The following is a 288358-nucleotide window of genomic DNA, read 5'->3' as shown; positions in this document are numbered from 1 at the left end:
GGCTGCCTCCCTCCGGGCACTGGCTCGGGTCCGCGCAGCCACCGCCAGGCGCCGCCAGCGCCCCTGGTCCACAGGCGCGGGGCGCACAGCCACCGGCTGCCGGCTGTGCCCGCGGCCCCAGGCTCACGGGCTCCCCTCCCCGCGGGAGGACGCGGGCGTCCAGACCCCTCCCCGCGGCTGCCGGGCGGAAGCCGGGCGCAGCGGCACCGGGGCGCGCGGAGGGGCGGGCGGCCTGGAAGGCGTCCTGGGCTCTGCCCGCAGCACAAGGTGGGGCGCGTCCTCCCTCCGCTTCGCCCCCTCCCCCGCGCGCCTGCTGAGAAGGAGGCGGCCGGGCTGCTTGGCCCAGGCTTTGCCCAGCTCGGGGCCGCGGGCGCGTGGGGCTTCCAAGGCCGCGCTAGTGCAGGAACCCCTGCCCTCCGCCCAGCCGCGCGCTTTCCCCGCCGGCCTCGCGAAGTTTAGAGCCCCGCCAGCCGCAGTGGGCACTGGGGTCGAGCCTGCGAGGTTCCACACCTGACGACCCCAGCAGGTGCAGGCAGAGGCGGGGCCGGAGGCGATTCTGCGCCTGGAGGGGCGCGATGCGCGGGGCGGGGGCTTAGGGCTGCCCGCAGAGGTGTACGGGGGGGGGGGGGGGGAGGAAAGCAGAAGATATGCCAAGTTCTCTGGCATGAATTCAATGCCAGACTGCTCGGGTCACAATGACAGAACTAATAACAGGATCCTCACCCTGGGTCCTTTCTCCGCATGGGCCTCTTAGGGGTTTGGTAAGCTGGGAACTCAGGCATGGGAGGCAGTTGGGGTTGACTGTGAATGCCTGTTTGTTTCCTTGTCCCTGAAGAGGAATCTGGTCTCCCCTCAGCTGTTAAGAGGAGGCCAGTGACTGATAGCACCTTGAGCCCTCTACACTTTATCAAGGTGCCCAGGGAAGGCCAGGCTTTCCCAGCAAGCCCTGGCTGGGTTCTTAACCACAAACAAGCACATCACTCCTTCCCACAAGGCTTCCTTGACAGAGGCCTTCAAGTGTCACCATTTTATAAATACAATTTAAAAGAAGCCAGAGTCTTATGATGAGTGGCAGAAAGAAATTCAATTTAGAAAGCCTCAACATTTTCCAGCAATTAAATTACCCATCCTAAGTAGCTTCTGAACATGGCTTTTTATCAACCTTTTAAAATGTTTCATGGGCCCGGAGTTTGGCCTAGTGGTAGAGTGCTTGCCTAGCATGCACGAGGACTCTGGTTCGATTCTTCAGTACCACATACATAGAAAAAGGTGGAAGTGTTGCTGTGGCTCAAGTGGTAGAGCCTTGAGAAAGCCCAAGAACAGTGCTCTGGCCCTGAGCTCACGCCCCAGGACTAGCAAAAAAAAAAAATGTGTCATGAATATTTGAATTGATTCCATTACTGAAAAAAAAGTTTTTGTTTTCTCCAAGTAGCCAAAATTGTTTTTTGGCAGAATTAGGATTCAGTTCCTTACAAGTAAAGTTAGAACAAAATATTTTTCACTGAGTCTGCTCAGAACTTATGCTTTGTATTCCAGTGGAAAGCATAGCCCACAGAGGCCAGGAAATATTCAATTACACAACCAGGCAAAAACTGGATTTATCAGAAACAGAAAAGAATCTGCTCATATCTGAAGAATTTTAATCATGCAAATGTGCAGATGGAAAGCTACTTTATGTGCCTATCATTTGTGATCAGAAGAATTTGGGTGATATTTGTAACTTATCAAAAATTCTTAAAATGTGGGTTTTAAAAGAACAATTTATTATATTCTGACAAATTAAACCAGTCGTGAGAACTGGCATAGGGCTTCATTTGCATAGACACAACTTTTGGAATAGCAGAAAAGTAAAATTATGAGTGCCAAATGAAATTGTCCAAAGCCCCACAGAATGGAAAAAAGTCTCCAGGTTTTCTGAAAGGAGGGCTTAGGGAAGGCCCTGCCTACCTTCCACAAGAGCACTGGGCACATTCTCACACAGTGGACACCACGGACACCACGGCCAGAATGCAGTGATGCAAGGGACAGGCACGGTGTTCCATAAACTTTTAAACTACTCAGCATCATCGCCATTGTTTCCTTCATGGGAAAAGTCTGCCATGTTCCTCATTCTAAGGAGTGAGAAGGCCAATGGGCTTTGTCCACTCTGTCCATTAGGAGAACTCAGGAAGAGGTCTGCAGTGCAGTCACATAAACAGCCAGCTCATGCTAGAAGAGCTGACTTAAGCCCTGGAAGAGCTTTCCACAAAAAGCCAACCTTGCATGTCAGAGATGGCAAGGAAACACTTTCAAAAATGGAACCACTGGGTCAAAATGTATTCATTTCTGTTCAAGTTTGTCCCTCTGCTTGGAGTGTCAGAAGCCATTATTATACATATCTCTTTATTCTTAGTAATAATATAGTTTTTTAAAAAGTATCTTTTTTCACTTCTTTTTTTATTCCATCCATTTTGAAGCAGGAGTGTTAGGAAAGGAAATGTGCACAGAAAGACCAGTGCCGCCTCTTTCACTTACTTGTGGAGTGAAGATAGTCAAAGTCAGAAGCAGAGAGTAGATGCCGGGGGCAAGAGGGAAAGATGGAGATTGTTGCCCTAAGGGTGCAAAATTTCAGAGATGCAAGATGAAAACCTCCTGGTATGAGGGCACAGCAGGGTGATGGCTATGTGAGCCATGCCTTATGAATGCTTGCAGTTGCTGGGAGAGTAGACCTTAGGTTCCCTCACCATAAGTATTAAGAAGAGAGAGAGGAAAGAAAGAAGGCTAAACAGAAGGAGAAGAAGAAAGGAAAAGATGAGATGAGGAAGGAGGGAGGGAGGAAAGAATGAAGGACTGAATGGAGAAAAGGAAAGAGGGAGGGAGGAAGAAATGAAGGAAGAAAGGGGCAGGGGGAGCCGGGCACAGTGGCTCATGCCTCTGATCCTAGCTGCTCCAAAGGCTGAGATCTGAGGATCGAGGTTCAGAGTCAGCTCAGGCACTAAAATCTGTGATACACTTATCTCCAATTAATCTCTGGAAAATGGGACGTGGGGCCATGGCTCAAGGGGTAGGCCAGTAGCCTGGAACTGAAGGAGAACGGAAAGAAAGGAGGGAAAGAGGAAGGGAGAAGGAAAGGGAGCACCAAAACAAAAATATGCAAAAATATACCAAGTTCATGAGAGGATAGGTATGTACACTCTCCTGGCCATATCGATTGTTTCATGATGTATGCCTATATCCAATCATCAAGTTATCTCCACATATACAAATCTTACTTGTCAGTTATCTTAGTAATGCTGTAAGAAGGAAACAATAAATAACTTGCCCAGATAAGGATCATGATTATACTGCAGACAGAGGAAACAGTTCATGAGAGACCCATCACCTCAGAAAAGGCTGGGTGGGGGAGAACACGCCTGTCATCCCAGCCACAACAAGAAGGACAGGAGGATTGTGGTCCAGGCTGCCAGGAGAAAAAAGAAAATGTAAGGATGTGCCCAGCACGGTGGCTCACACCTGTCATCCTAGCTACTCAGGAGGCTGAGATCTGAGGATCACGGTTCAAAGCCAGCCTGGGCACAAAAGTCTATGAGAAGCTGGGCATGGTGGCTCACACCTGTAATCCTAGCTACTTCGGAGGCTGAGATCTGAGGATCAAGGTTCAAAGCCATCCCAGGCACAAAAGAACCTGAGATTCTTATCTCCAATTAACCTCTGGAAAATGGGAAGTGGGGCTTGGCTCAAGGGTAGGGTGGTAGCCTTGAGATGAAGAGCTCAGAGACAGTGCCTAGGCCAAGTTCAAGCCCCATAACTCTCAGGAAGGGGGGAGGGAGTCTATGAGGGGCCTGGAGTTTGGCCTAGTGGTAGAGTGCTTGCCTAACATGCACAAAGACCCAGGTTCCATTCCTTGGCATCACATACATAGAAAAAGCCAGAAGTGGTGCTGTGGCTCAAGTGGTAGAACACTAGACTTAAGGAAAGCCCAAGATCAGTGCTCACACCCTGAATTCAAGCCCTAAGACTGGCAAAAAAAAAAAGTCTGTGAGACTCTTATCTCCAATTAACCACCAAAAACCCAGAAGTGACGCTGTATCTCAAGAGGTAGGGTGGTAGCCTTGAGCTAAAGAGGTCAGTGACAACCCCCAAGTCCAGAGATCAAGTCCCATTACTGACAAAAAGAAAGGGTCAGGCATGGCTAAAATGAAAGCCCCAGGACCAGAAAAAAAAGTCCTGTGTACTTTTGTGGTTGTCATCGATGTTACTGTTTTATGTGGTTGGGTGTTCTTTCCAGGTATGCATCAGTTACCCAACGCTGTCCTTTCGTATTTATTCGTTCGTCTTTTCCTTTTTCATCTATCGCCTGTCTCCATGTGAGTGACCTGTCACCACATCACTGAGAGTCATGTTTTTGGTGCTCTGTTGAGAAGCCCTCTACTGGATGTGGCAGAAGTGGGGTGAGCTGCAGGGTGGGGGAGGAGTGGGCATGTCACACACTCACTGGTGGACACAGCCCCGCCCACCTGGCAGAATAGGAAGAGAGGGAGACTGCAGTGAGAGGAGGCAACTAGAAAATCCATGGGGATCTGTGGGGTTGGAAATGAAAAGGACAGGGACAGAGAAAAGAATAAGTCAGGAAGCTGTGCCAGCACAAGGAGAGGCTGGGTAGCCAGTTGAGGAAGGACCGATTTGTAGAAAATGTTATTTTCAGAAAGGGTTTATGTAATCAGTGATGTAAAACCATATACACAGATCAGCTGGGTCAGGTGAGGACAGCTGGAAGAAAAGGCCAGATGCAGTCTCCACCTTCTGGGCCAATACCAGTGGAGAAATAGAAAAGGTTCATCAGAGATTCTGGACCAGGACTATACCACAGTATTCAATTTGGAAGCCTGGAGGTGTAAGAGGCCTGTGGCAGGAGACGCCCCAGTCATCCAGCCATGCGGTAAAAGCTGCTGAGGGCAGAGCACACCACAGTGCCAGCTCTAATGGACAGAAGGGGTAATGTCCTCTCTGGGCTGTGAGTGGAAATTCCTGTGTGCAGGGGGAGCCAATGTTAACCAAAATAAAAACCAACTATTTCTGCATAGAAAAGAGCCAACAGACTGTAGATGTAACTGTGCAGTGCCGGGAGCTGTCTGTGGGTTTGGGGGTTATGGGAAATGTTTATTCCTTCCCTTTGCTCGGGTGTGATGTCTCCCTGGGAGCATACATCGCTTCTGTGTTACGACACAAGAGAAGTGAGACGTGACCGCAGGTGAGAGAAGCAGCGATGCTCTGAGAGGGGCTGAGGGTGGGAAGGGCCAGGACTCTTCCTGCTGCTTCACAGTCTCCAGTCGTTTGGGGACCATTTTACCAGGTACATCTGGCTTCTCCAGCTTTGTTGACTGATGCGGAGAAAACTGTAACAAGTTACTTATTTGATTCTTTATAGATCCAATGAGAAGGTCTGCTCAGGAGTTTGGTAAGGAGTTGTCTAAGCAGTTAAAGATGACAAGTCATTAATTGATCTGACCAATTAATAATCACCAACCTATTGGTAATCCAAGACTGCACAAATTCTGTGTGCCAAGCCTAGACAGCATGGCCTAAATCCGTCCTGAGAGTTAGAGGAGTGCATACGTAAATCCACCATCCAACTCCTGTGAGCCCAGCTCCCCGGGATAAAAGGATATGCCCCAGTCTGACACAGCTGGGCAAAGCAATGCTTTACAACATCTTGTCAGTAGAATAAATGGATTGAAGTCAGACTCTGGTTCAGTGCCAGAACCAGTGGGAATCATCTATAGAGAGGTTGAATCCTCTGAGTGGCTGGTTACTTTGGACGCAAGTTTAGAATATGAATTCCCTAGAGCTGCCATAAAAGAGTCTCACAAACTCTGTAAAGTTATTTGTGGCTTAAAACAACAGAAACTGACATTCTCATAGATCTGGCCAAGTAGTCTGAAATAGAGGTTCTCTCCAAAGGCTCTGTGATACAATTAATTACTTACTTGTATGAATCATTTACTGTCTCTCTCAGCTTCTGGTGGCAGTCTGCATCTCAGAGCTCCGTCTCTGCCCTCTTGTGACCTTCTCCATGTGTTTATGTATTCACATCTGTCTCTGGAAAGTGCACTTGTCATTGGGTTTGGAAACATGAGTGACATCTCAAAATCCTTAATTACATATGCAAAGATGCTTTTCCAAAATAAGGCCTTAATCACAGAGTTCAGAGGACGGAATGTGGACATGTAAGTACATGTGGACATATATTGATGTTGGAGGCCTAACATTTAAGTTTTCAGAACAATGGTTTGAGTAGGAGACGGGTCAGAAAACATGAGGAGGGGAGAAAGTGATGGATTGACTTTCTTTCTGCTCTGGTAAGAGGAAAAATGGAAGCTATAGCAAAGCAGTTTCAGATTGTACAGTCCTAGGGCATGATCTGGCCCAGGGCACAGATTTGAGCAGCTCCTACCTGAGTGTGTTTTCTGTGCTAGAGTAACAGGAAGAGAACACATAGAATTCCCATACATGGCTGAGCATGCATGTTCTGCTCAGGCCCCATGTCAGCACCAGCTTGGGCATGAGCAATCAAGAAAAGAGCATCACTCCTACACCCACAGGAGACTGAGTCCCTTTGGGAGTAGTGTTGGCCCAAGGATGGTGGGAAAATGGTGTGTGATCCACCTAAAACTAAACCCCAGAGGCGAGGATTGTCTTCCTGTTGGTCAGGGCTTGATAATGGCCCCGGCACTGGCTTCTTGTTTCTTCTTTAGTTTTCAGGGCCCACATGGGGTCTGTACTTGCAGCTCTGCCAGTCTGCCCTAACCGTGACTCTGCATGAACTAGGTATCAGCTAGGTTCATTTGCAGACCAATTAGCACATGTATAACTCGATAAGCGGCAGTTTAAATTCAAATTGAGTTAAACAAAAACCAATAGGAAGCCTGGACCTTTCCATGTCCCTGCCAGTCACACTGCACACTTCTGTGCCCCTGCAGAGGGGGCTTTGTGTATTGACATGGTTTGTTGATGTGTTATAGGGGGCCAGAGCATCGCAACACGTTATTTATAGCAATAGCTACAAAATCATTCATATGAAGGAAGGAGGGAGAGGAGAGAGAAGAGAGAATTTGGACTTCTAATAATTTTGGCTTGGGGATTTTGCTTCTAATTGAGTAGGAGTGAGTCATTTAATGCTAAGTGTAAGTAAATGAGAAGATACGTTCCTTCCCACAAATGATTGACTCATTTTAATTTCCCTATAATCATTCTTAATTATTTACTGTCCTCTGTCATGTGGAGAAGAGGGGCACTGGAGAGTGTTATTCCTCAGGGCAGGTGAAGCGGAGCTGGCGGCGGGCAGGCTGGGCTTCGTAAGGAGTGGCAGGTGTGTCCTCATCGGTGACCCTGGTCACTCGAGATGTGTCGAGCTGAAGGTTACCCATAACATGCAGACCGAGCCAGAAGGTTATTAAGTCAGCACCCAGTGTAGGCTTTGGAGGAATCACTGTGTAGTTTTGCTGGCCAGGCCCCTTCAGAGAGAGCAGGAAACCAAATGTGCTCGTAGGACAGGATGTGTTGTTCTTTTGTTGTCCAGAATCCTCTGTCCTGAAACCAGTGGCCGGTGTGAGCAGGCCCAGCCTGTGAGAGTGCTCTATTTCCCAGGTCACAGGGATTGGCTTGGGAATGGTCATGTGACTAAGCGGGTCTGACCACACCCACCTCCAGGGCTTTCATGGGTACAGAGACACTGTTTCTTCTGAACTTGAAGGCAGTGAAGCAGTAAGCCATCTAGGATCCTTGTAAAGAAGGCTTGCCTTGGGGATGGATGGATGTTATTTGAACTTCATGACTCTCACGAGTCAGTCTCTGCTGGAGTCCTCTCTCCCCAGGCCCTGTCTCCTCATTACCGCTCAGTCTCACAGACTGGCACAAACCTGGTCCTCTGTGACTCAAGGGGAGTGGATAGGGGTCAAGGTCACTCTGTTGAAGCATATGAATAGGAAGTGTACACTCAATAGGCCCGGAAGCAGTTCAAATGGCAACCAAGCACAGGAGATGGAATCTCAGAGACTTTATTAATTGGGTTGGCTTTTAATCTCAATCTGTCAAGATCTCAGACTCCTGAGTAGCTACAAGCATGAGCCAGTAGCATCCAGCTGATAATTCTTTATTCCTAGACTAGTCCCATGGTACTTTTGACTTACACAAGAAGATGATGCCTTGTAGAGAAGGCTGGGCTTGGTGAATGGTGTCCTGAACAGTTCTGAGTAAGCTGTTTGGGGGAAAGCACCAGAGTTCTGAGCACAGTGGTGGCCCCTCTGGACATTCCTTAGGGTTTGTCACTGCCAGACTTTCTGTGAAGTATCTAGAGTCCTACAACGTCAGAATGTGTGAGGAGAGGCCGTATTTGAGAGACAAGGAGCGTATGATAGAAAAGAAAGTTCAGACTTTGGAGAGCACTGCTTTGTCCTTCAGATTAAAACAAGAACACAACTTGGTGCAGAAAAGATAAACTTTTCTCTTTTGTTAACTCAAGCTACCAAAATTGAAAGACAAGTTTCACTGAAATTTCTCAAACTCAGCAGTCCAGACAATACTGCTCTTTTCAATCTTTTTCTAGGAGGAACCTGATGTGGAGGAAAGATCATATTTGTCTTCCAGTTAAACCAATATTCCGTGAACATCTACCAACTGGGCATTGTTCTAAAGGGCTGGGAACAGCGGGAACCTAACATAACTCATCTTTTCCTTGAACTGTTTAGACTCATAAAGGAAACGGCAATTAAAGCCGCCTTGCACAATACAGAGAGGAATTTAATTCCCCCTGCTAGAGGTCTGTGTAATCCATGGGGGAGTGCTCAAATTTTCATCTGAGCTGGGGAATGAGAGAGGTGTTAGGTGAAGCCATTGAACCTTAAATGCAAACCTGACTCAGTTCAGAAGGGTGAAAGGGGCCTGGTGTGAGCCCTGTCTGCAGCGGGGATGCCATGTCCAAGCATTGGCAGTTTTATTTCAACCATCACAGTCCATGGCAGTCCTGTCTACACCTTGAGTCCAGTTACCATGACACAGCGTCTGCTGTGCATGTCTCGCTCATGCAATACCACCCCAGTCCGCGATGCGAAGGCCTTAGACTGTAAATAAGCTCTGGCTGGTAGACTCTGGTGGACAATGGGAATAGTTCAGCACCAATGCTGGCAGAGAACAGGGCTAGATTGAAAGTGATAGCTGGAACAAAGTACTCTATAAATAGTTATGTGGGGACACAGAGACCACATTACTGAAAGGCCCTCTGGTAACTAGTAGAATGTTCCACAAATCAAACCTTGGGCACAGGAGCTGCAGGGGTTCCTGGTCCCTACCCTGCAAACAGGGGATGGTCTTGACGGCCTCCCATGAGCCCAGTTCTGCAGTCCGGTCCTGCTGCGTGCAGGCGGCAGACTAAGGCCTTGTCGGCTGGAATGGTCACCAGGAATTGCTTATGTAATTCATGACTTACTTGTGTAGGCTACTCTCAGCCCCTCCCTGCCTCCCTTTATTTTTTGATATTTTCAAAGGCAGACTGATACCTACATGCCAAACGTCATTATAAACATCTTTTATTCTACAACACATCAGTTCTCAGACTGTGAAGGGCACACCCCAGGTGGAGCTGGAAAACACCCCTGCCTTCCACTGTCAGAGGTGGAGCTGGAAAACACATCTGCCTTCCACTGTCAGGGCCTCAGTTTCCTCTCACAGCCAGAAAGACATTTTATGCCCAGGCCTAAGCTAATTTTGTGGCTGGGGGGGGTGTGGTGAACCTCTCTCCCCTATTTGAGATAGACCTTGAGTGAGCACCCAGCTCTCCCAGAGGCTTATTAAATGAAGCGATGATCTCCACCCAGAATGCCTGATCCCATGTCACCACCATCATGATCATTAATGCTGTTGTTATTGTTGACTTCACACACACTTGTACATTCAGGGGTTTCTCTGTGGTATTTCCATGTAAGCATACAAACAACGAGGGAAGATATTTTCTCTCTCCCTGGCTGCACCCTCCCTCCCCTAACTTCTCCAAACAACACTGGGTGAGGCAAGCCTGGGCTTATGGAAACTGGCCCAGGGCAGGCTGAGCCTCCTGGGGGCCTCGTGAAAAGGGGAGACACTCGTGTCCCGTAGGAAGGCAGGGGTGGTGTGGCTGCTAGGTGCTGACCTCTGGATGGGAACCCCTAAGTCCTGTCTCCGCTAACAGCATGGATGTGGCCTTTGAAACTCAGGTCTGGCACAGCAGCCTGCCTTTTATATCTCTACTATGTGCAACGACACCCAAGCGAAGCAATGGACTAAGCCAGATATCACAGCTCTTTGGGAACCCCGGACCACGGATAATCTATTAATTGGGCCTTTCCCTGGTTTCTCCTCACAAAATGAGCACCCCTCCCGGCATCCCTCCTACCATCCCTCCCTGCATCCCTCCCAGCATCCCTCCCAGCATCCTTCCATCCCTCCCCGCATCCCTCCCGGCACAGTGTTGACTTTCCTTAGCTGGGAAGTCAGAACAGGAAGGGATCTCCAGTGCCATGGGGCTGGGTGTGGAGAAACCCCACCGTGGGAAGTGATCCCGCCTGGGTCCCTGGAGCACAGGGTGTGGTGGGGGCAGCCAGCGAGGCTCCCTGGGGCCTTGGCATCCACACTGCCTCATCCACAGCCTGGGTTCGTCCCTCCAGACATGGGAAGTGAGCCGAGACTCAGCCCGTGCGTACTGAAAGCAGAGGAGAACGGCCCCAGAGCATTCTGTGCCATCCTTCACCGCTTTCCATGCGAGCGGAATGGAGCCAAATCCACGAGCGATGCCTCCCTCGTGAACACACGGGCACAGGTTAAAACTGCCGAAGAGTCATCAACAAAAGAACAAACGCGTTGGCTTCTCCAAAAACATTGGCCTGAAGTAGTTTGAGTGCTGACATTTGCCCTCGGATCATCCTGACAGTGTTGAGGGGGCTGAAACCTTCACCCACATCATCCCTCAGCACACCCCTCTCGGACACAGCCCGGCGACACCATGTTTTACAGGGCGCATGCTCACTGGGATAGCTGAATGCTTCAGTGGTATTAGCTGGAACTTCGGGTTCCAGGAACACACCACCATCTGGCACCCAATGGAAGGAGGAGGCACAGGAAGAAGGGGGAGAGGAGAAACACGGTGAGGCTCCTTTGGCAGGAGCACATGCTGGCCTTGGTTTTGAGGCAGGATGGGTTGGATGCTGATCCCAGCTCCCTGGGTTTGTCCTCCCCTGGGAGAGCTGGTGGACTGCCCGGCTGCTTCAGAGCTCCCACTCCCCCACACAAGCCCTTCCACATCCCTTTCTCAAGTGGTGTGCTCACTCTTCTCCTTCGCCATTTCCCTCTGTGGTCTCCATCAGCTGTGGGCACATCCACATATGCTACTCAGCCTCCAGTTTTAAGGATCCCCCATGCACCCATCCCGCTAGACAGTACCGGGAACCCCACGAGGCTGTCAGCCCCCCACACCAACATTTCTTCTAGACCCCCTCCTACAGATCTCATCAAGGGCACCAGAGATCTTGCCACATCCAGTAGCCAGCTTTCAGCACATTGTATTAGCATCTGACTATTCCTATGCTAAGATCTGTGCCGCCTTCCCACAGTGTGAGACACCTGCTGAGCTACAATCACAATTCCTGGCATCCCTGCCTGCCACACCACCACACCTGGTCGCCTGGCCTGCTCTGATCAGTGCACAGGGGCCTGAGTATGCTCCATCTTGCACTGGGTGCTAGGGAATGTGGATATTAGTCTACAGTTGATAGACTAGTGGATGTCTGTCAGGCCCTTCTCCAGGCAGCCTCAAGGCTCATTCTCAGTCGTGTCCTCTGCATTCAATCTTACTCCCTCCTGCTATCAATTTTCCTTGTTTTGCCTTTTAAATTTCATTCATGTATAGGAATTGTACACAATAATGGGTTTAGGATGACATTTGCATATATGTGTTAAGGTGTTGACTAGATACCTCAAGTAGCCAAGGGCAGGAATACGCACTTCTGCTCCAGTCAGATGTGCTGTCCCTCCCTCACCTCGCCCCCGGAGGCAAACCCATGCGTTTTCAGGGGAAAAACATCTGCGAAGGAAGGGCTGCTGCTATCAAGTGGGACTCTGCCTGTCTTAACCAGGGGAAAGAAGCCATTTGGCAGAGCAGCTTGCTTCTCTAGAACATTTCTGAGCTCTCCTAGCTGTACATAGCCCGCTCCTACAACCGTGAAGTCATTGTGTGACTGCGTGTGCTGCTTGCCTCTGCAGTGCAGGATTATGTCGAGCTCGCTGCTGTCTCTGGGGAACTTTGGACGCTCACTCTCCAGCGCTTATACCCATACACAATGGCCTGGGCTCAGAGGCACACGCTGCAGCTCAGAGGCACATGCATCATCTGCTGCAAAGGAATGCCTCGTGCTGGGCAAGATGGCTCACGCCTGCAATCCTAGCTACTCTGGAAGCTGAGATCTCAGGCTCAAGGTTCAAAACCAGCCTGAGCACAAAAGGACCTAAGACTCTTATCTCCAAGATAACCCCTAGAAAATGGGAAGTGAGGCAGTAGCCTTGAGCTGAAGTGCTCAGGAGCAACACCCAAGCAGAGTTCAAGCCCCATGACCCACAAAAAGAGAGGGGATGTCTCATTGCAGGCCTCTGGGGTGATGCAACTATTACCCACTCACCAAATATCAGTTAAAGAAAGTGGTTTGCTGGCACAAAGCCTTCTAGAATGACCAGAAGGTTCTGCACAACTGGCCATAAGCATTTCTATACTCACAAGGGCTAAGAAGTTAGCCACTTTTTCAACTGCACCATATAAAGAGAAAGAAGCCACCTTCCCCAATTAAACAATTACAGCATGAGTTAGTAAACCTCAGACATGTTCAAAACCCTTCACTGCAGAACAGGGCTATCAGGGTTCCATGCATGAAAAGCTGTCGACTGTGTGAATTATATTAACAGAGTCAAGGGAGAGAAACCGAAGGAGAAAGGCCTCTCCTCAGAGGCAGGACCAAGGCAGCGTGGAGAGGTGGGAAGAGGAAGTGCACGTTGTCCCTGGCCACATTTGTTCAGAAAGCACTCCTGAGCCCCGGCATCCAGCTAGCATCTAGATCCACACAAGCGGTGAATGTAGCCCAGCATGGTGACTCCCGCCTGTGAACACAACTCTTCAGGAGACAGGGTTGTGAAAGGGCACTGTGCAAGGCCAGCCTGGGGAAAATGTCAGGAAGGGCCCACCTTGACCAAGACAATCTGGGTGTGGGGTCCAGCCTGGCATCTCCAATGGGTGTGAGGTAAACGGGGAAGTACTGTGGTTGGAGTTGTCCTGGACATAAACTCACAGCTCAAGCAAAAGTGGTCAAAGCATGGATCAAGTGAAGACTGACTGTCTGGTAAACACAAGGCCCTGCATTCAAACTCTAATACTGAGAAAATGGTGACTGACGTATTCTTGGTTCTGATGATCCCGAAAACTATAAGCAGAGGCGGCTGCACAGCTTGGTGATCCAAAGAGGCAGAGACTTGGCTGGCTGGGGAAAAGCCAGAGCAAACTCCTACTAGTGCTTATACCAGGACTTAAAGGGCAAGAAGAGAGGAGACGCAAGGTGAGAATATTCTTATCCTGATTCTCTTAATTATTGTCATCTTTGTGACTTATTTGGTCAACAGACTTCCTCAGTGTGGTGGCTAGCAGTTCCCAGCATAGGCCCCGAGAGGATCTGCACACTTCTGTTGGTCTCTCAGGTCCTGCGGACACTGTGAGAAGAAGGCCAGGCTAGTTTTTCAGACTATGAACCACCAGAAGACCATACAGCCCCCATACAGGGGGGACCATACAGCCAAGAAGGCCTGGGTGGCCAAGAGCACGGGATTTCTCTTGGTAGAGCACACACTCCTGAGCGAAAATAATCAGTGATCAGTTTAAAGTGAACGTTGGAGTAGTTTCTTAGTGCATCAATAGAGCTCTCAAGGATCCTATTCCTATTGAATGCACAACCCCCGAAAGCAGCATTGCAGACAGGTTGTGGAATAACCGTGGCTCTTGTTACTACTTGTTTATAAATATCCCCATCCCATCCCCTCTTTATCTTTCTGATGAGATTCAGCAAGGAAAACATGATTATCTCACAAATAGAACCTTCCAGAAGAGCCCTCAAGAGACAGAATAATTTTCTTGAAAAATAGCATTCCTTTCACTCATGAAAATACATTAAATGTATTCTGTAATGAGGTGCTGTAAACATCACGTGCAAGGCTTCCTTTACTGGCAACGCCGACTCTCGCCTTCCAAATTAATTGGGCTTGTTTCTCACAGCCTCCACGCATGCCTCCCGCCACTGAGTACAAAAATGCTACTGTTTCCATGACGGCACTGCAGTGAGTGTGAGCGGCGTTGCCGGGAACATTTAATAATCAGAATGTCCAACCATGGGATGGAATTCTGAGCTCGACCATCCAGTCTCTATTTGGCATCCCTATGGGGCATTAATTCTTCATTCCTGCAGAAATCAGAAAGCACAATGCTCCTCTTCAAGAAGGGAGTGTGGAAAAAAATGCAATTCTATAAGTTTCCTTTTGTCCAATGTTGATAGAAATTTCCCATTAGTTATGACTCAGCACGAGCAAGGAGCCTGGCACGGTGCTAATGTAATAGTTTAATATGCTTGCTGATCCTGCTCTGAAATTCAAAAGCCGTTTTCTCAGCTGATCTTTCTCTCTCCCTCTCTCCCTCCCTCCTTCCATCTCTTCCTCTCTCCCTCCTTCCCTCCTCTCTATCTCTGCCCTTTCCTTGGGAAGGATACAGGATATTGGACCTAGTGGACTAACTACAGAGCTTTGTAAGCTGATCCGTCACTCCCTGAGCAAGTTCTCAGGGAAGGCACATTTGACCAGGCTTTGCTCTATCTAGTACACAAAAATCATGGTATTTTTTTTTCTGTCTCTGGTTATTCAACTTCTAAATCTAGGTGGCACATGGAACATGGCATCTAATTTTGCTCCTCCCAAAGTCGGTAATACTGTAAATCAACCTTATTCTTTAGAAAAATGTGAATCTGACAGAGCAATGGTGGTGGCATTGGCAGCCCAGGAAGTGGGTAATTAACCTGGTTGGTCTTGGAGCAGATCCATTCATGTGTGCACTTCTGTGCCTCTGGCTCAAACGAGTGTCTGTCTGTCTGTCTATATCTAACCATCCATCCGTCCGTCCATCCATCCACTATCTATCCATCCCTCTGTTATCTATCCATCGATTTCCATGTATAAAATTTTATAGAAGCACACATGAATGCATTTAAAACTAGCAGAATCTGAAAAAAGAGCAGTAGAGCCTCTAAACCTATTTTCCAGTCCTGAGGTTATACAAGGCATTTTGATCAGAGAGGCTAAGAAAAGAGTTTGTAAAGTTTTTCTATTTTACCAGAATGCATTTAATTAAGAATACATTTAACTAACATATATAAATCCACAAAAATGGGAATAAAAATTGGGTAACATTAGTAAGCTTTTGAAAACCATCAGGCAGACAGACAGTACATTAATTACTTTGCTGCTTCCGAAAGCCATGACAAAAGACAGCTGTGGGAGCTGAGAAGCCATCTTTTAACCACAGAGTCTCCGGAGCGCTGGACACTGGTAGCATTCCAGGCACCATGGAAATGGATTGGAGCCAGAGCAAAAGCCAGTGGGAGGGGGACCCAGTAATGACCCCTAGGGGAGCCAAGTTGAGACTAGCAGAGACGAGCCAATGAATTCCCGGGCCCCACCTGACAATGCCACCGTCTTTACCTTCCAGGCTGGAGTCTGAAGGGCCATTGGGAAAGGCACAGACATGCTGACATGGGGAGTGTTTCCCTGAGCGCTCAGCCAGGGAATCAGGGGACTACCCTATTAGACAGGCAGGATTTCTAGACGTGATTCCCTAGAGCGGGGGAGGAGACAGGGAGGATATGACAAGGACAGGAACCAGAGCAAGCTATTGCTCCCCATGGTCAAATACACAGCGTCCCCAAAAGACCAGCGAGCTTGCCAGAGCCAGAAATGGATGACATCATCTCATCTGTTGAATGGGAATTTTTCGGTGTGATTACATCCGGGCTGTTGAGATGGGGATTTCCTGGCGATGCTTTAGAGTAGTCATCAGAACAGGTGAACAAACCTTCGCACGAAGAGAAGACTGGAAACAGAAATGCACTTCGGAGATGGAGGATGGAACCAGGAGCCAAAAACAGAGACAAGGCTTTAAAATCTCCAGAAACAAGGAAATGAGTTTCTCTCCTAACGCATCAGGCTTTCGATTCCTGACTTCTAGGACGATAGAAGAACAAAGCTGTGCTACTGTAAGCCAGTCTGTTGAAATTGTATCAACCTCAAGAAATAAGATAGTTACAATAACTTGCAGGCATAGGTGTGGATAGAGCACATGAGAAATTCTCAGGAAGGCATGTATGTGGCCACCACAGAGGACAAGCGAATGTGCAGCCTGTGAGCTACCCCCAGAATCCACGGTGAGAAATGCAGCCAAGCATTTGGTGGCTTGAGGCCACTGCTGTGGTGGGAGCTGAGAGGAGAGGAGAGAGCCCGCTAGACAGTTGTGTGACACCTGTACATCAGTGTAACTCATCACTAATCGCAGGCACCCACCTCCATCTTGGTCCTCCAGACCTCAGACAAGTGTCTCCCTCAGCCAAAGCCAAGAACACACAAGTGGGGTTTTTGGAAACTCGTATTTTCAGACTTAAATACAAGTGAAAATGCAGTGGAGACGAAGCCTCTAAAGCTTCCAACGAAACCCCAAGCCAAGAAGTCCTGCACCCCTGACCGCAGCTTCCAAGTCAGCCTGGTGTCATAAAGCAGACCCTCAAAGAGAATTCAGAGGAGATGAAAAAAATAAACACGAAGAACATGAAAAGCCAACCAGAACACAAATGTCATGATCAAAACAGAAACAGCAATTCAAAGACATAGAGACTACACATGGAGCAGAAAAATAGGCTTGTGTTGTCATAACTGAAATCACTGGCTTGCTCATAGGGTAAGAGAAAAACATGGGCTCACGAACTGTTATTAGTGCAATGCTTTCCAAAACGGAACCTTCAAAAAACTAAAAGGAGATTTTAGAAATGTAAATAAGCTACCTGGACTAGAAAGCTCGGTGGGAGAATTAAGAGGTAAAGGTAAGTAATGTTCTCAGAGAGAAAAGCTTTAAGAAGAAAGGAGTGGAAAGAGGGAGAGAAAAGGAAAGTTATGATGACTAGAGAAACGGCGGAAAGTCTATCATTGTGATGATAGAAGGGCCAGGAAAAGAAGAGAATGGAAATATTGCAGCAGAGAAAGTCGAAAAAAAAATACTAACAACACAATTGGAACACATTTCCCAGAACCGAAGGCATGAGGTAGCAGATGAGCAGAGCTCGGCAGAGCCAGCACAGTTTATGATCCACCTGCCTCGAGCTACCCCACAGAACAGTGGAGCAAAGAAGGCTCTAGAAACAATTTAAAACACAAGTATAAAATTATATGCATACCTATTGTACTTGCTCCCTACTTGTCCATAGTGACTTTAGGAGACAGAGGGATACAGAGAAAATGTCTCAACATTCTGAAGGTAAAGATTTCAACACCTGCCTCTATCTGGCCCATCAACCAAAGGAATAAGCCAAGGAAAAGAAAGCTATAACACAGGAAACAGAGAAGAACTTCTGGCTGTGACTCCTCCAGCGTGAGGGAAGGCACCAGAAAGAGTGTGGCTTCCCACACAGCAGAAGGGGAGCCTGGTCAGTTCTGCACCCAATGGCTCCCCAAGCCGTAGCTTCCCAAGGGGTGATATACCTGGGCCACATCCTCACTTACCAAGCTGGAAACTCAGCAGACGATGCTACGAATAGACAGATTAAAAGAGAATAGTGTTCACAGGCTACTTAAAAACACACTGAGATCTATAAATACCAGAAGGAATGGCTTAAAGAATCAAAAATATTTAGGGGCTGGGAGTTTGATCTAGTGGTAATGCTTGCTTAGCATGCACAAAGATCCAGGTTCGATTCCTCGGTACCACATACATAGAAAAAAAAGCCAGAAGTAGTGCTGAGGTTCAAGTGGTAGGGCTCTAGTCCTGAGAAAATTCAAGGACAGTGCTCAAGTCCTGAGTTCAAGCCCAGGACTAGCATATATATATATATATATATATATATATATATATATATATATTTATTTATTTATTTATTTATATTTGCCTCCAGGAAGATGAAGTCAAGAGAATGCAAAGATTGGAACAAGGAATTGTGTGCTCTGATACATAAACCTTTAGTAATATTTGACATTGAATACTACTATCATTTTATAGCCTTGCTCTTGGCATGTACTAGTATAGCATCATTTAATGGAAAGGAAAAAAGCAAAAGAACAAAAATGGGAAGCAAGGAAGAAAAAGAAAACAAGGAAGCAAGGCAGTTCTATAATGGCTTGGAAATGTCACCAAGGTTCACAGTGGAGACGCCCGACGCCCTTCCCTCCCTTGGTGGGGCTATAACTTCTTAACCCCAGGCTTGTATTAAACCTCCAGATAGGAAGCTATACTGTAGACAACTCTGAATTCACAGAAGAGGGCCCCTTAGCACAGGATGCTAGCCACTGAAGTACAGCCACAGTGACTCCATTAAATTGCAAATGAGCTCATTAGTCTTCTAGCTCCCCCCAAAGCTATCCAAGTTCAAGTGGTGCCTCAGGTCCATGAAGCTTTATTGTCACTCCCTCCTTTCAAAGACCTTCTTTTTCTTCTTTCCTTTTTTTATTAAAGAATTTATTAACATTGATTTTTACATCATATTTCAAATGACATGTTTAACCAACGAGTGTTCAAGAAGGGAATCTCTATTTACAATCACTGGCACTTAGTTTTTAGAACATAATCAAAATTAGGCTAAGGGTTTGTATATCATAGATACATATTAGTTTATGAAACAAAACATTATATCTATAGAGTTATAAGTTTTTATGTCTATGTAGCTATGTTTATATTTCCAATACTATGTCCATAGCATTGGGTATGCAAATATTGAGTCCTGGCTCTTGTACTGTGTGGATCTAATAGCCACATATTAAGGATACCACGCACCTTTTGTTCCTTGGTCTTGACTTGTCTCACTCAACATGATTCACTCTAGATTCATCCACTTCCCTGTGAACACCATTATTTTATCTTATCTGTTAGCTATGTAGAATTCCATTTTGTGTGTGTGTGTGTGTGTGTGTATCACATTTTCTGTATCCATTCATGTGCAGTAGGGCATCTGGATTGTTTCCATCGCCTGGCTATTGTGAATAGTGCAGAGATAAACATAGCTGAGCAGGTGTCCTTATCATATCTTGGGTTATGATGTTCAGGGTAGATGCCCAGAAGTGGTATGGTGGGATCATAGGGAAGGTCTATTTTCAGTTCTGTAAGAAACCTCCACACTGCTTTCCAGAGTGGCGGAACTAGTTTACAATACCACCAAAATTGCAGTAGGCTTCCTTTTTCTCCACAACCCCGCCAGCATCTGTCATTGTCTGAGTTCAAAATCTTGGCCATTCTTGTTGGCATAAGGTGGTATCTTAGGGTTGCTTTTATTTGCATTTCCTTTATGACCATGGATGATGAACATTTTCTCATATGCTTTTCTGCCATTTCAATCTCTTCTTTTGACAAGTCTCTCTTTAGTTCCCTTGCCCATTTAGTGAATGGTTTGTTGGGTTTGGGGGGAATTAGTTTCTTGAGTTCCCTATAAATACTGGATATTAAGCATTTGTTTCATGTATTCTTGATAAATATCTTTTCCCAGTTGGTTGGCTGTCTTTCTACTTTAGTGGCTATGCTTTTATCTGTGCAGGAACTTTTTATTTTTAGGTAGTCCCATTTATCAAGTCTCTCTCCAATCTGTTGTGACCCTGGGATTCTGTTCAGGAATCTTTTGCCTGTGCCTATGAGTTCCAGTGTCTCTCCTACTCTATCATGTAGCAGTTTCACGGTTTCCAGTCTGACATTGAAGTCTTTGATCCACTTTGAGTTAATGCTTGTGCATGGAGAAAGGCTGGGGTTTTCTGCATGTGGCTGCCCAGTTTTGCCAGCACCAATAATTAAATAGACCGTGTTTGTTCCACTGTATATCTTTGGCTCCTTTGTTAAATACAAGTTGATTATAGGTATGTGGTTCTATTACTGGATCTTCCATTCTGTTCCATTGATCTTCTGGTCTATTTTTGTGCCAATGCTATGTGGTTTTTGTTATTATGGCTCTATAGTAGAGTTTGAAGTCTAGTATTGTAATACCACCAGCATTGCTCTTTTTGCCTAGAATTGTTTTGGCTATTCTAGGTCTTTTCTTGTTCCACATGAACCTTTGGATTGTATCTTCTATTTCAGAAAAGAATGTCTTTGGGATTTTGATGGGGATTGCATTGAATTTGTATATAAGTTTTGGCAGTATAGCCATTTTCACTATGTTGGTTCTCCCTAACCATGAGCATGGGATGTCTTTCCATTTCCTAGTGTCCTTTTTAATTTATTTTGTTAGGCTTTTATAGTTTTCATTAAATAATTCCTTTATATCTTTGGTTAAGCTAATTCCTAAGTGTTTTATTCTCTTGGGGGCTATTGTGAATGGGATCATTTTCTTGATTTGGCCTTCTATTTGTGTATTGTTGGTGTACAAGAAAGCTACTGATTTCTGAAGGTTAACTTTGTAACTTGCCACTTTGCTAAAGTAGTTTATTAATTCTAGGAGTTTGGGAGTGGAACTTGTTGGGTCACGCAAGTAGAGGATCATGTCATCTGTGAATAGAGATGGTTTAATTTCTTCTTTCCCTATGTGGATCCCTTTGATATCCTTTTCTTGCCTTATTGCTCTGGCTAAGGATTCCAGCACTATATTGAAGAGAAGTAGAGAGAGTGGGCATCCCTGTCTAGTTCCTGATTTTAAGGTAAATGGTTCCAGTCTTTCACCACTTAGTATAATACTGGCTGTAGGTTCGTCATATATGGCTTAAATTATTTTAAGGAATGTACCTCTTACTTCTATTTTTTTCTAGTGCTTTCAACATGAATGGATGTTGTATTTTGTCAAATGCCTTCTCCGCGTCCAGAGAAATTATCATATGATTCTTATCCTTAGCTCTATTGATCTGATGTATTATATTGATTGATTTGCGAATGTTAAACCAGCCCTGCATCTGTGGGATGAAGCCTACTTGATCATAGTGTATGATTTTTTTAAATTTGTTTCTGGATTCTATTGGCTAGTATTTTATTGAGGAGTTTTGCGTCTGTGTTCATTAGAGAGATAGATCTGTAGTTTTCTTTTATTTGCTGGGTCTTTCCCTGGTTTGGGGATGAGAGTAATATTAGCTTCATAAAATAAGTTTGGTATTGCTCCTTCTGCTTCTATTTCTTGGAAGAGTTTCAAGAATATCGGTGTTACTTCATCTTTAAACGCCTTGTAGAATTCCACAGTGAAACCATGTGGATCTGGCTCTTTTTGGTTGGCATTTCCCTGATTGCTTCCACAATTTCATTGTAAGAGATTGGCTTGTTCAATTTTTTTACCTCTTCATTGTTCAGTGTGGGTAGCCTATATTTATTTAACAAATCATCCATTTCTACTAGGCTTTCTTGTTTCCTTGAATATAGGCCCTGATAGTACTTATTCATAATGGACTGAATTTCTTGGATATCGGTTGTGATTGTTTCTGTGGGGTCTCTAATCTTGTTTATTTGAGTTTCCCCTCCTTTTTTTGATTAATCTTGCCCGGGGTCTGTCTATTTTGTTGACTCTTTCAAAGAACCAACTTTTTGATTTATTAATTTTGTGTATGGTAGATCTTGTTTCAATCTCTGATATTTCTGATTTTTTGTTATTTCTGTCCTTCTAGTTGTTTTAGAACTAACTTTTTCTTGCTCCTCTAGGTGTTTCAATTTCTTTTTTACGTTATTTACATGCTCTTCTGTCTTTTTAATTTTTTTTTTGCTAGTCCTGGCCTTGAGCTCAGGGCCTGCGCACTGTCCTTGGACTTTTTCAAGACTTAGCACTCTACCACTTGAGCCTCAGCACCACTTCCAGCTTTTTTCTATGTATGTGGTACAAAGGAATCAAACGCGGGTCTTTGTGCATGCTAGGCAAGCACTCTACTACTAGGCCAAACTCCCGGCCCATCTTCTGTCTTTTTAATATGCAATCCTAGTGAGATAAAATTGCCCCTTAGAACTGCCTTTGCTGTGTCCAATAAGTTCCTTTGTGATGTCTCTTGATTGTCATTACATTCAAGGAAGTTTTGGATTTCTTCTCTGATCTGATCTGTAACCCAGGAGTTATTCAGAAGTGTGTTGTTCAGCTTCCAAGTGTTTGAATGTTTTTTGACTTTTCCTGCATTGTTCAGAACTAGTCTGACTCCACTGTGATCAGATAGAATGCATGAGATTATATCAGTCCTCTTGTATCTGCTTAAGTTTTATCTATGAACTATTATATGATCTATTTTGGAGTGTATTCCATGTGCTGATGAGAAAAATGTATAAAGTTTCACCACTGGATGGAAGACTCTGTGTATATCTATTAAGCCCAGCTGGGCTATGGTGTCGTTTGAGTTGATGGTGTCTTTGCTTAACTTTTGAGTTGACCTGTCATTTGTTAAGAGTGGTGCATTGAAGTCTCCCACTATGATTGTGTTTGAGTCTATCTTGTTTTGTAATTCTAAGAGACTTTGCTTGACATATTTGGGTGCTCCTCTGTTGGGGAAGTAAACGTTTATAACTGTAATATTTTGGGTATGGATTGTACCCTTTACTAATATGTAGTGGCCATGTTTATCTTTATGTACTGATTTTACTGAGAAGTTAATTTTGTCAGAGATTAAGATTGCTACTCCTACTTTTTTGCACAGTGCATTGGAGTGGAAAATTCGTTTCCAGCCTTTCACTTGGAATTTGCTTCTGTCTTTGGCAATGAGGTGTGTCTCTTGGAGGCAACATATTGGATGAGTCTTGTTTCTTAATCCAGTCTGCTGTTCTGTGTCTTTTGTTTGGATTGTTCAGCCCGTTCACATTTATGGAAATTATGGAGAAGTGGTCAGTGTCCATTGTCATTATTTATTTTTACTTCTAAGTTTCTTTCTCTCTCTTTTTTCCCCTTTTGTGTTTAGTGATTTATAGGTAATTGCTTCTTGTTGGGGGTTCTTGATGTTCTGCAATTTGTTCTTGATTATTTAATACTTTTTGTAATGCTGGTTTAGTGTGTACGTATTCATATAGCTTCTCTTTGGAGTGAAATATTCTTGTTTCTCCCTCAAATGTAAATGCTAGTTTTTCTGGATATATCAGTCTGGGTTGGCAGTTGTTGGTCTAAGGACATGAATGATGTTTTCCCAAACTTTTCTTGCATTTAGGGTTTGCGTGGAGAGGTCTGCAGTTATTCTAATTTTTTCCTCTTGTAGTATAGCTCTTTCTTTGTTTTTGCAGCATTTAAGATTAGCTCCTTGGTATTCAGGTCTAGTGTTTTTACTATGATGTGTCTAGATGAGTTCCTTCTAGGATCTTGCCTGTTTGGAGTCCTGAAACCTTCAATAATGTGAGTATTTTCCCTTTTAAGTTTGGGGAAGTTCTCTGCTATGATTTTGGTGGATAAGGGTTGCATTCCTTTGTCCTGGTACTCTGCCCCCTCATCAATCCCTATTATACGAAGATTAGATTTCTTGGCTGCGTCTGCCAGGTCCTGGAGTTCTCTTTGGTGAATTCTGACTGCTTTCTCCAGACTGATAATTCTCTGTTCCAGCTCTTGCATTCTATCTTCCATTCCTGATGTCCAGTTCTCCATCTCAGTCACTCTGTTGCTTAATGCATCTATTTTTGCTTGAATTGTGGACACTGAGCTGTTCATGTCTGCTGAGAGGGTATCAATCTTTACTTCCATTTCTCTTTTGAATTCAAGGAGGTCCTTGGTGATTTCCTGCTTATATTCCTGGAATTGTTTTTGTAACTCTGCTTTAATCTCCTTAGTCATGTCCACAATCATCTCCTTGAATAGAGTCATATTTCGTGTCTCTTCAGGTGTCATTTCCTGGGATGGTGACATCTCTCTCGTCCCTTCATTCTTGTTTCCTTTTGGGCTTTGTGTGGGACTTTGATTATTTATATATGTCATAATTCGCCATTGAGCTTTCTGAGGCATCAAGGACTGTTGTTGTAGGTTTGCTCTGTGGTCGGTAGGTGGCGGTCTTTACTTGGCTTGGGACTTGTGATTCTCAGCCAAATTAGTTCTGCCGCTGACTAGGTCAGAGTTTGCAGCTTTTACAGGTGTTTGGCCTGTTCCCAGAGGCTGTGTCCTGCTGCCAGGCTAGCTGTCAGCCCAACCAGTGGTCTCCGTAGGATGGAGTTGTGCACTTCAGTCTCAGCTAGCCCAGTGGATGGCTAGTTTTCCTTCCCTATTCCCAGGAATGGGGCCCAGCCAAGGCCATGGGCTCTGAGGGTGGAGCCACGCCTTTCTGGTTCTCAGAGGGCAAGCTCCACCCCTGTGGGTCTGTCCTTCAGTTCCCTGCTGTGTTTCAGGAGCTTTGGCAGAGAGTTTTTCTGTGATTCCATGGGGGCCCCTTGGTGCTGTCTTGCTGGAGACTCCCAGCAGCTGGGCGCCCCGTTTAGGTTTGGGTCAGTCAGATGCTGGCTAGCAGACTCCCACACACCCCCCACCCAATGTTGGAAGGGATGGTCTCAGCGCCCCTCAGTCTCCAGTTTCAGTGGTCTGGGAGAGGAGGCTGTTAGGCAGGTGGGAGCAGGGACACCTCCGCCCCCTTTGGTGGGGTGCTGGGTCTTAACACCCGCCCGCCTGTCAGTCTCCAGATAATGTCCTGGGGGAGGGGGCTGTTGGGGGAAGGGACAGGATTCTGAATTCCTTGCCCCCCCTGCACTTGCCAGTCTTTCTTGGGTGGGGTGGAGGGGTCTGGGTTAAGTTCTGTAGCTGGCCACCACCTCTGCTTTCCCGAGGGGTTTTGGGGAACCCGCTGGACTACTTACTGATGGGGTTTGGCTGTGAGCTGCTCCGTGGTATTGGAGGGTCGTTAACCTCCTCTCTGGTCTGCCGTCTGTGCTGTCCGTGCCAGTCTGTGTGGGTTTCTGCATCTGGATTCCGCCGCTTGCTGGAGTTACTAGAGGTCGGGGCTTCCTGGGCCGGTGCCCTACACTGCAGCTTTCCCAGCTTGGAGCCAGCAGTGAGGGGTGGGGTAGGGGTCCTCGTGTTTCAGATTCTTTGAGAATGTTGGGTATCAACTTTATCTGGATTTCTTTTCTGGTTTGTGTACTTCTCCGTTGCTTCTTGAATTTGTAGTTGGCTCGTGGGATTCCCTGACTCTCTTTTTGTGGGAGAGAGCTAGGCTGAGTGCCTATTGTCTCTGCACCATCTTCTGACTCGACCTCTTCTTTCCTTTTTTAAAATTAGCACAAATTACTAACACAAGGGGTTTAATTGTGATAACTTCATGCCTGCACACTGACTACTTAAAGCCAGCTCACTCACTCTTGTCCCTGAAGGAGGGATGCAGATCTAACCTGCGTCATCTTGGCCACGTGGTGGATGACAGGGCATTGGGTTTAACTGGCGCCATCTTGTCTTCATGGTGGAGGCAGGGAGTCTACCTCCCAGGTGATGGGCATGCCTGAATTCCTAGAGGAGGGGTGGGGACATGGACAGCAGGTCACTGGATCTGCCAGTCTTGGGTCCTGAACTCTCAGTCTCCCTGTGACCCTGCCCCTGACCTGACCCTATTTAGATCCAGACCAGCTCAGGGCAGGGAGGCTGAGCCGTCATCTCAGTGTCTCCTGGCAACTCCTCCCAGCCAGCGTGGTGTCCCACTTTAGCTCTCCATTGGAGCTGGTCTGGGTTGTTGGTATTTTCTGCTCTTTCCTTCCTCTCTGACACTCCTGGCACATTTTTCTAACAGTGTTAAGTGTATGAGCTGGGCTGCAGATCTTTGTGACCAGACTCCACCTACAGACCACCACCACTGCAATAAAGGCCCCAAATTCAAGCCCTGAAAATGTGGCTTCTCTTTTTGCTCTCTACACAACATTCCCTTACTCCTCTCCTCTCCTCAGCCTTTTCAACTTTAGTCTGGGGCACACCGCAAACTTGAGTTCAAGCCCTGACACCAATACTAGAGCAAGCAAAACAAACCAGAGTTTAGATCATAAAGAAAATCTATAAATAAAATTGAAATAACCCCCCATACAGTCTTTCAGACCACAATAGAATAAAGGTAATGTTGGAATGAGCATTAGAACTTAGGAGCAAGGGTAAGTGAGGGGGGAGGGAAAGTGGGAAAAAAAATGAAGGAGAGGTAACAGTGTTTGACAGGAAATGTTCTCATTACCTTATGTATGTAACTGTAACCCTTCTGTACATCACTTTGGCAATAAAATTAGAAATAAAACTAGAAACCAACAACAAAAGCCACTATGGAATATGTTCAAACACATAGATACTAAATAATAATAAACTCATAGATATTAAATAACCCATAGATATTAAATATATTCAAACATATAGATATTAAAGAATTAATAATATATTAAATAATAATAATTTCCTGGAAATCAGACATGTTCTTCAAAATGGTAAATCAAAGCTTATGTTGTGAGAGGATTTTTTTCTAGAGATCTTTTTCTTGGAGTCAGTTATTGACCAGTGGAGTGGTGGCCCACAGTTGATCACACAAAGAACTAATGAATTAACAACAAGGCTACGAAGCAGTCCTGAGATTTTTAGAAACCATTAAGCATGGTAGACTAGAGGAACTCAAAACTTGGTAGATGGAAATCATTCTTCAGTGCTTTTACTTCTCTGCAATCTGTTTGAGCTCCAAGATCTGTACTTTTCTCTTTTAATAAATGTTTGTCCCTGTGTCTGGGTTGCGAAATCCACCATGGTTTGTGTTGCCTGGAATCAAAGCATTTCTTGGCCACTGTGTGTGGAATTAATCAAGACTGACAGGGCTGTTGTGGTGCCTACAGAGCAGAGGAAGTGTCAGGGGGTCCAGGGCTGGCGGCTTGGCAGGGACAGGATGTGGGGGGGGGTGTCCAGGGCTGGTGGCAGGGCGGGGGATGGGCTTGGGAGGTCCGGGGCTGGAGGGAGCCAGGGCTGGCTGCAGGGAAGGGAACGGCCCCCCTCTGGACCTGTAAAGGAAGCATCACCCCACACATGAAAGGATTCCACAAGCTTTGGCTATCAAGTCCCCATCCCAGCTGTCCCTGGAGTCCCAGCTACACAATAGTCCACTGCCCTGGTCCAGTGCGGATCTGCTGGACCAGTGCTTTCCGGAAGCATGCAGACCTGAAGGGCAGAGATGCTGGAGAAGCCTAACATCTCCGCTGGAACAACCACAGCAGCGGGCTGAGACATTCCTAAGGAAGTCAGCCTCTGCTCTGCTGGCTCCGCAGGTAAGAAAGAAGCCATCCGCAGTCTTTGCTTCATACCAAGCTTGAGTAGAAATTCAGTGATTTAAAATGAATAGAACAAAAATGGGGCTGGGAATGTGGCTAAGCGGAGGCCCTGAGTTTGATTTGTTGGTACCACATAAACAGAAAAGAATTAACGTTCATTTTTTTTTAAAAAAAGAACAAAAATGTTTCAGACTGTATGAATTTACCAGATAGATTTTTCTTTTACTCATGTCTGCAGTAAGTTGTTTTATTTGTTTTGTATGTATGTATGAATGTATGTATGTATCTATCTATTTATCTATTACTATCTGCTAAATTTTCTGCCCCAGCTGGTTTCAGACTGTGAGCCTTATATCTAGCCTTCTAAGAAACAAGGACTATAAGCATAAGTCACCAACCAGTGGTTGACTTGGCAGAAAGTTAAAAGCAAAGGAAGTTTATATTTGCACATACTATTCCGGCTTCTGATAGTTTCTCAAAGTATAATATGACATGAGTCCTTAAATTGTATAAATGCTTTTGCTATTTTTGTTATTCACATAGTTAGGAAAGAGAAGCTCAAGCAATGACAGTCAAGCCACTCAAGTCAAGAGCACACCTGGGCTGGAATGTCTGCGACTGCATCAGCCCTGGGGTCAGACGTCATTGCCGCGTCTGGCGGTCACCTTCGCTCTTTCCCATGGCATTGCCACCCTTGCCACCTCATGGAGTCCGCCTGACTTCCAAGAATGCCGCAGTGTCCTTGCCTTGGCTTGGAAAGGCTTTTTTTTTTTCCAAACCATTCATGTCCTGATCTTGACACTAATTCTATCTTTATAGCTTGTGTTCTCTCATCCACCGATGATTGTGATTATGTTTCTGGTTCCATCCTGGCACCAAAGAAAACAAGTCCCTGAACACACAAGCGTTTGAGCCTCAGGGCTTCTTCTTGCCAAAAATCTAAAGTTATTTTACCCATGCATGCATCCGGTACTGCAGGAAGGCTGAGCGAATGCCATGTACCCTAACAGTGGTCACCAGGGAACCGCCCCGTGCTGCCTTAGCAGAGGAACACGGACGGGTCCTTGTGCAGGCACCAAGGATGGCAGGGAGAAACAGGGTCTGCGCCAACATCTGTGGCTAGAAAAGGATGAGGTCGGTGGGGGGGGGGGTCGTGATTAAGGACAATGAAATGAGCTAGGTGTGCCATGGCCAATAACAAAAGGGAAAAATCCAAAACAAATATACCGATGGGTAAAGAAACAGCCATCATGAATTAAATAAGTAAACCAATCAACCAATCCACGTTGGAGATTCTGCTGGCAAGAGTTCAGACTTGAAATCTGGGCCTAAAACTCTATCACCTCCCTTCCAGGTAAAACCAGTAGCTATTTCCTTACTTTCTTGGCTAGCTAGCTTCTACTACCAGACAAGGATAGCAGTAATTAATCTGCCCAAAGATAGGTATAATCAATAAAAGGCAACAAGGAGTCCATACCCATTAGTACCGTCCTCTATCCACCCCAAGTCCCCTTAGAGAATCTGTGCTATTCTGGTACTCCTGGTACAGTGCTGGCTCTATAACAATTTTCACTAACTGTAATTTATCCTACTTTTGGCTAGAAACCCAAGAAGTAGATACACAAGCGGATCTGGCTTAATTCCAGCCCTACCCCTAGTGCCTAGAAATGTTCATGAACTATTCAGACTCTCAGAACATAGGTGATCAATGAAGAAATGTAAGCGAACCAAAGCCACCCAGGTTGTTTGGGAACCAGAGTCATCTGAATTCCTGTGGCTCCTCAAGAGCAGGCGGCGGCCGTGGGTGCCTCTCACCGGCAAGAGCCTGCTTCATCCTCAGCTCACATGCCCAGCCCTCTCTGCACCTGTGAAAGGCCAGGGCTCTCCCCCAAGCTCTCAGCCTTCAAGCAGCGTGGACTGGCCAGGGATAGCCTTTGACTCGTATCAACTTTCAGCATAAATTTGGCTTTGCCAAATTAAGATGTTTTCAAAGGAGTCAGTGCACCCCAGTGACACTTTGGAGGTGCTTTGAGGATCAGGGGATCCCACAGGCTCCATGCCTAGACATTTTTGGGTCTGGAAGCAAACCCTCAAAATGGATCAGATGGAACCACCTGTGTCAGCGATGCTGTGTAATTCAGCCTCATCTGCCACTGGGCTCTGCTCTCCACGAGTGCCATCCCGTCACCCTTCTTCTGGAAGCATCTCTTCTGGGTCCACCATGCTTACAGTGTTAGCCCGGAGGCTGGCACCGAAGCCCAGAGGCTGCGTGGCCCAGCACCCGCCCTGTCCTCTTCCTTCTCTTTCCAGGTGGCCCAGCTGCCAGGGGAGGTGACCATGTCCTCCCATGCCTCACAATTTCTCTCTTTGGGCATTTGACGACATGGCTGTGTCACTGCAGAATCCCGTCTTGGCTACCTGCCAAAAAGGCCCTCTGTGTACTTCAAACTGAGAGGACACAACATCTGCAGCACCCTTGCCTGGCCCTGCCCCACGCACCAACTCACAATTCAGAAGCCACTCTGCCAACCTGAGCTCCCGGGAACTTGGCCTGCACTCCGCGTTATCAGCACGCAGCCCACTTAGTGCTTCAGGCTCCTTCTATTGCTTGCAGCTTGCTTTGGCCCCAGCAGTCTCACCCTGCAATACTCTTTGTTTACATCTGTCCATCACCCTCTCCCTGTCTTACCTTCCCGAGGCATCCTTACCCCCCTCTCTCTCCTCCCATGCAGCTTCCTCTGTCCACATCACTGCTGGCTACGCAGGGCCAGAGCCTTTGGACCTCATCCCAGTGTCTGCTCTGCTTAGGTCAAACCTCCCAGCGCTGTGTCTCCCTGGCCTCCTGTGATGGAAGCTGCTGTACCCCCGCTCATCATTATTAGTCATTGCAGATAATTACTCAAAACACAGACAGTCCTAAGTAAGGATTCACTGCAAAGAATCACCAAAGAATCTAAATTGAAGATCATTTCTCATGGGTAATTCATTACGTGACTCTTCTTGTTCTGCCTCTGTCGTTTGAGGTCCTCAGAATAAGATGTTCCAGGTAATTTGGCTTCCATCCCTTGGTTTCTTCTTCCTGTGCTGTGCTGTGCAGTAACGATGAAGATTCAAAGATTACCCCTCTCTCACACGGAGAGCTAGCTCAGACATCCCTGTCTTTGATATCAAATGCAGCCTGACACCTGAAATCTCATTATCATCCACAAAGGAATTTCTCCTTTTTTTTTTTTTGTCTTAGAAATCTCCACTTTGCATTTGTTCCACCTTGGACTTTGGATGTAGCCCTGTGGAATGGAATAGCTTATCCACTCATTTTCCTCCCTATGGTCTTTTAAGCAGGCAAAGAATAAAAGGAATTGGAAATAGATAGGAAGTTTCCAGGAAGGGTAGAGATCGGGCGGCAGGTACAGTCACCAGCACAGGTCCTCTCAGCCTCCCCCCTCCGCCCCCCACCCTGAGCAATCTGGGGGGGGGATGTAAATGTCGATTTCTGAGCCCTGGCTTCCAGTGGGAAAATAACCCCCACCTGCTCTGGTCCTCTTACTGTCAGAAAGTACAAGGAGGATCTGGGAGACTAGACCAGGTTTTCTGTACCACAAACACAGTGCAGGACAGTGTGGAACGCGGGTGAAAGTGCCTGCATTTTGATCTAGCCTAACCCCTGTTCCAGAGTAAAAAGGAAGTACTGATGGTTCCACGAAGCAGAAACGAGCTTTAAAACAAAACAGGCAAAGGCAGAGGTGTTTCTGTCCACAGCAGGACCCTGGGCTGGGGACTGACCAGGACTTCAGGACGCCACTTCCTCCAGGATTCTCGTTGTTCTGGCTCCCACCGTGGATCTCAGCAACTATTTTTCCCTTCTCACCATAAACCTTCCTCACATATCCTGGAACCCCGGGACATCACCCTCATTTACTCACTCACGCCCTCCCTTTGCTGTGCCAGAGACTTGCCAGTCAAGGTGTTCAGGGGTTCAAACCCAGCACTGGGAAGCTTCACAGCTACCAATAAGCACGTTTTCTTCTCCCCTCCCAACCTCCTTCCTAGTCTGGCAAGGCGTCGATATTTTTAACTCCAGGGTGCTTCAGCTGCACTTTAGAGAAAGCCAAGCTGAAGGAGGGAGAGAGAAGTGGGGGGAGGGAGGAAGGGAGGGAGGGAGAGAGCACCTTGCTCATGGGATGGGAGGCTTGGAGGGGAGAGGAAGAAAGCACAGGACCCTGGTGGGAGAGGAGTCAGTCATTCTTAGGGCGTAGGACCGGTGGGGACAGGAAGGGAGAGCTAATGCTCAGATCTGACCAGGGAGTCCCACCAGCGTTCATTCAGCACCCAGGGGCAGGGGAAGGGAAGTTTTGCCAGCTGGTTCTAGGGAGAGAAAAATTCTTGCAGCCTTCATATAAACCAGCTTAAACTTTCTGGAAAGGCTAATTATGCCTCCTGTCGCCCACAATTGTTGTTTCAAGGCCACAGTTGTTACATGATTGGGGATTTTTTTTGTTCCTTAATACCTGCCTAAATTTCATTCTGCCTAGCTACAACATAGGGAGGGTTTTCTGTCCTTTTCCCACGTGGTGGAAGTGGTTTCCGCTGTCACTCTCCCTGAATTATCAAGGGAATGAGTGTTCGTGGAGCTTTTAGGAGGCTCTCCTCTTTCTTGGTTTGTCCTCTTTGACATTTTCCAAAGTTAACATAGGTTCCATTCATCTACCAGCCTTCATGTGGCAGCATCCAAGTTCATTAAAAACATGGAACCACTTTTCTCCCTCTGAAACGTGCCCGTATCCCTTGGTTTTCTAACAGGAAGCAGATGGTACATTCAAATTAGGCAATGTGTACAGGTTTGTTTATAGAAGCCCAGAAAATTCTAAAGGACAATGCAGTTCTCCAGTGAGCAGCCATGTCAAGATGGGCCAAGCAGGGAGAGCTGAGCTGCCACTAGCAGTCCTGAGTCCATGCTCAAGAACTAGTTGACTCTAGATGGTCAGTCATCCTGAGGAGTGTGGCCAGAAAGGCATAGACACCGTAGTACCATCTCAGTGCCCCAAGTGGTAGTACTGCCATTACCCCAGGCTTGCCACCTGCCTGGGGGCCAGAGCTCAAGGTAGGGAAGAGACAGCAGACCTCAGAAACCAAACAGAAGATAACGAGCATAAGAAAGAGGTTTTGTTTTAAAATGTTTATATACCTGTTTTTACCTAATGTCAGAGAGTTAAAAAAAAACTCTAAAGGAAAAATGTTTTTGATAGGCTTATTAGCGGAAAGCTGGATGCAGCTCAGGGAAGAATGGGTGACCTTGAGGTTTTCCAAATCTGAAACTTCAAATTTACAGGAAAGCAAAACCAAAGTAGAATATCAAAGAACAGGGGAGAACTATACAAGGTATAAAAGTGAACACAATGGGGATACAGAAGTGAATAATGATAGAAGCAGAAAAATTATTTGAATTTCCCCTTAATTAATGTCACAAATCAAACTACTGATCCAAGATGCTCAAAGAATACCTGCTATGATAACTGCAAAGACAGATAAAACTGCATCTACCTATATATATTTATTTAATTAAGGAAAATCAAAGAATAAACATTGAAAGAAGCCAGAAGGGAAAAATCTTACCTACAGAAGAACAAAGTTAAAAATATCTGAGTTCTTTTCAGAAGCAAATGAGACTACAGTGAAATACTTAAGAAAAAAGAAAGAAAAAAAACAACCTAGAATTTTACGCTTCAGTGAAATTATTCTTTACAACTGAAGGAAAAATAAAGAATTCCTTAGTATAAACAAAAATTGAGAGAATTTATCTTTCAAAGATGCTTCAGTGAAATTATCATTTACAACTGAAGGAAAAATAAAGAATTCCTTATAAACAAAAATTGAGAGAATTTCTTTATCTTTCAAAGAATATATAAAGGAATAGTTTCAGAGAGAAGGTAATAATATAGATCAGAGACTATGGTTTACACAGAGAAAATGAAATATATGATAAAGAAGGGAAATAATATCTCAATTTTTATTGATTCAAAAATAGAAGTTTCTTTAGAAAATATCATCAACACCATATAAAATATCCCTGTCTTTATTCATAACTAAAATATGCAACATGTAAGTGACATGGGAGAATTACAAATATTTCCTTATTAAAAGATTGCCACATGCACTATTCACAGTAGCCAGGCGATGGAAACAATCCAGATGCCCTACTGCAGATGAATGGATACAGAAAATGTGGTATATATATATATATATATATATATATACACACATATATACACAATATATATACACATATATATATATACACATATATACACAATGGAATTCTACATAGCCAAAAGACAAGATAAAATGATGGCATTTGTAGGAAAGTGGATGAATCTAGAGCGAATCATGTTGAGTGAGACAAGTCAAGACCAAAGGAACAAAAGGAACATGGTATCCTTAATATGTGGCTATTAGATCCAAACAGTACAAGAGCAAGGACTCAATAGTTGCATACCCAATGCTATGGACATGGTACTGGAAATACAAACACAACTGCATAGACATAAAAACTTATGACTCTATAGACATAATGCTTTATTACATAGATTATTATGTATCTATGACATACAAATCCTCAGCCTAATTTTGATTATGTTCTAAAATCTAAGTGCCAGTGATTGTATATAGAGATTCCCTTCTTGAATACTTGTTTGTTAAGCTCATCATTTGAAATATGATGTAAAAATCAATGTTAATAACTTCTTTAATTAAAAAATATCATTGCAAAAAAAAGATTGCAACAGGGGGCCCTGAGTTCAAGCCTCAGGACTGGAAAAAGAAAAAGACTGCAACAGTATCTGTGGTAAAGTTGTAGAAGTTGAAAGTTGACTTGGATTAGGGGTGTGTGTGATATTAAAATCTAGGAAGCCACTACTGAAAGTACATTTCAAAATTACATTATTCGGGGAAGCCACTAGTAAAAGTATATTTTAAAAGGAGAGTTGATATGCTAAGAAAAAAGAAGAGTGAAATTTGTGAAATATTCATTAAAAGCCAAAAGAGAAAATAAATTAGAAGATAAAGGTTAGCCAAGACCAAAGGAACTGAACAGAAACCAGTAACAAACATGGTAGCTATTAATATATCAGTAATACCTCTATCAATCAACTATATCAATAATCACTTTAATCAATCAGTGATCTGAGTCCATCAGTTGAGAGTATCTATATTCTTGGGATGTATCAATAAGAGAACCAACTAGTTGTCTACATGGCACTCAAACTTCATATTTAAATATGAAGGCAGGCACAGATTATCCATAGTGCTAACACTAACGGAAACACAGCCTAAATAGTTATACTATCCCCAAATGCAAGAAACATAGCAGGAATAGTTATACTAGCCCCTGAATGTAGGCATTCAAGTGGAGGACGAGGGCACTTACAAAATGATAAAGGTGACACTGCTCCAGGAAGACATCACAACGCTCAGTGAGGGCACAGCTAACAAGGGACAGCTGTAAGGAGAAACAAATGAATCTACCCAAGTAGTTGGAAATGTTAATGCTTCTCCATGAAAAATGGGCAAATCTAGCAGGTAAAATAATCGATGAGGACATACTTGAATTCGATAACACCATTGATCAACTGACTGTAGCTGAATCATACACTGCCTTATTTATCAACAATGAAACACACATTATTCTCAAGTCCACATTCATCAACATAGAGCACACTGGGCCATGAGCAGATATTAGCAGATTAAAATATAATAACAATACAGTTCACACAGTGTCTGATTGCAGGCCAAAAGGGATTAAATGAGAAATCGTTTTCTTTACAGGATAGCAGAAAAATCCCCAGACATTCAAATAATGTTCAAGTATAGGTTTAAAAATATTTTGAACTTACTGTATCTGACTTTGTTACCTGGTATATTGTATATGTGTTTATTTTAAATAAGGAAGGGAATGGGGGGAAACAAGATGGTTGCGGGGGAGGAAAATGGGTATTAAAAACATGAGAAGGGGTATCAATGTGCGAGAAGTAAGGCACCCACTACCTGGCGAATGTAACTATAACCCCTCTAGACATTACCCCCACAATAAAATAATATAAGGTAAAATATTTTGAACAAAGTTAAATAGAAAATGCAGGCTGAGGAAAGAAAACTCATGTGGCAGGTAACTTGAAGAGGGAGCCTGCTGAGGCTCTGAACCCAATTTCCAGTACTAAAAAGCATAAAACATTAAAATGAAACAAAGATACAATTCTTCAACATTTGCGGAATACATTGAACACAATGCAGGGAAGGAAACTTCCAGCACTGGATTCATCTAGTAAAACCACACTGGAAAACTAAACAGAGAGAACACAAAATTCAGTCAGCATCAGGAAGGAGACCATAATTAAAAATCCAAAGCGGATCATGCTGGCAAACGGCATCACTCCAGTAATTTTGAGGCTGAGGTGGGAAGATCTTTGAGCCTGGACATAAAAACCAACCTTGGTAAGATGGTGAGACTTCATCTTAGAGAAGAAAATGTAGAGGAAAAACCCAGTGACATTGGAATGATAAAGCAATAGAGAAAACCAATACAGCTAGACCTACAGATCTCAATCTGTCCAAGTAAAATGTCCAGAAAGTTTATTGGAGATATCAAACAGGCTGAGTCTCAGCATATGTGGACTGGAGAAGGACAATGGATAATTAATAATATGAAAAGAGAAGAATAACATTTGAGGACTGATTCCAAGTTCAAAACGGGCCACAAAATTACGGTACTCAAAGCAATGTGGCATCCATGTAAAAATGATCACATAGATCAGAGAACAGATTGGAAAAACCAGAAATAGCCCCATGAAGCGTAGTTAGCTTGTCAAGGGAGCAGACCAATACAACATCCATCTGAAAAAAAATCTATTCCCAGACTTTGCATCGTTCACAAACATCAACGCCAAATGGATCACAGACCATGACTAAAAAGAACTCAAACTGTATTTTCTCCACATAAAAAATAACAAAAGAAAACCAAGATGAACTTTAGGATGATTTTATCTGTTGCTTAGTTTTATCACTCAGCTAGTGCTCTACTATTGAAACTTGCTTCCAGCCCTGATTTTATTGATGGTTTCTGAAAATGGACTTTAGTAAAATTTTCTGTCCAAGCTGGCTTTGAACCCTAGTCTTCCTGGTTTCAATCTCTTTAGTAGCTAGCATATATGATGGATGATTTTGAAGATGCAAAACCATAATCCATAAAAGAAATAATTGACAAGCTGGACTTGGTTAAAATTAAAAATCGTCTGCTCTGTGAAAGATGATATAAAGAGGAAGAGAATATAAGCCATAGAGTAGAAGAAAAAAATTCCAAGACACATATCTGATAAATGAGTTGTCTCAAATAAGCAAACAAAATGCTTAAGCTCAACAATAAGAAAAAGTTCTGCTTTTTAAATTGGTAAAAATCTGGGCAGATACCTTTCCTAAGAAGAGAGACAGATGGAATGAGCATGAGCATATGAAAAAGTGTTTAACGTCGTATGTCACTCCCGAATTCCAGCACTATAACAACGCAGCGCCACTAGAGACTTATTAGAATGGCGGTGAGCCAGAACCACAAGGCAGATGAATGCCACTAAGAACCAGACCTGGCAGGGTGCTCCTTCATCACTAGCGGGAACAGCTAGTGTGGCACAGCCACACTGAGCTCAGCTGGGCAATCTTACCAAACTAACCATTCCCTCCCTGCCCAGGCTGGCTTTGAACTGTGATCCTCAGATCTCAGCCTCCTGAGTAGTTAGGATGACAGGCAGGAGCCAGTCTAAAATGTCTATGTGCCAATTGACCCAAACTACACCATTCTGGTAAGGGCAGGGCTATGGATCTGTGCTTAGGGCCAATGAATGGGGGGCACACAGTGGATTTTTAGGCCCGTGACGGTACTTGTTTTGAAGTATTACAATGGGGTACACACATCATTGTAAATAAGAATTTAAAAGAGCAATGAAGTGTTTTAAACTAAAATAACCCTAATGCAAACTGTGGACTTTGAGAGAAAAATCAGATTTCAGCAACTTGGTTATAATATTTTTCTAATGCTGTTTAGTACACTGAATGTTATACACGGAAGGGGGTAGGGGTACAAGGATTTCTGTATATCTTTGACCAAAAATCTAAAACTGCTCTGAAATTTATCCAAAAAATGAATGAACTACACATAAATGACCAGCCGGATGTATGCAGCCTAACATATATCTAACCAAAACAGCCTTGTAAAAATATCTAAAATGATTGGGCGTTAGGAAGGAAAATATTTGCACTAATAATTGAATTGCTAAAATGTTTACAAAGTAATGGAAAGTATAAAGTCACAGATCCACATAGGTCAGTGAACTCCAAATGCAAGAAAGAAAGCTGTGACAATGACATTATAACTAAATTACAACTGAACTTCTTTAGTATGTTCTTACATATAATATATATATATATATATATGGGTATAGATCTATAGATAGATATTTGTTTATATAGATCTATAAATCTATAAGTCTATATCTATATATTTATATAATATCTATCTATGGCTCTACAGATCTATATAGAGCTATGTCAATACTTATATAGATAGGCATAGCAATACAGATATCTAAATAAATCTATAGATCATATAGAAATCTTTCTATATTATGTATATATACATATTTTATATACTCATAAATTTATATCCACACATGTACATTATATCCACATGCGTACATTTTATATGATGTATACACAATATGTTCACATATATATTAGTATATCTTTTCCTGAACATGACTGCAGTTTAAACAGTATTGGTTGCTGGCTCAGAACCTGGTCAGAGCCTAGCTGCCCTAGAGGCTCCAGGGTGAGCGTCACTGGGGGTGATTTATTTGGTGAGTGCATCACAGCCCCCTCCCCTTAGGCTGAGTGGGCACAGTCACCTCCACGCAGGCTCCTTCCATAAACTCAATCCCGTGTGGCTGTAAATTTTGAAGGCAGATGTTTCCTGGCCTGCCCCTGAAAAAATGTGAATGAAGGCTCCATCTTTGCGCAATTTTAACCGACAAGCGGTAGAAACAATGAGCTTTTCCTTCACCGAGTTTCATGATGAAATGCCACAACTTAATCAGAGGAGGGCAGCGATGGGGCACGCTGTGCCAGGAAGGAGCCCGGGCCGGAAGACCTGCACGGGGAAGTACTGGTGGGTTTTGAGGAAGGGAGTGACTTTTCCTGCTTGGTATTAAGACCATCCACTTCGTACTGCTGTGATAAAATGAAGCAAGCTTGAAGTGGGGCTGTCGACCCTTGAGATGCGGAAGCAGACAGTAGTTAGAGCAATTCTGTGCTGAAGACGCTGTTTGTGAGGAGAACAGAGGAAAATGATTTACTGCATGCTTCCAGTCCAGAGCAGAAGGGGGAATGAGCGGAGCAGGCACCCAGCTTCCAGGCTGAGTAGCTGCAGCTCATAACATGGGGTTCGAGTGACAGAGTAGGGGTGGGGTTCAAGGAAGATCCTGGCATGGGGACCGAGGGATATTCATGTCCTTTCGCACACGTGGAGTTGGGCCTTGAGGACTGACCAAATTCCAGCTGCACTGGCTCAGCTGGGCACTTCCTCTGAGCTAGGGCTCACGGGCTCAGAGCAAGTAAGGTCTTGTGCCTGGCCCCACCCAGCTGCTGGGGACACTTTGGGCAGTGTCCTCAAGTCCCACAACTTCCTCGTGCGGCACATGTGTGGCTTGAGTTTGGGGCTGTGAACTGTGGCTGTGGAGTCCTTTTTGCTGGTGATGGTGGTAGTTGAGCGTGGCTTAAACTTGGGGCCTGGGCATTGTCACTAAGCTTTCCCACTCAAGGCTGGCACTCTACCACTTTGTGCCTCAGCTCTGCTTCCAGTTTTCTGGTGGTTAACTGGAGATAAGAGTCCCTTGGACTTTCCTGCTCAGGCTGGCTTTGAACAGTGATTCTCAGATCTCAGCCTCTTGAGTAGCTAGGATGTCAGGTGTGAGCCACCAGCTGTCTTTCTTTTTTGGTTCTGAGTGAAATTGGAGTTCATATGAGCAGAAGACAGAAATAGGAGTCAACAGCCACCTGAGTTTCATTGCAGCATGCCAAGGGCTGCTCACCACCCCCCCCACACCCCATCACAGAGCAGGCCCAGGGGAGTGCTGGAGGAGAGTGGGGCATTAGGGCTGCAGGGCACCAACCCCAGCAGGGCCTGGCACTGACCCCAGTGGGGCCTGGCACTGACCCCAGCAGGGCCTGGCACTGACCCTAGCAGGGCCTGGCATACTCAGAAACAAATGGGTAGCAAATGTCAGACTACAGGTGGCTGCAGGAGCAGAAGTGTGGGAAGAAGTGATCTGATTTCTTGTCTACCTGGTCAAGGCCCTTCTCTGTGTAGTTTAAACCTGTGACAGACTTGAATTCATTGGGAGATATCTATGCAGGATAGATGGATAAATATAACTAGCTAGTCCTGCATAATAATAGTAAGTCATAATAACAGCTAACCCATGTTTGCGTTACTAAGTAACGGAATTTATCCTGTGGTTTCCACATGCACTGACATACTTAACACTCACAGAATCCTGTGGGAATGGAGAGATCCAGGGAGGACACACAGACGGGTTGGCTCTGGACAAACCCCACAGGCAGCTGGGCACACACATGGACGTATGTATCCTTCTCATTTTACAGATGAGAAACTGAGTCACCAGATTAAGTAATTGGCTCAAGGCCACAGATGTAGCAAGCTGGCCAGAGTTAAAAGCATTAATAGAGTATTTCCACATACTCTCTTCTCATATCAATTTCCGGATGACCTGACAAGCCCAGCTAGCATGTCATTGCCACACAATAGGTAAGACAATAGGCTAGAGGAGTTGAAGTGACTGTGGCTACACAGCCAGAAGATGGCAGAGTTACAAACACAGGTGATTTACCATAGTTCTGGGCCCTGGGAAGAGCAGTGAATGAGAAAAACAGCGGCAAAGCTTTTGGTTCTGGGGCTCTGGGAAGTTCACAGAGCTGGGCTGGCTTTCAGGTGGCCCCGGGCAGTGGGTTACACACTCAATAAACTCCAGTGAAAGGTAAGAGAGGCCCTGACCCCACCCCCATGCCCCAGGAGCACAGACCAGGATTTCTGAGGTCCCCAGTACTTAAAGACTACTTTGAACTGATTTTTGTACAGTGCAAGTGATAGGGATCTAGTCTCCGCATCATTTGTTAAGGCGGCAGTGTTTTCTTCAACATATGTTTTGGGCATCCTCATCAGTAGTCAGATGCTGTATCCACGTGGGTTTATTTCTGTGTTGTTTTCCATTGATGGATCTACATCCCTGCTTGCCCTCAGCACCATGCTGCTTTTATTACAATTTTCTCTAGTACAATTTGAAGCCACTTTGCAATCCCTCCAGCATTCCCCTTTGGATTGCTTCGAGTACTTGGGGGTCATGTGTGCGCTCATGTGAATTTCAAGATTGTTTTGTCTGGTTTGTAAGGAATGTCACTGGAATATTAATGAATTGAATCTCTACATGGCCTGCAGGATAGCCATGTTCATAGCCTTAATTCTGCCCATTCATGAACATGGAGGTCTCTCCATCTTCTGGTGTCTTCCATTTCTTTCTTCAGTGTCTTGCTGTTTTATTGTGTAGGGTTTTTTGGGTTTTTTTGTCCCTGGTTAAGCTACTCTGAGAGGGGTGGATTACTTTTCAGCTCCCCAGCCCTCTGGACCTCAGCTTGCCTGGCCTTCAGAAGGCAGCTAATCACCTCCAAGGAACAGAGCTAAGGAAGGTTTTTCTGGGGAGTGGGCTCCTGATTTCCTGCTGGCATTTTAATTTTTTGCTAAACATTCAGGGTTTCGGAGGAAGGCCCCACCTGTCCCATGGCAAGCAGAGAAGCTGGCATTCAGCTGGAAGGGGTTATTTTACTGAGTGCCATAGAGCCTGTTAACTGCTTTTCGATGCCTGCTGTAACAGCTAAAGAGCTCCTCCTGCTGAAGGCTCCGGAAGAAGCTGGTTGCTCAGAAAGCTTGGCCTCAGAAGCTCTGCCTGGGGTTCTCTGCCAGCTGGACACCTTAATTCCTACCTAGAGCAAACTGCTAAACCCCGGCCAGCACTTGAAGGGAGAAGAAAGAAAATACCATGTGGTTAGTTCATGAAATCATGTTCAGCAAAACAGGGACAGGCAGGCTAGACTGAGCAACATCTTTCTTCCTGAATGTACAGTTATTGGAGCTCTCCAGAAAGCCAGAACTAACAGGACATGTGTGTATATTAAGATATGTGGGGCTGGGAGTTTGGCCTAGTGGTAGAGTGCTTGCCTAGCATGCACGAAGACCTCGGTTCAATTCCTCAGTTCCACATACATAGAGAAAAGCCGGAAGTGGTGCTGAGGCTCAAGTGGTAGAGCTCTAGCCTTGAGAAAGTCCAAGGACAGTGCTCAGGCCCTGAGCTCAAGCCCAGGACTGGCAAAAAAAAAAAAAAAAAGATATGTGTGGGATAAGTAAGGAAGCTGCATCCATAATTGGTCCTTACAAGATGGAGGCCCAAGAGGGCTGCAGCATGGTTCCAGCTCAGTCCCCCAGCCTGAGGACCAGAGTCCACAATACATGGTCTCGTCTCTGAGTGAAGAGCCTGCTCCAAGTCATCCCTAGCGCACACAAAGAGAATCCTCCTTTCCTCACTCTGCTCTGTTTGGGCTTCCCCTGATTGGAACATGGCTGCCCACATTTGCAAAGGGGATATTTCATAGTCAATCCAGCCATTCATATGCCAGCATCACTGGAGACACTTGCATACACATACACCCCGAGTATGTTGAACTAAAAGGGCGCCTTCTGTTCCTGCCTGTCACATTACCACCGAATGTGAACTATCCCAGGCACCTTGTTGCTTTTTGGGGGGTGGTGGTATAGAGTGCTAGCCATGAGAGAAGACTCCGAACTGACATTCCCACTCACCTATGGGGTATCGAGGTCTCTAGAGAGATTCTGTGGTAAAATCTGGCAGCCAGTCCGGAAGCTCACATCACTTCTTGAAGCATCTGGCACACACACACACACACACACACACACACACACACACACACACACACACAGATCTTTTGCGGGCTTCTCTCCTTTCCCTCCAGAGAAAACACACAGCTATCGTTCTGATGAGCCTCCCCTGTCTTCCTCTGGGAGCAGCGCCAGTGAAGACAATCTCGGGACTGGTTTTGAAGGCTTCTGCCAGGCAACATCAGAGACCTTTCCTGCAGAGACAGTTGTGATGTGTGCGGTGTTGTGGGCAGGTGAGAAAACCATGGGCAGAAGAGGCTCGGCTGCTGCAGCTCTTTCCATGCTCACAGATGCCCCAGCCTCGGGTTGACCCTCAGGATGGGCCGGGTCCTCGCTCTGTCCTAACGACTTCACAGCGAGGCCCTGGCACCTAGAAAGACCCTTTTCTTCAGTGAGACCTGCCACCCCTCTGGCCCAAGTGTAAGTAGCCAGCCATGTCACCAACCTCATTTGCTTTTAAAATTTGAATCCTATTAGAATTACAGAACGTGACAACCCTTAACATCTCTGTCATGAAACTCCACCATCTCCTTATCAGTCACAAGCCCTGGGAAGCAAGTGCAGTGTGCTGCCTCTTAGCCTATGGTTCAACAGTGACTACGATGAATCCAGACAGCAAGGCATCTTTCAGGTTTACCTGTGAATCCCCTGGGCAGCAAATCCTCACCTTGTTCCTAGTTCATAAATCTTTCTCAAGATTTCTTTCTACCTTGTATATATTTTTAATATATGTATTTAACATATTGCTCAGAAATGCAAAATCCAGAGAATGGTGACCAGACTGAAGGGTGACCAGACTGAGAGTATTCATGACAGAGCGTCGTCTGTGTGTGATAGACTGTGTGTGTGTGACAGAGCATCTGTGTGTGATAGAGCATCTCATGCTCAAGTCCACCCTGCTTACAGGTGAGGAATGGCAAAGACCTCAGAACAGCCTGCAGTGTATAGGGGAAACTTAGGAAATGAACCACCATGAGACTGGGCATTTCTGGACATTAATTTCAAAGGAAATTCTTGGAACTGTCCATTGAAGGCTCTGGACTTAAAGACTGCAAGCTCTGAAGCGCCTCTCCTTTCTGGGGGATGCTGGGTACAGACACGTGCACATCTGTTGGGTGTTGAGGTAGAAATGTTACACAGGCTGCAGACCGGTCTTTGAGTTTCACATTCAGGTTCTTTATTGGTCCCTGTGATGTAAAATTTCTTAAAAAAAAGGTGTCATTGCTAATGAAAAGTATAAATTTCTTTCCTGCTTACTGTACCAATTTTCCTGAAAGAAATTCTTTTAGCCACTCTGCTTTATCATCAATGCTAATTTCTCCATGGCCCAAGGCTCACTAGGGAAAAATTCATATTTAAAATATGGTCCTATGAATTAGGTCCTATTACTCAGTGACATTTATAGGACAGAAAAACCAATACAGATTGTTCCTTCTCTTCCAGCAAAGGATGATCCTGGAAAGAGTCATAGGTCAAAATTATTTAAGTGGAAACTGATATGTGTGTGTGTGTGTGTGTGTGTGTGTGTGTGTGCTTTCTATGATCTAACTCGTTTGATGTTTTAAAAGATGGCCCTAGAAAATATGTTTCATGAATTATTAATTTTTATCCTCATGTAGTTCACAAAGTAAACACAGCATAATTGGGGTGAGGCACAAAACCCTGTAAGAAAGTCCAGAATCACTTTGCTCGCAGACCCAGGAAGCACCTCAGCTGCCGCTCCTTCGTCCGTCCAGCTCTTGCCCGCAGGGAGCCATCTGGCTGATCAGAAAGCAAGGTGGTGCTTAGACCCAGGAGAAGCGAGAAGCGTGGCCTTGGAAAAATAGGCAAAGGATTCTCAGAATACATGGGCCACAGGCAGCTGAAGGACACACATAAATGAACAAAGGATGAGAGAGAGAGAGAGAGAGAGAGAGAGAGAGAGAGAGAGAGAGAGAGAGAGAGAGAGAGAGAGAGAGAGAGAGAGAGAGATAAAGGAGAAATAGCCGTATGTCTCCTGTGACAAGAAGAGAAATCCAGACAGCACAGGAATGGAAAGTCCCCTTAGTCATCCCAGGAAGAGTTCTGGCAGGCCTCTCCTTGAAGAAGGAAACAATATGTGTTCTGTAGAATCAGGCTTAAAATGGCTGCTTATCACTGCATATGGTTTTCGTTATGTAGAGTGAGTTCAAGCATTTCCATGAGTTATTTTGCCATCTCCCTCCCATCTGCAGCGGAATACTTGGATAGGAAAAGAGATTGGATTCCGTTGGGCCTCATCTGCTGCTATAGATTGTACTCAAGATCCAAACTCCACGGATTAACTCCAGGGAAGGAGCGCTGCCTATAAAACATCCTGAGGTATTACTCATTACGTCTCATTCATGTCTTGAGGTATTATTAGAGGTTAACAGGTAAGACTTTGCAGTGTGGTACAATCCTAAATCATGCCCTGTTCGCTCACATTACATATTATTGAAACACCTCATAGCACTATTCTATATGTTTGATCTGTGCATGTTGTCCTGATATATAATGGGTAAGGAAAGTTTTATTTGCTTGTTGAATGAGGAAAGGAACGATACATACTGTATCTATTTTGCAAGACTATGTGAAGGGTGTGTGGCTAGATAAATAGAAATGACTGCCTATTAGAGATTCTAAGATCTTAAAAATATCTTCATATATCTAAACTGGAATGCTCCCTGCTGTCTTTCTCGTGAAAGAAGTTGAATATTAATACCTAGGCGTCTAGGAGTGAGTTCTGTAGTGTTACTCTTGCCGAGCAAATTACAGTGAACAGCAGGCCGTCTTCCTCACCCTGCCTTCAGTTTGATGACCTCCTCACACTTCCCGCAGAGAGAGCAGTGTGTGTGTTACGCCCGGGGCTCACAGCTCCCAAAGGAAAGGGAAGGAATTTTGTTTTCTTAGCGCTGAAGTGAGATGCACTTCCGCCTCACACCTGGAGCACTGTCCCCTCACACCTGGAGCACTGCCCCAACACACCTGTAGCACTGCCCCCCCACACCTGGAGCACTGCCCCAACACACCTGGAGCACTGCCCCCTCACACCTGGAGCACTGTCCCTCCTCACACCGGGAGTACTGTCCCTCCTCACACCTGGAGCACTGTCCCCCTCACACCAGGAGCACTGTCCCTCCTCACACCTGGAGCACTATCCCTCCTCACACCTGTAGCACTGCCCCCCCACACCTGGAGCACTGCCCCAACACACCTGGAGCACTGTCCCCCTCACACCAGGAGCACTGTCCCTCCTCACACCTGGAGCACTATCCCTCCTCACACCTGGAGCACTATCCCTCCTCACACCTGGAGCACTGTCCCTCCTCACACCTGGAGCACTGTCCCTCCTCACACCTAGAGCACTGTCCCCCTCACACCAGGAGCACTGTCCCTCCTCACACCTGGAGCACTATCCCTCCTCACACCTGGAGCACTATCCCCTCACACCTGGAGCACTGTCCCTCCTCACACCTGGAGCACTGTCCCTCCTCACACCTGGAGCACTGTCCCTCCTCACACCTGGAGCACTGTCCCCTCACACCTGGAGCACTGTCCCCCTCACACCAGGAGCACTGTCCCTCCTCACACCTGGAGCACTATCCCTCCTCACACCTGGAGCACTGTCCCTCCTCACACCTGGAGCACTGTCCCTCCTCACACCTGGAGCACTGTCCCTCCTCACACCTAGAGCACTGTCCCTACTCACACCTGGAGCACTATCCCCTCACACCTGGAGCACTGTCCCTCCTCACACCTGGAGCACTATCCCCTCACACCTGGAGCACTGTCCCTCCTCACACCTGGAGCACTGTCCCTCCTCACACCTGGAGCACTGTCCCTCCTCACACCTAGAGCACTGTCCCTACTCACACCTGGAGCACTATCCCTCCTCACACCTGGAGCACTGTCCCTCCTCACACCTGGAGCACTGTCCCTCCTCACACCTGGAGCACTGTCCCTCCTCACACCTAGAGCACTGTCCCTACTCACACCTGGAGCACTATCCCTACTCACACCTGGAGCACTATCCCTACTCACACCTGGAGCACTGTCCCTCCTCACACCTGGAGCACTGTCCCCTCACACCTGGAGCACTGTCCCTCCTCACACCTGGAGCACTGTCCCCTCACACCTGGAGCACTGTCCCCTCACACCAGGAGCACTGTCCCTCCTCACACCTGGAGCACTGTCCCCTCACACCGGGAGCACTGTCCCTCCTCACACCAGGAGCACTGTCCCTCCTCACACCTGGAGCACTGTCCCTCCTCACACCTGGAGCACTGTCCCTCCTCACACCTGGAGCACTGTCCCCCTCACACCTGGAGCACTGTCCCTTCTCACACCTGGAGCACTGTCCCCTCACACCTGGAGCACTGTCCCCCTCACACCTGGAGCACTGTCCCTCCTCACACCTGGAGCACTGTCCCCTCACACCTGGAGCACTGTCCCTCCTCACACCTGGAGCACTGTCCCTCCTTACACCTGGAGTCCTGCCTCCCTGACACCTGGAGCACTGTCCCCCTCACAGTCCGGAGGTCATTTCTGAGTGTCCCCAGGCTGTGGTGGCTGCGGGTGACCTGCAGCATGAACTCCTAAGGGCAGCCAGGAGGTGCCCTGTCCTGGACCCCCGGTCCCCTCCGCTCATCAAGGGCATGAATGGCTCCCTAGAAGGCCCGCAGGGCTGGGAGAGGTCACCTGGACAGCCGGGTCAGTCACCACAGAGGAGTGCTCCATCTGGGGCACGCCTCAAAAATCCCTCCTGACTTATACACTCCGCTGCTCCAGGATGCATTTATTGAGAAGGACTGGGGTGCCACCGTCCACAGATCCGGGCCCTGGAGATGCGCAGACAGCGAGGGCCCGCGGCAGGCGCTCTCAGGGGGCCACAAGGGTCCTGCCTTTTCCATTTGACCAGCCTCATGGTATGGAAGTGCCACGCAACCAACATGGGAGGAATGACGAAAGAGACAAAGGAGGAGGAAGGAGGAAGAAAGGGGGGGGAAGAAGAGGAGGAAGAAGGACAGGAGGAGGTGGCAGCACTGGGGGAAGCAAAATAGATTCAGGATATAAGATGAGTAGAAAGTTGCATTGGGAAGGCAGTCTTTCAGAAAGCCTCGAGTCCCAGTTCAACCACACCACCTCCATGTTGAGTGCTACAGAAAGCACTCAGCTCCCGGCACAAATATCCTCAGAGCTCCCATTCAAGTCTTGTTGTGCTCCATTTGTCTTTCTTCTCCAGACAAGCAAGCAGCTCTCATGCCAAGCCACGTGCACTGTGGGTCAGGAAAGCAAAATGAAGGAGAGCATGGCCCCTCTCTGCAGGCGTCTCAGGCCTGACGGGAGGGCCAGCCACGCGCATAACCAGTGAGCACATCGAGGCACCAAGCACGCACCAGGGAAGGAACAAAGCCAGTGCCATAGCAGTGCAGAAATGGTGGGTTCTTCTCAAGGGAGCCAGGTGCCTGTTGCCTTGCCTGTTTGTAACCAGGTGGGTGTCAGACTTGGGGACAGCATCCCAGGTGACAGCACTGAGACGCACAAGGCTATCCTCCCTTCGGTGGTCTTACTTTACTCTCACTGCCTTTCCTGTCTGGGCACAACTGAACTGCAGAACTAAGCAAACTCCAGCAGGCAGAGGCCGGCAGGAGCAAGCCTGTCTTTGGGTCGCAAGATTAATTACTATGTTTAGGAAACTGATTCTGAAAGGTGCAGCTTCCTGCAGCCCAGGGGGTGAGAATCAGAGCCCTGAGCCCAAATGGGCAAGGTGTCGCCAACAGACACAGTGCCCAGGGCTAATTTGGCACATTAGACTATCTCAGCACCCAGTCCTTTTACTGGGGACAGGTCAGGAGCACCGAGTCACCTCATAGACCATCAAGGCTACATGCACCCTGCACAACTCTTCCTTGTACCTTTGCAATGCTGGGCCTTGACTTATAATTCTGCACCGAGTTTTCAATCACCGTGAAGTGAATAAATTAACGAGAAGCAAGGTGAATTCCAAGCGCTCTTCATGTGTGAGTCAACACCCAGCAAGGAGTTATGGCTGGAAATGAGCCCTGAAGACAAGCAGGGCTCTCCCTGATCATAACATTCAGCCAGTGCCAGCAGTTTACTCTCTGTGGGGATTAAATCACAGAGTCCAAAGGCTGCTTCTCAGAGACTCAAAAAAGAAATGCTGAAGAACACACATGAAAACGATTTTGGATGAAACTCGGCCTGACATGTTTTTCGTGACATTTTTTACACATCACTGACTCAGCCCCGCTGGCAGCTGGTGACCGGACATGTTTGGTCATTCATCTGCCTACATGTATCCAGTGTGGTGACACGGAGAAACATCTGGAGCCTCTACGATCTGTATTGGCTCAAGGTAAAGAGCCAAGTTCATCTAAGTGCCATAGCTGGAAGCTGAAAACAAACAACAACAACAACAAACATCCATAGAAGCAAAGACCACATTAAGACATTTAAGTCTGAGATTCTGGATGTGATGTCTGTATAGAAATTCCCGGAATGCTTCTCTTTAAAGAAGCAATTATATTCCATCTGCCTGTCCAGCCAACAGCCACTCCTCATATGAACAGCTGCTAAAGCAACATGGAATTGAATTTTAAGATCATTCCTGTTGATTTTAATAGCCACATGTGGTACATGAAGAATCTAATTTCAGGTACTATTGGATGGATTACACAGAAACTTCAGTGCTCAAAGTAGCTTTCTAAACTATGCAATTATAATCTTCCCTCACCTGGTAAATTGATTTCAGTGTCCAGAAGCTTTGTGAATTCTATCACTGATTATGTAGAATGGCCTTCCATGTTTTGGGGCTCATATCTGACTACAATAAATGTCTGTGGCCAAATACAACAAAGGAGGGTTGTGTTCTCTTCTCTCAGACTGGACATGGCTGGTCAGCCATCTTGTTCCTGTAAAGGAGGGGAAGGTTGAAATTGCCACAGAGTCATCATAGGAGAAACAGGACAAAAATGTCCAAAGATTCAGACTTAGAGTGGGAGGGGGGAAGGCATGTTGGGCTCCATCTGCTTTATTTGTGTCTTAGACTTGAAGTTTTTTGAGCGACTAGACTTTCATTTAGGACCGCCAGTGAGCATGCTTCATTTATAAACAGGCCAGTTTAAGTGAGTTATACTTACATAAAGATGATAAATTATGCCTGAAAAGCTGGTCTCAGCTATTCAAGGTTAACTGAAAAAGAGAGGCTCTTTGATAAAATGTGCTTCTGTGCTTGATCTCCAGAGAGGCCAGGCTGACTTCAGAACGGACCTCTGCCTGTAAGCCTCACATGCCCTATACTGGCCAATTTCATGTTATTGTTTTAGATCTGAGGTAACTCAAGTTATCAGTTCTTAAAATTGAGTAGAATTCATGTTACATTTTACTTATTTAATCCCAATCAATATAGTAACACAAACATTTTGAAACTAAGAATGAAGAGAGGAAAAAAAATCCTCCTTTCTAGCACCTAAAAACTAATCATTTTGTTGTGGTTTAAAAAAATTAATTGTATCTACTTTGTTATTAGGATTTAACTTAAAAAGTAATCGTGTGTGTGTGTGTGTGTGTGTGTGTGTGTGTGTGTACCTCTGGAACTGACTAAAAAGAAACCTTGGCATCCATAAGAGAAATGCATATGAAACATCCCCCCCACACACACACCGCGCTCCAGCACGCACACCTATCCCTACTGTGTAAAATGCCAGCGGGACTCTCCCTCAGAGATCTGCAACAGAAACCGTGTGCTAACCAGGCTGGGTTAGAAGAGGATTGAAGCAAAAATTAAATAAATTGAATGGGGCAGATATGACTCATAGAGGACTGAGATATATTCTTTGCACTGGTCTAGCTGATTTTCTTTGTTTTCAGTTGTTTAAAAACCTTCTGATGAAACAAAACAACACACCCAGACAGACACCCCACATCCTGCTGAGTGGTGCGGTGAGTGGACGGCCCAGGACAGAGTGGCCCCAACTCCGGGAAGGTCAGGGATGAAAGCTCCGCTGTTCTTTTCTCCTCTGCCCTACTCAGGACTGCAGTGTGCTCGTGCCCACTGCCCTGCAGGAGCCCTGAACATCCACCGGTGATCTCTACCCCAAATAATACAGCCGCAGGCCCTGTGCCCAGGCAGGGACCCTTGGAAGTAACTCCTCTGAGAGGGGATGGAACTTCCTGGACTTCCTCTCCTGGGAAGGTTCCTCTGTTCCAGGGAGGGCAACTCTGCAGGCTGCAGGCTGAGCTCCACTCAGGGACAGCCTGGTCCCTGGCCAGAGCTGCAGCTCAGGAAGGGGAGCGGCTTCCTCTTCCTTGTGCAACAGCGCAGCCCCGTGGCCATCACAGGCACTGCAGGGAGATCTGGGAGTAGCTTTTCTGTGTGGCTTGGGGTTTGCTCCTTGGTCAGGAAAGTCTGGTTTCCCAGTGCTCTGTTGTTGTCAGATGAACAGCTTCTGCAGGAGGACGGCCTGCTCATGAGCCCCTGTGTTCTCCAGCCCTGGCTGTCTGAGGTTTTCCTTGTGAGTCTAAGCCAGGCAGTTCTTATCCTGGGAAACTGGAAGTGGACATTTCAGAAGAGAAGGTGATTTCAGCCCCTGTTCCAGTAACAATTCAAGCAGCGCCCAGGCATCAGTTCTCACGACAAATGGACACAGCCAGACAGACTTAGTTTCTAAGTTCTATTCCCCTCCCCAGGAAGGGAACCTGAGCCCTTCCTCCAGGGCCCACCGCAGCTGGCCAGGTTCCCAGAAGTCCTGCAGACATGTCCAGGCCGGGGAGACAGGGCCAGAGAGCCCAGGGAAATTAGCAGAGCGGTGTGCACCAGGAATCAGGCCAGTGTAAAATGAATGATGTAGACGTTCCCAAGGACAGCCCCAGGCACGGGAGCATTTTCCCAGGCTATTGGCTCTCAGTCCTGGCTACTTTTGGAGCTAGTCTGAGTGAGCCCAGTGGTCCAGGAGAGGAGCAGCCCCAGGACACATAGTGGAAGGGGGCGGGGGGGGGCAGGGGGCTCAACTTGGGGCCAGAAGGAATGCTCCGCTTTCTTGCCACACAGCCCTGTCTGGTTAGAAAAGCAGAAAGGATCGACTTTTCTGGAACTGCTGAAATCTTACTGTGAATTACTGATGTCTTTGTCCTGGAGAGTCACCTGTGAGGAGGGGGCACTCCGTGTTTTTGATATGGGATGTGGAGGTTCCGAGGAGGGGGAGGAGGGGGCATCTGGACCACTCCTCACTGTGTGTCTCCCTGTGACAGACCCTGGGGAAGGTTTCCGAGGGACGGGTGGCTCCCAGTGGTGATCTCCTCCCTGTTCTGGCCAGGCCTGGGCTTTGCCCTCATTCCTTCTTCTCTGCATCCGGAAGCTTAGATGTGTGCACACCCCCTGGAGAAACTCAGCTCTCCTTTCCCAGAAACCTTGGCCCACGTGCCTGCAGTGTAAGGTGATCCTTGGCCCCCAGAACAAGGGCGGGAGGGGCCTGCAAGCCGCAGGGGCGGTTCGTCCTTCTGTTTCATCCGGCCACAGGTATTCCTACTCTAGAAATGTGATGGGAGGCCCTGGAAATGCAGGCTTGCTCAAAGAAGTCTTCATATGACAACAGGTAGAGAGCAGTGCAGTCCAGTCATGGAGGCCAATTCAGTGGAGCAGAAGCCCCCATGGGAGGAGAGCAATGGAGATGGGGGGAGATGGGAGAGGGCAGAAGGAGGAGGAGAGAGAGAATGAGGGAGAATGCTTTCATGGTGCATCATGTGCCAATGGCAGCAGCCCGGAGTGTGAAAGCAATAAAGGCAAGTGGAGACACTCAAGCTTCGCGGCGTTGGTGCTGTGGTGTTTGTGCTCTGTCACTGTGTGTTGGACAAAGCATGCGCACTTCCTCCTTCACCACCAAGCATGAGGAAGTGATGACTTTGTAGGATGGGCTGGGGGAGGTGGGGGTGGCCCAGCGCCTCCTGGAGGTGGCTCTGTCTCCCCCTGTGACAGCTGGTTATTTGTTCTGTACCTTGATGGTGCCATAGGAGTCTGGTCTCTGTCTACAGGAGGCAGAGCACTCTGAGCAGGGTTAAATATTACAACCCCAACTGCTAAGGTGCAGGACGATACCAGAGACCCTGCACCTAGCACGCAGCGCCCAGCGGGAGAGGCAGCGCCTGTTTGGCTTTGGTGTCCTTGCTGTGATTTCTGACTGGATGCACCACACTTGAGCCCTGGCTTGTGGATCTCCTTCAAAGTGCAGCATCACAGCAGGGATAAACAACAGAAACTCAGTCTTCCACAGGATAGTGCCATGATTTGGTCATAAGAAACACACACAGTTGACCCCCTATGGCCTGCAAGGAGCAAGACTGCTAGGAGTTGGGAGAGAGAAAGGAGAGCCCAGGGCAGGGTTTGCATGGTTACGGGCTGGGCTGAAATACTCTGGGTAGGGATGGCTGTGAGCAGGATGCAGGGCAAAGCCAGAAGAGAGAGGTGGACAGAGCCAGAGAGAGGTGGACAGAGCCAGAAGAGAGAGGTGGACAGAGCAGAGAGGGGTGGACAGAGCAAGACAATACATCCAGATGGCTCTGCAACCTCTCCAGGAATGTGTGTGCCTGTGCGTGTGCACGTGTGCGCCTGTGTGGCATGTGCATGTGTGTGCATGTGTGTACACACATGTGTTTTTGTGTGGCATGTGTGCACAGGAGTGCCTGTGCATTGGTGTGTGTGCTGGAGTGTAGTGAGATGGGGAGAAGGATCTGTACACAGAAAGCACTGGGCTGTACCCTGAGACTGGGGTCAAGGATTCTGATCCAGCTTGGTTGCTAGCTGGAAATGCAGCAGCTCTGACCACTGCATTCCTCCAGCTGCAGGACCAGACACAGCAGCAGGTCTGCCAATGCCAGACAGGGTACAGCCACCATAGAAATTTATTTTGTTTCAATTTTGAGAAATACTTGTCTCCTTTCATGAACTCAGACAAGCCCTGTCATTGCTAGAGACAGAAAATCTTAACATGATCAAGCTTAAGTCATTGGAAATAGATTGATGTGGTTGTTAATGAACCCGGAACACTTTTTCCACTGTCTGCCTGTGGTCTTCGCTGACCTAATCTTTGATACGACCCCACCTAGAATATTTGAGACCCCGGGAAAAGGACCCAGGAACCTCTCCCCCCACCAGGTCTCTGGTGAGGATGCTGTAGAGGATGCTCAGAGGACCTGGCCCAGACTGAGCCCCCTGACCTGGAACCAGAAGGGAGCCTGGCTAGCAGCTGTCCTGCTCTACCTCGGGAAGCCAGGAGGGTGAGGGGTCCGCCCCCCCCAAGGAGGTCAGTGCTGACCAGAGGTGGGAGGGGGTGGAGGCACACCAGGTGGATCTCTTCCCACACCTGGTGTATACAGATGCCCTCCCCCAGAGCTTGCCTGCCCCCACAGCTGTGCCCCTTCCCAACAGCTGCCCCTCCCACACCCATCTTCCTGACATTCCCAGGATTTTTCTCCATGTCCTCTCTCCTTCATCTTTTAATTTTATTTTTATATTCTTGAAATCTAGGCACTTGGGCTTCTTCAATACATCTAGAAAAGTTTTCTTTGTTTCTTTTTTTTTTTTTTTAACCCCAATCCTGGGCCTTGAGCTCAGGGCCTGAGCATTGTCCTTGGGCTTTCTCAAGGCTAGAGCTCTACCACTTGAGCCACAGCACTACTTCTGGCTTTTCTATGTATGTGGTACCAGGGAATCAAACCCGGGTCTTTGTGCATGCTTGGCAAGCACTCTACCACTAGGCCACTAGACCACACTCCCAGCCCCTACAAGTCTTAATAATAAATAAATAGAGAAAATCTCAGGCAACTGCAAGTTTGTTTTGCAGACTCAGAGCCCCCACAAAATGACAAAAAAATGCCTAATACAGCCAACCCCTTCTGTGGGAGACTACACCTGGGACTTATAGCTTTTAATGGCTCGAGAGAACCCATCCTTGTTGGCTGAGGGCCTGTGGCATGCTAGAGAATCACTCAAAGTTCAAGTGTCTGCGTGGTTTGTGGGCACGTTGGGTCCCAGCCACTCCTACCCCTGCTCCTTGCGTGGGCTTCATCCCACAGAGCTGCTTCCACATTGCTGCATTCCGGTGCAGCCTAGATACGCTCATGTAGTAGCACTACCCTAGCCCGAGGTCTGCGTTCACTCACTCAGAGCTCAGCAATCCGAAGTAGAGACCATTCCCATCCAGCCTTGTAGAAATCATTAAAAGTCTCCTGGCTATTTTACTGACACTGATGGAATGTACGACTTCCATGTTTGCTGTGGATCCTGAGCCAGCAGAAGGATCAAAGCAGTATGCACATTTTATGCCAAACACACACAATCTCCTCCCCATCGCTTACACTTGATGCATAAGTTTGCACACTTGCTGAAGTTCAGCCTGAGTTTGACACAAAACCAAGTCTCCATGGCAGCACAGCAAAACTCTGTCACAGACCCCTGGGACCCAAACAACTGTTACGGCTGATGACCACGTTAGGAGATGGAGGCTGTTTCCACCAGTTCGGAGCCAGCCTGGCCCTGCACAGACTGTGCGCCTGAACAGCTTGTTTCACACCTCCTCTCCACAAGGAGTGTTCCCTGCTCCTTTCCTGAGCTCTCCTTCTTTCCCACCCTCTGCCTGATAGGTGCTGCCCAGCGATGGGGAGGGGCCCCACAGCCCAGAGCCCAGCAAGACTCTCCCCAGCCCCAGGGCGGAGAGCCAGGATCTAAAAGCAGCAGAGCTGGCCTTCCAATTCCATGCTCTTAAGCACAAAGCTTGTTCTCTCCCCACTGTGTGGGAAAGGACACCTCAAACCCCTCCTCCTGGGAGGAAGGGTCAAAGTAGGCGCAGGAAAGCCATTCTCTCCCAACTGCTATCTAAGAAATCAAGAGCCATGCCACCTTCCCCTTCTCTTTAAGTTCTTTCCCAAAGGTCTCAAGCAAGTCTTGAATAAGGGTAATTCCCCCGTGGTTGGTCCTGGCCCTGCCTCAGGATGAGTCCTGAGTCCCCACATTCTGGAGACTTGCTGCCTGGCCCCATACATAACAAGCTTTCTGGGCCTGAGCTCTCAAACCCTGGGAGCCTGAGGTCTGCAGGGGACGGGACCGCAATCAGTGCTACCTGTATGCCATGCCGGTCTTGGCCTTTGTCGTTTCCTGAAATGAGAGCCCATGAACACGCAAGAATCTCTCCAGATGCCTGGACTCTGCTGCTGCGCTGGGCCTCCCGGGCCAGCAGCCTCCCTGGGGCTGAGTCCTGCCCACGGCCCGGTGGTGTCTACTCTTCAGAGCAGACTCACTGGACCTGGACAGACCCAGTGCAGGGCTGGGGATGTCTGCGCAGGCAGGCTTGTAGAGATGCATGCCTCCAGAGGCCGCGGTGTCTGCCTCACAGACCTCAGCCTGCACACTGGCTCTGCTGGCCTGGGTGGTCCAGCTTCACTGTGGCCCTAAAAGGAATCGGCCTTTTTCCATCTCCTTATTATTCTGTGAATTCTGACTGACTCCTAGGTCCCAGCGGAGCTGCTGGGTCCAGGTCTGCCAAGACCTGGCCAAAAAAGTGCCTGGTGGAGGCCAGCTATTTCCCACATCTCCTTAAAGGTCTGAGCACCAAACGTAAGCAGGGACATGCTGACCTGGAAAGGCAGCACAGGGCCCTTTCCCATAGAAAGGGAAGGGTTTGTTAGGATGGGTGCCAGATGGTCTGTTTTCCCTAAGACCATACATACACAAGGCCTGGGTATGATTATCAACTGTAGAGTGAGACATCGCCAAAGGATCAATACTTTTGAATAAGTTTTCTAATGGTGCAGTGATTTATCTGGGTGAAAAATTCATTAAATATCTCTTTTTTCTTTTTTAAGATGTTGCTGTCAAAAAATAGAAAGATCAGTTTGGTGACTTTAAAAACTAAAAGGCTCAAACAAACATGGACAACTGACCTTTTTCTTTCTTCCTTTTGTCAGGCGTGGGGTTTGAACTCTGGGCCTGGGTGCTGTCCCTGAGCTCTTTAGCTCAAGGCTACTACCCTACCCCTTGAGCCACAGGGCCACTTCCAGTTTTCAGGTGGTTAATTGGAGATAGTCTCACAGCCTTTAGTGCCCAGGCTGGCTTTGAACCACAATTCTCAATCTCAGCCTCCTGAGTAGTTAAAATTACAGTTGTGAGCCACCAGCCCCCGGCTAGAACAACTGATTTTTAGAACAACAAAAAAAGCAAAAGTCCCAGAGCAATTCTGTGGAGGGAGACTTTTTCATGCCCTAGTGCCAATGAAACAACACACAACACCCAAATAAATGAGAAACAAATGTTTCACTTGAACTTTGTATTTATATAAAAGTTAAAGTTGATTATGAACTAAGAAGAAAAGAAAAAGTATATAAAAGTAAAATGAAAAGGGGCCGGGAGTTTGGCCTAGTGGTAGAGTGCTTGCCTAGCATGCATGAAGACCCAGGTTCGATTCCTCAGTACCACAAACATAGAAAAAAGCCAGAAGTGGTGCTGTGGCTCAAGTGGTAGAGCTCCAGCTTTGAGAAAACCCAAAGATAGTGTTCAGACCCTGAGTTCAAGCATAGGACTGGCAAAAAAAAAAAGTAAAATGAAAAGTATAAAAAGCATTCTGGGAAAGCATGGGGGACAAATCTTAGGACCTAGGTCTTAGGAGGCAAGACCTATAGACTGGAAAACTTTCTGAGGAATCTCTGAAACCTTAGAAATAGAAAGAGATATTCAGACCTCTTGAATGGACTGTTTGATTTTATAGTTCCAGTACCAGTTCATTGTCACATAGGTGATAATAAAAGGAAAGCCTGGAATACAGCACGTTTTTCTCCTCCCATGTTTCTCAACCAGCACAGAATGTTGACTCCATTGGGTAGTCATTCAATGGAAAATATTTTTAAAACACACTTAAACATAATGTTACTTTGCATAAATGACCATCTGGAACATAAAATATTGCAATAGTTTGGAGTATTTAATATTTTGTTCAACAAGCCACTGGTGTGTGGCTAGTCTTGTAATTCGCACACCAACTTGGGGACAGGGGACTGATCTCTGCTGTCCTACTGGCTTTGGGAATTGTTTGTGCTGACCTTCTCTAGTCCCAGACACAATCAAATAAGTCAACAATGCTTGAGGATAGGATCTGTTTCAAGGCAGGACACATTCTTACCTGGAAACTCAAAAAATAACACCCAGATGTGGTTATAGTAAAGGCAGAAAAAACAGCTTTGCATAACTTTGAAGCCAGACCCCCTGCCTTTTCCCTATAAATACCCCCCAATAACCCAAAGAGCTGTCTGTCTCTCTGGGTATCTCTATAGGTGTGTGTCTGCCTCTGTGTGTTTAGGTCTCTCTCTCTCTCTCTCTCTCTCTCTCTCTCTCTCTCTCTCTCTCTCTCTCTCTCTCTCTCTCTCTCATCTGGGTCTCTCTCCATGCGTGTCTCTGTGTGTCTATCTTTTGTTTGTCTGCTTGTCTGGTTGTTTACTTACTCAATAAAGCTCTGCTAGGTTTTCTTACCATTCTGACTTGTCCAGAAATGCTTCTTCTGTGGCCTAAGTCAAGGACTTAGATGCTAAGTGTAGAGGGAAGCATCACTAACCTCACCTCCATCCCACAACAAGACCACGGGGAGGGGCACACGGTTTTGTTTTCTTTCACTGAGATTGGACAGGAAGCCATGTTGAGTCCCACTTGTATGCAGACTGCTCATCTGGCTGTGAAGAACCTGGAGGTGATTTTCTTCCTAAGAGCCATGGAAGGACCACAGATTGGACCAGCATACAGGTCTGCAGCTGAGCCTGGCCAGCTGGCTGGCCTGGCTCTCACCCAGTGCGCTGACCTCCATCTCCATGTGACCCCCCCACCTGGCCCCTACCTGGCCCCTCGTGTCCTCTGTGCCCAGGCCAGGCAGCTTGCCACCCTCCAGGACCTCCTCGCAATGGCAAGACAAGGAGCAACACCAGGAGAGGGGAGGCTGCAGCTCACCACCCTGGGGTGCCAGAAGCACAGAGACGGGGAGGGGAGGCTGCTGCCCACTGGTGTTCCACATCCCAGCCAGGCTGGGGCCGGGCCACGCCCAAGCTTTCTGAAATGACAGCAGAACTGAGATGCAAGCAGAGGTCAAAAGACATTGACAACGTGGGGTCAAGGCCAGGCAGGGTCCGTGGATGGGGCTTTGACTGAGGGCCTGGCACCGAACGTAGAGGAAGGTCTCAGTGTTCTGTGGCCTCCCAAAGGCCATGTTCCTCCTCCCAGCCACACACTTGGACTACATTTCCCATCATGCCTCCACGATGGGTAACTGATTGCCCACAGGATTCTATGACAAATATGCCATGTCTTTAAGGATTCTTTAGTGACCTTCAGTTTACCTCTATATAATGCTTCACAGATTTTCTCACATTGCATAAGAGAAGCAGATTTCTGGGCTGCATTGACATCACTCAGGAAGCTGTCATTTTCCTGCCATGTGGCTGGAAGAAAATATTGCTGAAAGTCCAGGAAGTCTTCTGGAAGCTTCCTCAAGCCCATCTACAGAAAGGCGACTCGAGGAACAGCACGTTCAGTGCCTGACATTAACTTATGAGAAGATAAAACAATGGGTCACTGCCATTGTCCAGTCATGTCAAGGGAGGACTCTGCACACAGGGGTAGGAAGAGGCGAGAGCCAGCAAGGAGAATGAACTGCCTTCGCTTCCTGAGCCCTGCAAGAGAGCTATCTAATTTATAAACGCACTGAATTCCAAGGACATACAACCTTTCCTTTGGAAACAACCATGCTGTCATCCTAGATGACAAAAGCCTTCACATAGCACTCGCCGAGAGCTGGAGGCTGATGCCACTGAGTGCACAGCAGAGAACCCTGGAAGGCATTCAGAATCACACCTGATCCACTCTGTTCTGACTCCAGGACCAATTGCTGTTGCTTAAGCAAAGCAGTAAAGAGGAGAGATCTGCTTTCCTCACAGAAGACATTTAAGTTTCTCACTGAACCTCATTATCTCTGACGTGATAAATGGCAGTCATGTAATAGAGTTGGGATTTTGCATTCCTCATGTTAGAGTCTAAATAGAAATCCAGAGGAAGTGGAAGAATGTATTAGAAAAGAAACCATTATTAAGGCTTTCCTTTGACATTTTCCCCCCAGAGGCTCTTTAATAATAGCTTCTGCATTTATAGATGTGAGGGTTATGTAATGGTTTGAGAACTGAGTTGTGAGATTAAATCACTTCCAACCCTGCCAAGTTCACTGGAGCCTTGTTCAGATGGGCTCAACTTCCTGGGGTCCTCTGTCCGGAGCCCCCAGCCCCAGGCACCCCAGCCATTGCATGGACAGTAAACCATTTCCCAGAACGTTTCCAGAAGGTTTACTTGGTTCTACTTGGTACACGTGGAGTTTTGAATTGTGGCTTAGAATTGGGAACATCTACTTGGTGGCTGCCATGAAAGGGGAATTCTCACAAGTAAGTCCAAGCCTTTTGGGGTGTCTACCAGTTTTTAGACTGTAATGTTACTTTACACTATGCTCTGATGCCTTGTTCAAATTAAGAATATAGAAATGGGGACTGCTTAGAGCCATGCTGGGTGCTTTGATCAGTACAGTATGCTGCAGGATTTCCATGTTCCCACACGATCTCTACAGAAGACCTCTCCCACAGGCTAACCAATTTGTTACGACTGTTTCCCAGTTTTCAAGAAAGTTATATTTCATGAAAACTGTCACTGTAGGATTCAGTTCTCAGAGATTTCCCTTGTAAAATTATCTCTCACTCCCTTTTTTTTAAAATACGAATCACAGGAAATAAGCTGCTTTACGTTTATGTGTCTACCCCTCTTCTGTACTGTTCATGGAGTACTTTCCTTTATTACCTTGGGTTTATGAGGTTTGTGAAATGATCCTTATTTTGTATGATCTGAGGAAAGAGAGCAAATCTATAGGGATTCGCCTCTCCACAGAGCCCTTTCTCCTGGTGATGTCTACCTCCAACAAGGGGCTCAGACTGGCATGCCATGACCAGGGCCCTGTCCTGTATCCCATGGCCAGCCTGAAGCTCTATCCAACCACACATTCACGTTCATACTACCCCACTACAGATACATTTGCAAAAGGCACAACAGAACCCGCCCTCTTCCTCACACTTTCATGGGACAGGAAACTGAAGACAGGTGCCAAGGCTGTCAGACAATTTCCTACCATCTCTGAACTCAACTGACTTTTAGCCTGAGAAAAATCTTAACTCACCCAGGCCCTGAGTTCAAGCCCCACTCCTGGTGAAAAATAAACAAAAATAAAAAATAACAAAAATATTTAAAAAACAAACAAACAAACAAAAACCCTTCACTTTTCTGGCCAGCTTTTCCTGCCCTCTCCCAACGGTGCTTTCTAGAAAACAAGCCACTGAGCTCATTTTTCTGAGCCCTGCACTTTGCATTCAGCACCCTCAAGGCCTAGTTATGGGTGGCTGGATGGGGCGGGGGAGGGGGGGACCGACGCCTTGAGCTTCCCAGCAGGGGAGAAAAAAGCAAAGCTTCCCATTCCAGAGCATCTGTAGTGGCCTCTCCCAGGCCCCACGCCCAGCCCAGAGCTCACCTGTGTGGCATGCCCGTGGCATAGGCCGTGGTCTGCTCCGTGGACAGGTCATAGAGCTTCAGGTACCAGTTCATCTCCACTTCCCGAAGCAGAGCCAGCTGCCGAGCCCTGAGCTGGCTCTGCCCTGAGGGGCTGAGGCTGACATCTTTGACATTCTCTGAGGTTTTCTTGGGAGATTTGTCTTTCCCCACAACAGGAAATCCAGACTGCTTCCTTAACTTGGGATTCTCTTCTGAGATCTGAGACCCAGCTGCTCCAGTACGGGCTGCCAACATCCTGGAAACTCGCCTCTGTCCCTCCGTGCAGATTCCAAGTCACTGGCATCAAAGTGATCTGAATTGATTTTTCTCTTCTGCTCCCCCTCCCCCCGCACCGCTGGTCCCCTTAACCTTGTCCTGGCACAGAGCTGTAACCGATCCCCACAGGACTCTGGGTGTAAGGGAATCTGTCTCTAATGTTTCCTGATGCACAGGTCACACAGCTGCTACCTGTGACATCCTGGAATGTGGAAATTTTGAAAAGAACTCCTGGCAACTTAATACTATCCTGAGGTTTTCTGGTATTATTTCCTCTGTGACTGACCTGCCATCCAGAGTTGCAAGTTATATTTGATTATGTGGGAGTCGTATGAACTTTTCATGTGAGTTTCCCCAAATAAATATGCCAGTATCCATGAAAGGAAAGTGTCATTTTCTGATATATACCCTGCAGTAAATTGGTAAGTTTATTTCATTTTCCTTTTAGGAGCAGATGGGCCTCTTTAAATGTCATTAAGTCATGCACAGGATTCTGTTTTATTTTTTTCCAGTCCTGGGGCGTGAACTCAGGGCCTGGGCACTGTCCTTGGACACATTTTGTTCAAGGCTAGCTCTCTGCCACTTGAGGTACAGCGCAATGTCTGGCTTTTTCTGTGTATATGGTACTAAGGAATCAAACCCTGGGCTTCATGCATGCTGGGCAAACACTCTACACTAGGCCATGCTCCCAGCTCCCACAGGATTCTTTATGTAGGAATTAGTTCACCAGAGATGATTAGTAATTGACTTTCTAGAAGCTTCCAATGGATGGCAGGAGGAATAACTTATAATAAGACATTTCTGCCTCAGTAAAAATGAGGCCAAAGTTGAAGAGGAAGAGAGAGCACACAAAAGAGAGGACTTGGTGATGGGAGTCAACATGTGTGTGAGTGAACACACACCTGTGTGTTTGTGCACATGGAAACCCAGTTCTGAGCCAGGATAGAAAGTCCAGCTCATAGCCTTGTGGTTCATGTTCACAATTAAGCAGGCGTGCCCACAGATAGGACCCCGTGTCCTGGTTCCGGGACCACGAGGTCCAGGCCCACCAGGGGCATCAGTGGCAAAGTAGCTTTGTTTCCCCTGAGGCACAGGAATCCTCCTGTACCCCCTCTTTCCCTGATGTCTGCCTTGTGCCAAGAGCTCAGTGGCCTATACATTCCCCCGCTGTGTGGAGTCATGGAGCAGAGCAGGAGATGATGGGCACTGAAAGGGCAAAAGAGGAGGAAGGGAAGAACCATTTCTAAAGAGCAGACAAGGCAGTCCCCTGGGGGTCAGTACGTGAACCTTCATGAAAAGCAGGCGGAGGAGAAAAGCAACAGATCTGACCTAGAAGACTGTGGCACTTTCTGCTGTGCAGGGAGTTGGCCTAACAGCTTAGTCTCTGTCCCAGGAGGCCTGGTGTTAGGAAATAGGACGACTTGAACAAATAGTGCCTCTCCTCCAGGGAGACCTGATTCCTGTTCTGTTACTCCCAGGACAAGCCCCACAAAGCCAATGCCCCTCTGCACAGAATGAAAGCCTGCTGTCCTCTCTAGAAAGGCCTGGACCCCCTGAGCACCTGCAGACACCTTACCTGTGCCTCAGGCAGCAGGCTGTAGAGCCGCCAGGCCAACATGGCCAGCGGGAGGAGGGGTCTGCAGGCTCTGTGGCTTCACATATAAGATCCCTTACTCAACGGAGCCCCGGGTGGGTGGGGCTCCACCTCCCCTTCTTGTGTTGTCCACCCTCCCTTGACCGAGAGATGTCTCAGATTCAACTCTAAAATAGTCATCTCCCAATCCCAGAACAGAACTTGGGATACTTTACTCCAAGCATCCTCTTAGAAGTCCCGAGAAGGATGGCCACTTCCCAGAAGGTACAGACCACTGTTCCCTGTGGAAAGCAGCAGCAGCCACTGCCTACCACCCAGGAATATGCCCTCCTCTCCCCTCTCCCTCCTCCCTCCAAGGGGCCAAGGTGGGTGGCAGGTCTTGTCCAGTTTAGCAATGGAATCAGTTTTTCCCATGAACTTACTGACCTGTAAGGAATACTTTCCAGTGCTCTCACCCAGTAATAACTGAAGTACAAAACCACAAAGAAGAAAACGTTTAGTCAGGCTATTGTAGTGTCTGCTTTTAGAAATAGTTTCAGAACAAATAAATAAGACGGCTTCTCATTCACTAAATAGGTGGATCTAAATCTAAATCTCCTAATTGGATTTCTATGATGTCAGTCATAGAAAAGAAAACAACTGCGTATTTTGATTTTCAGGGTGTTGTACAAGTACTTTCCCCAAACCTCAGACCTCAAAGGAGACATGTAGTTTCAAGTTAAGCAGCTGAAGAAAAAGGCATGTTACTTAATGGTTTTGCAGAGTGCTTCTTAGAACTCCCATTATTTGTTATTGAATAGATTTTTTTCAAGTGTAAGGATTCAATCGTTTTACCTGTAGAGCAGTGGGGCCGGGCTTGAATTTCTCTTCTAGCTGTCTCTCATTTGAGACACCCCTGTGTGCTAGGGGTGGGTTAGTTCCATTTTATTCCATATGTAAAATTTGCCAAATTACAACACTAGCTTATGTACCTCTGAAGCCCCGATTCTGCCTTCTTCCTCTTGTATTAAAAACAGCAAGATGGTGGAGTGTGCCCAAGGTTATAGAGCTAATTAGTGTTCAGAAATAGAATCCATGCCAGCTGATTTCCCAGACTGCATGCAGCTAATCATTCTCATGCTGTAGAGAATATTTTTGTCACCAATTTCTATGAGATTATTCCTAATAAATGTTTATGCTTCATAATTAGAGATATTTAAGTCATACATTGTATAAGGTATATATGTGTGAATATCTAAGTCTGTATATATAAATATATAATAAAAATGCACTTGTGTATGGTTATTCATTCAATCATTTATTGTCATGGACTCTGCTCCTAGTCCTTAAAATGTCCATTGTGTTGTGGGCAAAGGGAATGCAAACTAGGTTAGGGAACTGGAGAGGACTAAAGACAGAATCAGAATTCTGCTGCTTGTAAGACTGCTAAAGTTAGGAGAATTTAGTTCTTATTTTAAGAAAATCTACATGCAAAGTCCCTTCATCAGTGCTAATTGTGGGAAAGAGGGAGTGGTGTCTTTAGACAGTTTTCTATGTATGTGGATGACTTCATCCATTCATCAAATACTTACTGGGCACTGTCTACATGGTTCCAGAGGCTAGGCTGCCTCGCTGCCTGTGGCTTACGCTGTGGTAGAGTAGAGGGCAGACAGGCAAGGCACAGGCCTAAACAAGGGTATGGCTATTCTGACATCACAAGGCACTGTGGTGGAGAGCAAGTGGGTGGGGAAATTTAGGACTGGAAATAAGGTGTGAAGGAAGGCCACTCTGATTGACTGGACTCGGTGGGTCCCCTCTCCTGGCCTGTCAGTTCTGTGGTGTTGCACATGGTTTCTTAGAGCCCTCCCAGGAGCACTGCATCCCACACGAGGCAGCCCTTGGATGGAATCCTCCACCTTGCTTCACAGGGGCTCAGGGGGACAGCACAGGAATAACACCTTGAAGTGTGCCTTTGTCAAGGTGCCAGTCTGCTCCACACACACACTTCAGCCCAGGGTAAACCTTCTCTACCGTAACCCTCTTAGCTCTCTACAAATACACCATGTGCAAAACAAATAAGAAAAATGACCAGGAAGGGTGAAAAAAAATATCTGAGAACTGGGACACAACGTGAACAATGCATTTTATACTTCTTAAATTCCTTCTTTCATTGACCAAACATTTGGCCTTCTCTTAAAGATTGTGTGCCTGCATTTTCCCTGGTTAGAATGTGAAATCATGATAAAAATCATATCTTCATTTTTCCATATCTACTTAACCTTCCTTTCCCTTCTTGGGAAGGGAAGGAATTCCTGCTATATTACATCAAGAAATGAGCAAGAACTTTGAGTTTTTTCCTAGTTGATCAAGGAAAATCTAAAAGTTACCACTAATAGAAGGGACTCTGTGTTTGCTGGTCAAACTATGGATTTTACATTGCTCTCTGGTGGCAGATAGCCCCTCACTGCAGGTATACACACTTTCTCCTTCCCCTCCCCCTGCCTGTGTCCTGGAAGAGAGACTCCTGCAGCTGGCACACATCTGTGCTACAGATCTTGTAACTCACTCAGAAGTCAGCTGTCCTCTCTGTGTCTTGATTACATTGACCCAAAACTCCAGCATCCAGTTCAGCAGGGAACTTGATACTGTACAAGGATAGTGGTCATGACAATATTAAGGAATCAAGCTTCTATATCAGAGAAACATCACACGAGCCCCTATTACTCTGCCTTAGAATAAAACATTCATGTGTTCCGGTCGAAGCTATGTATCTGTTTACTGTAGTTCAAGTGAGAAGTCTGAAAGGAGATCATACTTGGAAAATAAATTGAGTTCATTCATGAAAGACAAAGATCACTGCTACCTTTCCCCATGCGTCGAGGCATCGCAACATGCTCAGATTTTATGGGGACAGCGGCATCACACTCCTGCGAGGACAGCGAATAGTTTAATTGACCATGAACAGAGTGCTCAGTGAACCATCCATGAATGATTTATCTGGTCTAAGCTCTAATACGCTAAGGTCACCTGCGCATGTGTACATATTCCAATCAGTGGGAGACCACTGCAACTTGAGAGCAAACTATAGAAGCTGAACAGGAGCACTTGTGTTCCTTCTTAGGCCACACGGCTTCCTTGAATGCTCTTCAACTGGTGGTACAAAGGGGTTGTCCATTAGCAAAGCAACTTAGGAATTACCTTACCCACATCCCACTATCTATATAGATATATAATGGCAGCACGGTCACCCAGTCGTCCTCCAGTGATGACCCTGAGGATATCACAGCCGCCTGGTCATCCTCTGGTGACGACCCTGAGGACACGTTGGGGATTTTCCACTCTCAAGGTCATAATTGTCACAGATACCTTCGATCCTCTGCAATTCCTTCCGTGGGTATGGAACTCGTTCTCTGCACTTTCTATGGCTTCTGTGTCTGCTCAGGCTCTGCTGCCTGGTGAGGTCTAAACGCCAGCTCCCGTCCTCAGCGTGGTGGCGAGGCCTCTCGCCGGGAGCACTCTCCCCAGTCCTCCTGCCTTTGCCTGAGGCTTGGGAGCGTCTGGCTTGTAGAACATGAGTCTAAATCATGTGTGGCACGGCATGGATCTAGAAGACTAAGCTCCTTTTACCCCCGACCTCAGCAGTCTTCTTCCCCACAGCAACAGCACTGACAGGAGCCTCAGGAGTCACAGCCGGCACACTGCTGGAGAAGAGAGGCTGAGGTGGGCCACTGAGAGTCCACCACAGGACAGAAAGGCACATAGGACACAGCCTGGCCTGCAAGGAGAAGGGCCGAGCTATGGCCATGTGACAGTGGCCACTGGTGCAAGAATGAGCTGGGGTCAAACAGCAAGACATGGGCCTCCCTCCCCTTTCACCTCCTGCCTCTTACTACTTTTTCCATGGGCAAAACATGTGGAAAGCCAAGGCAAGGGTGTTTATGTGACACAGTCCCCAAATGCCATAGGCCAGAGTGAGGACAGCAGAGAGGAACCTGAGCCAGAACCCATGCCTGTCTTCCTGCATGTTCCAGCTCTGCACATGTGAGGCCACCAAGTGTCAGGGCTCACGACTCCTCTGCTAAGTTACACTATTATTCCCAATTTGCTTAGATTTTGGCACTATGTGTTTTACACTCAAACAGTTTTGCCAAAAGTATCCAAGAAGTAACTAACAGTCTTCTGAAAGGGCAAATAAGCAAATCTCCCAGTGAATCCTAAAGGCTGAGTCTGTTTGTAGGTATTGTAGGCAGCTCCTGTTTCCAGTGGCAGGCAGGTAGTACAGGTCCCGCCCTCCCTCCCTCCTGCCCTCTTTCCCTCCCCTCTGCTGGGCTCCAGATCCCCAGCATTTACTCCTCACCTTACATGGAAAATAGCCCTGCTGTGCCTGGCAAGACTGTTGTTTAGCTATTTTAATAGTGCTATTCAGCCGGTGATAGAGGAATTAGGCACAAGCACCAGGTAAGTGCAAGGTGTACTGTAAACCTACTGATAGACAAATACATCTCATAATTGTCACGCAGTGAGAGTGGACCGGAAATGAAACCCAATATAGGTAGAAAATGCCCTCTGATGAGGCACAAATTTCTTTGACATTATACTAAAAGATAAGTAAGTGGAAGAGATGCTGGCATTGCTGGGTTCTCCCATGCTATCAGGACTCGAGACCCGGTGGACTGGTGTTTCTTCCACTGCACATGACTATTTCTTCTTGTTTGTTCATGAATGTATAAGTTCTCACTCATGAAGGATTCCTTGAACCTTGCTCACCATGCCTGTCTCCTCATGGGGATACCCCCACAACCCAGCACGCGGGGACATTGTCACTGAGATGGCAAGCACATGGAACAGGAGGGCAGTGTCTTGTCTTTTCATAATGTCCTAGTCTGACTAGTCTCAGGCACTTTAAGCCCTCAAAGGTGGATGGATGAGTAATGGATGGACGATGCATGGATAGATGGATGGATGGGTAATGGATGGACGATGCATGGATAGATGGATTCATGGATGCATGAATACATAGATGACTATTAGAACACCATTGGAAGGGGTAGCATGTAAGCAACACAGAATCAAGAAAATCAGAACTGCAGAATTGCCCTCTGGGAAATATGGTAATTATGTGCCTGGAATATAAGAGGTACCAACTGCTGAAAAGACCAGATGAACAGTTTGAAGGGAAACTGATTTCAGATGCAGACATCTACGCTCATACTTCCTGGTAAACAGTGGAGCACTGTTGGGAGTTGAACAGCAGAGAAGAGACAAGTTGACAACTGAACTTCTCAGAGATGAATCTCGGACTTGGAATATCACATCCTTTTCCAAGACAGTTGACTTCTGTCAGGAATTCTCTTTGCCTTAATGCAAGGATTCAACCTTGTGGTATGGGTTATGAATATTTCTGTTAACAAAAGAACTCAATCCTGCATCTGTTATTCTATGCACAGGGTTGTTTTGAACTCTGGTGTCATGCTGCTCCCTAAGCCAGCAGCCACATAATGTTGATGTAATTGCCTGAAATCAATTCTGCACTGCTCCCCAAGGCCCAGCATTACAAGGAAACACTGTGTCTATGGCCAGAAATCTCCACAGTGATTTCTAGAGGATATTCTTCTAGAAAGCACCCTGTGTGGGTATGGGTAAAGATTTCAATATTATTCACTGTAATTAATATTAAAATGATACATTCATCTAAATACATTTGGTTTTTTTAAGGGAAACATTACAAGTAAATGAGCAAGATCAATTGTTACTTTATTTTAAAGAGCAGCTGTTATCTCTTGAACCTATTACAAATTAGAAAAATAACAGCAAAGAGCAATCTAATGAGACAATATTAGAGAGCAATGCAGAACAAATGTCAAGAATGGAGCCTTTGATGTCACACATATCAACTTCGGGAATATTATTTTTAAAAGATCATATATTTAAGCTGGGTGATGGTGGCTCACATCTATAATAGTAGCTACTCAGTAGACTGAGATATGAGGTTTGCAGTTCAAAGGCAGCCTGGGAAAGAAAGCCTGTGCAACTTTTATCTCTACTAAATTACCCCAAAAGCTGGCTCAAGTGGTAGAGTTCTAGCCTTGAGCAAAAAAGGCCAAGGACTGTGCCCTGAATTCAACCCTCGGGATCTGCAAAAAAGAAAAAAGATTCTAATGTTCAATGGCCAGTGGCCAATATCTCAGAACAGATAGATGTTTCCCTGAATCAAATATTTTCTGTATAAAAGCAGGCTGAGTCACTAGCCACATAGGCGCTCCCAGCTTTTTCTTGTAGGCAGTGTGTGTAATAACACGAGGCAGGTTGCTGTGATGTTCCCAGACATGCCCGCAGCAAATCCAACAATTTCACCCCCAGATTCCATTCCCACCTCCCCTCTGTATTAAACCACGATTGCAGATTCCACTTTTAGGTTGTGAATTTCTGTCCCCTTCTACAACTTGCCCCTTCATCCTTGCCTTTCCCTCTCCCCCACCTGCTGATTCACCACAGGCAGTCCCCATTCACACATGTCCTATGCTCATTGATTTTTTTTTCTTCCTCCTCCTCCTCCTTCTTGGCCCTGACAAATGGGTGAGAATAGGGGATGTGTTACAGGTTATGCCAGGTCTCATGTCCCTCAACAGGGTGATCTCCAGCTCCACCCATTTCCCCAAATAACACGTCTTTATCATTTTCTTTATAGCTAAGTGACAGTCTGCAATATACATGTATCATAATTTATCCATTCACTGGCTGATGACATATTTGGTTATTGTGAACAGAGCTGCAATAAACACAGGTATGCAGGTTATCTGTTTATACCTTGCGATACTTCTTTGGATCTATAGCCAAGAATAGCAAGCCAGGGTCAGAGGTAGATTCGCTTTTCATTATTTGAGGAAACTCTGTACTGATTTCCATAGTGGTTTCAGTAGTATAAAAGGATCATTCCCCCCACCCCCATGCTCAACAATATTTGTAAAAAGGAAATAGCCTTCCAATTATTCTTTATATTTATTTATTTATATATTTGGCCAGTCCTGGGCTTGGGCTCAGGGCTTGAGCACTGTCCTTGGACTTTCTCAAGGCTAGCACTCTACCACTTGAGCCTCAGCACCACTTCCAGCTTTTTTTCTATGTATGTGGTACCAAGGAATTGAACCTGGGTCTTGGTGCATGCTAGGCAAGCACTCTACCACTATGCCAAACTCCCGGCCCCCAATTTTTATTTTACCTTTCCTCTTACTCTGTACTTTGAGAAATCACCCTCTCATTCTCAAAGGAAACCCTTGTGGATTAAGCAAAGAGATGAAAAATGAAATGAAAAAGAAAGATCATAATCCAATGCAGGTCGTCATCCTCACCCGTTACTAGGGTTGTAGAGTAAAGCACAAAGGAAGTGCTGAAGATGGAGGAGAAGAGAAATTTCTCAGAGCGCGCTGATAGCCCCCAAACACACGTGCTCATGTTGTACTTTCCTGAACCTTGACAGAAGCTTCCTAAATTACAGCAGCTCATCCATCTTCTATGGTTTGGGACAATAAGGAGTTCGGTGACTTGGTTCCTGGCAGGGTTCTCCTGCTGGCCGGGAGATCACAGGCCACATCCTGCCCCACAGGCCTGACTGGGTCTCTGCCCAGGTGAGTCACTGAGACTCAAGACAACCCACTTCTCTAGAAGGCAGGCCTCCTTCAGATCCTGCTGGATTTCTAAAGCCAGATGCTCACATGCATTTCCGATTCATCAGCATTGCTATAAAGTGGGTTTCCACACATTCAATTCACACACACATAATAAAGACAAATACATCATTTTCAAAGTTTCATGCTTACATGGCATATAACATTTCTACACAAACCTAAAACTCCAGTTCATTCTGCAGGTTCAGAGGCCAAGTTTGCACTGACCTGGGTAAAGTGGCTCACAACTGTAATCCAAGCAACTCTGGAGGATGAGATCTCAGGATTGAGGTTCAAAGCCAGCTTGAATAGAAAACACCTTGAGACTCTTATCTCTAATTAACCAGAAAAACCTAGCAGGGTAGGAGGAGTGACTCAAGTCATACAGCATGAGCCTTGAACAGAAATCCTAGGGGAAAATTCTCTGCTCTTGAAACTACCAAAAATAAATAAACGCCTAAAGCAAACGCCCATATTCTAACACTTGCTGTAGTGCACCCTGGCTATTCTGTCATCAAGGTCCCTACTTTACAATCTATTTAACTACTGTAGTAATAGCTTTTCTTCTTATTCTGCCAGGAGCTTTAGGAAGATATAGAGGGAAAATGGCATTTTTAGATTCTTATTACTTTAAACTCTTTAATGTCATATTTTTAACATAGAGAAATAATTATAAAACCAAAGCATAGTTGTGAATTGGTTTATCTATTATTATAAGTTTATAATTTAGTTTTTTAATATGCAACACTAAAGAGAGGTTCCATTCAACTATACAGACTCAACAGCTAATTCATGCTAAAGGGAACGGTACAGAGTAAGATTGAATTGACAGTGCTAGGCCTATTCCAGCAGAGCTCAGTCCTCCGTGTTACCCACAGCCTGGGCAGATGCCACAGACACAACCAAAACCCAGCCACCACCAGGGCTTTGCAGGGCAGCTGTCACTCCAGCGCTAGTCATCCAGAACTGTGGACACTGCGGTGTCATTCCGCTCACTGCTCACAGAGGCAGAGGTCAGCTGGATACTCTTGTCTACGGTGGGCACTCTTCCCCCGACCGTCTCCGCCGTGTTCCTCTTGGGCCTCAGCAAAATGATGAAGCACTTGGGAGCAAATATACAGCCTAGCAAACCATAGCTGGAGGCCAGGATGGCAAAGATTTCCACGGCCGCCTTGAATTTGCCTTTGGTGCTCAGGTAGGCAGGCACAAAGGAGATCCAGATGATGAAAAAGGCCAGCATCCCAAAAGTGATGCATTTGCCCTCGTAATAATTGTCTGGCAGCTGGCGAGCCACAAAGCTGGTGAGAAAGCACAGGAAGGCCAGCAAGACGTCCATCCCGAACACCACGCACAGGAGCTCCACAGAGCCCTCGCTGCACTCCAGAATGATCCTGATCACCTGAGACTCCATGTTCTTGTACACCCTCGGGGGCTGCCCCAGCAAGTAGGCGCTGCAGATGGCAGCCTCCACCAGCACAGACAGGAGCACGAGGAGCTTTCGGAAGACGGGGCGCATGGAGAGAAACCGAGTTTTGGAGACAGAGATTCTGTAGGCAAGAAAGAGGGAAATGGTCTTCCCAAGAATGGAAGAGAGGCCGAGGGCAAAGCCCAGGGCCAGCGTGACCTGGCGGGCCCTGCAGGACCAGTCGTCTGGCTTGCCGATGAAGAGCAGAGAGGACAGCACGGTGATGAGGAGCGCAGCCTGGATGAGGAAGCTCAGCTCCCGGTCGTTGGCCTGCACCAGGGGAGTGCGCCTGTGCAGCACGTACACCACGGCGACCGCCACCACCACCAGGGCCCCGAGGATGGACAGAAGGACCAGGGTGAAGCCCAGGGCCTCGTCGTAGGCAAGGAATTCCACCTCCTTGAGCACACACTTGCTCCTGTCTGCATTGGACCAGTAGTCCTCGCCACACTGCGTGCACTCCCTCTCACCTGGTGAAGGGACAAGAGGGTTCACTGCAAGGAATCTGGTGCTTCTGAGGGGTCCAGGACAGACAAAGGCCTGGAGGAAGGATTCATTAAAATTCCCTTATGTCTAACACTCATAAAAACTCAAAGCTTGTGATGGTAAATGTCCTGAAATTTTGCACGTGATATTACAGATTAATAAACATTTCAGTTTTACAAATGTACGGTTTCTTCTCAGTTTAACATTTCCCTGCATTCTCCTATTTCTGCAACATTTTTAATTGATTGATTTTCAGTTTGAGACAGTTGCATATTTTTTAAATTGTCTTTACTATGATTTGCTATTGGAGATCACAAGGCAAGGAAAAATGTTATCTTTAACAAAAGGAAGAAACAAAAACAAACGTTTGGCCCGAGCTGCCCCAAGCCGAAGGGGCAGGAACAGCAGCCAAGGTCTGGCTGTTGGGCAGCCAAGATCCAGCTGCTGCAAAACAGTCCTGGAGTGGTTATGACGAACTCACATACCTTTGGCTTTGTGGCCACTTACTTGAAAATGCCACCCTGTGGCTGCCTGGCACCCCAGGACCAGCAGTGGAGTACAGAATCCAGCCACAGAAAACTATAGCGGCCACTAGGACCAGTGAGTACTCCGCTGCTGACACTCCCAACAACGGAGAGCAGAGCTGGCGCTGACCCTCAGCGCTGGACCCAGACCCCCTTCCCTCCCGCCTAAGAAGGAACACCACACTTGAAGAGGGCAGAGGCCAAAGTCCTTCCACGTTCCCCCATCCCAATTGCTGGCTTCCAGTGAGAAGCCACAGAGACTCATATGTGAGGCACTAGGACCCTGTGTCCCCCATTGCCCTGCTATCAGCAGAGTTGAGCAGGCTGTTCTGAGCAGCCAAGTCCCTGCACCCGCAGAGACCTGCCCCTCTTCCCAGAGGGAGTCTAAGCCCTGGCTTCACTATCAGACAGGGCCAAACGCAGAGCAGCCAGCCGAGCGCTCTCCTGTGAGCACGAGCACCAGCTGACGCAGGCCCCCAGATCCCCTGAGCTTCAGCCGGCATCGGAAGACATGAGCCGTGGTCCCAAGCCTTGAGCCATTGTCCATGATAGTCACTGGCGGGGCTCCTGCGTGGGCGCTCAGGCCTCTATCAAGAGCCCCAAACCCATGGGCACATGCACCAGCTGGGGCATGCTATGCGCCAGCCCTGTGAAGAGGGTGCCAACCCAAGGCAAGGCACAAAAGTACCTCGAGCACTCATGGTAGCCACATCCTCTGGAGATCCTCGAGCACTCATGGGAGCCCTCGTCCTCTGGAGATTCTCGAGCACTCGTGGGAGCCACGTCCTTTGGAGATCCTCGTGTATGCATGGGAGCCTTCGTCCTCTGGAGATCCTCCTGCACTCATGGGAGCCATGTACTCTGGAGATTCTCGAGCACTCATGGTAGCCACATCCTCTGGAGATCCTCGAGCACTAATGGGAGCCCTCGTCCTCTGGAGATTTTCGAGCACTCATGGGAGCCACGTCCTCTGGAGATCCTCCTGCATTCATGGGAGCCACGTCCTCTGGAGATCCTCGTGCACTCGTGGGAACCACGTCCTCTGGAGATCCTCATGCACTCGTGGGAGCCACGTCCTCTGGAGATCCTCCTGCATTCGTGGGAGCCACATCCTCTGGAGATCCTCGTGCACTCGTGGGAACCACGTCCTCTGGAGATCCTCAAGCACTCGTGGGAGTCCACCCCCTCTGAAGCCAGCACCAACCCAGAGGTTTGAGTCTAACTGTCTCAGCCCTGGCCGCAGACTGGACTGATCTCCTTTCATCTAGCCTGGAGCTGAGTGTGCCAGCCTGCCAGTGGACCCAACATGGGTTAACCTGCCCAGCATGAACTAGCCTGGTCCAAGAAATGCCCACACAGGCCAAGCCTAGGCTATGACAACTCCAAACCCTAATGGATGAATCACAATGAAAGAGCACAAGATTCATGGACAATCAATCCACCAAATCAAACCCTAAAGCCAATGGAAATCCAGGAAAGAATTCCAGTGAGCGTGAAAAAGAAATGGAAAACAAAATAACCATTTAAGGAACAATGAGGGGCCGGGAGTTTGGCCTAGTGCTAGAGTGCTTGCTTAGCATGCATGAAGACCTGGGTTTGATTCTTTGGTACCACATACACAGAAAAGGCCAGAAGTCATACTGTGGCTCAAGTGGTAGAGTACTAGCCTTGAGAAAGCCCAAGGATAGTACTCAGACCCTGAGTTCAAGCCCAGGACTGGCCAAAAAAAGAAAAAAAAAAGAACCAATGAGAGAATTGACCAATGAAATAAAGGGGAGATGCAACAGCAATTTCAAGAGCACAAAGAAGAAATATCAAAGGAATTTCAAGACTTCAAAAAAGAGATCCAGACCATAATAGAGACAGTATACACCTCATTAAAAGGTGAATACTGACACCTAAGATCAGAAGCAAAAGTGGTTTAATTTCCACAATGCAAACCACAGTGTAGGCCACGGGTAACAGAATAAGTGAATGGAAAATAGAGTATAAGGAGTTGAGGATGAAACACAGGAACTGGAACAGAAAGTCAAAGGTACAGAGGGAAAAGCTCAGATATTATAAAATCCAAGAACTGGCAGACTTACCCAAGAAATCATGTATAACTGGGATCAGTGAGAGGGAAGAATTTCACAGTGCAGGCATGGAAGATGATTGCAGAAAACTTCCCCGTCTTAAGAGAGAAAATCTTACACTCATAACAGAAATATATAGAACATCCAGTAGTCAAGATCCCAGAAAAAGCACTTCTAGACACATCATAGTAAAACATTAGTCTTGAATAGCAAAGTATTGATTTGAAATGCTGCAAATTCAAAGAAGAATCTATATTGCAATGGAAAGAAAATCAGAATCCCTGTTGTTGAACATCTCCATACAAATTCTCATTGCAAGGAAAACCTAGAATGACATTAGCCAAGCCCTGGAGATAACAGCTGCCCTCCCAAACTGACAGATTTGGAGAAGTTATCATTCACATTTAATGGTGAAACTATTCATGATGAACAAAATTTAAAAGAATTCATAAACACTAAACCAGCACTACAAAGAATACTAAAGAGAGAAGTACTATGAAGAAAACCATCAAAATTCAGGAAACACATCAGAAAGAAACTACTAGAAGACCAATTTAGTAAGCACATGAAGTGGAAAGAAGCAAAATACAGGAAAACAAGAAAATGGCAGGAACATAACACATCTCTCTATAACAACACTATGAACAAATTCCATTCCCCAATCAAAAGAAAAAGAACTGCAGATTGGATCAAAAAACAAGATCCATCCTTTTTATGTCTCCAAGACACCCATCTCACAGCCAAAGAAAAAAACAAACTCTATGTGAAGGAATGGAAAAAGATCTTCCATGCAAATGCACCTTGCAAGAACTCAGGAGTGGCCATTTTGATACCTTATAAAATAGATTTCTCATTAAAATCAGTACAAAGAGACAAGGAATGTCATTACATATTAATAAAGAAAATTTCCTCCACAAACAAGAAGTCACAGTGGGTGATATCTATGTACCAAACAATGGAGCCCATAAATATGTTGAACAAATGTACTCTTAGACTTACAGAACAAGATAGATCCAAACGCAATTAATGGAGGGGGATTTTAACACTGTACTGTCACCAAAGGATAGGAAAGTGAAACAAAAGATAAGCAAAGAAGTCTCTGAACTAAATGACACCATAAGCCAAGTGGATTAGAGACATCTACAAAGTTTTCCACCCAACAACTACCCAATATATAGTCTTCTCAGAAGCCCATGGAACATTCTCCAAAATAGACCATATCATAGTTCACATAAAGAACCTAAACAAATACAAGAGGATTGACATAATCCCTTTCATTCTACCCAGCTATGGTGGATTGAACTAGTTCTTCAAAACAAAGCATATTGCAGAAATTACTGAAATATATGGAGGCTGAACAGAACACTACTGAGTAACTCTTGGGTCACCAAAGAAATGAGCAAGTTCATACAACTCAATGAGAATGAAAACACAGCACAATGGAACCTTGGGAACAAAGCAAGAGCAGTGCTGAGAGGAAAGTTCACAGCTCTAAGAGCACACAGAATGAAAATGGAAACAGTTGAAGTGAATAACCTCATGACGCAATGGGAAATGCTAGAAAAGCAAGAAATTGACAGAGTACTTACAGATCAATGACAAAACGAGAGACAATTCAAATCAATATGATCAGAGATGCCACAGGAAACATTACCACAAACATCCAAGGAATCCAAATGATTATAAAGAACTACTTGCAAAATCTACACTCACTTAAGAAGGATACACTAGCAAAAAATGGACAGATCTCTTGAAACATCAAACTGCATAAACTGAATCAAGAAGATGTAAATCAACTAAATAAGACAATAACATACAATGAGATAGAGGAAGTAATCAGAAATCTTCCAAAAAACCCAGCCCAGATGGATTCACATCGCAATTCTAGAAGGCTTTCGAGTGGAACTAATCCCAACACTCCTCAAGCTCTTCCGTGAAATAGAAGCAGAGGAGCAACTCCAAGTTAATTCTATGCAGCCAATATCTCATTTATCCCCAAACCATGTAAGAATCCAACAAAAAGAGAACCATAGATCCATTTCTCTGATGTCCACAGATGCAAAGGTCTGCAATAAAAAAAATTAGCCAACAGAATCCAGAAACAAATAAAAGTGACAAATGTATGACCTACTTGGACCAAGTAGGCTTAATCCTACAGATGCAATGCTGGTTTCAGATACACAAATCAATAAAAGTACTTCACCATCTCAACAGAGCCACAGTCAAGAACCACATGTCAGTAGATTTGACAAAATGCAGCATCCATTCCCTTTAAAAGCTCTGGGTACCAAGACATGTGAAAGGGTATCAATGTATGTGAATTAATGCACCTTCTATCTGGCAAATATCATGTAACCCTTTTACTAATTACAATAAAAATTTAAAAAAAAAAGAAACTAGAAATAGAAGAAACTTTCCTTAAAACAATGGAAGCCGTATACAACAGACCAGCCAATATCAGACTAAATAGGGACAAACTAAAACAATTTCACCCCAAATCAAGAACAAGGCAAGGATACCCACTCTCTCTACTTCTCCTCAATATAGTTTTATAATTTTTAGCCAGCAAAATAAGGTAAGAAAAGGACACTAAAGGGATCCACATGGGGATAAAAGAAATTAAGCTATCCTTATTTTCAAATAACATGATCTTACACCTCAAGGACCCAAAAAACTCCACTCCCAAACTCCTAGAACTAATTGATCACTTCAGCAAAGTAGCAGGATAAAAAGTTAAATGACAAAAATCAGTCAGTTATCTGTATGCCAACAATGTACAAGCAGAAAAGGAAATCATAAACACAACCTTATTTGATATAGCCTCAAAACAAAAAACCCTAGGTATTAATCTAACCAATGATATAGAAGAACTTTATAGCAAACACTACAAAAACAATCTGAAGAACGAAATCAAAGAGGACACCAGGAAATGGAAAGATCTTCCCTCTTCACAGATAGCTAGAATCTATATTGTGAAAGTGGCCATACCACCAAAAATCATATGCAGATTCAATGAAATAAAGAAAGCAATCCAAAAACTCTTATGGAACAACAAAATACCTAGAATAGCCAAAGTAATTCTAGGCAAAAGAAGCAATGCAGGCAGTATTCCAACACTAAAATTAAGGCCAAAGATAAGAAAACGAAGGACCTTTTCTTAATTTGTTTTTTTTTTCTTTTCTGATGACTCTGTATTCTTTACCTCAATGCAAAGTACACATGCGCACATCTGAGGGAACTGGGGAAGGGGGGGAGTCAAAGGGAACCAGGCATCTTGTGGGCAGAGATAGGAGAGAATGAAAGAACAGATTATTGGATACAAAAGAAAGGAAATGTACCTATTACTTGACATATGTGAAGATAATCCCACAGTGTATCACTTTGAAAACAACAATAAACTAATGATAATAAAATAAAATAAAAATCTACCCTGCATCTGATAGTTCCAAATTACAGATAATTCAGTGAAATAGAAACTGTAAATAACCTATTTCCCAAGTATGAATGAATGCTTAATCTCTTTTGAAAACAAATAGTGTAGAGTCTTTTCGGAACTTATTTTTCCCTGTTTCACATTGTAATATTTGTATTTTATTTTCTTGCTAACTGGATATGTGCAGGCCTTTTCCTAGAAGTAAAACTCTAAATTATGGTTACATCCACATAACCCAGGACATCCCATAGCCTAACAGTTATTATTGGGCTTTGTTCTGTATCGCTCAGGCCTCTGTGGGAAGGAGGTTTCTGGGGACCACTTTGCCAACTGATGTTTATTTAGTCTCGTTACACTTTAGTACCGAAGAGGAAATGCCGGTCTCTACCTGGTTTCTGGGACACGTAGCCATCAGCACAGGGAACGCAGTCAAAGCAGCAGATGGCCTTGCCGTATCGAGTCACCTTCCGCCACCCAGGGGGACAGAGATCAGTGCACACAGAGTGGGGGAGCTGGCAAAGACAAGCACAGTGTGACAAGGACCTGTGATCTCAGGGTTCTTCCTCAGAACCTGGAGGGTGTTTCTTCCCAGAAAGACGAGCTAAATAAATGTACTTTAATTTTAAAGTGGGTCATGAGCTGTGAGTAGAAGGAAGAAAAATGAAAAGATCTGTTCTATGGTAAAATAGAAAAGGCATTCAACACATTGTACTGGAATATTTTTCCTATTGAATGAGTTCACAAAGTTTATCAGCAACACAGACTTCCTTTGATATTTTACATGGTCATATACTTTCAAAATCTTGGATAAATTCAATGTTCATAAAATAATTTATACCATAATCTACTGGGAAACTTTTATTAAAAGGGGAGAGCAAATACAATTCCCATTAAGTTTGTTCACCTGGACATGAATAATGACATGAGCATTGGATTTTAGGATTGTCATTTTGAACTTTGGAGCAAATCTAAGTATAATACAGACCATGTTGGAACTCACTGAAAAATAAGTAATACGTTATAGAACCAGTAAATGTCACAAAAATATTAATGAATTAGAATTCCTCTAAAGTTTTAAATACACAGGTTGATGATACATATATAGATAGATGATGGATAGACAGATAGATAGATAGATAGATAGATAGATAGATAGATAGATAGATAGATAGATACATACATACATACATACATACATACATACATACATACATACACACACACATACACACACACATACATGAAATAATCAATGATATAACCAGAGAATGAAATGGATTTTCTCATTCTAGATCCAGTCTTTGGGAAAGTACTCTCCATATAATATCAAGCAACGTCATCCTGTCTGATGATATAATGTATTTTGTTCCATTTCTAAGTACCCCTTCTAGTCTCAACCTCTATAGTCTGCCTTCTAAATCACCCAACACAGAAACCCTCTGACACTGTCTTATGGCCTTGAGCTAAAAAGCTTAAGGACAAGCCTCAGAGTTCAAGCCCCACCACCCACAAAAAAAGAAAGAAAAAAAAGAAATCATTATGGAGGTTTCTCAAAAAATATGACTACTTTTGAGCCTGTACCATGCAAATGTAGATCAGCATACAGTAGAGATTCCACCTATCTATACTTACTGTAACATTATTAGAATAGCCAAGTTACAGAATGACCTAGATACTCAATAACAGATTCATCCACAAATGAAATGTGACATATATAAAAATGGCATTATGTTCAGCCCCAAAGAGGAGTGGCTTAGCTCATTTGTATAAGAATGTATGGAACTCAGCATCATCAGACTTTTATAGAGAATAAGCTAGACTCGTATAAGTGCGATGTAGGTCTGTAAAAGACATTGAAAGGAATAACCTACAAGGGCAGGGGATGGAAAAAAGCAACAGATGAGAGAACAGAAGTGTGCTAGGGAGAGGAAGATAGCAGAACACCGCAGGCACTGTGAAGGCTCACAATGAAACCACATAGCAATCATAATAAAAAAGAATGTGGCTGGGAGAAAAGAAGAAGAAAGACTAACAGAGGGTGAAAATGATTGGAGTATATTACGTGCATTATTTCTTGTATGGAACTATCACCAGGTAAGCCATCATTTTGTAAGATTAAATCATTGAAAGCTTTAAAAAAGAAGCCACAGGTGTTTAGGAATAGACCAGAAACAGAGACAATGGGGGTGTCTGAGCTACTAACCCTTGATGACTCAGTATTCCAAAAGATGGTGGCATTCCTTGGGAGGACAAGTTCCAGTTCAAAATTGCTGAATTTATATTCTCCCACCTTCACAAAGACCACCACTCCGCTGTCGTCCAACTGCCAGTTGAGAATATCATAGTGTCCCGATGCGAGGTCTCCATTGCCATCAAATTTTATTTGCCTTCCATCATGGGCTGTGAACTCCAAATACTCCATACTGCCCATAAGCTAGAAGGCAGTGGGGACAGGGACATGGTAAAAAGAAATTTTTAAAGCTTAGTTGGCTATAGAATACAGTTTTATGACAAATACAATTTCAGATGAATATCTCGCCATTTCAGGTTTTTTTTTCTTTTATCAGTCCTTGATTGTCTATCATAGCAGCCTCTGGGCAGAAATACCAAATCAGACTTGAAAGGTATATTGCCAAATTGAGATAGGCTATCAATGTAAAATATATCCTGGACTACAAAGACAAAAAAGACAGTGTGAGGTATTTCATTAATAATGTCACATTTTTCTGTATGCAATAATATTCAAAACTATGTCAATACTTTACACGTATTAAAACTTGTTAAATGCAGTTTATCTGTCTCATATTTGTTAGTTCAGCTTTGAGAAAATTCTATTAGATTTTTGTAATGAATGAAAGCTGTGTATTTTTTGGTTCTGTTTCTAGGTCTTGAACTCAGGGCCTGGATACTACCCTGAAGTCTTATTACAAAGCTAACATGCTGTTACTTGAGCCACATTTCCACTCCAGGAATTTTTTTAACATCTAATTTGGAAATAATAGTCTCATGAACTTTCCTGCTCAAGATAGCTTTGAACTGTGATCCTCAGCTCTCAGCCTTGTAGCTAAGTAGAAGCCAGCAGTGCCTGGTAGAAATTTGCAGAGAGAGGAGAGGGAGGATATACATATATATGGGAATAACAATGGTTTATGCTCAGTATTATTGAGAGCAGTGCTTCCTGATACCTCCATGCAAAGAGGGAAGAAAACACTCTAACTTCTCTCTTAGAATCTCCTGCAATTAGGAGCCAACAAAATTCAACAACTGTTCTACCTCTCCTTGCCAGGATATCAGGGTTAGGGATGTGAAGGGTAATAAATCTATTTCCTACCTTTAAAAGGCTCATAGACCAGTGGGGAAGCTAGACAATAAGGAGGAACTAACGGGGACATTCAACATCTACATGCCCACTGTGAAAAGTGCTGACAAGGCATAACTGCCTCAGGAAACTTTTCACATTCCAGGAAGTGGCCCTGTGAACTGGGTTTAAAGAGAATCATGAGGAATTCCATGGGCAAGTATGTGTGAGAAGAACATTCTAGGCTAATGAACAGCTTATTCCTCTGCACCCTAAACCTGCACAGCAGTCATGGAATGGCTCTGTACCACACAGGGATCCACTGCAGCTGCAGGATCTGCTGTGAGCACAGAGCTCTAGGCACTGCCTCACCAGTCAACCTGGCTCAGGTATCAATGTGTTTTCCTCCATGTGAAGGACACACACATGTGCAGGGACAGATTATGTTCACATCCCACATGCTGGACTTTGTCCTCACATCCCACATGCTGGACTTTGTCCCCAGTTAGAGGACCCAGTCCAGTCCCCAGCCCTCCCCAAGCCAGTGTGGCCACACAGTTCAATGGAAAGACTTCTGATCTGGAGTCCTGTTGACTCTGTTAAATATTGTGGCCCCAAACAAGACATATACTAAGGAAGCATTAATTTCTTAGCTTATAAATAGTGAATAAAACACTTGGCATAAAACATTGTCTTTCCCTGAAAACCTTAAATATAGTGATTCTGGAGCACTCAACTTCATCAAATAAACACTATACTAAAATACACATAGATCCAAATATATTGATGGTTGGTGACCTCTGGACAAATCAACATAGCAAAAACTCAACAGAGAAAGCTCAGAATTAAACAATAGCATAGAGCAACTAGACTTAACAGACATCTACAGAATATTCCACCCAGCATCATCAGAATATGCATTCTTCTCAGCAGGACATGGAACATTTTCCAAAACAGACCACATAGCAAATCTGTGCAAATTCAGAAATACTGAAATCATTTGCTGCATTCTCTCAGATTACAACAGAATAAAATTAGAGCTCAACAGCAAAGATCACCATAAAAAATCCTGCAATTCATAAAGACTGAACAACACATTGTTGAATCACCAGTGGGTCATAGAAGAGAACAGAACAGAAATTCAACAGTCTATGGAATTTAACAAAGATGAGCACACACAATTCCAGTGCCTCTGGGATACAGTAAATGAAAATGAATAGCTCTCAGTGCCTACATCAACCAATTGGAGAAATCTCAAACCAACAATTTAATGATGCACCTTAAGCTCCTGGAAAAAGAGCAACAAGCCGAATCCCAATCCAACAGACAGAAACACATAATTAAAAGTAAATTAGAATTTTTTTAAAATAAAAAGTAAGTAAGAATTAAATGGAGTCTCCCCCTCCAAAAAAATGAAGTTTGGCCGGGAGTTTGGCCTAGTGGTTAAAGTGCTTGCCTAGCATGCATGAAGACCCGGGTTTGATTCCTCGATACCACATACATAGAAAAAAGCCAGAAGTGGTGCTGAGGCTCAAGTGGTAGAGCTGTAGCCTTGAGAAAGTCCAAGGACAGTGCTCAGGCCCTGAGCTCAAGCCCAGGACTGGCAAAAAAAAAAAAAATGAAGTTTTTTTTGAAAAAAATTAATGAAGTTGACAGACCCTTAGCAAATATTAGCAAAAACAGAAGCAAACACACCCAAATAAACAAAATCAGGGATGAGAATGGAAACATCATGACAGAAAGAACCAAGACTCAGAATATATAAGGGAATACTTTCCAGACCTTTATGCTGACAAATTTGAGAATCTAGAAGAAATGCAAGAATTTCTAGCAAATATAGACATACCCAAACTAAACTAAGAAGATTTAAACCAACTAAACAGACCCTTTTCACATAACAAAGTAGAAACAACAATAAGACACCTTCCATCCAAGAAAAACCCAGGAGCAGATGAATTCACAGCTGAATTCTATATGGCCTTCAAAACAGAAGTCACACCTATACTTCATAAACTCTTCAATGAAATTGAAAGTGAAAGTTCTCTACCAAACTCATTCTATGCAGCCAGCATAACCCTCATCCCAAAACTAGACAGGGACTCATCAAAGAAATAGAACTATAGACCCATTTCTTTGATGAACGTTGATACAAAACTTCTCAACAAAATTCTGGCCAATCAACTTTAACTCATAGAAAAATTATACACTGTGATCAAGGAGGATTCATTCCAGGGATGCAAACGTGGTTTAATATACACAAGTCAATTAATGTAATTCATCACATCAATAGAAACAAGAACAAGAACCACATGATCATTTCAATAGATGCAGAGAAAGCATTGACAATATCCAACACCCATTTATGATGAAAGCCCTGGAGAAACTAGGAATCCATGGAAAATTCCTCAATATAATAATGACTGTGTGCGACAAACCTACAAACAGCATTCTTCTTAATGGCGAAAATTTAAAACCATTTTCCTCTAAAATTAGTAATGAGACAAGGACTCTTACTCTCTCCACAACGCTTCAATACAGAATGAGAATTCCTAGCTAGAGCACTAAAGGAAGAGGGAAACATAACAGGGATCCAAACAGGGAAAGACGAAGTAAAACCCTCCCTCTGCAGATCGCATGATCCCATACTTAAAGAGCCCCACAGACTCTACTCCAAGTCACCTGAGCTGATCTGAAGATTTGGCAAAGTAGCAGGGTATAAAAATCAATCCACAAAATTCAATGGCTTTATGTATGCCAACAATGAGAACAGCAAGGCTGACATCAGAAAAACAACTCGTTTTGCAATAGCCTCAAAAAAATAAATACCTAGGAATTAACTTAACCAAGGGAGTGAAGGACCTCTGTGATAAAAAAAAAAAAAAAAAACCAACCAACAAACCTTTAAAACCTGAAAAAGGAAAAGCAGATCTAAGGAAGTAGAACAAATTCCCATGCTCCTGGGTTGAAAAGATTAACAACAGTAAAATGGCATGCCAAAGGCTATCTACAAATTCAATGCAATACCCATCAATATCCCCATATCATTCTTTAATGAAATAGAGGAGTCAATCCAAAAATTCACATGGAATAATAAAAGACCCCAAACAGAAAAAACAATCCTTAGCAGAAAGGGCTATGCTGGAGAAATATCAATATCAAACTTCAAATTCCATTACAAAGCTTGGTAATAGCACAAGAACAAGCCTGGGGACAAATGATATAGAACTGAAGACCCAGAAATAAACCCATGGACGTATGGCCATTTAATCTTTGATAAAGGAACAAAAACATAGGATGCAAGAAAGACAGCCTCTTCAACAAATGTGTTGACAGAATTGGTTAAGCACCTATAGAAAAAGTTAGATCCTTAAGTATCACCCTCCACCAGAATCATTCCAAATGTAGCAAAGACCTCAAGGTAAAAACAGATACCTGAAAATATTAAGGAAGGAATGGGAGATGATACACTAGGGCTACATGGCATAGGTCAAAACTTTCTTTTGGGGGGGGCCAGGTCATGGGACTTGGACTCTGGGCCTGGGCATTGTCCCTGAGCAATTCAGCTCAAGGCTACCACCTTCCCTTTGATTTTGATACTCCATGTCTTGTATATACATTTGTTAGATATGGGAAAAGCAAAAATAGTGAGACAAAAAACAAAGGGTGAACCAATGCAACAGTGATACTTACAAGATACTGTGTTGGAAATGAACTTACAACTTGTGGGAAAGAGAGCTAGGGGAGGGAAAGTGGGAGAGAATGAGGTAGGGGTAACGCTTTGATATTCCCATCTATCTACTGTCTGTTCTTCTCAGTTCACATAAGACCTACCATTCAGTGTGGAACAGAGTGACTCATCCAGCAGGCTCTCTCAGAAGTATTTTTCTTTTCATTTCTATCTACTAAGTACAATGGCAAAGAAGTAATTTAACACCATGAATTCTAATAGTTTTTAAGCTATCATGAGATAAGGTAACACTTACAAGCAAAGGATTAAAGTTTTTTAAATTTATACAGGTCTGTATAACTGATGACGTATTTTTCCCACATCTGCTGAGCTCATCCAGGGCATGGGCCAGGGTGTACACAGCTTGTCTCACATTGTTTGTAATCCTCAGCTGAGACACATCCAGGTAGGTATTTTTAAGATCTTCCAGCCTCTCCTCCCCAGTACACAGCTGATCAGACATGGCCTCCTGCCGGTCCTCCTTCCCGGTCATATTCACACGGTGGTCCAGATTGTAAGGCACGCTGCCATTGGGCCAAGTACAGTTAAATGCCGTCTGCCAGAACTCAATGGTCAGGACGTCACTTGGGTCCCTGCTGGGATGCACGTCGTAGAGAAATTCTTTCAACCCTGGGATGTCACTTCTTGGCACTGCAAACCCAATAGTTCCACCAAAATAGGGGAAGAATTCAGGCTTTGCCAGGAGGGCGGAGGTAATCCACGCCTCGCTTGCTATCCACGTCCTGTCAGTTATGTTATGGTGTGCCATCTCCAGCACGAAGGGACTGAGATCCAGATCAGAGGCATACAGCACAATGACTTTGGCGGAGGAGTCTTTGACAGCCTTCACTGCCTTTTGCATTTTCTCATTGGAATAGACTTTGGGGATGGTTTCAGAGAACGCAATGCAGAGGTTGAGCGCCTCTAAGTTTTCCTTAAACTGTTTGACTCCGTATTTTCCATAATCATCATCCGATGCAATAGTGCCCACCCACACCCAGCCAAAGTGCTGGATAAGTTTCACCATGGCCTGGGCCTGGATTTTATCACTTGCTACTGTGCGGTAATAAGTTGTAAACTGTGTAGGATCACTCAGAAGTGTGGCGGTAGAGGCATAACCCACCTACAATTGAAAAGAACCATGTAGTTATTAGATAGCAAATCCACCTTAAACGGTGCATGAGAAAGAATTTAAGCTTCTTCATTACTTATTGTTTCTTTTCCAATGGAATTTCTACTCCTTTTTCTATTTAGTAAGAGCCTATACTATAGGAAAAATTTTGGCAGTCCAATCAATTCTTGTCCAACCCCATCTCAAGGGCTTAGAAAGGGCAATTACTAAGATTAGAACAAGCAGTGCTCTCTTTTTCCGGACTTGTGTTCATCTGCTCTTTCTCATATTCTTCTTGAAATCTGACTTTCTCAGTGAAGTACTATGGCCGCTACGCAGACCCCACATGTCTTTCTAGGAATGATGGAGAATGTGACTCACAATTCATTTGGGAGGCTCAATATTTATTTATCGATGTTCTTTTCTCCCACTTTCCCTCCCTCACTCCTTTCCTGCCTTTTCCATTCAGTGCCTCGAAGTCTCCCTCCACTCCCTCCATTCTCCATGGTCTCATTTCTCCTTTCCTCTGGAAGGACTTCTTGACATTTTGGTCTTCAGATTTCGCTTAGAAAAGGTGACAGGAATTTCCACCTCAGCCTCAAATCCCAGCCACAGTGCAAAAGCAAATCACTAGATGCCTTTATTTTATACCCACACATCTACTTAAGTGAGAGATACTTTCTATCCTCCTGTGGCCAGAGGTCCTTGAGTGTGTTCTCCATACTTTGAAATATGAGGGGAGATGAGATGAAAGTGTTTCTGCATTTCTGCTGTTGCTTTCCCTCTACCTCACTGACTCCATCATAAAGAACATCTGCCAGACAGCATATCTCTTGTCATATTTCATCTTCCTAACAAACCACCGCCTTCTGTATTATACTTCCTTTGCTTCTTTCCTTCATGAATTTCCTTCATGAATTTCAGCTCTGTTCTATGTTCCCTTTCTCTGCTTCTTCTCTTATCCTTGCTCCATAAGGTTATGGCTACATTCTTCCTGAAAACCACACAAAAAGCACAACCCATAGATCAGTATATCGGGAATGGCTTTTTTAGGAATCAAGCAGAACTGGTCCACGCCATGGCTCACGCCTGTAATCCTAGCTACTCAGGTGGCTGAGATCTGAGCATCAAGGTTCAAAGCCAGCCCAGGCACAAAAGGACTTAAGACTCTTATCTCCAACTAATCTCTAGAAAACAGGAAGGGGGGCTTGGCTCAAGGGTAGAGCTGTAGCCTTGAGCTGAAGAACTCAGGGACAATGCCCAAGCCGAGTTTAAGCCCTGTGGCCCACCAAAAAAAGAAAAGAATCAAGCATACTGCTTTTCCAATTCTTTCCAAACAATTTTCCAAGAAAATAACATAGGTAACTTGTTTATACTCTGTAGACATTAGTTTATCTACAAAGGGAATGGTCATAGATTCAAACTGCTTCTGAATGCATTTCCTGTTCCTGTCAAATTTATATAAGAGCTCAAAGTTAAGGCACTTGTCTACCATGTTTAAGTTGTCAGGTTCAATACCTAGCACCAAAGATACATATACAAAGCACAGCTACTAGGTACATAATACTCCAATATCCCAAATAAAATGATACATCATTCATATTAATAGCACCAGTAAGTTCTGTCTGCTTTTACTTTAATGATCACAAAACCCATCAGAAGTAAATATGCAGAAGATAGCTGAATGGTGACAGATATGGGTCAGAGTTCCCTCTGAATAAACAGAAGTACAGAGACTTAGGAGAGAAATACAGTTCAAGAGAAAACAACCAAGTAACACATAGTGAGGATTTGATACCAACCTAGAGGTAGTGACTCTTCAGATTTCTAAAAAAGAAAGAAAAAAAAAACAAGCTTTACAGCCTCTGAATTACAATGGAAAATACCAGACAGCCACTCATTTTTTCTCTTCTTTTGTTGTTATGGATGCTTCTGTTCCTCAGTTCTGTGTACCCACTGCACCAATGGAAGAAGATGGATCCACAACTCCAAATCTTGTAGGCTTGGATTAGCATAAAGGGTACTCAACACTCCCTGAGGGCCCAGTGTGGCAATAAACAAAGGACTGCCATGTTTTTGCCACACAAAAGTCACTCTGGGACTACAGAAAACTGCAGAAAGGAGTCACACCCACCAACACATAACACAATTAAGCCCTCACATCACCACATTCCATCACTCTCATTCCCATACCTGAACACAACATCCTTCACAAATTCTGAACCCAGGTATGTAAATCATAGTGAATAACAAGATCCATGAATAAACAAGACAACTTAACCACCTTCAAAAATCAGCAACAGAGGCCGGGAGTTCCGCCTAGTGGTAGAGTGCTTGCTTCAGCATGCACAAAGACCTGAGTTTGATTCCTCAGTACCACATACATAGAAAAGAGCCAGAAGAGGTACTGTGGCTCAAGTGGTAAAGCTCTAGCTTTGAGAAAGCCAAAGGGCAGTGCTCAGGCCCTGAGTCCAAGACAGGACTGGCAAATAAATAAATATAAAAATCAGCAACAGCCAGGCGTGGTGGCACATACATGTCATCTAGCTACTAAGGAGGCTGAGATCTGATGATCTCGATTCAGAGCCAGCCCAGGCACTAAGGCAACTCTTAACTCCAATTAACCACTAGAAAATTGGAAGTGTGGCTCAAGGGATAGGGCGGTAGTCTTGAGTTGAAGAGCTCAGGGACAACGCCCAGGCCTAGAATTCAAGCCCACACAACTCACAAAAAGAAATTAGCAACAACATGGAAGAATTTAGAATAGGGTGAAAATAAGAAAGGCAAAGAATCACCAGGTGATGGTGGTTCACACCCGTAATCCCAGCTACTCAGGAAGCAGAGATCAGAGAATCACGGTTTGAAGCAAACTTGGGCAGAAAAGTCTGTGAGGCTCTTTTCTCCAGTAAACAACACAAAAAAGCCAGAAGTGGTTCAGTGGCTGAAGTGCCAGACCAAAAGAAGCTTAGGGACAGTGTCCAGGTAGAGTTCAAGCCCCCAGACCCAGAGGAAGGAAGGAAAGAAGGGAGGGGGCAGGGAGGAGGAGGGAGTGGGGAGGGAGAAAGAGAGAGGGAGGAAGGGAGAGAAGGAAAAAGAGAGAGGGAGGAAGGGAATGAGGGAGGGAGGGAGAGGAGGGAGGGAAAGAAAGAGAAACGAAGAAAAGGAAGGAAGGAAAGAAGGAAGGAGAGAAAGATAAAGAAATAAGGAAGGAGAGAAATAAAGAGAAAGAAGGAACCAGAGAAAGAGAATGAGGGGGGGGGAGGAGAGAGGGCTGGAAATGTGGCTTAGTCATAGAATGCTGATGTTGCATGCATGAAGCCCTGGGTTTGATTCCTCAGTTTCAAACGCACAGAAAAAGCTGGAAGTGGTGCTGTGGCTCAAGTGGTAGAGCTCTAGACTTGAAAAAGCCCAAGGACAGTGCCCAGGCCCTGAGTTCAAGACTCCGAAGTGGCAAAATCAAAAAAGGAGAGAAAGACAAAGAGAAAAAAAAGAAAAGGGAAGGGGGAAAGGAGGGAAGAAGGGAGAAAAGAAGAAATGGGGGAAGGAAAAGAGGGAGGGAAGAAAGAGAAGGGAGTGAGAAAGGAAGGAAGAAAGAAAGAAGAAAGACAGACTAAGCGTTATTAAAGTAACATTAAGAAAAATGGCTAATGAAATAAAAAAAATAGATACTTGAAAATCCTGAAGAACACCAAGAGAAGTTAGACGTGTAAGAAAATGCAGACTAGGTGAAATGATATTAACAAAAATCTGAAAAGCATGCCTATATTACAAAACACAGGTGAAAACATAGGCAATTCAATAAAAGGAGTTGAAAACACACTAACAAGGGTTGGTGATAAAGCAGATGAATTTGAACAACAGTCACAAAAAATGAAAAAAATAATTGAGAATATGCTAAAGGGATATTAAAGAACTAGTGGGCTTTGCTAAAAGATCAAATTTATAGGTACCTTGAATAACCATGAAAGAAGAATTAAAAACTAAATGCTCAAAACAGAAAACTATCCTAATTTCAAGAAAGAGAATCTCACCATCTGACAGAGGCATGGCAGAATTTCACTCAAACAAGACTAAACATGAAGCACTTCCTGACACACTGTAAAATCTATGGACTTAGGAAATAAGAAATTAAATTTAAAGGCAGTAAAATCCAAGAGGTAACTTTATTACAATAGAAAAAAAGATTAGAATAACCACAGATTTCTCAGTGTGAACTCTGAATGCAAGGAAAGCTTAGAGAAATATAATTCAATCTCCGAATGACAATTATCAATCCAAACTAATGCACAACCAAGCTATTATTCTCAATAGTTGAAGAAAGTTAATCTGCCATGATAAACAAAGACAACAGGAACTCATAACTACACTAGCACTACAAAGGAATCTAAAGGAAGAGCCTAAAGTGTCAGAACAAGACAAGATCAAACAAGCAGTTTAAAAAAATTCCGTTGGCCACTTAATCTTTGATAAGGGAGCCAAAAAAGTAGAATGGAAGAAAAACAGTCTCTTCATCAAGTGGTACTGGTAGAACTGGTTAAGCACCTGCAGAAAACTAAAGTTGGATCCTTCTATGTCACCCTGTACCAGGATTAACTCCAAATGGATCAAAGAGCTGGAGGTAAAAGCAGATACACTGAAAACTTTACAAGTAGGAATGGGAGATAGCCTAGATCTCCTTGGCACAGGCCAAAAGTTTCTTGATAAAGACCCAGAAACACAACAAATCAAAGACAGTTTGGATAAGTGGGACTGCATTTGACTGCAGAGCTTCTGTATGGCAAAAGACATAACTAGCAAACTAACTCGAAAGCCTACAGAGTGGGAGAAGAACTTCACTAACCATACAATGGACAAAGGTCTCATATCTAAAACATATCAACAACTAAAAAAACTAAATCAAGGCCGGGAGTTTGGCCTAGTGGTTAAAAGTGCTTGCCTAGCATGCATGAAGACCCGGGTTCGATTCCTCGGTACCACATACATAGAAAAAAGCCGGAAGTGGTGCTGAGGCTCAAGTGGTAGAGCTCTAGCCTTGAGAAAGTCCAAGGACAGTGCTCAGGCCCTGAGCTCAAGCCCAGGACTGGCAAAAAAAAAAAAAAAAAAAAAAAAAAAAAAAAAAAAAAAAAAAAAAAAACTAAATCAAAACAAATCAAACAAAAACAAAAACTAAATCACTCCAAAACTAATCTTCAAAGAAACAACCATCCCATTAAAAGATGGGCCAAAGACTTAAAGAGAGTCTTCTCTGAAGAAGAAATAAAAATGGCCTATAGACACATGAAGAAATGCACGACATCTCTGGCCATAAAAGAAACGCAAATCAAAACAACTCTAAGATTCCACCTCACTCCAGTTAAAATGGCCATAATCAAGAAATGTAATATCAACAGATGCTGGCGGGGATGTGACAAAGAGGGATCACTACTACACTGTTGGTGGGAGTGCAAACTCGTTCAACCACTATGGAAAGCAGTATGGAAGTTCCTCAAAATGAAGCTAATTGAAAGGACCTCCAGGATATCGAAACAAAAGCCATATAACGAATGATTGTTGTCCTTAATGTACTATGTTGTCTCTCATCTCTTTTGCTGTCCCTTGGTTATCTCATATTGTTATAGTATCTCACTTTGTTATCTGATATATTGAATTTATTTGTATTTGGTTATTTGAAATTTGAGAGGGAAGGGGGGAAAACCAAGACAGGTGAGGGGTGTGGGGGGGGAGGGAAATGGGTACCAAGACATGTGAAAGGGTATCAATGTACGTGAATTAATGCACCTTCTATCTGGCAAATATCATGTAACCCTTTTACTAATTACAATAAAAATGCAAAAAAGAAAAAAAAGGCTAAACCTAGAGCTCCCCTATGACCCAGCAATTCCACTACTTGGCATTTACCCAATTACCCAATCATCCAGAAACAAGGACATATTAAAGCCACTAGCACAACAATGTTCATTGCAGCACTATTTACCATAGCAAAGATATGGAACCAACCCAGATGCCCCTCAAATTGGATCAACAATCATTGTATATTTATACACAGTGGAATTCTATTCTGCCATCAGAAAGAATGACATCATCCCATTTGTAAGGAAATGGAAAGACTTGGAAAAAATCATATTAAGTGAAGTAAGCCAGACCCAAAAGAACATAGGCTCAATGGCTTCCCTCATTTGTCATAATTAGTACAAACCTTGGATGTTCCTAGCAGAGGATTACAATAGTTTAAAACCTAGATACATAAGGCTATGTAGGCTGACGCTAAATGAAAGGACCTGCCAGATATGGAAACAGGAACTGTATAATGTGTGATTGTCATTTTTAATATACTGTGTTATTTCTCATCTTTTTTGTTGTCCCTTGGTTATTCTCATATTGTTACAGTATTTTACCTTGTTATCTGATATATTGTATATATGATTATTTGTTTATTTGAAATAGGAAAGGGAAGGGGGGCAAACAAGATGAGGGGAGGGAGTAGGAGGAGGAAATGGGGACAAAAACATGAGAAGGGGTATCAATGTGTGTGAAGTAATGCACCTTCTATCTGGTGAATAAAAAAATCCTGCTAGAGGAGTAAATGGGAAATGGGAAGAAAAAAGAAGCAAGCATCACAACACAACTCATATAGCATATCACTCAACAGTAACCTTACATTTCAGTGGGCTAAATTCTCCAATCAAAAGATGTCATGCAGCAGCCAGGACCAACAAACAGAATCCAACCATACATTGTCTCCATGAAACACATCTCACTTTCAAAGATAAACACAAATTCCAAGTGAAAGGTTGGAAAGAGGCCTTCCAAGCAAATGCATCTTTCAATAAGGCAGGAGTAGTTACTATGCTGATATTTGATCAAAGAGACTTCATGTTAAATTCAGTAAGAAAAGATAAAGTATCTTTACATTAATAAAGGGAATGTTCTAGGAAGAACTGTCAGTGGTCAATATCTATGCACCAGAGATTGGAAGAAAATGGCACATTAGATGCTGTGCAATCTTTTTTTTTGGGGGGGGTGGATCATGGGGCTTGAACTCTGAGCCTGGAGGTTGTCCCTGGCTCTTCAGCTCAAGGCTTCTGCCCTACCCCTGGAGCCATAGCCCCACCTCCCCTTTTCTAGTGATTAATTGGAGATAAGGGTATCACAGCCTTTAGTGCCCGGGCTGGCTTTGAACCATGATCTTCAGATTTCAGCCTCCTGAGTAGCTAGGATGACAGGCATGAGACACAGCACCAGCAAGGCTGTGCAATCTTAAGAGCTCTGTCTGCTCAATCAAAAATACAGGGCTCTGACTGGGAAATTCAGTTCAAAAGTAGATGCCTGGGGCCGGGAGTTTGTCCTAGTGGTAGAGTGCTTGCCTAGCATGCCCAAAGACCCAGGTTCCATTCCTCAGTACCACATACATAGAAAAAAGCCAGAAGTGGTGCTGAGGCTCAAGTGGTAGAGCTCTAGCTTTGAGAAAGCCCAAGGACAGTGATCAGGCCCTGAGTTCAAGTCCCAGGACTGGCAAAAAAAAACTTACACCTCAGAAAGAGGAGGAAAAGTATCTACAAATATCAAATGCATGGAACCAGGTCTGCAGCTGTGAGACAAAGATCTCTGCTTGGTGAAGCACCCTGGCTGCAGCTGAACACCATGCAGGATGGACCAGCACAACCAAGGAGCCCACTACACAGCTGCCCTGAACACAGAACATGAACCCACAGGAGAAACCTGGGGTGGAAAGGCCACACAGATACCAGGCACCATTAGTCAGTTCCACGTTTATGCTGTCCAGCTGACCCAGGGGAAAGGCATAGATGAGTGTACATCAGCACAAAGCACAACAGGGAGGGGCCAAAGCTCTACTCTAAACTCAGAGTCAACAGGGCCCTCAGGCCTCAGCACTCAAGGGCCTCTGCCTCCTGCCTGCCGCATCACAGGGTAGGGAGGGACAAAAGCAAAGGGACAGAGCTGTACTCTAAGCTCAGAGTCAACAGTGACTCCTGGCCTCAGTACACAACAAGGGCCTCTGCCTGCTACCTGCCACATCACAGATTGGGACTCTGAACAAGGGACACATATTTGTGCTGGGAACACAAGGAGCCCACTGGGCTGGTAGTACAGCGGGTCAGGACATAGAGTGAGGACATACCTTCCTGCCTCACAGAAGAGGAACAAGAAGAGGAATCAGGGTGCTGCTCCAAACAGAATCCACACCCCAGCTCAGCCCCAAAACTGAGCCAGCCAACCAACCAATAAGCCAGCCATACACTCCCCAGATCAGCCCCACAGCTGAGCCAGCTAAACAAACAAACAACCAACAGAATCCACACCCCAGCTAAGGCCCACAGCTAAGCCTGCCAAACAACCAACCAACAGAATCCACACCCAGCTAAGGCCCACAGCTGAGCCACCCAGCCAACCCACCAACCGAATCTACACCCCAGCTCAGCCCCACATCTGAGCCATCCAACCAACCAACCAACCAACCAACCAACTGAAACCACACCCCAGCTCAGCCCCACAGCTGAGCCAGCCAACCAACCAATCATCCAATCGAATCTACATCCCAGCTCAGCCCCTCAGCTGATCCAGCCAACCAGCCAACCAAACAACTGAATCCACACCCCAGCTTAGCCCAACAGCTGGGCCAGCCAACCAACCAACCAACCAACCAAATACAACCTCCAGCTCAGCCTCACAGCTGAGCCAGCCAACCAACCAACAGAATTCACACCCCAGCTCAACCCCACAGCTGATCCAGCCAGTCCCAACCAATCAACCAACCGAATCCACACCCCAGCTCAGCCTCACAGCTGAGCCAGCCAACCAACCAACCAACCAACCAAATCCACACCCCAGCTCAACCTCACAGCTGAGCCAGCCAGTCCCAACCAACCAACGGAATCCACAGGCCAGCTCGGCCTTACAGCTGAGCCAGCCAACCATCCTACCAACCAAATCCACACCCTACCTCAGCTCCACGGCGAGCCATCTAACCAACCAACCAACCAACCAACTGAATATACACCCCAGCTTAGCCCTACAGCTGAACCAGCCAGTCCCAACCAACCAACCGAATCCACAACCCTGCTCATTCCTACAGCTGAGCTAGCCAAACAATCAACCGAATCCACACCCCAGCTTAGCCCCACAGCTGAGCCAGCCAACCAACCAACCCAGTCCATACCCAGCTCAGCCCCACAGCTGAGCCAGCCAACCAACCAACTGAACCCCCACCCCAGCCACGCCCTCAATGACAAACAGAGCCCCAGCCAACAAAAGAGGCAGAGTGCGATCTCATCCCATGAACCAGCTCAGCCCCCACTGTCCGTCCCTGTAGGGCCAGCCTGAAGGAAAGCTCCCCCACAGGGAACCAGCACCAAAAGACTTCCATTCAGAGACTCAACTGAACTGCATTCCCCAGAGCTAAGGGCAACACAGGCTGCCTCCCAGCCTGCAGCTCTGCCCTAGACATATGGGAACAGGGGCGGAGGAGCAGGGCCCGATCCAGAGACCTGTCTGCGTTAATGCAGGGAAACAGTTACCTCACTCAACTGGGCCCAGGGCGTGGTTATCACTCAGCTGGTGACCAGCTCTGCCCCAACCCTATACAAGTAGGGGGCAGACTCGGGATCCTAGAAAAACAGAAAGATCAATGAAAGTGACCACCTGGTATGTACGATTTCTACCACTGTGAACTGAAACAAGGTACCGATGCTGACATACACACCACACCAGTAGAGAGATATACCCTATCAAACCATCAATTGCCTAGCCAACCAAGAACACAGAGAAAAGCCACTAGGGTGACCTCAGGTTCCTGAAAATCTATACCAAAAAGGTCTTCCAATCAGTAAAGCCCATCCCAGAAATACAAGAAATACGGGAAACCAAGGAAATGAAGTACTCCCATATAACAGAACTTATTCAACAATGAAACAATAAAATGACCTTTTACTCAAGAAAATCCCAGGACCTGCGGGATTTACAGTTGAATTTTGTAAATCCTTCAGAGGAGAACTAACATCAATATTTTTGAACTTTTCAACAAAATAGAAAGGGAGGGTTTACTACCAACCCATTCTATGCATCTGGCATTACACTCAACCCAAAACAGATAGGGACCTACCAAGGAAAAGAACTATAGTCAAGCTTCTTGGTTGTTCACCTTAATGCACCCAGATAGAAGTGCTGATCCACTTCCTTGTTTCAATAAAAATCCTGTAACTTGGGGCCGGAAGTTTGGCCTAGTGGTTGAGTGCTTGCCTAGCATGCACGAAGACCGGGGTTCAATTCCTCGGTACCACATACATAGAAAAAAAGCCAGAAGTGGTGCTGAGGCTCAAGTGGTAGAGCTCTAGCCTTGAGAAAGTCCAAGGACAGTGCTCAGGCCCTGAGCTCAAGCCCAGGACTGGCAAAAAAAAAAATCCTGTAACTGAGTTTTTCCAGTGCTCTCTTCTGCTTATTGTGCAAAGGAAAAATGCTCCTGGCTACTGCAGTCTGAAAGGACCATTCTCAGAAGGTCCAACACTTGGGTTACAGTGATTAATTACTATATTGAAGTTTTCAATGATTTAATCTTGAATTTCCACCTTGCACACCGATGGGACACTAGAGGGAAAGAGAGAGATATGGAGGTAGAGGCATTGAGACAGAGATATACTCAGAGAGATAGAGATGGAAGTTAAGAGGTGGCCTAGGGATTGGATCACAAGCATTTAACCTACAATTGTTTTCCACATCCTGGATAGAAAGTCAGTAACCAGCTGCCCACCGAAGTTTGCTTTGGTCTTTATTCTACCTCCCCACACATGCTCGGTGAGTGCTATGACCTTGCCTCCATGTGATGGTTGACATAACTGTGAGTGTATGTCCCATGGTATCTCAGTAGGTATCTCATCTTTTGGCAATACCGAGTCAAGAATCAATTGTAGCACCAATATTGCTTGCAATTTCTTTGCAGTAGTCTGTGGTTGAATTGGCGAACAAGTAGAAAGGCTATAGGGAGGATGACCATGAAAATGCCACTTCAAGTAGGAAGTAATAAAAAGAAAATCCAGGACAGATCGCAAATGACACTGAAAAAGGAAGGAAACTTTTCATACAGACCAGGAACAGGAAAAGGCCTCATCCAGATGCAAGCAAAAACAAAAACAAAAACAAAAAAAACATTCGCCACAACACTGACTCAAAACCAATGCCAAGAAACATGAGCACCCTGCCAGGAACCCTCCCATGGTGGGGTGGGGGTGGGCAGCACTGGTGGTGACCCGTATGTCAGGAACCCTCCCACAGAAGGGGGGAGCAATGGTGGTGATCCCACCTGCCTGACCCTCCCGTCCATGAAGGGGTGCCATCATGGAAGAAAGCAAAGAGGCAAAGCCCTTTCCCCGGCCTCTTCCATGTCCTGTGGAAGGCCACCACAGGTCACAACCCCACACTGTGCACCAGAGGCTCACGTTGTTTGCTGTGCAGCAGCCTCGGTTTTCTTTGGATGCTCGTGTCCTGTATTATACCACAACTGTTGGCAGAACCCAACTCCTCCACTGAGGCCCATCTCCCCACAGGAGCCTGCCACGGCAGGCTCACACCTGGTCTCGAGGTTGATGTCCTGGTACCCACCGTGGGAAGTAGATACCAGAGGGGACTTGTCTAGGATGACCTTCCTACACTGCCCTGCAAGAACCCCACCCCACCCAACCCCAGGGCTCACCCTCTGCCAGACACTGGCACAGACACCACACCACAGAAGCAGACACCAGTCCAAGATGTGGGCTGAGCCAGCCTGCAGCCTGTGCCTGAGGAAAACCACCTGCTCTGGTGCAGATTCAGGCCCGACACTAGAGCTCCAAGGACAGCAGTGGTGGGGGGATCCACCATGGCCTAAACCGAGGTCGGGACATCAGATGACCCCATCCCACAGTGTGGAATGGGACAGAATCTTAATATCTGGCCAGAACCCAGTACACTGCTTGCAACACCTTGTCCTGAAAGCTTCCAAACACAAAATCCAACCAAGATACCTCATCCTAGCAACCCCAAACTTCATACATGATTGAAACGACATATACAGTCCCTGAAGCCCAAAGCAAAAATCACAACCAAGTTTACAAAATTCATAAGACGAAATGCCAATTTCAAAAGCCAACAACTATCTAGGGACGGACTCTTGTGAGAGCAAGAAGAGATGGAGAAGAAAAAGAGTACCAAAGTAATAATAAGAGACTTCTGAAAAACGTAGTAGAAATAAATAAATTTCTAGGAACATACAAATTGCCAAAGCTTAACCAAGAACATATAAACCAACTAAACAGACTTAAATCATGCAATGAGATGAGGTCTCCAACAAGGAGAAACCCAGGTTCCAATGGATTCAGAGCTGAATAACAGAAGTCTTTTAAATTTGAAGTAACACCAATAATGTTCAAATGTTTCTATGAATTAAAAAAGAGAAGGATAAATCCCAAACTCCCTCCATGAAGCCAGAATCACACTCATTCCCAAATCAAGTAGGGATCCAGTGAATAAAGAAAACTATAGCCTTTGATCAACACAGATGCAAAGCTCTTCAATAAAATACTAGCCAACAGAATTCAAAGTAACCAAAAACCCCTGCATTGTGATTACATGTGTTTTCTCTCAGAGATACAAGGCTCATTTAACATACAAAATCCAGAGAGCCAAAGACACAAACCACATTACCTTCTCAATAGACCTTAGGGAAATCCTTTCATAAAATCCAATGTCCACTCATGTTAAAAGCTCTGGAGAAGCTCGAAATAGAAGGAATATGCCTCAAAAACAATAGAAGTTATATATGACAGACCAACAGGCAACATCATACTCAATATCAAAAAAAAACTAAAACCACTTTCTCTAAAAAACAAGAACAAGGCCAAATGGCCATCCTCTCCACTTTTCTGCAACTGAAATGAGATCCAGAGGTGGACAAACTATAAGACAACTCAGAACATGACTAAGATGTTAAAAGTTTATTGAGCAGGGAAGGAGCTGATGTGCCAGGACCATACCCCAAGGTCGGGATCTCAGAGTGCAGCCCCTGTTTGCAAAAGCAGGTAGTTTTTAAGGAAGGCCAGCAAACATGCTAGGGGTTTCACACCATAAATCTCACAGGGGCTTCATCCTATAAATCTCATACTTCTTTAGTCAAGAATGTATCTAGCAGTAGGCCCCAGGAGGTCTCAAGATGCAGCCCTGGTGAACAAACAGTAGGAAATAGGGTGTTAAGTCTGGGTGAACAGTGACTGAGGGAGGGAAGCCAGGGAAAGGTGTTAGGTCTGACTAAACAATGGCAGAGGGAAGCAGGGGGAAAGGAGAGTAAACAATGGCAGAGGGGAGCAGAGGAGAGGGAAGGGCTCTAAACTGCAGTCCCTAATTTCCACAATTCCATTACAATAATACATCATCCACATTACAACAATAATTCATTTTCCATTCCTCACATTACATATTACATTTCATTGTTCTGGAGTTTCTAGCCAGGGCTATAAGATTAAAAAAAAAGACATAAGAGATTCACAGAGGATAAAGAAGCCAAACTATCTCTATTTGCAGAGAACACAACCATATCAAAAGGACCAAAATGACTCCAGTCCCCAAGCTCCTGCAGCTGGTAGATAACTTTAGCAAAGCAGCAGGATACAAATTAACCCATAAAAAATCAGTAGGCTTGCTGTACACCAACACTGTAGAAGCTGAGACGGAAATCAGGAAAACAGCTCCATTTGCCGTAGCCTAAAAAAAATAAATCACTGGGAATAAACCTATCCAGGGAAGAAAAGACCTGTACAGTGCAAAGTATAAGAAACCAAAGATGACATCAGGAAATAGAAAGAACCTCCGTGTTGATGGATAGGTAAAATTAATATTGTGAAAATGGCCATACTGCAAAAGTGGTATATAAATTCAACACAATCACCATCGATATCCCAATGAAGTTCATTGCCAAGATAGAAAAAAAAATCTAAAAGTTTCATATGCAACAACAGAAGTCCTAAAAGCACCAAAGGAATTCTATGCAAAAAAAAAAAGACCTCAAGTTCTTCTGCAGAGTTGTAATAGAAGAAACAGCCTGATACTGGCACAAAAATACACTCAAAGATCAATGGACCTAAAACCATATACTTACAGTGATCTGAACAGTGGATTCAAAGATGGTCCTTTCAATGATTGGTTTGGGGGAAAACTGGGCATCCATAGGCAGAAAATTAAAAGTGGATCCCTGCTTGTCAACATGCACTAATATCAACTCAACGTAGATCAAAGACTTCAACATCAGACCCCAAAATTTGAAATTACTACAAAAGACAGTAGGAGAAACACTAGAACTAATAGGTATAGAAAGAAACTTTTTAAGAAGAGTTCCAGAGACATAGCAGATAAGAGAAGACTTGACAACTGGGACTACATCAAGAGTTTCTGCACAGCAAAGGACATGGTTACTAAACTAGGAAAACAGCCCACAGACTGGGAGATTTTTACCAGCAATACATCAGACACATCAGGCCTAATGTCCAAAATATACACAGAGCTCAAGAAACTAACCTCTCCCATAGCTCATAAATGAATCATGAAATGGGCAAAGAAGCTAAGGAGAAACTTCTCAGAAAAAGAGGCAAGAATGGCAATTAAACACATGAGGAAATGCTCATCATCCCTGGCCATAAAGGAAATGTAAATCAAAGCTACCCTGAGATACCATCTCACACCACTTAGAATGTTGAAAATAGTGAATTTGCAGCAAATGTTGGCAGCGATATAAGGACAAAGGAACCCCATTGCACTGTTGGCAGAAATGTAAACTATTACAAGTCCTCTAGACACTAGTCTGGAGTTTTCTCAAGCAACGAAACAGATCTTTCTTAGGACCCAGCCATACCACTCCTGGGCTATCCAGAACATCACAAGCCAGGATACAATAAAGACACCTGCACACCCCTGTTCACTGCTGCACTACTCACAATAGTCAAATTGTGGAAACAGCCCAGATGCCCACAATAACAGATGAGTGGATCAAAAAATGTGGTACCTATACACAGTGGAATTCTACACAGCCATTAGAAAGAACACTATGTAGTTTGCATGGATCTAGTACAATTCTTATTAAGCTCAGAGAGACAAACATCACATGATTTTTCTCATATGTGGAAGTTAAATCTAAATTGCATTGGGATATGATAAACTACACAGGATTCTAAAGACTGACACACAGTGAGATCAAAAGAGATACCATTAAGGGAGAAACATAAAGACGCAGAGCCTATATGCCTCTTTATATAAAATTATATACATATATATCAAACAAACTCCAAGATATGGAAACATCTTCTTGATTTGTTGTTTGTATTTTCTTTCTGTCTGCTTAATTCATCTGTCTATGGGAGAGTAGAGGGGCACAGAACTAGAGGGGGAAAGTGTGAAAAAGTACTATAGGGGTTCTCCCTGTACATTGTGTTGAATATGAATACACAATCGTGGTGGAGGTGGAGATGGAGTGGGGAGGGGGAGGGCTAGAGATTGGGGGTGAATGAGGGAAGGGAGGCAGTGTATGATAGGAAATGTACTTATTACCTAACTTACATAACTGAAATCCCTTTGTACATCACCTTTATAGTACCAATAAAGTAAATTTTCAAAATAATGATGTAGAGAGGGAAATCAGGAAAGTAATTTCATTTGCAAGGTGTTCAGTAAAGACCTTTGCATACCCATGTATGTTGCTGTCATTATTCATAATAGTCAAGTTATGGAAACAGCCCAAATTCTTGATAAGGGATGAATGGATCAAGAAAATGTGGTGTTTATGCACAATGGAATTTAATACAGCCATTAGAAAGAATACTATTACGTCTTTTGCAGGGAAATGGATGTACCTAAAAACCTGTATTAAGTGAAATAAGCCAGGCTCAGTGAGAGAAACATTTCACATTTTCCCTAATATGTGGAAAGTAGATTTTAAAAAATACAACTATGCACCACAACATATGCCAGACTAAACACATTTGCACACAAAGACACTGACTAAAGGAGGATATACTTACAGAAAAAACCAAAGTTGTAACACCTCTGAGCAACTAATGCATGGTTCACCAAAAGGAACACATGGAAACGAAAACATGATTTGAGTGGAGTACAAGGAGGAAGAAAAGGATGTAAGGGAGAGATGGAGGAAGGAGCAAATGCAGCCATTCTATTCAATGCCCGCTATGTGAACACTGAACTAGGTTACCTGAGGGCAGGGTTCTGAGGGGAATGGAGCAGCAGGGTAGAAGGTGTGACACTGACCAGGAAGCACTGTACTCATCACCTGACAATGGAATTATAAACTCACTGTTTGATTATGTAATTAACAATAATAATAAAAGAAATATGCCACATTTTCCCAGGAATCCATTCTTCCTAATATCTATATTTATAGGAAAATGTGTTCCTCTCTCAGAATTTTAAATAATTGTAATGCCAACATCCCAGGAAAGTATCCCATTTTTAATTCCTAGTCTCACTTGACATCAGTGGCATGGGAACAGGTAGGGTCATGAATATTCACAATCAATAATACATCCCAGGTCAACATGAGAATCTTCGGAACTCTATCCAGACCACAATAAGCATCACCCAGGACAGGGAAGTCACTGCCCCCCCCTCCTCCATCCATCAAATGAAGCCCCAAGGACAGAAGAGTCTCCATCTCGACTCAGCAGGCAGGAATCCTCCCGTGCTGCAGTCTGCTGGTAATTCCTGACCCCACCGGCACCTCCATGCCCACCTTGTAGTTCCCCACCATTTCCATCTGCACAGGCTGTGTTTCTTTCAAAGGAACACCACCCCAGACCCTGAGCTACCTGAGGTAGTGAGTACAAGTTGAAAACTTTTGAAGTAGCAATCGACAGGGCTGAGCCTCCTGATCCAACAATTCCTGCCAGATAGGCCCCAGTGCTGTTTCTTATGTTGGGTTTGTTTTCTTCCTGCCCCATGAGGAACACCAAAGATGACTCCATTGCTTTGGACACAGTGAAACAGGTATCAAAGATCTGATAGCCCAGAGTGTGGTGGGGCAGAATGTCCTTCCTCTCATTAATCTCCTTGATGGTGTGAATCATGGTTTTCATCCAGCGGAATCCCCGGAAGTTGAACCTGCCAAGGAAACCACTCTTGTAAGCCAAAAGGCAAAATGACTCTTGTAAGGGTTTGGAAGACAGGGAGCTTTAAGTCCAGATGAGTGACAACAGCATATTGCCATACATCAGCCAGATCCACAGTTGTCTGAGCTGGCTAATTTTTCACAATGAGGCAATGGGGTGCAAAGATTCAAATATGAATCCAATGGTGAATGGCATAGGATGAAACTTTCTGAGTCTATCTTTTACATGGTGTACTCTTTCTGAACTGCTGATTCACCTCATCATAAAATGCTCTTCTATTCCACATGCTCCTGTCTCCTCTCCATACTGGGTTTAGTGTGATTTTCAATATTAAGTAGAATTGTCATATTTGTAACAATCTTTAAGATGCAAGTCGATTAAACCAGCACTTGGGTTGCACATACTATGAGCCCCATTACATGCCTTTGCCTGCTATGACATCCCTGTGAAGGCAGCTATTTCTAGCTGACAGTGTCTCCTCCTTACCGTTCTCAAGCTTTCTCTGCACCCATGCCACATGCTTCCCCCTCTGTGTCTCCAAACACACTCCTCTCCCCTTTCCTCCAGTGTCAGATGGCTTTGTACAAATGCAAACCCCTCTGTGTGAGGCCTGTTCCATGCACACAGGTCACACCTCAGCCTCGGCAGGAAACTCATCCCCAGCTGGGGCCTCTACAGATTGCAAAGCCAAGACTTCCACTACTTAGTCCTGTCATGCTGTAATTGCTTGGCTGTTTGGGGATTTTGTTACTTCAACAGTACGGTAGCAATTCAGTTTACTTTTTTATTGATAGTGTCTGGCTCCAAAGTGCCAGCTGTCTCTGGCAAGCAACAAGTGCTTTCAGCCCTTTCACATAAAATGGAAATGGGTATATTGGCTTTTCCATTTAACCTTTGAAAAATATAACTTTCGGACATTCTAAGGAAGAAGGCACAACAAATTAATAGCTAAAGAAACATAGTGAGAAATTCCATCTTTCTCGTTTGTTGTTGAGAATGTGCAGTGAGAAGTCCAATCTTAAGTCTGGACAAGCCTTCCCCTCCTCCCCCCATTCCCTGAAAGGTGCAGGAGGAGATAAGCAGCGACCATTTCAGTCTTCTCCCTTCCAGAAAAAAGAAAGGTGATTTGACCTCCAGAGACATCTCAATCCTAGGGCTAGAATATGATTAAAGAAAAGAAGTGAAATCTGTAAACACTCTATGTGGTAGCTCAGGACCTTGTGCAGTCTGGACAACCACTCCACCACTGACCCTCGGAAGTGACTGAATGGGCTAAGAAATTGCTAAAATTTTATGACATCGTTTTGTAAGTGTAATGAAAACATGGCACCATGGAAGCATATACACACGAGGTAGATTGTCCAACATGAAATTGTGCCATTATATTGGTCACAACTATTTCAGTTACTAAAGCATTTGTAAAGAACTGAAAAAAGAATGTAAAAGGAAGGGAAAACATTTGCAATTTCTATATCTCAAATGTGTCTCCGTGTGTGTGTGTGTGTGTGTGTGTGTGTGTGTGTGTGTGTGTGTGAATGTGAAGCCATACACCTATCACCATCCATCGCTCCTGAGCTCCACACTTGGTCACCAGCGCATGAGCATTGAAAGACCCATGTTTTCTGGGCTCTGTGGTCATCCTGACGTGAGCACAGTCGGGCAGAGCTCTTATGGCAGCCTGAGGAATCTGAACCCCGAATATCCATGCCACTGCCACCCACCATGCTTTCACAGGGGAGAATTGAGGCCTTACCGGTGACAGCTAGGCTGTCATGTTACATACTTCTTCCCTGGTGCCTCTCACACCATAATGCAGCCATCAGTCACCAGGAGGTCCTGGGCTCCAGTTCGAAAGTCTGGGTGCTCCTGGGTTCTAGCTGTGTGACACATCTGAAGTAACCCCCGGGGCTGCTGGCCCTAGACCCCTCTGAAAATAAGGCTCCACATCAGGTAACTATTCCTTCCTGTGTGAGCATGGAATTAGGAGAGACCGGGCTGACACTAAGCGTGGCTGGTGCTGATGTTTACCTTAAAAAAATTGGGCTGTTTAAGCATGAGAGCCCAGTCTGATCACACAGACCCATGGCTCCAGCTGTCCCTGCCCAACACTCCGCACCTGCCACCTGGAATGGAAGGAAAAGAAAACTCCTTAAACTTGGCTCACCCTTCGCATTTGGCTGACACCGCCTCAAAATTAGACTCATTTGCTGGGATGGTTCTGGAGTGAATAGGAAACAGACCTCCAATAATAACAGAATGGTTCTTGGCATCCACGTAGCCATTCAGGTCAAACTTGCCCATCAACCTGCAGGTCACTTCCTCTTCCTCTTGTTGGTCTTCAGTGCCCAGCTCAGCCCATACAAACACCAGAGCTCCCAGAAGCAGGCACATCCTTCTGCTGGCCATCTCGGAGAGAGGGAGGAAGCTGAATGTGTTGAGGTCCCAGGGTTTAATGAGGCTCCTGGATGGAGCAGTGCAGTGGCTCCTCCCACTGGGCTTGGCCTGCTGCTACTTCTTACATGATTGTCACCTCTGCCACCCAGCATCTCAGCCACTTACAACTGGAAGAGTAGAGCAGACAGAGCTCCTGAAATGCCCTAACATGAAGCCACCATGAGCCAGGACAGGGATTCAGTTCATAGGGGTCATTTCCTTCGTGGGGCTGCTCCTCATGTTTATCCATTTCAGCCTCGCTTAGGGGTGGGGAGGTCTTCTCCTCCCGTCAGGAAGCGCTTCCTGCTTCTGGGCAAGCTAATGAAGGGAATGCCTGGAAAAGGTTAGTAGAAAATGCTCTCCAGCTGCTCAGAGTAGCAGGGACAACAGGCTGCTGACAGCACGCCCAGCTTTCTAACTTGCATAAAAGAGTGCCTCCTGACCTTCTTGTCTGGGCTGTCTGACCTCCCACAGCCTTCCTGATCTCAGCCTCTCAAGTCTCTTTAACAATGGCTATGACCCACGTCTCCCAGGGTCTGAGAAACTTTGATGAATACAAGTACATCACTGTAAGGGAAAAGACTTCTTCAAGACAAACCCTTCACATAGGCTCATTCTAATAAAACACCCCAGCACAGACACATGCACAAAAATGTGTGTGCACGTGTGCACATACACACACACATGCACACACACACACACGTGCAATCACCACCACCATTGCACCATTTTCTCTTTCACTGTTTCCCCATTCCCATTTCCACTCATCTGCTCTCACCTCATTGTCAATCTTCTCTTGGCCTCATGCTATTGAAATATTTCTCATTCCTGCATTTGATATCTGATCTGGGGATTTCTAAAGCATGCTCCACTCTCCCTTCACTGGTACTGTGTCATCTCTCACTGTGAGTGTGGAGATGACAGACCCAGGCACAGACGAGGGTGCTTCTTAACCACTTATCAAATGTCTCACTCATCTTCATTTCCCTCCCCTCTCACATGTGGCTGACAGACTTAACGCCTGGCTCGCAGGACATCTGGCTGGAGAACGCTCCCTGTGCCTTTGTCCAAACACAAGGGCACACTGCGGGCCCAGCTTCTCCTCAAGAGCCCTCTGAGAATCTGCCCTGGAGCTGACAGGGTCAGGTCCCGGGCCTTGGTCAGAACTGGGCTCCTCTCGCTCAGCAGCCTCCTGTCCTTCCAGATGGCAGCTGTCTGAGTAATTGCCCTGTGTGCCAGGAAGGGCAGCGGGCGCAGTGTGCTTACCCCAGCTGATTCCCTCCACCCTCTGGGGACATGCAGGCTGGGGACCACGAGCAGTCAGTGAGTCACGTTAATTGTACTCACAGTTCCAAACCAGCATTTTACACACCAGCACTGCTCCCCACACCTCAGGCCTGCTCCAGCTCAGGAACTGGATGCAGGTCTCTGAGGAGCCTGGGGCAGAGCAGCATGAGGTGCCCACAGCTATGTGGCCCTCAGAAGGCCAGTGTTCTCATAACTCAACGCCACCCTCCTGACCAGAGGCCATTCTCTCCGTGGAGCCCTCTGGAAAATCTCCACCCAGAAATTGGACCCAAATCCCTATCCTTGAGCAATTCTTAGCAAAACATCACCTGGGCCTTATCTGAAGGTGCAGAACCATCTGCAAGAACATCACAGATCCAACACAGCACCTTCTGCCGCAATCGCAAGGGCATTATGAACCCAAAGCTCTTTACTCGTTTCTTATGGGGCCCTAACACTCCCACACTGCTTGCTCCTTTCTCCTTGTACCTCGGACTCTGCTGAGTGTTACTTGGTTCCTCTCTCCAGAGATGATTTAATCCTGATCTGATCTGTTTAGATCTGTCTTCTCCTTTCCTATCTTTCTCTCAATTGTTCCTAACAAATGACCCGGAGCTGGAGTCCCCTGTTGGAGTTGCATCCTTCAAGGGTACTCTGTCCACTTTGTCTCCTTACCCTTCCTTCCTGTCCTCTTCGCCTTCCACCACAGTGCTAATCAGTTCTCCTGCTTCCTCCAGCTAAATGTTGGCAGAATGTGTCCCGGAGCCCCTGCCTCAGGCGGGGCGGCCAGATCGTGACCCAGGTCTATGTAGATTCCACAGGTAAACTCAGGTGTAAGATTACTGGGTACTTCTCTCCCTGCCCTGCCCGCATTGTACTCATCTCCAGATCAGAGGCTATTTGTCACTGAACAGGTACCACTTACCACTGACCAGCTCTTCTTTGGACCCTGTGGGTAAGAATTTCTACTTCTCTCAGAGAGCCCCAAGAGCTGAGCTTCGTCTTTGCTGGGTTCTAGGGATCCCTCTAACTGATCATACTTCATACATCTACAGATTCATTTCAGACCCAACCCAGCATTGGGGAAAACCCTAGTACAGGTTCTTGATTGTCTCCTCTTCCTTATTGTCCCCTAACATGGGACAGCGGTCTGTACTGGCTGACAGTCAAAAGTCTCAGACTCTTGTTTTAACCTCAGATCTCAAGCCACAAGAACTTGTTCACCTTTGCATTCATATTTGGCCTCTAACACTAATACTAATAATACTAATTGGGTAATTGCACCCTACAATATTACAAGGTAACTCCCTCCAAGGAAATGGCCAATGATCAGAGGTTTTCTGTGTCCAAGGCTTTTTCCTTCCTTGTTCCTGTAACTTCATTCTTCTTCTTTGCAGTCCAGATCTTCTTAACTGAAACCATGCTCTCTAAGCACTCTCCCTCGGTTGACCTTGCCGGTGCCTGCCAGGCCTGTGTGTCTGACACAGGGTATTAGAACGCTTACATCTACAACCCAACCAACTCTTCCAGAAAAGTAAGGAACTTTCATTGTCTGGTTAATGTAGTCAAATCAAGGAGTTAACACTCCTACTTGAACCCACAAAGCTAGAGCAGAGATAATAGCTACTTAATATGGCTTTCAACATCTTTAACCATCAGGATGAAGAGGGAAAGAAAGAGAGAAAGAAAGAAAGAGAGAAAGAAAGAAAGAAAGAAAGAAAGAAAAAGAAAGAAAGAAAGAAAGAAAGAGGGACTGCTTGAATTTAAATGCTACCCTATACCAGACCACTGCCAAAACTGGACTGGGGCTCTTCCACTAGCCTATACTGACAGTGGGTGACTGACTGACAAATACACCAGGGCTAATCTCTCTCCTACCTGGATCCTCTAGTTCTCTTCTCCCATCCAAAATTCCTACAAATGGGAGCAGTTGGATAGATAGTAAACTCAAACCCATCCCCTATTTTGTCTCTTTGGGACTCAGCCATTCCTTTCCTCTTTCCTTAGTCTACTCATTTGGGGATCTAGATTGCCCCCCCCACCCCCGCCAAGAGAAAATCCTCCTCTTCTTCCTTCTCCAATGGTACCTATCCAATCACTCAAGCATTCGTTTTTGCTTTTATTAATTTTTTTTTGCGAGTCTTGGGCTTGAGCTCAGGGCCTGAGCACTATCCTTGGACTTTCTCAAGGCTAGAGCTCTACCACTTGAGCCTCAGCACCATTTCCAGCTTTTTTCTATGTATGTGGTACCAAGGAATCAAACCAGGGTCTTCAGGCATGCTAGGCAATCACTCTACCTCTAGGCCAAATTCCCAGCCCCTTTATTAATTTTTTAAATTTTTTTTCTAGCATTGGGGATTGAACTCAAGGCCTGGGCACTGTCCCTAAACTTTTGCTCAAGGATATCACTCTACCACTTCCAGCTTTTTCTGTTTATATGGTAGTGAGGAATCAAACCCAGGGCTTCATACATGCTATGTAAGCACTATACCACTAAGCCACCTTCCCAGGCCCATCAAACATTCTCTTCCAATGCCACCGCCCTATACCTCCCTAATGTCAATAAGCCTTTCTTTCTGTACCTTCATTCTTATACAAAGAAAAAAACTGATCTAAAAATGAGTGCAAACCAAGACTTAGGCCACTCCTTTAAAATGCATGGTTAACAAAAGGGCTTTTGTTAAGGCTACAAAGTGAAATCAACTCCTATCAAATTCAGGACGCTTTGTGAGTCAAAATGCTTGTTTTTTGGTCGCAAGACCCTTCTATTGAAAATAATTTATGGGAGGTGCCCTTGGAAATCCAGTCTGGACAGCCTCCCTCCCCACTTGAAACTTATGTCCACTTAGGGAATGACCCAAGATCAATGCATATGCTAATGTGCCTCACTATTGAAGTTTTTCTAAATGCATTCTATTCTTGGCAATCTATGTTTAAGAGTAGAGATGCTTGAAATGAACTCTACAACTTGGGAGGGGGTAGGAGGAAGGCAGTGGGGGTAAAACATAGGAAGGGATAACAGTGTTCAAGAAAGTAATGTATTCACTACCTAGTGAATGTAAATGTAACTGTAATCCCTCTATACATCACTCTGATGATAATTTTTTAAAAAGAGTAGAGATTCTGTTAAATTCTGTTTGTGTTTTCATTTTGTCTTGTATTTTGTTGATTGTCTTTGTTTTTCTAGCACTGACAATGTGATTCTATCATGCAATAGACAAAAATAACACTTGCCACTGGAATTCCAGAGGTCAAATTGGGAGTCTTTATTGGAGAGCTGGCATCTGCAGGCGGACTCCCTTCTTAAAGGCCTACAGCCCGGTACAGAACTTCAACCAAGCTTTTAAAGGCAAAAGCACACATGCTTGGGTGGAACACACAACCCCAACTAAAGCAGATCTTATTAGGAAGTAGCTCAGGTACAAACAGAAATCTCCATTTCAGGGATATTCTTGAGATTTTCCATTTAAGGAAATCTTACCTGCTACTCAGAGGTTAGTGAATCAAGCCATTTAAGGGAAGCCAAAAGCCAGCAAAGCTTTCCTAAGGCTGGGACATCTGCATTGCTATGAAGCAGAGCTTCAGCTCTCCTTGAGCTAGGCTCCCGCACATGGAAGAATGGCCTCTCACATCTAGGCTCTTCAGCACTGGGTGGAGAGCTCCCTCCACCCAGAAAGGCACCAGGATGGCTGTGAGAAGCTCCTTAGACTCAGACTCTTCACTTCAGTTCCACTCTTCCTTCTGCTACCTGACTTTCCTCTGGCAAACCCCAAGCCAAGGCCATTTGCTGTTTTGATTCCTGCACATACCACCAACCACCTCCCCCTCACCAATCATAGTCCGTCTTCCAGATTGAGCACACTGGACAGGAGCCCATGCACTGTCTTGAGGCTGATCTGATAGTGCCCTTGGCTCAGAGAAGGCCCAGGCCTCCCTGCGGTCCCCTTTGGAAATAAGATAAAGATGTCCCTTTGTTGATCAAGGATTCTAGCTTTTTTGCCTTAATTGAACACTCTGATTAAGGGACAGCCTAAACAGAGTTTTAGCCTCAGCTCTTTCCCTTCTAAAATGGCTCCAAAGTTTGAATCCTGACAGACGCTCTCTTTGGCTGTCTCATCAAGAATCTAAAGCCATGCAAATTATGCTGCCCCTCTTTCATTTGGCCCCAACACCATTTGGATAAACTGAGGAGCTAAAAAGCTCCCCATTCTGAAGCAGCCATCTTGTTTATGTAAACTGTAAGTGGCCCAAAAGTGCACATAAATTAAAAGAACAGAATTGTGGTGCCATTAAGTCCCAGGAACTGACCTGTCTGTGTTAAAATTAACCAGAACTCTCGTAAATTCAAGGATGGTATTTGTTTTCTAAAGCCATAAAACTACCCTCAGACAGCTAATTAGGACTCTACTGGCATGGGAAACTCCCATTAGCTTCCACTGCCCTCAAGTGTCCCCTAACCCCTACCTTATCTCACTCCAATAGCTGATTGCTGTGTTGCTGTAAATCTGTGGTCTTTGCCTTTAAAAGCCCTGTAAAAATGCAGGTCGCAGCCTCCTCCTGAGCTCCCTCTAAGGATGCTTAGGACAGAGGCCCAGAGCTAGCCCACCTGAATAAAGCCTTGCTTTTGCATTTCGGAATGTCTGACTCTCGATGGTCTCTTGGTGGTCATCCTGAGACTTGGGCATTACAGTTGGGGGCTTGTCCTGGATACCCCCAGAGACCCCCCAAGACCCCAGACCCTGAAGGTAAGGAAACAGCACTGTTGATTTGTCTTGTCCTGTCATCTGTCTGTCTGTCTCACTCTCGCTTGAGGATGGCCACTCCAACCCGTACTTCTTGAAGGGATTGCCGAAGCAGACGCGCTTGTACAGCAACCCTGAAGGGTCTGGGAGATGTCCCAGACCCTCCGCTCATACTCATACTCGTAAAGTGTAAGTCAGTCCCATTTTTGACCGGCACTGACCGGAAAGGTCTCCTAACTGAGACTTAACTGGCCCATCTTGATCTTGGGTTTGCTCCTTCTGTTTTTTCCACAGATATCAGCAGACCAACATGGGAGATATCCATCCAGTAAGTCTTTTAAGACTCAGGCCTGTGTGTATTGTATTTTCTTTTTTGTTGGAATTGTCTTACCCCTTGTTATTTTGTGGACTGAATGACTGACAGGAACAGAAACCATGGGTAATACTCCATCTAGCCCCTTGGACTTGACTCTAGCACACTGGAAAGAAGTTAAGGAAATAGCTCAAAACCAAATGTAATTGTTAAGAAAGGAAAATGAGAAAAAGTTATACCAGCCTGTCTTCCAGGGAGGGAGCACAGAGGAGGAGACGTCCCCGCCCCCATACTCCCAGCCCCAGTTAACTCCACCCAACTCGCTGAAGGAGAACTTTGAAAATAAAAAGGCTCCAGCTGTGTCCTCCACTCCAGAAGGTCCCGCCCAGTCAACTTGCAGGCTCCCCAGGAGTTACACCTCCTCATAGTTCTGTTGCCCTTCCCCTTCTTCCTTTAGGTCCTGAGGATGCAGATGGTTGACCACAGTTCCATTACTGGCCATTTGCTATTAGTGAGTGATCTTTACAATTGGCATACTCAGAAAGCCCCCTTTTTTGAGAAACCCCAGCATTTAATTCGCTTGCTTGAAACCTGGGAGGACTGCCAGCAGCTCCCAGGAGTTCTGTTCACCACCAAGGAATGGAACAGGATCCTAGAAAACGTCAGGAAACTAGTCCCGGGCCCCACAAGAGACCCCATCCTAGACCCTACCCAGATTGCAATAGCCTTCCCTTCCGAATGCCCCAACTGGGACTACTATGAAGCAGGAGGTAAGGAGCGGCTCCGGGTCTATCGCCAGGCTCTGTTGACGGGTCTCAAGGCTGCAACTTGCAAGGCTACTAATATGGCCAAAGTTTATGATGTTAAGCAAGGCGCTACTGAAAGTCCAGCAGCTTATCTAGAGAGACTCATGGCAGCTTTCAAGCAGTACACCCCTATGATCCTGAGCTGGAAGAGAGCAGACAAGCAGTTATTGTAGCCTTTATCAACCAGGCAGCACCAGACATCAGGAAGAAATTGCAGTCCTTGGAAAGACTAGGTGAGAAAGGACTAAAAGAGCTAGTAGCTGTGGCAGAGAAAGTGTATAATAAGAGAGAGACTGAAGAGCAGCAGGGAGAAAGGAGACAAAGAGAAAGACAAGAGAGAGAGGATCAGAGAGACAGGAGACAGGAAAGACAGATAAAGATGATTTTGGATAGACAGCAAAGGCAAATGGAGCAGGTGCGCCTAGCCGCCATTGGCAAGCCAGAGGATAAAAATAGAAGAGTAAATTAGGGAAAAACCAATGTGCCTATTGCAAGAAAGAAGGGCGCTGGGCCAAAGAATGCCCCAAGAATAGAAGGAAGGACTTTCAACCTTTGTCTCAAAAGTAATTCAGGGAATACCCTCTGCACTGGGAACAAATTGGAAGTTGCATTGTGCTTACCGACCCCAGAGTTCAGGACAGGTAGAAAAAATGAATCGGACCCTAAAAGAGACTTTAACCAAATCGGCCTTAGAGACAGGTGCAGACCGGGTGTCACTTCTTCCTTTTGCTCTATTTAGAATAAGGAATTCTCCCTATCAGCTAGGCTTTACTCCTTTTGAAATAATGTATGGATATCCCACACACACCCATTGTTCCTAGTCTCCAGACTGATCTATTAATTGACCTGGATGATGCTGAATTTTTGCATAAGTTTGATTATCTATAGCTCATGCACAAGAGCGTGTGGCCCCAATTCAAAGCCCTTTATGATTCTGCCTTTGTCCCTGCCCCCATTTGTTAAATTCCTTATGTAATTAAGTTGTCTTGTAAAAAAGTTTTGTTTCAAACCTGGTTCTAACCTGCAAGAGTAAAAATTGGCAAAGCTTTCTTGACACAAACTTCTGGAAAATGAACGGCCGATATCAATTTTGCGCGCTTTAAGATCTTTGAGTATGAATGTGAATGGGTGTCAGTGAACATGTTCAAGGTTAAATTGTCAGCATGCTGTATAAAACAATGGATGAATTTATGCTTGAAACACAAAGGCAATTGGGTAAATCTAAGTCTAAACTTCAAGAAAATTATTAGGTTTGAATGTTTTACAATGTCTCAAAGGATTATTACATTATTTTGAAGAGGAACTAGTTAATCGGATTTTTCTAAAGATTCTGAAATCTGCATTTAAAAAAATTCTGGCATTGTAATGCATTGTAAACACTGTAACTGTTTAGCACAGAGGTATTAAGGAATTTGGAATTTATTACCTTGAGTTAAAATTTGGAGATAAGTATCAGAATTTATCAGTGTCAGAGATGATGTGACTAGTGTTTCTTAAACTGCCCCCTAAAATGTATTAAATTGGGGAAAAGAGTTTTTAAAGGGATTGTTTAAGGTTTATCTCCTTATGATTTGGTTTCATGCTACTTACTTCACAATTGAATGTATTTTAGAAAAAGAAGGAAACTAAGTGCACTGATGATGTTTGTAGTTCTTGCATTAAGGAAAAACTAATTTGAGTTTAAACTGTTGTTGGAGTTCTAGGCAGTGACCTAAACTGCAGAAGAAAGAAAAAAAAATGCCTCTTCTAAAAGGAGGCCTGGAGGCAGACAGAGTGTCTTGAGCCCATAAAGGCCCTTCAAATGCAAATAAAGGCTAAAGTGTTAATTGTTTAAGCAAATATCAGTAAAAGTTTTAAAGAAAATTAGAAATGGGTTTCTGAACAAAATTTGAAAGTAAAATTGTCCTAAATGTTTGTTTCAAGAAAGAGAAAAAAAGGAAAATTAGGACTACCAAAATGATTGCCTAATTGCTATTTTAGCTTGCTCTTGTGAGTCTTTTTATAGCAATTTCCAGCTGGCCCATGGAGGAGGACAGCAGATCCTTATTCAGATGTAATTTTGGCTCTTACCAAGTCCCAGGTAAGAACATGCTTAGAGACTATTTCTGTGATTGGCCACCTTGTTGCTTCTAATTGGAGTAAAGTGGCCTTTTGTAGGACTCATTGATCTAAAAACTCCAGTTCTGAGCCAGCCCAGGCAAAGTAAAGTCCCTGTGAAATTGTGGTATCTAATCAAACATCAGACTGCTAGTGAGACAGAGTTGCTTTGGAGCTCAACGTAGCAGAGTGCTAGCCTTGCACTGGAGAGCTGAGAGACAGCGCTCAGGCCCTGAGTTCAAGTCCAGCAACCAACCAAGTGAAATGCCAATGGGACATTTATCCCTGTATGGAGAGACACTACTGGGACAAAAGTAATGAAGCATCCAGATGCAGAAAGCCACTGCTTGGATGGCAGTGATGGTGTCAGATCCTAGAGTCACTCATGCTTGGCCATTCAAAATTAATCAGAGCCGGGAGGTCACAGAATAGTTTGTAAGCATGCCTTACTAATGCCCATGCCTTTCATAACTGGGCAGGAATTTGTCAATCATCTGTGATAGTGGGTAGTTTAAAGCCCTAACTGAGCGAAGTTTGATTTGACACCAGCCACAAATTCAGGAAAGTTTGTGGATCTGAGGCTTGTGTCCCTATTCTCTGTTTAGATCTGACAACTGAAGTATAGTTAGAGTCACAGAGATTAAGCTCCCCAGATAGTCAGGAAAATGCCTTTGCAAATGGATGCTAAGTAAGCTACACTGTTGTAGCCAAAAAAAAAGTTTGTGCAGTTGTTAAATGTTTTATATGATCTCCAATTTGGAATAAAATATTGCTCCTGATATGTAATCTTGAAAACCTCTTGGTAAAATAGGCTAATCTTTTAGGGTCCCTGGCTAGGTATAGAGACAACATCCCTGAGTCTGCTTGAAGAAGTCACAGTGATGAATCTTCGCCCATCAGTCCCCTTAAGACAAAGGGACCAAAAAAGTCATTTTTTTATTTAAAAAAATGCAGGATAAGTTAGAGGCATAAAAAAAATAGTAACAGATGTGCAAGAGGGGAGACTATACTTGTGGAAAATGTTTACAGGTTCAAGTCTCCTATACCTGTTTAGAGAATCCTAGCCTTGTTCAAAGGAAATCTGGTTACCAAAAGTTGTCACCCTGGTATTACCTTGTATCTCAACCCTATACAGTCCTAAAAACCAATGGGGTGCCAGTCTGTAAAAATGAATGTGCTCAGGTAAAGCAACCAGGAAATCATTGGGAGAATTCACCAAAGTCAGGCCTTAGGTTAAGCTTCTTTAACCAGGCTGAGCAGAAATTTGCAGGTGACCCAGCAGGAGGTGTGACATTCCTTTGGAGCTGCTGAGAGATGAGGCTGCTGCCACACATTCTGTTCTGCCTGATTCCACCACCATCCCGCAGTGGCTTCCTGAGAGGACTGGAACTAAACCCTTGGTGATGGGACATTCTATCTGTGCTAAGTTCAAAGTTCCCTAGGTTTCTGCAGCCATTATGGTGACTTTGGATAGGTGAAGGGAATTTTCCATCCAGTGCTGGACAGCCTAGAGGTGAGAGGTGCTAAATGTGAATGAGGGCTATAGTCAGGTAAAGAAGAGAGAAAAGGGTTAGTTAAGAAAACCTTTGGAAAGGAATTGAGAAAACAGAAGAATAGTTTATGGATAAGGAAGGATCTGGAAAGAATTGTCTTATGTTTGTTCTACAAAAAGGGAGAAAGACAAATCCTAGAAAGTTCCTGTACAAGTAAAATTGGCATGTAATTGAGTTAGCCATAATACAAACCGGGTTAGGATTGCTATACTGATGTGGAACTATTCTTTGTGCCCACCTGAGGAGTTGCTATGCTTGGATGTATATTTCCTAGTTGTGAGGGCTTTCTGGGGTGCAGAACTGGGAGGGCATGCTATATGCCCCTCCAAACCAGAGAATGCTGCCTGCCCGAGTCTGATAACAATTGTTAGCCCCCCAAACCATGTGTTAGCTCAGCTGGCACTGTTAACCATGATTCAATCCAGTCCTTACAGGCCTTACAAGTTGATCTGGGGACATGTTCATCATCTGGTTTCCAGTACCCTGGCACTCAAGTGAACCTGCACTGTGATTCCCAACACTCCAACCACTGCGAAGAGAGCAAGAAATAGCTACTGGGTTCATCACTCCTAGATGAAGACGGCTTGTGAGGATCCTGGACTTTCAGACTCCCAGAGAAATGGACTTTGACATTCGTAGGTCCCAAACAGATGCTGACCTGAGACATCTGCATAAGTCAATCGACAAGCTCAATGACTCACTGAGGTCCCTAGCTAAAGTTGTCCTCCAGAACAGGACTAGATATATTGTTCTAGAGGTTTGAGTGTCACCCTGGTAGAAGAATGTTGCTTTTGAGCAAACCACACTAGGGTAATAAAAGATAGCCTGGCAGCTGTAAAGAGGAAACTAGATGAGTGAGAAAGGGAGAGACAGGGGTCCCGAGGATGAGATGAGAGGATGTACAACTGGTCCCCCTGGGCAACTTCCCTAATCCTCAGCCATTATTGGCCCTCTGGTGATTATTTTAATGTTACTGTTGATTGACCCATGTGTAATTAATGCAATGATGTCCTTAGTAAAACAAAGACCATCAGAGTTATAAAACTGAAAATCCTACAAACCCAGTATAACCCAGTTTGTACTGAGGTAAATAGTCAAAGATTTGACTAGGCTAAAAGAAAAGGGGAGAATGAGGAGCTTAAAAGGTGCCCCCATTCTGAAGTAGCCATCTTGTTGTTTATGTAAACTGTGAGTGATCCAAAAGTGCACATAAATTAAAGAAACAGAATTGTGGTGCCATTAAGTCCCAGGAACTGACCTGTCTGTGTTAAAATTAACCAGAACTCGCATAAATTCAAGGGATGGCATTTGTTTTCTAAAGCAGAACTTGGTAAATTCAAGGGATGGCATTTGTTTTCTAAAGCCATAAAACTACCCTCAGACAGCTAATTAGGACTCTACTGGCATGAGAAACTCCCTTTAGCTTCCACTGCCCTGAAGTGTCCCCTAACCCCTACCTTATCTCACTCCAATAGCTGATTGCTCTGTTGCTGTAAATCTGTAGTCTTTGCCTTTAAAAGCCCTGTAAAAATGCAGGTCGAAGCCTCCTCCTGAGCTCCCTCTAAGGATGCTTAGGACAGAGGCCCAGAGCTAGCCTGCCTGAATAAAGCCTTGCTTTTGCATTTTGGAATGTCTGACTCTCAGTGGTCTCTTGGTGGTCGTCCTGAGACTTGGGCATTACAAAATAACTTCTCACAACAAAATGAAATGGAAAGTGGTTGGATGCTGTCTTTGCCCCAGCCTTTCTCCTTCTTCACTCCTGACTACATTCTTGTTCTGAAGTCCCAATTCTCTCTGAACCTGTCCCTCTAAGCCATCTCCCTCTGTCTCTGCCATTCTCCCTCTACACTCCAGATTCTCTTAGCCGACAGCCCTCCAATCATCCCCAATCTCTCCTGCTCCCTCCTCCTCCACCCCTCACTTTTCATGAAGTACACAAAACTAGGTATGAACTCCCTGGAGGGATACTTTTTCCTCCACATTTAAATTTAGCAGCTGATCCACACCAGATATCTGGGGGGAAAAAAACTCCAACAGTTAAAGTAGGATCCCAAACACCCCAATAGGAGCTACATAATATAGCCTTCAAAGTCTTTAATAATCACTATGGCGAGAGAGAGAGAGAGAGACTATACTTAAGGTTAAATGCCAACTTGCAGCTTCTACCATGCAGCTTTCCAAAAGATTGTGCTACACCAGACCACCCCCAGAACAGGACCCGGGTCTGGATGCTTCTCTGGTTACCTCCTTCCATTGTGGCAAAGAAGGACATCGGGCAAGAGCCTGCCCAAGGCCATGTCCCCTCTCTGAGCCTCACCCACTTTGTGGTGCTGAGGACCCTGGGAAATGGACCTTCTCCATGAGGGAAGCCCTGGCCCTCTGGCACAGCAAGATCTGAGTTCTCCCTCCCTCAACTTCTAGAATGAGGAGGCCTAGGTTCTCTTGTCCCCAGCAAGGGCTGCCTCAGTGGTGTGTCCAAGGAGTCTAGGGTCACTGTGATGGTGGCTGACCAGCCAATGCCCTTTCTGTTCTACTCTGGAGCAAGTGTCTCTCTTGCTGATGGGTCAAATTTAGAAATTTCTGGAATTTACTTGTTTCTCCACTAGCCTCGGTGTCTCCCTTCAAGTAAAAAACCAAAGGAACTGAGTTTTCCTCTAAATGTTTGGCAGATTTGCAGTTTATCACACTTCGCTGAAGGTCATTGACAACTTGAAGGTTTATCACCAGCGGTATTGAGTTGCTGTATTAGCCAGAAAGCCTTTCTCACGAAGTTGTTGGTTACCTACACACACTTAAGAGTGGACATTCTGTTTGTTGGTGGCATAAACACAAAGTATTCTCTAAAACTGCACTATTTGACTCAAAAGTCTTCTAAGAGTTATTTCAAGCTCTTCCCCTTCCGGTTCCAGGTGCACTGGTTCTTCCCCGGCAAGTCCAAGAACCACACCACGCACAGCCAGCCCGGGAACGGCACAGAAATGGCACCGAGAAACCAGATCACAAAGATAGGAGTCTCTGAAGGGTGGATCCCGCGTTCCTGAGGAACACGCATTTTGCAAGGACAACAAGAAGGGCTCTAAGAAGATACAGGACAACGAGGCCATGAGCGCACGGGCCGAGGCCGTCAAGACCCTGGTGAAGCCCAAAGTAGTGAGCAACAAACACAAGCTCACTAAGCAGGCCACGCGTAAGCTCCAGCAACTCGCCTACATCACCCACCCCAAGCTGGGAAAGCTCATCCGTGCCTACATCGCCAAGGGTCCAAGGCCAGGGCCCAGACCCTGGCTAAGGCCAAGGCGCAAGCCAAGGCCCAGGCTCCAGCTGCCACTCTAGTTCAGGCCCAGGCTACACCCCCTAAGGGAGCTAAGGCAGCCCAGGCCCTGTGAAGGCCAGGCAATGAAGACCTCTGTCCACCAGTGTGAGGACAGGAGGACAGCTGCAGCTCCCTGGCTGCCATCTGCAGGGTACTGGTGGCCAGTCCCACTTCTACCAAATACACCTGAGGCAGGAAAAACGAAGTTATTTCAAGATACAAATTAACTTGGTAAGGAGATATGGAAGTGGAAAGAAAAGATACGTCTTTAGTTTTATAAGACAGAGTTTATAAAGGCCAGTATTAAAGAAAGGCTTTGAAAGAGAACCAAAAAACAGAAAAATGGTTTCCTTCAGATAAGAAAAGATTTGGGAAGTAACAATTGTCTTAAATGTTTGTTCCAAAATGAAAAAGAGGAGAAATTAAGTCAAACCACAGAATGTTGAAGTAAAACTCAGATGATGTAAGTAGAAGATGATGTGAATGCGTGTTGAGTTTCATAAGACAGCTTATAAAATGGTCAAATTGGCATGTAATTGCTGGTAATTTAAAATTGTTCTAAAGTTTTCCCTAAGGTCAAAATTAATACACCGATGGCCCCATGTCATGTTGGAGACTGCCTCTGGGTCTCTTAACTTGTTGCCTAGGACTTTAATATGATAGGCTTAGGAATGCTTTAAGTTGCTTTGATCTGTGTTAAGAAACATCTGGACTGCTATCTTTCTCACAGACCTGCTATCTCTCACAGACCTGTTATCTTTCTCACAGATCCGTTATCTTAGTGACCAAATTGCCTATGTCTTGTTCCCACGGACTCATGCTGAGGAAAATTTTTTCTACTGAACCTAGCCCCTGCTTTAGAGCCCTATATAAACCCCTCTGACTTTCAATAAACAGACCTTGATCAGAACACTGTCTTGGTCTCATTCTTTGTGTTTGTCTGTCCCACTCATTTAGGTATGGTTCCCTCTCGGGTCTCAGTTGACTGAACCCCTCGGGCCGGGGCAGATTGGCGCCCAACGAGGGGCTCGAGGCACGGGAATCCCGCCTAAAGCCTTCGCCACCGAAGAAGGACTGCGCAATCCAAGCCACCCCAAATTCAGAGGACAAGGAGTACCCACCTGCATCCGCTGCCAAGGTAGGAGAAATTCGACGAATTGGGACAGAAACTTAGTAAGCAAGAGTTGTTTGTTCAAGGCTTACAGGCTTCATTCAAAACACAAGGAACTTGGGTTAAAAAGAAAGATTCAAAGGCATTTTTCGAAGAATTATGTCCTTGGTTCTTCAAAGAGGGAACGATTAATGAGGTTAAATGGCAAAGAGTAGGGGACTGTTTAAATGATTAAGAAGATTCATGTTTTTATAATAATTTTCATGTAATTATTGCAATTGTGGTCAAATAAGGAACATTTTCTGCTTGAAACTATAACTAGTGCATGCTTGGCCATGTACACTGTAAATAGCCTTTACCAAATGTGTTTGACAAGGAATTGTTTTTATGTAGATAAAATGATCATTGATCTTAAAGATTGCTTTTTTACAATTCCCCTACACCCTGATGATATTTTGTTGGCAGCTCAAGACAGGCCAGATCTACTTTCTAAGGCCTTTCTTAACCTTGGCTTGCAAATAGCTCCTGATAAAGTCAAAGTAGTGTTGACTGCCTCCATACCCTTAGATATTCAATGGCTCAGGCCTTATTTAAAATTGCCTAATAATAGCTTTTTGCCCCTCAATGATATTCTGCGAGGAGACTCTGACCCCTCCTCCCCCCGCAAGCTTACAGCAGGCTAACATTGCAGGCCTTGCATCAGCTTGATTTGGACATCTCCTCCGAGTTAAAAGTTAGACCCTTAAAGAATCCACACAAGTCTCACGTAAACAGCAGGCCCCTCCCTTACTTGTCTTTCCAGTCACTCCCTCTCAGATAAAAATTACCCCAGGGTGGTGACAACCAAAACAAGGAGGCAGAAATCCTGGAGTGAAGGGGAGTCAGGAAATGACTCCCCTCAAGGAGATCAAGTAGAGCATTCCGATAATCAGAGTGAGGAGGAGTCAGAAGAAGAGGGAGAAAGAGGCCCCCGGTTAATTCTCAGAGCCCAAAATAATTATCGGCCTTTCAAATTTAAACAAATTAAAGAACTAAAGAACGCTGTTTCCTCCTATGGGCCGACTGCCCCTTTTACTCTGTCTCTGTTGGAAACCTTGTGCTCATAATACCTCACTATCTATGACTGGGAAACCCTGGCAAAGGCAGTTCTTAGCCAAGGTCAATATCTTTCCTGGAAAGCTGATTATACAGAAAGATGTCGAGAGCAAGGAAGGAGCACTGTCCTTAAACCAGAAAAGGCCAAGTGGACGCTTAAAAAATTATTAGGACAGGCTCCCTACAACACTAATGAACGGCAAGCCAGGTTTTCCCCTGGGTTGTTAGCACAGGCCCAGCTTGCCACACTGCAGGCCTGGAAAGCAATACCTTCCCCTGGCTCCATTTTTTCCTCCATTGCCAAGATTCGTTAGGGACCACAAGAGCCCTATAGTGAATTTGTGGGGAGGCTTACTGAAGCCGCTGAACGTATTTCTGGTAGGGATGAAACTGAGAGTGAGTTTATTAGACATCTGGCCTTTGAATATGCTAACGCTGCCTACCAAGCAACTCAAAGAGTTACACCCAGAAAAAATGCACCTGTGTTTTAACTGCCTTCAGGCCAGGCCAGACACTTTGCTCGGGAGTGCCCAGAGCCCAAAACTACTAACTCAGCTCCGGGGAACTCCCCACAGCAGGGACAAATTCTGCCCTTTTGTCCACGGTGTAAAAAGGGCAGACATTGGGTTTCCTGAGTGCCACTCCAAGACAGACATTCAAGGAAAACCTTTAACTTCTTGGCTGGCGGGAAACTGCAGGAGGAGCCAGCCTCAGGGCCCCTATCAACAAACTTCTGGGGCAGTCGGATTTGCTCCCCCACAGCAGGTGGCCCCTGTAGTGTCTCATCCCTCACATGGGCCACCCCAGGGAGCCCAGGGAGCACAGGATCTGACCTCTGTTCCTCCACCCATACAATATTAACTCCTGATGCAGGAGCCCAGCTCCTATCCACCGGAGTATTTGGGCCCCTGCCGCCAAATGTATTTGGCCTTATTTTAGGAAGAGGCAACTCAGTTATTCAGGAACATAATATTTCACCTGGCATAATTGATAATGATTACACAGGGGAAATAAAAATCATGGCCTCTGCACAGGACGGCCCTGTCTCTATTTATCCGGGACAGAAAATCGCTCAATTGGCTTTATTACCCCTAAATACTAATAACCCAAGCTTCTCAAAATCTAGAGAATCCTCTAATTTTGGCTCCTCCGATGCCTATTGGGTCCAGGCCATTACCCCTTCTAGACACCTATTACTTTTGGATACAGGAGCTGATGCCACCATTATTGCTCAAAATCAATGGCCAGTCACTTAGCCACTTACCCCCTCATTAACATATTTAAAAGGAATCAGCCAGTCTTCCAACCCTCTCCAGATCTCAAAAATTTTAACATGGGAGGATCAAGAAGGAAGTAAAGGCACAGTTCAGCCCTATGTAGTTCCAAATATCCCAGTTAACTTATGGGGGAGGGATATTCTCTCTCAAATGAAGCTTTTTATGTGCGGGCCAAATGAAATTGTAACACAGCAAATGCTTAGTCAAGGAATTCTTCCCGGCCAAGGGCTTGGAAAAGAAAAGCAAAGGCCTCTGGCCTAGAAACTGCTGCAGGCCCAGCTCCTGGGTGTAGCTGGCCTAGCAGCATCTTAGCAATTGGCATGCCCCCTGTTCTGGCCAGAGCCATTCAGCCGCTGCTCTTAAAGAGGACCTACCCTATAATCTCTAGGGAGAGACAAGATACAGATGTTGTGACATTCTATGATGACTGCATTAGTTATGAAAAAATTGGCATAGAACTGCTCCCCCAATTCTAGGGGCCACAGTCTAATCTCATGGGGAGCAGTGGCCTATTGGCCGGAAAAACAATTGGGGCTACTAAAATTAAGAAGGATCATGTAAATACAAGTTTCAAATACAGGTTTCTTCATGGGAACCACCCAACCAGGGCTCCCAAGTCTTTCACCAATTCCTAATAATTTGTATATTTATGCTATTGAGATAAAAGATTGCTTTTTTCTAGAAACAGTGGTTTTCCTTTAACAACCTTTTTTGTAAAAGATGCCCAGGTGAAAAGCAAAGGCCTCTGGAGGTAAGTAGAAATCGGCTGACCCCCTGTATGTCTGTGTTTTGTTTTGTTTTGTTTTTAAGAAAGTGCACTGTGGTCCTAAAACAGAGAGAAAAGAAGGCTGGACGCAGCAAGGTCTCTAAGGCCTGGGTGGTCAAGGGACGCCTTGACCCCCCTTTCTGAGTTTCTTGTGGATAACAGGGCATGCCTGAGAGTCCCACCAGCAAGACATGTCTAAATCTAAAAACAGCTGTTTGGTGAAAACATTCATCTAAATTCATGTTTTTGTGTTAAGTGTATCTGATTAAGTCCAATTTTCTTGTTATATGTCAATGTCTGATTTTGTTTCAGAGCCTTTTGTAGGTAGGTTAGGATGGCCACTGTCTGCCAGCTACCAGGGAATGGAAATCTCTTTCCATCACTCTAGTAGTTTAAGGCCAGGCATGCCATCAAAAGTTTAGGAGTTACTTAAAAGTCTCTGCTTTTCTGTCTTGTTCATGTTACATATTTTTCCTTGTCCAGTTTTGTCTTTAAAATTGGTACCAGTTTTAAATATGGATCCTTATGTTTTTTCTGTGTGTACTCAAGCACACATCCTTGTTATCTATTTGAATGTTTCTGGGAAGTAAAAGTTTTGGCCCCACTCGGGCCTGGTATGGCCCCTCCCAATCGGCTGCAGTTCAGGTGAGCAGAGGCCAGACAAAGCAGCTGCAGGCTTCCTCTAGCTTCCTTTTTCCTACAACCTGCTGAAGTGACAGTGTGGAGACAGTTGGTGGCAGGACACAAACTTCAGTCTTAGTTCTCCTAAGTTTTTAAGACTCCCACCCAACTTTCTTCTGTAAAAGGTATTATGGTAATATGTCTAATATCAGGAACTAGCTCTGAAAAAATAAATTTCAGCTAGTCGCTTCATTAAAAACCTTTGTTTTAAAACTTGGTTGTCACCCACAAGAATAAGATTAGCAAAAAAAAATCTCTTGTCACTAAAACTTCCGGAAAAATGTTCGCCCGATATTAATTTTGCGCGCTTTAAGATCTTTGAGTATGAATGTGTGTGTGAATGAGTGTGAATGAATATGTTCAAGGTTAAATTGTCAGCATGCTATGTTAACAATGGATAAATTTATACTTGAAACAAAAGCAATTGGGTAAATTTAAGTTTAAACTTCAAGAAAAGTATTAGGTTTAAATGTTTCCTATGTCTCAAAGGTGCATTGTTTTAAAGAGAATCTGGTAAAAAGTATTTTTCTAAAGATCCTGAAATCTGCATTTTAAAAATCTGGTATTGCAATGGATACAGCTGTTTACATTGCAAACATTGTATCCTGTTTAGCACATAGGTATTAGGGAATTTGGGATTTATTACCTTAAGTTAAAGTTTGGAGACATGTATTAGAGATTTAAATGTAAATTTGTTTATTAATGTCAAAAATTTTGCCTGTCTGTCTTTTCTTGCAGACTGACACTAGAAATCTGATGGTAAAATGTGGATAATGTGATTAGTATTTTAAAGGAAATGTTTAAAGGTTTATCTCCATGCAATTGGGTGTATTTAAAAAAAAACAAAGGAAGGAAACTAAGTCCAGACTTAGACTTTTGGTGCACTGATGTCCGTAGTTCTTGCATTAGGGAAAAACTGTTATTTGAGTTTAAACTGTTCTAGGAGTTCTAGGCAGTAATCTAAACTGCAGGAAAAAACAAAAAGCCTCTTCTAAGGCAAGGGGAGTGCCTTGAGCCCTAGGGGGCCTGGAGACAAAAGGAAGTTCCTTGAGCCCTTGAAGGTTTTTCAAATGCAAATAAAGACTAAAGTGTTAAATGTTTAAGCAAATATCTGTAAAAGTTTTAAAGAACATTAGAAATGGGTTTCTGAACAAAATTTGAAAGTGAAGTTGTCCTAAATGTTTGTTTCAAGAAAGAGAAAAAAAGGAAAATTAGGACTACCAAAATGATTGCTTAATTGCTATTTAGCTAGCTCTTATAAAGTCTCCTTATAGCAATTTCCAGCTGGCCCATGGAGAAGGACAGCAATCCTTATTCAGATGTAACTTTGGCTCTTACCAGGTTTCAGGTAAGATCATGCTTGGACTATTTCTGTGTTGACCACCTTGTTGCTTCAATTGGAGTAACGTGGCCTTTTGTAGGACTCATTGATCTGAAAGCCGCAGTTTTGAGCCAGCCCAGACAAAGCAAGGTCTCTATGAGACTGTGGTGTCTAATTGACCAGCAGAATGCTGAGGCAGAGTTGCTTTGGAACTCAGAGTGGTGGAGTGCTGGCCTTGAGCTGGAGAGTTAAGGGACAGCAACCAGGCCCTGAGTTCAAGTGCAGCAACCAACAGAGTGAAGTGCCAATGGGATGTTCTTCCCTGTGTGGAGAGACACCACTGGGACAAAAAGCAATAATGCAGTAAGCCGCTGCTTGGATGGCAGAGATGGTGTCAGATCCTAGAGTCACTTGTGCTTAGCTATTCAATATTAATCAGAGTCGGGAGGTCATAGGATAGTTTGTAAGCATGCCTTACTAATGCCCGTGCCTTTCATAACTGGGCAGGAACTTGTCAATCATCTGTGATAGTGGTAGTTCTGACTAAGTGAAGTTTGGTTTGACACCAGCCACAAATTCAGGAAAGTTTGTGGATCTGAGGCTTGTGTCCCTACTATCTGTTTAGATCTGGCAAATGAAGCATAGTTAGAGTCACAGGGATTAAGGTCCCCAGACAATCAAGAAAATGCCTTTGCAAATGGATGCTAAGTAAGCTAAACTATTGTAGCCAAAGAAGGTTTGTGCAGTTGTTAAATGTTGAATAGGATCTCTAGTTCAGAGCAAATCATTGCTCCTGATAGCTAATCCTGGCAACCCCTTGGTAAAATAGGCTAAACCTTTTAAGGTCCCTGGTCAAGTACAGAGACAACGCCCCTGAGTCAGCTTGAAGAAGTTACAGAATCTGAATCTCCACCCATCAATCCCCTTTAGATAAAGGGACCAGGGAGTCACTGGGAGAATTCACCGAAGTCAGGCCTTAGGTTAAGCTTCTTTAACCAGTTTGTGCAGAAATTTGCAGGCAATCCAGCAGGAGGTGTGACATTCCATTGGAGTTCCTGAGAGATGAAGCTGCTGCCATATATTCTGCCCTGCCTGATTCCACCACCACCGCACAACTGTTTCCTGAGAGGACTGGAAAAACTCTTGGTGATGGGAATTGGAGATGTAAAATCATTATCCATTATTGTCCAAGATTTACAGGACCAGCTAGATTCCTTGGCAGAGATAGTACTTCAGAACAGGAGAGGGCTAGATCTGTTAACTGCAGAAAAGGGAGATATCTGTTTGGCTTTACAGGAATGATGTTGCTTCTATGCAAACAAGTCTGGCATCGTCCGGGACAAAATCAAAAATCTTCAGGAAGACTTGGAAAGAAGGTGAAAAGAGCTGGCTGACAATCCCCTCTGGAGCGGATTCAATGGACTCTTACCTTATCTCTTGCCCCTGCTAGGACCCTTGCTTGCTTTTACTAATTGCTATGATTGGACCATGTATTGTTAATAGGCTTGTTTCATTCATAAAGCAGCAGGTAGATACCCTGATGGCAAAACCCATACAAATCCATTATCATCAATTGGCTCTCGAAGACCTTGATGTGCCCTATGGCTCTCCTATGGAGACTGCGCCTTAGTCCCACATGGCGCACACCCTCTGGGTGAAGGCATCTGCTTAAGAGGTGCACTGCTAGTGCAAAGGGGCTAGTAAAGCTAGCGTGTGGGACCCCTTGAGAGATACGCACGATAGCGTAGGGGTTGGTATCGCATCATCATGGGACGCGGCCTTGTGAGTTCGGGACCGTTTTCCCTGACAACCCCCTCCTTCTCAAAACGACACCCGAGGCTTTAAATAAGGGACACAACTGCCAACCAACAGTTCGCTCCCCTTGTTCCACCTCCAAAGTACATGAAGGATCAGTGCCTCTGTCTCCCCTCTCAGATTAATGCCTATCATTACCAATGTTGCCATATGCGTTCATTTATAAAAACAAAAAGGGGGATTTGTTGGAGACTGCCTCTGGGTCTCTTAACTTGTTGCCTAGGACTTTAATATGATAGGCTTAGGAATGCTTTAAGTTGCTTTGATCTGTGTTAAGAAACATCTGGACTGCTATCTTTCTCACAGACCTGCTATCTTTCTCACAGACCTGCTATCTTTCTCACAGATCTGCTATCTTTCTCACAGATCTGTTATCTTAGTGACCAAATTGCCTATGTCTTGTTCCCACGGACTCATGCTGAGGAAAATTTTTTCTACTGAACCTAGCCCCTGCTTTAAAGCCCTATATAAACCCCCTCTGACTTTCAATAAACAGACCTTGATCAGAACACTGTCTTGGTCTCATTCTTTGTGTTTGTCTGTCCCACTCATTTAGGTATGGTTCCCTCTCGGGTCTCAGTTGACTGAACCCCGCGGGCCGGGGCAATGTCAGGAGGACGTGGCCAGAAAACACCCTCCATCCAAGCTTTTATACCCCTTCTGGGTCTCCAGTGATGGGACTGTACTTTGTTCTCGTGAACCAAAGCTGTTCCCATGGCCCACTGACCCATCCTAAAAAATCTCTGCCCTGGATTCTCACCAGAATCCCTATCCTTGAGCCGTCTCAGCCAAACCTCAGAGCAGGAGTGTCTGCTGCGGCGGCAAGGACATCACAAATGCAAAACTCCCATACTCAATGATATCTAAACCCTGAACCCCGCCTCCTCACTCTGTCTCCGCTCTCCACTACCTGGTGCCAGAGATACTAAATCTGCTCTCATTTGTTTCCTTTCCTTTCCTTTCCTCTGCTTGATCTTCCTAACATTTGCATTCTCTCCAGAGAAATCACCCTTAGCTCTGTGAAGAGTTTTAAGAGGTCTTTAGTGACAGAACCCCACTGTGTCCTGGGGCTGCCCTTTTGCTCACAGGTGGAAACTTGAGAGACCATGCAGCACACCCCTGGGTACAGACACCAAAGCCCACGCCTGGCCTTGGATCCAGCAGAGGGAAAGGCTGTGGCCTCCCCATGGCATGGTGAGCTGGGCCTCGGCTTCTGCACCTCCACCCTCTGCGCACTGTTGGTGCTCAGGCCCCTTTATCACACTGCAGGGCCCCTGTCTTTCTGCAGCCCTGTCTGAGGTCTGAGGGTCCATCCAACAGGAGGGGATATACACGCTCACTGAGCCTTTCTAAACTCAAATTTGGCATCACTGTGATGACATCCTGACACACTGAGAACTGACAAATTGCTGTGTTCCCTTGCTAGGTGAGCTGTTTCTTTCAGAATACTTTGAATGTGAGTAAATATCATTTCCTGGTGACCTGGACTTCAAGCACCATGGATCGGGAAAACACACAGATGGATGAGGAATGGCCGTGGGCTTCTAGCCCCAGCGTCCACACCATGGGATGAATCTGAGATGGTGAATGGTAGTGTTCTTCCACACAGCTCTCCCAGTGTTTGGTGCTTGGGATTCTCAAAGGCCTTTTCAGTTTCTCCCCTCCAGGAACAGTGACACATTCTGCCCAGGCATGCATTTGCCTTCAAGCAAAGACAGCAGCTGAGCCCATAAAGCTCTGCAAACAGCTTGTTCACCAGGCGTGTAGGGATGTGGCTCCCAATCCTCTGAGCATGACTCGGTGGCTGCCTCCAGGGAACCGGAGCCAGCGACGGTCGTGGAGCAGAGATCACTGCCACCTGGCCGGTGGGCTGGAGAGCTCACTCACCTGGTTAGGATAATTCCTAACCATTTCTCCAACTCTGGAATTGTTAGTGAAGGCCATACAACCCAGACGTCACTCAAGCCATGCCAGTAGATAAGTGGTGCAGGCATCTGCGTCACTCGTTTCCTACGAAGAAGGGACCTGAACACCGAGCCATGTGTGCTTCCATTAGTGTGCTTTACTGAGAACGTACGAGGAGCTGCCCAGATGCAGGCAGCGCTGTGAATGTATTACCACACAGAAAGAAGAGAGAAGGAAGAAACTGTGCACTCATAATCATCCAAGCTTTGAACCTAGAAAGAACAGTCAGGGTTTGAATCCTTTGAGAAGGTTCTCGGGGTGTATGTCAGGCTTGCCTCCAAGTCGCAATCCTGCCGCAGGTCCCAGAGTGCTGGGCCCCAAGATCTGCCCCAGGACCTCTCCTGACCCAGTTCCTGAAGGGGCAACTACCCAGGTTAGCTGCCTGAGCAGGGGCACTGTGTCTGTCTCACTGAATGAGAACTGTTGGGGTGCGGAGGGGCTGAGATGAGGGATTCTTTGTCTCATCAATTAATCTGTTACATTGAGTGGTGCTCTGACGTTCAAAGCACAATCAAACTCTCTCTGGAAGTCAGAGCTCTTTCTCATACTGTTGGATGTTGTGAGCCAGTCATATGCATTTTGGATTTGTTCATTTTTCTGTTTTGGATTCCTCTAGCATTTCTATACAATCTGTTTCTTGCACACTTATATCATAGGCAGGTAGACATTAATATGTCATTTTCAAGCTTCTTATTAAAATGCAAAACACTTTTGTAGCATTTCCTCATGGGACTCAAACTCAACCTGCAGGAGAGGACAAATGTATATCTATTATTATTATTTTTTTGATTCTTGCATTCTGATACCTGCTATGGACAAACTTGATTTTTTGTTATCCTAGCAATGTTTAAGGTACCTGTGTAGGCCTATATACAGATTAATAGGGTCATAGTTTTAGGTTTACAAACTTTTTTAAAATTTATGTGGCTGGTGTTAGCCTAAAATTTGCTTAGTTAGGACTTGGAGCAGATACAGGGGGGCTAGAATTTTAAACTATTTATTTATTTTGATAACTTCAAGTTTTTACTACTGACTATTGTAGATGACTGACAAGGTTTTGCCCAGTCACAAAATAAACAGATATGGGCATTTGAAAGGCATGTTTACAAACTATTTTATGACCTCCCAGCTTTTATTAATTTTGAAAAGCCAAGCACAAGTGACTTTAGGATTTGACAGCATTTTTGCCATTCGAGCAGTGGCTTACTGCATTTAGATGCTTTATTTCTTTTGTTTCTTCAATTTTTTTTTCACCTGTTGCAATTTTACTTGGTTGCTGGACTTGAAGTTGGGGTTTGAGGGTTGTCCCTCAGCTCTGCATCCCAAGGCTAGCACTCTGCCACTTTGAGCTTTAAAGCAACTCTGCTTGTTTATACTCAGCTGGCTGATGAGATGACAATTTTACAGGGACCTTTCTTTGCCTGGACAGGCTTTGAACTACAGCTTTTAGATTAATGAGTTTTTTAAAAGGCCACTTCACTTTAACTAAAAGCAAAAAGGCAGTTAACATACAAATAGTTTTTTTAAGCATGGTTTTACCTGAAACTTATTAAGGGCCAAAGTTACATTTGACAGACTTGTAAAAATTTGCTGTTTTATTGTTTTTTTTTTCTGTGTGTGTGTGTGTGTGTGTGTGTGTGTGTGTGTGTGTGTGTGTGTTTTCTGTGTATGTAATTGTTACAGAAACTGGAAGGCAAACTGGAATAGCAATGAAACAATTATCTTGGTAGCTTTATTTTAAAATAAATATTTAGGATTATTTTTTAAATGTTTTACTTAGAAACTTATTTTTTATTTTTTAAAACCTTTTACTAATTTTTGCTTTACTAATTTATATTTTAGGTTTAGCATTTATTTGTATTTAAGGAACCTGTAAGGGTTTGAGAAAGAAGAGCGACACGAGGTAAGTAGAGGCAAAGTAGAAGCAAGACCACTCCTGGTGGACTCCTGGCTAGGATCAGAGAGGTCGCGCTGGAATCTAAGCAGGCTGGGATTTTTATAGGCAGGGGAAGCAAAGTATTTTCAGCTTAGGGGGACTGTGATTAACCAGGCAGATACAATCGGCATGATGCAGGTGTATTGGACCATAGCTGGTCCTCAAAAGAGGGAGTGGTCTCTGCTGCCACTTCAGTTGTCCCACGGCCCCCAGCAGCCGAACAGAAGCCTTTGAAACACTGGGCACTAGATACCACCCTTTTCCTCTTGGTTGCTTGTTTTAAAATAGCTTTTTGAGGGAGCAGTTTGAATTTAACTTTTAGAAAAATTATAAATTTAAGTAAGTTTTTAAATTCAAGAATTATAAACATTATATTAAAATGTAGATTTAACATTTTTTATTTTTTAATCTATTTCATTGCAAAATAGCATTGAAACCAAAGTATTATATACATTTTTAGACTGTTTTTAAAGCTTTTAAAAAAAGTTAAAGACACTTTAAGGGGCAATTTTAGAAATATTAACTACATACTTATTTTGCCATCAGGTTTTTAGTGTTTGTAAGGAAAAGAGACAGGACGAAGATGGTTCACTCAGCCCATTTGACTAGGTTTACATGAAGAGCCTTTGTGCCAGCTCCTTTTCTTTTTTAACCATGTATGCATTTCTCCTGGGTCCTACCCCATGGTGGGAACCAGAACTGTATCTCTACCAGTTCACCTTTTACCCCCAGAGATAGGCACACAGGCCTTTTAAGGGGGTTTTTTTGTCCTTTTTTTTTTTTGGCACTTTATTACCGAAATTGTTTTAGACAGACAGGCAAAATTTTTAACATTGGTAAGTGTTACATTTAAATTTTTTTTTCCTGAGGGAAACAAATTTTAAATTTTTGATTTGTTTTGGCTAAACCTGGTAACTTAATTGTAATATAAACAGCTTTATGCATTATAATACCAGATTTTTAACATGAATTGCAGAATTTTTAAACATTTAAACTAGATTTTTAATAATATGATAAATTATTAAAATATTTGAAATGCTTAAACCTGAATTTTTTTGGAGTCTAGACTTAAATTTACCCATTTACCTTTTTGTGTTTTATGTATAAATTTACCTATTATTTTACACTGCATGTTAACAGTTTAATTTTGAACATGTTTGCTTACACATATACATACATATCCATTTATACTTACAAAGATTTTAAAGTGTGCAAAATTAATATTGGCTGTATATTTTTTAGTGTTGAGATTTTTTCTTTTGCAAATTTTACTTTTGCAGGTGACAACCAAGTTTTAAAACAAAACTGTTTAACAAAACACCTTAGCTGGGTGTTTTTAAGGGCTTGCTTTTAAATTCAACACATTACCATAATACTTTCTGCAGAGGAAATCTGGGTGGGAGTTTTGGAAGGTGAATTTAGCCCACCCAGAGCATGACTTTAGTCATTTAAAAATTATTTTTTTTTAATTTTGACTAGACTGTTTTACATACCAATTTACACTGGGGCCAAATTTAAACCTGGGGGAAGCAAGACGGATGTTTGCGTTTTTCCACCAATTGTTTTCAGGTTGCTACTTTACCTAGGTTATTGGAAAAAGACCAAACTTGGTCTGACCGCCTTTGCCCACCTCGCAGCAGGGGCCGTGCCATGCTTATGACTCTACCCGGCCTGGGCTGAAACTTATATTTTTAGAAATGTTTAAATAAACAATAACAAGGACACAACACACACACACACACACACACACACTCACACACACAAGGATTTATTTTTCAAACAGTACCAATTTTAACAACAGAACAGGACAAGACAAAACAACTTGGAAAAATATATAATAAAAATAAGACAGAGAAACAGAGACTTTTAAAGTAATTTTCAAACCTTGACGGCATGCCAGCGACTGCAAACCACGTGTCAAAGGAGTGGAAACAGCATGGAGGGATAGTCTCAGGGACAGTCTCAGGGACAGTCTGTCTTGGGGACAGTCTGGGGGACAGTCTCAGGGATGGTCTCGGGGACAGTCTCGAGGACAGTCTGTCTCGGGGATGGTCTCGGGGACAGTGTCGGGGACAGTCTGTCTCAGGGACAGTCTCAGGGACGGTCGTGAGGACAGTCTGTCTCAGGGATGGTCTCAGGGACAATCTCAGGGACGGTCTCAGGGACAGACTCGAGGACAGTCTCAGGGACAGTCTGTCTCTGGGAGAGTCTGTCTCGGGGACAGTCTGTCTCAGGGACAGTCTGTCTCAGGGAAGGTTTCAGGGACAGTCTGTCTCGGGGACAATCTTGGGGACAGTCTGTCTCGGGGACAGTCTCGGGGACAGTCTTGGGGACAGTCTGTCTCGAGGATGGTCTCAGAGACAGCTTGTCTCGGGGACAACCTGTCTAGGATACAGTCTGTCTCAGGGACAATCTGTCTCAGGGACAGTCTGTCTCGAGGACAGTCTCAGGGACAGTCTCAGGGACAGTCTTGGGGACAGCCTGACTCTGGGATGGTCTTGGGGACAATCTGTCTCAGGGACTGTTGGGAGCCGGAGTGTGGAGTCAGACTGACCCATGAATCTGCATAACTCAGTAAGATAACCACACAAAGATATGAGCTGTCATGGATGGCGCCATGCCTATGAACCTTGAGCTACATCATCTGCATTGTGAACTTTACTGCTTTATTGCTTCATGGCTTGTCCTGCTTAACTGATCTGAGCTTTACCACTTTGTAGAATGTAACCCCTGGCAGTTCCCTGGTTTCAAAAAAATATATTAAACTGGATTTAGAAATAAATGGTGCTACAGTCTTAAGGTCACAGCCTTAGGCTACAGTCTTGGGCGGCTGACTTGGGCTGTAGACCTCCGGACCCATCTTTTTCTTGTCTTCTTCTTTTCCAAGTCCTCACCCCTAAATCAGGAATCCTGGTTCACTGCCAGCTGGCTCCAGCAAGTGGTACCCAAACAGAGACCTGAAAACCTGGGACGAAGGTGAGTGACACTCGTCAGAGAGAGCAGGAGAGTGTATAGTCGGGAGTAAGAAATAATGGGACAAGGTAAGAGCCACACGCTCTATGTGCAGGCCCCTAAGGGAACGCTCCATGCCCGCAGAATGCAGGGGCAACTTGAAGGCTTCCTTCATATTGTTGAGAAAGTGTGCCCGTGGTTTCCAGAGAAGGGAACCATGGTAAATTTAGAAACTTGGCAAAAGATAGGGAAAAAGCTTGAGCGATTTTATGAAACTGTTCTGTCCCTCTGCCCATGGATTCTTGCAGGCCACATATGGGATGAGTCTACCTGGGAGAGGGTAGCCTGGCAGGGTCAGAAAGGGGAGCATACTAGGGGCCCCCTGAGAGAGTGCTCTGTCGCCCCTGTAGATAAAGGCACAGGCCAGCAAATTTGTCCACCACTGATTGATCTCAAACTAAAAAATGAAAGCAGACCTCCCCCTCATCCTGGTGGGTTCTCCACAGAGGTTCCCTTATGGCCCCTGGCCTCCGGCCCCCTCAGGAATCTCCCGGGATGGGGAGCCCATCCTCAGTAATCCTCCCCCATGCTTCCTTTACCCTCAGTCAGACAGCAATCTGTCCTGGCGGATCTGGGAACCACACAGCCTAGAACTGCTTCAATAGGCAGTTTCTGAGAATGGCCTAAATACCCCCCTGGATTGGAAGACAATCATACGGGGAATACTTTCAGGAAGATAGTTTTTACAGTGGAAAGGGGCAACAACAATGCCTTGCCTGGAATTCAGATCTCTTCCCAGGCCTTAAGTTCCCGCCTCCTAGAAACCCCATAGGCCCCAGCTCCAGGGCTTAGGCAGCCTAGCAGTTTCTTGGCAAAGGGCACACACCCTGCCCTAGAGAGCTGTTCAGCCTCTGTTCTTAAAGAGGATCTGCCCAATAATCTCTAGGGAGAGACAAGATATGGATGTTGTGGCATTCTATGATGACTGCATTATTTATGAGAAAATTGGCATAAAACTGCTCCCCCAAAGGAGAGTGGGAGGGAAATGGGGACCATGTCATGAGAAAGGGTATCAATGTTTGTGAAGTTATGCACCTTCTATCATATGACCCTGTATGGATGGAGCAGTGGCCTATTGGCAGAAAAAACAATTGGAGCTACTAATATTAATACAGGAACAGCTTCAGAATTCCCCATTTTTGTTAGCAAAAGGGGTCAGGCAAATACAGGTTTCAAATATAGGTTTCTTCATGATCTCCCCGCAGTAAATGTGCAGCCCATTACAGCCACCCAATCAGGGCTCCCAAGTCTTCCATCAATTCCTAATCATTTGTTTGCTATTGAGATAAAGGATTTTTTTTTCTGTTTCCCTTCACCCATTGAATCAGCAGTAGTTTGCCTTTACCACCCCTCCTATTAACAACCTTTTTTGGGAAAGATGTCCAGGTGAAAAGCAAAGGCCTCCAGAGGTAAGTAGAAGTTGGTCAACCACCCTGTATGTCTGTATTTTTTTTTCTTTTTCTAGAAAGTGCACTGTGGGCCTAAAACAGCAAGGAAAAGCTGGACGCAGGAAGCTCTCTAAAGCCTGGGTGGTCAAGGGATGCCTTGACCCCCTTCCGGGGTTCTTGTCGATAATAGGACACATCTGAGAGGACGTGTGGGTTCGAGTCCTACCGGCAAGACATGTCTAAATCTAAATAAGCTGTTTGGTGAGAACATTTGTCTGAGTTTATGTTTTTGTGTTAAGTGTATCTGACTGTGTCCAATTTTCTTGTTATGAGTCAATATCTGGTTTTGTTTGAGAGCCTTTTGCAAGTTAGGGTCGCCTCCACCTGCCAACTACCAGGGAACAGAAATCTCCATAGGGGAGGTGCCCCCTGAGTTCAGGGTCCTATGGTCTTTCCATCACTCTAATAGCTTAAGGCCAGGCATGCCATCAGAAATTTGGGAGTTATTTAAAAGTCTCTGCTTCTCTGTCTTGTTCTTGTTACATGTTTTTCCTTGAGTATTTTCTCTTGTCCGGTTTTGTCTTTGAAATTGATACCAGTTTGTGTGTGTGTGTGTGTGTGTGCCTGCACACACACGCACACACATCTTTGTTATCTATTTGAATATTTCTGGGAAGTAAAAGTTTTGGCCCCACCTAGGGTAGGTCTCTGGCCTAGTGTGGCCCCTCCCACTCGGCTGCAGTTGAGGAGAGCCAAGGTCAGACAAGGCAGCTGCAGGCCTAGTCTCATTTTCTTTTTCTTAACAACCTGATGAAGTGACAGTCTGGAGACAACTGGTGGCAGGACACAGACTTCAGTCTTAGTTCCCCTAGGTTTAAGACTCCCACCCAGCTTTCATCTGCAAAATGTATTATGGTAATATGTCTGACATCAGGAACAAGCTCTGGAAAAATAAATTTCAGTTAAGTTGTCTTGTTAGAAAGCTTTGTTTTAAAACTTGATTGTCACCTGCAAGAGTAAGATTGGCAAAAAAATCTCTTGACACTAAAACTTCCGGAAAATGTACAGCCGATATTAATTTTTCATGCTTTAAAATCTTTGAGTAGGAATGTGTGTGTGAATGGGTGTGGGTCTCGGGGACAGTCTGTGTCGGGGACGGTCTAGGGCACCTCTGCATGGAGGTTTCCATCCCTGGCAGTGACTAGCGGAGGCAGCCCGCCCGTGGCTTCAGGAAACCCAGACGTTGGCCCAGGGAATACAAACAGGCGACAGATAAAGCAGACAAACCGAATGGCCCCCAAGACCTCCTTAGAGAATGGAGCGGAAACAGCAGAGGAGCTGACCAGGGGCCAAAAGGTGAGGGCCTCATCCAGCACGCCCAGGGGCGGCCGTGGCCACCTGCACGTAGCCCTTGTACTTGCGGGCCCCTCGGGTCGCCCAGGCTGAGGGTGAGATGAACCTCCAGAGTATGCCTCAGGCTCCGCCTGCCGTCACAGGGTGAGAGCTCTGCCTGCGGCCTGTCCCCTCGTGGGGTGCAGGTTGCCGCTGGGGTCACCCCAGCAGAACGAGAGGCTCTCTCCCCAGGGCATCCAGTGAGTGGGCTAGGACCCCAATAGAGTTACCAGTGCTGCCTGGTGGTCTACTGCCCTGAACATCCGGCTACCCAATTCTGGAGTGGGCAGCCCCGAACTCAACCACCCGTGAGTTTAAAAAGACAAAATCCACAGGAGCTACACGGGTAGCCAGACGCACAAAGTGACATTACATAATTACTCTCGCCAATGGCTATGCTGTAACTTTGTATGTAAATCAATTGTTTTAAAGGTTAGGAAAAATGGTTGCTTAAGCATGTGAGCAGAACTACCTGCAAAATTTTAACCACATAATTTTAACTTAAATGTTTGCCTAAACATTTTAAAACAAGCTTTCTATTTCTTTGGAGGGCTTTGTCTAGGGGGCTTTAAATAGCCATTAGCCCGTTTCACCTTCCTTCCCCATCTCCACTGGAGAGGTAACCGCCGTCCAGGTGGGCTCCTCTGGTCCAGTCGCACATGTGGACAGTGGCGGCCCAGTGGGGGCCAGGCCAGACTCCTGCCTTCCTGGTGGCAGGGGGTCCCTGGCCACCTGCTCTGGGGAGAGGCTGTTTCCTTCCAGCTGCCCAGGTCGGAGGCCTCCAGGGACTTTCTGGGCCCCTGCCCCCCGGCTCTTTACCCCCCACCTCTACGCCCCCCCCCACCCTCCTGGCGGCCCCCGCGCAGCCTCTCCTTGAGGCGCAGAATCGCCCAGGACGCCTTCCAGGCCGCCCGCCCCTCCGAGCGCCCGGGTGCCGCCGCGCCTGGCTTCAGCCCGGCAGCCGCGGGGAGGGGTCTGGACGCCTGCGTCCTCCTGCCGGGAGGGGAGCCCGGGAGCCCGGGGCCAGCCAGGGGCACAGCCGGCTGCCGGCGGCTGCGCGCCCCGCGCCTGCGGATCAGGGGCTCTGGCGGCGCCTGGCGGTGGCTGCGCGGACTCAGCGCCCGGAGGGAGGCAGCCGAGCCCGCAGCCGGCAGCCACCCCTGCGCGCCCGCAGCCCGCCCCGCAGCCCGCGGTGACGCTCGCCGCCGGGCTCCCCTTGCGCCCGACCACGGAGCTGGACGTTTGATCTGCACGCCGACATCCGCGAGGGTTCCACGCCCCGGCGGCCGCGGCACAACTTCGGGCTCGCGCCCGGAACGCTGAGCCGCACCGCCGCCGCCCGCGCGCCGGTCCACGGGCTCCGAGTCGGCGCCGGGACCCCGGAGGGCGCCCGGCCGAGCGGCGCGAGGACCCCAGCCCGCCAGCCCCGGGCCTGCTGCGCGGTGGGGTCTGGCCGGGACCTGGCGCCGCCGCCGCCGCGGAAGCGATGCAAGTCTCCATCGCCTGCACCGAGCACAACCTCAAGAGTCGGAATGGCGAGGACCGACTTGTGAGCAAGCGGAGCGCCGCCGCCCCCGGCCTGGGCAGCGCGGCCTGGTCGCCCTCCTCGCAGGCAGCCCTCCTTCGCTCTGTCTCAGCCGTGCACCCGGGCCCTGTGCCGGCATTTCCCCCTCTCCCTGTCCCACTAGCATCTACGCCCAAGGCAAAGCGGAGTTCAACTTTCTCACATCCACTTTTGCAAACGTGCGTGTGGATTACCTAATTGGGTTTTCCCATGGTATCCCTCACATGTACCACCGTACTCTTTTCAGACTTGTCACATGTACATAATGCATCATGTATTATACATGCACAAGCACGTGCATATGTGCATAGATGACCCTTTATGTTTGTAATTCAGGTCTAACATACACATACAAGAGAAAGCATGTCTGACCGCAGTACTCAACATGCTTTTTTCCAGGAAATCCATTTCCTTTCAAATAACATAGATCTGGATGAATAGTCACAGACATAGATATATGATAGATATATCAAGAAGATTCCATATTATAAATTTACAACTATCATATAGATCCTATCTATGGTTTTCTGTCCATCTATTTGTCCATTCAGGGATAGGGGAATTAGGGCTGTTTCCATTATTTGGCTATTGTGAATATTGCTGCTATGATGTGCATGTGAATTTAGACCCTCACATTACATTGCATAAATGCTCGAGATCAGTATTGCTGGATTATAAAGTTCTATTTTTAGTTTGCTAAGGAATTTCCATACTAACTCCCATAGAGGTTACATTTGGTTAGAATGCTGTTGTTCTTTTCCCCAACATTCTTGTCACCATACATTGTTTGTATTCTTATTTTCTTAATTTTCTTTTTCTTTCTTTCTTTCTTTTTTTTTTTTATGGGTCATGGGGCTTGAACTCAGCCTGTCTGCTGTCGCTGAGTTCTTCAGCTCATGACTGCCATCCTACCCTTGAGCCAAGCACCACGTCCCGTTTTCTAGAGGTTAACTGGAGATAAGAGACTCAGGTCCTTTTGTGCCCAGGCTGACACAGCTTTGCTGTCTCCCCATCCACATGAAACAGCTGAGTCATCTCACACTTCTCCATGTGACAGAAACGGTCTAGAAGGGCATTTTCAGGGCATTTTCGGATGAATCCAGTGACACACACTGTGGCCCCAGTAAACCACACTGTGAATCTGAGCCTCAAAAAAACATGGGTACCAGATGCTGTTCAACAACCAGGAGCCTCAACACCCCAACTAGTCCCTGACCTACAGCAAGAATGCGGTCTGTCAAAAGGGTGGCAAGGCACACAATGCTAGCTTTTAACTATTGCCTAGCTCATCATGACCTGTGATGATGATTTTCCATCTCCCTCAAACTGCACATCCCCTGAGAAGGAAGCTTGGATGATAAACACTGTTTGTCAAGTGGTGTCCTTGCCAGCACACAGGGTAATTAAACAGAAACAGCTGCCGTCAAGTGAGAGGCGTGGTAAAGCGGCGAAAGGCCCCTGAGAGAATTCATTCAGTCCATCCTCACACCAGAGCCACACACCAGACACTCACACTGGACCCCCAGATCACACCCAACTGGATAGTCACACAGGAATCACACCTCAAACTGACACTAGACACTCATTCACACTGGACTCCCAGTTCACACCTACACTAGGCCCACACTCATACTAGACACTCACACTCGCCTCACACTCACACTAGACACACTCGACTCACATACTAGACACACCAGACTCACACTCACACTAGATGCACACTAGACCCCCACATTGGGACACACCAGTGACTTCTGAGGGTCATTCGTTCACCACCTGCACCATTGTGTGTAAACAATGGCCAGACTCTGAAGAAGTCTAGCGCTGTGTCCCCTAAGAACCAGTCTCAGGTCCCATCAGCAGCACTTAGAAAGCAGCCACAGTACTGACCTGCAGACTGGCCAGGGCCAGCCTATGTCCTCTGCCAGCCTACCGAACCGGAGCCATCTGGGCTGTCATCAGCAGCACATTTACTCTGGGGCTCCTCAGGACAAGAGGAAGATTTCATTTTACTTCTAAATTAGAAATCCTTCACAGGTGACCAGATGAAGAAAACGACCTTATTTTTTGTTGGTGTTCTAAAATTTTTGTGCCAGGGATTGCATATAGAGATCCCATTCTTGAATACTTATTTGTTAAACTTGACATTTGAAATATAACATCTTTTTTTTAAAAGAAATATATTTGACATCACCAAAAGTTAGAAAAAAAATCCCAAGTTCTGTTCTTAAATTATTTTATACACTGAAAGAAAGTGACAGTTGTAAAGTCACCTCTTTGGATTCATTGTCAAGAAGCAGAAAGCTCCTCCTCACTTTCAAGGACAGAGAAACTCCCATGGGGATTGTTGAGTCAACAACAAATAAGGCTGAAATCGATAACCACGAAAGGGACAGATTCTACAAAGGAAATGACCCTTGGGAACTGAACCCCACTAATAGCTCATGGGGGATTATTGCTAATCATGGCAGGAATTTCAGGAGCTCTTCTCAGAATTATTCTACTAGTCTGGATGCATAAACTGTAAGTGGCCAAGATGCTGGGTGGCAGAGGTGACAAACATGTAACAAGTAGTTGTAAGTGGCTGAGATGCTGGGTGGCAGAGGTGACAATCATGTAACAAGTAGCAGCAGGCCAAGCCCAGTGGGAGGAGCCACTGCACTGCTCCATCCAGGAGCCTCATTAAACCCTGGGACCTCAACATGCTCAGCTTCCTCCCTCTCTCCGAGATGGCCAGCAGAAGGATGTGCCTGCTTCTGGGAGCTCTGGTGTTTGTATGGGCTGAGCTGGGCACTGAAGGCCAACAAGAGGAAGAGGAACTGACCTGCAGGTTGATGGGCAAGTTTGACCTGAACGGCTATGTGGACGCCAAGAACCATTCTGTTGTTATTGGAGGTCTGTTTCCTATTCACTCCAGAACCATCCCAGCAAACGAGTCTATTTTGGAGCCAGTATCAGCCAAATGCGAAGGGTAAGGTGTGCACAAGTCCTCTCCCTCAACTGCAGGTGTGGGGGAGGAGTGGTGGGCAGGGCCCGGGTCTCCAGCTGGAGTCATGGTTCTACCTGAGTCTGGACAGGGACTCCAGCTTCCAGACCTCAGTTTCCCCCGATGCAATCCCAAGAACAGCTCATGTCCAGTGAGCGCTTCCCAATTCCATGTGAGTCAGAGGAGTAGTGTCCTGTGGTGTAGAATGTGGCTCTTCAGAGGGGGTTCGCAGCCAGAAGCAGCAGCAGCTGAGAACTTGATAGGAGGTTGAGTCTGTCTGCATCCCAGCCCCTGTTAAGCAGAGGCTATTCAACGTTGAGCTCACTGGGCAGTGAGTGTGGCTGCCCAGCTGTCATGGGTGAGGTTTACAGCAGTGAAAATGTGCAGTGTGGGGCACTGGTGAATTTCTGATCTGGTGTTGATGTCAAGGTTCCTTCAGCTTCTGGAAGGCTTCTGCCCTGAGGTGCCCACCGGGCTTGTCATGTCAGGAGAGGGCGTCCTCATTTGTCAGTCCAGAGTAGCTAGTCATCTTTGGGTAAGCACAGCAAGGAGAGGTTATGACAGGTGTCTGGGTCTCTCTCTCTCTCTCTCTCTCTCTCTCTCTCTCTCTCTCACACACACACACACACACACACACACACACACACACACACACACACACATGCTCACACATACAGAGCAATTTATACATGGAAAAAAAATCCCAGAAATTAAAACAATTTCCAATCTTCTGCTCATGACACCAAGTGTCTCTCTTTACTTCCTGTATTGCTATTGTACTTTTCAGTAGGTGTGACCCCCATAAGTGACAGTTTTCCATGAGATATTTTATACAATGCTTCAGTACCCTGGAGGTTTACAATCACTGTAATTTTACAAGTAACTTAGTCATTATCTCTTTACAGCATGACAAGAAGAAAACAGAGAGGGAGGGAGGGAGGGACAGAGGGAGGGGAGAACAGGGAGGGAGGAGAGAGAGGATAGAGCTCTGTTGCCTAGCATCCATGAGGTCCTGCTTCCATCCCCAACACCAAAAACAAAAAAATCACTGGTTATAATTTAGTCTCTTTCATCTTATTTCAGACATTGTGTTTTGAGATGTTTTGGAGAGAGTAGTCAACTTTCCTTGGAACAGAGGATTACAATGGGATTACAATAAAGAATTACAATTCCTTTCCAATTGTTTTCCACTGTTACTGTAAAGCAAAGAGGAGGAACAGGCCATTGGATACATGTGCATTGTTGGAGAGTCAACACATTATCGCAAAAGTCTTCATTTCTATTTTGAGTAACATGAGACAAAAAACCGGAGGCTGTCTTAGTGTGTTTCTCTAATTTATCTAATAAAATGTATTAATTTGTTCTCCACTATTAACAAGAACACTGGAAAGTTATTTTTCCAGCCTATATACATATTAGTAAACATGAATTCTATTAATAATAATATGACATAGGAGCCAGGAGTTTGGCCTACTGGTAGAGTGCTTGCCTAGCATGCAAAAAGACCAGGTTATATTCCTTGGTACCACATATGTAGAAAAACCTGGAAGTGGTGCTGTGGCTCAGTGGTAGAACTCTAGCCTTGAGAAAGCCAAGGAAAGTGCTCAGGCCCTGAGTTCAAGGCCCAGAACTCAAAAAAAAAGGAAAAGAATAATATGACATCGTCCCTATAATTGAAACACTGGCAATAAGCATATCTCATTAAAAAATAATTCCCTTACCATAGTTATTTCAGAATTTTCCAAATCAATTATGTGACTGTTTACTACTTAAATTTTCAATTTTTCAGTAATTTCTTTCTTTTTATTTTGCCAGTACTTCAGCTTGAACTCAGGGCCTGAGCACTGTCCTCAGGCTTTCCTCAAGGCCAGTGTTCTACCACTTGAGCCACAGCACCATTTCCAGCTTTTTTTTTGTTTTGTTTTCAGTGTATGTGGTATCCAGGAATTGAACCCAGTGTTCTACCACTTGAGCCACAGCACAATTTCCAGCTAGGCAAGCACTCTACCACTAGGCCAAACTCCCGGCCCCAATTTTTCAGTAATTTCTTAAGAATCTTCATGATACCCTCCAGTTCTCAGCTCCCTGAGTAGCAAGGTTCTAAACTTGGAGACACATGTAATACAAGGATGTGGCAGAAATAGTAAATTTTTTTTCTGAACTATGTACATATAAATTGCAAGGGAAGATGGCATGGCAGTGGCTCACGCATGTAATCCTAGCTACTCAGGAGGCTGAGATCTGAGGATCAACGTTCAAAGCCAGCCCAGGCACAAAAGGACCTGAGACTCTTATCTCCAATTAACCTCTAGAAAATGGAAAGCTGGGCTTGGCTCAAGGGTAGGCCTTGAACTAAAGAGCTTAGGGACAATGCCCAGGCTGAGTTCAAGCTCCATGACTCCCCCTCCACACACAAAATAGCATGGTAATGCCCCACACACAAAAAGAAAGAAAGAAAGAAAGAAAGAAAGAAAGAAAGAAAGAAAGAAAGAAAGAAAGAAAGAAAAAGTCATCACGGTTCTATTAACAATAGTCAGGAGTTTCTTCTGTCTCTGCCCACCCAACCTTTAGCCATCCTTCGTAGAAGATTCAGAAATTCATAATTTTAGAAAATACTGTGTTAACCTGGTTATCAGGTAAAGTATATAAAAAGAAATTTTCTATTTTTAAATTTTGCTCAGAGCTGGGAGAAACAAATGAGGGATGGAGTAAGTGAATGAAAACAAAATCATCCTGAACCCAATCACTGCATTTGGAAAATTCCTATCCATCCTGCTCCACATACTCATATGCATTATATGCAGTGTTACTTATGGAGCTCACTTTGCAAACTACCCATCTCCCTCAGTACTATACTCAATTTATATTTAAGTTCTTTAATTATCATTACATAATGATGGAAACATTATATAAAATGTATTGCAAATGAGCATCATCAATAATCTCTACTAATCTATGACAAGAAAAAAATGGTGTCACTGGAGTCATAGATGTAAGGTCTGCCGAAAGGAAACTCCACGCAATTCAGAAGAGGGTTTATTGTGTGAAGAAAGAGCAACCTCCAGTAGCCCAAGATGGAGTCTGGTGGAGCAAAAGAAGAGGTTATGGCGGAAAGTGAGAGATTATAGGGGTGTGGCCACAGGGGAAGGGGATGTGATCTCAGAGGATGGGGAAATACCTCAGACTGGGGGACCTCCCACTGCCCCCAGGCATGCCAGTTGCCAGGGTTACAGATGCTGGACAGGGATTTCCAGGGTGCAGGGGGAGAAAGCCAAGGGAAGAAGTCATTTCTTCCAGGCGGACCTAACACTAGAATACCTAACCTAATGCACTAAGAACATAAAGTAGTATGTAATGATACTTTTATGAAAGTATTTCTATAATTATGATCAGTGTCCAGAAGAAAGCAAGACATGGTAAGGGAGAGACCAGAGTATTCCATATGGAGGAGAGAACAGATCCCAGGAATTGCTGGGCGTCTATGTGGAGAGAATCAGAAACAGAAAACAAATGCTTCTGTGAACAGATACATCTGCATCTCACAAAGCTACAGCACATAAGACACACAGGGAAAGGGCACATTAAATGTCATTTTACTATTCCTTTTAAAAAAAATTTATATGGTACTGAGGAATCAAACCCAGGGTTTCATGCATGCCAAGCAAGCATTCTACCACTAAGCCACCTTTCCAGTCCCGAAAGGAAACATTAAAAGTTCCTTCCCAGCCAAACGTCTGGAAGCCTGTGGCTCATGTCTATAATCCTAGCTACTCAGGAGCCTGAGAGTTGAGGATCATGGTTCAAAGCCAGCCTGGGCAGGAAAGTCCATGAGACTTACCTCCAGTTAATCACTCAAAACCCAGAAGTGTTGCTGTAGCTTGAAGTGGTAGAGCACTATCTTTGAGCAAAAGAGCTCATGGACAGAGCCCAGGCCCGGAGTTGTACCCCACAATCACTACCACCAACACAAAAATATTCCTTCCTAATATATTCTGTCACAATGAACACAATTAATAATTGAATCCTTTACCTTTATAACATCAGTGATGACAAAATGAGCAAGCTCAGACAACTGGTGCTTGCTGATGTTCTGGCAAAATGCTCCCTGTGCTCCGAGCCTGCCCACTGATCTCACCTTACGAGAGTGGTTTCCTTGGCAGGTTCAACTTCCGGGGATTCCGCTGGATGAAAACCATGATTCACACCATCAAGGAGATTAACGAGAGGAAGGACATTCTGCCCCACCACACTCTGGGCTATCAGATCTTTGATACCTGTTGCACTGTGTCCAAAGCAATGGAGTCATCTTTGGTACTGCTCACGGGGCAGGAAGAAAACAAACCCAACATAAGAAACAGCACGGGGGCCTATCTGGCAGGAATTGTTGGATCAGGAGGCTCAGCCCTGTCCATTGCTGCTTCAAGAGTTCTAGGGCTGTATTTTTTGCCTCAGGTACTTCAGGATATTGTGCTGGTTTTATCTTACATAAACAGAACCTGTGTGTGTGGAACTTGAAACAAACAAGGAGCTGAGGGGAGGTTGGGCTAAGTTACAGAGGCGAGCAGGAGTGCTGGTGAGGATAATACTCCCCCGTTCCTGTGTCCAGTCAGCAAGTATGAGTTATACACTGGCCTTCTGTGGGCAAAACACTCATCAACACTGTGCAGGTCATTGATAAAATATCTTTGGATTGATCGGCAGATTGCACTGTACTTGTGCTGACCTTAAGTCTATCGTGATAATCTTGTAAGACCCCAGAGCTTCCTGTACTGCCACACTGGAATAATCCTAGAAAATCTTTTTTTTTAAGGCAGCTTGGGCGATCTTAAGAAAGTTGAGAAGGACACATTCCATCATAAAAGGAGATGGAATTAGAAAGAATTACTAAGTAAATAGAAATAAAGATCTGTAATTATTTCCTAGGGTTGCTCATTAGAATCAAAAGTTTGTGCTTAATAATGTGGTTAAGCTTACTTTTGTGCTACTGATGTAAGGCAAGTGGCATTTGGGTAGTTTGTTTAAGACTGTTGTTTCACCGTGTGTGTGTGTGTGTGTGTGTGTGTGTGTGTGCGCACACGCCTGGATCAAACCCCAACCCTCCCCACAGCAGGCAAGTGCCCGATCACTGAGCCACATCCACAGCCATGTAGATCTGCAAAGTGTTTGTTAGAGAACTACAAACAGGAAGAATGGGAAATAAGAACTGAGGGAAGGTTGACTTTGTCTCCTACTTTGCTGTGCGCCACATGGCAGCTCGGCCCCACTCAGAAAGCTGTGAGTTCTTCTTCCACCCCTACCTTGAGTAATCCTGGACCATGGTGAAATCAATTCATGGACAGGCACTGTCATGTCAGAAGTAGCAATTCCTTAATTCAGCCTCCTCAGAATTGGTGCCTAAATGTCAGAAGAGGTAAGAAACTTGCCTAAAGTCTCACGTTGGTAAATTGCTGAGAAAGAATAGGAAATGATATATCTTTGATTCTCAGGCGGGCTCTTTCTTACTGTTAGCATGGTTCTAGAGTGCAGCCTGTCCCCAGTGGAGCAAGTATAGTAGAGGCAGGGGAAGGAAACACCGGACTGGTTTTGAAGGAAACTGAAGTGAATAACAGTTGCAAAACTGTAGAATTATGATCTAGAAAGGGGTGGCTTACTAGTAACATTAGCTGGGACAACAGAGAAGATGATGAGTTCTTCGTGGTAGAGTTGGTGAGGTGCAGGGTAAGCTACAGCAGCAGTGTGGTAAAATGGTTAGGCACTCACTGTCACCTCATCTTCATTCTTGAGTGCTAAAAGATGAAGAATACACGTAAGGACCAGCCGTCACCTGAGGATATAAAATCACTCTTGACTTATCCAGGCGTGTGAGTTAAAAATGAGGCCCTCTATGAGATTTGCTGAACAGCATTGCTTATAGCCAATACTCAAGCGAAGGTTGACATGCTCTGAAGTCCTCTGTCAGAAGACAGAAGGAAACAGAGGAAAGAAAGTAATGGAGAGGGAGACCTAGCATGAAGAAGGGGGGGGAAAAGGAGGAGTGGAACAAAATGAGTTGTGAATTGCTCACTCCATCATATACAAGCAGGGCATTGGGATGGGAGAAGAAGCCCTGAGTGGTTGATTCAAGGGAGCATTTTGACTCTGAGTATAAAGGAAAGGGCAGAGGTTAGCCCAGTGGGTCATCCCATGTAAGTGCCCCCCTTGTCAAAATTACCTTCCTAATCCCCTGGGGAGGGGCAGGAAAAGGATTGGAAGGGACCCCAGTGACCACAGCCCTCACCCCTTGTCTGGACTTGGAGGTATGTGTGGGCACCAAACAGTCTGTTTATAAAGTCTGAACTCCTAAATCCTCGTTCTCTTACTGAAACTGTGTCACGTATGCCCTGACTTTTCTTTCTGATAACTCCATGGTTATTTTCAATTATAGGTGGGCTATGCCTCTACCTGCTCACTTCTTAGTGATGAATTCCAGTTTCCAAGTTATTTTCGCACAATAGCCAGTGATAATATCCAGTCCCAGGCTATGGTGAAACTTATCCAGCACTTTGGCTGGGTGTGGGTGGGCACTATCGCAACAGATGATGATTATGGAAAATACGGAGTCAAAGTTTTCAAAGAACATTTGGAGGGTGCCAACCTCTGCGTCGCGTTCTCTGAAACCATCCCCAAAGTCTATTCCAATGAGAAAATGCAAAAGGCAGTGAAGGCTGTCAAAGACTCCTCTGCCAAAGTCATTGTACTTTATGCCTCTGATGCAGATCTCAGTCCCTTCGTGCTGGAGATGGCACACCACAACATAACTGACAGGACGTGGATAGCAAGCGAGGCGTGGATTACCTCCGCCCTCCTGGCAAAGCCTGAATTCTTCCCCTATTTTGGTGGAAGTATTGGGTTTGCAGTGCCAAGAAGTGACATCCCAGGGTTGAAAGAATTTCTCTATGACGTGCATCCCAGCAGGGACCCAAGTGACGTCCTGACCATTGAGTTCTGGCAGACGGCATTTAACTGTACTTGGCCCAATGGCAGCGTGCCTTACAATCTGGACCACCGTGTGAATATGACCGGGAAGGAGGACCGGCGGGAGGCCATGTCTGATCAGCTGTGTACTGGGGAGGAGAGGCTGGAAGATCTTAAAAATACCTACCTGGATGTGTCTCAGCTGAGGATTACAAACAATGTGAGACAAGCTGTGTACACCCTGGCCCATGCCCTGGATGAGCTCAGCAGATGTGCTGAGACACATGGGCCAAACCACCCCTGTCCACGCATACCAACTTTCCAGCCAGAAGAAGTAAGTGGTTGTTTCATTGCTCCATATCCTTTGACGATTGTAAGAACCCAGGCCATTGCATATATTTGTTGACTGTGGAACCTAGCAGATGTTTTCATAAGATGACCAACTACAATAAAAGGGTTCCCCTGCAACTTAAACAAACACCTTCAGTTCCTAATTGTTAATAGAATTATCGTTAGGATTTTTTTTTCTTTTGATCAGTCGTGGGGCTTGAACTCTGGGCCTTGGTGCTGTCCCTGAGCTCTTCAGTTCAAGACTACCACCCTACCCTTGAGCCACAGCACCACTTCCAGTTTTCTAGTGGTTAACTGGAGATGAGTCTCACTCCTTAGATCCTTAGATCTCAGCCTCCTGAGTAGCTAGGCTGATAGGTGTGAGCCACCCCCCACGGTGTTCATTAGGGTTTTCATAAATATAGAAAAGCTCCTGGGCCAGGAGTTTGGCTTAGTGGTAGAGTGCTTGCCTAGCATGCATGAAGACCCGGGTTCAATTCCTCGGTACCACATACATAGAAAAAAGCCGGAAGTGGTGCTGAGGCTGAAGTGGTAGAGATCTAACCTTGAGAAAGTCCAAGGACAGTGCTCAGGCCCTGAGTTCAAGCCCCATGAATGGCAAAAAAAAGAAAGAAAGAAAGAAAGAAAGAAAGAAAGAAAGAAAGAAAGAAAGAAAGAAAGAAAGAGAAAGAAAGGTTCCTAAGTCAGCCTATTACACAGATAATTTTTTGTTGGCTTTTGTTTCATTTTTCCATGAACATAATAGAAATTTAAAGTCTGCATTATTATAAGACTGAAAGAGGAGCTTGTGGATCTCTATTCCTTTATCTTGTCACTACATCTCTACAACATCAGGCTCTACCAGTACATTGTAAGGTCAGTTATTGGGCCTAGCATGTCTACATTTTATCCAGCAGGAATTGGAAAGAACAAAAGATAGTATGACCCTCCATTTAGGGCTCACTCATCAAAGTATGAATATTAACGTGAAATGTTTAATTTGGTATTTAATACATTTCTCTTTTTTCTCTTGTAGTCTTTTTTTTTTCCAGTCCTGGGCTCAAGGCCTGAGCACTGTCCTTGGACTTTCTCAAGGCTAGAGCTCTACCACTTGAGCCACAGCACCACTTCTGGCTTTTTTCTATGTATGTGGTACCAAGGAATTGAGCCCAGGTCTTCGTGCATGCTAGGCAAGCACTCTACCACTAGGCCAAACTCCTAGCCCCTTAATACATTTCTTTTTAAAGTAAGTCTTTGCGATCTAATGAACACTTTACCTTTATAGTACATCTATTTGGAAAATATCCCTCAAGTTTGAATTCACACACATTCCCATACATACACACACACACACACGAAGAAGAAAAAACCCAGCCCTGTAAATCAAATATGAGTCTGAAATTGTTTTCTTTACAAAATTCTATTTTCTAGACAAATGACTACTTACGATTTTCATTCCCTTGTTTTGTAGCTGACCAACTATGTGAGTTCAGTTAAATTTACAACACACGATGGAAGGAAAATAGAGTTTGACGAAAGTGGAGATATAAAAGAAGGGCACTATGATATTCTAAACTGGCAGTTAGATGATAGTGGAGAAGTTGCCTTCATAAAGCTTGGAGAATACATCTTCAGAGAGTCTAAATATGAACTCAGCCTCAAAAAGGAGTCACCAATATTCTGGAACACAGAATCATCAAAGGTTAGTTTATAATCTTTCTCAGTAATTTTTTTCTTTTCCTGTTAAATTAGCATATATTATTAAGTTTCATTGAATATTTTCGTACATGCATGTAAGGTACTTTGATATAATGTGGTTGTCCTCTTCCTCCTTTCTGATGTCCCTTTGAAATTCTTTAAATGTATACATTGACAGTTTTATTACACATCCAAGATAATCAGATCAAAATCCCCTCCCCAGCACCTGCACTTTCCTCTTCTATTCTTTTTCCCTTTATACACCCGGCCCCAAGCCTCATTTTCCACTCATGTCCTTCTATTATTTTGTGCCAATACTAGGCCTTGAACTCAGGGCCTGGGCACTGTCCCTTAGCTTTTTCACTCAAGGCTGGTGCTCTACCAATTGAACCACAACTCCACTTCTACCCTTTTGCTGGGGATAACAGTCTCATGACCTTTTCTGCCCAGACTGGTTTTAAACCTTGATCCTAAATTCTCAGCCTCCTGTGTAGTCAGGATTACAACTTTGAGCTACTAGTGCTAGGCCTATAACTGCATTTTTAAAGTCTACAGTCCTCAGATGAGATAAAGTAAGTGTTAATTGTCTTTCTGAGTCTGGTGTCTGCCATTTAGTATGATTATGTTGATTTCATCCATTTTCCTGAAAATGTCATCATTCACTCTTCTCTTTGGCTGAATAGTCTCTCGTACATGTCACATATGCTACAATTTTGTAATCCGTTCACCTAGTGATAAGCACCTAGGCTTAATTATTGTGAATAGTAATGCAGTAAATATACTCTACAGAATCTCTTGTATAATGCCTTAAATTCCTTTGTTTGTATGTCCAAGAATATGTAGAAGCTTGAGTTTAGTTTCATGAAGAGTTTCCATACTGATTTCCAAAGTGGCAATTCCTACCAACAGTGTTCAATTGTTGCTTTCCTTCATATACTGGCTACAGGTAGCATAAACACTAGAAAATATCTGTAAGTAGAGAAGTCACCAGAACACAACTGCACAAGTAGAGAAACTTAGGACATACCAGAACAAGCAGCAACTGTTGTCAGCATGGTGGATGAGAACAGTCATGAAAGCTGGTAGTATAGTGTACTTGAGTTTTCATTGCCTTTATGGTTATGGTTGGTAAACAGCTCTTTGCCTATTCACTGGCAATCTGTAGATTTTGTTTTCTTTTGTTTTGGTGGTGGTGTTGTATTGTCTGTCCTAGGACTTGGACTCTGGGCCTGGGCATTGTCCCTGAGCTCTTCAACTCAAGACTACCACCATACCCCTTGAATCACAGCACCACTTCCAGTTTTCTAGTGAATAATTGGAGATAAGAGTCTCAGTGCCTGGGCTGGCTTTGAACCTTGATCCTCAGATCAGCCTCCTGAGTAGCCAGGATGACAGGCGTGAGCCACAGCGCTCGGTTGTCTGTAGTCCTTTTGAGAACGGTCTGTTCAGTGTGTTTGCTCATTTTTTAAGTGGATTATGTGAGGGGTTCATCTTGAGTTTTTCATACATTCCAGATATTAATCTGTTGAGAGATAAAGAGTTGTCTCTTGACCTGATGATTATTTTCTTGTAGTGAAGAATCTTTTTAGAGGCTTCAAATATATTTCAATACAAACATAATAGACATTTACAAAAAGTTTATTGCCCCCAAATGCTTACAATCTGATGAAATAATATATTGTGTCAACATTTCTGAACATCCTGCAGTACATGCATAGGAGCTGGGGAATTCCCCCGAACACCTGCCTCCAGTTGTCACTCAGTGGGTGGTTACGGGCCAAAAGTAAGTTACAGGATCTTAATAGTGATCTTGCTAGAGAAAAAAAGTTAACAAGAACTGAGAGTAGCAGTTTTCCATGAGTTTCATTTTCCTGTCTCTCACAGACACAGTGTAGTTTAGTTCTGTTCTTCATCTAACACTCTTTCCTCTCCATCTCCTCAGACAGTCATAGCACCCCAGTTACTAATACCTCTGTGGATAAACACACAATCTAGTGAAGCCTTGTGTCTGCTCATCTTTTTGGTTAATAGAAATCCCATTTGCCTCTCCTTGACCTTACTTGCTGAACGGTGAAGTTCTACTCAGGGAGGTACTACCTGGGCAGGTATCTTCCAGTGTTTTCCATAGCTGTGCTGACATGTTCCAGTGCTTTCTCTACCTGTGCAGATATGTTCTAGTAAGTTCCCTATTCTCTCCTACAATTGTTTCAAGGTTTTGTGTCTTACTTGGAATCTCTGTCTGAATTGATATCTGTACAAGGCAAGAGAAACAAGTTCAGTCATTGTATGAGGGTCTCCAGATTTACCAGCATTGTTAGCCCAACAGCCTTTCTTTTCTTCAGCTACATTTTGAGCCACTTTTTCAAAACCCAGGTTCTGCAGCTGCATGTGTTTATTTTTAGGCCTTCTGTTTTGCATTGGTCCCATGTTATCCAACATTATAACTCTGTTGTATGGTTTAAAATCTAATATTGTGATACAATAGCATATTTTAAATCAAGATTGCCTTGACTCTTCAGGATCTTTTCTTTTTATATAAATTTAAGGGTTGATTTTTCTAGTTCTATGAAGAATGGATTAGGCAGTTCGACAGGTATTACACCTGGCATATGGATTGCTTTGGTACTGTAACCATTTTCATGACATTGATTTTGCCTGTGAATATGGGAGATCTGTCTTCCAGTGTCTCCTTTAATTTTCTTCCTCAACATTTTATAGTTTGCACTGTAGAGTTTTGGTTTTTTATACTTCCTTAATGGTTAAGGCTTCTTCGTAGGTATTTTACTTTTTGAAGCTATTTTTAATGAAATTCTACTGATATTGTTTTCTCAGCCTATTCACTGTTAGTATATAGGAAAGCTAGTGATTGAACGATGACTTTTTAATCCTGCCACATCACGGATGGTGTGTGACGGTTCTCAATGTTTTAAGGTGTTTATATGGAATCCCTCAGATAGAGCATCTCATCCTGTGGGCTACAGATTACCTCAGCTCTTCCTTCCTCATGGGGATTCTTTTATTTCTCCTGCCTCACAATCTACTCTGGAATTTCTGTAGTGTACTGAACAGGAGTAGAGAGAATAGACCATTGGTCTTGTTCCTGACTTTACGGGGAATGCTTTCAGTTTTTCCCAATTTCATATGAGGTAGGCTCGTCACACATAGCTTTTATTGTGGTGAGGTACAATCTGTTGGTTATGTTGTTGAATTCAGTTTTCAAGTACTTTGTTGAACAAAACTTGCCTATCAAAGAGAAGAACCTATAATTTCCTTTTCTTACGCTGCAATCCTGTCTACTTTTGGAACAAGTAAAATACTGGACTCACAAAATGAGTTTGGTAGTGATCTTCCCTTTATATTCCATTCAGAAGTTTGAGGAGTATTGTTTGTTCTTCTTTGAGGAGTACTGTTTGTTCTTCTTTAAATGTCTTGTAAGATTCGGTTGCAAATCAATCTGTCCTAGTCTTTTTTGTTGTTGTTAGGAAATCATTTTTTACAGCCACAAACCCATTACTTGCCACAGATATATTTAAGTCCTTTTATCCTCTAATTTTAACTTTAGTAATCAAGTGCACACTTCTCCCAGTTTGGGGAACATAAATGTGCCCGAGTTCCTTCATTATTTTCTGGACTTCACTGGCATTTATGCTGATGTCTAATTTTTGTCTCTAATTTTATTTCCCTTCCTCCATGGAATAAATTGGCTAAATGTTAGTCTATTCATCTTTTCAAAGACCAACTCTTTATTACAATGTCGTCATCATCGTCATTGTCTTCTCTTCCTCCTCCTCCTCCTCCTCTTTCTTTTTCTCCTCCTCTCCTGGTACTTGTGTTTGAATCCAGGGCCTCACATGCTCACTGGGTATTTCCTCCAACATCTGGCTCTCTGTGCTTGAAAGCTTTAATACCACATTTGGATGGCCAGGCTGAGAACAAATACTAGGTACTCAACATGATTCTCTGGGTGACAGATACTCCCTGAAACTGGAACCCGCTTGTCAAACTGTCCCTTCTGCAGAGTTGCAAATGCATGGAATCTGGTCCCGAGGTTTAGAATCCATTTTGCATTTCTGGACTCGTCCACAGGTTCAGGAAGTCTTCTCCACATTCTTCACAGGACGATTTTCCTGGGTTCTCTAGCCTAGCACAGTGCTTCCCAGAAGTCCACCAGGGGACTTCCTCGGCCCCATAATGGCAGAGATAAAAGATGCAGGATGGAAATCTTTGCCCTTGACCTTGCCAGGTTCCCTATTCGGTGTGCACCGATGTGTGTCCTCCTGGGACCCGAAAGGGGATTCGTCATGGGAAACCCATCTGCTGCTTTGATTGCATCCCTTGTGCTGATGGACATGTGTCAGAGAAACCAGGTAGAGATATTTATTTTCTCTTAAATCGCCATTAAATTAAACTTATGCTGTCAAGGTGATCCTTGCAGAGCTTTTTGTTAAAAAGACATGAATAATATGTAATATCACAAAAATCCATCAAATCATTGAATGTTCTGGGTATTATTTAAAAAGATAAAACGCAGCAGAATATTGCTGGATGCCAGTGACTCATGCTTGCAATTCTAGCTATTTGGGAGACTGAAACCTAAAACTTTATGGTTCACAGACAGCTCAGAAAGAAAAGTCCTGAAGATTCCATCTTCAATTAACCAGCAAAAACCTGGACTGGAAACAAAGCTCACGTAGTACAGCATCAGCTATGAGCAAATAAGCAAAAAGAGCAAGTGTAAAGACTTGAGTCTAAGCTCTGCTATCAGCCAAAAAGAAAATGTAACACTGACATTAATTTCAAAAGCTCTAAAAAGTCAGAAAAACCCTACAGCAATGAAGTTAGTAAGAATAATAACAAACAAAATGTATGATATAAACCTGAATAACCATTTGAAAATGTCTTTATTTTCCTGGGAGCATGACCTAGTGGTTGACTGCCTAGCATGCACAAAGCTCTGGGTTCAATTCCTCCATACCATATACACAGGAAAAAACAGAAATGGTGCTGTGGCTCAAGTGGTAGAACACTACTAGCCTTGAGAAAGCTTAAGGACAGTGCCAGGCCCTGAGTTTAAGCCCCAGGACTGGCAAAAAAAAAAGTCTTTGTTTCTGAAGTATGTTAAAAATATTAGTATAAGTATCTCTATTTTATTGAATTATCTCTAACTTGAAATAAAAACATTGTCAAGTTTAAGGCCATAAGTACTCATGAATCATAATGAATTGAATTCTATAATGGTTACTTAAAGAATTCTTTTTCTTTTTCTTTTCTTTTCTTTTTTTTTTTTTTTTTTTTTTTGGCTAATCCTGGGCTTGAGCTCAGGGCCTGAGTACTGTCCTTGGGCTTTCTCAAGGCTAGAGCTCTACCACTTGAACCTCAGCACCACTTCTGCCTTTTTTCTATGTATGTGGTGCCAAGGAATTGAACTTGGGTCTTCGTGCATAATAGGTAAGCACTCTACCACTAGGCCAAACTCCTGGCCCAGCTCAGTGAATTCTGAAACACAGCTAATTTGCTACTATTACCAGAATTTTCCTTACACATGGAGTGTACATTTGCATAAAGCAATACAAGTTTATTTACATTTCTATGTCTTAAAGTAATACAACTGTATATATCTCTTCACAAAGAACCAACAGCAGAAAATATAGAATATTATTGTGAGTGTGTCCATGCCAGAGCATGAATTTAGGACTAAGGTGCTAGGCCTGAACTGTTCTGATAAAGGCTAGTGTTCTGCCACTTACACCATGGACTTTTCTTGCCTGGGCTGGCTTTGAACTACAGTCCTCAGACCTCAGGCTCCTGAGTATGCTGGTGTGATGACAGGTGTGAGCCACTACTACCCACTCATAATAGAGAGCTTCTCTGTGCTAAACTATCTAAAAAAGCAAAATGCCCCCCATCTATTCCAGGACCTTATTTGTCCCAGTAGCTGTAGAGATTTACATCTAGAGTCATTTGAGTTAGTTCTCAGAAATCATTAAAAAGGCATTCACATCTTTACTTGAATTCCTCAAAAATATTAATGATCAGTCAGGCTCTGTGGCTCACACCTGTAACCCTAGCTACTCAGGAGGCTGAGATCCAAAGATTACACACAGTTCAAAGCCAGCCCAGGCACTAAAGTCTGTGAGACTCATCTCCAATTCACCACAAAATGAGAAATGGTGCTATAGTTCAACTGGTAGGGAGGTAGTCTTGAGCTGAGGAGCTCAGAGACAGTGCCTAGGCCCAGAGTTCAAGCCCCATGATTACCCTCCCAAATATTAATGATCTATTTCATAATCCACCACAAACTTATCCCAAATAGAATTTTCTTTTTGCCAGTCCTGGGCCTTGAACTCAGGGCCTGAGCACTGTCCTTGGGCTTTTCTCAAGGCTGGAGCTCTACCACTTGAGCCACAGCACCAATTCCAGCTTTTTCTATGTATATGTGGTAAAGAGGAATCAAACCCAGGTCTTCGTGCATGCTAGGCAAGCACTCTACAACTAGGCCAAACTCCTGGCCTAAGCCAATTCTCTTATACCTAGGTAATACACCAAATTGCCTCAGGAAAAGGAACCAGTAACTTTCCTGTTTATAGACTTATCCTCAACCATCACATATCCTTCTTAAATTTTGTACCTGGAAATTGAAGAAGGAAAAGACGGAGTCCAGACAAAATTCAGTTTGAAGAGAGTGACATTAATGTAAGACTGAAAATACTAGCTTTTTTATTAAAGAATTTATTACCATTGATTTTTTACATCATATTTCAAATGACAAGTTTAACAAACAAGTGTTCAAGAAGGGAATCTCTATGTACAATCACTGGGACTTAGTTTTTAGAACTTAATCAAACTTAGGCTAAGGGTTTGTATGTCATAGAAACATATTAATTTATGAAATAAAACATTATGTCTATAGAGTCATATGTTTTATGTCTATAGTTATGTTTATATTTCCATTACCATGTCCATAGCATTGGGTATGCACTTATTGAGTCCTTGCTCTTGTAGTCTTTGGATCTAATAGCCACATATTAAGGATACCATGCGCCTTTTGTTCTTTAGGTCTTGACTTGTCTCACTCAACATGATTCGCTCTAGATTCATCCACTTCCCTGAGAATGCCATTATTTTATCTAGTCTGTTGGCTATGTAGAATTCCATTGTATATATGTACCACATTTTCTGTATCCATTCATCTGCAGTAGGGCATCTGGATTGTTTCCATCACCTGGCTATTGTGAATAGTGTAGAGATGAACATAGCTGAGCAGGTGTCCTTATCATATGTTGGGTTATGATGTTCAGGGTAGATGCTGAAAACACTAGCTTTTTAACTAGCCTAAACAAGTCCCAATAAAATTAACACAGAGTCACTGCATATATTCAGTTACCATATTCAAGATTGTCCTGGTTTACAAGCATACAAATTTCCTTCCTCACTACATGGTTGAAAGAAATAAAAAAAATAACATGTTCCTAGAAAGACTAGTTAAAGAAAGGCTAACATTCAGGAACAATCGATATGATAGTTGCACACATTACAGTGATTTTATCACCGAAATTTTGATACATACATGTTGCACATGATAGATTTTCAGTGACTGCCTCTCTCAGCCTTTGTCTGTCCTGGACCCCTCAGAAGCACCAGATTCCCTGCAGTGAACCCTCTTGTCCCTTCACCAGGTGAGAGGGAGTGCACGCAGTGTGGCGAGGACTACTGGTCCAATGCAGACAGGAGCAAGTGTGTGCTCAAGGAGGTGGAATTCCTTGCCTACGACGAGGCCCTGGGCTTCACCCTGGTCCTTCTGTCCATCCTCGGGGCCCTGGTGGTGGTGGCGGTCGCCGTGGTGTACGTGCTGCACAGGCGCACTCCCCTGGTGCAGGCCAACGACCGGGAGCTGAGCTTCCTCATCCAGGCTGCGCTCCTCATCACCGTGCTGTCCTCTCTGCTCTTCATCGGCAAGCCAGACGACTGGTCCTGCAGGGCCCGCCAGGTCACGCTGGCCCTGGGCTTTGCCCTCGGCCTCTCTTCCATTCTTGGGAAGACCATTTCCCTCTTTCTTGCCTACAGAATCTCTGTCTCCAAAACTCGGTTTCTCTCCATGCGCCCCGTCTTCCGAAAGCTCCTCGTGCTCCTGTCTGTGCTGGTGGAGGCTGCCATCTGCAGCGCCTACTTGCTGGGGCAGCCCCCGAGGGTGTACAAGAACATGGAGTCTCAGGTGATCAGGATCATTCTGGAGTGCAGCGAGGGCTCTGTGGAGCTCCTGTGCGTGGTGTTCGGGATGGACGTCTTGCTGGCCTTCCTGTGCTTTCTCACCAGCTTTGTGGCTCGCCAGCTGCCAGACAATTATTACGAGGGCAAATGCATCACTTTTGGGATGCTGGCCTTTTTCATCATCTGGATCTCCTTTGTGCCTGCCTACCTGAGCACCAAAGGCAAATTCAAGGTGGCCGTGGAAATCTTTGCCATCCTGGCCTCCAGCTATGGTTTGCTAGGCTGTATATTTGCTCCCAAGTGCTTCATCATTTTGCTGAGGCCCAAGAGGAACACGGCGGAGACGGTCGGGGGAAGAGTGCCCACCGTAGACAAGAGTATCCAGCTGACCTCTGCCTCTGTGAGCAGTGAGCGGAATGACACCGCAGTGTCCACAGTTCTGGATGACTAGCGCTGGAGTGACAGCTGCCCTGCAAAGCCCTGGTGGTGGCTGGCTTTTGGTCGTGTCTGTGGCATCTGCCCAGGCCGTGGGTAACACGGAGGACTGAGCTCTGCTGGAATAGGCCTAGCACCGCCAATGCAATCTTACTCTGTACCGTTCCCTTTAGCATGAATTAGAGTAGCTCTTGCTACTGAAATGCTGAACTGTTTCATTCAAATATCTCATTAGGGATTTTTTGGTAGGGGAAAATAAGTCAGTTTAAACTGATGGAGAAAAACTGGCTCATGACTATGATTTTGGTTTTAAACAATGGATATTTGATCAGGAATTAACCTTCACCCAGAAAGGACCAAAAACCACATTCTCCTGTATCTTTTTAATGTGTCTCCCAAAATAGAGAGCACCCAGGTTGAAGAATTACATTTGATAGTTCCCCTTGGAGCAGGGAGTTGGGGGAATTTCTGCAAGACTTTTGGCATGCAAATAATATCTGAGGAACTAAAACAGAAACAACTTGGGGCTCCTTAAACCCATTATGGTAGGAGTCAATTTCCTCCACGGGGAACAAGCCCTGCCCTGTCCAGGCTTCCTGCAGGAGGGTGAAGGTAAAGGGTGAGATCGGTATATTCCAGAACAAGAAGGGCAATGTGACAGGTGACATTAAGATGTGACTGCAACAGTCTACTTGATCGTATAATAGGACCCTCATGGCAGAAAAGCTAATAATGAGCTACAGCTGGTATCTGAATAACTGTCTGTCCTGTGATTACATAGAATTAACTGGAATTGGAGTCTCATGAGGAAATGTTACACAGATATTTTTGGTCTTTGAAACTTCTACAAGATAGATTAAATGAGACTTCTCCACTTTCTTAATGTATGGACTCCCTCAGAGTCTCAGTGAGAAGCAAATGGATCTAGATATAATTTATTTTCAAGTTAGTGATATGACAAGTAAATCTAACCCAGACATGGAAATATCAAAGCTCAGTAAGTCAAGGTATGAGATGGCCAAAAAAGTAGCTGTTTAAAGGAATATGAATTTCAAAATACATTCACAAGTGCCTCAAAATACAATGAAGGTGGCAAAAAACATTTGCGACCTTTCCTGTCTTGCATGGGCACAGCCGCGGTGGAGCGGGCATTCCTGTCCTCACATCCCAGCTCTGCCATCTCTGTAACTTTCCTTCATTCCCCGACAAGTCTCAAAACCTTCCACAAAACCCTTAACTGTGCCAGTCACAGAAACATATATAAGCAATCTGAAAAAAAGTTACTCATACCTTAGGTCAAAGTAAATTCCTGACGTAGATATTATTTAAGTGTAACAAAAACCACAGACACACACACACACACACACACACACACACACACACACACACACACGCACATGTGAGCGCACACACACATACAATATAAGACCAAAGCAATTACGGTAAACATGAGGCTGTGGAAAGGAGAATGTGTTTAATGGCTGACAAGCCAGGATGCATGTGCCTCTGTGGCCTTAGAAATGGAAGGTGTTGGTGAAAGCGCTGCCTTGCGCAGAGCTGCACACCATCTGACAGGCAGGAGGCCACCTAGACGGGAATGCAAGGTGGGTTCTCCAGGAGAAAGAGGACTAGGATTCCCACCCTAGCAGGATAGATCTGTCCTGAACCCAACAGGCTTTACAGGACTATTCCAAGTGGGTGAACTTCCTGCCCAGGAAGCCTGAGCACACAGGAAGGGTCTCAAGAGCAGGAAAGCGGGCGCCGCTGGTGACAGGTCAGTGCACAAGCACTTCCAGGACTTGCACAGGGCTTCCCCACAGTTCTTGTAAATGAATAATAAAATTTTCTCCATAATAGCAATGATGTTTGTTCCTTGGTGAAAACATAGTTTAAACATTGTTTCTAGTGCAAATAAAAGACTGAAAAGTGTGTTCACACGGATTGCTTTGTAGGAAAATAACTTCCAGAAGTCAACTCTGGGCAGCCTTGTTGTTGGCGCAGTGTTTCCTGGTAATGCATGCGGGGCCTCGGGGAGTGGCTCAGAATTCATTTCAGGCTTTTCCATCAACATAACATGGTTGCTGGATTCAGGAGCTGCCTGAAGTCTGACTGCTTTAGACAAATGCAAAACAATCCTGCCCCACACTGGCATTCACACACCTTCTTTGCACAAGGGCAAAGAAGATTCCTGATGAAAGCAATCAAGTATATTATAAAAATGGATGCGATAATCCACTTGTTAACTTCTAGGAAACACAGCTACGAGCCCATCTCTCCTCTGCCACTTACCTCTCCAGTGCCGGTGAGAAGGCACAGCCAGCTGCCGTGCCTGACATGAGAAGTCCTGCAACTTGGTCACTTGCTCTTTACAGCAGTCGTCGCCTGTCATCCCCAGGTGCCTGCTTGTCACAGAGCTCTGATGCACTTCTGCACCCATCTACCCATGCATCCTCCGTCCACCTCGGACGGCCTGAGCTGCACTGGACCACGGTCAGGCACAGAAGTCACGGAAAGCAGAGCACTGACACTCCACTAGGTGTTGCTCATCCTGTTCACTGACAGACCAACTGACCAGACTCCATGACAAGACCTGACAAAGGATGGGCAGGGTGAGACTCAGGCGAGGCTTCCTAGGTTAAGTGACACTTGACAAGATTTCTGATGAGTCAGAGGAAACAGTGAGTTGACAGAGGGATCAACTAACACATTCATTCTACCTAGCAGAAGCCAGCCTAATAGCATGCTCAGGGCCAGCAATGCCAACCCCTCCCACATTGAAAATGTTAAATACACGATCCTAGACTTGGTGTCTGTTATGTCTCTGATCATTTTCTGCCTTATATTGGTGTTGCATTTTCTGCCACTCTAATCACATAAAAATTGTTATGTAAAAGGAATATGACAATTACCCACAGATCGATAGAGACAGTTAGATAAACAGGCACTTACACAGTACCTAACTTTTATGTATAATTGAGTAAAGTTATCAAAATGATAACTACCTGCCATAGGAGGCATCGGGGAAACGTTACAGAGGGCTATGGGAGGAGAGGAGATCTTGCTGGGAACATCGTGGATTTTCAGGTTAGTGGGGTCAGCAAAAGCCAAAGGACTTCAGCAGAGGATGAGATGGATGGCAAGTGGCCCTGGGGAGAAGGGGAGAACTGAACTAGGAGAGGGAGGTGTTGAAAGCACCTTTCCAGGGTACCTGGAGAGAGAGAAAAAGAAAGAGAGAAAGAGGGGCTGGGAGTATAGCCTAGTGGCAGAGTGCTTACCTGGCATGCAGGAAGCCCTGGGTTCGAGTCCTTGGTACCACATACACAGAAAAAGTCAGATGTAGTGCTGTGGCTCAAGTGATAGTCAGCCTTGAGAAAGCGCAAGGAAATTGCCCGGGCCTTGGGTTCAAGCCCCAGGCCTGACAAAAAAGAAAAAAAAAGGAGGGGGAAGAGAAAGAGAGAGAGAGAGAGACAGACAGACAGACAGAAAGACAGAGACAATGAAAGAAAGAAAAAGAGAAGAGAGGAAGGAAAGAGAGAGAGAGGAAAAAAGAAAGAGAGAGAGACACACACAGAGAGATTTACTAACAAGATGGGTAAAAACTTCCTAGGAGATTTACTTATTTTCCCTTTGAGAAGACTGCTCCTTATTTGGAAAATTTATTTATATGTGCAAGGCATGGTGTACAAACCTAACAGACTCAACATAATTGAGTAGATTAATTGATGGGACAAAGAATCCCTCATCTTAGCCCCTTAGCCCAACAACAGTGCTCATTGATGCCGGGGCCAACCGGCAGCAAACCAGGGTTCGCAGATTGGGGTTCCTGAAATCGGGGGCAAGGACTAGCAAGAAATAGAAGAGAGACAGACACACCAGGTCCAGGATGTCCGCAGTCCAGGTAAAGACTGCCGAGACTGCCTCGTTTATTTTCCACTCCCGCTTGTTCCCTCCTCCTGACCCAGGGAACCTCCAGGTGTTACATTCATATGGTAATTCTCAGGTCATTTACATAGAATAGGGCCAGAAAGCAATAAGACAATAAAGCCATCGTCTGATGCAAGTCAAGGTACAGTTTGATTCCACTCTGGCTCCCAACACATTGAGACAGACGCAGTGCCCTTACTCAAGCTGCTAACCTGGGTATTCCCCCCTTCAGGAACTGGGTCAGGAGAGGTCTTGGTTCAAAGTTTGGATGATTATAAGTACCCAGAGTCAGCTCTCCCTCCCGTCTTCATTGTACATAATAAGGAGCTTGCCATGAGGCCTGGGAAGTCAGGGTCTTCACAGGTCCTTTAAAATCAGGATGGAAGTGTGATTCGCATCCTGTTTCTGCTCTTTGAAAAGTGCTCAGTGAAAAGAAGACATCAGCTCTTCAGATCCTCCTAGACCTGAGAATGCACAGGGAAGCCCCCTATTTCCCCCTGAGCCAAGGGGAAGACAAGACACTGGCGCAGTGTTCCCTGAGAAGCAGCTGGATCCTAGCAGCAAAGGCACAGCACACCATTTACCAAGTTTCTTGAAATCTCTGCATTACCAACTTCAATAAAAATGAAGCCTAGTGGCCCATGCCTGTAAGCCTCGCTGCTTAGAAGGCTGAGATTAGGAGGAGCACAATCTGAGGCCAACCTAGATCCCAGGATCTTCCTTTTAACAAAGCAACTCATTGGTAGCCTGCACCTCTTGTCCCAGTTACCAGGAAGCCTGACAGTGACAGGCAGCAAAAACAGTGAGCACAAATCTGGGCTGGAGACAAGGCTCACAAAAGCTCCTTCTCAGACTGGGGAAGAGGATGACAGTGAGAGGAAGAATGTGACAGGGTGAGGGAAAGGCAAGCACACAGGGCTTCCTGCAGGTCTTAGCCCCAGAACGGGTGGAAAAAGCAAAACAAGCAAACGCAGGCAAAGCCCTATGGGAAAACACCTGGTGCCAGCAGTGTTCTTTCTTGCTGGACAACCCTGGCGGGGCTACTGCAGCTCCAGGAGCACACGTGGCACACTCCTCCCGTGTGTCAGGCCACTACCACGGAGCCTGCTTCACAGCCGTTCCCTAGTTTTGTCAGTCCGGCATTCACCTCTTCCATCTCTGTGGGAAGAGGAGGCTGCGGTTGAGTATGACGTCTCCTCTTTCACCTGAGCACAAGCAATCATACCTTACTGGAATCAAAACAGGTAAGCCATTTTCACCATTTCGTTTCCCTTCCACTGTCGAGACGTCCCAAACTCTACACATTTGCCACTGTTGCAATAGGATCCACAGACAAAGCGTTCTCAATCTCTGTCTCTCTGTTCTTCTACCCTCTTCTCTCCCCCCACCTCCACTGCTCTCCTCCCATGGGGGCTGCTGCTCCACTGAATTGGCCTCCATGACTGGACTGCACTGCTCTCTACCTGTTGTCATATGAAGACTTCTTTGAGCAAGCCTGCATTTCCAGGGCCTCCCATCACATTTCTAGAGTAGGAATACCTGTGGCCGGATGAAACAGAAGGACGAACCGCCCCTGCGGCGTGCAGGCCCCTCCCGTCCTTGTTCTGGGGGCCAAGGATCACCTTACACTGCAGGCACGTGGGCCAAGGTTTCTGGGAAAGGAGAGCTGAGTTTCTCCAGGGGGTGTGCACACATCTAAGCTTCCGGATGCAGAGAAGAAGGAATGAGGGCAAAACCCAGGCCTGGCCAGAACAGGGAGGAGATCACCACTGGGAGCCGCCCGTCCCTCAGAAACCTTCCCCAGGGTCTGTCACAGGGAGACATGACGTGAGGAGTGGTCCAGATGCCCCCTCCTCCCCCTCCTCGGAACCTCCACATCCCATATCAAAAACACGGGAGTGCCCCCTCCTCACAGGTGACTCTCCAGGACAAAGACATCAGTAATTCACAGTAAGATTTCAGCAGTTCCAGAAAAGTCGATCCTTTCTGCTTTTCTAACCAGACAGGGCTGTGTGGCAAGAAAGCGGAGCATTCCTTCTGGCCCCAAGTTGAGCCCCCTGCCCTCCCCGCCCCCTTCCACTATGTGTCCTGGGCCTGCTCCTCTCCTGGACCACTGGGCTCACTCAGACTAGCTCCAAAAGTAGCCAGGACTGAGAGCCAATAGCCTGGGAAAATGCTCCCGTGCCTGGGGCTGTCCTTGGGAACGTCTACATCATTCATTTTACACTGGCCTGATTCCTGGTGCACACCGCTCTGCTAATTTCCCTGGGCTCTCTGGCCCTGTCTCCCCGGCCTGGACATGTCTGCAGGACTTCTGGGAACCTGGCCAGCTGCGGTGGGCCCTGGAGGAAGGGCTCAGGTTCCCTTCCTGGGGAGGGGAATAGAACTTAGAAACTAAGTCTGTCTGGCTGTGTCCATTTGTCGTGAGAACTGATGCCTGGGCGCTGCTTGAATTGTTACTGGAACAGGGGCTGAAATCACCTTCTCTTCTGAAATGTCCACTTCCAATTTCCCAGGTTATGAACTGCCTGGCTTAGACTCACAAGGAAAACCTCAGACAGCCAGGGCTGGAGAACACAGGGGCTCATGAGCAAGCCGTCCTCCTGCAGAAGCTGTTCATCTGACAACACTGGGAAACCAGACTTTCCTGACCAAGGAGCAAACCCCAAGCCACACAGAAAAGCTACTCCCAGATCTTCCTGCAGTGCCTGTGATGGCCACGGGGCTGCGCCGTTGCACAAGGAAGAGGAAGCCGCTCCCCTTCCTGAGCTGCAGCTCTGGCCAGGGACCAGGCTGTCCCTGAGTGGAGCTCAGCCTGCAGCCTGCAGAGTTGCCCTCCCTGGAACAGAGGAACCTTCCCAGGAGAGGAAGTCCAGGAAGTTCCATCCCCGCTCAGAGGAGTTACTTCCAAGGGTCCCTGTGGGAAACTGAAGATTTGGGCCATCTGTTTCATGCTTGCTTTGACTAGTTTCCCTGTGCTCTTGCAAAAATAATTGCCTGTTCTCATAACAAGAGACCTTGTTTCTACTTAAAACATTTTTATGGTTTAGTTACCTGGATACCCATTGACCTTCAATAAGAAGAACTTCCTCATTCCTAATACCCTATATCTACCCTGCGTTTACCCTGAATAAATTAGACTTGATCAGAAACCTGTCTTGTTTCTGTCTCTTGTCTCTCCATTCTCACTCCCTGTCTAAGGTCTCCATTGACATACCCGCTGCCGCAGGGACAGGTCCCTGCCTGGGCACACGGCCTGGGCCTAACCTGACTGGTTATTTTGGGTAGAGATCACCGGTGGATGTTCAGGGCTCCCGCAGGGCAGTGGGCACGAGCACACTGCAGTCCTGAGTAGGGCAGAGGAGAAAAGAACAGTGGAGCTTTCCTCCCCGACCTTCCTGGAGTTGGGGCCGCTCTGTCCTGGGCCGTCCATTCACCTCACCACTCAGCAGGATGTGGGGTGTCTGTCTGGGTGTGTTATTTTGTTTCAGCAAATAGTTTTAAATAATCTGAAACTTAAAATCGGCACGATTAAAGCAGAGAGCATCTTTCTGTCCTTTAAACTTATTTTAACACATGCCCCCATTCAGTTCATTTCACTTCTAGTTTGGCCCTCTCACAAATTTAGCTCCATTCCCATTACAGACTAATTTCCTTGAAGAACATCAATACAAAGTATTCTCAATAAAATGCACATTAACACAATTCAATCACTAATCAAAAAAATTATTCACCACAAACTAGCTGGTTATCCTCAAAGATTGAAGTCTGGTCCAGTAAACTTCAAAGGATAAATGTAATACAACACATCAAGAGAATCGAGGGTGAGAATGACATGATTATATGATGGTTAGTTGACTAGCAATCATATGCTTAATAGATAAACATATAACTTAACATATAATGAAGATCATAAATGACAAACACACAGCCAGCATCTAACTAAACCCTGAAACCATCACCTCTAAAATAATGAACAAGAGAAGGATACTTTCACCACATTTATTCCTAGGTAGGTGTTGGGAGCCAGAGTGGAATCAAACTGTACCTTGATATGCATCAGACAATTGCTTTATTGTCTTATTGTTTTCTGGCCTTATTCTGTTTAAATGACCTGAGATTTACCATATGAATGTAACACCTGGAAGTTCCCTGGTTTTAAGAAGGAATATAAGCCTGGAGTTGAGAATAAACGAGGCTGCAGTTTTTACCTGGGCTGCAGACCTCCTGGACCTGATGTGTTTGTCTCTCTTCTATTTTTTCCAGTCCCTGCCCCCTATTTCAGGAACCCCAATTTGCTGCCGGTAGGCCCCGGCAAGTGGCGCCCAAACAGGGACCCTGAAAATCTGGGACGAAGGTGGAGGACCCCGCTGTGGTGAGTGACACGTCGTAGGACTATTAGGAGAGGATTTTAAGAGAGAGAGCTGGAGGTTGTATTGTCGGGAGTAAAAATTATGGGTCAAGTTAATGGCCGCAGGCTGTATGTACTGGTCCTAAGAGGCATACCTGAAGCCCATGGAACGCGAGTGGGACAAGGGCAGCTTGAGAGCTTCCTACAGTTTGTCGAGGAGGCATGCCCGTGGTTTCCAGAGGAGGGAACCCTAAATTTAGAAACCTGGCTGAGGATAGGGAAAGGAATTCAAGATTATTATAGTGTATATGGCCCTGAAAAGACCCCAGCAGAGGCTATTACTTTATGGAATTTAGTAGATGAATGCTTAGATCTTCAAAATGAGAATCTTGAACTTAATCTTGAATTAAAGAACCCTTCTGAGAAACCTGAAGCTGAGCCGTATGCCGCAGCCCAAGACAATCTAAGTGAGATTTTGAGAAGGGAACAGCCAGCAGATATCGAGTATAAGAGTTCAGGTTTGGATAACAGGAAGGAAAGATATGATGAGGACCGGCTGGCTACGGTGGAGAAGAAGTTAGAAGAAATCCTTCATCTACTATCTAAGATGGGGATAGTACAGAGATCCCCCCGGAAGTAGGAAATAGATATGAACCCCCTGCCACAATCTCAGCCGAATCTAATCCTTACTCCCCATTGCCACCGCCTCCGGCTGCAGCCTTGCAGCCCCAACCCCCTTCTCAACCTTTATGCATGTCTAAAAGTCCTAGCAACAAGTGCCTCCTAACAGGCACTACAACCAGGCACAGTGCATCGCAACTAAACTTGGCTCAGGCTGCTAAAAGGAGGGAAGATATTTCAGGGCCTCGATGCTTCCCCATTTTAGTTGATCATGATGAACAAGTATTCCATCGACCTGTTCCTTTTAAACTATTATGGGACTTAAAGAGTGCCTGCTCCCAATATGGACCAACTGCCCCTTTTACTCAAGTAGCATTGGAGGCCACGGGTGCTGACATTTTATGCCCAAATGACTGGAAGCAGCTTGCCAGAGCATGCCTTAGTGGGGGAAGAGTACTTATTATGGGAAACAGAGTTCACTGCACAGTGTCGAGCTAAAATTGAAGCAAATAGGGCTGAGAACCTGCCTTACAGTCTTGATCAGTTGCTAGGAGAAGGGAACCTGTAAAAACACCAAAGATCAATTGGGCTATGCAATGGAAGCCTATATGCAAATAAATGCAGCTGTGAAAGAGGCTTGGAAAAAGTTACCAAATTCTAGCCATACTAAAAATCTAGTTGAAATTAGACAGGGACCTGATGAACCTTATCAAGAATTTTTGTCTCGATTAATAGAGACTGCAGACCTCCTAGTACAAGATGAAGACGCAAGGAAGGCTATAGTTAGACATATGGCCTATGAAAATGCCAACGCCGCCTGTCGGGCGGCTATCAGACCCCATAGGAATAAGGGAGGAATCACGGACTTTATTTCACTGTGTGCTGATATTGGACCCTCCCATGTACAAGGCCTCACTTTAGCCGCCACTCCTCAAGGAAAGACTGTTACTAAATTTATAAAATATAGAGGCCAGCGGCATTCTCGGGATGCTAGACCCCCAGGGCGTTGCTTCTCTTGTGGACAAATAGGACATTGGATGGCGCAATGCCCACGCCAGGCCAAGTTAGAGAAAGAAACATCACCTGGCACATGTCCACGTTGTTGTAAAGGGAAGCACTGGGCTAAAGATTGCAAGTCAGCAACAAATCACAATGGTCGCCCGTTTTCGGGAAACTGGAGAAGGGGCCAGCCCCTGGCCCCACAAAACTATGGGGCAGTCCCTCCCTCTTCTCGGCCACAAGTACATCTTCTAACAACCCCCCAAGATCAGTCTCCAGCCTCCTCCGTGATACCCCAGGCAGTGCAGGATTGGACCTCTGTTCCTCCACCTGCTCAGTATTGACCCCAGAGATGGGGATACAAGCTCTCCCCACGGGGGTCTTCAGCCCTCTTCCCCCGGGAGTGGCTGGATTGCTGTTAGGGCGAAGTAGCTCAGCCCTTAAAGGGATACAAATTACACCTGGCATAATTGACCAGGATTTTACTGGAGAAATCAAAGTTATGGCCTCTTTCCCGAGACATGTAATATCGATCCCAGCAGGACAAAAAATAGCACAGCTAGTGCTTGTGCCTTTACCTCCCGGGGAGACTGCTAATTCCCCATGTGGACAGAGAGGATTTAGATCCTCTGATATCTATTGGGTACAAAGCATAAAACAAGAGAGGCCTGAGATTACTTTATTTATACAAGAAAAGCCCTTTAAAGGAATATTAGACACCGGAGCAGATGTGTCTGTGATATCTAAAAAACATTGGCCAGCCCAATGGCCCCTAACAACCTCTATGACTTCCCTACAGGGGGTTGGGCAAGCAACTGACCCACAGCAGAGCAGTGCGATCCTTGTTTGGAGAGATGAGGAAGGGCACTCTGGTCATTTTCAGCCAGTTGTCCTGGATCATCTGCCAATTAATTTATGGGGTTGTGATGGCATGGAAAAAATGGGAGTGTATATGTTTAGTCCTAGTGCTGCGGTCACTAAGCAGCTGCTTGATCAAGGCCTCCTCCCTTTTGGGGGACTAGGCCGAGCAGCACAGGGAGGGCCAGAGCCACTCCAACCCCAGTCTCCCCCACCGAGACAAGGATTAGGGTATTCTTTAAGGGGAGCTGCTGTTTGTCCTGCCCCTCACGCCGATCCCATAAATTGGCTTTCAGAGGAACCGGTGTGGGTGGAGCAGTGGCCCCTCCCCCTAGAAAAGATCATTGCAGCTCAGCAGCTGGTGCAGGAACAGCTGGATTTGGGACATATAATCCCTTCTAACTCTCCATGGAAGTCTCCAATTTTTGTTATAAAGAAAAAATCAGGTAAATGGAGGCTGTTGCAAAATCTAAGAAAACTAAATTCAACTATGGAACTGATGGGGACATTACAGCCCGGCTTGCCTTCACCCATGGCAATCCCAAAGGATACTTATAAAATTATTATAGATTTAAAAGATTGCTTCTATACTATACCCCTGGCACCTGAAGACTGTAAGCGTTTTGCCTTTACTGTCCCCTCTGTTAATTGTAAAGAACCCATGAAGCGGTATCACTGGCTCGTGCTTCCACAGGGCATGGCAAACAGCCCAACTTTATGTCAAAGTTTTGTAGCTAGAGCCATTTCTTCCACCCGTGAAAAATTTTCTTCTGTTTATATTGTTCATTATATGGATGATATCTTGTTGGCTTGTTCTGACCCTACTGTCGTACGACAAGCCTTTGGACAACTAAAGCAAAATCTGAGCCTCTTTGGCCTCATAATAGCAGCTGAAAAGGTTCAGGAACACCCCCCATTTACATATTTGGGCCATATATTAGGCCCTCACTACTTTAAAAGCCAAAAAATACAATTAAAAACTTCACACTCTGCATGATTTTCAGGAATTCTTAGGAGATGTAAACTGGCTCAGGCCTTATCTAAAACTATCCACAGCAGAGTTAAAACCCCTCTTTGATCTCTTAAAGGGAGAGACCGACCCTACATCCTTGCGCAATTTAAATCCCGATGCAAGGAGGGCCATCCAAATCGTAGAAAAGGCAATTTCCCAGCAGCAGGTGAACTATTGTGACTACTCGTTACCCTGGGGAGCTTACATTTTAGCTACTTCTCACTCCTCAACTGCTGTGTTGTGGCAGAATGGCCCGCTTTTATGGCTTTATCTGCCATCAACACCTGGCAAAGTGCTGACCCCCTATTACGAATTGGTAGCTAATCAGGTACATATGTGCCGAGTGGATTCCTGCAAATATTTAGGCCAGGAACCTCATTTTATTTGTGTTCCATATAATCTACAACAACAAGATTGGCTATTCGCCCATTGCGATCCTTGGGCCATTGCTTGGGCCAATTATACGGGAAAAATTTTGCATCACTACCCATCTAACAAACTTCTCCAATTTGCTGCGTGTCATACGTTTCTATTTCCTTCCATAGTACGGGCCTCGCCTTTGTCTTCTGCTGCCTTAGTTTTTACAGATGGATCCTCTAATGGAACGGCTGCTTTGACCATTAATGGGAAAACTCAATCTTGGGTTACGGGTTTTTCCTCTGCCCAAGAGGTAGAATTAGAGGCTGTTTACAGGCACTTGTCCTGTTACAAGACGAGCCCTTTAACTTATACTCAGACAGCCAATATGTAATTCGTGTTCTTCAAGTCATAGAAACTGTTCCCTTTTTTGGAACTACTAACTCCAATATTCAGACCCAATTTTGCCAAGTACAAACTTTGCTTTGTTCTCGCAACCACCCCTGTTTTTTTGGCTTTGTTCGAGCTCACACTAATCTTCCTGGCCCTTTAAGTGAGGGCAATGCAGTTACTGACTCCGCCACCAGAGTTTACTTAACTCAGGTTGAACTTGCTAAGCAGTCACATGCCATCCACCATCAAAACAGTCGAGCCTTGCGTCGACAGTTTAAATTATCTAGAGAAGCGGCACGACAAATAGTTAAGACTTGCTCCAACTGTGTCCCTTTTTCACCAGCCCCCCATACAGGTGTAAATCCAAGGGGTCTGCTTTCTAATCACATTTGGCAGATGGATGTCACGCACATTCCATCATTTGGCCAGTTAAAATATGTTCATGCTACAGTAGATACTTATTCTAATTTCATCCTGGCCACCCCTCTTGCTGGGGAAGCTACTAAACATTGTATTTCCCACTGCCTTCGCTGTTTTGCTGTGATGGGGATTCCCTCACAAATTAAAACAGATAATGGCCCTGGTTATGCAGGACATGCATTTCAATCCTTCTGCCAATCTTATAACATCACTCATATTATAGGCATTCCTTATAATCCTCAGGGCCAGGGTATTGTGGAGCGAGCTAATGGACTACTAAAACATCAAATTGTTAAAATACAGAAGGGGGGGGCCGGGAGTTTGGCCTAGTGGTTAAAGTACTTGCCTAGCATGCATGAAGACCCGGGTTCGATTCCTTGGTACCACATACATAGAAAAAAGCCGGAAATGGTGCTGAGGCTCAAGTGATAGAACTCTAGCCTTGAGAAAGTCCAAGGACAGTGCTCAGGCCCTGAGCCCAAGCCCAGGACTGGCAAAAAAAAAAAAAATACAGAAGGGGGAGTTGTACCCTGCTACCCCTGTGAATATACTTAATCATGCTTTATTTGTTTTAAATTTTTTGAATTTGGACTTAAATAATTTATCCGCTGCTCAGTGATTCTGGGAAAAAAGAGAGCAGCGTGCTTTTGCCTTAGTAAAGTGGAAGGATCCCCTAACTGGTGCTTGGCATGGACCCGATCCTGTTCTAACCTGGGGTCGAGGGCATGTATGTGTTTTTTCACAAGGAGAAAATGACGCCCGCTGGCTGCCTGAACGCTGCGGTCGGATTGTGGAGAGTGACAGTGGCCATCCAAGCAGCGACTCACTGGGCCTACACCCCCAACCCTCCAGTGGTGCATCTTGAGACGTGGGAAGGACCTGAGTTATTTGTGCATGTCAATTGGGACTGCTACTGATCCACTTGTTCCACACATTCATATGAGCTGTGTTTCTCCTCCTTTTACTACTATGTAGGGACCTTTTAACATATTCATTGACTCTACACAATTTAATATGTGACAATTGTTTTTTTTATAAATTGTATGCTATTGAGATAAAGGATTGTTCTTTTTATTTTGTCTTTACCATCCCTCTTCTTAACAACTTTTTTTTCTAAAAGATGCCCAGGTGAAAAGCAAAGGCCTCCAGAAGTAAGTAGAAGTCGGCCGACCCCCTGTATGTCTGTGTTTGTTTTGTTTTGTTTTATTTTTTTCTTTTTTTTTATTGTAATTAGTAAAAGGGTTACATGATATTTGCCAGATAGAAGGTGCATTAATTCACATACATTGATACCCTTTCACATGTCTTGGTACCCATTTCCCTCCGCCCCCACACCCCCCTTTATTTTGTTTTTTTTTAAAAAATGTGCACTGTGGGCCTAAAACAGAGGCCTGGGTGGTCAAGGGACGCCTTGACCCCCCTTTTTGAGTTTCTTGTCGCTAACAGGGCATGCCATTAGAAGTTATTTAAAAGTCTCCACTTCTCTGTCTTGTTCATGTTACATATTTTTCCTTGTCCAGTTTTGTCTTTAAAATTGGTACCAGTTCTAAATATGGATCCTTATGGTTTTTCTGTGCGTACTCAAGCACACATCCTTGTTATTTCTTTGAACATTTCTGGGCCTAGTATGGCCGCTCCCCTGTGTCTGCAGTTGTAACAAGCCCTGGAAAAATAAATTCCAGCTCAGTTGCCTTGCAAAAAGTTTTGTTTTGAACCTGGTTCTCACCTGCAAGAGTAAAATTGGCAAAGCTCTCTTGACACAAACTTCCGGAAAACGAACGGCCGATATTAATTTTGCGCGCTTTAAGATCTTTGAGTTTGAATGTGTGTGAATGAGTGAGTGAACATGTTCAAGGTTAAATTAGCAGCATGCTATATAAAACAATGAATAAATTTATACTTAAACACAAAGGCAATTGGGTAAATCTAAGCTTAAAACTTCAAGAAAAATATTAGGTTTGAATGTTTTACAATGTCTCAAAGGATTATTACGTTGTGTTAAAGAGAAATTGGTAAAAAGTATTTTTCTAAAGAGCCTGAAATCTGCATTTTAAAAATCTGGTATTGGCAATGCATACTGCTGTTTACATTGTAAACATTGTATCCTGTTTAGCCCAGAGGTATTAGGGAATTTGGGATTTATTACCTTTAGTTAAAATTTGGAGACATGTATTAGAGATTTAAATGTAAAATTGTTCATTAATGTCAAAAACTTTGCCTATCTATCTTTTCTTACAGACTGACACTGGAAATCGGATGATAAAATGTGGGGGAAAAAAAAACGGGGGGGAAGGAAACTAAGTCCAGACTTAGACTTTTGGTGCACTAATGTTTGTAATTCTTGCATTAGGGAAAAACTGTTATTTGAGTTTAAACTGTTGATGGAGTTCTAGGCAGTAATAATCTAAACTGCAGAATAAAACAAAAAGCCTCTTCTAAAGGCAAAGGGAGTGACCTGGGCCCTAGAGGCCTGGAGGCAAAGGGAGTTCCTTGAGCCTTAAAGGTTTTTCAAATGCAAATAAAGACCAAAGTGTTAAGAGCTTAAGTTAAAAAGTGTAAAAGTTTTAAAGAAAATTACAAATGGTTTCTGAACAAAATTTAAAAGTAAAGTTGTCCTAAAGCTTTGTTTCAAAAAAAGAAACAAGGAAAATTAGGACTACCAAAATGGTTGCTTAATTGCTATTTCAGCTTACTCTTGTAAGTTACTTTATAGCAATCTCCAGCAGGCCCATGGGGAAAGACAGCAGATCCTCATTCAGATGTAAGTTTGGCCCTCACCAAGTTCCAGGTAAGATCATGCTTAGAGACTATTTCTGTGTTGACCACCTTGTTGCTTCAATTGGAGTAAAGTGGCCTTTTGTAGGACTCATTGATCTGAAAGCCGCAGCTTTGAGCCTGCCCGGGCAAAGCAAAGTCCCTGTGAGACTATGGTGTCTAATCTGCCAGCAGGATGCTGGGACAGAGTTGCTTTGGAGCTCGAAGTGGCAGAGTGCTAGCTCTGAGCTGAAAAGCTGGGGGGAAGCACTCAAGCACCAAGCTCAGGACTCACAGTGGCAGGGTGCTAGCCTTGAGCTGGAGAGCTGAGAGACAGCACCCAGACCCTGAGTTCAAATACAGCAACCATCAAAGTGAAATGCCAATGGGACGTTTATCCCTGTGTGAAGAGACACTACTGGGACAAAAGCCTCCAGGTGCAGAAAGCCTCTGCTTGGATGGCAGGGATGGTGTCAGATCCTAGAGTCACTTGTGCTTGGCCATTCAAATTAATCAGAGCCGGGAGGTCATAGGATAGTTCGTAAGCGTGCCTTACTAATGCCCGTGCCTTTCATAACTAGGCAGGAACTTGTCAATCTTCTGTGACAGTGGGTAGTTTAAAGTCCTAATTGAGCGAATTTTTTATTTGACACCAGCCACAAATTCAGGAAAAGTTTGTGGATCTAGGGCTTGTGTCTCTATTAATCTGTTTAGATCTGACAACTGAAGCATTGTTAAGGTTGCAGAGATTTAGTTCCCCAGACAATCAAGAAAACGCCTTTGCAAATGGGTGCTAAGTAAGCTACACTATTGTAGCCAAAGATGGTTTGTGCAGTTGTTAAATGTTAAATATGATCTCTAGTTTGGAGCAAATTATTGTTCCTGATATCTAATCCTTGCAACCCCTTGATAAAACAGGGTAGGCTTCCTAAGGTCCCTGGTCAAGCACAGAGACAATGCCCCTGACTCAGCTTGAAGAAGTCACAGAAGCTGAATCTCCGCCCATCAATCCCCTTTAGACGAAGAGACCAGAGTCATTTTTGGAAAGTGAGACAGGATAAATTAGAGGTATTGGAAAGAGTAGAAATTGCACTTGTGTTTCTTTTAAAATAAAAACAGGGGATATGTTGGGAGCCAGAGTGGAATCAAACTGTACCTTGATATGCATCAGACAATTGCTTTATTGTCTTATTGTTTTCTGGCCTTATTCTGTTTAAATGACCTGAGATTTACCATATGAATGTAACACCTGGAAGTTCCCTGGTTTTAAGAAGGAATATAAGCCTGGAGTTGAGAATAAACGAGGCTGCAGTTTTTACCTGGGCTGCAGACCTCCCGGACCCGATGTGTTTGTCTCTCTTCTATTTTTTCCAGTTCCTGCCCCCTATTTCAGGAATCCCAATTTGCTGCTGGTAGGCCCCGGCAGGTAAGAAAATAAAGAGGAAGATACAAAAGGGATTGTGACAGGGAGGTAAGAAGCCAAACAACCTGTGCGGATATGATCTCATATAGCAAAGAATATAAAGACTCCACTCTCACTCTCCTAGAACATATGACTGTTTTGGCAAAGTAGCAGGTTATAATCACCAAGCCAAACCAAGCTGTTTTTATGCACACCAACCATGAGTGGATGGGGAGGGATCAAAGCATTTTCACTTGTGATAAGTCTGAAAAAAAATTAAATAAAATGCCTAGGAATAAACCTGCCCATGTTGGTGAGCAATCTCTGCAATGAAAAGGATAAAACTTTCAGGAAAGAAACTAAAGAATTCATCAGGCATTTGAAAGCTCTCCACTCCACAGATTGGCAGAATTCATATTATGAACATGGCGATGGTGCCAAAAGCCATCAGCCATCACCACATCACATCACTCATCACAAAGAGAGAGAAAATGGCCCAGAATAACATGGCACCAGCAAATGTCCCCAAACCCCAAAGTAATTTTCAGGAGGAAACAGAAAGCACAATCACAATCACTATCACAGGGACACAGAAGCAAAAAACAGTTGGGTTCTGGCACAAAAACAGACTTGAAGACAAAGAGAACAGACTAAAAGAACACAGAAATGAGAAAGAATCCAAGTGACCAATAAATACAGACAGGAAATAATGCTAAGTTTTACCGGACATAAAGGAAAGGCTGATGAAAATAACATTAAAATTCTACCTCATTCCAATGTAAATAACCATCAAGAATAACAAACCAGGGCCAAGAGTGTGGCCTAGTGGTAGAGTGCTTGTCTAGCATGCACAAAGACCTGGGTTCAATTCCTCAGAAAAAAGCTGGAAATGGTGCTGTGGCTCAAGTGGCAGACCACTAGCCTAGAGAAAAAAACCCAAGGACAGTGCTCAGGCCCTGAGTTCAAGCCCCAGGACTGGCAAAACAACAACAACAAAAAGAATAATAATAAACATTCACTGCCAATGAAAATGTTAGTATAAAAACTATGGCAGAAAGTATGGAGATGCCTTACTAAAAAGATAACAACTGAAAAGAGAGGTGCCCTATGATCCAGTGACACACACAGGGCATTTACACTGAAGATTCTGCTTAAACAAGAGAGACAGTTGCACACTTCACCACTCCTGTACTGCCACTGTAGCCAAATCATGGTAATAGCAAAGATACCACACAACTGATAAATGATCAACACAATGGGGCATAGATACACTACAAAATTTTATTGATCCATCAGAAAAGATAATGTCATTGGAAGAGGGATAGATGTAAGATGGAAAACATCTACTGATGGAAGTAAGCCAGACTCATAGAAACAAACAGCGCATGTGTTCTCTCCTATGTGGGAGTTAGACCTAAATTTAAACACACTTCAAAACACAAGGACACATGCATATGTATAAAATCAAATTAACTAAAGAAAACTATATACAGAAAGGACAGCACATGGCGTAACCCCTTTTGAATATTTAAGAGGCACTTCAAAAATATGAATACCAGCCAGGAGCTGGTGGCTCACATCTGAAATCCTAGCTACTCAGGAGGCTCAGATCTGAGAATCACAGTTCAAAGCCAGTCCAGGCAGGAAAATCTGTGAAGACTCTTATCTCCAATTAACCACCAGAAAATGGGAAGCGGTGCTGTGGTTCCAGGGGTAGGGCGGTAGCCTTGAGCTGAAGAGCTCAGAGACAGCACCCATGCCCAAGACAGACAGACAGACGGACGGACGGACTCACACACGCATACACACACACACACACACACACACACACACACACACACACACACACACGAATACCAGAAAGCTGAATGAAAAGAGGCAGAGTGGGCAAACACAATCATAATATCTAATGTGCATGTATGTAATGTGAACAGGGTGTGTGGAGAGGAGGATGGAAGGAGAAAGCTAATCAATATGCATTGTATACATAAGCAAACATTAAATTACAACCTTGGGAAACAACTATTTAAGAAAACAGGGAGGAACAAAGGAAAGAAGGGGAATCAATTTCTAGAATCAAACAGACATAAAAACACAAGCTACCAGAACTTCTGACAGAGCAAACACAATGCCAGGAGGAATTTTGTACCGATGAGAACCTACATTGTAAGTCAGAGACATTACATATCACTGTACCTCAAACTCAGAGAAATAGGAAAAAGTCAATTCTCAAAGCAATAAAGAGAAAGTAATGGAGCCAGGAAAGAAATTTAAGAAATGACATACCAAAACAATACAAACAATATGAAATAAGACATGGGTTCTTGAAAAGATAACTTCAGAAAACCCTTAGCTAAACCAAACAAAATGAAAAAAATGACATAATATAGAGATGAATGTGTGGTTAGAACTAACACCAGTGAAATTCACAGAAAACTTACATAATAATGAGATAGAATATCTACTAGAAAAGAGTTTCTTCTACACATTATGACCTAAGTACACTGAACTGAAAGACTAAAAATGACTCAATTATATCTATATTAAGCAGTGAAACTGAATGATAACACAGTCTCTCGACTAGTAAAAGGCCAGAATTCAATGAATACACTTCTGAGTTCTACCAGACACATAGAAAAAAGCTAAAAGAAAATTTCCTCCAGCTATTTGCAAAATGTGGAATGGGAAAGATGACTGCCCACCACAACTAAAACTGCAAAGATATAACTATAGCCAAAAACTATCAACCAATTTCTTTAATAAACACAGATGTGAAAAATCTAAAAAATGCTTGTCATTCACATACAGTAATAGAGTAAAAAGATAACATGCCATTATCACATTCATGACAACACAGTCATACCAATAAATATAATAAGGCTCATAAAGAGGATAAAGATACAGGATATGGAAACAAGAGCCATATAATGTGTGATTGCTGTTCTTAATATACTATGTTATCTCTCATCTCTTTTGTTGTCCCTTCGTTATTCTCATATTGTTGTAGTATCTTACCTTGTTATCTGGTATATTGTATATATCTTTATTTGTTTATTTGAAATAGGATAGGGAAGGGGGAAACAAAATGAGGGGAAGGGGTAGGAGGAAGAAATGGGGACAAAAACATGAGAAGAGGTACCAATGTTTGTGAAGTAATGAACCTTCTATGTGGCAAATATAATGTAACCCTTCTATTAAATACAATAAAAAAGTAAAAATTAAAAAATAAAAATAAAGAACAAAAAATAACACAATTATCACAACAGATGCAGAAGACAGGCAAAATAATCCCTGTTCATGACAGCATCACTAACCTCTACTTCTCCACAAGCCTGCTTGGTCGGGGGGCGGGGGGATCCTCACCAGGAAAGGAAGGTGATTACCCAGCCCAAGGTGGGAGAAACTGCTCAGTGCAGATGATCCCTACAACAGTCTGAATGCCAGACATCTCCCCTGACACCCCTAGGCTTCCTCTGCTCCACAGGAAAAGCTGTGAACTGTAGTTCTCTCTTCAGCCAGCTTTCTCTGAAAGATATCTGCTTCACATAGGCAATCACTGGATTCTAGTGATGCTGGTTGATATAGGATTCTTCATTATTTGAAAACAAAAAACACGTTCACATTTTTCTCTATCATTTTAGGTACATGCCATCATTTAATTCTTTACTATAAAAACCCAATAAAATGTTTGAGTGAAATAGTTCACAAATTGAACAACAAGAGGAACTTTATTCATGCTAAAGTGCATCTTACACAGTGAAATTGCATTGACAGTGCTAGGCCTATTCCAGCAGAGCTCAGTCCTCCGTGTTACCCACGGCCTGGGCAGATGCCACAGACACGACTCAAAAGCCAGCCACCACCAGGGCTTTGCAGGGCAGCTGTCACTCCAGCGCTAGTCATCCAGAACTGTGGACACTGCGGTGTCATTCCGCTCACTGCTCACAGAGGCAGAGGTCAGCTGGATACTCTTGTCTACGGTGGGCACTCTTCCCCCGACGGTCTCCGCCGTGTTCCTCTTGGGCCTCAGCAAAATGATGAAGCACTTGGGAGCAAATATACAGCCTAGCAAACCATAGCTGGAGGCCAGGATGGCAAAGATTTCCACGGCCACCTTGAATTTGCCTTTGGTGCTCAGGTAGGCAGGCACAAAGGAGATCCAGATGATGAAAAAGGCCAGCATCCCAAAAGTGATGCATTTGCCCTCGTAATAATTGTCTGGCAGCTGGCGAGCCACAAAGCTGGTGAGAAAGCACAGGAAGGCCAGCAAGACGTCCATCCCGAACACCACGCACAGGAGCTCCACAGAGCCCTCGCTGCACTCCAGAATGATCCTGATCACCTGAGACTCCATGTTCTTGTACACCCTCGGGGGCTGCCCCAGCAAGTAGGCGCTGCAGATGGCAGCCTCCACCAGCACAGACAGGAGCACGAGGAGCTTTCGGAAGACGGGGCGCATGGAGAGAAACCGAGTTTTGGAGACAGAGATTCTGTAGGCAAGAAAGAGGGAAATGGTCTTCCCAAGAATGGAAGAGAGGCCGAGGGCAAAGCCCAGGGCCAGCGTGACCTGGCGGGCCCTGCAGGACCAGTCGTCTGGCTTGCCGATGAAGAGCAGAGAGGACAGCACGGTGATGAGGAGCGCAGCCTGGATGAGGAAGCTCAGCTCCCGGTCGTTGGCCTGCACCAGGGGAGTGCGCCTGTGCAGCACGTACACCACGGCGACCGCCACCACCACCAGGGCCCCGAGGATGGACAGAAGGACCAGGGTGAAGCCCAGGGCCTCGTCGTAGGCAAGGAATTCCACCTCCTTGAGCACACACTTGCTCCTGTCTGCATTGGACCAGTAGTCCTCGCCACACTGCATGCACTCCCTCTCACCTGGTGAAGGGACAAGAGGGTTCACTGCAGGGAATCCTGCAGAGAGAAATACCTCAGAGCAGTCAAAGGCCTCAAGCAAGGACTCAGTAATGAATCACATGTAGAATACATGCATTTTCTCCCAAAATAGTGGTGACAAAATGGCATGTAGTACACAGATATCACAGATTGAGAAGCATTTTGCCAACTTTTGAAATTTAGTGTTTCTTTCAAGGTTAGCCTTTCCTGTGCTACTCTTTCCAGAATATGCTAGCTTCTTTCTCCTCCAACTATCTACTGAGAAAGGAGTTATGTATACTTATAAAACTCAAGACAATCTGTGAATAAGGAAATTGAACGTTATGTGGCAAAACCATCAGGAAGATTATTACAGGGATAATAATCAGTCTTCCAATCAATATCACCTCCTTGGAAGAGAAAAGTTGGGGGCATTTACCTGGAAGAATAGTAACATACAAATGAAAGTTATTTGGAATGAGTTTTTGGTAACATGATAAAAAGGATTTCTAATGTTTCTTGAAAAGTTCAGGTAAAGAGGAGAATTCCTTTCTAATGACTTCTGACTCTTGACCAGACTTCTTTGATGTAATTCACTGAGCCACATGATATTTGGAAAGTTTTTCAGGTTACACTGTGGGAATTTTCTTCCCCTTTTGAAGGACAATTTTATGTTATTTAAATTCTTTAACATGAATTGTTTCTGAGGACCATTCCACAAAAGACAAGAAAACTCTGTGTCAAAATTAAAATAAACCTGTACAAATAGAATTTTGCTCCTAAGGCACATCACTCTCCCAGGCAGTAGGCACAAATTCACACAGTGGTGATCACAAATTCTCATGTACTAAAGAGTCTTTAGCCTTAGGTCAGTAACCTTAAGGCATAGAATCCCACAGGTCCCAATGAGATCGTTCAGTAAGATCAAGAACTGTAAGTCATCTTTGTTCTTTTTCAAATAGGAACATAAGTGATGATTAATCAATTCCCCAAACAAATAATTTAAGAAAGTTTACCTTAATTATTCATAGACTCTTAATTTCTTATATTTAAATATCATGTTTTGTATTTCCCTTATAAAGTCTTCATTGTTATAGAACTTGTCCCAACTAAAATCCGATTTGTGTGTTTTTCATAATGCTCAGAACATCCAGTAAATTGTGGGGCTCTTTGGTGGTGGTGGTGGTTGGGGGGCCTGAACTCAGGATTTGGGTGCAGTCCGTGGGCTCTTTTGCTGAAGACTAGTATTATACTACTCTGAGCCACAGCACCACATCTGCGGCGCCCGGCACCCCTGACCAGCAGGGAAGAATGGACACCACCCGAGGATCCTTCTCGTATCACGCTTTATTGAAGAGCAACTTGATTGAAGGGAGAGCTGAAGCAGAGGGGCCCGGGGCAGGGAAATGCAGCTGCTTATATACAATCAAGGAACACGGGGCTTTTGCCATTGGCTGCTCTGTTGCCAGGGCCATTTTAAAACTCGGGATTGGTCAGGCCTCTGACGTCATACGCGCAGACTCAGTGGAACAAGCAAAGGCTCCGCACTCACATACCAAATAAGGAGAACTAAGAAGTTGTTTACAAGGAGCGAGGCAGGGAACAGGCGCCATCTTGTAATGGCGGCCGCTCCGGCTCCCCACACACATCTGTTTTTTAAAAAGTGGTTAATTGGAGATAAGAATCTCATGGGGATGTTTGTACGGGGATGAGTTTGAACCATGATCCTCAGATCTCAGCCTCCTGAGTAGCTAGGATTATAGGCATGAGCCACCGGTGCCCGGGATTGCTTATTTTTTTAATACATCTTTCATCCTCCTTTGCAAAGATTGCTAAGAATCACTTTGTCGACACATATTCAATTGAATTGTACTTTAATAACAACCAGTCCTACCTGGTTTCTCTGACACATGTCCATCAGCACATGGGATGCAATCAAAGCAGCAGATTGGTTCCCCCTGACGAATCCCCTTCCGGGTCCCAGGAGGACACACATCGGTGCACACTGAGTGAGGAAGCTAGCAACAACAATCACAATAAGCATGGCATACCCTCCTGATCTCTACCACTGGGGGACTGAGAACGTTCTTCGGATTTCCATGGGAGTTTCTAGAGTGAATGCAGCCCTGAAGCTGACAACTGATCTCTGCTGAGCCTCTCATGTCAACACTAGTCTAAGCAGTGCTATTTTTGTTATGTAATTTGTTTTCTCCTCTTGAAAGGGTACTGAGGATTAAGTCCTCAAATGAAACCCACCAAGTAAAACCAGAGGAGGTCTCTATCCCAACAGATTCATAAATAATAACTTCGAAACACAAAATAATGAGAAGGATAGGTAACAGGACTCCTTCCAAAGCCTCTAACTCTTCAATGTAGAATACCAAAATAGTTGAAATCTTGACAAAGAACTCAGAGGTCAAATTTTTAAAATTACCAATGACCTCAAACAGGATTCAAACAAAGTAAAGAAATAGAAATCAATTCTAAACTTGAATAAGAAAGTCAGTAAGGGCTTTTCTTCTCCTCTATCACTTTCCATGAATAAGAAGTCCAAGTAACAAGAGATTACATTCAGAAAAGATACAGAAGATCACTAAGGACCATGAAAAACACAACTGCTAGAAACTACAGTGGAACAGAAAGGTAACAAAATAAATTAAGAAACAGTTTGAAGCCAGGCCCTGATCCTGCAGAAGGCTGGGAGATGGACACCTCCACAAGGAAAAGCCAGGTGGCCCTGGAGACAGACTGGTCGTCCTACTCCCAAGCATTAAGTCAGGATAGCACCACAGGCTATCATTGCAAGGCTATCTTTCACTGCTTATAGCTTCAAGAACTGTGGCAGGTGGCATCATGAGACTTGATTGAGGTTCTGGGTGCTGGCAGCTCATGCCTGTCATCTCAACTACTCAGAAACTGAGATTTGAGAATCCTGTTTACAAACCAGGACAAGCAGACAAATCTGAAAGAGTCTTATCACCAATTAAGTAGAAAACCATCAGAACCAGGTGTTGCTCAAGTGGTATCGTGGCAGGCACGTGTGAGGCTCCGAGCTCAGTCCTAGCACACACACACACACACACACACACACACACACACACACACACACACACACACACACACACACACAAAAGATGTGGGTACTTTTGAAAACACTGGCCAGTGTCCAGGAGCAAGGCAGGCATGGAGAGGGAAAAGAGAAGTTGAAGGAGCTGCTACTGAGAGCTCAAAGGGGGAAAAGCACGGAGGTCAGCAGCCCCCTCCTGTCTGACAAGAACAAGATTCACTGCCTGAGCATCGAATAAGAAATATAGCACCAAGTGGAGCCATACACTCAGGTTCTCTGAGCCACCAGCTGGCCGCGGGGTCTGTTGCCACAAGGACTTGAGAACAAGTTACCTTGGGGACATGAACATGGTAAATAACCACAGCTCAGGAGTTTGAGGACACTGCCAGAGTGTCTGGGATGGAGGCGACTCTGGAAGGGGGCAGCTGTGGAAGGGGGCAGCTGTGGACGGGGGCGGTGTGCACAGGGGCAGCTGTGGAAAGGGGCGGATGGACCTATAGAGAAGTGTAGGCAATCCAGGCTTGGGCCGTGAGGGGCCTTGTGGTGGGTGACCCCTCCCTCCCGGTTAGCTCAAGTCCCAGGGCTTGAGGTTTGCTGTGGAAACGGAGCCCACAGCTGTGGAACGCTCCCGCCCCAAGAGCTGCCTTCTGGCAGTGGAGGTTTGTCAACAGGTGTAGTTTGACACACAGCTATTCTGGGGACTTAAAAACAATGAATAATTGCAACTAATGGAGTCTTGGGACACCGGGCCATAAGGCCTGGGAGCAAGATGGCCACAGGATATGGCAGTGGAGGAGAGGGTCTGACAGAAAAGCAGATGGTGGGTGGGGCAATCCCTCCCATAGCTAGAGCCAGCCTCCAGGTTTGAAAACCACAATGGAGTCAGAGCACCCACTCCAGGGCAAGTGGAACGCAATGACTCCACAAATTGTCTGCTAGCCACAGGCATTTTCTGCCCAGCAGTGTTTGAGACTGAACTACTGTTGGGACAGAACTTGAGACAACCATGGCTTAGAGAGTCTGTGAGCCCTGGCCACAGGGTCAGGGGAATAGAGAGAGCCATGAGAGGTCACAGAAAGGGAGACGGCCAGGCAGAATCCACCAATATTTCTAAGCATCCAAGTCCATAGTGAAGAACAATCACTCTGCTCTTGCTGGCAAGTCTCAGTGTCTGAGGATCATGGCAGAAGCTAGCCAAGTGCTCAAGTACTAGGGGCTAGCTATCTACTGGTCATGGAGGCTTACTGTGAAGAAGGACTGAATTTACAAGCACAGGCCCAGGGATAGCATGGTATCCTTCTGGTACCTCTTTCATTGGAGTGGACATGAGGAGGCGGGAAAAAGGACCCTATACACTGTCAACAGGAATGTACATTAGTGCAGCCACTATAAAACTCACTATGGAGGTTCCTTAAATATATAACTAGGGCCAGGAGTGTGGCCTAGTGGTAGCATGCTCACCTAGCATGCACAAAGCCCTGGGTTCAATTCCCAAGAGCCACAAAAACAGAAAAAGCCAGAAGTGGTGTGGTGGCCCAAATGACAGAGTTAGCCATGAGCAAAAAGTGTCCAAGGACAGTGCCCAGGCCCTGAGTTCAAGCCCCAGAACTGACAAAAAAAATCTAAAGAAAGAGCCAGGAGTTTTGCCTAGTTGTAGAGTGCTTGCCTAGCATATACAAAGACCTGGGTTTGATTCCTCGGTACCACATACATAGAAAAAGCCAGAAGTGTTGCTGTGGTTCAAGTGGTAGAGCTCTAACCTTAAGAAAGTCTAAGGATAGTGCCCAGGCCCTGAGCTCAAGACCAGGACTGGAAAAAAAAAATAAATAAAAACTATGGTATTAACCTGCTATACCACTCCTAGAAAAATATTTGAAGGAATGTAAGCCAATATCCCACTGAAACACCTATACGCATGTTTTTAGCAGGATTATTCACAAACAAACTGTGGATTCAATCTAGGCTCCCATCAACCAATGAACAGATAGTAATGAGATACAACAGATAGTAATGAGATACAACAGATAGTAATGAGATACAACAGATAGTAATGAGATTACAAAGGTCATCAGAGGGTACTTTAAAAACTTGTATACTGGAAAATTAGAGGAAATTAAACACATAAATGTATATGGCCTACCAAAATTGAGCCCAGAGAGCATAAACCACCTAAGCACATCCTAGGCCAAACTCCTGGCCTTCTTCATGTTTTTTGTTGTTGTTTGTTTGTTTGTTTGTGTTTTTTGCCGATCCTGTGGTTGAGCTCACAGCCTGGACACTGTTCTTGAGCTTTCTCAAGGCTAGAGCTCTACCACTTGATCCACGGCACCACTTCTGGCTTTTTCTATGTATGTGGTACCAAAGACTCAAACCCAGGTCTTTGTGCATGCTAGGTGAGCATGCTACCACTAGGCCACATTCCTGGCCCAGAGATAGGTATTTTATCCTTGCTCTATTAGGTGTTACATTCTGAGTTTGTGGATGTTTGGGGCATTTCTTCCAGGCAAGAATGCCTCCTTTGTGCTTCCACATGAAGGTCTGGTCTACTCTTTCTATTTCTATAGCACATCTGCACCCTGAGGCCAACTGCAGCATTATTCACAATAGCCAAGGTACGAAAACAGCCCCGATGTCCCTCAACTAACGAATGAGAAAGGAAAATGTGGTGCATCGGTGCAGAGAAGTGGTTTTCAGCCATAAAGAACAGAATGACGTCACTTGCTGGATGGAGATTAGGGTCACTGTGAAGTAAGTCACTGCCAGGCAGACAAGCGTGAAAATGAAATGGGGGAAGAAGACCTATGGGTGGGGGAGTAGAAAAAGAGAATGTGATAGAGGATGCATAGAGTGTGAAACCATCATAACAAAATAAAACCCATGTACACAGATGTCACCAAGGAACTCTACTCTCATTAATATATGCTAATAAATAACAAAAGGCAAAAGCACAGAATGGAGGATTCAGAGGTTCAAGCAGCTCACCTTGGATGCTTCAGTGTTCCAAAATATGTTTGACTTCTTTGAAAAAACAATTTCAAATTTAGATGCACTGAAACTATATTCTCCAATCTTAACGAAGTCGACTTCTCCGTGACGGTGGGCTTGCCAGTTGAGAATGTCATAGAGCCCGGCATCCAGATCTCCGGCGTCGTTAAGCCAAACCTGCTTTCCGTCATGGCTTGTAAACTTAACTTTCCTCACATAGTAGGAGAGCTGCAAAAAGTCACTTTTTAAGAAAATAGTCTTATAAATAAAACTATTTCAAACTCATATTTTAATTCACTGGATTATACATTTTCTTCTCGTCATATATTTGCTATCTAATATAATAATCTCTAGCCACATGTTCCTATTTAACTTTGAAAGACGGTTTGTCAAGTTAAGACAGCCTATAAGCATAACACAAACAAGAGTTACAAAGACTTAGTTCAAACAAAAGAATGCAAAGTATCTCATTAATATTGTCACATTATTGTTTCATATTATGAAAAGATTATATTAAAATATTTTAGATATGTTGAGTTCAGTAAACTATAAAACATAATTTTATTGCTTTTTGTTTTTCTCTTTTAGTTTGGTCACTATAAAATTTTAATTTCTGTGACACATGAAAAGAATGTCTTTATAATGGAACAACACTGATTGTTAAAATCTACGGAGCCAAATGTTTCGTGACCCCGCATCCAAGGGAAAGGGAAGCTTCCTTTTTTTCTCCTGGACTTCTCCTACCACCAGTGCCAGCATCACCCACTATACTGTTCCCCTTTCTGAATTAAACCTATTGTCAGGCTTATGAAAACCACAGACTAGTGGGGGGGGGTGCATGGTAAGAAGAACTAACAGTAAGATTCAGTATCACCTATATGTCCCCTGTGAAAAGGGTTGAGGAAGCACAAGTGAAACCTGGATAACTGAAAGTTGGAAACTTTTCACCTTCCAAGAAGTGGCTGTGTGAACTGGGTTTAAATAGAATCACGAGGAATTCCATGGGCAAGTATGTTCACATCCCACGTGCTGGACTTTGTCTCCAGTCAGAGGACCCAGTCCAGTCCCCAGTCCTCCCCAAGCCAGCTTTCCACACAGCTTCGTGGAAAGACTGCTGATTTGGAGTCCGTGGGCTCTGACATGGCACGTACTGAGCAAGCATTAAACCACTCGTGGATTGGGAAGAGTGGGCCAGGGTCCTCCCTGCCTTTGTCCTGGGGAAGAGGGCAGAGTGCGTGGAGCCCCTCCTGAGGGAACCGCCCCACCCAGTGGAACACTATAGCCACCACTCTGGATTCCACCACTCCTCGTGGGCTTTGTAGTCTTTCAATGGACTTCACAGTTCACACGAAATCAACACCAGTACACACCCAGTGGCGCTCACGGTACAGGTGAACAGTTCGGCAGGGAACTCCCTGCCCCTTCCCTGGAACAGGCCTTCCACAATTCCATTTAGCATGACTAGATGGTAGAGAACAGCTCTTTACGACCAAGCAAGGCAGAAGAAGCTCAGAATGCCAGGCAGCCTTCGGGGCCTCACAGCTGTAATCCCCAGCACTAAAAGCCTGGTGCCAGTGAATGTTGAGTCCCTTGCCAGCCTGTGCTACACATGAAGTTCAAGAACAGCCTAAGCTACTAAAGCAAGACCCAGTCTCATAAAGAAGAAAAAAAAATAGGTTCATCCAAGTAAACCCTGCAAAAGAAGACTTTTTGCAAATTTATACTTTCTGATTCATGAGATAGGCTAAAGAGTTACAGCTCATATTTACTTTCAGACAAGTAGAAAATCTATCTTACTACATTTGTAGGTTTTTTTAATATGTCCACATTAATACTTTCTCTTTTTAACCATTTTTTCTTTTCGTTTCTTTTTTTGTTTTGTTTTGAATTTTCTTTTTTGGTACCAAGGATCGAACCCAGGATGTTGCTAGACAAGCATTTTGCCCTTCTTTTAACATTTTTTTTTTCATGCTGGTATCAGGGTTTTAACTCAGAGCCTGGGCGCTGTCCCTGAGATTGCATGCTGAAAGTTGGCATTCTACCACTTGAGGTGCCACTCCACTTTGACTTTTTGTTGGTTAATTGGAGATAAGAGCCTCATAGACTTTCCTGTCTGAATTTGAACTAAGACCCTGAACTTAAGTAGCTAGGATTACAAGTGTGAGCCACTAACACCCTGTACTTTTTACTTTTTATTTTTTTGGTCAGTCGTGGGACTGGGCATTGTCCCTGAGCATTTCAGCTCAAGGCTACAACCCTACGCTTGAGCCACAGAGCCACTTCTAGTTTTCCAGTGATTAATTGGAGATAAGAATCTCATGGACTTTTTTAGTGCCCAGACTGGCTTTGAACCATGATCTCAGCCTCCCGAGTAGCTAGGATTACAGGCGTGAGCCACCGAGGCCGGCTCTTTTCACATTTTTATTTTTTTACTTCCCGACCTGTGAGGAATTTGTCAGGGAGAAGGACAGCTAACCCTATCATCTTGATTCAAGTGTCCCTGGTCTTGTCCTAAGGCCTTCCCCAGTAATCCTAGGCCAAATCGATGCTTGGTGAACACATTTAAATTTAATATTTCACTTTTCAAGGAGTAAGCTATGGGGGTTACTCACCATTCTCTAATATGAAAGAAGCTATTAAAGGACATATTTTACACTGAAGAGATCTTTCTTGGCACCTAAAATGCAACTTAATTTGTTATTTTCTAGTTATATCCACTAACTCAGTCCCAATGAAGACACCTAGCATCAGAACCAGCGTGGCATCTATCTTACTAGTTCAGCATTAGAAACCATGCCTCTGGAGAAAAGACTATGTCAAACGGAGCAGGAGCGGCTCAAAGTGGCTTCCACTGGTCAACTATAGAAAGCAAAAAGCTAGCTTTAAAAGTGATTGTCAGCTGTGTGTGAGTGGCTCATGTGAGTAGTCCTGGTTCCTAGAGAGGTTGAGACCTGAGAATGACAGTTCCAAGCCAGCCAAGGGAAAAATGTCTATGAGACACTTACTACCAACAAAACACCAAGAAGCTGAAAGTGCAGCTGTGGATAAGTGGTAGAGTGCTAGCCTTGCGCGAACTAAAAACAACTATCTTCATGAACAGCACCCAGCCCCTAGTTCAAGCCCCAGTACAGGCACTAACACATGTATACATGCATGCATGTATGCATACACACATGTAGAACTGACTCAAAAATCAAAGTGAAAATGAAGATGTGAAAATTGCCCCACTGTGTATCTGCTGTGCTCTAAACAAATAATTACGTATTAGAGTCAGAGGTGAGGCTCAGGAAGGGATGCAGCAGAGCATCACGGGGATTATAGGACGACCAGGATACACATGTGTTCCTTAAGATACAGGAGGCAGGATTGAAGGTGTTGAGCAGAGAACCATCCTGCTTAGCAGTGATCTCGAGGACCACTCAGGCTTCTGGTACCCCAAGTGTCTGGGACACAAAATGTGGAATGCATTCTCCAAAAAGGAACCTCAGTCTTCACCTGCTGTGTTTTTGCCTATGTGAATCTCCTACAGCTTAATGACAGCATCTTATGGTTTCCTCAAGACTGGAAAGGACCACAGGACTAAATTCTGGCTAATAGGATGTAGAGCACTGAATGTAATTTGATGAGTGAGCCTTAATGGAGAAGCTGCTGGATAAAATATACACATGATATTTAGTCCACAAACGAATCTTAGAACAAGTGCTAAAACTTCACCTTGTTGATGGCAATGTGACAAGAGAGAAGAAACTGGGTCCAAGGCAATTTCTGGGGAGTTTCTATCATTCATAATGACTACTAATAATTCTGTTTGCAAGCAGGAACTGATAAACCAGTCTTTAGGCCACACAATTCATTCAGTACTTTAGCAGATTATATGATAAAATGATCTATTAAGAAGAGAGGAAAATCTATAGTTCAAAGAATGTACTTAAAATTTCCAAACCACATCATAAATTAAAACAGCTTATGAGGAAGGGGGTGGGAGAAAAACATGGGAAAGGGTAACAATGTTCAAGAAGGAACCTACTACCTGATGAATGTAGCTGTAACCTGTACATCACCCAACCAATAAAAATAAAAATAAAACAACTTACATGCCAGGGCTCAAATGTAGGTATGTAGGCACAGTACTGTCCTGGATTAAAGGGCCCATTCTCTTTGTCACATCTGCTGAGCTCATCCAGGGCATGGGCCAGGGTGTACACAGCTTGTCTCACATTGTTTGTAATCCTCAGCTGAGACACATCCAGGTAGGTATTTTTAAGATCTTCCAGCCTCTCCTCCCCAGTACACAGCTGATCAGACATGGCCTCCCGCCGGTCCTCCTTCCCGGTCATATTCACACGGTGGTCCAGATTGTAAGGCACGCTGCCATTGGGCCAAGTACAGTTAAACGCCGTCTGCCAGAACTCAATGGTCAGGACGTCACTTGGGTCCCTGCTGGGATGCACGTCATAGAGAAATTCTTTCAACCCTGGGATGTCACTTCTTGGCACTGCAAACCCAATACTTCCACCAAAATAGGGGAAGAATTCAGGCTTTGCCAGGAGGGTGGAGGTAATCCACGCCTCGCTTGCTATCCACGTCCTGTCAGTTATGTTGTGGTGTGCCATCTCCAGCATGAAGGGACTGAGATCCAGATCAGAGGCATACAGCACAATGACTTTGGCAGAGGAGTCTTTGACAGCCTTCACTGCCTTTTGCATTTTCTCATTGGAATAGACTTTGGGGATGGTTTCAGAGAATGCGATGCAGAGGTTGAGTGCCTCTAAGTTTTCCTTAAACTGTTTGACTCCGTATTTTCCATAATCATCATCCGATGCAATAGTGCCCACCCACACCCAGCCAAAGTGCTGGATAAGTTTCACCACGGCCTGGGACTGGATTTTATCACTGGGAACTATGCGAAAATAACTTGGAAACTGGTACTTGTCACTAAGAAGTGAGCAGGTAGAGATATAGCCCACCTACAATTGAAAGCAAAGCAAAGCAACTATTAGAAAGCACGAGAGTGGCACAGAAGTACTTTCTACTCCCTTATCTACACAGTTGGTGGAGTTATTAAAGGGGGCAGTTTGCCCCTCTCCCACTGACAATCCTTTTTTTACCCCATCCTAAGGGGCTTAATAGGATTATTTATTAAGGTCCCTGGTGGCTCACACCTGTAATTCTAGCTTCTTAGAAGCAACAGATCTGAGAGTTGTGATACAAAGCCAGCCCAGGCAAGATAATCTGTGAGACTTTAATCTCCAATTAAGAAAAAACAACTGCAAGAAGTGGAGCTGTGGCTCAAGTGTTACAGTGAGCCCTGAGTTCAAGCCCCAGGACCAATACATACAAACATACACACAGAGAAAGAGAGAGAGGAGAGAGAGAGAGAGAGAGAGAGAGAGAGAGAGAGAGAGAGAGAGAGAGAGAGAGAGAGGACACTCAGTCCATTATTTTTCAGATAAGACCACCACCCTGCAAAGAACTGACTGCCTCTTCTGAGTCAAGCCTTCCAGACTTCATCAGAACCAGCACTACACACCCCTGACAGTGACTCTCCTTCCACTTATGACACCCCCAACTCACTGTTTCTTTTTCTTTATCAGTCGTTGGGCTTGAACTCTGGGCTTGGGCATTGTCCCTGAGCTCTTCAGTTCAAGGCTAGCATTCTACCACTTGAGCGACAGCACTACTTCCTCACTGTTTCTTTCTGTCTCTCCCTTCCTCCTTCTCATCTGACTGTCTCCTTCCACATCCCCTTTTTTCTTTCCATTTTATTCTTCTTTCACTTCCTCTAGGCCCATTTCCCTCTGCAAGGATTTGAGTATATAGCTCCTAAGACTTGGCTATAATCTTAGGCTTAAAACATATTTTCAAATAGAGCACTTAGAAGCAGTCATATTCAAAGTATCTAAACAAAGAGCAATTTTATATCCTTATGTGGTCCTTGTGCGCATTCTCCATCGTCTGGAAACCAAGACTGGAGGCCTTGAGCACCTAAGCATTTTACCACATTGTTGTTGTAGCTTACCCTCTACCTCACCAACTCTGTCTCAAAGAACATGTCACCTTCTCCTTTGTCCCAGCTCTTGTTACTAACACGCCACCCCTTTCTATAGATGGTAATTCCACAGCTTCGCAACTGTTATTTCCCTCACGAATCCAAGGCTAGTCCTATGTTGTCTTTCCTCTTCCTCTTCTCCTATTCTTATCCCATTGGGTGAAGGTCATACTCTAGAACCATCAGAAACATCACAGAAGCCATGTGTAGGAAAGGGCTTGACAATTAATTAATCAGAATGAAATTTCAGGCGAGTCATTTAAGCCTTCTATACCTTGGATTTTCTGTAAGTAAATAGAGTAGTAGTCTAACTCTTTAAGCTGCTCGATTTAATAAAAGACATAACAAACAAGTTTCTCTTGAAGATTTATACAAGGAGAAAACCTATCTGGCAGTTTCTAGTCAATGTGTGAACTAGCACTGACGTTTAATAGAACAGAGAGCTCACAGAGATGGTAGCAGGCCAAGCTGCACAGGCAGTCAATGTGTTGGCCAACATTTCTGCTCAATTCTGTTTTCAGTGTTTCCTGTTTTCCTTTATTTGCATTTGAAGCTCTGTAGAAATCCTATGCAGGGCTGAGGGTGTTACATCAGTGGAGAAGGTTTGGCATGTGCAAGGCCCTGAGTTTTTGATCTCTAGCAGCAAATCTGTGAATACACATGCATATGTGCACACACATAGGCACAATCACACACACACACACACACACACACACAATTACTATACAAGTGGTACTCTCCTTATTGAGAAGTACGAATAAGCTCAACCATCATCTAAATAAGTCTTGATGTTTAAATTACACATCATTAAAATTAGTTTCGTTTATATTTGCTGAAAATGCATTTTTTCAAATATCTATTCTTATATTGAAAGTATCATTTCCCCCATTTAATTTGCAATGTTATAATCTTAAAACTCTACCCATCTTTTCATTCCCATAGAAAATGTGTGAATTATTCATGAGTAATCAGCATAAAATCAACATGAGATCAGAAGCTAAGGACTCGTCAATTAACAGGTATTTATCAATGACCTGAATCATGCTTCATATGGCTGGTGAGAACTGTGTTTATGTCGGAGACATTCTCCCCTTCCCTGAATTCTTAGCATAAAAATGTGCCTGCATAGTTCCTTGCCCTAAGGTCACTAAGCAACCCTTGCCTGCTTGTATTGATATGTAAACATCCTACCACCTGACCTCCTACCCTGAGCAGTACCCCAACCCCCTCTTGCCTCTCCTGAAGAGGCATATAAGCCCCTGTGTGAAAAATAAAATTTGCAGCTTGATCAGAACGCTTGTCTTGCTGCCTTCTTCATGTCTCCTGTCCCTTTCATTCCTCCCTCTAGGTTCTTGGCCCTAGTTGACGTCCCGCCAGATGGGACAAATGGCGCCCAACGTGCGGCTCGAGTGCCCGCGAGGCTGAGGAACGCTGTCTTCCAGGAAAACTTGGATCCAAGTGATTGTGTGACCAGCTCGGAGTGGCCCGCCCGAGACATCTCGGTCAACGCTGAGTGGAGACGGCGAAAGGTAAGTGACTGACCATGGGACAGGCATCATCGTCACAGGAATTGTTCATAGGCTCTCAAGACATGAAGAACTTGGGTTAAAAAGAGTTAAGTATGGCGAGGAGGTACTGCGACAGGCCTCCCGACCCCCTTCTAAGTCTCATGCCCTGGCTCTGCACTAGCCCGATCCCCCTGTGCCTGGTTTATCGGCCTTGTGGTGATCACTCCAATGTAGACGGGAAAAACCAAACCCTCTTAGCTTTTCCGGTAACCCAGAGCCAAGCTGGAGATCAGATTCATGTAGTTATTGCAATTGTGGTCAAATAAGGAACATTTTCTGCTTGAAACTGTAAATAGTGCATGCTTGGCCATGTATGCCAAATGTGTTTGACAAGAATTGTTTTTATGTAGATAAAATGATCATTGATCTTAAAGATTGCTTTTTTACAATTTCCCTACACTCTGATAATATTTTGTTGGCAGCTCAGGACAGGTCAGATCTACAAAATTAACTGGTGCTCACAGCGTCTAGATTTAAAAGCAGAGGTATGGAGATTTCAGATCCCCGGGCGAGAAGGTCTGGGAGGCTTTAACATGCGCTATGTTAATGGTGGCCATTCTTTTCAATTGGGCTGCATGGGACCGCGTGGAGCTCCTGGTGAGAAGTAGGAAGATAAACTTGGGAGAGGCTCCTCCCCTCGGGGTCTATCAGACCTTGTCTGCCCTTAAGGCAACTAGGGCCAAGGAAACTTTAAGTAAAGAGTGCTCAGAGTTGTGGAGAGTTAGCCTTCCCGCTGCTCAGGTTTTAGAGCCTCGCCCTGAGGAGGGATTTTTGGGCCCCTTTGATCCTGGGATCGGGCCCCAGAGCCCTACACCAAGTGCTCCTGCCCCAAAATTTGCGGCAGACAATTGGAGGGCAGAGCAGCCTCCGCCATTTTACTCCCACGCTTCACCTCGTGTTAAACCGGAAGAGGAGGTTAACCCGCCATATCGAGGCAGCTCCTCCCCTGAAAGGAAAGGGCGGGTTAAGCCGCCATTTTACTCCTCCCCACCATGCTTGATAAATGCTAACCCTGGGGGCAATAGACCCACCCTAAAAGACCTTAAGAAAGCAGTCTCCAAAAATGGGCCTAATTCGCCCTGGGCCAAAACCATCCTCCAAAGCCTGGCTCGTCAGCAATCCTCTCAGGCCTTAAGCTCCCAGCAACTAGAAACTGCCACAGGCCCCAGCTCTTGGGTGTAGCTGGCCTAGCAGCATCTTAGTAATTGGCTTGCTCCCTGTCCTGGCTAGAGCCATTCAGCCGCTGTTATGGAGAGACAAGATACGGATGTTGTGGCATTCTACGATGACTGCATTAGTTATGAAAAAATTAGCATAGAACTGCTCCCCCAATTCTAGGGGCCACAGTCTAATTGCATGCCCCCGCCCTGTGGGTGGAGCAATGTCCTATTGGCCAGAAAAACAAGTGGAGCTACTAAACTTAATAAGGATCAGACAAATACAAGCTTCAAATACAGGTTTCTTCATGATCTCCCTGCAGTATGCCCATGGGGGTCACCCGACCAGGGCTCCCAAGTCTTTTATCAATTCCTAATAATTTGTATATTTATGCTATTGAGATAAGATTGCTTTTTCTAGAAACGGTGGTTTTCCTTTAGCAACCTTTTTTGTAAAAGATGCCCAGGTGAAAAGCAAAGGCCTTCGGAGGTAAGTATCGGCCGACCCCCTGTCTGTTTTGTTTTGTTTTATTTTTATAAAAAAAGATAAATAAAAAGTGCACTCTGGGCCTAAAACAGAGGCCTGGGTGGTCAAGGGACGCCTTGACCCCGCTTCTGAGTTTCTTGTGGATAACAGGGCATGCCTGAGAGTCCCACCAGCAAGACATGTCTAAATCTAAAAATAGCTGTTTGGTGAAAACATTCATCTGAGCTCATGTTTTTTGTGTTAAGTGTATCTGATTGAGTCCAATTTTCTTGTTATATGTCAACGTCTGTTTTTGTTTCAGACTTAAACGTCTTTGTTCCTCTGTCTTGTTCATGTTACATATTTTTCCTTGTCCAGTTTTGTCTTTAAAATTGGTACCAGTTCTAAATATGGATTCTTCTGGTTTTTCTGCGTGTACTCAAGCACATCCTTGTTATCTATTTGAATATTTCTGGGAAGTAAAAAGTTTTGGCTCCACTCGGGCCTGGTATGGCCCCTCCCAATCCGCTGCAGCTGAGGTGAGCAGAGGCCAGACAAAGCAGCTGCAGTCTTCGTTCAGTTTCCTTTTTCCTACAACCTGCTGAAGTGACAGTCTAGAGACACTTGGTGACAGGACACAGACTTGTCTTAGTTCTCCTAGGTTTAAGACTCCCACCCAACTTTCATCTGCAAAAAGTAATATGTCTGATATCAGAAACAAGCTCTGGAAGAATAAATTTCAGCTAAGTTGCCTTGTTAGAAAGCTTTGTTTAAAAACAAAAACAACAGCAACAACAAAAAACCTGGTTGTCACCTCCAAGAATAAGCTTTGCAAAAACAACAACAACAAAAAACAACAACAACAAAAAAACCCTCATGGTACTAAAATTTCCGGAAAATGAACGGCCGATATTAATTTTGCGCACTTTAAGATCTTTGGGTATGAATGTGTGTGCGAATGGGTGTGAGTGAACATGTTCAAGATTAAATTGTCAGCATGCTGTATAAAACAATGGTTGAGCTCATATTTGAAACACAAAAGCAATTGGGTAAATCTAAGTCTAAACTTCAAGAAAATTATTAGGTTTGACTGTTTCCTATGTCTCAAAAGATTATTGCATTGTTTTAAAGAAAAACTGGTAAAAAGTATTTTTCTAAAGATCCTGAAATCTGCATTTTAAAAATCTGGTATTGCAATACATACAGCTATTTACATTGCAAATATTGTATCCTGTTTAGCACAGAGGTATTAGGGAATTTGGGATTTATTACCTTAAGTTAAAGTTTGGAGACATGTATTAGAGATTTAAATGTAAATTTGCTTATTAACGTCAGAAATTTTGCCTGTCTGTCTTTTCTTGCAAACTGACACTAGAAATCTGATGGTAAAATGTGGATAATGTGATTAGTATTTTAAAGAAATGTTTAAAGGTTTATCTCCATGCAATTGGGTGTATTTTAAAAAAGGAAGGAAACTAAGTCCAGACTTAGACTTTTGGTGCACTGATGTCTATAGTCCTTGCATTAGGGAAAAACTGTTATTTGAGTTTAAACTGTTGTTGGAGTTTTAGACAGTAATCTAAACTGCAAAAAAAAAAAAAAAAGCCCTTTTCTAAAAGGCAAGAGGAGTGCCTTGAGCCCTAGGGGGCCTGAAGGCAGAAGGAGTTCTTTGTGCCCTTAAAGGTTTTTCAATTGCAAATAAAGGCTAAGGTGTTAATTGTTTAAGCCAGTATCGGCAAAAGTTTTTAAGAACATTGGAAATGGGTTTCTAAACAATATTTGAAAGTGAAGTTGTCTTAAATGTTTAAAGAAAGAGAAGAAAGGAAAATCAGGACTACCAAAGTAATTGCTTAATTGCTATTTCAGCTTGCTCTTGTAACTTCCAGCTAGCCCATGGAGAAGAACAGCAATCCTTATTCAGATGTAACTTTGGCTTTTACCAGGTTCTAGGTAAGCTCATGCTTAGAGACTATTTCTGTGTTGACCACCTTGTTGCTTTAATTGGAGTAACGTGGCCTTTTGTAGGACTCATTGATCTGAAAGCCGCAGTTTCAAGCCAACCCCAGGCAAAGCAAAGTCCCTGTGAGACTGTGGTGTCTAATCTGGCAGCAGAGTGCTAATTGAGGCAGAGTTGCTTTGGAGCTCAAAGTGGCAGAGTGCTAGCCTTGAGCTGGAGAGCTGAGGGACAGTGCCCAGGCCCTGAGTTCAAGTCCAGCAACCAAGCAAGTGAAATGCCAATGGGATGTTTATCCCTGTGTGGAGAGACACTACTGAGACAACGAAGCATCCAGGTGCAGAAAGCCTCTGCGTGGATGGCAAAGATGGTGTCAGATCCTAGAGTCACTAGTGCTTGGCCATTCAATATTAATCAGAGCTGGGAGGTCATAGAATAGTTTGTAAGCATGCCTTACTAATGCCTGTGCCTTCCATAACTGGGCAGGAACTTGTCAATCATCTGTGATAGTGGGTAGTTTAAAGTCCTAACTGAGTAAAGTTTGATTTGACTCCAGCCACAAATTCAGGAAAGTTTGTGGATCTGAAGCTTGTGTCTCTATTAATCTGTTTAGATCTGAAAACTAAAGCATTGTTTAAGGTTGCAGAGATTTAGTTCCCCAGACAATCAGGAAAATGCCTTTGCAAATGGGTGCTAAGTAAGCTAAACTATTGTAGCTAAAGAAGGTTTGTGCAGTTGTTAAATGTTGAATATGATCTCTAGTTTAGAGCAAATCATTGTTCCTGATAGCTAATCCTGGCAACCCCTTGGTAAAATAGGCTAAGCTTTTCAAGGTTCCTGGTCAAGTACAGAGACAACGCCCCTGAGTCAGCTTGAAGAAGTTATAGAAGATGAATCTTCGCCCATCAATCCCCTTTAGATAAAGGGACCAGGGAATCATTGGGAGAATTCACTGAAGTCAGGCCTTAGGTTAAGCTTCTTTAACCAGTTTGCGCAGAAATTTGCAGGCAACCCAGCAGGAGGTGTGACACTCCATTGGAGTTCCTGAGAGGTGAATCTGCTGCCACCACCACCACCACACAGCTGTTTCCTCCTGCAGGGCGGGATGCGCCCGATAAGTTGGCATCCTCAGCAAAAAGACAGACACATCAGCTAGTGTGTCTTGCTTCTTGTTCAACATGGCCTCCTTTCTATCAGGGCCTCTGTTCCCCCTCTCAGATTAAATCCTCGCCCCTCACTTATTTTAAGGTTTAGGGAGGATATGTCGGAGACATTCTCCCCTTCCCTGAATTCTTAGCATAAAAATGTGCCTGCATAGTTCCTTGCCCTAAGGTCACTAAGCAACCCTTGCCTGCTTGTATTGATATGTAAACATCCTACCACCTGACCTCCTACCCTGAGCAGTACCCCAACCCCCTCTTGCCTCTCCTGGAGAGGCATATAAGTCCCTGTGTGAAAAATAAAATTTGCAGCTTGATCAGAACGCTTGTCTTGCTGCCTTCTTCATGTCTCCTGTCCCTTTCATTCCTCCCTCTAGGTTCTTGGCCCTAGTTGATGTCCCGCTGGACGGGACATGTTTAGATGTCAACCTACAACTCACTAGACCACCAACTTGTCCTTAAAGCTAGACCCTAAGGACAGGAGTCTGAATCATGTCTCACTAGGCAGTAATTCCTACTTGCTGACTGGACACAGGAACAAGGGTATTATCCTCACCAGCACTCCTGCTTACCTCTGTAATTTAGCCCAACCTCCCCTCAGCTCCTTGTTTGCTTCAAGTTTCACACATACACAGGTTGTATTTATATATGAAAAAACAGCACAAGACTCTGAGATACCTGAGGTACATAGTACAGCCCTAGAACTCTTGAAGCAGCAATTGACAAGTCTGAGCCTCCTGATCCAACAATTCCTGCCAGATAGGCCCCAGTGCTGTTTCTCATGTTGGGTTTGTTTTCTTCCTGCCCGGTGAGGAACACCAAAGATGACTCCATTGCTTTGGACACAGTGAAACAGGTATCAAAGATCTGATAGCCCAGAGTGTGGTGGGGCAGAATGTCCTTCCTCTCGTTAATCTCCTTGATGGTGTGAATCATGGTTTTCATCCAGCGGAATCCCCGGAAGTTGAACCTGCCAAGGAAACCACTCTTGTAAGGCGAGATCAGTGGGCAGGCTCGGAGCACAGGGAATTGTAAATTGGGATTTTGCTGAATCTTCAGCTGGCATCTCAGTTGTTGGGCTTCTTAAGTTTTAAGCACAGATGTTACAAAGTTGAAAAATGCAAGTCTGAATCCTACTGGCCATTGACTGCGTATGTTGGGATATAGATTAAGGTAGAGATACTGGATATATTAGATACAGATATTTAGAGGTTTTCTTGTTCGGTGTATCTCTTTGATGTGCTCATCTTTATGGGGGCTGGTTTCTGTCATCACAATGAAGTTTTCTAGTTAGGAGTCTCTTTACGAAACCAGGTACCCAGTCACCCCTCAATACCTATTTTTCCTATTATCTTCTTTTGCTCTGAACCTTAATTATAAAACTCATGACAATACTTATGATCAGGGTACAGTAAGTTAGGTTGTATGTAGTATGATTTCAACAGCTTCTTGCAGGGTGGTTATTCTTAATACTGAGGAAAGTTAGCTAGTGATGTTTCCCTTTTAGAGTCTCACAAATAAACAAGATGCTTCCTTCTCATTCATCCAAAAGGAAGTCATATTTCTCCTGCTGGCCACATCATTTTTTTCCAATTCCCTTTCCACTGAACAAGCAAGCAAAGTCCCTAAGGTAGTTTTCCTTCTAAATCTTCTGTAACTAGTAACTAATGCTATGTCTTCTGTGCAATAATTTTTTTCAGGTCCTGGCGATTGAACTCAGGGCCTGGGCACTGACCCTGAGCCTCTTTGTGGTCAAGGCTAGAGCTCTATCACTAGAGTCACAGTGTTACTTCTGGCTTTTTCTGAGTGTTTTTATGGGGGATAAAGCCTGCCCAGGCTGGCTTTGAATCACAAATCCTCAGCTCTCAGCCTCCTGAGTAGCAAGGATTACAGGCATAAGCTACCAGTGCCCAGCCAATAAATATTTCTAAGTTTTAAATACCTGACACCAAATGGCTCTACTGGAACACTTCAATTTTCCATCATGTCTTTTGAATTATGTTTTCTGTTTAGTTTTTCATTTAGTAAATTCTTACCCAGTTAATCTGGAGCCAGGCCCTATCTTACAAGAGTGAATTGGCACAGCACTGTTGAAGCAGTAACACAGAAAGAGTCAAGCCATTACATTATAACAGGATAAAGCAGTGGAAGGTGAAGTGTTGGCTGTGAAATGTAGAGAAGGGGGCCTACTGCTGGAGAACCAGCACCCATGCAGAGTCTGAAGCATGGCTCAGACTTCAGCATTCCAAGATATTACACTTCCACATCTATTGCAAGGGCAATGAAAACTTTTTTTTTTTCCAGTCCTGGGCTTGAGCTCAGGGCCTGAGCACTGTCCTTGGACTTTCTCAAGGCTAGAGCTCTACCACTTGAGTCTCAGCACCACTTCCGGCTTTTTTCTATGTATGTGGTACCGAGGAATCGAACCCGGATCTTCGTGCATGCTAGGCAAGCACTTTAACCACTAGGCCAAACTCCCGGCCCCGGCAATGAAAACCTTAAAAACAAATATAGTAGTATCATTTTGAATATAACAAGACACTTCAAACTCTATTATTCACCTACAGTGATTAATTCCTCCTTTGCAAACTTAGCTGAAAAAGATATCTTCAGTGTTATTTACAACACTGAAAATCTGAGATAAACTTACCTACCCAATGAAAGCTCATAACACTATGGAAAAATTTTATCATTACAAAACAATGACAATGTGAAAACATCATTAACTGAAACACATAATATGCAAAGTTGCTCTTAAAATTTAAACTGTATATAATCTTACGAACTTGTGAATACTGGAATTTTCTCAAAAAGGGCTGGAGTTCTTTCCTTCATTCATCGACTCCATTAAATATTCAAATATCATTCTCCAGCTTATACTCTATTTTTCCTTAGATTATTTTCTTCCAAATTTACCTTTTTGAAAAATCACTTAGAAAAAATGCATTACTTCTTTCTCTATTCCAATTCACTTCTTTTCTCGCTCTGTACAGTTTCAAAAATGACAAAAAAAAACCTCTCTGTTCTACACATTTAACTGACTGGCAGCTGGGAGTAGTATCTTACTGTAATTGTGAATTTCTGGCTTAAATTTCCCCAAATCCAATGTATACTACAGTCAATAATAGGTACAGAATAAGCCAGAATAAAATCACTCTCAGATGGTCTTAGTCTGGCTCCTCAGTGCTCCACTGTGGACTCCCCTACTGGAAAGAAAGTAATTCCAGGAAAAAAATGGTAAGTTATGAAAATCAAATTCAAGCCCCAATATCAGAACAAAACACAAAATCCTAAATGAGGCACAGTAGCTCACACCTGTAATCCTAGCTACTCAGGAGGCTGAGATCTAAGAATCTCGGTTCAAAGCTAGCTCAGGCACAAAAGACTGTGAGCCTCTTATCTCCAGTTAATCACTAAAAATTGGGAAGCGGGGCTGTGGCTCCAGGGGTAGAGCAGTAGTCTTGAGCTGAAGAGCTCAGGGACAGCACCCAGGCCCAGAGTTTAAGACCCATCATTGACCAAAAAAAAAAAAATCCCAGTAAGACATAGAAAATAAAATGAACAGGTTTATGAGAGTAATAATATCTGTGATGGTTTTGCTTTACTCCCTGACATTATTTGCTGTGGTTACCCAAAGATGACTAGCTACTCTGGACTGACAAATGAGGACGCCCTCTCCTGACATGACAAGCCCGGTGGGCACCTCAGGGCAGAGGCCTTCCAGAAGCTGAAGGAACCTTGACATCAACACCAGATCAGAAATTCACCAGTGCCGCACACTGCACATTTTCACTGCTGTAAACCTCACCCATGACAGCTGGGCTGCCACACTACACCATTCTGCCCAGTGAGCTCAACGTTGAATAGATTCTGCTTAACAGGGGCTGGGATGCAGACAGACTCAACCTCCTATCAAGTTCTCAGCTGCTGCTGCTTCTGGCTGCGAACCCCCTCTGAAGAGCCACGTTCTACACCACAGGACACTACTCCTCTGACTCACATGGAATTGGGAAGCGCTCACTGGACATGAGCTGTTCTTGGGATTGCATCAGGGAAAACTGAGGTCTGGGAGCCAGAGTCCCTGTCCAGACTCAGGTAGAACCATGAGTCCAGCTGGAGACCCGGGCCCTGCCCACCACTCCTCCCCCATACCTGCAGTTGAGGGAGAGGACTTGTGCACGCCTTACCCTTCACACTTGGCTGATACTGGCTCCAAAATAGACTCGTTTGCTGGGATGGTCCTGGAGTGAATAGGAAACAGACCTCCAATAACAACAGAATGGTTCTTGGCATCCACATAGCCGTTCAGGTCAAACTTGCCCATCAACCTGCAGGTCAGTTCCTCTTCCTCTTGTTGGTCTTCAGTGCCCAGCTCAGCCCATACAAACACCAGAGCTCCCAGAAGCAGGCACATCCTTCTGCTGGCCATCTCGGAGAGAGGGAGGAAGCTGAGCTTGTTGAGGTCCCAGGGTTTAATGAGGCTCCTGGATGGAGCAGTGCAGTGGCTCCTCCCACTGGGCTTGTTATATGATTGTCACCTCTGCCACCCAGCATCTCAGCCACTTACAACTGGAAAAGTAGAGCAGACAGAGCTCCTGAAATGCCCTAGCATGAAGCCACCATGAGCCAGGACAGGGATTCAGTTCATAGGGGTCATTTCCTTCGTGGGGCTGCTCCTCATGTTTATCCATTTCAGCCTCGCTTAGGGGTGTGGAGGTCTTCTCCTCCCGTCAGGAAGCCCTTCCTGCTTCTGGGCAAGCTAATGAAGGGAATGCCTGGAAAAGGTTAGTAGAAAATCTTCTCCAGCTGCTCAGAGTAGCAGGGACAACAGGCTGCTGACAGCACGCCCAGCTTTCTAACTTGCATGAAAGAGTGCCTCCTGACCTTCTTGTCTGGGCTGTCTGACCTCCACAGCCTTCCTGATCTCAGCCTCTCAAGTCTCTTTAACAATGGCTATGACCCACGTCTCCCAGGGTCTGAGAAACTTTGATGAATACAAGTACATCATTGTAAGGGAAATGACTTCAAGACAAACCCTTCACATAGGCTCATTCTAATAAAACACCCCAGCACAGACACATGCGCATAAATGTGTGTGCACGTGTGCGCATACACACACATGCACACATACACACACACACACACACACACACACACACACACACGTACAATCACCACCACCATTGCACCATTTCCTCTTTCACTGTTTCCCCATTCCCATTTCCACTCATCTGCTCTCACCTCATTGTCAATCTTCTCTTGGCCTCATGCTATTGAAATATTTCTCATTCCTGCATTTGATATCTGATCTGGGGATTCCTAAAGCATGCTCCACTCTCCCTTCACTGGTACTGTGTCATCTCTCACTGTGAGTGTGGAGATGACAGACCCAGGCACAGACGAGGGTGCTTCTTAACCACTTATCAAATGTCTCACTCATCTTCATTTCCCAACGTGTTAGTGTTCCATATTTCCCTCCCCTCTCACATGTGGCTGACAGGACTTAACGCCTGGCTCGCAGGACGTCTGGCTGGAGAACACTCCCTGTGCCTTTGTCCAAACACAAGGGAACATTGCGGGCCCAGCTTCTCCTTAGAGCCCTCTGAGAATCTGCCCTGGAGCTGACAGGGTCAGGTCCCGGGCCTTGGTCAGAACTGGGCTCCTCTCGCTCAGCAGCCTCCTGTCCTTCCAGATGGCAGCTGTCGGAGTAATTGCCCTGTGTGCCAGGAAGGGCAGCGGGCGCAGTGTGTTTACCCCAGCTGATTCCCTCCACCCTCTGGGGACATGCAGGCTGGGGACCACGAGCAGTCAGTGAGTCACGTTAATTGTACTCACAGTTCCAAACCAGCATTTTACACACCAGCACTGCTCCCCACACCTCAGGCCTGCTCCAGCTCAGGAACTAGAACTGGTGTTGAGGCTCTTAACCAATGAAGCAGCATCTGCTACCAACTGCTTGTGATGCTCAGAATTTCAGTAAATTTGCCAGTGCCACAGAGATTCATCAAACATAAAGTAAGACATAGTTTAGTTTTTTATGGTATTTTATTTTCAGAAGAGGTTCTGATACTGGCCTGGGCCATTCTGCCACTGTACAAGGGACTCATTGATTCAGCCTGCAAGGGGAACTCCAGTGCTGCAGGTTTTTCATGATATCACAGATGGAACTTCTGCACTTCATTTTCTCTACTCTGTGACCTTGGAGGTTTTTTTTGTTTTGTTTTATTTTTGCCAGTCGTGGAGCCTGAACTCAGGGCCTGGGCACTGTCATTGGACTTTTTGCTCAAGGCTAGCACTCTGCCACTTGAGCCATAGAACCACTTCCAGATTTTTTTATGTATGTGGTACAGAAGAATCAAACCCAGGGCTTTGTGCATGTGAGGAAAGCACTCAACCACTAGGCTACTCCCAGCCCGACCTTGTTTTCTTGACTAGTGAAAACTCCTGGCTCCATACAGAACCTGCTAGCTAAAGTGTAGACATCCAAGCCCACATCTAGTGTTAGACCTGGTAGAGAGAAAAAACATGTTCTATCCCCTGGAATTGTGAGTTGTAGTTCCAGCCTCTTCCCTGCATGGCCTTCTCTTCGTCTCTTGGGTCTTCAGGCCTCTTATCACAAAGCAGGGGATCTCAGACCAAGTAGCTTTTTCTCCACTTCCGTGTCCTTGTCGGTGGACAGTCTTCACTCTAGGTGAGGCTTTCCAAACTGGAGGACATTCTGCAGAGCTGGTAGTGCACATTTTGGTTACTACCAAGGTGAGATGTTTCCTCTATAATACTGTGAACCTGAACACCATTTCCATGAGCTGACTTCAGGAAACCATATTTAAGCAGAAGGTAACAGTGGATGTTGGTCCGGTGGCCATGCATGGGTGTTTACAGCCCCCATGGCAATGCTGGCTCTGGCAGTGAGCTGGACCCCCCCCCCACCTCTGCGTTTTATACTTGAGACTCCCTGAGACCCTGATGGTGACTCATTCTTTCCAGACTTGCCTTTGCCTTTAAGCAGACAACAGTTGAGCTCACAGGATTCTCAAAATATCTTATTAACAGAGGAAAAACAAATTTTATTCAAGAGTATTAAATGGCTTCAAAAAAAAAAACAGAAAAAAACCAACTCAAGCACCAAATTCAGGGCACGTGGGCCTCGTGCTGTTCTGGGAACTGCCAGCACCACAGCTGTAATGAGCAAAGGATTTCTGCCCTCTGGTCAGGACTACCTGGGAGAGGCCACTGCTGTTTCCTCAGCCTTGTGAATCAGCTGCAAAGACAATGTGTCCTAGGTAATGTGCCAGTGGATGAGCGGAAGTACTTATCTACCTCACTATTTACTCCCTGCACATGACTGTCCTTTAAAGACAGGAGGACACAGCACTGAGTAAGATGTGCTTAAGTCACTGTTTTAATTTAGGAAAGAGATACACATCAGATATACTAATGCATGACTCTTATTAGAACTTTGTGACATATTTAATATTTATGGTTTGCTTTTATCTTGACAGGAGACAGGAAAAGTAAAATTAAAAATTGTTTTCATTAGTGCATTGTTAAAAAATTCAAGTTTTTGGGTGGGGAGTGTGGTCTAGTGGTAGAGTGCTTGCCTAGAATGCAGGAAGCCCTAGGTCAATTTCTCAGTACCACGGATATAAAAAACAAGCTAGAAGTGGTGCTCATGTGGCAGAGTGGCAGAGTGCTAGCCTTGAGCAAAAAGTGTCCAAAGACAGTGTTCAGGCCCTAAGTTCAAGCCCCAGGTCTGGCACAGAAAGGAAGAAAAAGGAAGGAAGGAACGAAGGAAGGAAGGAAGGAACGAAGGAAGGAAATTTGGCTTAGTGGTAGAGTGCTTGCCTAGCATGCACAAAGACCCCTGTTGGATTCCTTGGTACCACATACATAGAAAAAGCCAGAAGTGGTGCTATGGCTCAAGCCTTAAAAAAGCCAAGGACAGTTCTCAAACCCTGAGTTCAAATTCCAGGACTGGCAAAATAGAAAAAAGAAAAAAAAATCATGTTATTGAGAGGCTTTGACGTGGTTAAGAAATAGGCTTACTTTCCTGGCAATAAAGTTTTTGAGACTTTTTGTTGAGGTTTTGTTCTTTTGGTTTGTTTTTTTTTTTTGCCAGTCCTGGGTCTGAGCAGTTCTTGGGCTTTCTGAAGACTACAGCTCTACCACTTGAGCCACAGCACCACTTCTGGCTTTTTCTGTGTATGTGGTACCAAGGAATCGAACCTTGAACTTCATGCATGCTAAGCAAGCACTCTACCACTAGGCCACACTCCTAGCCCCAGGTTTTGGATCTTTTGAAACTATATTTTGCTTTGTCTTTCTTTTTTGGCACTGCGGTTTGAACTCAGGATGTTGTACTTGGTAGGCAAGCACTTTGCCACTGGGCTGTATCTCCGCCTTCTATGAGATCTCTAATTCATCACTCAAAAACTGTATATAGAATTATGGCTCAACTTGTAAAGTATTAACATGAACAAGAAAGCTCAGGGGGCAGCATCCAGGCCTTGAGATCAAATCCCAGGACTAACACCAAAGGAAAAAATAAAAATTAAAAAAAAGGAAGCTTTGGGATTTTTTTTTTTGCCAGTTGTGGGGCTTGAACTCAGGACCTGAGCACTGTCCTTGGACTTCTCTCAAGGTTAGAGCTCTACCCTTGAGCCACAGCACCACTTTCAGCTTTTTCTTCTTTGTATGTGGTGCTAAGGAATGGAACCCAGGTCTTCGTGCATACTAAGCAAGCACTCTGCCACTAAGCCACACTCCCAGCCCAGCTTTGGGATTTTTAACACATCAATGAAACTAATGTCAAACTAGGTCTAAAAGAATTGCGAAAGTATAAATTTGTGTCACTTTATGACAACACAGTTGTTGTGTCTTATTATACCAGAGATAACAGAAAGCGATGAGTTGGAAATAACTTGATACCCAATAAAAGAGGCTACCAAGAAATGAATCAGGATTATGTAAAAAAAAAACAAATGGCAGTTGGAAACAACCAAATGTCTAGTATAGATCTGTTCATAATACATAATGCTTCTGATAAAAACCCCACCTATTTTGGAACTTACCTTTAAATATATACACACACACACACACACACACACACACACACACACACACACACACACACACACACACACACACACACACACACGAAAATGATTTGATCCCAGGAAGGACTGAGGGAGGTGAGGACTGACAGGGGTGACTTTGCTGGAAGGGAAGGCAGGAACTGAATGTCACACTCACCCTTCACAGGCCTGCAGAAGCTCTGCTCTGCCTCAGAGTGGCCTCTGCTTATCATTCCACTGTCCTTTGACACACCTCTGCTGACAGGCTTGGTTTTGGTGATTATTGTTTTGGTGCTGTAACTTAATTCCTTCTTTCCAGGTAAGAAAGCCAAAAGCAGCTCTTTTGGGAGCCAGCAGGAGACCCCCCTCCCCCAGGGCACAGCATTCTCAGCCAGGAAATCCAGCACAAGGCCCATGGACCCCTCTGCATACAAACAAAATGAGGAAACATTGCCCTCTTCTGCCCATGGTGAACAATTGTGGCTCCTTCGCATCTTGAAGAGAGCTTGTCAAAATAGGCTTCCCTGAAATGTCCCACCCAGAAATGGCCCTAAGTTCCCAACACCTATGAGCCACCCCCCACCCTGGCCCACTGCATCTCCCATGGGAGCCCATGGTTAGAATGACTGTCTTTTGTGGCATAAGGTCCTGGGTTCATCCCCAGTACTGCAAATGAAGAAAAAAACAAAAACTAAAACCAAAACCTGACGCCAGCCCTCAGGGAGTTTGGGCATTTTTCAGGCATTGTGTGTTACTTTTCCTATGTATCTTATATATACTTTGCTTTGCATGCACTGACTTTTTCTTCCAAACTATTCGTGGTGCTTTGTAACCTCAGGATAATTCTTTCAAGAATAGTTAGTGCTTTTATTTTTACTTTGTTTGGAGTGGGATGTGTTGGGAATTGAACCCAGAACCTTGCATGCACTAAGCAAATAACCAGTGAATTACATCTCATATACAATGACTATCATGTCCCCTCTCTGTCCTAACACCAGAGTGCTAAGCACTCTAAAGGAGTTTGATAACTTAAAAGAGAGCTCAATTTAGAGTTTTGAGCTACAGAGTTCTATAAAGAGTTGTAGAAGGAACCAGGAGTTTGGCCTAGTGATACAGTGCTTGTCTAGCATGCAGGAAGACCAGGGTTCGAATCCTCGGTACCACATATATAGAAAAGGCCAGAAGTAGTGCTGTGGCTCAAGTGGTAGAGCTCTAGCCTTGAGAAAGCCCAAGGACAGTGCTCAAGCCCTGAGCCCAAGCCCAGGACTGGTTAAAAAAGAGAGAGAATTGTATAAAATTCTAGCATATGGTTTTCAGGCAGAAACAGGAGCTTTAATACAGCCTCAAAAACAAGTGAAAAACTGAACAAGTGGATGCTGGTGGCTCACATCTGTAATCCTAGCTATTGGAGAGGAGGAGATCTGAGGATTGAGGTCAAAGCAAGCCCTACAGAAGAGTCCATGACAGCTGTAGAATAAGTATGCTTTGTTAGGTGGAAGCCTTTTCAACTGGGTTTCCATTTACAGAAGAGCTCTCCTAGCCTGGCTATGAGGCCAAGTGATAAGGCTCCCGTCTACAATTCAAGCTACTTTGGAACTACAGATCAAGTGGACCATGGTTCAAGGTCAGCCTAGGCAAAAAAATTATCAGGAGCCATTTCAACCAGCGTGCCACGGTGGATGGTGGTCAGGGCCTGTTATCACACTATGAGGGAGGGGAAGGTAGGAGGACCGCAGCCCAAGCAGCCCAGGCAATGGTGGAAAGACTACCAGGGAAATAAAGGCTGGCACAAAGGGATGGAGCATGGCTCAAGTGGTAGAACGCATGCTTAGCAAACACAAGGCTCCAAGTTCAAATCCTAGTAACGCCAAAAATAAAGTGTTTACTTCAAAGCTATGTTTAGCCTTAAATAAATAAAAATGAAAGATGGTCCCTTGTGCCTCACATTCACCAGGCTACTTCACAGCTCAATACTTCATCAGTCTCAAAAACAAACCACAAGAATACCTCTAACCTTCCTCCTAGTAGGCAGGAACTAGCATTCTCTTGCTACCTACTAGACAAGACCTCAAGAGTTTCCCAAGGAGCCCTAAGCCCTGCATGGAGCAGCTGATCACAGAAGCTGGCAGGTTGTCCTGACTCCCACTGCTCTTGAATGTTTGTGCTGCCATTTCCCTCCTGGGGAGGCCCTTAACCGCTCAGCCTCATGAAAAGATGACACCTATCATCCTAGCTACTCAAGAAGCAGATATCTGAGGATCTCAGTTCAAAGCCACCCCAGGCTTTGAGTCTGTTGATACTCTCATCTCCAATCAACCACCAGAAAATTGGAAATGGCACTATGGCTCCAAGGGTAGGACAGTAGCCTTGAGCTGAAGAGCTCAGGGACAGTGCCCAGGCCCAGAGTTCAAGACCCACAACCAAGCCTCCCCTCCCCCCCACAAACAAAATTTAAACAAGAGACCGTGCTGGAGGCTGAGTAACACCCTGTCTAACTTTGAGCTATATCATTGGTATTGTGAATAACTTTTTGCTGAGAGGCAAGGGGCAGGAGACAAGGCAAGGTGCAAGAGGCAGGGCACAAGACTTGATTACCATTGGTTACAAATGTGTTGTGGTTTATCACTCTCTACTGAGACCTAGAGTGAGGGTATATTAGCTAGAGGGACTTCCTCAAGAAGGGGGTTGGAGGGGTTAGAGTTCCTGCCTTGACAGATCTCCCTGACGAGTCTGATTGTCCCCCTTCAGGAGAAGCCTGGGTGTGGGCCGTCAGTGGGCTCTCTCCTCTCTGGGTTCATTCTGGTCAGGGTATATTCTCCCTATCCCTCCTGCTGATCGAGAGGGATGAAAGACCCTGACAGGACCTGGAGTTTGGCTTAATAGAAGAGTGCTTGCCTAGCATGCATGAAGACTCAGGTTCAATTCCTTGGTAGCACATACATAGAAAAAGCCAAAAGTGGTGCTGTGGCTCAAGTGGTAGAGCTCTAGCCTTGAGAAAGACCAAAGACAGGGCTCAGGCCCTGAGTTCAAGCCCCAGGACTGATGATAAAGTTGAATAAATCTCCAGTAACTACTACAATGTACAGCTCAAACAGAACCTACTGAAGAACCAGACCATTTTGAAAACATTAACTGAAACCTAGCACTGAACTTAATGATGCAACCCAGAAAAGAAAAGCTGGAGCTACAAAGAATGGTGTTTCTTGTTTTAATGATCTGGTACTGAAACAAGGGCACAGGCTGGGTCCTGCTTAGGTTTATCTGCTTCACTTACATGTCAGATGTTTATAATTCTCCTATTGGACACTTCTGCCTTTGACAGAAGCCTTGATCTCTTCTTGCAGGTCTTTTTATAAAGGAGGAGGAGATGAAGGAAGAGGAGGAGCAGGAGCAGGAGGAAAAAGAAACTCAGCTGGGTGCCAAAAGCTCAGGCTTATAATCCCAGCCACTCAGGACTGGAGAATTGCTGTTCAAATCCAGGCCAGGCAAAAAAGCCTGAAAGACTTTGACTCACATGTCCACTTAACCAGCAAAATGACAGACTAACGTTACGGTGCAAGTGGCAGAGCATCAGCCATGAATAAGAAAGCCGAGTGAGAGCCCAAGGCTCAAAGCTCAAGTTCCAATACCAGAATACCCAAAAAAAGCCCCAAGTAAAAACACCTTAAAAGAAATAACAAATGTGGCCAGGAGTTTGGCCTAGTGGGAGAGTGCTTGCCTAGCATGTATGATTGCCTAGCTCTAGCCTTGAGGGAAAACCCAAGGACAGTGCTCAGGCCAAGTTCAGTCACCAAGACTGGCCAAAAAAAAAAAAAAAAAAAAAAAAGGTTGGGGGGGGGGAAGCAAAAACAAATACAAGAAAAAAAAAAGAAATAACAAATTTGATCATTAATACTTTAAACTCAACTGTTCAATTTTTATGTCAGTCTCAGAGTGTTCAAAGATGAGTAACTAGCCATGCCTCCAAAATGCTTAAGAACATATAAATATGCCACCAATAACCGACAAAACACAAAGCAGACCAATTTACCAAGATGTATTTATAGATGAAATCACGATCTGCCTAGGACAACACATTTTATTAGTCAGAAACAAAATCAGCCAGCCTCAGTCAAAAATAACTATGCTCCAAGGTGTCTGTCTTGTTGCATCTGAGACTGAGGAACCCATGTTTCCTGGCCCTTGGCAGCACAGTGTCAAGTATAGAGGGACCTGTGTGGCGCAGAACAGAGGGACAATCAAGAAAAGACAGGCATTTTAAGTGCAGTGCATTTCTGAGGTCCAGGAAATCTAGGCTTTAATAAAACATTGAATCACTTATAAAGGTGCCACTTTTCCAGTACTAAGGATTATATAAAAAAGTGTTTAAAAGAAGAAATATTACACAAGCATTAAATTAAGCACATTTCTCCATCTAATGTGTCTAATGAGTATCCAACAAGCAAGGATCAAAGAATGAATGAGCAGCAACACACCTCTGCTTCAGTCGTGAACTGACATCACGAGCAACACACACCTGTTTCCCTCCCGACCCAGGATCAATTCATGAATTGACATCATAAGCAACACACACCTGCCTCCCTCCCCACTCAGGATCAATCCGCCCCTGCTTCTCTACAGACCGAGGATCTATCCTGACCCAGGATCAATCGGCCCCTGCTTTTATCCTGACCTAGCACTGCTGTACAAGCCTTCACAGTGGAGCAGTGTTATATATTCTTCTAAATTCCTATCATTTGCTTTAATAGAAAACTAAGACATTTTCTATTTTTCATTCATTAACACAAATGTACTGTTTTGTAGGTTATCTATTCTAGATCTAAAATGACACACTACAAATCTTGCTAAAATCCAAGCATCACTCTATTGCTCCACATACCAGAAGTCAGTCTCCCTGTGGAGGGTTCCGAAGGCTGTGACACCAAATGGAGTCTGCTTGCCTGCAGTAATTTCTAAGCCCCTTCTGGACCAGCCTGAAGGAAAAGCTAGTTCTGTCCAGCATTCTACTGTGCTTTGCCTAACACTCAACCACAAACAAAAATTGGAACCTGATAAAAAGGCCTTCTAACAGGTAACAGATGGCAACCTGAGGTAAAAATTGGTGAGAAAAAGGGAAACAAAAGCCCTGCTAATTATTCTGTAAAATTTAATTCTATTTAATTCTGCCTTTCAACATGCTTATCTGAATGTCGTAAAAGACCTGTCAGAAACTGTCACTCACAGCATCAAGTCCTGCCATGGTCCTTGAATCAGTGATCGATCTGCCTAAAGACTAGACCTGAGAGACATCAGAACTCGTCTCCAGGTGTGGTAACCGTTTGCCCTTCCAGGTTTGCAAGCTACAGGTACACATTCCCACAGCTGAGTTGAGCTCCAGTGACAGCCAAGGAGTGTAACTTCTCCCTTGAACTGCTCTACTCCACAAGTCCCTGGGAAGCTGAAAGAATGCTGTCTTCAGACTGTGGAAGCGGGAGGACAAGGCTTCCTCTTAAATAAGTGGGTGATGATTAGTAGATGGCATCTATGTGGAACACAGTTTGAAGCCCTTTCAGTGGTGGTATTACAGGACTCAAGTCCTGAATGGCAAACTCCTAGTGATTACCATCTTAGGGTCACTCTCAAACTAAAGCCCCAGGTCTCGGAGCAAACATCTGGAACAAGCACATCCACACCGGAACCTGAAAGGCCAATCTGCTCTCTAGAGAAATGAAGGTTCTTGCAAGAAAACATGGGGTCGTACTCGCCAAGTGAGGCAGAGACCAGCTATCACTGCAAAGTCACCCACCTTCACCAAGATGTTAGTTCTACAGTGACTGTATTAAGACCACCAATGCAAAGGCAAGCAATTCCAAGAGGATGGACACCATTCTATGACTTACCTACACAAACTGACTATGCGCTCCAGTCCTCCAGTCAGTTATCCATGGATCAGCTCCAGTCCTAGGTCACTTACCAATAGATCAGGACCAGTCTTCTAGTCAGTTACCCCATGGATCAGCTCCAGGCCTCTAGTCAGTTATCCATGGATCAGCTCCAGTCCCCTAGTCAGTTACCTGAATCAGCTCCAGTCCCCAAACAGTTACCAAATGGATCAGCTAGAGTCCCTTAGGAAGTTATCTATATATCTCCTCCAATACTCGAGGCAGTTAACCATGGATCAGCTTCAGGCTCCTTGTCAGCTAACCATAGATCAGCACCAGTCTTCTATTCAATTACCCATGGATCAGCTCCAGGCATCTATTTAGTTATCTCATGGATCAGCTCCAGGCATCTATTTAGTTATCCCGTGGATCAGCTCAATTGCTCTAATCAGTTACCCCAAAGATCAGCTCCGGTCCTCTAGCCAGCTACCCTATGGATCATCTAAAGTCTTCTAGTCAGTTATCCCATGGCTCAGCTCCAGTACCCAACGGAGTACCCCATGGATCAGCTCCAGTCCTCCTGTTAGTTATTCTATGGTTCAGCTCTAGTACTCTAGTCAGTTATCCCATGGACCAGCTCCAGTCCTCTAGTCAGTTATCCCATGGACCAGCTCCAGTCCTCTAGTCAGTTACCCCATGGATCAGCTCCAGTCCTCTAGTCAGTTACCCAATGGATCAGCTCCAGTCCTCTAGTCAGTTACCCCATGGATCAGCTCCAGTCCTCTAGTCAATTACCCCATAGATCAGCTCCAGTCCTCTAGTCAGTTACGTCATGGATCAGCTCCAGTCCTGTACATTATCCATGGATGAGCTCCAGTCCTCTAGTCAGTTACCCCATGGATCAGCTCCAGTCTTCTAGTCAGTTACCCCATGGACCAGCTCCAGTCCTCTAGTCAGTTACCCCATAGATCAGCTCCAGTCCTCTAATCAATTACCCATGGCTCAGCTCCAATCCTCTAGTCAATTACCCCATGGATCACCTACAGTCCTCTAGTCAGTTATCCAAGGATCAGCTCCTCCTCTAGTCAGTTATCTGTGGATCACCTCTAGTCCTCTAGTCAGACATCTGAATCAGCTTGAGTGCTCCAGTCAGTTAACCATGGATCAGCTCCAGTCCTCTAATCAGTTATCCATGAATCATCTCCAGTCCTCTAGTCAGTTACCTGAATCAGCTCCAGTCCCCATGGGCTTCGCGGCCATGGATGTCTGCTGTGCCAAACTCAGATGTGATAGGGCTATCCCTAACCTTCCCAGTCCCGCATATTAGTGACAAATGGTTTCTAATGAACTTAAACTCCACGTGGTATTTTAACAGAAGACCAAGTTTATTACTCCCATTCAGTGGTTCCTGGGGGCTTTGATGTTAAATCATACATAATTCGAGAAATACCAGGAATCTTCTTAATCTCAGTGACCATCTTTAACACCACCTGTTACAGAAGAAAGATTATCAGTGAAGAGTCAGCATCTGCTGTATATCCAGTTTTATAATGCTTACATTTGCGATTTAAAGTTAAAAACGTAGCCTATTTCGCTATTACCTTCCATGCTGAATGGGGTCACTGATTAATCTCATACAGTGAACCCATATCTTGCTACTTCGCACAGACAGTTGCTAGTCTGTGAGCTGAGCTTGTTACTAGAACCCAACAAGTGTTGAGATCACCTATAGTAATCTGACATAAAGTAAGTATGCAAACTGCTATATTTTAAATTATGTTAGTAGCTGGTGGCTCAGGCTTGTAATCCTAGCTACTCAGGAGACTGAGATGTGAGGATAGTGGCTTAAAGCCAGCCGGGGAAAGGTGTTTGTAAGAGTAATTGCCAAGTAACCACCAGAAAACTGAAAGTGGAGGTGTGTCTCAAAGTGATAGAGTGGTAGCCTTGAGGGAAAAAGAGCTCGAAAACAATGCCCTCAGTTCAAGTCTCATAACTGGGGGAGAGGGGATTTGGGGATTATCTAGTGCTTTAACTCAAGCTGAGGCCACCAAAGTGTCACAGGATGTACTCTCAAAGTTATTGGCATTGATGTCTAGTCACACGACTAGCCAGAAACCTGGCAGAATCAGGCACATTCACTGAGCCAGCTTTCTAGCTTTAACTAGAATTCTCAAAGGTGCGTTGGAGGAATGGGCCAATAGTCTCAGTTTTATTTCCATCTGGCACAACATTGAAGCCACACCCACAACCTACTCCTTGGTTTTCTTTTTTACCTCTATAAAGCAAGAGGTCTGCAGAATTAGATAAAGCTACATATTACGTGGGCTACTTTCTACATGGTAATTAGATACCTATAGGGTATATTAAATTTAAGGCCTTTTTCTGGATTAAGTAGTCAAGTATGTGGAGACATAAAATGAACCTTATATAAAAATACAGAACCCCCAAAACAGAAACTTTCGTACTATTCATTCCAGTCACTATAAATGTCTTAAGTACTGAAAATGTACATTAGAAAGGAAACACATCGCTCACTTCCACAGGGATCTCGTTGCCAGGCGTTGCCGGTATACCGGTCATGAAGTCACTTGTAATGAAAGTCCGAATCACCACAGATCTCTGGCAGGAAGGCTGCTTCTGAAGTGGGTCCCGATCAAAATGCAACGGTGTTAAAATCACTGGCATCTGGCTGATTTTCCCAACATACCCTAGAGAAAGAAACACACAGCATCAATCACTACACCTAGAAAAGTACCCCCACTAGGGCAGGCGTACCCTATGGGCACCAACAGGTGCAGCAGGGTGGCACAGTGTAGGAATAGTTACACAGTCATCCCTCACTACATTTGAGGTTCAATTGTTGCAGCTTCACTGTACCATGGGAGTTTTAATACATGAATATTGATCCCTCACCTATCCCAGGGGTCTCTGGAATCTAACTCCCATGATAGGTAAGGGATCACTGTACTTAGTCTATGCTGTAAACACCACAAGAAATCAAGGCTAGCCTCCTGTAGCCTCCAGTCACATTTCCACCAATTCATCTGCACAGAACAATGTTTTATGTGGATTCTGTTTCAAGACAGAATTTATTATAGATTCACTAACATATATTCATTATAAATGTATATAAATATATTTGTTGTAGATTCACAGTAAACTAACCACAAGTCACACTGTAACTGATGCGTCAACTTAAACGAGGTGGCCCACCACACAGATAACCTCCAAAAGGACATCTCAGCCTTCTGTGCTCAGAAACCCACACCCGAGTGCTGAGCTTGAGGGCACCGCTGGGGACCTCAACCGCACAGACCAGCAACACACACCACAGAACTAACGTGCCCCAAGGGCATGGTGAAGGGTCACTTGAGCACCGACACAGGCAGAGCCTCTCTGGTCTCTCAATGGCCACAGAAATAAGTTCAGCAACTATGTCTAGAAAGGCAAACCTGTACCCAACTGCTAGATACGTAGCATCAAGCTTCCAAACATAGTAAATACGCCACGTGCCAACTTACCAGACTCCCTGAGGATGTTATGGGCCTCAAAATCAGCTTGGCGCAAAGTACTGAGCACCCCAGTTGTCAAAAAAGTGGGAGTCACATCTGTAGGAGGTTCTTTAACTGGTGGGCCAAAGATATAGACAACTCTGTAAGGAAAGGGGTACAAGTCATACAGAAATCATGCATTTGTATTTATGCCTCTCTCCTCACTTTCCCCAAACAAGCCAGATTATACTATTACAGAAGGAGCATATACCAAAGCCCATGTGTTCTCTGTGGCCGTGACAGTACAGGATACATGTGATTATGAAAACCCTGTTACATGATGTGCTAGGTTTTAATGTCCCCAGGACTTCCATATTTACCCAGGACCTGTGGCCAGAAGTAGATGTAATCAAGTACAGAACACTAGACCAGGGGACACCATCATTCAGTGACCACTACCCTTCCCAAACCAGGAAACCTAGGAAGTGCAGACTCCCACAGTAGAGCCATGTGAACATAGAGGAAGAACTGGAATCAGACTACCACAAGCCAAGGGCTAGCAGGAACCACCACACATGGTAAGTATCAGATAAAGAAAAACAAGAAGGCCAAGAAGAAGAAAGCAGCACATAAAAATTTAAACAAAGAGTGAACATCTTGGCCAAAAGCAAAATAAAGAAATAAAACTTAAAAGTGCTGTGAAACACAAATATATTAAAATCATGAAAATAAACAATAGAAGGAAATTTCTGACACAGAGGCTGAACACTGGTAGCTTTATCCTAGCTACGAAGGAGACTGAGATAGATCTAAGGATTGTGGTTAGAGCCAGCCAGGGCAAGAAAGTCTGTGAGACACTTATTTCCAATTAACTATCGAAAAGCTGAAAATAGTGGTATGACTCAAAATGGTAGAGCATTAGTTTTGAGCACAAAAGCTCAAAAACAAGCTGGGTATGGTGGCTCATGCCTGTAATCCTAGCTACTCAGGAGACTAAGATCTGGGGATCACAGTTAAAAGCCAGCCCAGGCACTACAAAGCCTACAGACTCATCTCCAGTTAATCACTAGAAAATAGGAAGTGGGGCTATGACTCAAGGGTAAGGTGGTAGCCTTGAGCTGAAGAGCTCAGGGACAGTGCCCAGGCCAAGTTCAAGCCCCATGACCCACACACAAAATAAAAAAGCTCAAGGACAGCACTGAGGCAGTCCTAGGACTAGCAAAAGATTCCAGAGGTATTAGCATTCTTCAAAAATGAGTATTTTTTACTTTTTTTTTTAGTATACTGCAAGAAAAGCATTTTTGCATTGGGGGCCTCATAGGAAGCACTGTCTTTCATTTGCAAAAATGTGGCTTCTCTCTTCAATTACATAGACTCTGCTAATGATCCTCGCAGGTATGTTTCTAGTTTCTGCAGCAACTAAATGAAGTAAATGAAGCCTGAAGTAATTATTTTTGGTTGTTAGCTGACTGATTGCTATAAAGAAAACTGGAGAGTCAACTATGATATAAGAGCAATGAATTAGCAGTCTGCCACTAAGCAAGGGATATTTTTGAGTTGAAAGTGGAACATAACTGGGTGCAAACAGATTATAAACCATCTGGTAATATATCTAGTGTAAAAAACAACGTGCAAATAATTCAGTCCATAAAATGTAAACACGAATTCAAATGCAGCTAATTTTAATATCTGTCATATGCCTCCTTTTCTTTTTTTCTCAGACTGCAATTAAATCAACAAGAACCTCTTTGGGGGACAGGGAGTTTGGTCTAGTGGTAGAGTGCTTGTCTAGCATGCACAAAGACCTGGGTTCAATTCCTCTTTATCACATACATAGAAAAGCCCAAAGTGGTGCGGTGGCTCAAGTGATGCATACAGCACTAGCCTTGAGGAAAGGCCAAGGACAGTGCTCAGGCCCCGAGTTCAGTCCCCAGGATTGGCAAACAAAAGCAACCCTCTTTTTAATTCTGAAACACATGCAATATTTTGTCAATCATTCTAGAATAACGTATTACCATAAAATCAGTTGCATGGCTGTGTGCCAGCTGCTCAAGGCTGAGATCTGAACAACTGAGGCTCTGGGTCAGTAAAGGCAAAAAGATTGCGAGACTTCATCTCAACAAAAAAGCCTGGGCAAGTGGCAGCACCTCTTGCCCACCAGTGCAAGAGAGTCTAGCAAGTAGGCAAGAGCATCGACCAAGCCAGCCTGAGCAAGGATGGCATCTACCATAAAAACTACTAGTTAATGTGACTTCAGGCACAATTTCTGTCTAGTAAGCATGAAGCGCTGAGTTCAAACCCTAGTACTTCCAGATCGATGCAGACAGATAACCAACCAGATAGCATAAGCTGTTAACCTGAAAGATACACTCTAATGCTGTTATATTTTATACTAAAATAAAAATCCTTTCCAGTTCCTTAAGGAAAGAAAAGAAAAAAGAAGAAACACAAGCAAAGTACTGAATTATAACCAGAAGTGTAACTACAAACAGAGCCACAGCCTCTTACTATCATCTCTTACTTACACCTGCCTTGAGTCCCTTCTACTTAACCCCTGCAGAATACACTGGCACTTCACCCACCTATCTGCCCAGCAGAACACACCTGTTGATGTTGTGACACATTCGAGGTATGAGCCTAGCAAGGAAAATGAGAGATTCCCAGTCGGGTTCATCTTTACTGGAGAGTCCACACACATAGCTGTAGGAACGGCAGTCACCCTGAAAAACATAAGAAGCAACCACTTTTATGTTATACGTTCAAAAGGTGGGATGAAGCCGGTCGTGGTGGCTCCGCCTGTAATCCTAGCTACTCAGGAGGCGGATATCTGAGGATCTGAGGATCACGGTTTTGTGCCCAGCCAGCCTGGGCACAAAAGGACCTGAGACTCTTATTTCCAATTAACAACCAGAAAACCAGAAGTGGCACCGTGGCTCCAGGGATAGAACTCTAGCCTTGAGATGAAGAGTACAAGGACAGCGCCCAGGCCTACAGTTCAAGTCCCACGACTGACCAAAAAAAAAAAAAAAAAAGGTGGGATGAAAAGTATTACACATAACAGCACTGTTAAGTTTGTATTTTTTGGGGGGTGAGTAAACTCACTCTACCACTTGAGCCCTATTTCCTGTTCCACTACGTTCTTTAAACATAACGTCTTACTCTTGGCCCAAGCGGGGATCCTACAGATGCACCATCACTCCCCATTTGTTAGGTAAGATGGGGACTGCTATTTCCTGACTAGCTTCCAGTCCTGATTCTCTTGGTTGTCATTACCAAGCAGCTGGGATTAGATGTATACACCACCAAATGCAGCTCATTTCAAAAGGTATACTGGAGACGCTTCTAATGATTTAGTCATATCACAACTAAAATCCCACATACAACTGGACCTGAATCAGTTTTTGTTTTTTTGTTATTGTTTTGTTTGCCAGTCCTGAGAGGCTTGAACTCAGGGACTGGGCACTGTCCTTGGACACTTTGTACTCAAGACTAGTGGCCTTCCACTTCAGCCACAGCAATACTTCTGGCTTTTTCTATGTATGTGGTGCTGAGGAATAGAACCCAGGGCTTCCTGCAGGCTAGGCGAGCACTCTACCACTAGGCCACTCTCCCAGCCTGCTGAATCAGTTTTGATACAAAGAAAAGCATCAGTCAATATCTCAGAAGCTCACCAGGATTTGTGACCAACATAATTTTACCAGTAAAAATGGGTCAGGTCAAGGATTCATAGGCATTCATAGGCACTCATAGGCATAGGATTCATAGGCATTACTTACCAACTTCTTAAAAAGTAGCCTAGCGGACAATGGAAACAAACTAAGTATCCATCCAAAATGGACCAAAAAATATGTAGTGCCAACCAACAGTGAAACACTACTTACTCAGTCACAACAAGGATGAAACTCTGTCATCTCTTAAAAAGAATGGAACTGAAGGTTATTACATGAAATGAAAGAATGTAGACACAAACATCTTATGTAGAATCAGAATCTGAGCAGAATGGTGGTTGCCACAAGCTGGAGAACTGGGGAGCAGGAGAGGTGTGAAAGGCTGATAAGTGCTACAAGGTCACATATAAGCAACAAGTTCTGGAACCCTACCATACTGTCAAGTGACTGCAACTAACAGGAAGAGTCTGGAAGGCTGTACAAAGAAACTGTAAATGTGTTGGGGAGGCAAGTGTGTTAAAACAGATTTGAACCCAACAAGAATGGCCAAGATTTTGAACTCAGACAATGACAGTTGCTGTAGGGGTTGTGGAGGAAAAGGAACCTTACTACACTGCTGGTGGGAATGCAGACTAGTTCAGCCACTCTGGAAGGCAGTGTGGAGGTTTCTTCAAGAACTGAAAATAGACCTTCCCTACGATCCCGCCATACCACTTTTGGGCATCTACCCTAAACATCATGACCCAAGATATTATAAGGACACCTGCTCAGCTATGTTCATCTCTGTACTATTCACAATAGCCAGGCGATGGAAACAATCCAGATGCCCTACTGCAGATGAATGGATACAGAAAATGTGGTATATATATACAATGGAATTCTACATAGCCAACAGACAAGATAAAATAATGGCATTCACAGGGAAGTGGATGACTCTAGAGCGAATCATGTTGAGTGAGACAAGACCTAAGGAACAAAAGGCGCATGGTATCCTTAATATGTGGCCATTAAATCCAAAGTGTACAAGAGCGAGGACTCAATAACTGCATACCCAAAGCTATGGACATGGTAATGGAAATATAAACATAACTATATAGACATAAAAACCTATGACTCCATAGACATGTTTTATTTCATAATGTTTCTATGACTTACAAACCCTTACCCTAATTTAGATTAAGTTCTAAATACTAAGTCCCAGTGATTGTAAATAGAGATTCCCTCCTTGAACACTTGTTTAACTTGTCATTTAAAATATGATGTAAAAAAATCGTTAATAAATTCTTTAATAAAAAAAATAGAATTGAACATTACACAATGTGAAGCCTCCTAGCTAGTGGCTTACAAGCCTTGATTGCTCTCTGTGCTTCCATGATCCTCTGCCATCAGGCACATACACCCCTGGGAATGACCAGTGAGGTGGGCAGTCCAGAACCTGAGGGCACTTAGCTGCGATCAGGAGCTCCCAGAAACTCCTGGTAAGAGCAACGTGTCTCAGAACACCACTGGCTGACAGTTGCCAACAGGAAGGCCCTATTTGCTGCTGTTGGTATGAGGTGGCTGCCATTGGATGATGTGCTGTATATAAACTGTATAAAGTTAGATCTGCACCTTGAGTCTGGTCTCCAGAGTCTGTGTTCCGGGGATTATTTGTGGGCTCCATCGCCACGTCACCCCCCTCCCAAAGGTCCCAGAAGGACCCCGACGACAACACAACATATATGTACCCAAAATCACATTGTACCCCACATTGTAATTTGGGTCTCAAACATTTTTTTAAAAGTCAAAGTGAATAAAAATACTTGGCTCCCTTTTCCTTTGTTCTCCTTAAACCAAATTACTTCATGTAAATACGAACTTACAGATTTCTATTAAAAGCTAGTAGCTACCAGACACAAAAGTATTGTCTACCATCAGAGTTGAAGGAGAGGTGTATTCAACACCAGAGCTGGAAGAAACGTTCAACAGGCAGAACAGTGGCACTGCTCATACAAGGTGAGCAGGGCAGCGTCATCTAGGGCCTTTCTGCAGCTAAGGAAAGTTTCTACTTGGGAGAGAGAGGAGGAAGAGTTCTTAGGGCTTGAACTTAGGACCTGGGTGCTGTCCCTGAGCTTTTAAGCTCAAGGCCACCACTTTACCACTTGAGCCACAACACAATTCCACTTCTGGCTTTTTTAGTGATTAACTGGAAATAAGATTCTTACAGACTTTCCTGCCTGGGCAAGATTTGAATCACAATCCTTAGATCTGAACAGGTGTAACATGTGTGCCACTAGCACCTAGAAAGCTTCTTAAAGCCATTATATTTCACATTTTCAACTATCAATTTGGGCATGAACTAAATTATTTGTCCTTTAAGAAAGCAGTAGACAAGCCAGACTTGAAGCAGAGTTCTTCCAATTTTTACTTTTAGTTAGTAGGAAAAAAAAATTCTCAAACTACAAAGTCTCTGCCTGAACAGTCAGTTCCTACAGCCTTATTTAATCGACAAACATGCTACAAAAATTTTCTACTTAGTGTATGGTCTTGCACACACCTACTTCCTACATATTTCCTAGTTCCAGAGGGGACAAGAGCACTCGGCGGTGCTGAGGACTCACCTGCACACCCACAGTCTTAATGGGCAGCAAGAAGGCATTCAGTGAGTGCAGACTGGTAATCTGCATCAGCTTCTCCTGGTCTTCTTCCGTCGTGCAGGCTTTGACTCTTTGTAATAATGTATGAGGCTGGGAAAACCAGATACGTTCCGTCAGTTAAGAAACCTGGCATTCACTGGCTCTTCCCATAATCCAGTATTATCCTCAAATTGTGCTCATTGCTTTGTACCATCCTGCGGCATTTCCCTAATGGCCTATGTCCTATCACTTACACACTACATACAGTGCCAAAAATGCATTTCAGAGGCTGTCCCTCAGACAGTCAGGAACAAATCACACTGTACACACCAAGACACTAATGTACTGGCTTGAGCCAGTACCTTCATCCAGCTCACTTATTTTACTGGATTAGTTTGAAAAGTTAAACCTTTTATATATTCATTTTCTTCCATAGCTCGCCAAAGCAACCAGTGTTTCTGGCAGACAATGTAGGCATTTTTTAATGCTTTATGTTCTCTACTTTAAGTAGAAGAGATCCACCACGGTTATCAGTATTTGGTGTGTGTTTGCTCCTTTTACCATTCCCTTTGCTTAATAACCCTTCTTGGATACCCAAGTTACTTCCACTGGGATCTTACTACACCTCATGAAATGGGTTCTCAACCTCAGTGCTCAAATTACTTGGAATGTTCAGGTCCCACTGCCGTACTTCTAAACAAAACACGCTGAGAATGAGCACAGCAGCAGACCTCCAACGCTCCCTCCGTGACCAAGCAAAGACCAGGCAGAAAACACACGGCTTGGAGTTCTTTCAGTGGCAGTGAATTTTATCAGAAAATCATTTTATCTCAGAGTTTTGCTAATTTCAATGTCTTTCTTTGTAGATTTTCCCCTCATTTCTCTATAGCTACTGTCTCTAATTTCATTAAGATAAGCTAGTAAGGTGTTATCATCTTTCCCTCACCTGCTTGAGCCAAGTTAAATGAATCCATGTCATCTTTCACCTGCTTGGACAAACTAAGTTATTGACCTACTATTATCTGACCAATGTTAAAGCTGACCTCTCATTCCTACCTGGAGCTCTTTTATACAATTTTCTTTTCCTTTTTGCCAGTCCTTGAACTTGGGGCCTGGGCTAAGGTCCCTGAGCTTCTTTTGCTCAAGGCTAATACTACCACTTGAGCCACAGCACCACTTCTGACTTTTTCTGTGTATGTGGTACTAAGGAATCAAACCCAGGAGCTTTGTACATGCTAGACAAGCCACTTTCCCAGCCACATTATTTCCTTTCTGAAGATTTATCCTCCTTTCCCCATAAGGTCTTCATATCCATCTGTGAGTCCATGACTCTCTTTTCAACTGTTATTACTTTCATTTCCAAATCAACTCATGTTTAGCAGTTTCTTATACCATATTTTTATTATCAACAGCTTTTATTTCTATTTTCTTCACAATTTCTTAGCTTGCAGTTTTAAGAGCAGACAGGTTACTCAGACTAACAAATTCTTCTGCTGTGATTGATTTGCTGCCCACAAGAAGACCCCGACTCAATTCCAGCGGTTCAGAGGCCCAGAGGCTCACAGGTGGGGAGCAGATAGCAGTGTCAAATTATTACCTTTTTAACACTTGCAGAAAAATCAGCTACTATTTTCAAAATGTTGTTGGTTTCAGGAAAGTCCTTACAGATGTAAGGCTCTTCTGCACATATTACTCGGATTGCCAGGCCAGGACCTGAAATTAAGAGTAACATCAGAAAACACTAATAGATAATATCCCTTTTCAAAATACAATCCCTTCAAAATTAAAATCTATTGGCCATCCAAATGTGTTTCTAGGGTACTCAGATCAATGCCAAGGTCTTACCACTGATCTGCATCTCAGTTTGGAGCCAAAGGTATAGCTCAGTGGTACAGCACAGGCCTGGTTCAATGCAGTACAACCCCCCTACATAAACTACTGAGTATTCAATTTCAAATGTAGCTACTGTGTTCCTACTCAAAGTATCTTAAAGTAATATTTCAAACGTCTTCATATCAATGCCTTCTACTTCCTAATTCAGGTTCTCAACATACATATTTTTTTATTTGTTTTTCTTAAGGGGGAGTGGTCATGGGGCATGAACTCTGGGTCTGGACATTTTCTCTGAGCTCTTCAGGTCAAGGCTACTGCCCTACCCCTGGAGCCACAGCACAACTTCCTGTTTTCTTGTGGTTAATTGGAGATAAGAGTCTCAAGGTCTTTTGAATTGTGATCCTCAGATCTCAGTCTCCTGAATAGCTAGGATTACAGGCATGAGCCACCACACCCGGCTTCAACCTATTTTAAATTCACATTATATGTGCCAATTTATTTTATAACATATACACCTACACACACACAAAAGAGGCGGGCATATTTGCCACATTTCAGGTTGACAGCCTTCATCCTGGGACATCCGCAGGCCAGGCCCAGCAAACTCTATTTACCCCCAGCCCCAACTGCATCAGCAACATGCTGTCGCCTTAGTCCCATTGCCCATTCCCAGTCACACACTATTTTTAGTGTCCAGACGCAAGGTGCCTGGACTTGACTATGTGCCCCAATATAGAATGTTTTTCTTGGTTATGGGCTAGCTGTAGAATGTATTGCCTTGGCTAAGTGCCAGATATAGGATGTTTTCCTGGAGATTAAGCCAGTATAGGATGTTTGGCTCTACCTGGCTGGTATCTCCATTGTCTAGCTGCAATCACAAAGATTTCCTGTTGCCAGCCCCTTCTCTGGAGCCCAACCCCCTACACCCTATAACTGCTTCCCCGCCTGAGAGCACTTTGCTCTTCTCTTTCCCGAGGGAGATCAGCCAGCCTGTCCACTTTGGACGTTAAATCTTGCTCTTCTCTACATGACTTATGTCTGTGTGGGTTTCTGGGTCAGTGCTTACAAACACATAGGTCCTAGGCTCTACCTTTAAGAATCATATAGTAATGATAGTAACATGTATCTATGCTCTGGTTTCTCATCTATATGCCACACTCCTATGGAAAATGAGAATAAAATGATGTACATACAGTAGATATTCAAAAGAAGCCTGGGGCTGGTGCTGCACGTCTATAATCCTAGCTACTCAGAAGACTAACATCTGAGGATTGCAGTTTAAAGCCAGCCCAGCCAGGAAAGTCCTTGAGACTCCTATCTCTAATTAACCACCTGAAAACTAGAAGTGGAACTGTGGCTACAAGCTTAGAGAAAATAAGCTCAGGGAAGACACCCAGACACTGAGGGGAAAAAAAAAATGGTTCCATACCCATTGTTTCTCTCATGTTACAGACTCTTCAAAGTGATACATCATCAGAATTGTCTGGACTGAATTAACATGAAGGGCTAAAAAAAAGTCAACAAAAATCCAACCTTTTTTTTTTACCTGGAAATGGATGCCTGGAAACTAACTCTTCTGGAAGTCCAAGTTCTCTGCCTAAAATTCTCACTTCATCTTTATGAAAATCTTTCAACGGTTCTATTACTTTTCCCTAAGAGAGACAAAAAGGTCAGCCAACACAAGCTAGTCGTTAAAATGGCTTCAAACAAAGGGTATCAAGTGACTGATTTTTTCTGTTATTTTTCTTAAACAATGAAAAACTGGGCAAGGAGAATGGAAAGTGCAAGGCCACCATAGGTTACATAGTACGTTCCAGGCAAGCCTGAACTCCTTTGACTCAAACAAAAGCAGGCCAGGCTCGGTGGCTCATGCCTATAATTCTAGCTACTCAGGAAGCTCAGGAGGCTGAGATCTGAAAGACCCTGAGACTCATCTCCAATTCACTTGGCACTGTGGCTCAAGAGGTAGGGAGGTAGTCTTGAGCTGAAGAACTCAGGAATAGTCAACCGAACCCCCCCCCCCAAAAAAGAAAGAAAAACATGAAGAAATATATGTAACACCCGACCTGGAAGAAATGGTTTTACTGTCAATGTTCTAAGAGTTAAAACTTTTTCCTATATAAGACTAAAAGTCTGTGTATTTTTCAACATTTATTAGTTTTGTAGATTAGAACGATGATGCTTACTATTATGAAAGTAAAAAAGTGCTTGTGACTTTAGCTAAATATAACTGTGCCACAATAGTGTGAAAATACATGTAATCTCAATAAAGAAATTTTTGGGAAAAAATCAAAAAGGGACAGATAAGAGAGAGATATAGAACAAAACAGAGTGGTAGAGAGGGGGGAGGATGTGAGGAGGGAGAAGTATAGAGAAACAGGGAGAAACAGATACCACCTCACAGCCTCTGGGGTGGCTCCAATCAAGTGACACACCCATTAAAAAGATTATCAAGAAACAAATATAGCAAATGATGGGAAGATATGGAGCTCCCAAGGTTCCAAACTTAAGACCACAGTAGAAGAAGGCACAGTCATTAAAAAAAAACACATTTAGGGGCCAAGAGTTTGGCCTAGTGGTAGAGTGTTTGCCTAGAATTCCTCGGTACCACATAGATAGAACATAGATACATAGAACATAGAACACAGATAGAGCTCTAGCCTTGAGAAAGCCCAAGGACAGTGCTCAGGCTTTGAGCTCAGGACTGACAAAAACAAAAAAAAAATTCCTATTATGAACTGGTTATATAAAGGATGGCCACATGAGTAAAAATATATAGACAAAAATAAGTTAGTACAAGTCAAGACCAAAGGAACAAAAGGTGCATGGTATCCTTAATATGTGGCTATTAGATCCAAACAGTACAAGAGCAAGGACTCAATATTTGCATACCCAATGCTATGGACATGGTACTGGAAATATAAACACAACTACATAGATATAAAAATATATGACTCTACAGACAATGTTTTATTACATAAATTAATATGTACATATGAAATACAAACCCTCAGCCTAAGTTTAATTATGTTCTAAAATTTAAGTGCCAATGATTGTATATAGAGATCCCTTTCTTCAATACTTGTTTGTTAAATACGTCATTTGAAATATGATGTAAAAATCAATGTTAATAAGTTCTTTAAAAAAAAATAAGTTAGAAGCAAGTGGTTATCCAGGGCAGGTAACCCAGCAGGACGGCAGGCAGGAAGAAAGAGTGACTGCTAACAGGTATAAAGTTCCTTTATATGTTCTCAGCTCAGGTGGTGGTGGCAGTTGCTTGGGGCGGGGAGGGGTGGATACTGGGAGAGAGGAAAGGGAAAACCCCTTGTGGAAAAGTTTTCTAAGAGCTTACCTCTTCTCTCAACTTTCTGATCAGTTCTGTGTCATTGTGGTGTGTCTTGATGACTTCAGCCTTGCCACTGGCAACAAGGGATGCACTTTCAATTAGATCAGGCCGTAAAGTACCTTGAGCAAGGAATACCTCCTCCGGTTTTAAATTCATTTCTCCAATCACTTCATTGGCAATCTAAAACCAACAGAAGAGTAAATGGAACCTTCAGGAAACAGTGGCATTTCATACTTCCAGTAGTGGTGTGTGGCTGTGGCTCAAGAGGTAATGCTGATGCTAGACATGAACAAAAGAGGCTGAGGACAGCACCCAGGCCCTGAGTTCAACCCTTGGGACTGCCCCTGAAAAAAAGTTCCTTGTCAATATACAAGCAAGCAATATAGTAAAGATCTATCTCTCTATCTCTATTTCTATCTCTCTCTCTCTCTCTCTCTCTCTCACACACACACACACACACACACACACACACACACACACACACACACACACCCCATCCAACAGTAAAAATATACAAAGTTATTTGATATAGTTAAAAATACAAATACTAGGGCCGGGTGTTTTGCCTAGTGGTAGAGTGCCTGTCAAGCATGCACAAAGACCCAGGTTTGATTCCTCGGTACCACATACATAGAAAAAGCCAGAAGTGGTGCTGTGGCTCAATGTAGAGCACTAACCTTCAGGAAAGCCCAAGGACAGTGCTCAGGCCCTGAGATCAAGCCCAGGACTGGCAAAAAAAAAAAAAAAAAAAAAAAAACCTAGAAAATTCATATATAAATAGCACATATTGAGAATATTAAAAGTACCTTAACAAAAGTATCACCAATGATTTTTCTTTTTTCCTCAGGGCTGGTGGTCATATTTAATGTCTTGCTGATTCTTTTCCGTGGGGTTCGGTCTTCCTCTGATATTGGCAAAGTAGTTGTTCCATTGTAGAAGGAATGAGCAGCATTTATCACTGGGAGAGATGGCAGACATGTTAGAAACTATTTCATTTATGTTGTGAGTAACAAGTAAAACTACATAAAAACATGCAGCACGTCAACAGTGGCTCACGTCTATCATCCTAGCTACTTAGGAGGATTATAGTTTGAAGCCAGCCCGGGCAGAAGACTCCATGAGACTTTTTTATTTTTTTTTTTTGGCCAGTCCTGGGCTTGAGCTCAGGGCCTGAGCACCGTCCTTGGACTTTCTCAAGACTAGAGCTCTACCACTTGAGCCTCAGCACCACTTCTGGCTTTTTTTTTTTTTTTTTCCTATGCATGTGGTGCTGAGGAATCAAACCTGGGTCTTCGTGCATGCTAGGCAAGCACTCTACCACTAGGCCAAACTCCCAGCCCTCCATGAGACTCTTGTCTCCAAAAAACTACTTAGAAAAAAAGACAGTAGTGGAGCTGTGGCTTAAGTGGTTGTGACAGCCTTCAGTAAAAAAAAAAAAAAAAACACCTCAGGGAGAATGCCTGGAGTGTAAGCTCCAACCCCAGAACCAGTAGTGTGGGTGTGTATGTGTGTGAGCACATATGCACACATGCACAGACCTAAAGTCTTACTACTATTGGTCTTAATATAAAACTAAGGACTTTTTTTTTTTTTTAAAGACAGAACTACTGTCATGTTACCCAAGGCAGTCTCAAACTCCAGAGCAAAAATGATCCTCCTGCCTCCACCAGGAAAGCAGCTAGGATTACAAGGGCACATCCCCACACCTGGTGACTACACTCTCAATCTGCCTTCTCTGAATAAGCTTGTCTATAAGTGAGGTGTATATTCAGACTATTACAGAAAGGTGTATAGGTGGCTGTATGCATAAGTGGAGGTATGAAACAAGAGGAAAGATAACTAGAAGAGAACAGAATGGTAGCTGGAAAAGGGTGATTAGCCTATTTGTGTGTAATAGTAGTAATAATCACAAGTTTTTTCTTATTAGGACCTGTCTTGAACAAAAGAAAATTATAATACAAAATTCCGAAGCATTTTCTGCCATGAGCTTACTGAGAGAACTGCAATTTGTTAAGACAATATGTTCACTGTAAGAAAAACTGTCTTTTCTATTAAATTGTAAAGCTTAAAAGTTCCCGCTTTGGCCAGGTTTTGTGGCTCTTGTTAAGGAAATAGGAACTGCTTCGTGACAAGAAAGGATTTTTTTAAGTATAAGGTTTTGTCTTAAACTAGTGTCTTTTCAAGATGGAATTATGACTTCAAGAAATAGCACAGGATGTGGGCATGTTTTGAGATTACTCATGAACTGTTAAATCTTACTTTATCACCTTATATAAATACATTTTACCCTATTCAAACTAGCCAGTCATGAGCAGACTGTGAACCTGAGCTCAACCAATCAGAGCAGAGGGGTAGGGCCTAATGCAATAGGAATAAAATATCTGAGCAGACTGCTTCAATAAATGTGGCCTTGCTGAGACAATTCTTTTTTGTTCTATCTAAGTAACTCCAATTGCTCTTATAACATCACTTAAGTAACAAAGCTTTATCTGACTAAAGCATGCCCTATGTGTACATTAAGTTTCCTGTGGTTCATTAATACCTTTGACTTGAATCCCAAGCTTTTTAAGGGCCTCTTCAACAGACTGACTTTCCCGTTTTCTCATAAAGCCATTATCAATGTGTACAGCAATGACCTGATCTTGGTTCAAAGCACGATTTAGCAAAGCTGTACAAACGGTTGAATCTACACCACCACTAAGTAAAACCTGTAAGATAAAAGGGTAATAAAGAATCAATGAAAACAAAAGAAAGCACCAGTACCCATGTCACCACCTACTAGGACTGCTAGAACCAAAGGTGTGTATGATAACTGGAAAGCATATACCATAAGTCCATGCAGACAACATGTAACTAACCTAAGAGTAATACCCACAGATGACAAATGGCTTACCAAAACTTTTGATGTGCCCACTTGCTCTTTGATTTCTCGAATGCATTGAAGTTCTCTGTTCTGCACAGTGAAGGAACCGCTGCACCCAGCAATATCATAAAGAAAATTCTTCAGTATCACTTTACCATTTTCTGTAAGGCCAACTTCAGGATGGAACTGCGCTCCATATAATTTTTTAGATTCATTTGCTATACCTTCATAGAGAAAACAACCACCAATTATAGTACTGAGGTTTGCCATTTTAATCAAAGTATTTTACTGCTGCACCCCAGTGACTCACAGCTGCAATCCCTACTATCAGTCTGAAATAAGAGAATCACAGTTCAAAACCAGCCCAGGCAGGAAAGCCCATTTGGAGTCTCCAATTAACCACCAAAAACCAGGAAGTGGAGAAGGCCCAGCCTTGAACAAAAGCACAGGGATAGCACCCAAGCCCTGAGTTCAAGCCCTAGGACCAGCACAAACACACAAAAAAGGGCTATACTGGCTGGGAATATGGCTTAATGGTCCAGTGCTTGCCTGGCATGCTCAAGGCCCTGAGTTCAAGTCCTCACAGAACCACATAACCAAATACAATTTTTTCTAACGAGCTTTACTGATGAACTCAGATTTTTCCATTACAGATTTCCAGTATCTTTTGTGACTATTTAATTATTCAGGTAAACAAGCCTCGAACTCAAACTAATAGATCAAGCTTATTTTTCAAAAAAGTAGAAGATAAAATAGTTATGAGGAAGTGGAGCTATGGCTCAAGTGGTAGTTGTTAGCCTTGAGGTGAAGAACTCAGGGACAGTACTTAGGCCTAGAGTTCAAGACCCACAACCCTCCCCACCCCCACCCCCAAAAAAAGTTATGCCAGACACTGCTGGGTGCAGGTGATGTATACCTGTAGAAAGTTAAGATCTGACGATCATAGTTCAAAGCCAACTCAGACATAAAATTCCCAGTGAGACTCCTACCTTCAATAAACCACTCAAAAACCAGAAGTAGAGAGGTAGGTGTGGTGGCTCACACCTGTAACCCTAATTACTCAGAAGGCTGAGATCTGAGGATCAAGATTCAAAGCCAGCCCGGGCACAAAAGGACCTGACATTCTTATCTCCAATTAGCCTCTAGAAAACGGGGAAGTAGGGCTTGGCTCAGGGGTAGGGTGGTAGCCTTGAGTTGAAGAGCTCAAGAACAGCACCCAGACAGAATTCAAGCCCCATGACACCACTCCCTCCACAAAAAAAAAAAAAAAAACCACCAAAAGTGGCAATGATAGATAGCCCTAGGCCCTGAGTTCAAGCTCCACAACCAACTTTTAAGAGGCAGATAGCAAGTGTCCTCTGTCCTTGTGAGACTTAGGTGGCTATGTTTCCACACTTTAATAATGTAAAGTACATAAATTGGCTACAGGACACTTTACTCACAGATCATGGCTTGCCAACCCTGGTTCAGAACAATGTGCTGGGTGTTTAGCCTGGTGTTTGGTGGATGTCCAAGACGTAGGAAAGGCATAGAAAACTCTAACTAAAAGTACAATATGGTAGAAGACAGCTCTCAAACTTATGTTTGACAAGTTAATAATATAATGAACACTTTAAAACCAATTTTAAACCACCACTGCCTGACTTCTGAATAATCCTTCTAATATTAAATTATTGTCTTTAAAATGAGAAAGAAACCAAAAGGCAACTAATACAGACTCATCTGATTATCCTGACAATTTTCTAAATGAGACCACTGCAGAATTTAGTTTTACCTGCTACAATGTTCCCAGAGCGAGCCACCACCTTGAACCCATCAGCCACTTTGTCCACACTGTCCCCATGTGTGAGCAGGACAATTTCTTCCTTCTGAAGGCCTCTAAGCAAAAAAAAGTGCAGTGTCACAAACAAATCCTAATGGAACAGATGAAGGAGAGGTTATTTAGCTTCAGATCAAGAAGTACAGGGGCTGAGAGTTTGGCCTAGTGGTAGAGTGCGTGCCTAGCATGCATGAAGGCCTGGGTTCGTTTCCTTGGTATCACATACATAGAAAAAACTGGAAGTGGTGCTATGGCTCAAGTGGTAGAGCTCTAGCCTTCAGAAAAGTCCAAGGCCTTGAGTTAAAGCTCCACGACCGGCAAAAAAAAAAAGTACAGCCTGTCATCCTGCATATTTATTCTACGTAGAACCAATAAAGAAAATAGAATCTCAGAAAAAAGAAATCAATACAAACTGAAACAAATGTTTGTAGTTTCATTGAAGAAAAATTGCTAAAACAGTATTATCTTAAAAAATACCTACAACAGTCCATCTAATAGTTTTATAATATTGATATCATTATTCTATCTACATACATATGCAAAGTATAGCTATACATGAGTTGTGGGTTTAAATAAAATTAATATAATTAGCAACCAAGATCTGACTAAGAGTACAAGGTCACAAAAACCAGAAGATAGAATAAAAGTTAGAATGATCTTTCCATTGGTCCATATCTAGTATAGTAATATATAAAATTATTCTTCACCACAGTGGAAAGCAGAAAGTATAAATGCTGGTAGCATAAGACGTGGGGCTGTGAGACGACATAGACCCCAGGCTGACTAAAAGGAGTCTTATTACTCCTGGTTATTATCACACCATTCTGTTTTGCTTTTGGGCACTCAAGTTGAAGCTGAGTAAGGCAAGTACACCCGTGTGGCTACAACTGTGCCTTTAATTTTGTAAATTAAAGAACTAGCAACTTTGAGAACAGCCATCACCTCTATTTAAGCCTCCTACCATTCTTCTTCATTTGAAATTAAAATACCTGAATAATGAGCACGTATTATCCACGCTAATGCTGAATACTCCATCTTCTCTAACGTTTTTTTTGTGTACAGTACCGCCAAATACTTTATTCATCATCTGCCCAAAGAGAAAACCCATTGATATTAATAAAAAAATCAAACAAAAATTCATTTTGTTATTGTTACTCATATTTCTTGCCTTCAGAACTCCCTTTATGTTTTCCCCAAAGACAGCCAGATAAACATACCTAACTCAGTAATACTGTATGTAGTTTTTAAGTTATTAGGAGATGACTATAAGCTGGGTGCTGGTGGCTCACACCTCTTATCCTAGCTACTCAGGAGGCTGAGATCTGAGGATCACAGTTCAAAGCCAGCTCAGATAGAAAAGTCCATGAGCTCTTTACCTCCAATAAACTACCCAAAAGGCCAGAAGTGGTACTATGGCTCAAGTGGTAGAGCACTAGCCTCAAGCACAAAGAGGGTTAGAGACAGAATCCAGGCTCTGAGTTCAAGCCCTAAGACTGGAAGGAAAAAAAAAAGACATGTTTATAAAAATTGGGTTAGCAATGTGACCTCAAATTACCAGTAGCAGATTTTCCATTTAGGGCACCCTCAGTCATTTGTTAAGAACTTTCCTCAATGCTTAAGTTAGAGTTTAATTTAAAAGCACATTTTAGGAAAATGCCAGAGCAGACAGGGACTGTACAATGAAAACACAAATTCAGACAAGAATCAATTCCATCAAAACCATCTTTGATCACATAGGAGCAAGCAGTGTGAAAGTCTGTGCTGAAGGGAAAGGTGAGACAGGGAATCTGCTTTTCAAGGAATCACACCTGTCTAAGCCTCTCACCCCTATCCCCTTATGCAAAGGGCTCTTCATTCTGCCTTCCTTAGTCCATCTTCTTATTTACATACACCCAATATCTCCATATCAGATAAGTACATGTAAGATCTTTGCAAGTGCACTCATGTGGTCGCACCCATTTTAGCTTGGAAGTTAGCTGTGTTCCACCACAGGAGTCATTACTGTATGTCATTAATGTATGTGGGGGTCATAACACACAACTCAGACTAACTCAGTGTCCAGCAGAAGCAGACTCAGAGCTGGGTAAAAATCCAGTGTCATAATTCATAGTATCAAGTTTTTCAAAACCCCTTCTATTCTCTAGGCACAATGAAGTTTTGAGTTATGTCTAGCCATAAAGAAATCTTCTAAGTTTCCTAAATGCAAGGCTCAGACATAAAACTTTCTCCGCAGCAACTTAGGAATACTGCTAGAGTTTAAGCAGTCTCTTTGCTTTGTTTCCAGTCATGTCCATCATCCACATGCTGGAGATTCTCCAGTGTGATCTACTAAAATGAAAAAGTAATTGTGTTAGGCTCTTTAGTATCTACAACAAGGATTGTTAAATTTTTCTATGATAGAAAAGCATAAATAAATATTTTAATCTTATACCTCTCTTGAGTCTGTGGCAACATTCTATTTCCTATAATAGCACAACAGCATCCGTACTTAAAGGAATGAGTATATTTATATTTGTATTATATGCAAGTATTTTTAGGCACTGAAATTTGAATGTCATCACATGCCACAAAAATGTAATTCTCTTCTAAAATAACATTTTTGTTTACAGTTCATGTAAAACAGGTAGTAGACCATACTTGTCGGCATGCAGATCCCTGGTCTACAGGATAAATTCCAAATCCTTCACATCATCCAACACAAGACTTGTCACTACAGACTTCATCCAATTTCCATTTCTATTCTCATCTTTCCCTTCATTCTCTCACTAAACCATTCAAACTACTATGGTTCTAGAAACACATACTCTCTCCCCAAATCTTCATCTCCCACAGCCTCAGCATTGGGACAGTCATTTACATGCACTGAATGAAAAATGGATGGTTTCCTTCATCCTCAATGAATCTCCTGCACTCTGTCTCAATAAATTCGTAGCTCACAATTACCAAAAAGTCTACACAGTCTAGGTAGATTTCTTTCTATAAGCCAAGGGCTTGAGGATTTTAGGAAAAGCAAATATGTCCTGGACACAGTGACTCCTGCCTGTAAAAAATAGGAGCATTACAGTCTGCGGCCAGTGAGACTATCTCTTTCAAAGAACAATGCAGTGCTATACACTGAAGTCTGTAGTAAGAGGCTGCTGTGGAAAAAGCTAGAAACTCTACATGCAAACTAACTAAAGTAAAAAGGGATAAGGGTATGGCTTTAGTGGTACAGTGTACCACTAAACACCTTACGATCAACCTCTCTACTACCAAAGGAATGAGGAGGTAATAATTACATTCTACTTGTCTGGGTAGACCTGTAGTACTCAACATTAAAGTAAGCTAAAAGGCCTAAATCTACAGGACAGCACAAAATGCATAAAGTCATACTGTAAATCCTAGACAATGTTTTGTTACAGGAAACACTGCCATTACTTCATACCATGGAATCCCTATAAAAGAGCTGTTCTGTCCTATTAGTTCAGCAATTCAGTTACACACAAATATCTCACTAAATACTTAACCAAGAAGAATACACGGCAGCGTGAGTAATAGAAAGCATTAATGTGAGTCATGAGAGCATCTTCAGGTATACCTGCATGCCATAACAGATTCCAAGAACAGGCTTGCCAATTGTGAATATTGCTGGGTCAAACCAAGGGGCATCTTCGGCATACACAGAATTGGGTCCTCCAGAGATGATGATGGCACTGTGCATGGAAAGAGGAGACAGAAAGAGATTTCTAACTGCTTCTCTGAAACAACCTTATTCCTGAACTTCCTAATACCCTCAACAAGCCTCTCACACTCTGCTCCCAAGTCAGGCAATACTGTAAATCACTGCACTAGATACCACAAAACCACTTATGGCTTAGGTGCAAACTGAGGCCTATCGTCCTGTCTCCTGACACTCTTACTTGACCCTCAAAATTTCACCAAGTAGATTTGAACAGTTTAATAATAGGAATAGTGTGCTTAATAATAGGATTAGTACATGAAAATGTGTTACTTCTGGATTTTCTATACGACAAAAAAACCTGACCGATATAAAAAAAAAAAAAAGACAAGTGATTTTCCCAGATACTTCTGTTATTTTTTGTTTCTTTTGCCAGTCCTGGGGCTTGAACTCAGAGTCTGGGCACTATCTTTGGCTTTCTCAAGGTGAAGCTCTACCCTAGAGCCACAGCACCACTTCTGGCTTTTTCTGTATATGTGGTTCTGAGGAACCAAACCCAGGGCTTTGTGCATGCTAGGCCAGCACTCTATTACTAAGATACACTCCCAGTCCATGTCTGATTTCTTCCCTGAGGTATCCTAGCCACTTTGCTTCAGTTAATGCTTTAGTGTGAATAAATGATCAGGGTAACATCTAACTGACTCACAAACTCTATATAAACGTAAAGTACCAAATAAGTTGAAGAAAAAAGAAAAGAAAAAAAAAAAACAAAACACCTGCCAGGCAGTTTTCCCATCTGTAATCCTAGCTACTCAGGATCTGAGGATCGTAGTTCAAAGTCAGCCCAGGGAACTAAAGTCTGTGAGATTGTTATCTCCAATTAACCACCAGAAAACCAGAAGTGATGCTCAAGGGGTAGGATGGGAGCCTGAGCTGAAGAGCTCAGGGACAGCTCCCAGGCCCAGAGTTCAAGTCCCATGAACCCCCAAAAAACAAACAAAAAAACCATTTTAATCACTAGGCACTGATGGCTTATGTCTATCATCTTAGGTCCTCAGGAGGCTGAGCTCTCTCTAAGGATCAAAGCCAGTCCAGGCAGGAAAGTCCATGAGATTCTACCTCCAATTAACTACCCAAAAAACAGAAGCAGACCTCAAATGGGATAATAGCAGCCTTGAGAAAAAGAGCTCAGATACAGTGCCTTAAGCCTTCTAAAGTTCAAGCTCCGGAACTAGAAAGAAAATTAATAAATAAAACATGTTAACTTTTTTTTACTGAAAAGTTTGTATTTCTTATAAAACATGGCTGCGTCATTTTCACAGAAAATTCAGTATTCAAGTATATTAATTGTAAGCCAGATATCCCACAATCTAAACTAGTGAACAGCCTACCGGAATCCTTGTTCTTTGATGGCGAATGCAGGCGTTTCCAGAGGAAAGATCTCAGATTGCACAAACAGCTCTCTCACTCTTCGGTCTATGACTTTTCCATACTGAGCCCCAGCATCCAGAATGACAACAGCTCCTTCGTAGTGGTGACAGCCATCCTTAAGGTCTCCTCCGGCACTCTCCAGCTGCAGTGTTAATATCCACAAATCACAAAACAGCTACACACGAAACGGAATCAAGGTCAGCTCCAGAGACACTCAGAAAACTGTGGGACTTCTGAGTGACCAGTTTATACCAGGTGTCTTATGGAGAAGACAGCGAATGAAGCACATCCACACGGATATGGATATCCCTTCACCACCAGCACACACACCCAGTGACAGCAGCTGTTCACTGCTGTGTGCCAGTCCCTGTGTGTGCACACCCCTAGCACACAGGAGCTAATGGCTAGATGAGCACACTACTTTACTACACTGCCAAATAATCCTCACTGACACTCCTTACAGCAGTCGGCTACACAACCACATTATTCAGTATTCACAGCTCTCCTGTCCTCTTGAGGAAACTAAAGATATGTTCCGCCAAATTCACTTTATTATGACTTTTTTCTAGGACATAAGAAAAATGAAATACATGCAGCTGGCTCACAACTAAAATTACAAAAAGGTGTTGGTAAATCTCAGTCTTGTCAGGTATATATTCTTAATGCTTTTCAGGAAAGCAATGGAGTAACTAGGTGTTTATGAAAGCGCTTGTCTGGAACTGCAGTCAGATGTCCAGGCTAGTGCACCAGGGCAGAGCACATCACCGCAGTGTGGTGGGCAACAAGGGCAGGACGGTGAATGCTGCTGTCTCTACCCTGGCTCCATTCTCCTTTTCCTTCTCTTTCTCCCATCCCTTTTCCTTCCTGTGTATATGCATTTCAAACGTTACAGAAGGAAAAGCATTAAAAGTGTGTGTACTTGGGAAATATTCTTGAGAGGATATATAACCAACACCATCTCATTGGAGCACATCCGTGTAAAAGTTCAAGAGCGCAGGGCGTGCAGGGTGACATACTCCAATACCATCACTCTAAGTTTTTCTTTCTTTGTAGTATTCAAAGTACTCTAAATGTCTATAGTGCAACTACTTTTAGAGGCATGTCCAATCATAAAATCTGAATTTCTTTTGCCAGTCCTGGGGCTCGAACTCAGGGCTGAACATTGTCCTTGGGCTTTCTCAAGGCTAGTGCTCTACCCCTTGGGCCAAACACCACTTCCGGCTTCTTGTATGTATGTGGTACCAAGGAATCCAACCCATTCATGCATGCTAGGCAAGCATTCTACCAATCACTAAGCCAAACTCCCAGCCCTGAGTTTTTTTTTTAAAGGGTGATGGCCACACCCATACCAGCATAGGCAGGAAGTCAGCTGAGACTCTTATATCCAGGTAACCAGAAAACTAGAATGACTCAAAAGTCCTTTTACATAAAGCCTTTAAATGTAGTTGATAGTTACACAGTTGTTTGTTTCATGTAATAAATGTATGAAATGTCTTTAGGAAATGGCATTTATACCCAAGAAAACTCCAGAAGCCATGAGCCATCCTCTGACACAGTAATACATTAATATCATTAATTGACACCATTAATACCACTACACTACTGTTTCAATACTACTAGTCAATTGTTCCCTGTTGCTTTGTTTTATGTTAATATATGGGCAGGGAGATGTTACACATCACACACTCAGAAAGCTAAGGCAAAAGGTGACAAGTTTGAGGTCAGCCTGGGATACATAACAATTCAAATAATCATACCCCACTCAAAAGTCCATAAAGGAACATAAACAAAAAGCTCTAATCACTTAATTCATCTGGGTTCACCTCACCCCTGACTATGGAAGGCATACTTATCTACTGGAATTGCTTCAGCTAAACGCTATTTCACGGTTATGAGTTTTCAGCAAGTTTAGGGAACGCAGATCTAGTGACACAGGGTGCCATCCTAGCCAGGTCACTGTTCTGGTGAACAACTGCGCTAGACAAAAAATGATACTTCACAGCAGATATCTCCTACTTCTGACGAAGGTTTCCATCTTAACTACTCAGATATTTCTCCTGGGTTTTCAACCACCCAGAGTCTTTTCTCCATGTCCACATGGGCTTATGTCCTGAAGGTGAAGAACAACCTGAAGGTATAATCTCAATCAGCGAATGTGAAGTAGTTTGGCTCTAACACAGATACCCTCACCCCAGAACATGGCTCATACTCACACAAACTAGCCATGAATCAGTTGCAAAAATCTACCTTCTCAGAGAAACTAAATACAGGTCTAGTTACTGCAATCTATACATTATGAAAACAGGGTAAGAAAAGAAAACAAAGCATGATGCTGGTGGCTCACACCTGTAATCTTAGCTACTCAGGAGGCTGAGATCTGAGGATTGAGGTTCTAAGCCAGACCAGGTTCAAAAGGCTCCTTGAGTCTTACTTTGAATTAACTACCAGAAAACAGGAAGTGGCACTGTGGCTCAAAGTGAGAGTGTGCTAGCCTTAAGCTGAAAAATCATGAATGGTGCCACCCAAGCCCTGAGTTCAAGCCCCACAACCAAAAATAATCTCTGTAGCAAAAATTTAAAAAACACTGATTAAAAAACAAAAAACAACCCCCCCCCCCCATACACACACACAAAGCCTGAGGGCCAGGAATTTGGCCGAGTGGTAGAATGCTTGCCTACCACGTACGAAGACCTGGGTTCAATTCCTCAGTACCACATACATAGAAAAAAAGCCAGAAGTGGCGCAACAGCTCAAGTGGTAGAGCTCTAGCCTTGAAAAAGCCCAAGGACACCCAGGCCCTGAGTTCAAGGTCCAGGACTGCCCCCCCCCAAAAAAAAACTGAAGGAGATGAAATTTTTTTTTAAAGTTAACATGTGCATGTCACAGAATCCCAAGTCAAAGATGAAAAAAATCAGTTTTAAAAAAAAGTCATACTACCCAAAGCAGTTAACAGATTAAATGCCAATGACCTTCACAATATTGGAGGGGGGGGTCTAAAATCCACACAGAACTACCAGCACCAAAAAACGTGGGGACACTACCTATTTTAAAGTATACTACAAAGTTATCAGACTCACAACTGCATGTATGGGCATAAAAACAGGCACACAGGCCACAAAAACAGAATAGAAAGCCTAGAAGTACATTCATGCACTTACAGCCAATTGATTTTATTTTTAGAAGACTCACTGGATAAAAGCCTTTAGTAATTGGTACTGGGAAAACTGTATACGCACATGAGTAGCATGAAATTGGCTGCCATCTCTTGCCAGTTAAAACCATCAACTCAAAATGGGTTAGACCTGAAACTGAAGCTGCTAAAAGAACACCAAGAAAGAAGAAAGCTTCGGAGCACTGGGGTGGTGAGGATATTCTTGGACAAGAACCAAAAGCACTGGAATCAAAAGCAAAACAAACAAGTGGAATTTCAAACTAAAATGTTCTGCATAGCAAAAAAACAAAACAAAAGACAATCTCAGTGAACAACCTACAAAACAAGAGCAAGAACCATCTAACAAGAGTTCAGATGCAGCACATATAAGAAACTCCAAAAACCAAATACTTAAAATAACAAAAACCTATTAGAAAGAAATAGACATTTATAGGTAGTAATACAGGACAGTAGTTGGAGGCATAGCTCAGTTGGTAGAGCACTAGCCAAAGAGCTGTGTTGTCAGGATACCAAATAGGAAAGGAAAAGGAAAGATAATTCGGACAAAACACGTTAAGCATGTGCCCAGGGGGTTGTTGGAGACCAGGAATGGGGATGGGCACCAAAACCAGGAGCAATAGAGCTAGGGATGTGGCCTAGTGGTAGAGTGCTCACCTAGCATGCATGAAGCCCTGGGTTTGATTCCTCAATACCACATACACAGAAAAGGCTGGAAGCGGTGCTGTGGCTCAAGTGGCAGTGTGCTTGTCTGGAGCAAAAGAAGCTCAAGGACAGTGCCCAAGCCCCTGGGTTCAAGCCCCAGGACTGGCAAAAAAAAAAAAAATTAGGAACAATACTATATGCCAATGGTCAGTTATCTGAAACAAATGCAAAATGCAATCCCACTTAGTTACTATTTACAATAGATATTTCTAAATAGGTATTTCTCAAAATATACTAGACGCCATAAAGAAAACATGTCTGACATCACTAATCAAGAAAGCAAATCAAAACCTCAAAAAGCTATCATCTCACTGCAGTAAGAACTGTTCTTATCCAAAAGACTAATGCAAAAAAGCACTGGAAAGGGGCAGGAGTTTGGTAAGAGTGCTAGCTTAGCATGCACGAAGACTCAGGTTCTATTCCTGGGTACCACATCTATAGTAGAAAGAAAGCTGGAAATGGTGCTGTGGCTCAAGTGGTAGAGCTCTAGCCTTGAGAAAAGCCCAAGGACAGTACTCAGGCCTGGAGTTCAAAGCGTAAGACTGGCAAAAAAAAAGCACTGGAAAGGATATGTGAGGAAAGGAAACTACTGTACATGGGGTGAGGGGATGAATAAACTGATACAGCATTATGGAAGAGTGGGCTCTTGCGCTACTGAGCACAGAGTCAAAGGAGGGCAAAGTATGATGAAGACTTTTGCACCCCCATGCTAATGGCAGCATCACTCACAGGGACCAGGAATGTGAAACTTAAGCGTCTATCCATTGATGGGTAGACAAAGGGGAAGTGGTATATATACATAATAAAATACTATTTGACCACAAAAAATAATGCAATCTTGTCATCTGTGACAACACCGATACACACAGGAGATCTGTCATGCTAGTGACCAAGCCTTTAGGCAAAGGACAAATCTCACTAATATTAATATGTATTAGCCAGGCACCGGTGGCTCACACCTGTAATCCTAGCTACTCAGGAGGCTGAGATCTGAGGATCAAGGTTCTTCAATTAACATCTAGAAAACGGGAAGTGGGGCTTGGCTCAAGGACAGCACCCAGGGGGTCAGGTGGTAGCCTTAAGCTGAAGAGCTCCGAAGAGCTCAGGAACAGCATCCAGGCCGAGTTTCAAGCCCCATGACTCACAAAAATAAATGAATAAATACATGTATACATACATACATACATACATACATAGAGTGCAGCAACAACTCAGACTCTTCACTCACTTGTTGAGTGAATAATCCTGAAGGAGCGCTAAGTATTAAGCAGCTATTTCCCAGAAAGGACCCACTAAGAGGCGCCTCTGTGGTCCAAGTATTAAAACTGCGACGCGAATGGCGATTGCCGCTCATGAGTGGAGAACCCACGAAGTCTGAGCAAGCGGTTTCTAAGTACAGCACCTGGTCAGGTAGATCTGCTTCCTAACTGCCGTCTCTCGCCCACCGCGGACGCGGGGAAGCCCAGGTAAATTCCGGGCCAGGCCCAGGGCCCACTTCCAGGCCGGACCCGGAGGACCCAGACCCGCGAAGCTGAAGGGCGGAGGGGCTGCCCCCGCCGGGCGTCGCTTCCCCGCAGTCCTGGGGCGCAGGCTGTGGCTCGGGGCGCGGGGCCCCGAGGGCGGGAAACGGGGCCCGCAGGGTGGGAGCAGAGGCCGGACGTGTTCCGCCTCCGCCGACGCCGCGGGACGCAGGGAACGACACCGGCCGGCCCCGGAGGCCCGACGGCACGCACCGGCCTGGGCGTCCTCGCCGAGGGCGGGCGGGAAGCCGAGGCCGGCCGACCGCGGCGGTCTGAGGTCCCCACGACGGCCCCCCACGGCCCAGGGTCCCCACAACGGTCCCTCGAGGCCGACTCCAGAGGCCCGGGGTGCCCACGGCGGCCCCCCACATCCGGACGGACTCTACGGCCCCGAGTCCCCGCCACGGGGGGCAGCGGGAGGGCAGGGAGCCCCGCGCACCCCCGGGACCCGCACCCGCACAGGGGGAGAGCGGGGCCGGCGGCTCGGCGAGGCCGACGCAGCGCAGACTACGGACACAATCAACAAAGCCCACTGGCCGGGGGACCCCGAGCGGCGGGGAGAGGGTCCGGGCCGCGGCCGCCGGGCGGCGAGGCCCAGACCCTCGGGGCACTGACCTTGGAGTCTCCGTTGCACAGAGCCATCGAGGCCGCGGCGGCCCGAGCCCGGGGCCGGACGGGAAGGGAAGGTGCGGGAGGCTGGCGCTGAGGGCCGAGGCCTGGTCAGGGCGCCGAGCGACTAGGCGCGCAGAGGAGCCAGCCAGCCGTGAGGGGTCGAACCCACAAGCAGCGGCGAGCGGCGGCCTCAGCGCGGCCGCGGGAGAGAAGGGAAGACCGGCCGCGCGCGCTTGCTCCCGCCCCTGCCGCCGCCCCCCGCTTCCGCCCCGGGGCGGAGCCTAGCGCGGACCGCGCGGCCAGCGGCCCGCCCTCAGGGGAGGGGTCCGAGCGAAGACCACGCCCCTAGGAACGGAAACTCGCGGCCTCGCGCCTTGGCCCCGCCCCTGCGGGGCGGAGCCGCACAGAGCCAATACGGCGGAGCGACCCGCCTTCGGGTCACTTCCGAGCGAAAGCCACGCCCTCACCCACTTCCAGACCACGACCCCAGTAACGAAAACCCGCAGCCTCGGGCGGGGCCTTACAACCTGCACGGTCGAGCGCCCTCCGGGGAGGACTACGAGTGACGGTCTTACCCCCAGAACTTTCTGCCCCCATCTCAAGTCCATGCCCCCGGTGACACGCCCTCGAGGAGGGGCAAGAGTGGAAGTCTCGCCCCAAGAGCCAGGCCACGCCCCCACCTCTAGGCCACGCCCCCACGCGCAGAAACTCAAGGCCTCCAGGCTCCGCGTCCGGTGCCCGGGAGCTGCGGGCGGGCGATGCGGCCGTGAGTGACGGCCCCGCCCCCGCCGCGAGGCCGACGTGCGGGACGCCTGCACAAGGGTCAAAGCGAAATCCTGGGGCTGCACCTGTGCCTGCTGGACGTTCGTCGGGGCCGGGCTCCTGAATGCTTAGGCGGAGCTAGGCCCCGACGGAGGTTACTCTAGGTCGTAGCCCATGCTTTTAGTTTAGGAAAGTTTGCATGTGGCTGAAGGGCACCGGGGTGAGATTCGATCCCTTAGGCCCGTAAAGTGCTCGAAGCCCTGGGTTCGATTTCTCGGTACCACATACACAGAAAAGGCCCAAGTGGCGCTGTGGCTCAAGTGGTAGAGTGCTAGCCTTGAGCCCAGAGAGGCTCAGAAGACAGCGCCCAGGCCCTAAGTTTAAACCCCGGGACTGGAATTTTGAAAAGAAACAAAAAGTTCTATTGAGGCTGGATAGACTAGTGGAAAATGATATATGGTAAGCCTATAACAAATACAGGAGATGCTCATTCAGCTATTTCCCTTAAGATTAAGGGAAAAAAGAGTCCGAATAAACTGAGGAAAGTGAGGTCAAGTGAAGGCAACACACAAACATGACACTTAGAAACAAAGACGCACTCTTTGCTTAAAAGAGAGACAACAGGATGCATTTCTTCCTGCGAGATGCATTTCTCACTCTTAATTCTTGATTAATCCCTGACAGGCAGGATGTAATGCCTTCCTGAGAGAAATGCTCCCTTAAATCTTAAGTAGACCTTAAGTAGCCACCTAACCAAATGTACACAACTGGACACCTTCCTTTCCTCAAGAGTAAGATCTGTGTTGTGGCAGGAGGTATGCTTGCCTGGAAGGAATGCCCCAATCGTCCAGAAACTCAATAATACCTAGAGTAGTGCTCAATAATACCTAGTGGTAGAGTGCTTGCCTAACATGCACAAAAAACAGGGTTCAATTCCTCGGTACCACATATACATAGAAAAGGCCAGAAGTGGTGCTATTGCTTGTGACAGAACTCTAGCCATGAGAAAAACCCAAGAACAGTGCTCAGGCCCTGAGTTCAAACACCAGGAATGAAAAAACAAGAACCTATCTTTGCATGATTTTGAACTCAGACCCCTGCCCCCTTTACCATGAGTTCCCCTTACAGCCAAGGCACTCTACAGCATCGGCACTGTTAGAGTGTGTGTATTTGTCTTCTGCTTGTTTGCTTGCTAACTTACTCAATAAAGCTCTGCCAAATTTTCTTACCATGGGAACTTGTCCAGGAATTATTCTGTTATTAAATTCAAAGACCCTAAATGAAGAGTCCCTGTTTTTAGAGGGAAACTTCACACATGCTCACCTACATCCGGTGACACTTTGGCACAGGATATTTTCAAAAGAAGAGAGTTTGGAAGCTGCTGCTGGGCCAGGCACTGGGGCTGAACCTTTTCTACAACAAGGAGTGTTTTTGTTATTTCCTACAACAAGAAGCACTTTTATTATTTTCTATGTCAAGGAGTGTTTTGAGAGGGATAGAGGTCCCTCACCCAGACATGTTACCTTGGATTTGAGTAACGCAGGCCCAAATCAAAATTGAGAAGTTACTTGGAGTTGGCGCCGGTGGCTCAAGCCTATAATCCTAGCTACTCAGGATGATCGCAGCTCAAATCCAGGCCAGGTAGGAAAAAGTCTTTGAGACTCTTATCTCCAATTAACTACCAAAAAGGCAGAAGCAGAGGTATGGTTCAGTTAATAGAGAACAGCCTTGAGCAAAAAATCTAAGGGGCTGAGTTCAGGCCCTAAATTCAAGCCTCCAGGCCCAGATAAAAACTTTCCCTTAGCAAAGTATTAAATAAATGTTAGAACTCAGTCACATCTATGGGTTCACAATGTCAGGATCTAGTTCTGATATGAAAAAGCCTAAGTGAGACAACGCTGCCAAAACTCACCTTATTCTAAACAACCTATGAGCATAGTGAAGGAGGTTGGATGCTCTTACTCACAAGAAATTAGGGCCAGTGAGATAGGGTGGTTAAGAGTCTTGCAGACTTAATTTCTCCCGCTAGCTTCAAACTGTGACTATAAGATCTCGGCCTGCTAAGTAGCTAGGACTGCAGGTATCACAGGCAGTAGTGGTGGGCAGATTTTAAGGCAGAAAATTGTCCTGATCTTCCTTCTCTTTCATTGCTAAGTGTTAAACGTGAGGCCTCCTGCCACTTCGTCATTTAATAGTATTAAATGTATTATCACTGCACAACAGACTTGTAATAACTAAGGTTGAAACTTGCTTTTCACATCCTCATCTCCACTTTCACCTAGTCGCTGTGAAGTGGGGGGGGGGGCTCGGCGCGCATGCGCAGGCACGCGCCTCTCCCGGGACTTGAACTCAGGGTTCAGATGGTGGCTTTGCGCTCTTTCGCTCAAGGAGGGCGCTGTACCACGTGGGCCGCAGCTCCAGTTCGTGCTTTGTGCAGGTTGATTGGAGGTGAGAGCCCGGCACCTGGGTGCCAAGGAGCAGCTGGGCCTGCAGCTAGGAAGCCCTATGCCTGGCGTGACGGTAGACGCGGCCCGCGCAAGCGCAGTTACACGTAGCGCTGATCCAATCCCCAAGGCCCACGCGATCCAGGCTGGCGCATGCGCTAACAGAGCCCGAGCGCGCGCGGCGCCGATTCCGCACGCTCAGGTATGGTACTCCGGTGTGAATCCTCCCCAGGGTTCCGAGCCTCCTCGAACCAGGGTTCCGGAGGAGTGTGGCTCCGCCCCTCAGCCGCCGGTTCGTATCCTGATTGGCTAACTCTGAGATGCACCGCCGGAGCGTGTCCTGATTGGCTGGCTCTAAACGGGACGAGGACGGATTTCAGCCTAGGACCACTTCCTGAAGCGCCGGACAGGAAGTCAGCTGGCGCCTCCGGAGTCCTGGGGAGAAAGTGTTCTTTGTCGCCGCGGCACCGGCCCGGGCTCGCGGAGGGCGGGAGGCTGGCCGTTCCGTCCTGCCGCACCCCAGAGCCCGTTTCCATCGCGACACCACGGCCCCCTCCCGCAGCCCCGAGCCCGGTGCGGCTGCCCTGCGATCCCTTCTGCCTCCCCGAAGCTGCTCGTCGGGGCCATCGGCCGGGGACCGGCCCCCTCCGCGGGCCCTCCTGGTCGCCTTGAGCCCCGCCTGGTCGTCGTCTTAGGCCCCGAGACCCCGGTCCAGCGCGGCTGCCTGAGACTCGGGACCAGACGGAGCCAAGACGCCCGTCCCCGGGCCTCCCCCAGTGGGGCTCTGCGTCGTCCCTGACATGTCGCCCACCGTCTCTCACAAGGACAGCAGCCGGCAGCGGCGGCCGGGGACTTTGAACCACTGTCCAGAAGTGAAGAGCGGCCCCCTGCCGCCGGGCAGCTGGGACGATGGCCAACTGGATGCGGTGGGCGGGGAAGGAGACCGAGAAGCCCTTTTGCGGGACGCGGGTCCCGGGGACTCACCGAAGGGCCCTCGGAGCTACCGCGCGGAGCTGGGCAGCATCTTGCTGCTGCTGCTGCTGTACGTGCTGCAGGGCATCCCCCTGGGCCTGGCGGGCAGCGTCCCACTCATCCTGCAGAGCAAAAACGTCAGCTACACGGACCAAGCCTTTTTCAGCTTCGTCTTCTGGCCTTTCAGCCTCAAGTTGCTCTGGGCGCCCTTGGTCGATGCAGTCTACTTTAAGAGCTTCGGTCGTCGCAAATCGTGGCTGGTGCCTACCCAGTACATACTAGGACTCTTCATGATCTATCTGTCCACGCAAGTGGACCGTTTACTGGGGAATACCGACGGCCGGACTCCCGACGTGGTGGCGCTCACGGTGACATTCTTTCTGTTTGAATTCCTGGCCGCCACGCAGGACATCGCTGTGGACGGTTGGGCGTTAACCATGCTATCCCGGGAAAATGTGGGGTACGCTTCCACTTGTAATTCGGTGGGCCAAACCGCAGGCTACTTTCTGGGCAATGTTTTGTTTTTGGCCCTGGAATCTGCTGACTTTTGTAACAAATATTTGCGGTTTCAGCCTCAGCCCCAGGGAATCGTTACTCTTTCAGGTAGTGTATAGACACGAAACGCTGCTCTTGGTGACATTATGGGAAGCCCATACTGGGAATCTTTGGGGTGGGTGGCTCGAAGTATGTTTTGTGATTTGGGTTAAAAAGGAAGTTAAAACCAGAGTGTCAGGAAAGCCAGAGAACTACCTAAGAGCAGTCGTTATTGATCTGTCAATGGACAGGAAGTGGCAACCGATAAAATTAAAAAAATTGAGCCAGAGATCCACTGGTATTCGTGGAATACATAGATGTACATTTGGGCAGGGGGAAAAGTGCGGCTCATGTGGTTCTCCTGATCTCTTGGGTGCTGGTGGGTTGATTCTCATGTCCTACTTTCTTGGCTCTTCTTATCCCTGTGCCAGGTGTCCTCATCTCGCCATTGGGTGAAGGCACAGGGCCAGTTCATTCAAACGTGAATCAGAGTTGGCTGAGTGACAGGGCTATAAAGGCCACCTCTGAATAGGGCAGACCTGAAGACAAGAAGTAGAGAGATGGGCGTTTCAAGGGAGCAGAAAGTTGCCAGCCATTGACTGCCTGAGTGAGAGTAAACAATCCTCATTTTAGATAGCATTTGACGTTATTTGTGAGAATTTTATTAAGACTAACCTGTTCTTTTGTATATCTGTTTGAATAAGTGCGAAATTTGAACTTTGTTCTTCAGGACATTCTAACAACTGCTTTTTAAACTTTAACTCTGTGTCTGTAGACAGTAGACTTCTGTTTTTGATTTAAACATTTTGGTTAAGTTAAAGAGTTCTTAGGGTTGGCAGTGTAGACTTGCCTAACATATGCCAGGCCCTGGCACTTGGGTAAAAGACTGTTTTCTAGTTTCCTTTTAATGATTATACATATCATATTGATGACTGCAAGTTTGCCTGGGATTGAACAGCATTCTTGCATGTTTGGCAAATGCTCATTGAAGATTGAGCCTAAGTCCCAAATCCTGACCAATGGTTGTGAGGGATTTTTATCAAGAAGAGGTATGAACTCTATTTGAAAAGAAAAGGAGAGAGGGATAGGAAAGGAAGAAAATCTGAGAGGGCCCATGACTTTTTAAATTTCAAGTGTACTCTAGGGTTAGCACTGTTTTGAGTGTTGCCAGTAAGTAGAGATGGAGTGTACTGAGAAGTTCTTTGACACCTAGAAGGGAGAAATTTTGCGCAAGAGGATAGGATGAGGGCTGACACCCTTAGAACAAAGACTTAATTACACAGTAGTTGGTCCTTTCATACTTACAGTTCAAAACTCAGAAATGGACCTTTTCTGTTCTAAAGAGTCTTCTCTAAGCTCTTCTAGAAAAGCCATTTTTTTTTTCTGCCAGTCCTGAGGCTTGAACTCAGGGCCTGAGGACTGTCCTTGGGCTTTCTCAAGGCTAGAGCTCTTCCATTTGAGACACAGCACCACTTCCACCTTTTTCTGTGTATATAGTACTGAAGAATCAAACCCAGGGTTTCATGCATGCCAGGCAAGCACTCTACCACTAGGCAATGCTCCTGGCCTAGAAAAGAGATCTTCTAAGGCACAAGAAATGATAAACCCAAAAGAACAGAAAGATGAGAAAATAAAGGTTTTTACTTGAAAGGATCATATATCTGTTTCTTTTTTTCATTCTTTAGAGATAAGGAACTGAGGTCAAGTGACAGGTAGAGGTAGACTTGTAGTTGAAGTGTTTCTAATTCCTGAACTAATGTTCATATGTTTGGCAGGAAATTGGGAAAAACTTCAAGAAAGCCCTTGTAACCTAGACATAAGGCATGCTGACTTTCTTTTTCTTTCTTTTTTGCTTTCTTTTTCCCTTTCCCTCTTTCTCTAACCCTCCCTCCCTTCTGACCATTCTCTGTTTCCCTCTTGTTCTCCCTCCCTCCCTTCTTTATCTGTCCCTCTGTCTCTGTCTTTTTCTCTTTCTTACCAGAGAAAAAGTATTGTGTTGTGACTCCTGATGTCTAAAAAACATCAGCTCACTCCAAGAGTGCTGTATTTCCAGAATTGGTGATTTAAAGCTTTCTTGTTTTAATTTTTTAAATGCTCTAGGCCTACTTTTTGACTTCTGAACGCCTATTTGGCAATAAGATCATAAGTGTTATGATTAATTTAAATCTGGGAATTTTCTGCTCCCAAGAAACTCATAGTTTATGATGTAGATAGCAAGGAGCTTCTATTCTAATAAATTGTTTTCTCGAGGGATTTCAAGACTGCTAGGCCTTCATATACTCTGGAGGAGATAGTAATTCTTTTCTTGTTTATTTCCCCAGTTTAAAAATGCTAGTTAGATCCGTATAAAATATGTCATTAGGCCAGACCCAGCTTTTGAATGGCAACTGAGAAGCACTGATAACTATAATGATTAGAAACATCAGCTGAGGGACCGGGAGTTTGGCCTAGTGGTAGAGTGCTTGCCTAGCATGCACGGAGGCCCGGGTTCGATTCCTCGGTACCACATACAGAGTAAAAAGAGGGCAATAGTGGTGCTGAAGCTCAAGTGGTAGAGCTCTAGCCTTGAGAAAGTCCAAGGACAGTGCTCAGGCCCTGAGCTCAAGCCCAGGACTGGCCAAAAAAATAAAAAAGAAACATCAGCTGAGGGGTTGGGAGTTTAGCCCAATGGTAGAGTGCTTGCCTAGCATGCAATAAGACCCAGGTTAGATTCCTTGGTACCACATACAGAGAAAAACCAGGAGTGGTGCTGTGGCTAAAGTGGTAGAGTTCTAGCCTTGAGGAAAGCCCAAGGGCAGTGTTCAGGCCTGGAGTTCAGTCCCCAGGACTGGCAAAAAAAAAAAAAAAAAAAAGAAAATAAGAAAAAAGAAATATCAGCTAAGATAGCAAGCATCAGATGTGAGCTTAGGTGCAATTATATCCTGCTAAAACATGGAAAAGAGGAGAGGAGAGATCTGGACATTTGAGTTTATAGATTTTTTTTTCTTCTTAAAAAAATTCTGCCATGCACCGGTGGCCTGTAATCCTAACTACTCAGGAGGCTGAGATCTGAGGATTATGGTACCAAGCCAGCCCAGGCATAAAAGTCTGTGAGACTCTTATCCCCAAGTAACCACTAGAAAACCAGAAGTGGCGTTGTGTCTCAAAATGGTAAAGTGCTAGCCTTGAGCTGAAAAGCTCAGAGATAGCGCCCAGGCCCAGAGTTCAAGCTCCAGAACCCAAAACAACAACAAAAATCTGCGTCAGCACTGGGGCTTAGACAGAGCGCCTCATACCCTTACTTACTTGGCGTTCTTCCAGTTGAGCCACAGTTCTACTTCCAGCCTTTTGCTGGTTAATTAGAGATAAAAGAATCGTTAGGTCTTTTCTACCCTGTCTGGCTTCAAATGGAATTGCAATCCTTGATCTCAGTCTCTTGAATAACTAGGATTACAGCTGCAAGTCACCAGCACCCAGCTGGTGGGGGAAGAGAGGACAGACAGGAGAAAGACCGGAGTGGAGAGGGAGGGGAGTAGGAAAAGAGGAGAGGGATGTGAAATGGGAGGGAAGCTGGAGGGAAGGGAAAGAAAGAAAAAGATGGCATCTGTAGGGTGTTTCTAGCCAAGTCATGTTTCTATACAGATCAGAAGGTGACAGGAGGTCTTCAGCACTGTGTAGTGGCTAGTTGCTAGTTAGGATACAGTGTTCAGGGAAATTAACAAGGTCGAGGCTTTGGCATTAGACATCAGGTCACAAGCTTACCACTTAGAATGTGGCTAATGCCTAAAGGCAGTTTGATCTGGAGTGAGATTAGTGAAAGCCTAGCATGTGGGGTTGTGGAAAAGGTGATGATGGTGCATGTAAAGTACTGGTGTATGTGGCACAAGGCATGCATGTGATTACTGACGGTTGGCACCAAGGCGTGCTCTGTCTCACCAGAACAGCCCGTCCACACCTACAGACACGGGGGAGTCATTTACCTGCTGCTGTGCTAAAAGAAGTATTATTCTTGAACAGATTGGAAGTGATGAGTTCTTTATTGTCTGTGTTGCTGAAGTACTGCAGTAGTCAGGGAGTGTAACTGTGACCTGACTGGTGGATGTTGTGTGCTTGGAAAATCACCTCCCGTCCCCCCCACTTTTGAACTGGCATGCTATGCTTTTGTTTCATTCAGCATGGTCATGCACCACCTGTCTGTAGCCTTCCTTTTCCTTGGTAAGTATCACTGTTTTGAGTCAATATAGTCAACAGTCAGGTCTGCTATGCCTCAAACATAAACACCCATGTCCCTGGAGAAACTTGTGTATTTCCAATAATTATTCATTTCAAAAATTAATTACAGATTTAAAATTTCTTAATTTCAGATTTTCTTTTTTTCTGGGGAACTGTATTTTTAATCACAACGACATTAGTTGCCCTTCTGAAAAAAGAAAACCGAGAACTACCAATAGTGAAAGAAGAGACGCAAGGCATCACAGATACCTATAAGCTGCTTTTTGCAATTATAAAGATGCCAGCAGTCCTGGCGTTTTGCCTTCTGATTCTAACCTCGAAGGTAAGAGAATTATGAGCACACTTAATATTCTATGAGAGTTGCTAACTTTGTGTAATTCTGTCGAACTCAGTCCTTCAGAGAATTTCCTTCCTATACCATTAGAATTCAGCAGTGAAAAACGATATATGTTATTAAACGTACATAAAATTGCGATGAAAGAAAGCAAAGTGACTTGGAATTTTGAAAAGAATCACATCAGAAGAAGTGCTAGTAAATGTAAATTTTATTAATGTTATTAATGATTGGGATAGAAATGAACACCTTAATTAAAATACACCTTAATAATATTGGGAGGGTAACATTATCCATGACAATATAATTTACAAATATATGGAAGTGTATGTCTTGAGAAGGGCTTTTAAAAATCCACTAAATTGTGCTAGGTGTGTGGCTCAATAGCAACTGCCTAGCAACAAGCATAGGCCAAGTTCAAAACCTAGTACTGCCAGCAACAGAAAAGTCCCATTAAAATATTTATGTGCTTGTGCCAGTCCTGGGACTTAAACTCAAGCCACAGCTGGGCACCATCCCTGAGCTTTTTACTACAGGGCTAACACTCTAACATTTGAGCTACAGCTCCGCTTCTGGGTTTTTTTATGGTTAATTGGAGATAAGAGTCTCATGGACTTACCTGCCTGGGCTGGCTTTTAACCACAATCCTCAGATTTCAGTCTCCTGAGTAGCTAGGATTACAAGTATGAGCTAATAGCAACCAGACATTGAATTATTTTTTTAGACACTGAAATATGCCATAAAATAAATGAGTAATTACTAACTTATTCTGTATGAAGATGGCTCACTTTTACATTTATGAGGCCGGGAGCATGGCCTAGTAGTAGAGTGCTTGCCTAGCTTGCACAAAGCCCTGAATTCAATTCCGTATTACCATGTACACAGAAAAAGCTGGAAGTGGTGCTGTTGTTCAAGTGGTAGAGTGCCAGCCTTGAGAAAGCTCAAGGAGCAGTGCCTAGGCCCTGAGTTCAAGCACCAGAACTGGCAAAAAAAAAAAAAAAAAGATTATGAGATGTGAGATGTGGTACTAGAAGAAAGATAAGGTTAACTTACAGTAAGCTACTGCTCCAGTGATGTGTACTTCATGGAGATTTCATTTGTATGTTTAGACCAATCAGCATAAACACTTCACAGTGATCTTTAACAGCCCTACTGGGAACATAGCTTCTACTTTCATTTCTGGTAGAGTGTTCTTTGGCTAGAGATGAGGCAGAGCACCCACATAGCAAGTGCAAAGCCCTAAGTTCAAACCCCAGTGCCATTAAAAAAGAAGAAAGTTCTTATTCCTCTGACAGAGGAGGGGAGTTTAAGTGATGCTAAAAGACAAGTTTGCAATCGCATCACTTAGAAATGGACACTATGGGCATGTTTGGCATATTTCTTCTGAGCCTTGCCTTTGCTCCTCTACCTGTGTGCCCAAGTACATGTTTATATATTTCATAGACACTTATTTACACATACACTTGTTTTTACAATATTATTCCAGACATATTCCCATTTCACTGAATAGTGTTTGAAAGAATGCTTTTTTAATAACTATATAATAACCATAGCATTTAAGTTCATTGTAATCTCACCCATTTTTCTACTTATTTAATTTGCTGGTGTTTATTTTCCCTCCATTGTTTTAGCAACGGTCAGCTGTACAAAGGGCTTCATTCTCTTCTGCCATGTCCACACATGCACCAATTTTACTTAGATGAGACTCACTCCAGGCACTCTTCCTCCTCTCTCCCTCCCATTTCCAGCCAAATCTCAACAAGTGTCATTATTCTGCTTTCACACGTGTACATGAATATTCCCTGCTTCACTATTCCACTTCCATGCATGTACATAAGAATTCCCTTTCCCCCTCTCACTACTGGCCATACCCTGAGCATATCTGCTTTACATTACTGTTTTTCATTTGTGTGTGGGTGTGCGCGCGCACGTGTGTGCAAGTAAATTGTTCAAAGGAGTTTCACCATCGTAATTCACAGTACATGTACTGTACTTTAACCAGATTGACTCCTTGCCTATCCTCATTTCTTCCCACCCACATATTCCTAATTGCGCTCATGTTTTTTAATTATAAAAAGACACTAGAAAACATGTTAAAGTTTTGTGTAGAAGCTCTGTTCAGTGTGTCTTTGTTGTGTTTTTGAGAAGGATATACAACTTCTCTGCTCCAGTGACCCTCCCAGCCTCCAAGGAGGGGAGACTACAGGCATGCTTCTGTTGCCTGGCTATTAGAATGTATGGATTCTGGGTCAGACGCTGTGTCCCCCAGCTCAGCACTCTTTGAAGTACATCTGTATTGTTACTTTGCTCATCTCATAGTATGAACATATTCTGTGGCGTGAGTAGACACTAGCCTCTCTGAATAGTGCTGCTGCAAGCACTCGTGTTTATGACAGAGGTGAGCCTGGGCGCACACTTCCAGTACAGAGGAGTAGAGTTACTGGATCACAGGTGACTTACCAATTATATTGTGAGGAACCCAACTGGGTCCTACTTTCCAGCCTCTAGCAATGTGTGTTGCTTCATATCTTTGAAAATTCATAAATCTTGTTTTTCATTTTAGTATTTCTGTTGGGTATGTACTGATATATTTATCGTGATGTTGATGTGAATTTTCCTGATGGTTATAAAGGAGGAGAATATTTTCATACACTTGTTGACATTTGAATATTCAGAGATGCCTTTTTTTTTTTTTTTTGCCAGTCCTGGGCTTGAGGTCAGGGCCTGAGCATTGTCCTTGGACTTTCTCAAGGCTAGAACTCTACCACTTGAGCCTCAGCACCACTTCCGGCTTTTTCTATATATGTGGTACCAAGGAATCAAACCCGGGTCTTTGTGCATGCTAGGCAAGCACTTTAACCACTCGGCCAAACTCCCAGACCTTTTAAAAAGAACTTATTCTCTTTTATAAGTGTTTTGTTAGATATGTGTGTAAGTGTGTGTGTGTTACAAATAATCTCCTACTGTAAACCTTTTAAGAGTAAATGTTGAAGTCAGTTTATATATCTCATTTTTACCAAGAGAATGGATAAAATGTAAGTGAAAATTCTGGAGTTACCGGTACAACTTTAAAGTTTAACATGTTAAATGATGACAGACATCAGTGACTCACACCTGAAATCTTAGCAGCTTAGGAGGCTGGGATTTGAAGGTCCTGGTTTGAAGCCAGCCAGGGCAGTAAAATCTGTGAGACTTTTATCTCCACTTTTAACCACCACCAGAAAACCAGAAGTGGAGCTGAAGAGCTTACAGACAGCACCCAGGCCCAGAGTTCAAGCCCCATTACAGACAAAAAAAATAAAAAGAAAGAAATAATTTCATACTTGGTGCAAAATTTCCAGCAAGAGGACCTCCAAGATAGGCTTTTAGAGTCTAACTGACAGCATTTAGCTGTGTGCTTTACTCTTTTTTTTTGTTTTTGGTGGGTCATGGGGCTTGAACTTGGCCTGAGTGCTATCCTTGTGCTCTTCAGCTCAAGGCTACCATCGTACCCCCTGGGCCTAGGCGCTGTCCCTGACCTCTTCGGCTCAAGGCTACTGCCCTACCCTTGAGCCAAGCCTCACTTCCCATTTTCTAGCAGTTAATTGGAGATAGGAGTCTCAGGTCCTTTTGTGCCTGGGCTGGCCTTGATCCTTGATCCTCAGATCTCAGCCTCCTGAGTAGCTAGGATTACAGGCGTGAGCCACCATCCGGCTGGCTTGCTTTACTCTTTTGAAATGTTTCAGGGTCATTGATGTTCAGTGTGTACCTTTATCCATAAGTAACGTAACCATGTATTCCAAAGAACAGGATACTCTTCACAAAACCAAGCTCAGTAAGAAATTAGGAAGTTTAAAATTCATAAAATGGTTTGACAGTACTACAAATTGAACTCAAAAGCCTCCTACTCAGCTTTAGCTTTTTTTCCCCCCTGAAGCCTGGCTGTACCACTTGAGGCACACAGCTCCTTTTTTTGTGATGGTTAATTGATAATGGAAGTCTCACAGACTTTCCTGGCTTCAAACTGTGGTTCTCAGATCTCAGCCTGAGTCACCAATACCCAGCTTAAAAGCTTTTCTTTTAAACTTAAAATACGGGAGCTCTTACGTGGAGGGGGAGAGGGCTTAATAGTATTTAGTTTAAATAACACACTGTACTGTTTTTTTGGTGGGTCATGGGGTTTGAGCTCCTGGCCTGGGCTGTCCCTGAGCTCTTCCGCTCAAGGCTACCATCCTACCCTTTGAGCCACAGCCTCACTTCCCATTTTCTAGTGATGAATTGGAGATAAGAGTCTCACATTCTTTAGTGCCCAGGCTGGCTTTGAACAGCAGTCCTCAGATCTCGGTCTCCTAAGTAGCTGGTATTACAGAAGTGAGTGTCTATACTGGACTTTTTTGAAGTGGAAGTTGAACTTTTATTTGAGCCACTGGTAGTTCCTGCCGTGTCAAATTTTCTGTTGCTTTCACTGCATAATAGGAAATGCTCAGGCAGAGTGTGCTCTTGCGGACTTGATAGCCTCTGTCCCTCGTGACAGCTAGGTTCTTGCGGACTTGATAGCCTCTGTCCCTCGTGACAGCTAGGTTCCTGTGGACTTGATAGCCCCTGTCCTCCGTGATGGCCAGGTTCTTGGCGAGGACACTCTCCGGAGTGCTGGTTTGTTTCCCGTTGCAGATTGGATTTTCAGCAGCAGATGCAGTGACGGGGCTGAAGCTGGTGGAAGAAGGCGTGCCCAAGGAGCACTTAGCCCTCCTGGCTGTGCCAATGGTTCCTCTGCAGATAGTGCTGCCTCTGATCATCAGCAGGTATACTGCCGGCCCCCAGCCTCTGAACGTGTTCTACAAAGCCATGCCGTACAGGTAAGTGCAGGGCGAAGGAACGGAGAGATGTGCGGGTGAGAAAGTGCATGGTTATCTGAGGGCAAGGAAGAGGTGTGGCCACAGAGGATTCGGAGGTGACCTCAGTCCCAGGGCCTCCCACTGTCCCCAGTCATGCCAGCTGCCTAGATTATGGGTGGACGGAGAGAGAACTGAAGGAAAGGGGCCTAAGAAGAGCGGTTAGCGTGGGACACACACACACACACACACACACACACACACACACACACGAAAGGGGCCTAAGAAGAGCGGTTAGCGTGGGACACACACACACACACTGGCTTAACAGGAGCTTGTGCAAGACAGTGTAGTGGCATCTCTCACCCCTCCCCTCAGTCACTCTAGGTTCCTTTCCCTGTAGGTTATTACTCGGGCTGGAGTATGCCCTGTTGGTCTGGTGGACACCCAGGGTGGAGCACCAGGGCGGGTTCCCAGTCTATTACTATGCCGCGCTGTTGCTGAGCTACGCCCTGCACCAGGTAAGCGGTCCTTCTCTATAGCTGCCTTATGAAAATAACCACATGTAAGATTTAAGCATTGATGCCAGGAGTGTAGTCTAGTATGCATGAAGCCCTGGGGTTGGATTCCTCAGTACCACATATGCAGAAAAAGCCAGAAGTGGTGCTGTGACTCAGGTGGTAGAGCACTAACCTTGAGAAAGCCCAAGAACAGTGCCAAGGCCCTGAGTTCAAGCCCCAGAATTGGGGCGGGGGGAAAGATTTAAGCATTAATTTCACAATGAGGATAAAATTTGGTGTGGAATTTTGGTCTCCATCTTTTGACAATGAGTTCTGTTACAGTTTCTTGTTCATTCATTTTTTTTTAAAATTTTTCATTCAATAAAACTTGGTTACATTTCACAATTGTTTCCAAGGCCAGCTAATTTTCCACTTTTCTTTTTGGCACTATTGCAGTTTGAAATCAGAGCCTTGGGCTTTCTAGACAAGCATTGTACCATCTGAGCCAGAACCCACAGGGCCTTGCCTAGGCCGCCGCTGAGGGAGGGGGCTTGTTCAGGACCCAGGGTGGACATGAAGGGCAGCGTCCTTGGGTACAGCTGCAGCTGTTGCTAGGATTTCCTATGGAACATGGGCTGCACACTTTGAAAGCTGTGTGCATATACCATCTTCTAAATGGACATAAAAGTAACTACCAGCTACTCCGAGGAGGTTTTGCATACAGTTGAAATCATTTGGAAGTGTCTGTGGGTCTCAACTGACTGTGTATTTACAGTCATTGTGCCCATACTCTCAGCTCTATGCCCATAAACATGGTGATAATTCTGTTTTCACATGCTTAGGTAATACTGGCCCATGCAAGAAAGTAAAGAAGTGTTTGCATTTAGGCTACACCTGTCCGTGGAACAGGTAAAAGCTGCTATTGTAGATCAAATATTACTCTTTTAGCTTTAGATTTCATTAGGGAGGGTCTCAGGGTGTGCTCATGACGAAAAGGTACAAGGCCAGAAGGGGAGAAACAGTGTGGCCACAACTCAGCTCCTTACTCCAGCCGGCATTAGGAAATACCTGGTCTCTAGGGACCTGTTCGCCCTGGGGAACATCTAGATAGGTCATGGCCCACTCCATTTGGCCTTCAGCCTCCTCTCCATGAACCCCCTGGAAAGTTGTGAGGAGTATACTTAAAACAGAGTTTCTAGTGGCTTCCTAAGAGGGAGTTCATGGCTGGCACTTAGACAGGTTTTGCTAATTTCTTCTTGGTGGTGTTTGTTTTCGGGGAGACCAAGTTTCACTGTGTAATGCAGTCTCAATTCTCTTTAGTACTGGGTTTCAGGTGTGTGCTGCCATGACTGGTCTGCTAAAGTTTTAATCTTTCAATTGCCAGATGAATGTTGGAATATTATTTTTTCGGTATATATATATATACATATATACATATATATATGCATGTTCATGCTTCCATGATTATCTGAGTATTTATATAACTAGCATAGGTACATAAATGCAAATATACACATTTTATAAGTATACGTATCATTTTTTGTACTATATCTAAATTACATACATATCAAGTAGGAATATGGGGCATATATAGAGATATGTCATATATATCCTTGACTAGTCGGTAGATCTGGACTGTCATTATTTGTAATACAACATGTATACTTGTATTTGTAGTACTCATTGCATGTGTCATAATTCCATGTCCCTGTTTCTCTAGCATGCAATAAATTATTTAGGCACTGTTCCTTACTCATCCTGGTATTGCCATAAAAACTTGATAGTATGTTCTTCCTGAATGTTTGTGTAATTCAGTTCAGAAAGGATCTTAAATACTAATTTTGAGGTTTATAATTTAGAATCATACCTTTAATAAGTCAACTACAGAAACTGAGGTAGAGCTAACTGGAGAGCTCCTGCTTGCTGCCTGACATCCTGGTTCTGGTTTCTAGCAATCACTGAAAAATAAGCCTGATCATACTAACAAAAGCTTTTGAGCTTTGTTTCTTGATTTTGGTGTGTGTGTGTGTGTGTGTGTGTGTGTGTGTGTGTGTGTGTGTGTGTGTGTGTGTGTGTGTGTGTGTGTGTGTATGTGCATGTACACGCATAGTGCATGCGTGTGTGCGCACTGGGGCTTAAATTCAAGGCCTGGGCTTTGTCCCTGAGTGTCTTTGGCTCAGGGCTGGTGCTCTGTCACTTGAGCAACAACAGCTCCACTTCAGGCTTTTTGTTTGTAGTTTCATGAATTAAAGAGTCACAGACCTTCCTGCCTGGTCTGGCTTAAGAACTGGGATCCTCAGATCTCAGCTTCATGAGTAACCAGATGATAGCACCCTGCTAAAGGTTTTCATTTTGCCCCTAGGTGACGCTGTACAGCATGTATGTCTCCATAATGGCTTTCAATGCCAAGGTTAGCGATCCACTCATTGGAGGAACCTACATGACCCTTCTGAATACTGTGTCCAACCTGGGAGGGAACTGGCCTTCCACGGTGGCTCTGTGGCTGGTGGATCCCCTCACAGTGAAAGAGTGTGTAGGAGCATCCAACCAGAACTGCCGGACACCTGATGCTGTTGAGGTGAGAGTGCCTTAGTACCAGCTCACGTTGAGCTCCTGTTAGCAAGCTTGACTCCACACTTACCTCACATGCCCCTACTGTAGCTTCTGCTGTAGGAATCCACCTCTGTCCCTGTGACTATAGGGGCTTCTCAGCACAGGAGGATCCCCTCCCTCCAATCCCTCCCCTCCCTTAGGGTCACTGTGTGGCAATGAGTTTACAGAGAGAGACAATACAAAGCTAGGAAAGGGAACATTCTGTTGGTTTTCTAGTAATAATTGTAGCCAAAACTGAATGGTAAGTATGGCATGTTCATAAATGATTTTGAATTAACATGAATCTCCTAGAACAGAATTATTGTCGGTTTCCTCATTTCAGAGCAGGAAGGACTGCATTTTGAAAATAAACACTGCTTGTGGCAAGAGCTCAAAATTGTTTTAGATCATTGCAGAGACTAGGACACATGAGCATAGTAGGAAATGTTTTTAATAAACATGACAAATCTCTTAAATTGCAAAGTAGAATAACTGCTGGGTATTTTTATTTTGAAACTGGATTATTCATTATCATTTTATTTTTATAGCTTTGCAGAAAACTTGGTGGCTCGTGTGTTACAGCTCTGGATGGTTATTACGTGGAATCCATTATTTGTGTTTTTATTGGATTTGGTTGGTGGTTCTTTCTTGGTCCAAAATTTAAAAAGTTACAGGATGAAGAGCCATCTTCGTGGAAGTGCAAAAGGAACAATTAATGTGCCATGACAGGCAGACACAATAGAAGGTAACTAGGCTTAGTTTTGTTCAGAGAGCTGTGATAATCAGTGCATACAATGATAAAATATTATTTTAAACAAGGAATCTATATAAAAATGCCAAATGGTTGAAAATAGAGATGTCTTTGTTTTATCATACTTTTTCCTTGACTTGTTAATGTGTTTTAAAGTTTCCGTAAGGTCAGGAATGGCTCTGTAATGACTTTCCTGGGACTAAGCAGGATCAGCTGCAGCCCAGTGTGCTGACATTTGACCAAGTATTGATTTTGGCTCCTGTCATTGAGCCGTGCTTGAAATTTGGGTATAGTATACCTAAGGCGAGGCAGCTCGCTCGATCCTCTGAACTGACTATATAACAGGTTGAACCCCACTGGTTGTTAGCCAGTTTGATTTTATGTCAAGTTTGCAGAGAAGAGAATGTAGCCTCCAGGAGCATAACTTAGCTGTTGTTTCTGAGACCATGACCCCATTGTACAGAGGTGTTTAAAAGGGGGGGAGGGAAGCTATTTTAAGTGTACTTTCTGCTTTTGTAATCATTAAAAATTTATAAGACTATTCAAACTATTTTTTATAAAATGAAAACTCTGATTTTTTTTAATTTATTGATTTCCCCAGCCTGCCCACCTTTTTGTGGATCCTTTGATTGCTTGTTAACTGTGGCTGGCGTGTAGCAGGTGTTGGTCCTCAGTACTTCGCAGCACACCACCAGCTTCACAAGTAGCTAATGACAGGACCAAACTCGGTGTTCCTGGCAAAGGTGTAAATATGAAACATTCTGAAAATACATGTTTTAATTACTGTGAAAAAACAGTAAACTTTGCAACAGAATGAAACTTAAATGAGTAATAACAGACTTTAGGAAGGTAATGTTTCAAACAGTGAGACAGACATTTCTGTGCCTTTGACAAATTAAGTCATGTGGCAGAAGGAAGTTTTTTTAATGAAGCACTTTATTGGTGAGAAGATCTCGTAATTGCTTTATGCCAAATCAGCTATGATATGTCCTTTGTTGAAGCTCAGCCTTGTGTTTTCTACATAAACACAATTTCCAGTGGAATATTGACATTCCAAGAGAGTTAAGCTTTGAATCCGTGTGTTCTGTACACCCTGTGATAAAGCCCCAGCATAGTTGGTATCAGGTGTTATTGTTTAATAATTGTATAAGTTCTTCCACATTAGGAACAAAATGATGAAGTTTTAAGTCCTACTGTTTATCTTCAAGTCAAACACTGGTGGCTCACCCCTATAATTCTAGCTTCCCAGGAGGCTGAGATCAGAGTATACAGTTCAAACCCAGCTTTGGCAAGATAGCCTGTGAGACTCGTACCTCCAACTAACCACCAGAAAACCAGAAGTACTGCTGTGGCTCACATGGCAGAGGACTTTAGCCTTGAGACAAAAATCTCAGGGACAGAGCCCAGGCCCTGAGTTCAAGCCTCACACGTAACAATAACAATAATAGTAATAATAATTGTATCTTCCTATGAACAGCCTTGCTGATGCCTGTGAATTTTATAATATAGGTTGGCTTTAGAGCGGGTTTTTTGTAAGTGATGGAGGATAACTGGGTGGGAGAAAATGGCCGGAGGCGTACAGCGTGTGAGGAAGACTGGGCACGGCCGCAGCCCCGAGTTCCACCGGTGGAACGCCAGCGTGTAGTCCCGGTCAGTCCAGAAGAGCCCGGGAGGCTGCTGCACCAGGCCACCACGGCAGGACATGGCCCCTGGTGACCCGATCATACATTATAATCCAAATGTTTACTTGAATAAAGAAAAATCCACTGGACTCTGGTGCGTGAAATGCATTCTCATTTTTAACCTCTGGCTTACGAAGCTCAGGTTTCAATAATCTTTTGTTTTACTCGATGGTTTGCTCCTCAGGAGGCTGAAGATCTGAGAGCCCTGATTCAAAGCCAGCGCGGGCAGCAAGAATCAATGAGACTGTTATTTCTAATTAGCCACCAACAAGCATGAAGTGGAGCCGTGGCTCAAATGGTAGAGCACCAACCAGCCTTGAGCACAAGCTCAAGGCAGCATCCGGGGTCCTGAGTTCAGGCCCCTTAGCAGTGCACACAAAAATAGCCAGGCATCAGGAGCTCACAGTTGTTAGCTTAGCTATGCAGGGGCTCAGCCTTTGACCCCTTTGCAAGAATTAGGAGCGAGGGGTTGGGGTTTAGCTAAGTGCTAGAGCTTTTCTCTGTATTTGTGAGGATCCACAGGAGGGGCGGGGGCCAGACTTTCAAGAACAAAATCCATGTCAAAAGTGTTCGATTCCTCGGTACCACATACATAGAAAAGGGCTGGAGGTGGTGCTGAGGCTCCAGCGGTAGAGCTCTAGCCTTGAGAAAGTCCAAGGACAGTGCTCAGGCCCTGAGCTCAAGCCAGGACTGGAAAGAACAGGTTGTCATGGCCAAGATCTTCGTAAGGCTCTGCCCACGAGCAGGGTGGACGCGAGCGCACCGGCTGCGCAAGGCTGGGCTCCGGAGGCGGGAGAACCGCGGGGAACCGTGTCTCCGTGGTTTCCATAAAGGCGCTTTAATACCACAACCCTCGGGAAAGCTGCCCGCGCGGGCCTGGGCTCTCCCGGGCCGCCCCGCCCGCCCGGCGGGCCTCGAACCCCGCGCTTCCGGCCCGCGCGGCGCCCAGGCGCCGCCGGCGGAGGCGCAACATGGCGGAGCGGCCCGCGGGCCCCGAGCCGCCGGCCTCGGGCGGGGGCGGCGCGGCGCCCAACCTGGTGTCGCGGGCCTCGCAGTGGGCAGACGACCACCTGCGCCTGGTCCGGGTACGCGGTGGGGCGGGCGCGGGGGGTGCGGCGCTGCGGCGGGGACGGGCAGGGCCTCCAGCTCAGCTCGGCGGAGCCGCCCCGAGCGCCGGGGTCGGGGGCGTGGGAGGCCGGGCCGCGGAGTCGGGGGCCCGGGGCGGCGCCAGCGCGCCCTCCTCCCCCTCCTGCCCCCCTACTCGGCAGTTACCCCGGCCCCCGCCCCGCCCCGCTCCGCCCCGATCCCTGGGCACGGGAATGGCTGCGCGGCTGCGCGCTGGCTCGGCCTGGTCCCCGCCGGCCCGGAGCACACCCGCGCCTACACGGTTCTAGTAGGAAGCAGGCGCACCCAATAGCTGTATCCGCGGGAGGCCCGGGGTGGGCTCTGCGGTTCCGGGTGGGGCCCCGGGGTGGGCTCCGAGGCCCCGGTGCCCGCGGGAGGCCCGGAGTGGGTTCTGGGGTCTCGGGGCGGGCTCTGGGGGGCACCCACTGGGAACCCGCGGGGCTCGCAGGAGTCCTGCTGCGGGTGCAGAGAGGCATCTGGGCCCCAGGACCTTCCGAGGGAAACTCCAGCCCTGGCTTACAGCCACATGCAGAAAGGAGACTGAAGCTGCTCTGGAGGCTGGAGGCCTCGCTGGCGCGGGGTGGGGCTAAAGGAAGGATCCAGAAAACACCTGGCCAGGAAGCTGGGTGAACTTGTGTTTGCAGATGCTCTGTAGCCAACCAGCAAGAAGTCAAGGCCGTGTCTGCACACTGCACACTTACAGTTGTGTCGGCTTCTGCTAGCATTAGGTTTGTCTGTAGGTATGGTTAACAACTGGTAGATAAGTATACACACAACCTACGCGGATGTAACATTCACATTAATAAAGAAGCCAGCCGTTCTTGTGGTTCAGCAAGAATAGATATGTAAATCATTTCAGTGCAAGTTAAAAACTGACCTGAGGCTGGGGGTTATAGCTCAGGGGTAGCACAGCACTTAGCGCGCATGAGGTGTGTGGGGTTCTCTCCAATTCCCTCATTATAGATAGATATATAGATATAGAGCCGAGAAGGTAGCCATATCTATAAGAGAAGATGCCACAGGCAAACCTATCACAGAACCACAGGAATGTACCTTAGATGTATTTTTCAATTGCTTTTTTAATGTACCAAGTTGTAATTTGTAATTCCTAGGAATTACATTTTCCTAGGAAAAATGTTAAAGAGTCTTATTCTTTGAGAGTGTTGCAGTATTTGTAATGTTTTTCCTTATGTTCCAAAAGGAAACAATTTTCACACATCATTATTTTTTCTTCAGCCATTTACTCATTTATATTTGCCAAGATGCTGTATGTTCTAGGTCTTTCTACAAAACCCTTAAATTTCCACAATAGGTGCAGGTTATGCTAATTATTCTGGCGTTGAGTACAAGAAGTACTGAGTCAAGCATGCCTTCAGGGAATTCGGGTAAAGAGGTACAGTCAGTCAGTGGACTGTGCATGCCGTGTCTGGAAGAGAGTATTGCAAAGCTAAAAGATATGTGTGAGTGTAAAGCTGAAGTTTGGGGAAGAGATAGGCCCTCAGTGATTCGAATAGTAGGCATTGTTCGCATCATTAGATTTCTGGAAGGCAGTTTTATTTTCCCCGTCTTCTAATAAGTACGCTTTCTGTTGTGAATCATCATCAGTGAGAATTAATCGTTGATTTTCTTTCCACAGAATATCAGCACTGGAATGGCCATAGCTGGAATAATATTATTTCTAAGGAGTGTTCGACTAGTGAGTTGAAACCACAGTTGAAGTGGGAAAGCTGGGGAGATGCTGAAGGGCAGGCACTTCCTCTGAACAGCCACGGATACAAACAAACCTGCAGCAAGGAGAGTAGAACTTAAGTGAGCTGAGATTCCTGGGACCTCTCAGGTCTCCCCTCAAGCGTGTGTGGCGGATCTGTTCAGATGGTAGGCTGCGAGCAAAGGGGCGATCCTTCAGGTCTAGGTGTGGGGATTTGGAAGAGGAGGGCTGGGGCGTGGCTCGGGCCTGAGGCCCCGCTCAGGGGTGCCGTCCCGACCTGACCCGACCCGCGTGTCCCCGGTGCTCCCTCCGCAGACCGCCAAGTTCACCAGCGCCGCCGCCGTCCCGGCCGAGTTCATCCGCAAGCGGGTGAAGCTGCGGGGCCGCCTGCGAAGGGTGACGGACGCCGGCCTGGAGGTGGAGCACCTGCCCGTGGTCGCGCCCCTGCTCTCCGCCTGGAGACGTGAGTAGCCATGAGTAGGGCGGCCCCGAGGGCCTGGTCCCTTAACTACCCTCCCGCACGGCCCTCCTGACCCCCACGGTGGGAGAATTCTTGGCCTGTGGAACTCAGGCCGCCGCTTTAGGCCAGGTTGTCCCCGGTTGTCCGTGCTTCTGTCAAGCTTCTGAGTTCCCAAGCAGAATCATGCTCCTTCTGTCCACCAACACTTCCCTATGGGTCCTCCCCTTCCTTCCCACAACGCTCCTGCAGCTGTCCACCCTGCCCTCACCCGAGGCCTGGGGTGTCCACCCTGCCCTCACCAGAGGCCTCTGCTCTCAGGAAGCTTTTCCTATTCACCTTGGTCTTCACAGTGCCTAGAAAAAATACTTTATCATCGAAAAGAGATGTGGTCAAATTGATCTGTGAATTAGCTTGATTTTTTATTTGTTTCTGTGTAGCCCAGCCTGGACTGAAACTGGAAGTGTAGCCAAGTTGGCCTTTGAGCCCCCAATTCCCTGCCTCAGCCTTCTGAGTGCTGGGATTACAGGGCTGCACCACCATGCCTGGTTTAATTATATTATTCCCAAACTGACAGTTTAATGTATTTGTAGAATGGATGTAACAGGTGCAATAGGATTAAAGTTTATACATCAGATATCTATGTACAAAATTCATTTTCTAGTCAGTCACTGGTAGCTCTGATTTCAGTGGCCTGTAAGCCTAGCTATGCAGGAGTCTGAGATTCAGAAAAAAATCTTAGCCCAAGAAGAATCTGTAAAACTATGTCATTAACCAGAAGAAAGATGGTTGGAGAAAGACTAAAGTAGTAGAGTAGCAGCCTATCAAACTTGAGGTCCTAAATTCAAACCCCAGCACTGACAACAACAAAAATTCATTTCTGATAAGTTTTATAGATTTCAAGAAGTTGTTTCCTCCACTTATGTCCATCTCTTCCATCTTCCTTATCACAGTTGCCAGGGAATGGCTGGAACCCAGGAGTTTTGAGACCGGCCTGGTTAATACACAGCAGTCCGTCCATTGACAATCGATTAATCCTATCATTATGTTGGTCAAATTTTCATAAAGGCTTTGAGTAAAGAGATCTTCATATTATGTTACCTTGTATATAAATTAATAAAATCCTGTCTGCATGTCAGTTTTGCAAAGCAGCATCCTAGGAACGCCCTGTCTGGAAGCTTGTTAGATAGGAAGAATTCCTCAAAAGCTGCCACTGCCCTCTCTAAGTGGAAGCAGTGTCTAGCTCTAGGGGCAGCAGCCACGCTTACTGGAGTACATATCTGTAGAGTTATGAGTACAGGTGTGGAAACGTGTTTGGGGATCGAGAGAGTCCAATCTCTTCCATGGAACATAATGAAGTGACATTGTCTTGCCTTGTATTGTTTTAAAGGAAAATGTGAATACAGAAGATGGGCATAAATGTAGAGATTTTGATGATTTCTAAATCAGTACTGCACATTCCAGTGTTTTCCTGGGGGCTGGGCAGCGGCACATGGCTTTGGCACCATTTGCTTTGGTGGCTGCTCCGAAGGCAAACCCGCTCTGTGTCCCCCCTCAGAGGAGCCCTGTGGTGTGCTGCTGATCAAGCTGGCCGGGGTCCAGCTCACCGACTCCGGGAAGGCCTGGCTACAGAGGGAGCTGCAGCCCTCCCAGCACCTCTGGTTCCAGCTGCTGGGCAAAGAGAACTCAGCCCTCTTCTGCTACCTCCTAGTCAAGAAAGTGAGTAGGTGAAGCACTGTTCTTGGCCTACTTGTACCTGGGGTGAGCATTTTGCATGGGCCTGGGGCTCTGAGGTACGGCAGCCCAGCACATGTGTCTGTCATCCTAGCTACTCAGGAGGCTGAGATCTGACGATCACAGTGTGAAGCCAGCCTGGGTGGGGAAGAGACTGTTAATCCCCATTAGCCACCAAAAGCTAGAAGGAGAGCTGTGGCTCATTTGGCACAAGGGTACTAACATTGAACAAAAGAAGCTCAAGGTCCTGAGTTCAAGCCCTGGCACCAGTATATGCACACACATAAAAGCCTTTTAAAAGCCTTTTATAAGCTACTGAGTTTAGAATAATATGTATATATCCAGATAGATAGATAAAACTATGTCTAGATATATCAAAAGGATCCTTGTGATATATATTTTTGGCTTTCTTTTGGGAACTAGTATTACTGAATCATAAGTAAGACAATATGGTGGAGTATTTTGACATTAATCTGACATAATTGAGTTTTGTTATTTCTGCTCAAGGGTGGATACTTTAGTGTGAATCTGAATGAAGAGATTTTGAGAAGAGGACTGGGCAAAGTTGTTCCTGTGACAGGGCTGGACTCTGATTCTAAAACCTACTGGAAAATTCACAGAAAGTTACTTAAAGCTGAACTCAGAGCCTTGAAAAAAGGAGAGGGAATCTGGAAAGAAGAATATGAAAAAGAAACGTATTTGGCAAAATTCAGAGACTCCTGGAAAGAAATATGGAAAAAGGACAGTTCCTTACAATCCTCTGGATCTGATTTCAACTTGAAAACCCAAAGCTACTATGACAAAGTTAGAAGCACTTACGATATGTGGAAAGATAGTGTGAATAATTTCTCCCTAGTACTGAAATTCAGGGAGTTGAAAAGTCGTCTGCGCTTCCGTAGAAAAGGTTGAGGCCTCCCTCTTGGGAAGAATACATACAGCTTGTAAATATATACACATGTTCACTGAGTCAAAAATGGAAGTTTCACCAAATGGTCAACATCTGAATTAATGTAAATAACCCACTGTTAGTGGAAAGTGCTTTTATGAAAGGAAAACTGTGCACTGGGTGAGGGATGCCATGTATCTATCGTGAATATTTTTTATTCCCCATCTCCAATGGCCAGATTCAAACCTAAGGCCTCAGGGTTCTGAAGCAAGAGGGCGCTAGTGAAACCACGTTTGCAGCTCTGCAGCTTTTATGCTGGAGGAGGGGAAGTTCAAGTGTTGCCTTTGCGTTGTTAGTTTTTTGGGGTGGCCAGATTTATATTTTGTTTCATGCAGATATTTTCACTTCCAGTTTTACCTGCTTCATAATTCTCAATAAAGGAACTGCATCCCTCATGTGTGAGGTCTGTCTTTTCTCCCAACCACTTTCCAACTGCTGGCAGAGTCCCTGAGACCCACATGGCACTAAAGAGGGAGGAGGGGTGTTGACAGAGTCATTGGGTGCTGAGGACAACAGCACAGAGGAAAGGAAGAAAGGACACCCGAGGATGCAGCCCAGGCCCCCCTTCTGAGCAGCAAATGGTTCTTAGTCCTTCTGGGATCCCATTCTGGGGCTTGGGGTTCCTGCTCTGTGCAGGCTCCCCTGCCCTGTGGCACATAGACACCACTATCATGCCTGTCCCTTGTGACAGGTGTCAGTCTCCAATCCTGTGGTAAGTTAAGAGAAGACATTTAGTAGCTCAAGTACATAGATCCCTGCTTTTTCCCTTCTCTGAGTCATGGTGCTGAATTCCTGGTGTAAGCCATCACTTCCTGCCTCACTCGCTCAGGTATCTGGGATAGAGTCATGTATCACTTCACCTGGCAAACACATTTACTTTTTTTTTTTTGCAAGTCTTGGGGCTTGAACTCGGGGCCTGGGCACTGTTCTTGTGCTTTCTCAAGGCTAGAGCTCTACCACTTGAGCCACAACACCACTTCCTGCCTTTTCTGTGTTTGTGGTACTGAGAAATCAAACCTAGGGCTTCATGCATGTTAGGCAAGCACTCTACCACTAGGCCACGCTCCCAGCCCCACACTTACTTCAGAAATGTATCAAATGAGTTTACTGCCCTCCTTCCCTCCCTCCCTCTCCCTCCTTCTCTTTTTCTGTCCCTTTCTTCAATCCTCTATCTCCTCCCTCCCTCCCTCCCTCCCTCCCTTCCTTCCTTCCTTTCTTCCTTCCCTCCTTCTTCCCCTCCCTCCTTCCCTGCTCTCCTCAGGCTTGAACTCAGGCATGGGTGCTATCCCTGAGCTCTTTTTGCTCAATACTAATGTTCCACCACTTCTGAGCCACAGTGCCACTTTCAGTTTCCTGGTGATTAGAGATCGAAGTCCCATGGATTTTCTTGCTCAGGCTGGCTTTGAACCATGATCCTCAGAACTCAGCCTCCTTAGTAGCTAGGTTTATAGGCCTGAGCCACCAGCACCTCGCTTCCTGGACTGCTTTTGATCACACCTAGCACTCTACCTCTGCAGCTACAGCTCCACACCTGGCTTTTAAAAAATTATTAATTTACCTTATTGTTACAGGAAGTGGGCATGTTTCCTTTCACACCGCGTCTTCTGTTCCCTCACTCTCTCCCAGTCCCCCTCCCATCTCCACCCATGAGCTGCATAGTTCACTGTCGTCAGTGTCCAGTGAGCTGCACTGCTGCACTTTTTTCATCTTTTTCCTCTCAAGTTCTGTACCCTTCCCTCAACCCTTCCAAAAATGTACACTTGAACCCTATACATAAGTAAAGAAGAGTCAAGAACTAAGAACTGAGAAGAGAGGTCCTTTGTCTCTCCATCTTTGGGTTTGTTTCAGCATGTGTATTATTTCATTATTGATTGCACTTACTCATTGTGTCTTTGTGTTTCTCTCCTACGAGTATCCTCTTTTGGTCTCACTGTGTGAATGTCTAGGATCCCGTATAATTCATCATGCCCCCATATATTTTAGGTCTAACGTCTGCGTCTGCAAGGAAGCGTGTGTCGCCTGTCTCTGAGCGTGGCTTACCTCACTCAACATGATTTGTGCTAGATCCATTCCTTTCCCTGCAAATGACAGTATTTTGTTCTTTCTAATGGCTGTGGGAATTCCCTTGTGCATTGGTCCCCTGTGTTTTGGATGCACTCATCCAGTGTGGGCACTGTTGTGGACAGTGCGCCAATGGATGTGGGTGTGCACGTGTCCTTATCACATCCTGGCCAGAATGTAAGGGCTGGAGGCCCAGGAGTGGCATAGCTGGGTCGGAGGGAAGGAAGGTCTGTGCATAGTTTTCAGGGGAACCTCCAGACTGCTGCATTTGTTGTCCTCAGAATTCACAGTGTTGACCAGTCTGAGTAGAGTGAGATGGAATCTCAGAGTTGTTTCAATTTGCATTTTCTTTGTGGCCAGGCATGAGCATATCCTCATGTGTTTCTATGCCATTCTTATCTCTTCTTCCAAGAAGTCTCCCCTCAGCTCCCTGGCCCATTTAATGATTCATTTATCAGGTTTGAAAGGGGTTAGTTTGTTGAGCTCCTTGTACATATTGGGTATTTTGCCTTTGTCTGATGGATTGCTGCTAAGGATCTTTTCCCAGTCTGTAGACTGTCGTAGTTTAGTAACTGTCCTTAGCTGGACAGAATTTTTTTTGCCAGTCCTGGGCTTGAACTCAGGGCCTGAACACTGTCCTTGGACTTTCTCAAGGTTAGAGCTCTACTACTTGAGCCTCAGCACCACTCCGCCTTTTTTTTCTATGTATGTAGTACCGAGGAATCAAACCCAGGTCTTCGTGGATGCTAGGCAAGCACTCTATCACTAGGCCAAACTCCCAGCCCCCAGAAAAAATTTTTTGTCACTTGTGAGGCTTGAACTTAGGGACTGGGTGCTATCCCTGAACCTCTGTGCTCTAGGCTAGCTTTTTACCACTTGAGCCACTGCACCCCTTGCAGTTTCTGAATGGTTAGTTGGAGATAAGAGTCTCATGGACTTTTTTGCCCAGGCTGTCTTTGAACTGTGATCCTCAGATCTCAGTCTCCTGACTAGCTAGGATTACAGGCATGTGCCATCAGCTCCCGGCCAAAAATTTTTATTTTGATGTAATCCCACTTTTCAAGTGTCTCTCCTATCTGTTGTACCTCCTAGAACTCATTGAGGCCTTTGACCCACCTTGAATTGCTATTAGTACATAGTGACAAGTAGGGATCCACTTTTAGTTTTCTGAATATGATGGCTCAGTTTCCCCAACTTCAGCTTTTTGAAAAAATTATTTATGTATTTATTTATTTATTTACTTTGTCAGTCCTGGCGCTTGAACTCTGGTCCTGGGGCTCTTTCCCTGAGTTTCTTTTGCTCAAGACTAGCACGCTAGCACTTGAGCCACCGTGCAGCTTCCGGCTTTTCTGTGTATGTGGTGCTGAGGAATGGAACCTAGGCTTCATGCATGCTAGGCAAGCAGTCTACCACAAAGCCACATTCTCAGCCTCCGACTGCTTTCTTTTTTTTTCATTTCAATAAAATTTTAATACTGTATTTAGAAAACATGGAAATGATTTCAAACCATGAGAATCAAAAAATAATTTTCAAATATGTTAAAATATACTCCACAGCTATAATCCTGAAAGTAATCCTAAAGCAGCATACTTCCCCAACCCCACCCCCACACAAAAATAAACACAGAGCATCGCATTTTCTAACAAGTAGATTTAGAAGAGGCGCCTTCGGTCTTTCATTGTGATTCCGTTTCAAACTCTGAGGTGCTCTATTCGTTTCTTGCCCAATTTCATTGCAAACATTTGGAAAAGAAACTTTAAAAACTCAGAGAAGAGTAAATCTTCTGGAATTTCTTGATTCAAATTCGTTTTTAAAACACACAAATTGGTTCACCTTACCAGTATTTATTGATGCCAGTTATTTTACCCAGGGAAGTTGCAGTATTTTCTGTAAAATGCCTATGTAACGTTCTACATAAACTTCAGTTCAAGGTCTTTCCATCATGATTCTTTTCATCATTACTGTCTACTCTCTTTTAAGAATGTTATAATCATTAGAAAGTATGTTAAAACAATAACCTGTGACACCTGTCATTCTCCATAGCCACCGTTTTGCCAGGACTGGGATTAAGCCCAAGGCCTTGTGCTAAAACCATTTTAAATCTAGTTGTAAATGAAGTGTTCTTATTTGTTGAGGATGAATCTTTCTGTCTCACCTCCCTAGTCCAATTTCTCCATTCCCCTAAATGGCCTGAACTGTAAAGATGGGTGGATGGTTCATCTCCTGTCATTACTACAAAAGCAAAGCAGATACTGGCACATATCTTCCAATTAGTTTGTAATGGCACCTGAGCAATCACTCTTCTTTTTCATCATTTTAATCTTTTCCTTTTTTTTTTGCCAGTCCTGGGCTTGAGCTCAGGGCCTGAGCCCTGTCCTTGGACTTTCTCAAGGCTAGAGCTTTAGCACTTGAGCCTCAGCACCACTTCTGGCTTTTTTCTATGTATGTGTGACCAAGGAATCAAACCCGGGTTTTCATGCATGCTAGGCAAGCACTCTACCACTAGGCCAAACACCTGGCCCTCCTTTTCTTTTTCTTTTTTTTCCACAGTTTTATTTTTTTTTAATTTTTCTATTAAAGAATTTTTTAACATTGATTTTTACATCATATTTCAAATGACATGTTTAACAAGTATTCAAGAAGGGAATCTCTATATATAATCACTGCCTCCTTTTCTTTTTACATGCTAGTCTTTGAGGCTTGAACTCAGTACCCAGGTGCTGACTTCTGAGCTTCTGGCTCAAGGCTAGAGCTCTACCACTTGAGCCAAAGCTCCACTTCCGGCTTTCAGTTAATTGAAGGTAAAGAGCCGCATGCCCTATCCTGCCTGGGGGCTGGCTTTGAGCCATGATCCTTAGATTTTTTTTTTTAGCCCCAGAGCAGCTAAGAGCCCAGGGGTGAGCCACCAGCACATAGCTTATTTTTTTTTTAATTTAATTTATTTTTGCCAGTCCTAGGGCTTGAACTCAGGGACTGGGCACTGTCCTTGAGCTTTCTCAAGACTGTTGCTCTCCACTGAAACTACAACACCCCTTCTAGTTTTTCTCTGTGTGTGGTACCAAGGAATTGAACCTAGGGCTTCATGCATGCTAGGGAAACACTTTACCACTAGGTCACACTTGTGGCCCCACTTTTATATTATGAACATTTAAAGCCAAGGGTATGAAAATGAGACCAACGCCACCTAGTACAGTATCAGTCATCTTCAGGACCCACTGGAGTTAAGACTTCCTTCCCAATCCTTTTCCTCATTTAATGGGCACTGGGTAGTGCACCCAGCATCTCTCAAATCCTGTCAGACTACAGGTCTCCCGCTGTTTCAGTTAGTTGCCCCATTCCTCAGGTACCACATGTATAAAGTACTGACTATCTAGTTTTTCCCCTCTAAGAATTTAGGGACTGATATTGTCATCGTTAAAGGTGGGTCTGTTTATTTCTGTTCCCCAGAGTGCTCCAATAATGTTGTGATCAGGAAACTTTAGCACTATTTAAAACTGCTTTCTTCCCACAATAGGGTCTCCATTGTAAAATCTGTGATAGTCTTGTCGTATCACAACACTTAGCAAAATGCCCCTGGGAGAGAGTTCACCTTTGTCTTCTAAAATCCTACTGCAACAGTTAGAAAAGGCAATAATCAGAGTTCAAAGACAAGTAGCTGCCTGCTTAAGACCAAAGTTTAGATAAAAGTGGTCTTGTCCATATGGCTTCACGTGAGTATGGCTACAGAAGGGCCGGGCCTGGTGTCTTTACTAACGGTGTGACCTGGTGACATTTGCCTTTGCAAAGTCTAGACTAGTACTCTATTATGTTTTACACATTTTATTCTCATATCAGGTTTGTAAAACCAGAAGCAGGTGACATTTGCACTTTTAAAGGCCTTTTCCTTAGTTGTGGTTTTCCTTGTTGGACAAGACTCCCTGAGTGTGAGAGAAGCAGAGGCTCATCTTGACTCCCGCGTAATTTGTGGCGTTGTCTCTTCTAAGACACTTGTGAGAGACATAATATCAACAGGATTTCACATTGGGTTTTTTGTTCCTTTTTCTAAAAATAAGTATGTTCCCAGTTTCTGATTCATACTTTTCTTTGTATATATTGCACAATAGTTGGTAATTTGAAAAAAGGTTTTTAGGTCTCAGGCAAAAAAAAAAAAAAGCTGTTCTCTTTTCCCCCAGGAGGTGTTAATGCATATTATTTTCTGAAAGAGGTAAGTGGTTGTCTGTGTGGCCATGTCTCAAAGGGGACTGAATGGACACCTTTATAAGATCCAAGTCTAAAACAACAGCAAATTATCTCGACTATACATTTTCTAATTCCATGTAACGTACCTGTTGTTGAAATGATTCCTTCAACAATACTGCAGAGTCTCACACAAAACTCCCAGAATGACAAATACTCTCTTCAGTCACAGTCACCATGAAAGAGCTGAGATCATACTTCATGAAGATTCCAGAAACTCCATGGCTGCCTGCAGCATGGTTGATGATGCGCTCCTTTTCTGTGACAGAAAACTGATGTGTTTCTGCTGAAATTTGATATGTCTGGAGTTTTGTTGGCACAACTGTAATAAAATATTGGAACATCTGGTTGTGATCTATAGCAATTTTTTCAGTTCCATCCAGAGGATTAATAATTCCTGGAAGCAACCTCTCCAAAAGACAGGTGATCTATTCTGTGAGAAAAGTTGTAGGACTCATGGCTGACCATGCTTATGTGAAAATTCTCTGCTACTTTGTTAATGTTGAGATGGCCTCGGATTCTGCATGCATCTGGAGACTGGAACAAGTCATCTTCCCTGGGCGGAAGAGCAGTGCATGAACTTTTTTTTTTTTTTTTTTTTTTGCCAGTCCTGGGCTTGAGCTCAGGGCCTGAGCCCCGTCCTTGGACTTTCTCAAGGCTAGAGCTCTACCACTTGAGCCTCAGCACCACTTCCAGCTTTTTTCTATGTATGTGGTACCGAGGAATCAAACCCGGGTCTTCATGCATGCTAGGCAAGCACTTTAACCACTAGGCCAAACTCCCGGCCCAGCGGATGAACTTTTAAAAGCACTTTTGAATATCACATCCTAAAGAGCATGTTCTTCTTGCAGCCTGCTCTGAATCATCTGCAGCATCCTCTGCCACTCTCTGCTGTGGTGAAAGTTCAAATATTACTGGTTCATAAATAAAACCATCTGCAGAAGCAATCATTGTTTCTGCTAAATCCAATACATCTACTCCAACATGCTGACACTTCATGGCAACAGGAATGTCTCGATTGAGCCTCAACTTACTAGAAAAATCTTTACCTACTTCATAGTCATACTTTATCCATGTATCTTGATATATGGACAATTCCATAATTGTTAGCAAAACATAGTAGTAAACACTAACAGAGAAACTGTACCCCATGGAATGAAGTCTCTACATGGCTTTCAGGAACCATCGGAAAGGCATCCAGTTTCTTCACTAAATTTAAGATTTTTTTCAGATTCAGTGGCCTCACCTTCAGGAAAACCTTCCTCTTCCTTCACATAGTCATGCCTGTGGTGCAGCCAAGGCTGACCACCATGTTTCAGAGGAACCCAGGTCACCAGTCCCAACTGCTTTATACCCAAAGGGTGATGAGTGAGGGAGGACTGGGAGATGTTCACAGAGTGACAGGTGCCTGGGTGATGTGTGAGGGGTGACTGGGAGATGGTGACTGGATGACAGGTGCCTGGGTGATGAGCAAGGGAGGACTGGGAGATGATGACTGGATGAGGGTGCCTGGGGGCTGAGTGAGGGGGGACTGGGAGATGGTGATTGGAAGACAGGTGCCTGGGTAATGAGTGAGGCAGGACTGGAGATGGTGACAGAGTGACAGGTGCCTGGTGATTAGGGAGGGGTTTCTGGGAGATGGTGACTGGATGCCAGATGCCTGAGTGATGAGGGAGTTTTGACTGGAGATGATGACTGGAAGACTGGCTGATGAGTAAGGTGGGACTGGAGGTGGTGACAGAGTGACAGGTGCCTGGGTGATGAGAGAGGGGGGACTGAGAGATTGTGATGGGATGACAGGTGCCTGGGTGATGTGTGAGGGGGGACTAGTAGATGGTGACAGATTGAGAGGTGACTGGGTATTGAGTGAGGGGGACTGGGAGATGGTGACAGAGTGACAGGTGACTTTATGATGAGTGAGGTGGGACTGGAGATGGTGTCTGGATGACAGGAGCCTGGGTGATGAAAGAGGGGGGACTGCAAGATTGTGATGGGATGACAGGTGCCTGGGTGATGCATGAGGAGGGACTGGTAGATGGTGACAGAGTGACAGGTGCCTGGGTGATGAGTGAGGGGTGACTAGGTGAAGGTGTCAGAATGACAGGTACCAGGGTGATGAGTGAGCTGAGAGTGGAGATGGTAATAGAGTGGCAGGTGCCTGGGTGATGAGTGAGGGGAGACTGGGAGATGGTGACTGGATGACAGGTGCCTGGCTGATGAGTGAGCGGTGACTAGGAGATGGTGACAGAGTGACAGGTGCCTGGGTGATAATGAGGGGGGACTGCAAGATGGTAACAAACTGAAAGATGCGTGGGTGACGAGTGAGGGGTGTCTGTTAGATGGTGACTGGATGACAGGTGCCTGGGTGATGAGTGAGGGGAGACTGGGAGATGGTGACTGGATGACAGGTGCCTGGGTGATGTGTGAATGTGGAATGGGAAATGGTAACTTGATGACAGGTGCCTGGGGGAACTGGGAGATGGTGACTGGATGACAAGTTACTGGGTGATTAGTGAGGGGTGTCTAGAAGACAGGCGCCTGGGTGATGAGTGAGGGGGGACTGGGAGATGATGACGTAGTAACAGCTGCCTGAGTGATGAATGAGGCAGGATAGGAGATGGTGACAGAGTGACCATTGCCTTGGTGATGAGTGAGGGGGCACTGGGAGATGGTGTCTGGATGACAGGTGCCTGGGTAATGAGTGAGGTGGGACTGGAAGATGGTGACTGGTTGACAGGTGCCTGGGTGATGATTCTGGGGTGTCTGGGAGAGGGTGACTGAGTGACAGGTGCCAGAGAGATGACTGAGGGGGACTGCCAGGTGGTGACTGGATGACCGGTGCCTGGGTGATTAGAAAGTGGAACTGGGACATAGTGACTGGAGGATAGTTGCCTGGGTATGAGTGAGGGGTGTCTGGGAGATGGTGACAGAGTTACAGGTGCCTGTGTTATGAGTGTGGGTTGACTGGGAGATGCTGACTGGATGACAGGTGCCTAGGTGATGAGTCAGGTGGGACTGCGTGATGGTGACAGGATGACAGGTGCCTGGGTGATGAGTGAGGCGGGATTGGTAATGGTGACAGAGTGACAGGTGCCTGGGTAATGAGTGAGCGAGGACTGGGAGATGGTGACTGGATGATAGGTGCCTGGGTGGTGAATGAGGTTGGACTGGAGAGGGTGACAGAGTGACAGGTGCCTGGGTTCATGAGTAAGCGGGGACTGGGTATGGTGACTGGATGACAGGTGCCTGGGTGTGAGCGAGTAGGAACTTGAAGATGGTGAAAGAGAGACAGTTGCCTGGGTAATGATTGAGAGGTGACTGAGAGATGGTGACATGATGACAGGTGCCTGGGTGATTAATTAGTGGTGATTGGGAGATGGTGACTGCACGAAAGGTGCCTGGATGATGAGTGATCAGGATTGGTGATGGTGACACAGTTATAGGTGCCTCGGTGTTGAGTGAGGGGTGACTGGGAGATAGTGACAGGATGACAGGTGCCTGGGTGATGAGTGAGGTGGAACTGGAGGTGGTGACAGAGTGACAGGTGCCTGGGTGATGAGTGAGGGAGGACTGGGAAATTGTGACATAGTGGCAGGTGCCTGGGTGTTGAGCGACGTGGGACTGGGAGATGATGCCTGAATGAGGGTGCCTGTGTGATGAGGGAGGGAGGACTGAGAGAGTGACTGGATGACAGGTGCGAGGTGATGGATGAGGCGGGACTGAAAATGATTGCAGAGTAACAGGTGCCTGGGTGATCATTGAGGGGGGACTGGGATATGGTAACAGAGTGACAGATGCCTGGGTGAGGAGTGGGGGGGGTTGGGAGATTGTGACTTGATGACAGATGCCTGGGTGATAAGTAGGGGGTGACTGTGAGAGAGTGACTGGATGACAGGTGACAAATGATGAGTAAGGCAGGACTGGAGATGGTGACAGAGTGACAAGTGCCCAGGTGCTGAGTGAGGAGTGAGTAGGAGATCGTGACTGGATAACAGGTGCCTGGGTGAGGAAGGAGGGATATCTGGGAGATGGTGACTGGATGACAGGTGCCTGTGCGAATAGTGAGGGGTGACGGGATATGATGACAGAGTGACAGGTGCCTTTGTGATGAGTGAGTGGTGACTGGGAGATGGTCACAGAGTGACACGTGTGTGGGTGATTTATGCGGAGGGACTGGGAGATGGTGACAGATTGACAGGTGCCTGGGTAATGTGTGAGGAGTGACTGGGAGATGGTGACTACTTGACCGGTGCATGGGCGATGAGTGAGGGGTGACTGGGGGATGGTGTCGTGATGACAGGTGCCTGGGTAATGAGTGAGGGGTGTGTGGGAGATGGTGACAGAGTGACAGGTGCCTGGGTGATATGTGAGGGGTGTCTGGGAGATGGTGACTGGATGACAGGTGCCTGGGTGATGAACGAGGTTTGAATTGGAGATGGTGACTCTATGATTGGTGCCTGGGTTAAGAGTGATGGGTGTTTGGGAGGTGGTGACAGACTGACAGGTGCCTGGGTGATGAGAGAGTGATGACTGGGAGATGGTGACTGGATGACACGTGCCTGGTTGAGGAGTGAGGGGGGACTGGGCGATGGTGTCAGGATGACAGGTACCTGCGTGATGAGTGAGGCAGGACTGGAGATGGTGACAGTGACAGGTGCCTGAGGGATGAGTGAGGGGGGACTGGGATATGGTGACAGGGTGGCAGGTGCCTGGTTTATGAGTCCGGCGGTACTGGAGATGGTGACAGATTTAAAAGTGCCTGTGTGATGAGTGAGGGGGGACTCAGAAATGGTGAGTGGATGACAGATTCCTGGGTGATGAATGAGGGGTGTCTGGGAGATGGTGTCTGGATTACAGGTGCCTGGGTTTTTGAATGAGTGCTGTCTGAGAGATGGTGACAGAGAGACAGGTGCGTGTGATGAGTGAGGCAGGAATGGAGATGGTGACAGAGTGACAGGTGCATGAGTGATGTGAGAGGGATGTCTGGGAGATTTTGACTGGATTACAGGTGCCTGGGTGATAGGTGATGGGTGTTGGGAGATTGTGACTAAATGACAGGTACCTGGGTGATGAGTGAGGGTGGCTGGAGGTGGTGACAGTTTGACAGGTGCCTGGGTGATGAATCAGCAATCTGAGAGATCATGACAGAGTGACAGGTGCTTGAGTGATTACTGAGGGGTATCATGGAGATGGTGACTGGATGACAGGTGCCTGTATGAAGAGTGAAGGTTGACTGGGACCTGGTGACTGGATGACAGGTGCCTGAGTTTGGAGTGAGGATGGATCAGGGATTTGGTTTTGGGATGACAGATGACTGGGTGATGAGTGAGGTGTGACTGGGAGATTGTGATATATTGACAGTTGCCTGGGTGATGAGTGAGGGTTGACTTGGAGATGGTGACTGGATGACAGGTGCCTGGGTGATGAGTGATGGTTGATTTCGAGATGGTAACTGAATGACCGGTTCCTGGGTGATCAGTGAGGGGGGACCGGGAGATTGTGACTGGATTACAGTTGCCTGGTTGTTGAGTGAGAGTGGCCTGGGAGTTGGTGACAAAGTGACAGTTGCCTTGGTGATGAGTGAGGGGTGACTGGGAGATGGTGACAGAGTTTTAGGTACTTGGGTAAAGAGTGAGGTGTGAATTGGAGATGGTGACAGAGTGGCAGATGCCTGGGTGATGAGTTAGGGGGTATTTGGAGATCGACACAGAGTGACAGGTGCTTGGGTCATTACTGAGGGGTGTCAGGGAAATGGTGACTGGATGATAGGTGCCTGTGTGAAGAGTGAAGTTTGACTGGGAGATAGTGACTGGATGACAGGTGCCTGGGTGATGAGTGAAAGGTGACTGGGAGATGGTGTTGGTGTAACAGGTGCGTGATTTGTGGGTGATTCTATGATGGGCTATTGGACGGTGAGTGGGGGGTGACTGGGGTCTGGGTAAAGGTGACAAGTGATGGATGATTGGTTAATGGTGACTAGTGATGATGACTGCTTCACAAGTGACTGGATGGTGGGTAGCTGGGTAACTGTGGCAGGTTTTGGGTGTTGGGCAAGGGTGACTTGGTGACAAGTGATAGGTGATATTAATAGTAACTGGGTGGTGAGTGACTGTTTAAGACTGATGGAGGATTAGACAACAGTGACAGGCTATGGTGACTGGGTGACAACAACATGTGAGTGGGTGATGGGTGAGTGGGCAATGGTGACAAGGTGGTGGGTGACTGAGTGACACATGACAGGTGATAGTGATTAGGTAACAGTGTCAGGTGATGAGCTATTGGGTAACAGTGACTGGGAAGTTGTGACTGGGTGACAAGCGACAGGTGACTGGGTGACAGACGATGGGTGGCCAGTTGATGAGTGATGATGCCGATGGGATGATGGCTGGCTGGGTGACTCAGTAATGAGTGATTGATGATTAGGTAATGGTGACTAGGTGATGGTGCCTGAGTGACAAGTGACAGGTGACTGGTGCATGGGTGACAGATGAAAGGGAAACTGGGCGATGAGTGATGGTGACTGGGTAACAGTGATGGGTAATCGGTGACGGGTTGATGGTGATTAGGGGATGGAATGGTGATTGGGTGGTGGTGATTAGGGGATTGTATGGTGACTGGGAGATGGTGACTGGGTGATAGTGATTGGATGATGGGTGATGGTGACAAGTAATGAGTTTTGGGGTGACTGGGTGACAGTGATAAGTGACTGGATGACAGACAGATGATAGGTGACTAGGTAACAGTGACTGTGTGGTGGTGCTGGGTGACTTGTTGATGAGTGACTGGATGATTGATGTCCTCTCCTGTTTGTCTGCATCAGTTTTCTTGCCTGTTTTAGCTTGAGGCTCTTCAGGGTGTAATTGTGTTTCATTATCTGGCTCTTGTCTGGGGCATTAAGAATCCTAGAATTCCAACCAAACGTATCAAGTTTGAATCACTTTTTCTTGTGGACAGTGGTGAGGTCAGTTCTTGCTCTACGCTGGGAACACACTGACAAGTGTGTTCAAGTCTGTAGAAGTGCCCTTCTGTGGAGTCCCCAGCTCGGCTGCCACCAGAGCCCACTCCCACTGGCACTCCCTCCTGAGCACCAGGACACGGTGCCCTGAACATCAAGAAGCATTTTCTATTAAGTTTTCAATGACAATTATTTCTTTTTTAATATATTTTTATTGTAATTAATAGAAGGGTTACGATATGTTCACCAGATAGATGGTGCATTACTTCACAAACATTGATACCCTTTCTCATGTCTTGGTCCTCATCGCCCCCCACCCCCGCCCCTTCACTTCTTGTTTTCCTCCCTTCACTATCCTATTTCAAATAACCCAATAAACATATATACAATATATCAGATAACAAGGTAAAATACTGTAATAATATGAGATAACCAAGGGACAGCAAAAGAGATGAGAGATAACATAGTACGTTAAGGACAACAATCACTCATTATATGGCTTTTGTTTCTATGTTTTGGAGGTCCTTTCATTTAATATCATCCTATATGGCTTTATGTATCTAGGTTTTGCTCTATTGTAAATGTCTGCTAGGAGAGCCCGAGGTTTCTGCTGATTATGACAAATGAGGGAAACCATTGAGCCTAAGTTCCTTTGAGTCTGGCTTACTTCACTTAATATGATTTTTTCTAAGTCTTTCCATTTCTTTACAAATGGGGTGGTGTCATTCTTTCTGACAGCAGCATAGAATTCCATTGTGTACAAATACCACATCTTGTTGATCCACTCATCAACTGAGGGGCATCTGGGTTGGTTCCATATCTTTGCTATGGTAAATAGTGCTACCATGAACATCGCTGTGCTAGTGGATTTAGTATGTCCTTGTTTCTGGACGATTGGGTAAATGCCAAGGAGTGAGGCCCCAGGTCTCATTGTGAACAATAAACACACACAGACACAAACACAGACACACACACACACACACACACACACACACACACACTTACTTTGGACAAATGAAGCCCTCCAAAAACAAATATAGTTGGAACATGCAGACAAATAAAACTAAGTCCAGTTTCAAAGGGCAGTCGTTAGTGGGGCCCTGTCCAGCCCTGTGGAAAAACGTAACCATTTGTTGTCTGGTTCTTAAACAGGTGTTGGAAATGGACTGGGTGCTGAGCTCCTCAGGAATCCCAAATGGTGAGGCCACAAAGACTTTTCCTTGTGGTAGAAATCCATTTATTTTGTATTTACTTTTTAAATTAGCTTACATTCTTTCTGTGGAGGGGATGGTTTGTTGTTATGTTAATGCACATGTTACAAAGTGTTCCGTTCAACCTCATTTTGTCTATGCTCTCTCCCCTTCCCAACACTGTTCCACTTTCAGTTTTCTTAAACCCTTCCAAAGTTTTACCACTTTCTTTTGTCATGTGCTCTGCCTATTTTTTTTTTTTTTTTTGCCAGTCCTGGGCTTGAGCTCAGGGCCTGAGCACTGTCCTTGGACTTTCTCAAGGCTAGAGCTCTACCACTTGAGCCTCAGCACCGGCTTTTTTCTACGTATGTGGTACCGAGGAATCAAACCCGGGTCTTCATGCGTGCTAGGCAAGCACTTTAACCACTAGGCAAAACTCCCGGCCCATGCTCTGCCTATTTTTAAAATAAACTTTGGTATCATGTTGATAAAATGATTGCTTTGTTAGATTACCACCATTGAATAGGCATGAAAGATATATTTTTCTTGCAGACAAACTTAATGTCAGCATTGGAGAAGCCACCCAGTGCATTCACTGTGAGGTTTACTAGACTGAATAAAGAGAAGTTGCAGATTTCCTGTTTCAGCCTTAAGAATGCTGGGGTTATAGGCATTTTGCCCCATTCTTTCCTTTCTTCATTCTCTTTTCTTTTCCTTCTCCTTCCCTCCCCTACCTCTCTCTCTCTTCTCTTCTCTCTTCTTCTCAGACTCTCCCTACCTACTTTCCTTTCTTTGCATGTGGTGCTAGGGATCAAACCCTGAGCCTCTCATACTAGGTACGCTAGCTCTGTCCCTCTGCTATAACCCCAGCGCTCTGGCCATTCCGGTGAGCCTGCTATACCTACCCTCTTCCCTGTAGGAGTCGAAAGTGAAGGTCTGGCCATACAACACTTTGCTCAGTGCGACCTTCCCAAGCCAGCGCAGTCAAACCCTTCCCCAAACTCCTTTACAGGTGGTAAAAGCCAGCTCTCCCTTCCCCAAGTGCCACATCCGATGCCAGGAGCAGTCCTGCTCTGCTCTCCAACCGAGGAAGTGTATGTCGCAGGAGGGTGTTCCTGTAATCCCAGCTACTCAGGAGGCTGAGATCTGAGGATCTCATTTTGAAGCCAGTCCAAGCAGAAAAGTCCAAGATTCTTCCCTTCAATTAACCACCAGAAAACCACAAGTGCAGCTGGACCTCACAGTAATAAAGTGCTAGATCAGGGGCAGTGCCCAGGCCTAAAAAGTGAGAGGAACACAGGAAGACCAAACTCCAGTTACGTTTCTGAAATTTACTTTCTTGTAAAACTCAGCTTTTGTCAGAAAGCCTGCTAAATGGCTTTAGTCTGATAGCACCCTCTTAACTGGTCAGATCCCTCATCTTCCATTTCTGATGGGCCGGCTGCTTTCCCACAGGAATCCTGTCAGGTTGGTCTAACCAGAGGCCCCCTGATGCCTAATGGTTCTTAACTCTGAGTAATTTTCCATCTGCTGGTCATCCCTCCCCTCTTCTCCTTCCTGCCGTGTATCCCCCCCTCCCCCTAGCCTTGGTCCTGGTGCTGGTCTTCCTTATAGGTTCATGGAGCACTGTGAGCACTGAGCTTCTTCCGTGAACCTGAGGGAAATGGTGGTTGAAGTCATGTCTTTCCTGGAGTGCTAGGCAACTATCGATACCTGGTCACCTGGCTAGTTTAAGTGGGGTTATTTGAGCTGAAAATGTTTGGTGTACACATGGCACTGGCCGCAAGGACAGGTGATTTCTTCCACCCTGCTGAGTTCCAGCTAAGCCTGCCACCTCCAGCCGCCAGCAAGCACGAGATTGTGTGCTGAGGAGGCAGCCAGTGTCTCCTTCACCTAAGCTCTCTTC

General features: G+C 44.8%; 6 protein-coding genes and 1 pseudogene across 13 annotated transcripts; 3 read left to right on the top strand and 4 right to left on the bottom strand.

Moving 5' to 3' along the window:
- Nucleotides 1–71611: 71611 nt before the first annotated feature.
- On the bottom strand, nt 71612–106337 carry LOC150068436 (vomeronasal type-2 receptor 1-like). The gene is made up of 6 exons (XM_090333097.1): nt 106096–106337; nt 103632–103923; nt 85924–86790; nt 80846–81076; nt 79031–79154; nt 71612–72594 (listed from the first exon to the last, which is right to left on the bottom strand). The coding sequence occupies exons 1-6, from the start codon at nt 106335–106337 to the stop codon at nt 71612–71614; spliced, it is 2739 nt and encodes a 912-aa protein (XP_090189223.1).
- Nucleotides 106338–142527: 36190 nt separating this feature from the next.
- Nucleotides 142528–160425, top strand: LOC150068435 (vomeronasal type-2 receptor 1-like). Of its 3 annotated transcripts, none has more exons than XM_090332818.1 (6): nt 142528–142769; nt 146945–147236; nt 149209–150072; nt 151540–151770; nt 156010–156133; nt 159443–160425. In XM_090332818.1, exons 1-6 carry the CDS (start codon nt 142528–142530, stop codon nt 160423–160425), a joined length of 2736 nt encoding a protein of 911 aa, XP_090188944.1. The 3 variants fall into 3 exon arrangements, with proteins under 3 accessions (XP_090188944.1, XP_090189105.1, XP_090189028.1); XM_090332979.1 differs by having other exon boundaries at nt 142531–142769; nt 146945–147257; XM_090332902.1 differs by having other exon boundaries at nt 142633–142769; nt 146930–147236.
- A 20970-nt stretch (nt 160426–181395) lies between these two features.
- Nucleotides 181396–205210, bottom strand: LOC150068434 (vomeronasal type-2 receptor 1-like). Of its 3 annotated transcripts, none has more exons than XM_090332561.1 (6): nt 204969–205210; nt 201460–201751; nt 192522–193394; nt 188425–188655; nt 184270–184393; nt 181396–182378 (listed from the first exon to the last, which is right to left on the bottom strand). In XM_090332561.1, exons 1-6 carry the CDS (start codon nt 205208–205210, stop codon nt 181396–181398), a joined length of 2745 nt encoding a protein of 914 aa, XP_090188687.1. The 3 variants fall into 3 exon arrangements, with proteins under 3 accessions (XP_090188687.1, XP_090188750.1, XP_090188825.1); XM_090332624.1 differs by having other exon boundaries at nt 204978–205210; XM_090332699.1 differs by having other exon boundaries at nt 201460–201766; nt 204978–205105.
- An 11870-nt stretch (nt 205211–217080) lies between these two features.
- Nucleotides 217081–247085, bottom strand: Gmps (guanosine monophosphate synthase). 2 transcript variants are annotated; one of them, XM_090337994.1, is made up of 16 exons: nt 247022–247085; nt 240401–240582; nt 238929–239043; nt 236341–236438; nt 235307–235410; nt 233563–233756; nt 233212–233377; nt 231476–231627; nt 230676–230849; nt 228870–228975; nt 227088–227203; nt 225476–225601; nt 221812–221927; nt 219238–219368; nt 218252–218424; nt 217081–217206 (listed from the first exon to the last, which is right to left on the bottom strand). In XM_090337994.1, exons 1-16 carry the CDS (start codon nt 247052–247054, stop codon nt 217105–217107), a joined length of 2088 nt encoding a protein of 695 aa, XP_090194120.1. In that variant the 5' UTR covers nt 247055–247085; the 3' UTR covers nt 217081–217104. The 2 variants fall into 2 exon arrangements, with proteins under 2 accessions (XP_090194120.1, XP_090194128.1); XM_090338002.1 differs by lacking the exon at nt 247022–247085 and adding an exon at nt 246450–246643.
- Nucleotides 247086–250058: 2973 nt separating this feature from the next.
- Nucleotides 250059–266129, top strand: Slc33a1 (solute carrier family 33 member 1). 3 transcript variants are annotated; one of them, XM_090337965.1, is made up of 6 exons: nt 250059–251227; nt 255502–255692; nt 260355–260539; nt 260919–261036; nt 263378–263593; nt 264156–266129. In XM_090337965.1, exons 1-6 carry the CDS (start codon nt 250453–250455, stop codon nt 264321–264323), a joined length of 1653 nt encoding a protein of 550 aa, XP_090194091.1. In that variant the 5' UTR covers nt 250059–250452; the 3' UTR covers nt 264324–266129. The 3 variants fall into 3 exon arrangements, with proteins under 3 accessions (XP_090194091.1, XP_090194099.1, XP_090194108.1); XM_090337982.1 differs by lacking the exon at nt 255502–255692 and having other exon boundaries at nt 250979–251227; XM_090337973.1 differs by lacking the exons at nt 255502–255692; nt 260919–261036.
- An 871-nt stretch (nt 266130–267000) lies between these two features.
- On the top strand, nt 267001–272058 carry Miso1 (mitochondrial inner membrane subdomain organizer 1). The gene is made up of 5 exons (XM_090337951.1): nt 267001–267125; nt 268802–268861; nt 269189–269336; nt 270889–271049; nt 271572–272058. Exons 1-5 carry the CDS (start codon nt 267012–267014, stop codon nt 271971–271973), a joined length of 885 nt encoding a protein of 294 aa, XP_090194077.1. The 5' UTR covers nt 267001–267011; the 3' UTR covers nt 271974–272058.
- Nucleotides 272059–278249: 6191 nt separating this feature from the next.
- On the bottom strand, nt 278250–279306 carry LOC150068430 (endoplasmic reticulum-Golgi intermediate compartment protein 2-like; annotated as a pseudogene).
- Between the last annotated feature and the right edge of the window lie 9052 nt (nt 279307–288358).

The sequence above is a fragment of the Megascapheus bottae genome, chromosome 1 (genome assembly GCF_031878675.1).
Source record: "Megascapheus bottae isolate mThoBot1 chromosome 1, mThoBot2.hap1, whole genome shotgun sequence".
Taxonomy (NCBI): Eukaryota; Metazoa; Chordata; class Mammalia; order Rodentia; family Geomyidae; genus Megascapheus; species Megascapheus bottae.
The sequence above is the reverse complement of the archived record's forward strand: the minus strand, read 5'-3'. Positions and strand labels throughout refer to the sequence as shown.

Bases quoted from the DNA above. Each gene is read 5' to 3' on its own strand.
- LOC150068436 (XM_090333097.1), bottom strand. From the start codon at position 106,337: ATGGCCAGCAGAAGGATGTGCCTGCTTCTGGGAGCTCTGGTGTTTGTA. The intron at 81,077-85,923 runs GTAAGTGTTACC...ACTGCCTTCTAG, and splicing joins AAAACTTTAATCCTTTGCTT to CTTATGGGCAGTATGGAGTA. The intron at 72,595-79,030 runs GTAGAGACCGGC...TCCCTTCACCAG, and splicing joins CTACGTGTCCCAGAAACCAG to GTGAGAGGGAGTGCACGCAG.
- LOC150068435 (XM_090332979.1), top strand. From the start codon at position 142,543: ATGTGCCTGCTTCTGGGAGCTCTGGTGTTTGTATGGGCTGAGCTGGGC. The intron at 142,770-146,944 runs GTAAGGTGTGCA...TTTCCTTGGCAG, and splicing joins GTATCAGCCAAATGCGAAGG to GTTCAACTTCCGGGGATTCC. The intron at 156,134-159,442 runs GTAGAGATATTT...TCCCTTCACCAG, and splicing joins ACATGTGTCAGAGAAACCAG to GTGAGAGGGAGTGCACGCAG.
- LOC150068434 (XM_090332561.1), bottom strand. From the start codon at position 205,210: ATGGCCAGCAGAAGGATGTGCCTGCTTCTGGGAGCTCTGGTGTTTGTA. The intron at 201,752-204,968 runs GTAAGGCGTGCA...TTTCCTTGGCAG, and splicing joins GTATCAGCCAAGTGTGAAGG to GTTCAACTTCCGGGGATTCC. The intron at 182,379-184,269 runs GTAGGACTGGTT...TCCCTTCACCAG, and splicing joins ACATGTGTCAGAGAAACCAG to GTGAGAGGGAGTGCATGCAG.
- Gmps (XM_090337994.1), bottom strand. From the start codon at position 247,054: ATGGACTTGAGATGGGGGCAGAAAGTTCTGGGG. The intron at 240,583-247,021 runs GTAAGACCGTCA...TTAACACTGCAG, and splicing joins GGGGGCAGAAAGTTCTGGGG to CTGGAGAGTGCCGGAGGAGA. The intron at 218,425-219,237 runs GTAAGTTGGCAC...TTCTTTCTCTAG, and splicing joins TAACATCCTCAGGGAGTCTG to GGTATGTTGGGAAAATCAGC.
- Slc33a1 (XM_090337965.1), top strand. From the start codon at position 250,453: ATGTCGCCCACCGTCTCTCACAAGGACAGCAGCCGGCAGCGGCGGCCG. The intron at 251,228-255,501 runs GTAGTGTATAGA...TCTTAATTTCAG, and splicing joins GGGAATCGTTACTCTTTCAG to ATTTTCTTTTTTTCTGGGGA. The intron at 261,037-263,377 runs GTAAGCGGTCCT...TTTTGCCCCTAG, and splicing joins TGAGCTACGCCCTGCACCAG to GTGACGCTGTACAGCATGTA.
- Miso1 (XM_090337951.1), top strand. From the start codon at position 267,012: ATGGCGGAGCGGCCCGCGGGCCCCGAGCCGCCGGCCTCGGGCGGGGGC. The intron at 268,862-269,188 runs GTGAGTTGAAAC...CTCCCTCCGCAG, and splicing joins TTCTAAGGAGTGTTCGACTA to ACCGCCAAGTTCACCAGCGC. The intron at 271,050-271,571 runs GTGAGTAGGTGA...TTTCTGCTCAAG, and splicing joins GCTACCTCCTAGTCAAGAAA to GGTGGATACTTTAGTGTGAA.